Source organism: Danio rerio, chromosome 4, assembly GCF_049306965.1.
Source record: "Danio rerio strain Tuebingen ecotype United States chromosome 4, GRCz12tu, whole genome shotgun sequence".
NCBI classification, from domain to species: Eukaryota; Metazoa; Chordata; class Actinopteri; order Cypriniformes; family Danionidae; genus Danio; species Danio rerio.
In genome coordinates this window covers 25,681,391-25,969,748 of record NC_133179.1, presented here as the reverse complement: position 1 = coordinate 25,969,748, position 288,358 = coordinate 25,681,391, and the positions used below count along the sequence as shown (strand labels likewise).

Sequence of the window (288,358 nt, the reverse complement as noted above, 5' to 3'; positions counted from 1 at the left end):
ACAATGAACTTGAAATGTTTTGTTGTAATAAAATGCAAGCTGCTTTTAGTGTGTGACGCCAATTCAAAGAGCCAACCAAAATCCACCACTGCGTTTCCTTAACAGACTTTTTTTTTGTACATTCAATTGAAACAATTCAGTAGAAAGAAAAAATATCATGCAAATCAAACAACAAACTAAGAATACCTCTGGGCAAAAACGAATGTCTTGAGGTAAGTATTTTGAATTATAACAGCTTCAAGAATAACAGTATGTAAATTTGTCGAATTACTAAAAGTAAAACTAAAAGATGAATTAAAGCTAATACATTTTAATAAATGTTTAATAAATATATATATATATATATATATATATATATATATATATATATATATATAAAACACAAAACAGTGAAAAAATACATTTTTTTATCAGTTTTAATAAAAAAACATTTTAATTAATTAAAATGAAATCTAAATGTAAGTAAATGACAATTTCAATTAAGTTTTTATTACATTAGAAATATAGTTAATCAATTTAGGGTACATAATTCATATTGTGAGGTATATTTACAGTATTAGAGATGCGCGGATCAGTTGAAATGACACCCGAATCCGCGGCTTAATACTGATCATCCACCCGCCACCCACCCGCACGTATAGTATAATAATTAATCATTCTTTGTTTTAGGCATGATGATAGGTCACTGTGGATATATATTAGAGATGTATATTAATATTAATGTATATAGATTAGTGATATTAGTGATGTCTCCCCTTTTTTTCTTTTTTAAATATTTATTACTGTATGTTTTATAGTATGTCTGATAATATTTTTTCTTCTGGAGAAAGTCTTTGTTTTATTTTGGATAGAATAAAAGTAGTTTTTTAAAAAAAAAAAAACATTTTTAGGTCAAAATTATTAGCTCCGTAGGCTATTTTTTTTTTTCGTTGTCTACAGAACAAACCATCATTATACAACAACTTCCCTAATTACCCTATCCTGCCTAGTTAACCTAATTAACCTAGTCAGGCCTTTAAATGTCTTTTTAAGCTGTATAGAAGTGTCTTGAAAAATATCTGTCATCATGGCAAATAGAAAACAAATCAGTTAGATTAATTATTAAATCAGTTATAAATAAATTAGTTATTAGAAACGAGTTATTAAAACTATTATGTTTAGAAATCTGTTGAAAAAATCTTCTCTTTGTTAAACAGAAATTAGGAAAAAAATAAACAAGGGGGCTAATAATTCTGACTTCAACTATATATGGAATTAAAAATGTATAATTTGATGAGCCAGTTGTTTGGTAAGAGGCCATAACTATAAATAGTTAAATGCTAAATAATAAAAAAGAAGTACAGGCAGCGTAGGATGTTGATGAACTGTTTGAGTGAACGTGCCAGCCAACAAATGCATGATTTTTAAAGATAAAACTAATTTATAGAAGGTGATAAATGTGATAACCATGCTAATAACCCTGTAAACATGTGCGTGTGCCTCGTGAAGCATGTTAGACTAAGTAGCTTTACATACGACCTCTGAATCTGCCTTTACTTGCTGTGTCTCCTGCTACACAAATACATGCAAATACACACACACACACACACACACACACACACACACACACACACACACACAATCTAACACACAGAACTGAGCAAACAGGCATGAGGAACAAGGAAGAAGATAATGTAAGAACAGTGGAGGAATGAAAGGAAGACGGTGTAAAAAAGAGTGATTTTGGATGAGGAGAAAGGAGAAAGAAGCAGAATAAGATAGAGAGACATGCATACAGACATGGGCGTAGATTTGGGCACAGAACTACCAAATTTTTAGTGTACACCATTTACTCAACACTGAGGTACAAAACTGCTTTTTTTTCATCAAACACAAAGGGAAAGCTTTTGGAAAATGTCACTTTTTTCCCATGCACATAATGAATGGGGAATTGGCAAATAATAAACTTAAATGATAAAATAAAATAAAATAAAAAAATAATAAAATAAAATAAAATAAAAAATTACAAAATAAATAACAAACAATTAATAATAATATATAATAATTTAAATAAATATGCAAATAAGGAATTGGGGACTGGCTAATAACATAAAAGATAATTAAATTAAAAATTAAATAAAAATAAAAATATTATATAATAACAGACAATTAATAATAATATAAAATAATATATTACTAATTTTAATTTAATTTAATTTAAATATAAAGTAATAATTAACAAATAATTAATAATGATATAATAATCAAAATAAACATTAAAAACATAATAAAAGAAGCTCATAGCACTTGTGTGCAGTCTTCCAATTGTTAAGTAAAATTGTTAATACGTTTATCGAACAAATTGTTTGAAACTAAGTAAAATAATTGTGGTCTGTTAATATTCTTATGAAGCTAAATGTTCAGTCTTTGAACAGTATTTATAACACTGTGGCCTAAAAAGGTAATAAAACAAAAACAAAACAAAACGAACAAACAAGCAAGCGATAAAAATAAAATAACATAAAATGAAATAAAAAATAATAATAATAAATTTATTATTAAATTTATCCCTTGGCATTTTGTTTTCCTATTTATTTATTTATATAAAAAGATACTGATGGCCTAAGAGTGTGTAAATTAACAGCATAATTAAATTTTTTATCTTATTTATTTTATTTTTTATTTTTAAATAAAGGCTTAAATATATTTATTATATATTTAAATATATTTAGTTATTAAAAATAAAGGTCAAACAAATGAGAATAGAAAAAGCGCAATCAAGAATTTTAGTACATTTTGTCCACTTATTAAAGTCGCTTAGACATTCTCCAGATGTTCTCATTTTGTGTTTCATTGAAAGAGGAACGTGAAATACTTCTCTAGCACTAAATTCTGAGCGCAATGTTACTTTGTATAACTAGGGCTTCTTGTGTGTATTGCCTCCTTTTGTTAAATGCTTCAAGTGCAAGTCGCTTTGGACAAAAGCATGCTAAATGACTAAATGTAAATGTTATGTCTAGGTTACATATTTTGTTTTGATGCATTCATAATAGGTTTACACCTATCCTACTTGATTGATATATTTAAATCTCTTCATGATTGTTTTGAAGTGTACAAGTTTTAAAGGAAGGAAAGGAGTGTCCTATTTAAAAAAATGTGTCTTCATAGTCTTTTTCTCCTGATTGTGAGTAAATGATGACTGCTTCTTTGATTTACACAGGATTGAAGCCAAAGCAGTGCCCTTGGTCTGAAAGAGGAGAGGACAGAGAGGAGAATAGATTCAGCTTACCTGCTCTGAGGTAAACGTTATCTGAGAAATAAACACACAGGAACAGAGATGACCAACAGATACACACTGACTGAACACACACACACACACACACACGCACACACACATTACTGATGACATTTATTATTACAAACTGTAGCCATTTTTCAGTTACGCTTTAAGGTAGTGTTATTCATTCATTTTCTGTCAGCTTAGTCACTTTATTCATCAGGGGTCATCATCAACTGCCAACTTCTCCAGCATATGTTTTACACAGCAGATGCCCTTCCAATTTTTCAGATACACTTTAAGGTGGTATTAGTTAATGCATTTACTAATATGAACAAACAATGAACAATATATTAATTACATTATATTAATAGTAATTGTAATAAAGTTCACGGCCCTTTGGCCGCCGGGAAGAAGGAGGCAGAGAACCGACGCAGGTTTAAATTATTTATTAATAACAGTAACGGCAACTCCTCACAGAGACTGTCGTCTAAACCAAAACAAACGGACGGCAGCTCCGTGTCAAACTGAAAGCAAAAGTAAAATATTTCCGGCCCCGGTCCTCTCTCGGCTTCCTCTGCCATCGTTCCTCCTTTTATAGTCCTGAGCTCCTTCCGTGGCATTCGAGGCCGGTGTGCTCCGCAGGTGCATCAACTTACGCGGCGGCCTCATTCCGTTCCCACGGCTCTCGGCCATGCCCCTTCGCCACAGTAATATTTATCTTTGTTAACATTATTTAATGTAAATGAAATTGTTCATTGTTAACTCACAGTGCACTAATGTTAAAAAGCAAGAATTTGTATTTTAATAAAGCATTTGTAAATGCTCAACTCTGATTAATAAATGCTGTATTGTTCATGTTAGTAAATACATTAATGCATCCTTATTGTAAAGTGTGACCCCTTTTACCTAACTTTAATGTACAACCGAAAACTTTTAATCGCATTGAAATTTGAAAGTGAAAAAATAAAGGTGTTTGATTGTTAGTATCAATATAAATACGTTGTCTGCAAGCCAGACGGCTCCAATACAATGACAAAGTTCACATTTAAAAACATAAAAGTATTAAAAATTTGCAGTTTCTCACTTCCACAAAAATAATGAATGATTTTTTCTGATGTCACCTCGTACTTTTTATTTTTTTTATTTTTAAAGTTTGTTTTTTTAATTCATTTTTATATTTTAATCATATTTCTTTATTTATTTGTTAGGTAATATGGAATCGTGATTGTTTTAATATTTTGTTTTGTTGTGCTACATTTACTGTTTTTAATCACTTAAGACTGTTTTTTTTTAATCACATCTGTGAAATCAAAATAAACTCTTACTGCTAGAGCTATGATAAAATCGAAAGGCTATTGCTGTTTATTTAAAAAAAAACGGGAGTAGCTACTATATGTTCCGCCTTTGTCTTAATGTTTTAGTAGACTTTTGGTCAAACGTTGAATATATTAGATTTTTATATGTGAGGGTTTGGGTTAAGAATTGGGGTGGGAGTGGACATGCAATTTAATGAATAATATAAATAATTCTCATTATAATTACCGTGAAGGTTAATGTCGAGATTATTAAAATACGATTAATAGGTAATTACGTAAATATTACAAAAAATTTCTTTAACTTCCTGCCACAGCTGTATTCCTTCTAGCAGCCTTGATTCTAATGGTCTAAAAATCAATCCTATGATAGTTGCACATACACACACATACACAAAAAATCAATCAGACATGGTAAAACAATCTTAATTCTCGGCTATTCTTTTAATGCTTTTGTAGACACTATAAATCTAATTAATGAGGTTCAGTCACATTTGCACGAGTCCTTTCATTTAGTCATATTTCTTGTTGCACTCAGTTAAATGATCTTTGCTAGTGTAAATGGGTTATGATGACAGTAGTTTTCCATAAACCATTTGATTAAATGCTGAAGAACTGGAGTGTTGGCATTTGGTAATTTGCTGTCAGCACACATGACATTACAGCAATACTTTGCAGAATTATGCAAATATATAGTGATGTCATCATTTAATATAAATCAGTTGTTTTCAAATATATAAATAAAGTGTTTAATATGTTTTACAAATTTTATTAATTTATTTATTTTTTGTTTTTGACTCATTTAAAAAATTTAAATGGAGGTTAAAATATTATTCATTTAAGTTTTCAAATAAATAAATGCAGAAATGCAGAAATATATTGAGTAGAACAATTCTATCATGTAAATTCAATAAATTGTTTATTTTAAATAATCAATTTACAATAGAATCATAAAAATATTTATAACTTTATACAATTTTAACTAATCATAATAAGTTAAGGAGATTATTTAGCTATCAGTCAACGATTACATTTGTTTCCTGTATTTCCCAGTAAATCTGTTCAAAAAAATTTATTTATATTATTTGTCAGGCTGTGATGTAAACTAAAGCCTATTGGCTGTGATTAAAAGGGAAAGAAGTGATTTAAGTAAGCTCCACCCCGTCTTCCTGACCACAATGTAAACTACACACAACCCAAATTAAACTACACCCATCAAATAATTTGTGCAAAATAGCATTACCATTTTATTTTGGAGGTTATTTCAACAGAAACGAGAACTTTCCTTGAAATATAATATGGTTTTTGGGTTTCTAGAGATTGTTGATGGTATTTACTTGTCAAACTGCATCTTATCTTGAAAATGCAAACACAGATTGTATCTGTTCTTCTGAAAACTCTTTCTCACACAGACACACAAAAAAGCAAGCAGACTTGACAGTATAATAGGACTTTAACCTACTAGCTTTAAGCTCAAGCGGACTTATATTACATTTTAAAAAATGCTTACTCAGAATTTTTGTCTTGTTTCTACTGTAGTTCAAATATCTGAACATTCTTGAATCAAGAAGCATTTTCTAGACGAGTAAAAAAAATTGTTTCCATTCAAATTTAAGTGATTTTTTTTCCTTAAAACAAGCAAAATAATCTTAAGAACAATTATTACGAAGATAATTTTGTTTGTTTAAGGAAAAACAAACAGAATTTTGATTTTCATTTATTATTTGTTATAATTTTGACTTTGGACTAGAAAGATGAAATCTTCACATCACACCGTAGTCAACATTCCAAGTGAATCAAAATGTTTTTTTGTAAATTATCCCAGGTCAACACTGGCCATTTTTCAAACTTTGTTGTATAAGGTGATGATTCACTTCAAATGTTGTCTTCTGTATGATGTACAAAACTGCACTTACACGTAAACTTACAGTGCTTTACTTTATGTACATTTAAAGTCCCAATGATATCTAAATATTTTTTAGATGCTAGTATCGCTGTTAGTCTATATTTAGAATATGTATAAGCTATTCTGCTCTAAAATGGTGACAAAATTCACATTTAGAAAAAATAATCATTCAAACTCGCATTTTTTTACTTCCGCCTAAATGTATTTTTTTGACATCACTTTATACTTCAGTTTCTCATCAAATCTTTTGACCAATCCTATGCTCTTTACTATCTGACATGCCCCACCCCCTTCTCAATGATTTTCATTAGCTTTTTTTATTTGATGCGCTCCAGCTCAGTCCCTCTCACGGGCAGAGCAATGATAAAAAACAAAACACTATTGGCTGTCCTTTTAAAATGGTAGGAGCATACAATCATGTCCCACCCTGTCAACATGTTAAATTTAAAATTATGTCAAACATGGAACAAAAATGCACATTTCAAAGCACTTCACAGGACCTTTAGAGAAAGAAAATATTCGTGATTATAACAGCAAGCATTACACAAATGAACATGCCCCTATACTGACACTGAGGGGGAAAACATTTTAAGTCATTATTCTTGTTTTATGTGTGCGCAACAATCTCGCAGATTGATTATTTACGATTGAATCACTGAAGGGAAATGGTTTGTTTAGAGGATGTGATTTCATGTTTTTCTGAGCTTTGAATGAGTCGGGAGATTTATACTTTTCGATTGCGTGTGCACCTCACGAAACAGACGAGGCTTTTATACTTGACTCGTTTGTGATTGCGATATTCTTTAAAACGACAGGGGGCAGTTAAATCAAGCAATCAGGAAATTTCCGGAACTACGTCATATCATTAATATTATTGAAGATTTTTAAACTAATTATTTGTATTAATTATTTTAATAAGTATAAAGAATATTATAACCATTCAAGATTTTTTTTTAAATCAAATTTTGATGCATCACTTGCTTTTGTTCATATCTTGAACAGTTTTACTTTTTTTTTATTTTATTTAGCCCGCTCCACAAATGACACATTACTGTCTGGCTAGTTTCTGACATCTACTTATATGCTAAAAAGGCAATAATGGTTCAGCATTCCAGACCATGCACCAATGAAGCCTAGAGAAACAGGGCATCAGTATATTGTTAACCGATAGGTTTAAATATTCTTTTCCAGATATCAAAGAAATAATAGTTCTGTAACTATTAAATTCAAAATTGGGTCACACTTTACAATAAGGTTCATTAGTTAATGTTAATTAATGCATTTACTAACATGAACAAACAATGAACAATACATTTACTACCATATTTGTTCATGTTAGTTACCGTTAGTTAATGAAAATACAGTAGCTCATTGTTAGTTCATGTTAACTCATGGTGTATTAACTAATGTTAAAAACCATGGACTTGGATGTTAATAATGCATTAGTAAATATTCAATTATGATTAATAAATGCTGAACATGTGTTGTGCATGATTAGTTCATGTTAGTAAATGCATTAACTAATGAACCTTATTGTAAAGTGTTACTCAAAATTGTAATATATACATCTGTGTAAAACCTATGAATGGTGGAAAAACACTTTCCTTAATATTAAAACTACCCGTGTCTCCACTTTTGCCATGACCCTTCTTTTTGGTTTGACCAAACATATCCCTCAGGTTTTTCCAATCTTTTGCAAAAACTTTTGTCCTTTCCCACGGCTGTTGCAATTTCTAGCCAAGATTTATTGCTCATCTGGTTATGCCAGCCTGATCTTATGAGAAAATATAAGTATTTTACGTTTTGGCAGTTAAATGGCTAATTTGTATGAATTTGTACGATTTTAAAAAAAGAGGCGTGGCACCAAACCCCACCTCTAACCCCAACCATCATTGGGTGATGAGCAAATCGTAATAAATTGTACGAATTACATTGTACGAATTCATTTGAATTCGCCACTACATAAAAAAGTTACAAATTGGCGTGAGATTGCGTTGTTTATCCCTATGATCATGCATGGACGGATCATAAAGATGTCTGTACAGGCATACCTGTTTCAGACAAAAACTTTTCAAAATGATTCATATTCAAGTCAAATCAAATGTGGCGCATTTGATTTGACTTTTTTTGGGTGAACTAACCCTTAAAATTCCTTTAAAAACCTTTAAAATTCTAATAGATTCTGACCGGCTGTCAGGAAAAAAAATAATGAAATGAATGAAAGTGATCCCAAAGATATAGTTTCTCATTATCTTTCTTGATATAGCTGTGGTCTGAACTCTACTGTTGTTTAACACCCAGAACGTTTTTTTTTTAAGAATTATTATTTTTAAATTGTTATGCTCATAGATATTGCACCTGATGCGAAAGGCCCTTTACACAATATATTCACATGTCGTCGCCAAACCAACTTACATAAGACATGTTGAAACAATTTGCGTTTATGTTAATATTGTGCCAAACCTCAAGGTCAGCATTGCTTGTTATTGTTGTTAAAGTTTAAAATAACACTTTCTCTTAACACATTATCTTTCTGGTTCAAGACTAAATAATCTTTTCTAATATGAGCGAAACTGGTATGGCCAGATTCTTCTCTGAAGGGTTTAACAAATGATCAAGCTACCGGAACCATTACTTGTTTTTTGTGAACTGGCTCTCACAGATGTTAAGACCTATAATCTTTAGTGAATGCTGGGTTTGGAGAAGATCATGACACTGTAACCTGTTATAACCTGTTCTTCTTAAAGTCAGTTATATATGGCATTGTATTTTTGGATTAAACATGAATTTATGAATTTAATAATAATTTTATGAATGTAACCCTAAAAGTTGAAGTTGTACAGTTAAAATGGTGTAGATTTGGCATGGACCAGGGGGAAATGTCCCCACCAATATCCACCAATTACTGAAATGCCCCATACCAATACTTTAATCGACATCAAAATAAAGTAATGCTCCATCAGCTCTTAACCTATGCACCAACTCAAGTTCGCTACAAGTTCACCATAATACTATTAACCAAGGCAGTGCAATTAATTAAAATTCAGTTTTGATTTTGGCCTGCATGATTATGAAAAACAGTAACCGGGATAAAACAGTTAAATTGTGTCACACACCTCTCTAAATCTCTCTACATTCATACCTCCTCAAAGCCCGACTGCAATAAAATCACATAAATTGACTTTTTCAGCATGGAACGAGATTGTTGTTTGTATTATTAACTGTTTATTTTATATTATTAAGTACTTTAATTATGTTTATAAAAGTGCAAAACATAATTTGTGCTGTTTCAATGCATGCACTCTAGTGATGTATGTCCCCACCAATGTCAAGAGGGAATCTACACCCTTTTACAGTCATTTTAGGCACAATTATTAAATTAGAACTTTTTTCAAATTGTTTCAGAGTGCTCTTTAATGAAGAGAAGTTTTTATGAGCACATTTTTGAATATGATAGCTTTAGTAACTAACTTCTAATATCTAAATTATTTTGTCTTGCACATGATGACAGTAAATAATATTTTATTAGTCATTTTCAAGATAATAGCATTCAGTTTAAAGTGTCATTTAAAGGCTTAACTATGTTAATTAGGTTGATTAGGCAAGTCATTTGACAACAGTGGTTTGTTCTGTAGGCAAAAAAAATTTCTAAAGGGGGCTAATAATTTTGACCTCAAAATTTGTTTTAAAAAATAAATTAAATGATTTTGTTCTAGCCAGAATAAAATAATTATAAGACAATTAAGGCCCTTAAAAGGTATTAAAGTCTTAATCGTGTTTTTTACAACGTCTTAAAATTAGTTCAAGCATTGTCCAAAGATTTTGACTCCCCAAAAAAAGTATAAATATATTTATTTTCCTCCTATTGTTACCAATGGCGTGCTTGAAGTCACGTAATTTGCGACAAACACAGGAAGGTGATGTGACGCTCTCTACATACTGTATAGCGAAACCATAGGGAAAAACAGACAGCAAAATGGGAAAATGTAAGTTTGTGTACTCCTGGTTGGAGAAAGATGAGCTTAAACAATGGCTGAAGCCTGTCACAGAAAACAACTGCATTATTTATTCTTTCAAGCTTTGTTTCTTCTGAGCTTATTTTAGTTCTGTTGCGTGGTTGTACTTCATTGATTTATTTAACTACAACTGTTTATTAACAACTGTTTATTAAGTTAAAGGTTTGATACTGATTAAAACCTAAAGTGGCGATGACGTCTTAAAATATTCTGAGAAGGTCTTTGAAAAGTCTTTAAAAGGTATTGAAATGACCTTTTAGGATTCCTGCATAAACCCTGAATAGTTGGATAAATATTATTTAATGATACGCTGTCATAACAAAACAAAAAAAAAAAACAAGTGTGGGAGCATAATTCACATGAATAACGGATCAGTTTAGTCAGCTACCAAGCACAGATCATTAAAAATCAAAACTGCAATCGATAACATAATATCGTACTATATTTTAGTAGCCATATTGTGTTTTTTGTCACGAAAATTATTTCTAAAAAAAAAGAGATTGAAGATGTGGTCCATGTAAATTTATTTATTTGCTCAATACTTACTGTATTTATCAACTTATATATCATTCCTTAACCTAAACTTTACTTGTTTTCACTTTAAACAAACAAACAAAAAAACATGATTATCACAGACCAAATTGAGTGTAACAATAATTAACAAAAGTCTTATAATCGTATTAAGGTCAATAATCATTTGATGACTTGTTTTAAAAGTCTTTCTTTCTTTCTTTCTTTCTTTCTTTCTTTCTTTCTTTAGTATATTATAACTGCTGCTGCTTGTGGTGTCACATTCAGCCTGTGTTTATTTTATTTTTCAATCACTTCTAGCTTGATCCTCCAGTGACCTGTTTCCACGTGTTCCTTTCAGTCATTTGCTCAATAGTTATTCATTTAACAATCTCATCTGTCAGCCTTTGAGTTCATTATCAATGTGTATTTAAGCTCCTTGTTCTCATTTGTATCCGATCCAGTATTGTTTGAACATCAATGTTAAAGTGCTCATGTTACTTATACTCTCATCTCAGTCGATTTATAATTAAAAGACTACACTGTTGTATATGTGTATATATATATATATATATATATATATATATATATATATATATATATATATATATATATATATATATTTTTTTTTTTTTAAGAAGCTCATGTGATTTAATAAAATGATTCTGAAAAAAAATGCTATATTAAAAAATTAAGTTACTTTTAAAGGAAAGATTAAAATGAAAAAAAAAAAGTGTTTGTTTTTACTTTATTCAAGCGCGTAGATATTAAAACATAAACTCCACTATTATACGTAAAATTGTATTTTAATTGGAATTGCTTATGTTTACATTTGATTAAAAACCAAGCAAGTCCTACTAAGCTTACTAACACTGGTGTTTCCATAATGCTTTGGAGCATTTAGCTTCCCCTGACTAATTTACAATTGTACTTTACTCAATATCGCACATTCATTGACTGTTAACATAATTGTGTATTGTGTACCACATATTTATGTTTGTTTAGTATCATAAACTTATCATATATATTGTAACAATACATTTATTGTCTTTTTTGTTTACTAATATTTGTAATAGAGGAAAACCCCTTTGAATGGCAGAACAATACTTTAAATAGCAAAGTAAATTTTAATTGATTAAAAATAACACAACAAACAGTAACTTAAGTAAATATTATTTAAAGAGACAGTTTACCCCAAAATTATATTTATTTACTATTTATTCGCTGTGAAGTGGTTCCAATCCTTTGAGTTTTCTCTCTTCTGTTGAACACAGAAGAATATATTTTGAAATCCTCTCACCATTGACTTCCATAGTATGAAAAGCACGTGTTGTATGTTCAACAGAAGAAAGAATCTCAAACAGGTTTCAAACAAGTAAAGGGAGAGTAAATTGACAGATTTTTCATTTTGGTTGAACTATCCCTTTAATTCAATAAAAACATTGTAAAAACTTGCCAAATTTTAACTTTTTTCAGTGTGTGGTAGAAATAAACATTTTAAAACGAATTCTAAATTCAGTTCTAATTTCCAGCAAATGAATAAATGAACAATAAATAACGAAGTGTGCTCAGAAAACTCCAAACACACGTCCTGTACTTTTGCCCCATATGGTGATGCAGACATCTCCAAAACCCGACAGATAAATCTAAACTTGTTGTTATTAAAACAATTATAAATATGCTTATAATAAACAATACTGCTAATAATAATAGTAACATTATACAAATGCAAATTGTCATGAATAAACTGAAAAAAGGCATGGAGGCATGAAGAAGACATGGAGGTAGTGGTTTATATATTTATATATAGAACATAATAAATTTTGTAACGTTTTATTCTTTGATTTTTTAAATATGTAAAGATATTTGTATATTGCTGTACATCCTGTGTGTATTAAGCAATGTGTAAGCATTTGAACCTGCATGGGCGCATAACAAATGCCCTCTGCGCTGGAGTAGACCTGCTTTTAGATTGTCAGTGACGCAGTCTATTTCAGTTCTTTAAAATAGCAACGCGCCAACAATACGCCTTAACACACCTCTATTTTAGACCAGCACACCCATGAGTCCACAAAGTGGAGCAAATGGATTTGCTATTTAAACAACGTGGTGCAAAATGTAAAGTTTAGGGTTGCACTGGTCTGAAAATAGCAAAAAGTCTTGCCAAATGCTTGTTGTGCCTTATTATATATCAGGGCCCATGATATTGCATAAAAATAGTCACTTCCAACATTTTGGTTATCACATTATTTCTTTAACTTCATGACTTTTTCATGCGCATGACTGAATATACTCAGTAAATATGTTTCCACTGTGGTTTCCATCACACATTTTTCTTACCGAATAAACAGTTTACACTACTCAGTGGTGCATCTAACTTTTTATGCAAATTTATAAAAATGTATGTGCATTTTGGTTTTACCATTAACCTTTTTTATGCAGTCATAGAAGTATAACATTTCCAACAATGTCACTTTTAAGTTTTGTTGCCAGTAAAATGGAAGCCTGTTAACAAAGAATGCAAGCTTAATGGCACTGAAATTAAATACTGCAATTTTAATAGCTTTAAATGGGGGCACTTTTGTTCTGGAGGTCCTGGCAATTTTTTTTATTTATTTATTTTTTCTAAGAGGTCAAATTATTAAAAGTGAATTGAACATGCAAAAAAAATCTGCATTAACACAGACAAAATGATCACAAAAATTAATGAAAAAGATGAATTCACAAGGGTTTAAAGTGTATATAGTTCATCAGAAAAAAACAGTAACCTCATTCCAGTTCCAAAGAACCATTCCAATCGTTGGCAGAAGATAATCCACTTAAGATAAAACCTAAAAACCTTTCAGTTGTTACACATGCTACACTCAATGACATCTCATAGTGCTCACAAACAATTCCTACCAGAGCATTGTGTATTTCCACAAGCGCCTGCTCTCTTTGTTTGATTGACATAAGTATTTAAACCCTTTGCATTGTTGATTAAATATGTGTGTGTGTTTGTGTGTGTGTGTGTTTGAATGTCATTGGTTGAGATGAGGAGGGACTGTTTTAACATGATCTTTATCTGTGTTCGAATAGACGTGTTTCTCGAACTTAGTTTGCACCTTACCTTCCGGTGGTTGAAGTGTTTTGTCGTTTTGCGCACACCAGCCGACTGGATGAAGTTCGGCTGTCATGACGTCACACCAGAAGTCAGCCTTGCGGTCTTCACCATAGCCACAGTAGCGTAACAGTAGCAGCTGACCACATGTGGTTATGATGGTGGCCACCCAGTATGTGTCCACGCTGCCTTTATTGGCCACTTCTAGCTTCATTCCTGGCTGAAAACTGCTCTGAAGACTGAGTTCCACCTGTATGTACAATCAGATGAGATGATGTTAAAGGCTGGGTTGTTTTAATCGAACTTCGAGTAAAATATGGACATAAACAGTGGTTTTTACCATTTTAAGTTGATTGAACATAAAACAATTAATAGACAGTAAGTTAGAAGTTGGATTTAGGTTTTGAATAGAATTAGTGATGCAGAACAAGATCATACTTTATAACTACTAATAAACATTAATATCTGATATGCAGGTAATTAGCTAGTAGTTAATAGCATGAATTGTGATCTAAAGTGTCACCCAAAATTGCCCAAAGACATGAATAGGTGTTGTTTAATAGTTTTATGAAAACCTTGAGGGAATTTATTCACTTCCAAATAAAATAATAATTAAGAGTTTTTTTTAGTTTACAGACACCTCATATGGTTTAATTACTGCATTTTACAACTCCATATGTCATACAGGTGCATTGTCACAGATTGTAAAAGTAGTTGAGAGTTGAAAGTACGCTGAACCAGTTTTTTTACATAGTTAAAAAATTATATTAAAGGTCTAAAGCTGGAAACACAAATGAAAAGTGTAGCTCGATTTTTCTGCCAAGTTTTTTTTTAAATATTTTTTTTATTTATATATATATATTTTTAATGGGTAGATCTTGCCTTTCAGCAAGGCAGAGGTAAGGGATCTTGGACTAAAAAAGGCTGGCGACCATTGATCTAAATTGAACTAAAGTCAGCTTGTTTTTGTTTTTTTGTACATGTCTCAAATGGTTTTACTTATTGACCCAAAATTTTCAATGAGACATTTCAGTAGCAGCCCAACTCAGTATCAAACCTAACCTGTATTTCATGTTGTCCTGGTTGTATTTGTAACGTTGCTCGTAATGTTGAAAATGAAACAAAATAATGTGCCCTTGTTGGAACCAGTCCAATTGTGTGGTTTTTACAGTGAGCTTTATTTATTTATTTATTTTTTTGTCAAAATACCCTGGAGAATATTAACAGCAAATATTCATTCAAGGGTTTGGGGACAGCATGTTTGATTGATTAAAGAATTAATAAATAATCAAAAAATGTATCGATGAATGACTATTAAATTAATTAATTGGTGATTTATTGATGATTAAAAATTATTAATTGATTGATTGATTGATTAATTGATTGATTGATTGTTTTAAAAGTTTTTTATGATCACCAAGGCTGCATTTATAATCCAAACATTTGACTAAAACTTTCAAGTTGGGAAATATTACAGTTTATTAAAATCAGTTTTTATTTTAATACAATCGAAAATATACGTTCTTCCAATGATGTAAAAACAGAATTTTCAGCATTATTACTCCAATGTTACATGATCCTTAAGAAATAATTTTAACATGCTGAGGAAACTTTTTTATTTATAAAGTTTATTCTTTATAACGTTTATTCTTTACAAAGTGTAACTCAATTTGACATCACTGAAATAGAATTGCAGATTGGGACAATGTGCATCCCTTCTCCTTTTTAGTAACCAGGCTCAATAAAATTATGTGCCTCTGCCTGCATTTTTCCAAAACATAAAACATGTTTATCTGGGTACATTTCATTGTAGTTTGAGATGACAAATTCTCTAGAGATGTTACTAATAGAATGTTTATATACACCGTTCCCGCATTATTTGCGTCAGTTACATTCTAAAAATAACCCGCAATAGGTGAAATAGTAAAGTAGTCAGCTTTGTTTTATACAATTATAGATGTTTTTAGGCCGTAAACCCCTCACTACACACTTTATACACTTTTCTCAGACAGACAATAACATTTTCACACTTTTCTCTTTTGTTTAAACACTCTCAAAATTCAAAAGTAGATATGTATACTTTTATATTCATTTATTAAAAGAATTGTGTGTGAGTGTGCAAGCTCTCACATGTCTAAATGAAGTGTGAGGGGCAGCAGTGGCTCCAGTATCCTCAAGATATTCTTCCCAGTTGAAATCTACCTCCTCTTCTCCACAATCCATGCTTGCTAGAAGAGAGAGACAGAGCAAATAAGTTTGTGTCAGCATATTAAAATTTCTTGTTGTTTTTTTCATACATGTATTGTGGCTAGATATTATGATGAAACATAAATGAAACCTATTCCGTGCAAGTACATGAAGCCATTTCTAAATAGCTGGGTTTTGTGTGTCATTGCAAAATGTACAAAATTCTTAATCCACAATATCACTATTGCTATAGTGTGCAAAATATAACATCACTTCTACTATAGAAAGATTTGTGGATCATTTTCAACTAAAAACCAAAGACTTTGTATGCACTTTGGCCGCTTATTTGCATACATGACAACTGTTGTTCTGGGGGCACACTTTTAAAATTGGCTGTCAAAGTGTATGTTTTTTTTTTAAACGATACCATTATAAATTATGTGTAACTGCAAAAACACGGAGTACTGTGACATTATTATTGAATGTGTGTGTGTGTGTGTGAAGCAATATAATATGCACAAAAAATATTGGGCTTTTTCTCTAAAAAACTTGTTACTCTACCCCGTTTAAAGCATCATTATGGACGTTTTCACGTTATAACTAACGTGGCTCAAACGATGGATCTGCAACAAAACAATAATGGTTTTGGGAAAAACTCGTCACTACATAGTTCTTTTCCCAAATGATGCATATTTCGTTTTTTGGGAAAGGCACCTCTAGTTAAGAATATTAAACTGACATCAAACTGACGTCATCAGAGAAGAACCAGCACTACAAACACAGAAGCAAATGTTCAGACTTTGATTGAAGTTTAGCAAAACAAACTTTTTTTTACTGAACTCACTTCTTTATTTTTTCACCTAAAGAACAACAATGTGCACTAGTGAAATAAATACTGTAAATTTGGATTTCACATGGATTTTAAAAAGTAATCTGTCATCCACTTCACTAATTTTGCAGGGTGACGCAAATGCACTGAAGCGTTTTGATGAGCAAACACAAGAAATATTCATAAACTTGCAAGTGCAGCATTCCCTTTTCTCCCACATCTCCCTCTCTCTCTCTCTCTCTCTCTCTCTCTCTCTCTCACTCTCTCTCTCTCTCTCTCGCTCTTCAGCTTACTAACTTGACTAAAAAGCTAATCTCATAGCATTATTACAGTAATAAACACTCCATTGACTTCAGGTTTTACATTAGCTCATTTATGCTATGAGTCATCTGTTTCATCTTCTAAAAAATCAAATGTGTGGGGAAGTCTATTCATTGCTTATGACTTGTTCACTTAAAGAAAAAACTTTAAACGATTCAAGATGAAACCCTCATTCAATCTAACCCAAGGACATGGTGGGTAAACATTCCACATTGCTCTTACTTTCTGAAGACTTTGACATAGTGGAAAAAAACATTCCTATTAACTCAAGTAACATCTACAAATATAATTATCAACAACTACCCCAATCACACCATAGCAAAAATAAAATGTAGAAATACAGTTGAAGTCAGAATTTTTCTTCCCCCTGTTTATTTTCCCCCCAATTTCTGTTTAACGAAGAGAATATTTTTTAACACATTTCTAATAAAATCTGTCTTGATAAAAGTAAACAATATTTGACTAGATATTTTTCCAGACACTTCTATAAAGCTTAAAGTGACATTTAAAGGCTTAACTAGGTTAATGGGTTAACTAGGCAAGTTATTGTATAACGATGGTTTGTTCTGTAGACTATCAAAAATAAATAAATCTTAAAGGGGCTAAAATTTTTAACCTTAAAATGGTTTAAAAAACAAAAAACTGCTTTTATACTAGATGAAATACAACAAATAAGACTTTCTCCAAAAGAAAAAAAATATTATCAGACATACTGTGAAAGTTTCCTTGCTCTGTTAAACATATTTAAAAATAAAAAATATTTAAATATTTAAAAATGAAAAAATAAAAATTCAAAAATTCAAAGGGGGCTAAGTATTCTGACTTCAACTGAGTATAATATTTGGCCCAAAAGTCATATTTTTTTAGAGTATTTTTTTATAATTTCCTTACTGAATTTATCTAGTTATATATACTAGTTGGTTCAACGATATTTAGTTGTAATAGCTGTTCAATCAATCATATAACTATTAAATGTCACCAACAAAATGTTATGAACAAGCAGTTTAAAGTGGTATGAATGTATTTACACAACAAATGCTTAATGTACAGTAAATAGCCTACTACATCAATATAAATGACTCAACTGAGAAAAAACAGCACTTCATATTATGACTAAACAAACAACATATGATGGTCTGTAAATTTAGAGTATTTCCATAAGTGCAGAATTAGTCAGAAACACACTCTTATACACTTGACAAAACTTTTTTTAAACTATATATATATATATATATATATATATATATATATATATATATATATATATATATATATATATATATATATATATATATATAATATGCGCAATATATTGTTTCAACATCAATATTGCATTGTGTGTGTCCACAGTAGTCATAATGCAGAATATGCAACGTTGAGTTGGGATTGTTATTTTTCAGCACCACTAAATTATAACCATAATAGAGTAAACATTTATCATTAACAAACTTTTTAAAGTCATTTCAAGTGAATTTGGGCACAAAAACAGTGTTGTTTTACATCTGACTTTTTATATTTTTTAATTTCTGATTAGTTGTTTATTAATAATTATTGTTCTTTTGTCTTTGCTGTATTGTAATTATTTATGCTTACTATTTGTTTATTTTTATACATTATTCACTCTAAATTCAAGGGCTTCTCTTGATTTTTCCTTTTTTTTTAAATTTGTATTTAATATTTTTCTATAACACATATTTGGGTATACTAGTTTTTGGACCGTAATCATAAGTTATTTTTTTAGATTAGCTCCAGATTTGGCTTCAGTACTGCCTAAACTAAAGTATATTTACAAATATAATATTGTATAGCTTCCTACTGAAAATATAAATTTAATAGATAGTTTTGTGAGGGGTGTTCGTATACAGTATATGCTGAGCACTGTATATTTAGTTTTTTCTCTCTCTATTTTGACAGCCCATTTTATATAAGTTTATGAAGTTAAAGTTTATGACTTCATTCATACAGTAGACAGATCACTCCCAAAACAAACTGATTTTCTGCATTGTTTAGCTGGATTTAACATGCAATAATAATAACACAAAGCAAGCTCAGGCTAAATCTTATTGCAAAGGTTACACGGCAGTACAAATAACTTTATTAAATGTATCCATTTACATATATTATATACAATATAATAACTTCTTCAATGAATCAGAAAACTATTAAACATTACCTTCAGAATATGTCCAATCAACAATCTATTATGAATGTATTTACACATAAATTTTTATAATGCGAATAGTAATAATAATGCAAACAAATTTACTTTTCGTTTCTGCATGCATAATGCTTTATAGTGCTAGCTAAGACTAAATGCAAAAGGTACATGTATAAATTACTTTTTTAAATGCCTACTAATCTCTGAAATCGAATCAAATTTTCTCAAAATGTAAGTTGCAGAGATACGTATCATACCACACAGTTCAATATAAAAATGTAATAAAAAAAAAAGAAAGTTGCTTTAAAATTAGGTTTCAGTTCTTTAAAATCTATTCTTGGATTTCTCATAATCTGAAACAGAAGAGATCTACGTTTAATTTAAGCCATGCCTTGTTGCTTGTTGATGAGTTGCATATAAACTATTACTCATATATACATTCATCTACAACTGACCCTTGAAATACTCTGGATTATTCAGAATGATTACAATCTAGATGAGCTGTCAGATCATCTATGTAGTGTTTTTGTGAAGATCTGTCCTGCTCTCCTATTGGTTGATTTCAAACGTAATCACTGATGATGTCAGTACAGTCACTAAGGTGTGAAAAGTTGCTGACTGGCAACCAAAAAAAAAAAATAACACAGCATGTTTTAGTTCTAATTGTGCTGCAAAAAAACTGAAGAATGCTACACTTTTTCTTGGCTTATGCTGGTTTGAATTTTTTTTTTTTTTTGTGCTGGTATGCAGCGAAACTTGTTAATCATAAATTTGTAATACATTCAATAGCTCATTAAAGCTCAAATTTGTGTTAAAATTGTTTTTATAATGCCAAATAGCTTATTATTGTAGTTCTTTGAGGAAGGTATCTACAGTATACAGGTCTCAAACTGAAAAAAAAATCCTGATGCCTTAATTTTTTTAAGCTGAATCAAATTAACCTTATGAATCCATTGAACTTATATTATTTTAAACTGACTTAAAACAGCTTGCATAGCTTAGATATTTAAGTTAGAACATGATTAACTTAAAAAATATGCTTTCAGGACTTATTGATCATATAATGTTTACAGTGCATGCTTTATAGAACCTATGCACTAATATGCTAATCTGTAAATTACACAATACCCGAGTATATATCATACTCTTAGAAGCTCTTTATAAAATGCAATAACGTCCACATATTTTTCACGAAACTATTTTCCACTTTATTTCCCCTAAAATTCTTAATTTAGGCAAAAATCAGTTATCACCATATTTCCCAAGTTGATGGATCACATAAGGAATTGCAAATATTATTCTTATTATTAGTTTTTTTAAATAAAATGTTCAATTTAAAGTTAAACTTTGGCTACAAAAAAAAAAAAAAACATTTAAACTCCATGGAACCTTTTCACAATACAAAAAAAAAATTGTCTTAGTGGTATTAAAATGTCAAAAAGTCACTCACTAAAAGCTTCTCAAAAAATAGTTTTTACAGCACTGAAACAAAAGTACATTCTGGACTTTTCCAAAATGTACACCTGAAAAATAGTTGCTAATACCTAAACTCCTCCATACACACTACAACCTGTATTTCTTTTTTTTTTTTTTTTTTGGAGTTAAGAGCAATGAATAATACATACATTGAGATGTTAATGCATATTTCTTCTATTGAAGTCCTGGTTTTAGATGGAACTAAGAATGAGAAGTTCACTTTAACACTTGAAAACCACTTCCTTGCAAATGACTCATTCAGTATGTGTGTGTGTCGGTGTGTCTTTGTGCCTGTGTACCTGTGTGTTTGTGTGTGTGTGTGTGTGTGTGTGTGTGTGTGTGTGTGTGTGTGTGTGTGTGTGTTTGTGTGTGTTTGTGTTTGTGTTTGTGTGTGTGTGTGTGTGTGTGTGTGTGTGTGTGTGTGTGTGTGTGTGTGTGTGTGTGTGTGTGTGTGTGTGTGTGTGTGTGAGTGTGTGTGTGTGTGTGTGTGTGTGTGTGTGTGTGTGTGTGTGTGTGTGTGTTTTATAAACACAGCAGAACAATTCCACAGAAAAATATTAGTCTTCTGTCACTCCTTTGGCAGATATTTTTGGCAGCATTACTCACTGCTCCAGCCGAGAAAGACTGGAATCAAAGCGGAAATTAACATGACAAGGATTCGCTCTGACTTATGTGGGCTTTAAATGAGAAAAAAAACAAAACTTGAGAACCTCCATCCAAATCGCTGTCAGAAGAAACACTTCTCATAAACTGGGCTGAGAAAGATTCTACTAATAAATAAATAAATTGCAAATATGAAAACTACCCACCCTCACTAAACACTAAACAAAAATATCTTAAAATGACAACATTTATGCTTTGTAAAGATGTATGTTGCTAGGAAAAATCAATGAGTCACACTTTACATTAGTTAATGTTAGTTAATTTACTAACATGAGCTAAGTATGAACGATGCTTGTACAGCATTTATTAGCCATAGTTCATCATTTACTGATGCATTATTAAAATCCAAATTCATGCTTGTTAACAATAATTAATGCACCATGAGTTAACATGAACAATGAACTGCTTTATTTTCATTAACTAACATGTATAAATACAGTAATTATTGTATTGTTCATGTTAGTAAATGCATTCACTTGCATTAACTAATACAACCTTATTATAAAGTATTACCGATATATGATGTAAAAAATCTTTGGACATTAGTTGACGGGATCTGTTTTTATTACTTCGTTCTTTATAAAAAAATACTACAAACAGCCAGAAAAAAAAACTTCTGCAACAAAAGCATATACCAGAGGTGTCCAAAGTTGGTCCTGGAGGGCTGGTGTCCTGCAGGTTTTAGCTCCAACTTGCCTCAACACACCAGCAAGGATGTTTCTGGAAAGAACATGATTAGCTAGCCCAGGTGTGTCTGATTGGGGTTGTAACTAAACTTTTTTGGTCACCCCTGGCATATACAGTATAAAAATGCAAGGTTGCACTCAATTCATTCATGTTGTCACAACACAAATCGATTAAGATAATTTTAAAAAAGTAAGTGGATTGAACATAAAACAATTAAGTTGTCGCAATAAATCTTAAGATTTATGTTGTTTCAGTTTATTTAAATAAGTACTTTGAACAAGCAGCAAAACTCATTTTTTAATATATACAAGCAAAATCGTCATGTATTGTTAAAGAAATCAGTGTATTTTTTGCTTTACAAAGAACTTCTAACAACCAAGCTTTTCATTAAAGTTTCTGTGATTAAACATGTTCTTGAGATTATTAAAATCTCAAACTGTTATGAATGAAAAGCTTTCATAAATTTCAAAAGTAAAAAACTACCCATCCTTACATTATGAAACACAAGTCTCTCTGAATGATTTCATTTACATTTATGCAGTAGGCAGATGCACATTTCTAATATAAAAATATGAAGCCACACAACTTTTTTACACAACTTGAAGTTAAGGGAGTTGACTTAATCTTGATGGACCCTTTTCACAAGCCTGTTATGACGTGTTTAATGGTCATCAGCATCTTAAATCCTTGAAATTTTTAATATTTAGATTTTTTTATTGTATGAACATTTATATGTATTTATGTATCTTCAATATCATCTTTGCATCAAATTGCAAAAAGGTTTTCAGTCTCCCACAATTTTTTCCTTTTTCTGAAAGTCTTGATAACACCATCGTGTTTATTTTATTATTTTAGCATATAAGATTGTATTAGTTATTTGTTGTATCATCCCATTTACTGCACTCTTAAGTTTTCCCAACTATGATGACTTGCGCTACTGAGAAACCTGAAATGTGAAAAGGGTCTATTACTCCATCCACCATAAAATACTGCTAGCAGGCAGAAAAACAGATGGGTTTAACAAAAGCATAATTAAATGTATCAGTTAAAAAAAAAAAAAGATTTTATAAGAATATTAATTTTAGAGTATAGATATTCACTCTACAAAAAACATGTAACATCTTAGGTTTTTATAATATAAAGAGTTATTTATTGTGATTAAGCAGGTTCTTGGAATTACTAAAATGTCAAATGTATAATGATAAAAAAGTAAACGCATTCCATAAATAAAAAAATAAAACTACCCACTCTTCAAACTAAACAAAAATTAAAAAAAAAATTACTTCATTTACATTTATGTAGTTTCTAGAACAAAACAAATGTCAAGTTTGTTTTTATTTTTATTTTTTTACATAATTAGAGTCAAAGAAGTCAACAGAATATTGAATATCTATTTTTATCACTCCATCTATCATAAAATACTAGAAACAGCCAGAAAAACAGAGAGGCTAATAAAAAATAAGACAGTTAAACTGATCAGTTTTAGTCAAAAAAAAAAACTTTCCAAATGTTATCAATGTTTTTCAAAATGAAATATTTTGTGTTCAAGAGGGAAATTTTTTTTTTTACCCAGATATTTAAAAATAATTTATTTTAGAGCATTAATCACAATACCGTGAAACTGTGATAATTTTATCCAAGGTTATCATACAGTCAGAATCTTATGACGGCCCATGCCTACTTCAGATACTGCGAATTATTCAGGAAGTTTAATACCATGCTATTTCCTCTTCCACCTTCTTATCAGCTGATGATTTGGCCTTTTTTTTGTCCATCCCAACTCTCCATCAAACAATACCCTCTGATGAAATTTGACTCTTCTCCTTCTCACTCCTTAAGGAGGAAGAAGTATCCAAACTTCTCCACTCTGCTCATCCCACAACCTGCCCTCTAGACCCAATTGCCTCAAACATCCTACAGGACATTTCCGCGGCCATAGTGCCGGTCCTAACACATATCATTAACACTTCACTCCACACTGGCACATTCCCAACCACTTTTAAACAGGCCCGGGAAACCCTGCTGCTCAAAGAAACATCACTCAACACCTCATTGGTTGAAAATTACAGACCAGTCTCTCTCCTTCCTTTTATTGCCAAAACACTGGAAAAGGTTGTTTTTAACCAAATTTTCACATTTTTACCTCACAATTACATGCAGGATGCAAGCTAATTAGGCTTCAAATGTAGACATTCCACTAAGACTAGGCCTTGCAGATTGCCAAAGCAGGTTTTAAATCATCCCTTCTGCTTTTACTGAACCTGTCTGCTGCATTTGATATGGTGAATCAGTAGATTCTACTCTCCACCCTCTCCTCAGTGGGCATCACTAGAACCCCACTCTACTGGTTGGAGTCTTACCTCACCGGAAGATCATTCAGATTGGCTGGAGAGGAGAAGTATCTAAATTCATCAGCCGGTCACTGGGTATACCTCAGGGATCTATTTATGGTCCCCTACTATTTCCTATTTGCATCACATACATCACTAGAAACCATCATGGAATGATGGTGGAATGATCTTCCCATTCCCACACAAACTGCGGATTCACTGGTATCCTTCAAATAACAACTAAAAATACCTATATTTGAGATCACCTAAACCCCTGTGAATAGAACCAAGACCCCTCTTCCCTCTCCCACTTCACCACACACCAAAACTCAAATATTATTAATTCTGAGTGTGCCTCACCAGGTGAGTGGGCTTAACAAACCACCTGTAGAAAACACACTCTTACATTTATCTGACACTTTAGCTTCTTTTTTTTTTTTTTTTTGTACATTTGCACCAGATTTTTACAATCACTCCATATAAAAAACCTCCCCCTCCTTAATCTAGCAATAAATTCGCTGAGCATAAACAGTTTCTTTGTATAAACAGCAAATCAAGTATGAAATTAAATTTAAATTAAAAATTAAATTAAATTAAAATTTCCAATAAGTCAACTGTTATGTTTAAACTGTTATAAAATTAAATAAAAAATATATTTAAAAAATAAAAACAAACTACTGACCCTAAACCAAAACTAAAGCTCTTCTTGTTGAAACACTGAATTCCTCCTCAATTAATTGTAAGTTGCTTTGGATAAAATCGTCTGTTATATGACTAAATGTAAATGTAATGATTAAATAGCTTCTATAAGATTATTAAAATTTCCAATGAGTAAACTGTTAAGTTTAGACTGTTATAAAATAAAAAACAATAGTAATTCCAAAAATAAAAACAAATTACTGACCCTAAACTAAAACTAAAGCTCTTCTTGTTGAAACGCTAAATTCCTTCTCCATTGTAAGTTGCTTTGGACAAAATCGTCTGCTAAATGGCTAAATGTAAACATAATAATCAAACAGCTTCTATAAGATTATTAAAATTTCCAATAAGTCAACTGTTAAGTTAAAACTGTTACAAAATAAAATAAAAAATATATATTTAGAAGATTAAAACAAACTGACCCTAAACTAAAACTAAAGCTCTTCTTGTTGAAACACTGAATTCCTCCTCAATTGTAAGTTGCTTTGGATAAAATCATCTGTTATATGACTAAATTTAAATGTAATAATTAAGTAGCTTTAATAAGATTACTAAAATTTCCAAACAGTCAACTGTTAAGTTTAAACTGTTATAAAATAAAAACAATAATAATTCCAAAAATAAAAACAAACTAAGCCTAAACTAAAACTGAAGCTCTTCTCGTTGAAGCGATGAATTCCATCTCAATTTTAAACTGCTTTGAACAAATTTGTCTGCTAAATGTCTAAATGTAAATATGATTAAATAGCTTCAGTAAGATTATTAAAACACCCAATAAAAAGTTAACTGTAAAGTTTAAACTGTTATAAAATAAAATTAATAAAATGAATTCCAAAAATACGACAAACTACTGACCCTTACCAAACTAAAGAAAAATTTTTTAAATGACTACATTTAAGTTTTCAAAATCCAGCTTCAAGCATATAATTTCCAATCCATTTTTTCTGATCATTGATCTGATTTTGACAGTATGATATTTCATGTTTCACTAAACATTGTCATGTACAAAATGACCCTGGAGTTGCAAAAAGAGAATCGAACCAACAACATTATCATTGCTAGTGCTATCCACTACTATTTGAGCTACTGAAATATCAAATGTTCGAATGCCTAACAAATATTTGCTATTCACACACTGTAAAAAATATATGACCAATTAGTCAGCATATGTTTAAAGGTAATTGTAACCTGTTAAACTAAGTTAATCATGTTCTAACTTAATGTTATAGGTCAGTTTTAAATCAGTTTAACTTAATATAAGTTTAATGGATTCATAAGGTTAATTTGAGTCAGCTTAAATCTTTAAGGCAAACTGGATTTTTTTTTACTGTGCAGCTACAGTCATTTGATTGTGGCTTTATTGTGGTTAAGTCAACTCAACACATGGGCTGCAAGATGCCTCCAGATTGAAGATGTGGGATTAAAGTGAATTATCAGGCTAATGATGTGGGCTATTTCAGAATAAAGCCCGATTTTTAGACAGGCCGTGCTATCGATTAGCTCACATTAAGCCCTTACTTTAATCCAGGAATTGTTCAATTGTGGAAGGGGAATTAAAGGATTATTGGAGCACAATGTAGTGCTGCTTTTCTTATTAAAATAAATGGCTGTGACCTTTTTCACTCTGAAGACACATTTGTTAATCCATTTTAATTATGCAACTTTGAGAGTTAATCTATTTAGCGGTTAGTTTAGCTGGTTGTGATACATTTATTTGTCCAGCTTCAAACTTGAGATTAATTGTTAACTACACAGGTTATATTAGGGATTTGACTATTTGTTTAATTTGCCTAATGCTTTCCTGGATGTTCTGGGTTTAGGTTTATTTTTATGCTTATGAAATGCCTCTGAAGTGTCTCTATCCGAATGGACTGGACCAAAACAAACAGTAAATGAAAGCAACCTGAAGCACAAATTTGATTAATAGTAAGTTCAAATTAAGAGGACAACAGCAACATTGATGTAAAGCAGATAATACACACAGTAATTTGTATAATCATGACATTTACAAAAGTGATTTTACATTCAGAAAGCATAAAAAGTCATTAAATTTGCATTAGATTCAATGCTACTGTAAGTGTCTACTTTAATGTTCCTAAAACATTGTCAACAAAATGTCAATATATGAGTGAAATAATGTTGATGTTATTAGGTATATTAATGTTATAATTAAACACCGAAATGGTTCAAAACCTTTCACTGGGGTGGCACCTTTTCAAAGTATAAAATTTTGTACCTTAAATGTGCACATTGGTACATTAAAAGTACATTTTTGTATCTTAGGGTACACTTTTGTTTCTTGATATAGCACTATGAGGTACACATTTGTACTTTTAGGTATTAAGTTTTACCTTTAAAGTATACATATGTTTCCAAAGGTACCATTACTGTTGAAATGGTACCACCTCAGTGGCCGGTTTTGTACCTTTATTTGTATCTTTACTTATTACTTTTTAAAATTAAGATTTAAAACAACAAGTGATTATTTATTTATTTTTTTTTTTTTATTCTGTGTTAAAAATATGATTTAAAATAACAAGTGATCTAAGTGGATTATTTATTTATTTATTATTTTTTTAAGTTATCTTTTAAAATAGAATTAAAAAAACAAGTGATCATATAAATTGGATTATTTGTGAAGTAAATAAAAACTTAAAACTGACTTTTTAAAAAATATTTAAAAGGATATACAGTTGAAGTAAGAATTATTAGCCCCCTTGAATTATTAGATCTATTGTTTATTTTTCCCCAATTTCTGTTTAAGAGAAGATTTTTTCAACACATTTCTAAACAAAACAGTTTAAATAACTCATTTCTAATAACTGATTTATATTATCTTTGCCATGATGACAGTACATAATATTTGACTAGATATTTTTAAGACACTTCTATACAGCTTAAAGTGACATTTAAAGGCTTAACTAGGTTAATTAGGTTATAGGCAGGTTAGGGTAATTAGGCAAGTTATTGTATAACGATGGTTTGTTCTGTAGACTATTGAAAAAATATATATAGCTAGGGGCTATTTTTGTCCTTAAAGTTGTGTTTAAAAAAAAATTTAAAACTGCTTTTATTCTAGCCAAAAGAAAACAAATAAGATTTTTTTTTACTTTTTTTTTACAAAAGAAAAATTATCAGACAAACTGTGAAAGTTTCATTGCCCTGTTAAACATAATTTGGTAAATCTTTAAAAAAGAAATTCAAAGTGGGGCTAATAATTCTGACTTCATTTGTATTTATATTCTGTTACACTTTTATTGTTTTGTATTTATTTTGTACTTATTGTTTTCTATTACACTTTTGTTATTTTAATGCTAAAATTAAATGCAAACCTTCAATATTTCTTGTTTTTAATAATGTGGAAATGCATTTCTCTGAAAATTTCCCCACTAACAGTGTTCATTACATTTCATCTGACCAGTCTCATAACTTCAGTCAAGTAAAAGGCAACTAATACCACACGCTGAACTTGAAACTTAACAAATGTGACAACTCAAAGGAATAGAAGCTTATATGTTTTTTAAAAATCTGATAGAAAACAACTATTCAGATAAGATGACATTTCTCCATAACACAATGATGTCTTGACCACTTAATTCCTTACTATTTACACTTGACAAAGAAAAACACCAATGGCATCATTCTCTGTCAAAACAACTTTTTGACCTTATAAAGGGAAATTTGTCTTGGCCTACTTCTCAATACACTTCATTATGTAAGCTATACAACAAGTTTAGGCTATCAAAATAACACAATTCCTTCATTCATGCACTACAAGGAGTTTATACTTGCCTAAACCTCCTTAAACCTATATTTGTTTATTTGTTTTTTTTAAGCTCACCTCGTGACGTCCTCAAAGACATTAGGCTACGTCACAAAACGGGTTGAATGTAAATCGCATCATTCAATCCGCAGTAGAACACAGGCAGACACCCGATCTTTGCGACCTAAGGGTAAACTATCTGATTACCTTATGACAGATCGCATATCTCTCTCTCTCTCCCTCTCCCTCTCGTTTCACATCCAGAGGTGTTTTGTGTATTTAAATATGGATTACCAGACCTTTACATGTTACGTAATCGCCAGGTAGCCTGATATTAAAGGCTTCAAAATGCTCGACCTCATATTGCGCGTCTGGGCTACTGTATACATAATAATTTTAGTTTTGTTTAGTAAAGGGCCCTTGGTTGAATAGTATCACACATTATGTCATGATTGAAAGACGTATTTTGGACGTCATGTTGATGCTACTGTCAAATATACGTTTTTAAGCTGCGTGCTGTTGCTATGGTTACCTCTTCCGACGTAAGCAACTTCTGTTTGCGCTTATTTGTCATATCGCAAACTTGTGTGCCTCCTGAAGTGTCGGTGTAAACAACGTTGCTGTTATGCTACAATATAATATAACATGTTGGCCATGTTGAAACATCAATATTTAGTTTTGACTGCTTTTGAAGGATTCAGCAAATGAGTTTTACCCTAAAACCTGAACTGAGTGACAGGTGCAGGTGTCGTATCTACATGGCATCTTGCTCACATTTTATCTTAATGAATACGCTTTCCGCTTGAAAGAAAATGTACTCTGACTCAACTGTGAGGGCAATTGATTTAAATGTCAAGCTTTATCTCAGTTAGGCTGATTCAGCGTATTTTAACACTTGATTTGATATCATGACTGTTTTGATTGTCGTGACTGTTATCTTTACCTCTCATTGCTGATTGTATGCTTTTTAAATGGATAAAAAGGCTAACGTTAAACGATAGACATAAAAAGACTTGCTGGTGTTCATCTCTTCCAGGTCAGGCAGAGAATTAACGAGCATGAAAAATATAATTTCATCTCATCTCATCACCAAACGCGTGACTCCATTTCCCCTTCATTAATCCACCCGTGGATAAAACGTCACGGATTTACGACGACATTCACTAACATGTAAAGGATGATTAGATAAACAGATTCTCTAAAATGAATCTATTTGATTTGGAGTTTATCCTAATCGAGTTAATGAATAAGGCACGCGTTATTCATTCGTTGGAGCATGCAAATTCTGATAAAAGAATGTAGGCATGTTCTGATACTGGAAGATCTTGATATGAATAATACGGGAATTAATGTTTGGCTCTGCGTACACTCTTTAAAGTAGGTGCCAGGAAGAACAAAAAGTGATGACATAGAAGAACCTAGGTTTTCCAAAGAAGCTTCTAGTGAAAGGTTCTTTAAAGAACCATTTTAAAGTGTAAGAACACTGTAATTATCAACATAAAGAACCTTTTGTGGAATGAAAATGCTGCATGGTTGTTAAAGGTTCTTCGTGGAATCATGGATGGCAATAAATAACCTTTATTTTTATGAGTGTACAGCGAACAGTGCACAAAACGAAACAGGAAATATTGTATGAGCATGTGAGATACTGTACTACTTTACACACTCTAAAAGTATTGCAGCGGAAAAAAACTCCACCGAGGTCGCCAAACGACAACTTTAAATTTAATTCATTAAAGCACGGCCAGGTGCAGCGAAAGAAACCAAAACTGGACGCGTAAGCAGCGCGATGTTATTTTTTCCTTCTTCAAAGATTTTGCATGGCAGTTTTAACACACCTTAACCCGCCATGTTGAAAGTGGATTTGACACATGAGGGACGAGGATTTTGGATCATCTACTGCGCACCTGAACCACGTATACCGACCGGTTCGTGACGTCCGAAAACATTTCTATAAACACCGCCCGAACGTGCAAACTTAAATGTTGATATCCGCGCCTGTGTCCTCAGAAATCGAAAGGAGGTCAAATGGCAGTTTGAAAATAAAGTCAATAGAAACAGAGCGAGAATTGCTTTGAGGAAGAAGGCGAAACGAAAATGTGGCTTGTTACATAAACGTTATTTTGAGCGACATTTCTCTTCAGATCGTTAATATATTAATCGGCGGAATCGAAAGTGCCATCGCTCGACAGTCGGTGTCACGGATAAACGAGCTTACTTAATTTGTCGGACCGTTTACTCAACTCTTACGCAGACGCTTCTGTATATTTCTGACTGTTACAAACAACCTCCAAATATTTTTAACGAGGAAAAAGCGTATGTACACGAAAAATCGCGCTAAGAAGCGCAAGCCTGTGTCAAGCGCGATCCCTATTACATAATGAAGTTCATGCGTATGATGTAGTTTTTACCTTATGCGAGTTTTTTCCGTCTATCTGAATTGGGTGATCCGGTGTTCTGGTTGAAGCAGGAGCGGTGTGTGTATGCGTGTGTCCAATATGGCATCATCCCGCATCTGCGCATGTCTCAACATCTACAGATTATTTTCAAGCCGACTCCTTCATTGACCTTTACAGTTGCAAAATTTGTTCAGCCCATTATAAATAGAAATGGGCCCAAGCCTCCGCCTCCCTCGTGTGGAGAAACTCATGGCTGTGTCTTAAAACATTGCCAACCGCCTGCATGGACAGCATTCGGACATTCAAGGGCGCGTGCAGTACTTTCGGGCATCATTAATTCGTGTGTCGTTTTTGGACTCTTATTTTCTTTTGATGGTCAAAAATACTGTTCGTGAATATGGTAAATTTGCTGATAAGAAGCTGTCTATGTTGATAGCTCACTGCGTTTTGAGACACAGATAATGTAAACAAGAGGGTGTTGCTGTTGCAATTTTCACTTGTTTTTATTTGTATCTATTTAATTATTACTTTAGACTTGTGCAGAAAATATTAATAGTCTTTTTTACTTCAGCATTCATTATATACATATCACAAATAATTTTAGCCTTCTTATAAAGAGAGAAGCACACTTTCTATTATTTTCCATATTTTATGTAATGAAATACTATTCATTTTTGTGATGTTATCAAGTAGCCTCATGAAATCTAAAAATATAGGATATTTCACAAAAAAAGAACACAGTTTTCTGATTTAGAATTCATGCGAGTCATAACAAGATTTTAGTTATTAAAATAGCTAAAATGTTTTTCAAAAATGTAATCTAACCAAACTTTACTAAAATATGACAAGATTGAACAATTGACAAGATTGAAAATATGACGAGATTGAACAACAATATTGAAATATATAAAACAACAAAACTATTTACTTTGCTTTTCTAATTTATTTATTTTGTAATATTTGAAGTCGGTTCATATAATTTTTTTAACATTTTATTTGATTTTTACATAAATATTTACAGAAATATTTGACTGTGTACATAATCTTCACAAATATGTTTACTAATTATTACATAATTAGTAAACATTATAATTATGTATAATTATATTTTGAAAATTGCAGAATATAAATATAAAACATTTCTTAACCATTTTGAGGAATATAAAAAATAACAATAATGTGTTATCTCTTTTACATCTTTTATTTCCACAGCTTCAGGGATTCCAAAAACATCCACATATTAAGTTATAGCTGTTTTAACATGAAAATATGATTGATTTGCCTCTTGTTACAGTTATGATATAGTATGATAAAAAGCAGGAAATGTTCAAGGTCCAATGACATTACCACATTGAAATGGTCTATTACAAATTGTTAATTTGTTATCAGAAAACCATTGTAAATATATTATTTTTAGAAATTACCCCCTTATTTCAGGCAGACATTTTATGCTCATCTTGTCCTCCATTGCCATCCTGTGGTAACAATATTTATTGCTATACTGAGTTGAATTTGACATAAAGTGTTGCCTCTTAACGTGCCTCTATAAAGGACTATTCATTCAGAGCAAAAAGAAAAGTGCACTGTAATGTTTCTCAATAAGACTCGTTCAGAGCCTCAGTTTATCAGGCAACACCAAACCCTCTAAACCACACACGTAGGACACTGTGTGCACATACAAGGTGAAATTCTTTGTCCAGAAGGAGAAAAAACTGTTCTCATCTAATAAGCACAGGCTTCCACTTAGTGATGTAACAGATGGTTCATGCCTTGAGCTTAATCTACAAGAGGAGACTGTGACAAGCACTTCCAGGGACAGATTACCACTGCTGGAGCAGTGACCTTGCAGGACGAGATAGACAATGTGGGTCAGTACTTTATCCTCCCTTTGCTCTGGTATAATTCAGAAAGTTTTGCCTAGGGAAATTAGCTTTGTGCATTATCTGGTCATATATACATGTGCAAATGATGTGCAGGTCTTTAGAAATGTTACTGTAAAATAGTTCTAGCACATTGTAGACTAGAAATGCAACAATTATTTTTTTTCATATGTAAAACGTTTAAGATGTGTAACTATATTTAAAAATTTGTAGTTGTTACCTTAAAGACCACAGTGAGGAAGAAATATATATTCATATAAAGTATATAACTAACTGTGTATTTCTTTAGTGCATGGCTATAGTACTAAATATTACTGTTTTGACATGAACATGTTCTTCTAACATACAACTGCCTAAAAAAATAATGTTAAAGGGATAGTTCACCCCAAAATCTAAATTGGCATCATTTATTCACCTTCACTTTTTATAAGTCTGTTTCTTTGTTCTGTTGAAAATGAAAGAAAGATATTTAAAAAAAGAAATCTCTAACCTTTGACTTTCATAGTAGTAGCTTTTATGAAAGTCATAATATGGACAATATCTCACAGCAATTCGCAACTTTGTTTATTTAGTTTATTTAGTGGCTAACTCGTATAAATTTGTATGATTGCATTCATACAATTTAGTACAATTTGCTTATCCTCAAATGATGGTTGGGTGCCACGACTGAGAAAAATTATTCAAAGCTGATTCCTTTTTTAAATTAAGTGGTTGTAAACAATTTATTTGGTCTGACTTTAAACAAACAAATCAAGTTGAACATAACTAAATTTAATTTATTTGTTTTTATTAAACATATAATTTGTTTTGCAGACATCTTTTTTTTTACCGTGATCTAATTCGTAAACGAATTAGCCACTAAACTGACAAAACGTAAAATTGTTATGAGATGAGGCTGGATATTCAGCTCAAGATAGCTTCTTTAGTGACTAAGCTGTGCATCAAGAAACACATTTAGGCTTAAATCCAATTTAGGGTGAATAAATTATAAATTTTTATTTTTGGGTGAACTCTTTAAAGTGTCTGTTTGTACCTTGCAATGAATTCCTTATGGATCGCTGTTTTAATAAATGACAATAGGCTAGTTTTTATTTTAAAACTTGAACGGCATCCTTTTTTCTAATGATACACGATGTGATAAATTTGTATTTGAAAAATAAGTATTATTCTCATATTTTTGTCCTTCTAAATCTTTAGGAAATGTTTTTGGTACATCAAAAACTGTGGCTGATGACCATCTGACAAGCTAATCTAGCAAAAATAGTGCTTAAAAAGTATTTAAACCTCACAATTAAATAGAAGATGAGGCTAATAACTGCAAAAAGGTCAATTTTTTAAAGAAGAAATAACCACCCCTTTCACCAGGCTGGCTACAGGCCTGTAGTACATCCCAACAGTCATTCTACTCCTTTTCATACTGTGTAGAACATTGTTTTATAACAGTTGTGAGGTAAATTCAAATCCAAATGTAGTACCTACTTTAGTATGTTATTCCGAACATGTTAGTAATAATGTTACGTCAACAAGTGTGAGATTTTGTCTTGCATTTAAAAGTGTGTATGTGTGAAACAAACAATGAATTGTTGGTTAAAGCAATATGAGTAGACTTCACCACATCTTCTTGTGACATCAGCACATGCAGCATATACCTCTGGGTCATAGTGCACAGAACATGATTACATATAGGAGTGATAGGAAAAAAAACTACAGCAACCTCAGATCTATATTTGGCTTCAAGTTGTGACAGAGACCTGCAAATGGTAGATTCTGAGCTCCCGAACAATTTAAGCTTGAGAGTGCTTGCTCAGAATCCCAGTACCACAAGTATCTGCTCCAGTGATACGAGTGGTGCTACTTATTTTGTCTGTGCTAACTGTGATGCCTATCTGAGCCAGTTTCAGTACATCATTTTGTCTGAGTAGGCGAGAGCAACCTAAGCACTGCCACAGCAACAGAGAGGCATTCCTGTCTGTATTGTCATGCCCACTGAAGTCATTCTTGAGTTTCCAGTCTGTAAGGGTAGCTATTATGTTCTTTCAGACTCTTGTGTGTCCTGTATCTGTACTGCCATATGTTATGAGCGCTATCCTTGACTTTTGCAACTTCCCTATTATAGCTTAGGCTCCTGATTCCATGTCTGCAAACATATCTTATTCCTTCTCCTGCTCCCCTTTCTCCATTATCATCTTTATGATTAACATGTCCATCATGTTTCTGTCTGTTCTGATCTGTCTGTGTTTACAGTGTTTAACTCATGTTTAAGTCCTACAATTTTCTGTTGTTGCACTCTAAAAACGCATGGTTTATAATAGTGCTATGTAGAACCTATAAAGAACCTGCAATTGTTATCCAGTGGTTCTTATTCAGCATTACGGTAGGTGTTATAGACTACTAAAAATGGTTCTTTGGCTTGCAATCATAGGGGAACAACATTGAGTGCTGTTTTGCACCATTTTATAGTTCAGGCCTATAGCCAGTTTGGTGAACGGGAATGTTATTTTTTTTCTCCAAAAGAGGACCTTTTTACAGTTATTTGCTTAATTTTCCATTCGATTATGAGATTTAAATACTGCATTTTACTGACATTTAAAGCACTATTTTTAGCTGAATTAGCTTGTCGGATGGTTATCATCATAACCACACTTTTTGATGTACCAAAAATATTTCCTAAAGATTTAGAATAAAGCAATAGGAAAAAATATTTATTTTTAAAATACAAATATATTACATCATATATCATTAGAAAAAAAATAGGAATCTATAAAAAAAATATTAAAAACTAATCTCATTTAGGCAGATAACAATCGGACCAGCACACTGATTTCCTCAGTCAGAATTTGGCCATTTGAATAAAAAAATAGTGGCCGAAATAGGTTTCCTTCGAAGGGTGGCAGGGCACACTTTTATGGATAGGGTGAGGAGCTCTGACACTCGAGAGTAGAGCCACTGCTCCTCCACATCAGGAGAAGTCAGCTGAGGTGGCTCGGGCATCTGTTTCAGATGCTTCCTGGACGCCTACCTAGGGAGGTGTTCCAGGCATGTCCCACCAGGAGGAGGCCTCGGGGAAGACCCAGCTGGAGGGACGATGTCTCTCAGCTGACCTATAGGAACGCTTTTGAAATCCCCCTGGAGGACCTGGAAGAAGTGTCTGGGGAGAGGGAAGTCTGGGGTTCTCACCTAAGACTGCTGAATGAATGAATGAATGAATGAATGAATGAATGAATGAATGAATGAACGAAAAATAATTAAAATATAATAATAATACTAATGATACTAATGTAGAGCTTTACAATTTTCTAGCCTCTCTTGTAAAAAAAAGCATATTTGAAAATTCATGGATAACAACAATAGCCAAAATATTGTTCAAATCAATTTTAATATGGTCAACTTTTGATGGTTCACACCTTTTTGTTGGTATTTTTGATTTTGTTTCAGGAATAAGTCAAGTCAAAGTCTAAGTCAACTTTATTGTCAATTCAACTACATGTACAGGACATATAGAGAATCGAAATTCCATTACTCTCAGACCCTAGGTGCCTAACATACAATATGAACAAAAAAAAATAGAGTATTAGATAAAATTTACAATAAATACAATTATACAAACAATGTAATCCAAAAATATATGTTTAAAAAAATGGTAAACAATACAAATACATTTATGGGCATATGGCAAATCAGAGTTGTGCAGATGTAAAACAAAATAAGCTCCAAGATTTAGAATAAAAGTTACTTGTACAATGTTTTATCTATAAAAAAAAAAACCATACAGTAGCAAAAGATGACTTCACTCACATCAGGTTGTATGTTTTCTTGCACAGCTGGATGTTGCATGCACTCGTGAAAAATATCTGTTAGCATTAAACAAAACTGATCAGCTGAAGTTACACCAAAGCGACAGACAACAGAGGATTCCACTTGATCTTAAAGCCTTTTTTAATAGGTTATTTTCACTATTTATGATGCAAAAGCAGTCAAAATAGGACAAATGAGCTCATGTCTGAGTCAAATTCTGGACTTTTGTCAGTGACTACAGGCCTGTAGTGTATACAGGGATGGGCAGTATTTATAATACATGTATTTTAAATACAAAATAGAATATTGTCATTTGGATTTTGATAGGGTTTGGGAAACTGAGTTAATATTTTGTATCAAATACTTTAGTGGCTTGTATTTTTAAAATACTGTAAAATACTTTGTAAGTCTACATGATGACATCATAAAAATGTGGCCTTTGATTGGTAGTTTCTCAGTTATTTGACAAGGCTTGATATCAGACTAGAAAATTGATTATAATGAAGTCGATGGAGTATGGATGAAAACTATGCATCACATATAAAGAAAGTAACAGACAAATTGTCACCTTTGAATTATAAGGTTCCATAAATTTTTGTTAAAATTGAGTTATTGACATTTTCTTATTAAATGACAACTTATTTACATTATGGGATGTTTTGTATAAGGTACATTTTAAGATTTTTTTATTTAAAAAAAATTATAAACTGATACTGTTTGCTATATGGTATGCAAAAACATTAAAGCACAATATCTCAAAATCTTTCAGAATGCAGATAGAATAATATAATTCCAAGGTGACAAAATTGCAGAGGTATATTCGGGAGCATGGCAAAGTAAGACAAACAACATAAAGTCCTACAGTGGCGATACCTACAAAACTCCATTGGCTGTTTCAAATGTCAGTAGCTGATCTGCAGGTGCTCTTTATAGTTAATTACAAACTTTGACATAGTTAATCAGTATGAGACAAAATATTTAATAATACTCCCATTTACAAACTGGTCAAATACTCCCAACTCAGGTTGGCAGCAAAAACAGATTTATTTTTTTAGATATCATGTTTTATATTGCGTATTAAACAATTTCCAAAAAAGAAAAAAGATTTTAGTAGTTTTCAGAAATCATGATTTACTTTGAGTGTTGACAATTTTAATTGTAAAAAATTTGAAACATAAGACTTTTAAGAGATGGTGGCACACAATCAAGAGAAATTGTACTATATTTCGACTCATTATCTGCATTAAATGGTTTTTACAATGATAAAAGAGATCTTCCAGAAATAACTTTCTGTACTAAATTTGTACAAAATCTATACTAAAATCAAAGAGAAACACAAGTTACATTTTTATGAACACCTCCTCATGTACAGTAGAAGTGATTGAGGTGCAGACAAGCTGACTTGCTTAGAGAAAAGTTGTGTTATCTATCATTGTTTACTTCACTAAATCATTTAAATGGTGAAAGTATTCTGCGGATATGCCTGTTGATGGAAGGTTTGCGAAGAAATTTCATGCTACAATTTAAAAGTGTTTTATAGTATTTTTAAAATACAAAAATACAGTATTTTATTTGATTCATTTCGTGGCAGCAGTATTTTTTTATTTATTTTGATACACTTAAAATTGAGGTGTTTGGTATTTTTTTTTATCTGGGTATAACGCATTCTAAGTAACAAGTAAAATAACACATTCACTTTTAAAAATGAAATGCTGATTTAAAATGATCGTAGTCACGTTGAATCCCACACTCAATGAGAGAATGCAGACAGGCAAAAATGAAGAGGGCACATTACATTTCCTCCATAGAAATATTCTCTTTATTTTGAACACATGGAAGAAAAGGAAAGGAAGATTATCTTAATGAACAGTGATATTACTTTTTAATAAGGCAAAAAGTACAAATGTTGCTTTGCGCTCAGGAAGTTAACATAACATTATCCTACATTAATTTTTAAGTGTTTTTTTTTTTTTTTAAAGGTAAATGGAGGCTGTGTGCTGTAATTGCAGATCTTCTCTATTTAAAAAAAAAAAGAAGAAAAAAAACCCCTGCAAAGTCTGAAAGAGATCAAGCATCAGCCAGGTCAGAAAAAGTAACGCAAAAGTAACGTAATGCATTACTTATCATACACAGCAACTAAGTAACACAACTAGTTACTTTTTTGGGGAGTAACTCAATATTCTAATGGATTACTTTGAAATAGTAGCTCCCCCAGCACATGTAGTCAACAAATAAATAGGATTAAAAAGTGTTTTGAAAATGTTAGACAAGAATAGGTGCTGTTAAGTTAGTTTTAGGACAACTTTGATGGAAGGTTTATGCCACTATATATGCTATGTAGCACTGTAACCACTTAAAACACTGGATAGCTATTACAGATGCTTTATATGTTCTATATAGCTCCAAATTGGTTTTACTATGGTAATGAGCCAAAAAATGTACGATCAAGTCCAGTTCAGTTCATCTTTGTCTATTCACCAAGGGTAGTTGCAGCATACAAGCATGTTATGTAAGACACATTATACGAAAAAAAACAACAACTTTAATTTAAAAGCTTTACAGCTGAGAGGAATAATTATTGTTTAAATCAATTTGTTTTATTGATAGGCGTTCTGTGGTGTAACTGGACCATAGTTGTCTGCTTCTTTATTTTTTCTTCTTGGTTTACAATTCTCTCCAAACAGCTTTTGTTTTTCACACTTGAAGAATTGAATTGACAAAGCAATGAAAAGATAATAATGAAGCTTCTGCAAGCAGAACAATCTTTGCTCCCCTTTCTTACACAACACATCAGTCTTTCCCATGATGTGTTTTGTTTTTCTGCTTAGTTACAGTAATAATGATTCACAATATAACTGTTTTCAAAGACATGCTGCCTGGGTGAGCACAAGAAACATGATTAGAAAGATTTACAGTGTTCAACATAAATGAGTACACCATTTCGAAAATATTTTTATCTCTTGTATCCGTTTGAATATAGGGAATATAAGTAATTTAGGTAATCATTTTTGGTGCGTTTGAGCAAAACAGATTTATTAAACCTTTAACAAGGTTATCCAAACTTTTCAGACTGCCACTTAGAGATTATCCTCAAGGTTTAGTCGTGGCTTGAATTTATTTTGAATGTATTTGATTGCCATAAAGGTGCCAGAAAGTTGAATCTGGTACTATAAAATCAATCTGATGCTATGGCTTTGTTGTTAATCTAATGTAAACACACCCATCTCTAAAAAAGATAAATAAGAATAATTTAAAGGATGATGGCTTTTCATTTGCATGTTGTTGTTTGTACTATTAAAACTACTTTTTTTCTCTTCTGTGGGTTATGGTTAAAATATGGTAATTCCAATAGTTTAATAACATTTATTTGATTTTGGAAATCAGCAAGCGACCTTCTGTCATCGTCCTGTGACCCCCACTTTGGAAACCATTGACCTAATACATTTAAATTCAAATGAAATATTGCAAAAGAAATTTAATTTAAAGGGTGGGTGCACTCAGTTATGCTGAGCACTGCATAGTGAGATTTGTCACAAATTTGTCATCTGATTGATAAACATCACCAAATTAAAAATAGCATGTCCTCATCACATAGCATACATAAAGCTTCATTTACACATCATTTCAGTTTAAATTTAAGAAAATTCCCTGATTTGGTTAAAAAAAAAATCTATATTCAAATCCTGCATTTAACCAAAGCAAAATCTCCATCTTTTCCATTTTAATAGCCACTCTGCAAGTTTTCCAAATTGATAGTTTTGCTTAACCAACTACAAAATTTGCCAAAGTACACCTCTTTTTATGTTTTTTTAGACTATTTATGCCCATAGATAAAAAAAAAAAAACTGTAATACTGTAAGACTGCAATACGCTGTAAAAAAAAATATGACAAAAAGTCAAGACACTAATCGTTTAAAGTTTAACTGAATATTTTAGTCAGTTTGATTGATTTAAGTTGAGATGACAAGAAAACTTAATTTGATTCAACTAAAAATATAAAGGCAAGATTTTGTTTTACCAATTAATCTTTTCAATAAAGCAAGATAGAGGGACCACTTCTTTGACCACTTTGTAAGTGTAATTATATGAATTTTTCTATTAGCTGAACCCAAGTTGAGTTTATGTCCCATGAGGCCACTTGGGACGATTTGTGAATAGCTGTGAAGCAATGCAACTGATGCTCTTGGGTCACATGACGGCAGCATGATGGATGAAGCACATCCAGATTTCACTTACACATATTCATACTACATAAAATATCCTTTTAATGATTGTAAACATTATACTTGTTCAAAAGAGGTATTACATTAACTAAGCACTCCAGTAAAGAATAGAAATACATTAAAAAGGCATAAACTCTACCAGATGTGACTACAGCTGCAGAAATGAACTTGGTCCTCCACCCAATATAGTAAACAAGTCAACCATAGTGAAAAACATGCCACTCAATGTTTGCTGGATATGTGGTGTATATAGTCCATGGTAATGGTTGTAATTGCGTGATTTTCTTTGATTACAATGGAATAATTAATTAAAAAGCTTTGAACTAAATACAGGTGTAGTTTATTTTGCCTTGTTGTTCTATACAAATGGCTCTCATACCCAACACACAAATTTCACAAAGATCCTCGCATTTAAGCTGTTGATCTGATTAAGAGTTGTGACATTACATGTAAATACATTTATATCTCATATTTTAATAAAGTTTGTCATATCTATTGACCTGGTGTACCATATTCAATTTTACATTACATATGTCACTTTTTGATACTTCAAGTCCATATGAAAATAAATAGAAATGCAATGTTTATTATGCTAGCAAATATTGTTTTGTCTTAAAGTTGCTAGCAAAGATTCTTATTCTTAAAGTTGGCTTAAAATAAAAGTAAAAAAAAATCCCTCTTCTTATATCTTATATTTACTTCTTATATTTCTTTATATGTACAGTTGAAGTCAGAATTATAAGCCCCATTCGAATTTTCTTCTTTTTTTTAAAATATTTTCCAAAAGATGTTTAACAGAGCAAAGAAATTTTCACAGTGTGTCTGATAATATTTTTTCTTCTGGAGTAAGTCTTATTTGTTTTATTTCAGCTAGAATAAAAGCAGTTTTTAATTGTTTAAACACCATTTTAGGGACAAAATTATTAGCCCCTTTAGGCTATATTTTTTCTTGATAATTTACAGAACAAACCATTGTTATACAATAACTTGTCTAACTACCTTAACCTGCCTAGTTAATCTAATTAACCTAGTTAAGCTTTTAAATGTCACTTAAGCTGTATAGAAGTGTCTTGAAAAATATCATGTCATCATGGCAAAGAGTAAATAAATCAGTTATTACAGATGAGTTATTAAAACTATTAAGTTTAGAAATGTGTTGAAAATTGTTCACTCCGTTAAACAGAAATTGGGGAAAAAATATAAACAAGCGGTCTAATAATTCAGGGGGGCTAATCATTCTGACTTCAACTGTATATGGTAGTGCTTGTTATAAACAATGTACTTTTGCACTTAATTGTTTATATAAAATCATATAAAAACCATATACAGTTGAAGTCAAACTGTTTAACCTTCGTGTGATTTTTTTTTTCTTTTTCAAATATTTTCCGAACAGTGTTTAACAGAACAAGGAATTTGTCACAGTATGTCCTATAATATTTTTTTTCTTCTGGAGAAAGTCTTATTTGTTTTATTTACACCGTAAAATTTTTTGTTACCGTACAATAGCAGACGTTAAACTACAGAAACTTCTTTATATTAATCTTTCTGGTAAATTTCTGTAATTTAACTGTTATTTTATGGTAACTGTTTGTAACTTATTGGCCGTTATTTTACGTTTTTTTAATTATATTATAGCACCTTAAGAAGTTATTTTTTTTGATTGTCTACAGAACAAAGCATTGTTATACAATTACTTGCATAATTAGCCTAGATAAGTCTTGAAACTGCACTTTAAGCTGAAAACTAGTATCGTGAATAATATATACTCAAAAAATATATGTAATTTTACAGGGGTGCCAAAAATATAGTAAAATAACGACTGTTAAATTACAAAAATGTGTCGTATAATAATGGATGTTAAATTAAAGAAATTTCTTTTAATTAAAATTTATTGTGTGGTATTTTTTGGTAAATTTCTGTCATTTAATGGCTGTTATTTTACCTTTTTTAAGTTAAATTATGGATTTTTTTTACAGTGTGGTAAAATATTATGTACTGTCATCTTGACAAAGGTGAAACAAATCAGTAGTTGGACATTAGTTATTAAAACTATTATGTTTAGAAATGTGTTGAAAGAATCTTTTTTTCGTTAAACAGTAATTGAGGATATAATATACAGGGGGCTTACAATTTTGGGGGGAAAATTCTGACTTCAACTGACTTCGACCATTTGGTTTGGTAGTCTTTAATCAAAACCTAATCTTTTGCTTCCATTCTGGAATGGCAGTCCTTTGATCTCAGTTTGACGGCTTGGATGCAGTATGCTCAGCCAAGTCCCTCCAATCATTAATTTGATGAGAGTGATCCATGAGGAAAAGCACACAAAAATGTATTCAATATTCTGTTTCAGTTGGAAATGTGCAATCGTAATGAATTAAAATTCGGCAGCATCTTCTTGTTCACAGTGATTTAAATGTCTTCAAAGTCAATCAACTGAAAAAACTAATTGGTCACAATACATAAATGAGTAAATAAATAGTTCTAATAAAAATAGTACTCAAGAACAATGACTGATTGAGTGGCTTGTTGCTTTGGTAGTTTCTGATGGACAAAAGAATATTTTTTAGCATTTCACAAATGGTTTTTACTCAGAAAGACAGACTTTATAAGGTTCAACAGATCAGTAGATGTGTCACAAATGCACTCCAGCTGGATTACAAATACGCACTGTATGTATTTTAGACAATGCGTGTTATTCAGTGTTGTGTTATTTATCTACTACAATTTTAAACCAATTTGTTTATGAGGTTTGTGAGATTTTAAACCAGTTTATGTGTCCTTATAGACAAATTGTTTTAAATCATATTATATAATTTTTTCTTTTTGTTAAAATTAAGTGAAGTTTTTTGTGAAGATTTCTGTAGCACTGGAAGTTGCTGTGTGTTTGTGTGTATGCGTGAATAGGCCAGATTATGTGTAGCACGTTAAATGACTGTAAACACAGGCCCGTAGCCAGACTGGTAAAAGGAGTGACTCTTTTTTTTTTCTCAAAAAAGTGGACCTTTTTGCAGTTATTCTCCTCATTTTCTATTATTATATGAGATTTAAATACTGAAGTAAGGTGACACCTTAAGCACTATTTTTAGCTGAATTAACTTGTCGGATGGTCATCATAACCACACTTTTGGATGATTTAGAATAAACGTTACTTGTCAAATGTTTTCTCTATTTAGTAAAATATGACACTTATGCCAGATGTTTTCTTGGCCAAAACTGATTAACTAACGATTCCTTAGGATCCCACTAGGATTCCGCTTAGTCTTAAAGCCTTTTTCGATGGGTTATTTTTACTATTTATTATGGCATAACAGCTAAAATAAGACAATAGAGCTCATGAATGCACTGTAAAACCCAACAGTCAACTTTATCAATTGAAATGAGTGTAATTAACTCAAAAGTTACTGAAATTTAACTCTGCTCATTTGAAAAGACTTTTGCACTCTGTGTTGAAGGTAATGAGTTAATGAAATACCTCATTACTCTAACTTAAATGGAGTAAGTTCACAGTACTCATGTAGATTCGTTTTTTTAACTTAAATGGTTTGTAGCAATGGGTTTCCTCAAACGGTTTGAGTTGACTTAACTTTTTGAGTTTTACAGTACTCAGTTGGTTTGAGTTCTCTTCATTTATTGGGGTTTACAATGCTCAAATTACATTGTTTACTCAAATTTATTAAGTTAACAGTTCTCATTAGGATTCATTTTTGAACTTAAATTATTTGTTACAATTGGTTTCCTCAAATGGTTTGAGTTACCCTAACTTATTGAGTTTTACAGTGTGAGACAAATTCTGGATCTTTGTCAGGGGTCTTCCCTGGCTACAGGCCTGGTACATATAGTACTACTTTAAATATACTGTGCCGTTTTACCATGATTTACAGAAAATCACACTAAAATGTGTTCAGAGTAACAAACGCTAATTTACCAGTAGCCTAAGTGTTGTCAAGCATATTCAGAACACAAATCATTGTACTTATGACTAATGTTTATTTTTTTCTAAACCACCTTATGTTTTGTAAAATATCTTGGATGCAGAAACCAAAACATGGTTTATTTGACCCATTGGCTTGTTAAAATGCTTTAATTTTTAATTATAAGAATACATTTATTATATAAAAATACAAGCTATAACAACAAATTAAAGAAAGTCTGACCTACATGGGATTATATGTAATGTAATTGAAAGATAATTACGAGTTTTGAAAATAATAGCTTTTTGTCCTGGTATGTGCCTTAACATCAGCACATGATGTGTGTTAGGGGGACAAAGGGCTGCAATAGATTTCGGCAGCAGGAGGTGACGTCAGCAAGAAGCTTTCCCTCTTGTTGACTCGATAACAAGACATAAAGAAGGAAAGAAAAAAAATGACCTGAGAGAAATGCACTTTCTTTTGCCACATCGCTCTACTTTAACGCGACTACAACACTTCGACCGGTTTATTTGCGACATCGGTTCATCATTCGCCTGCTAAATTGCTTGTCCGCAGAGTTAAGTTATATGGAAAAGCGACTTAACGTTACGCCGAATTCCGAGGATATCTGTTACAGGAAGGATTTTATGACTTGTTTTTTTGGGCTTTAGGCATAAACATGTTTGTTTTTGTGAAAGACAGCATTAATATGACTGATTTGGTGAGCCCGGAGTATCAGGGCTGCGTGGACGGAGCTCTGATGGACGGATTCAGTGTTTTTATACAGGCTCTGTTGGCGGTTCTGGCTTTCAGCACTTTAATGTGTAAGTTTCTTTAACCTTTTAAACAGAAACCTGAAATGAAACTATGTTTCTGTGTGGTAATGTGTTCTTATTGTTTCCTTTTAAGAATGACGCATCACGTGGTTTAAGGTTTGTTTGTTTACTTTACAGGCTATTGTACATCGATGTATAGGCTTCAGACAGACTGCTTAATATGATCTTTCAGCAGAAATTGGAATGTTACCTTATCCAAAACCACTGTATTAACACGATATAATATAATAATAATACAAATAATATATTGCTGCGTAAAACATATGTATGTAATAGTTGGCAGTTCATTCCGCTGTGGCGACCCCTGATCAATAAGGGATTAAGCCAAAGGATGATGAATTAATAAATGTATTTTAATGGAACCTTGTTTAAAATCACCAAAAAGAGATTTATTTTTAATTTTTAGAATTACATTTTTTGTTTATGTTAGCCTACCTGTGAAAAAAAAAATACTTTTCATTTTTGGGCAATTTAACTACAGTTACAGGCCTACTCGTCCAATATATTCTGCATAAAATCAAAAGTTCTTCATAAATCAATTCAGAGAAGCAGAGCTTTTGTACTCATTGATTTTAAATTTTTTGTTATACAAATATGTTTGCTAAATAACTCAAATAAAGACGATTAGAGATGTTCGATGATCACACATTCTTAAAAAACAATGAACTGAGTGGGGAATATAAATATTATGTTTAAGAAATCACGTCGTTATTACTTTGAAAATTTTTTTGTTTTGATATCATTTCTTAAGTCTTATTTTTGTAAGCTAAAAAAGCCCTGTCAGATAAAAAAATTTTTTTTTTAATTTCATTTGTATTCTGCATGTTTTGAAATTAAATTAAGTTGTATTGAGTCAAGTAATTAAGTTACTTATTAAGTATAACTTATTATTTTAAGTTATTTTTTAGAGATAGTCAAATATAATAGGAAATATACTTTACATACAATTTTAATTATGTAATTAGTAATAAATCACTTTTCTGTAGTAACTTACCCAACACTAATGCTTATATATGGCCATGTATCAGATTTCAGCATGGGACCAATTAAAATCTTATTACATTTCACTACTAGTGCAATTTATTTTCATAAGGATACTATGGTTTTGTCAAAGGGTACCATGTTTTTTTTTTTACATTTATTGAAAATGTAGGATGCATTAAAAAAAAGGTTACTGTAAATTGTACTCTAAAAATGCTACATGCAAAAATCCATTTGATTTAATTTATAAAATGAGAATTGCAGATGTAGCCCATTTATTTTGTCAAAATATACAGTTGTAAAACTACAAAATGTTAACTATTTAAAATTAAGTTACACCGTAAATAAATATTCTGTTATTAATTCCATCTGACCTAATCACCAGAAATAAAAACCTTTAAAGCTTAGTGATTAAAGATTAAAGTTTTTCACTTTAGAATGATATTCTAAACAATTAGTTGTTCCTTCTGAAGAAGTTTTGATATTAATTAAATTACAAAAATACTAAAATAAATAAGTTCCAAAATTGCATCATTAAATTTTTGTTGTTCACTTTTGTAAACATATTGCTTTTGTATTATTTATTAAATATTATTATACAGTACATTTGTAAATCTATATTAACTGAATTGAACCAAGAGTTGAATCCCAAATTTAATGAGCAAAATAATAAACATGTTAAGTTAAAAAAAAAATTCAAATCCATGCTGAATCTGAGTCAGTATGACAAAAAAGCAGTTCTCGATTAGCCAACACCAAGTGCAAATTTCTATTTATATTATTTTATTAAATTCACTTGTTAGTTAATAGTAGCTACCAGAATTTTAATGTTTGCTCATTTGTTATTTAACAATGACAAAACTATTCCAAAGTATTAGAGACAACCCGGTTAATAATAATGGGGAATAAAATCTAAATATTTTAAAATATATACATTTACAGCAGACAATATATATATATATATATATTTATTATTATTATTTTTTTAGTTTATTTTAAGGTTTGAAATGTTTAATTCTAAATGCTAATGGTCTAATCTGATTCAATGATTTATGCTAAGATAACCCAGATCTGCTGAATGGATTAAACAATGATAAAACTCAACTGTTTAACTCTAGGGGAGTTGTAAAACGAGTTTGAAGTGTTTAATTCTCCAGCAAGTAACATGCTTGTGATTTTTAACTGCACTACGCGTCATTATTCAATGGCCTAAATGAACAAAGCCAAGTAATGTACAATCTTTAAGTTCATTAATATTTTATCATCAAATGAGAAACATGGCATTTAGACAGCATTCAATACATATACAATTGTCACCTGCTAACAAATCATAATTGTAGATGACAAATATGCACATTGTAAAAATTCAGGAATAGTGATAGTTTCTAAAAATGTATTTATTTATTTTTTTTACACGTCTTTTTACATCCATAATTTTGTATATTTCTGCAATCAATTGGACATTTAGTGAGTATATATGTAGGACATGGCTTGAGTTTATCAACTGGAAATTGATTGGATCACAATCAAAGCAAGAGTTTGCAAACACAGTGCCTATAGCGATCTGTTTGTTTCATGATGGATGAGCTATTTGGCAATAGTTAAAGGAATACTCGATTTTTTTTAGTCCCTTAGAGTTAAACAGTTGTTTAACAATTTTTAAATCTGTTCAGCCAAACTCCTGGTCTGGCAGAAGCAATTTTATCTTAGCTTAGCGTGAATCATTAAGTCAGATTAGACCAACTTTAGACCAAGACAACTTTTCATCTTCCCTTGGTCTTTTTACACAATGTAGCTACATAATGGTTAAACTTTAAATGTGAAAATATTTTTTTGAAAAGTTTTGATTTTCATAATGCTAAGGATCTAATCTGATTCAATGGTTTATGCTAAGCTAAGCTTAAAGTCCTCCCGCCAGATCTGGAGATCAGCTAAATAGATTAAAAATGGTAAAACTCAACTTTTTAACTAAGCAGAGTTGTAAAATCGTCATCTGGAAATTATAAGGTTTTATCAGAGTTCTGAATGATTTTGAAATATTGAGCATCAAAGTTTTTGCATTCCGTATAGCAAACAGTATGTGTGTAACAACTTTAAAAAAAAAACCTAAAATAAATTAGTCAATAACTCAATTTTAAGAAAAATGTCAGATACAACCTTATAATTCTAAGGTGACGAAATGAGCCTATTTCCAAAAAAAGGTGGAGTGTTCTTTTAAAAGAACATTCTCTCATTATACATTGTGAAAATAAGAGAGTAACCAAGAAGTAAAACAAGAGAGTTAAGCTTTGTATATATAAAAACATAACACCCTAACAACCACCCCAGTACCTCAGCATCCACACTGAACTCCCACATAACACCCCAACCACCCCAGTACCTCAGCATCCACACTGACCTCCTAGTAACATCTTACACACAGAAAACTCTAGAAATTACATAGCTGCACTCTAGCAATCTCCAAACCACCAATCCAAATGCTCTATCAACCACACAGAACATTCTTGTAACACCCAGGAGATGACTTTAGTTACACCCAAGGGATGAATTTACATGTTGTAAATCCAGAAGCTCATATCTCTACACTGCAGCGGCTGTGATGTGTCATGCGGTAAACTAGATGTATGAATATTAAAATATATAAGTGATGCATTCTAAATAACAGTCACATTAAAAAACTCACTTGGGGTGTCAGCTGAAGTATTCAATCTTACGTAAGAAAGGGTTAAGAAAGTAGCATTTGACTCTTCCACAAACCAAAAAAATAAAAATAAATAAAATGTAAGATAGGAATCCTCAGATATGTGTTTTATGATAACAGCATTCACTCCTATAGTTCACGTGATGCTCTCAAGACTCTAAACTCAAGCTACATTTTTCATTTCCAGCTGGAGGGTTCAAGTCATGTGACCTGACTTTCCAATTTGACCCCTAAGGTCCAATTCAGACTTGTTTGTTTCCCAGTATTGAACTATGTCATGTGCTTATTCAGTATACAGTTTAGGGTTTGCATGGTTAATATTTGGTAATAATATTTTAATTCTTTGTTCAAGCCATTTTACATTCTTTTATATTGTGAATGTGGAAATTTCGAGGTCACTTGCATATTATTATTTATTATGAAGCACAGAATAAAAAAAACAGAGACATTTGAAGAACACTGAGAACATTTTCAGATCCTCAGTTATAGCTGTTAATCTGCATCTGGTGGTAATTTCCTGAATTATCTGACCACCCTATTTAACTGACAGAGCAACATTTCTGTTTTCACAGACTTTGTGAGATTGTGAACCATTCTATAGTGACTGAAAACCCCTCAGACAGCAGATTGAAAAACTAAGCAATGAGGCTTCTAGATACTAGTCTGTGATTTTTAGAAAATTGCATCTTTACATATTTGTTTAAATCCCTCACATCAGCTGATTATCCATGAAAGACAAATGTGTGAAAGGACAGGATAATCTGCAGAATCTCAGTTGTCAAACAGTTCAACACTGCAGCTGGAATTGATTCTCAGTTCAGCTCCGAACATTGTAATGATCTGTATCTCCACATACAGTGTTTTGACATTGAAGAGAATCTGGACTGAAAGCCCTGCATTGAACAAACCTTCATTGGTAGAAATAATCAAACAACACTTTAGTTTAGGTCACAATTAACTGTAGTAACAAACCATTAACTGACACTATTAGCTTAATAAACTACTAATTAGCTGTTTATTAATAGTTAATAAGGTAGAAGTTGGGTTTAGGTTTTGGGTAGGATTAGAGAGGCAGATTTTGGTCACTATTTTAACTTTTGCTGAGGAGCATATTTTGTCCAAAGTTAAGTTTAGTGATGAAAGCTTTAAGTTTGGTGAGAAACATTGTTTTCATCATAAATTTTAGAAAGTCTGAACCCAAAGTGTGTGCAGAAGTCATAAAAGGTGGAGGTAAAGTTTCATGGTTGGATGGTAAATGTAAACATTGGTCAGAAGCTCCTTTAGCAACATGTTGTTCCTTCTATTCTTCAATTGCCTAATCAGCCAGCTGTTTACATGCAGGACGATAATTGTAAAACAGAGTCCTGAAGCTTAAAACATTGATATAATGAAAGGGCAGCCCAGAGCCCTGACATAAACCCAAATGAAACTGAAATGAAAGAGACTGAAGAGCAGTCTAAGATTACAGGAGACCAATTTGTGAGAGACTAGTAATGTCTGTGAGAGATTAGTGATGTCCAACTGCCATGGACACCCTTACATCTGCATAGCAACATTTAAATGACACTTAAAATATCTTAGAAATAGTGGTGGTAAGATTTGCACCACTCACATTTTTATCATGCAAAGTGAACATGTAGCAATATTTCCCAAAAACAGTTTGTTTTTCTAGGCCATGTACCGAATAACCCAATACCACATGGTGAAAGACCTCTGGCCTTAGAGTTATACATTACCATGGAACTTTGCTGTTCCTGTTGATCATTAAACTTTTTGCTGTGTATGGAGGAAAGCTATCCAAATCTTTAGTTTCTTATCAGAAATCTGTTGTTGTTTTTGAAGCAAAACATACTTTTTTTACTTGGGTTTCAGAAAATGCCAGTTTCAGGTTGACACATTTGTACTTTGTAAACCCTGTTGAGCCTCTGCGTATGCTTGTGTTTTTACTGTATGCACTTCCTTTTTGTTATTCTGGGCATTTCCTGGCTTCTATTTGGCAGCTTATCTTTGCTGAAATCATCACTGTTGGTTTCCTCAGACGTTCAATAATAATCCTGCTTCTGTATAGTTGTTGATTACACAATAACCGTTTGCGTTTTTGAAAAAGATTTGCTTCAATGTGTGGCAGTTACCTAGGTTAGCACTAAGTTTCAGTCTTCTCTGATTACTCTCTTTCTTTATGGAGCATTGATGTACATCAATGGTAACCTTGCATTTAAATTCCAATTTGTATTCATATATTTTTTGATTTGGCAAGCAACAGCATACGCCTTTAGAAAATCATTACACCCTGTGAAATTCTATACATTTACTCCAGGGGTGTGCAAATTCGGTCCTGAAGGGCCGGTCTCCTGCACTGTTTAGCTTCAACTCCAATCAAACTCACCTGCTTATAGATTTCTAGTGATCTTGAAGACACTGATTAGCTTGTTAAGTGTGTTTGATTAGTGTTGGAGCTAAACTGTGCAGGACACCGGCCCTCCAGGACCGAGTTTGCCCTCCCCTGGTTTACTCACATTACTCCCTGCTTTCAAAAGACCTGAGGCATAAAGTTGAAGAAAGGCACATGTTAAGAGAAGAGGCTACAAAAACATTTTAAAGACTGCGAAAGTTCTTTGGAATTTGATTTGATTTCTGGCTGAATGACAAATAAAGTCAATATTTCAAAGGGGTATGATGATTTTCTATAGGCACTGTATTTGTGTTTTAGTTGTTATTGTATTCATTTGTTTGTCATGTAGCATTTATATCAGGATTAAAGAGTAAATTCTGAATATAATATCATCATTTACCTACTTTATACTTGTTCCAACTCTGTGGAGGTTTCTTTATTTTGTTGAAAACTAAAGAATACTTTTTGAAGAATGCTGGTATCCCCTGACTTCTATAGTATTTTTCTTTCTACTATGAAAGCCAAAGGTTACAGATTTCCAGCAGCTTTCTTCAATATATTTCATTTAGTCTTTAACTATAAAGAAACTTGCAACATTTTTGAACCACTAGAGTCTGTGGACATTTTGGATGAGAACGAACCTCTATTTTTTTAACTATTTTATTATATTTAATGTTACTTTTTGATAAGTATGCTTTATGTTTTTGAAATAAATCAAATTTGATTTAAATTTTGATTTAATAATTTGTTAACTAATGTAATGTTTTCCAACTGTGTGTGTGTGTGTGTGTGGGTTGTTGTTGTTTTTTGTTTGTTTGTTTTTTTGTTTGTTAGTTTGTTTGTTTGTTTGTTTGTTTGTTTGTTTGTTTTTACTCTCCATTGGCTCCAAACCGCTACATGTTTCTTAATCACATTTGGATATCATTCAAATTATTACTTGACATTATTAAAAAACAGTCCATCTTTAGACTTGAAGTAGCACTACTTTTTAGGTTTGGAGCCACATTTTCTTAAAGCAAACAACTTCTCATATTACTTGCATATTTATTTAGATTTGTTTATCTTTTTTTTTAATTAATCAGTCGATTTACTTAGTAGTTTACTTATATATTTATTTAATTTTGCTAGCATATTACTAGTTTATTTTATTACATTATGAACATGTTTGTTGTTAGCATGTGTTAACCCTTACAGCCAACATGATTTGTACTTGACATATTGCTAGCATTATTTATTTTCTAGCATGTTTCTAGAATGTTTTAGCAAGTTTAACATGTCTTAACACAGTGCTATATTTCTACCGTGTTTACGTTTTTGTTTAACTAAAATGTTTCAAACATAGCAAACATTGTAGTACCAATTAGGATGTTTTAGCTCATGATTGACTTGTTTTAACATTGCTAGCAACACTAAGCATGCTACTATTAGTGCAATACTTATACTTTGTTAGTCATAGACTTGCTATGACTTCATTGATAATGATTATGATATTGATAATGATTTCTGAAGCATCGTGTGACACTGACAACTGTAGTAATGATTCTAACAATTCAGCTTGGAATCATATGAATAAATAAAATTTTTAAATATTTTCAAATTGAAAACTCCTTTTAAACTGAATTAATATTTTTTACTTACTGTAGTATTTGTATATGTTTTATCAATTAAATATCTCGGTGACCTGAAGAAGACGTATTAGTAAAATTATGTCTTTATCTTTACAGTGAAGAGGTTTCGTGAACCTGTTGGAATAAGAAGACCTTGGAAGATCTGGTGATGATATTTAACATTTCTCAAACTTATGGTAAAATAATAATAAAAAAATAAATAAAACAGAGCTCTTATTCTGTCTTTTTGTCCTCCAGGTTCTTTGACACTTCTAAACAAGCGGTCGGGGCTCTTTTCATGCATTTTGCCAACATATTCCTTTCCACACTCACCAATGAAGATCCCTGCTCTCTGTGAGTGTGCTATCAAAATTAGAGAAGAATTTATAAACACTAATTGTTTTTTAGACTTAATTCATCATCCAAAATGTAAAGGGAAGTTTGTTGTCATAATACCATGCTTGTAGAACAGCGTTGTACAATACAACGAAGCCACTACAACAGTAAAAACATTTTAATTTGAGCAGAACACAGTGGTCAGAAATAGTGAACAAAAATGATTGTAGCACAAAGAAAGATTACAGCTAAAAAAAACTTCCTTCGGCTGAAAGTGTCTCACTTCAGTTATTGTCTGGTTAACCTTCTGTCTCTTTAGAATGGTTTAATATCTTACAAACTTAGTGAAAACTTGAAAGGTAACCCTTAAATGGGCGCTCTATGAAAAAATGACCAATTGCTAGGCCCACGCGGAATCTGCGCATGCAGAATTCCGCAGATTTACCGCAAATCTTCGCAGATTTTTAGCCCATCATTAATTCTGTTTATTTACTTGAGTAAATCTAAGTTTATTCAGTTTTTAAGTTAATTATAGTAATATTATTGACTAATACGAAAATGTTCATCTGATTTATGTACAGTGCACTTTGTAAAGTAATATTTTCTATCTTTTAGTAGATATATTATATGAGAGACTTGCTTTGTTTACAAAAATAAAGTGGATCTAATTGGATTTGCATTTTAAACATTAAATAAAAGTTAAAAAGATATTATTTTTTTATTTCACATATTAATGTTTTATTTATGATACTCCCAAAATAATTCCGCAGAAATCCGCAGATTCAAAGGCACTTGAAAAATGTGGAAAAATATTCAAATAAGTCAATAAATAATTACTATTTATTAGAAAATAATAATTTTCCAAATTTTTTGAGTTCCTTGGACCTACTTTGCTGTTTAACAGATTTAAATGATTTCAAGTGAAATCTGAGTGCTCTCTAATCCTCTATAGATAGCAAGGTTCCCAAATCCCAACTCATTTAAAGTTTAGAAAAATTACACATAAATGTTCATCACATAAACACACCCTATGCTGCCTCTGAGGAGATGTAACAATGTTGTAATTTTTGTTTTACACACAAACAAAAGTATTCCTGTAGCTTGATAATATGGTATTTTTCTGAATGAGTCAGGACTATTGCTGTCTGTGGAGGACGAAAGAGCTCTCAGATGTCATCTATATCTTTTAGAGTGTATAGCTTTAACATGACATTACCTGTCTGTTTTCTGTTTGACAGATATTTGCTGAACTTCTTGTTGGATGCCACATTGGGAATGCTTGTGATCTGGGTGGGAGTGAAAGTTGTTTCCAAAATAGTGGAACATAAACAGATAACACTGCTAATGTTCGGAGAATATGGTGAGTAAAAGTGATAAACTCCATTGTTAATGATTGAATAGATAAAAAAAAAAAGAAAAGAAAGGAGCTTAGGTAAAAGTTGAATGATTCTGTTATGTTGACCAGAAAAAAACAAGAACCAAAACAAAAGAAATCGATTTATCCGTTTATCACATTTCGCCACCAGAGGGCGCTGCTTAATAGATTTTGCAAATGTGCTTAGATGTAGTTTCCCCGTACTTTCTGAGGGATTCCCTTGGTAAAACACCATAGCAAAACAAAATTGCACACACATTTACACAAAGCAGATGGACAACGCCCACCGTTTCAGATTTTTTTGGCCAAGTAATTGTTCTTGACTACTTTTCTGCTTAGGTCAGTTTTTGAATCCTTGTTTTGACTGTATGACATGTTTAATATACCAGAAAAGTTTGGGAGCTGAACATTTAAAAACGTTCAAATAGAAAAATAAACAATTTGATGATATGCTAAAATATCAGCACATTTGCTATTTCCTCTTAGTAATCATTATTTAAATGATTTTAAAAATACGTCTTTGTACAGGGAGGAATAAGATTGCTAGGCTACATAAACTAATACATTTGTTTGTTAAATATCAGTAAATATTTAAATTAATAATTATCATAAAAATGGGTAAATAATGAATTGTTAGTTTGTTTATTTTATTTACTGACGTGTTATTACACCTTGTTTGTTTGTAAAATAATTATATTCACATAATAATAATTTGTAATTACATTTCTTAATTTGTTTATTTATGCAAGGTTTTTTGACATGTTTTGTGTTTTGTTTATTTAATGAAAGTTCTATTATTTTTTTTAAATAAATGTATTAATATATTGACATTTTAGTTATTTATAAAGGCATATTTACTAATTGACAAATTTCGTAGTTTATTTACATATATTAATATATATATATATATATATATATATATATATATATATATATATATATATATATATATATATATATATATATATATATATATATATATATATATATATTGATGCTTTAAAATAAAGATAATGATCATGTAAATAATTGTGATTATGGTCTAGAATCTCAAAGACATAACAGTTGTTATGTTTTACCTTGATGTAGTGCTCTTTTCTATTAATATTTGTTCATTAAATTTTGTTTGTATCTCTTTTTTTGTTAGTTGTTTATTTGTGTTTGTGGTACTGATCCATTTAGAACAGCACTGCAATATCAATAGTCTCGAATTTTTTGACACAAAATGTAAATAAATGGTTATTAATTCTATTCTAGGTGATCCTCCTCGAGTCTTGGCATGGGTGGCTCAGTGTTCAGTGTATTTACTCATCGTTGCTCTGGAGAAAAGTGTGGTCTCTCTGGTGCTGCTCATTCCTGGATGGACCAATGTAAGATAAACATTCACACACTCACACTTTCTGTTATTGTGACAGACTCACCACAACACTGGCCTAATTTTCTTTAACAATATTTAATAAAACTAGCTAAAGAAACACTGAACTACAGTCAGCAAGTATATCTGTACCCACTGTGAATGATATGTAACAGCTTGCTTGTGTTAAAAATATGTCAAGTGGTTGTACTTTTTCTAATTACACTACTACTAATAATACTAATTATAAAAATGATTACAATTTTCCTAAAAAATGTAATTACATTCCATCTTTTTATTATTAAATGAGCAAATTACATGCCTATAAACACAATACTATTTGAAATGCATTCTAGTATGGAAGATGGGATGGAAAGATGATGAAAAAGCATGATTTTCATAATAGAAATTTTTGATTTTAATTAATGTGCTCAATATTTATTTGTCTATTTAATGCAATTTTAGTCTTGTTTTATTTATAGCTTGAAAAAAAGCTATGCATGTACTGGTGTGTAACAGTGTATTTGTACTAAAATTGTAGTACCTGTCTTTTAGTTCGAAACAAATACAGTTATGTTTTTAATCACTGTACACATGAAACATGTTTTTTAGTTGCAGTAACTCTTCCCATACCTGTGGCTTAGGCAGAGATGGGTAACCTGAAAATAAAGTAGCAGAGCAATGTCTAGCCTGTAAGAATCTAAAAAATGGGATTCTGACAACTCCATTTCAGAGGAAAGTTGTGTATAGTTACAAAAAAGACCATTTCTATACAGGCCCAGAAATTTTTTTAAACCTTGCATACCATTGCTTAAAAACAGGATCCGTAAGGAATAGGGAAAACATGATTTCCCAGTAGGGACATTAATGTTGAAGCAGAGGTCAAATTAAATTGTCTTCTGAATTGGCACCAGATCCGAACTGAAGCAACAACTACTGGATTATGTGTTCGGGAAGAGGAGGAGACATTGAAAGATAGGGGAAAAGTACAGGAAGCCAACAGTGAAGTAGATGCACATGAGTCGGCTTTCAATCTGCACCAAGTGCAGTTGGTGAACTAGACCAGAATGTTTATTTATGAATATTTACTGACCAGTAATAAAACATAAAATTTGGTATATGAAACATGTTTTTTATTAAAACATTTACGTTTATATTGATACTAATAAATGTATATTTATTTTTATGGCTTGATGCTCATTTTTACTTTCCAATATTAATGTTTTAGTCTCTGCTTGATTTTTTTTTTGTATCAAGCGTCACTTGATTTTAGCACATCTAATCTTAAAAAATGGCATCATTGAAATAATGGTGTCATTTGTTACTTTGGGCTAGCATTTACTCAAATTTGAGTTATTTTATCCAGTCTAAATGAAAATATGTCCCTCAGTCTACATTTTTGCAAAACATAAAATTTAGATTAGATTAGATTCAACTTTATTTTTATTACACATGTACAAGTACAATGCAACGAAATGCAGTTTAGGTCTAACCAGCAGTGCAATAGCAGCAAGTGTAGGATACAGGTATAAGTTATAAAGTGCAGTTATAAAAAAAACTATGCTGATATTTACAGATGGATGTACTATGAACATTATATACAGGTTGTATTGGCTATGAACAGAGATTAACAATAAATTAATATATGTACAGGTTGCTGGTAATAATCAGTAGTGTGCAGATAAATAAACATGATTAAAAATGTAAATGTGCAATGGGGGTGTACATATATACAGATGTTCATGTGCAGTGGGTATGTACAGTTCAAATAAGTAAATCAATGCAATGAGATGCAGTGCAAAATACGTTGCTTCAGGTCCATTTTGTTGCATGTTTCAAACGACAAATCCACTAGAGGGCGCTGTGTACATTTTAGCAAATTTGAAATACTTACAATACAATTTGTAGTGCAATTCAGATACACAGCCATCTTGTACACATCCAAGAGAGGGTGGGGCTTTTAATACAGATCACCCAGCAAATCACTGACCAAAACCCAACCGATAGTGTTTTAATAAGTAAACTTAAGAGAAAGTACACAGGTTTTCCGTTGATTTTACATTGCCTTTATCTCTTTTGTGAAGCAGTGCTTCACTGGGCTCAAATCCAAACACTCTGCATCACAAGTACAACATTGTATAAACTGACCATGCCAGAAAAGTCGTCCATGTATATAGAAATGTGAAGCAAATAAATAGGATTACACATTATAGACATCATTAAGTAGTTTTGTAAGTTTTATTTGCTGTTGTGCAAAGAAATGCATGAAAATGATATGTTATTCATCAATAACATGTCCCTTTAAATATCATGTATATCATGTGTGAAAAGGAACAAAATGTCATAATGCCTCCTATTGTTCATTTTACCTAGAATCTGCAGTCAAATGTATGCTGTTGTGGTTTTAAAAAACCACATATTTCCAGTGAGCCTTGTGTTAATAAATCCATTCCATCCTTCTTCACTGCACGTTATAGCACAATGTAAACATAAATCAATATCTCACCTTACATGTACTTGCTTAATCCATGTTAAATCTACTATTTAACTGTGGTATTTATGTTTTAATTGATATAGCTTTAAAAAGCAACATTGTTTGGGCTATGTTTTTAATTGTAGCCTTTAATAATATAGTAATGTGCAATTAGTAGTTTGCGGCGTTAGGTGAAATTAAGAAAATTCTTCTCCTTAAGAAAATTGTTACTATAGTTACAAATCAAATCAAATGCAAACTAATTACAATTACGATAATCACATTATAAGACCCAGTTAGACTTACCTCCTGTAGTTTTTTATTTTATTTCAGAACAAAGAGATAGATAAAAAAAAATATCCAATTGTTTATTATTATATTATCATTATTTAAGAGATAGATGTCTGTAAGGCTTGATGGCTGTTTTTTGTGTGTTGTAGTTGGAGGAGGTGGTGCTGGATTACATCCCAAACCCACAGCTGGAGCTGGCCATCGTCATGCTTATCGTGCCTTTCATAGTCAACGTGAGTCATGCTTAAAACATGCATAACGTCTATCTATCTATCTATCTATCTATCTATCTATCTATCTATCTATCTATCTATCTGTCTGTCTGTCTGTCTGTCTGTCTGTCTGTCTGTCTGTCTGTCTGTCTGTCTGTCTGTCTGTCTGTCTGTCTGTCTGTCTGTCTGTCTGTCATCTATCTATCTATCTATCTATCTATCTATCTATCTATCTATCTATCTATCTATCTATCTATCTATCTATCTATCTATCTATCTATCTATCTATCCATCCATCCATCCATCCATCCATCCATCCATCCATCCATCCATCCATCCATCCATCCATCCATCCATCCATCCATCCATCCATCCATCCATCCATCCATCCATCCATCCATCCATCCATCCATCCATCCATCCATCCATCCATCCATCCATCCATCCATCCATCCATCCATCCATCCATCCATCCATCCATCCATCCATCCATCCATCCATCCATCCATCCATCCATCCATCCATCCATCCATCCATCCATCCATCCATCCTGTAAGTATGTGGAAGTAATATAATGCCTTATGTTTGTGTTTCAGTCTATAATGTTCTGGGTGGTGGACAGTTTAACAATGCGCAAATATAAGAAGATGACGTCTCTGGAAGGCTCACGCGACTCTCCGAAACAAGTAGACGCTTTGCCAGATGAGAGCAATGATGAAGCTGAGGTGAGAATATTCATCAGATGCATAAAAGAATACTTGTTTTAGAAAATAATCTATGTAATATTCACAATCTGAATCAAATGGCAAATAATATGGTGCACCACACACAATCCAATAGTAATTTAGGGTGAAATGTAAGCAAAGCAATACTTTAACTATAATAACTGTAATAACTGTAGTGTTTCCAGCAAACTGTTTTTATGTGCATTTTGGAATATTGCACATAAAAAAGGCTTAATGGATATGCTGAGATGTGCATATTTTAAAAAAATGTGCATAATGTCTCCTACGCTGCCTTTAAGTTAACAAATGCAAATGTTTGGTCATATTTTACTAATAAATCACCTCTTGTAGGATTTTCTTTCATCAAATCATCATGTGGGAACCCCATGAGTTTCTATTTTCTGGGTTTAGCAAATCCTTGTTCAGATCCAGGAAAGAATGAGTCAGAAAAAATTCCTAAATCTGATCCTAATGACCCTGTTCCACAATTCTGTCCCTTTGGACGTTTTACCCCTGTTTAGTTTAATTCAATGGTTCTCAAATGGTTAGTTTTAAGTCACACTGAGGAGAAAAAAAATCAATGCTAAAAAGCTAAATGCAAAGAATAATTATAAAATTATTAAAATATATATAATAATATTCAAATATTTATAGTAGTATAGTATAGTGTATTATGTACTGTCCGAATAGCTTAATAAATGAGTTTACTTACTGAAAATTACTCAATAGCATATACCGTGTTAATGACCTCGAGAACCATGTTTTTCATTTAAATATACAGTATTTGCATAATAAGTCAAACATAATATGACCTTATCTAAAAAATGCTATCCTTAAAAAATGCAAAACAAAAGGAAATGTGAAAGAAAGTACTTTAAATGAAGTATTATAGATTAAATATTACGAACCAATATTGATCAGGACCAAAACATGTTTGCTGTCAAAAGCATGAGTTTATTGACTTTTAACCACAAGTTAATGTATCATAAAAGTTTAGAACCACTTCAAATTATGTAAATCAAATGTGTGTGTGTGTGTGTGTGTGTGTGTGTGTGTGTGTGTGTGTGTGTGTGTGTGCGCGTTCGTGCGTTCGTGCGTGGGTGCAAGCAAGCGTTTGAGTGTGTGTGTGTGTGTGTGTGTGTGTGTGTGTGTGTGTGTGTGTGTGTGTGTGTGTGTGTGTGTGTGTGTGTGTGTTTGAGTGTGTGTGTGTGTGTGTGTGTGTGTGTGTGTGTGTGTGCGCACGCGTATATACAGGGCTTAATTTGTGCCAGAACTCTCCGGATCTGGCACCTCATTTTACCGATCCCCCTCCTCAACCGCCCTCATCCCCTGTCTGCTTTTCACGTTTTTCCGCGACACCCCCGCCCGTTCACTATTGTCCGACGACACCCCTTTACAGTCCACCCCCCAAATCAACTCTAACCCAGGATTCAGGATTTTAATTTAGTGTGTTACCAATTGTTATCCAGGTGACTATGGTCCTAGCTGCCTTGACGTTATTGACAAGATCCTCTTGTGTAGTTCTGGGCAGTTTCCTCACTGTTTTCATAATCAGTGAAACTCCTCAAGGTGAGATCTTGCATGGAGCACCTGACTGAGGGAGATTGACAGTTGTTTTGTGTTTCGTTCCTTTGTGAATAATTGCACCAACTGTTGTCAACTTCTCACCAAGCTGTTTGACAATAATCTTGTTGTCCATTCCAGCCTTGTACAGGTCTGCATTTGTGTCTCTGAAATCCTTGGTCACCTCTTTGGTCTTGGCCATGGTGGAGAGCTTGAAATCTGATTGATTTATTGCTTTTGTGAACAGCTGTCTTTTATACAGGTAAGAAAACTGAGATTTTTACCAGTATAAAAGACACCTGGTAGTCAGAAAACCTGCTTATTAATAGGGGATCAAATACGCATGTCACTCATTAAAATAAAAATCAGTCTATAACTTTTTTTTTTAATGTATTTTTTTGGATTGTTTTGTTGCTATTCTGTCTCTCACAGTTAAAATAAACCTATAATTACAATTATAAGATGTCTATAAGATGTATTATCTTTTTTGTTAGTGGGAAAACACACAAAATCAGGCGTGTTTAAATTAGTTTGGCTTGATTCTTGCATGTAATATTAAGCATGAAATCTACCAGCTGAAATCAATGTTTTCATTCTGAGATTCTATATGAATAGTTTAATTGTGTATTTGTGTCTTGTATTCATCTTTTTGAATGGTGGGATTGTGCTGTGTGAATGTGATTACTGGACAGATTTTTTCCCATTTATTTCTTATATTCGTCATTCGACCAAAGACTTTTCCAAAGGCCACTGACTTCTAGTGTCAATTGGTGTCAACATGTTGACCAATAGGAGGTCTTTCCCATCTTTTTTCTTTGATTTTCTCCTCTCCGCTTTTATTTTTTGCTCATCCCTCTTTCCTTCACTCCTCCAGTTTTGGTAGTGTGCCAACTACTCACAAATCATCCGTTTGTTCAGCGGGAGGAGTGACATTTAGAACATGTTTCCATAAGCTCATGCTGTGGAAAAGTGTGTTTTATGAGTGCCAGTATGAAGGAGGACATCAGAATTACAGAAGCATATAGTTTATGAACACTAGATTTTTTTTTCCAGAAATTAGGTAATGTTTATTATTCAAAAAATCATGTTAGTGTTGAAAACTAGGCATTAAAAAACACAATCCTCGTTTTGGACATCATTAGTCTCTCACTCTGCTCTGCTTTGATCTGAGACAGCTTCAGGGTCTTCCAAAGTTCACTGACTTTAGTCAGTTTTCTTAGCCAGAACTTTGTCACCAAGGAGTTTCATTCAGGTTTAGATCAGGGCTTTGGCCCTTCCATTATTTCAATATTTTCAGCTTCAAGAATCTGCTTCACCGGTTTTGCTGTGTTCAGGGTTTAATGTGCTGCATGTACATTTTTGGCTGATTGATTAATGGAAGAATGGAAGAAACCACAAGTTGCCGAAGGAGCTTCTTATAAATGTTTTACATTCACTCTTTTGTGTAGCTGTCAAAGAGATGCTTCACATCCACCTTTACTGTCTTCTGCACACACTTTAGGTTCAGTCTTTCCACAGTTTGATTGTGAACACAATATTTCTCATCAGACTTTGAGATTCCATCACTAAGCTTAAATTTGGACTGGTTGTCTGTCCACAGTTCTCTCCTTAGCGAAAGTTAAAATAGTGTTTTCATTGTTGTTGGGTCAGCTTACTTTCGACATTGAAACACTATGTTAAGAATCAGCACCATATTAGAGCTCTATACATTGACTTTACAAGATTAAAACACAGGGTTTCACACTCAACACTAACTTCTCCGCTGAAGTGATATTCTTGTTGTTGCCTAATCTTGCCTAAGGGCTCAAGGTTGGTGTCTATAGTTTTCATAATCATCTCCATCATGTGTCAAACACTTTCACCATGGCAAGGCTTAACTCATCATCACCACTAATTTTGCCGTCACAATGTTTAGGTCATGGATTGGCAACCTCTTAATCTCTATTGTGGCTCTTTTATTTGGGGGGAGAAGGGCCAAAATTTAGGTTTAGGTGAATCCTCTGACAAGGTTGGGGTAGAGTTTCTCGGCACTATTACCAAAAAAGATTGTTGCCAAATCACAACCAAAACCATGGGGTTGTGTTGAATAATGTCGAGTAATTAGCTGATTAGTATGGGAGCTACTGAAAACCAATGTAACTTCTTTGTCTGCCATCTTAGGCAATTGATTAACCGTTGAAATTCTCTGCATTATTATTTTCTCTCATTTGTTTTTAAGGACCACCATTCTTTTTGGGGAACATGAATGATTTAATGACAATGTAAAGATGCAGTATTTTAGAAGTCACAGTTTTGGAGCGACCACTTTTTCTTGCTATTGCTGAAAGAATGTAACTTTGATCAGAAAAACCTGCTTAGAAAATCTGCTTAGAACTTAAGAAGTAATGATGTTGTTCTCTAATTTTAATTTCCACCGTATAAAAGTAGCCTAATTCAGCTGACCACTTATTGTTTTATGTCACTTTAATTTTTTCCAAACACATGAATGGGAAAAGGATCAAGTGTAAGATCTGTTCAGGCTTTTTCGATTGACCTCATACTATGTTTGTGTGTTTGTGTAGGTGCTGCTAAAGAAAGATGATGAAGCAGCGGTGTGTTCTGAAGAGGAAGATCACGTCACAACAGAAGAAGCCTTAATACGAGTCAGCATGGAGGTTTAACACACTTTTGGAAGTATAGTTTACTTCTAAATCGCTAAAGCCAGTGAGCTGCTTTGTTTTACTCCCTATATAGGCAACTACCTTCGAAGGCGGCTTCCTGATTAGGAAAGAATGGATTTGGACCTTTAATTAGGTGGAATCTCAACGCAACCACACAAATAGACCTATTTATGAAACAGGACTCCAGTTGTTTGTTGTTAGCATGATGCTAAGCTAACAACACAATGGCAAAATACTAATACTATGTTCCAGACAGCTCGAAACTTCCGTCTCCTACGTGAAAAGTCTGGAATGCCAATCTCAGTGGGACATCTGACATGTTAGCTCAGTGTGAAATGTTACTTTAATATATTTTGCTGCGGAAATTGTATGGACGTGCAATATATGTTATGTGGGTTATAAGTGTGGTTTGTATCAATGTTTCACTTCGAATTAGCATTGCTATAAACATTTTGGGAAAAATTTAATGTTTAAAGTTTAATTCTTGAATTTGCCAAATGATTTAGTTAAGTCATGGCGCCATCTTGTGGTGTGAGTGGGACACACTGTAGTCGAATATTCGAATAATTGTAATATTTTTACTTGCGACTTTATATTAAACGCAACATAAGAATAAAAGTATCATAGTACTTTTTAGTAGTCTTTGTGTTGGACGCGTGCCTATGATGAACAAATAATGGTCCAGTTTATTTTTTGTACATCACACCAAACGTACAAAGAACATATTCTTTTAAATATGTTATTTATGGGAGCTTGTTTCTGCCTCTGATTAAAAAGTCAAAAAAGTAATTTGCATCATTTCTCCTGTAATTACACACTCAGATCTCGCAATTCTTATGGGTTTGTATATTATATCAGCTTGCAGTCCTGACCTTTTTCTTAAAGTTGGAATGAAAAAAATGTTTTGGATAGAATTGCTTGAAATTAATTACATTTCTCGTAATTGTGCGTCAAAATCAGAGACGTGAATTAACAATTGTCAGAAATATATTATATTCATTTAGACTTTTATATGTCACAATTTAGACTTTTCTCCCCAGCAATAGACTTGCAATTCTAATTTTTCTTTGAGAACTTTGTAGAATAGAAGTTGTTTGTAAAGAAACCAGAATTGCATTTTATAAATATGCAAAAGAGAATTTAGAAGTCAATTCTGGCTTTATAACTCTGTTTTTCTTACTTTTCTTTAAGAATTAAACTTTGTAAAAGATTAAGTTTAAATTTCAAAATTGTTATGAGTTAAGAAGTCAGAATTGAAGATTCATAAACTATTTTGAGATCACCTTTTTTCAGTTAGAGCAATGTGCTTCTATAGTTCTCTGCCATCATAATGTTCTGAAAATTTACTAAAAGAAATATTTTTGTTGTTGGTTTTATTTTATTTGTTGTTCTTTGTTTGTTTGTTTGTTTGTTTGTTTGTTTGTTTGTTTGTTTGTTTGGTAAATCCGAGTTATATTTTTGTTACATATTCTGAACATTCTAAGAACAATGTTCAGTGAGGAAATCCTGTCTAGTTTGGCAGCTTAGTAGATTTAGGATCTGATTTAACATTTGAAACAAATGCAATTTGAAATTCCATATCTAAACCTCCATTTCTTTATTCTGTTATGACACTGACAGCTCATATTGCATATGAGACCATTTTAAGAAAGACTATATATTAAGAAAATGCATGGAAATTCTGTATGTTTAAAATGTGTTAGTATTACTTGTAGATTCAGTAAATTAAATATGTGGTTAAATGGTCAGCATTTGACAAGCCTAAGCCGAAGTTATACATTTTACTGTAACCTAAAACTCATTCAGAGCCAAATATAAGAGTTGAGAGAGAGAAGTGAGACAGTGACTTACTTTTTAGATAATTTGTATGTTAATGTAAAAGCAGCAGAAGATAATAAATAGCATTGGAGTTCTTAAAGGCAAACATTCTCAGTTCATACTTCTGAGAAGTTAATTTCAAAGTAGAGAAGATTAGAGAGGAGTTTCTCCTGATTATAGACATTCGCACTCTTCAACTGTAGACTAAAGAGCTTGTGTTAGCTGTGAAGAACACCTCAACTCACTGCAGTCGGAAACAGGCCAGATTTCATATTTATTCAGCTATTGAAAGCATACAAAAGTTCATAAAGACAAAGAATTACTTTTTTATGACAGAATGTTTGTTCTATAAACTATTGATCAAAAACTATTTAAATAAAACGTGTTTTAGTTCTTTATTTTCCCGCCAAAAAAACAAGGTGCCATGTTTTAAGACATGCTTATATACTTTACACTTTTTTAGACATAATACCAAAGTTTTTACTTCTAAATAGTTAAGTGATCAACATTTTGTAGAAAAAGTGTAGTTTTCAATCACAGCAAATGAAAACTTTTGTTATTCTGATCAAATTGTTATTTTCCAGGGGGAAAACTATTTTTTATTTGCAATGTGTGTGTGAATATACTTTTATATTCAGTGTTGAATAAACCAGCCTCATCTAAAAAGAAAACATAACTTTTTTTACATACTGCCAAAAAATTTGGCTAATTTATATGATTTCATTCATATAAACAACTATTTTTAAAAGGAGGCATGTCCCCAAACCCTAACTCAACATCATTGGTGGATGAGCAAACTGTAATAAAATGTACAAATGAGGTTGGACAAATTCATATGAATTAGCTAACATTATCTCACAAGAAAACTTAACTATTTTACGTTTTGTCAGTTTAGTGGCTAATATCAGTCATATGAAAATGTAAGATTTTTTAAAAGTAGACATGGCACCAAACTTCACCCCTAAACCCAATCATGATTGTGTGATGAGCAAATTGTACTAAAATGTATGAAGGACATCGCATAAATTGATACAAATTAGCCATTAAACTAAAAATGACGAATTGGCTTGAGATAGTGTTGGAATTAGATGCTAAATCAAAAGTTGTGTGTTCCCATGAGATTGCATTAATTTTAACCTGTAATGTTTGAAAAATGTACCTTATTCCATTTTGGTATAATAGTTTTAATTTTTTACGGCTGCAACATCGTGCACATATTCTGATAACCAATTTTACTTAAGAAGTGTATATGTTGACATATGTTGACAGGAATTGTCAAGTTTTGTCTTTTAAATTGATGAAATTCAGTTCGCACATGTCGTTTCTTCAACATGTTTCAGGAAACATTTTTGATATTGAAAAATATTCTCTTGATGCTTTTTTACGATGTAAAAACAATAAAAAAATGAAACCAGAGTTTGACTGAGCCTTTTTTTTTTTTTTTTACAAACGTAAGTCGTGAAAGGCTAAAAATACTAAAAGAAAAAAAAAAGATAATCTAGAAGGATTTCGTTAAAAGAAAGCAACCTACTACAACACCGATTTCCAAACATGTGGGATACAATATAAAAATATGCTAATTTTCTTTAACATTTATTTAATTAACAAAATTGTTAAAATGTATTCTGTAAATGTGGACCGATTAATATAACAATAGCTACAACAGACTTCAAAATAGTCGGGCGACAGGGATATTTTTGTTCGGCCAAAAATTATTTTATTAATTACTCGCATACTATGGAAGGTATTCCATTTTTCTGGGACTTTTGTTCCCAGAACAATGAATGAAATCTGAGAGCTCCCTCATCCTCCATATGCAACAACTTTCCAGAGACATTCAGTTCAATCACATTCAAATTTCAAAATGTTTCATGTTTAATTATATTGGTTTTGATGGTGATTTAATGTAAAATTGTAATTTTATTTGTTAGACCCCAGGATGAATAGCCACTATGTTGGTAGTTGCTAATGGTTGTAAATAAATAGCATAACATTTCTCGTCACACATATGAGGGTGAGTTTACTATGTGCAATCGTTCTTAATTCTGCATCATATTGTCTATAATAAACACACACACTAATCTGGCGTGGGAGATCAAGATGAACAAAGTCATATTTACATTTTTTTTTGATGCACATTTTTTTCCACCAACGTTTTGCAGTATATCTTACTTTGTGTTCAACAGAAGGAAGAAACTCAAACGGGTTTGGATGGGTGAGTAATTGATTTTAATTTTTTTGTGAACTATCCCTTTAACAAATCACATTTTTTTGATTTCATTGCATTTTATAAACTTTTTTTTTTTTTTTTTGGAATTGGGGTAAGTAGAAACATCATGACCAGTCTTGTTTTTTGGTTGTACGCACTCATTGAGAAGCACAATTAGGTTAGATGTAATGTTTCTTTTTAATATTTATACAGTGTGTATAGAAAGTACTTAGACTGATATTTCAAACAGATATTTCAGTTTTTCTTTTTTAAAAATCTGCAAAAATGTAAACAATTCTGTTTTTGGATTGCAATATGAGGTGCAATTATACAAAGAGAGAAAAATGTAAGGGTGTCTGACTACTTTGCGTACCCACTGTAAAGAAAAAATCAAATCAAATAAAAATAATATATGTCAGTGTCAATCAGTGTGTGTGAAAACCGGCATATTGACTATTGTTATAACCACAGTAAGCACAGCAAGCCCCATTTTTGTGACAAAAAAGTCTGTTTGAGTTAAAGCAAACTAAGAACACCTGGACTGGGAGGATCATGGTGACCATTTGACCCCAGACTGATGACAGGGGCCAAACTTCTCATCCTTATCCAGACATCAGTCAAATCAGGTAGAGATAACACTGTTCTCAGATGATATGGATCTTTAACACGCATTTGTACGTTTGCGGTTCGTGTAATTAACCATGCTTATTTCTTATTGCTGCAATAATTACCCACTATTTCTTTAATGATAGTTTAAGAAGTGTTTCTCTTATTCATTTCTTTCTATAGGCAACACAAAATATATTTTATATTTCAAAAAATTTGCAAACAGTGGGAGGAAGGGAGGTTAATAGAATTTACTGTCAAATTTTAATTTTGTAATTTAAGTTCAGTTTAATTTAAAATATTCTTATTTTTTTATTAAATAATTTTAAATACATATAAAAAAATAAGAACTCAAAATAAACAAAAAGTATTCTAGTGACACAATAAAAATTCATTAATGTGTTCCGATAACTAAAAAGTAATGAATAATAAAATGATACACTTTTTTGCATAAAAAATAATTTTGATCAGTTATTGCCAAACTTTTTTTTGTCAAAATAATGAATCATGAGGATACAAATATAAAAATAATGGTTCATTAGTTAATGTATGAAGTATGAATAATCTGGTAAAGCATTTATTAATCATAGTTCAACATTTACTAATGAATTATTAAGCTCCAAAGTTGTGCTTGTTAACAATAAAGCACTGTGAGTTGATATGAACTAACGTTATTTAGCTTAAATAACATTAACTAATATTAACAAAGATGTAATAAATGTATTAAAAATGGTTGTTCATGCTAGTAAATACATTAACTAATGGACCATTATTTTTAAGTGTTACTGACTGATTTTTAGGATGTGTTCCAAATGATATATTGTGATAATATATCGGTACCATATCGATTGTTGGGTAATATATTCTGATCAACCAGTATGATAAGAAATATTTCATGAATAATTTCAACCCTTTATTGATATATTTCATACAAGATAGTCCATCATAAAATATATTGCATTGGATTAAGAAGTAAAAACTGTATCTGTTATTGGTTGATGTTCATTCACTTCAGAGTTTTATTAATTGTTTATAAATATCCATCTTTTTTTTAATGTAATATACCTGTAGTTCAGAAATTTTTATTTTATATTGGTTTAAGAAATAAAGTAACACAAAGTAGAATTCTATAACTGTGAAAACATAATGTATCAGTACCATTTTGGGGCCAGAAGGAATCTGCAGACATTTTTTGCAATTTCTGTGCAGAATTTTGGAAAAAATCTGCAAATTTATGCGGAATGATTTTGGGAGTGTCATTACTAAAAACCTTAATATATAAAATAAAAAGAAATACCCTTTTTAACTTGTATTTAATGATAAAAGTGCTAATCCAATTAGATCCACTTTATTTGGTAAACAAAGCAAGTCTCTCATACAATATCTCTACTAAAAGACAGAAAATATTACTGTACAAACTATATTGTAAATAAATCATATAAATATTTTCATATTAATAATATTACTGAAATTATTAAAAAAAATAATAAAATATGAATTTATACCCATTTACACAAGTAAATAAACAGAACCAATGATAGGCTAAAAATCTGTGGAATTCTGCCCGCGCAGATTCCGTGTTAGCTTACATATCGGTTAAGTATTTATGTATTTTTAATCATATTGATCAACATTCAATAGTCAACACTCAAATTATTTCAAAATATTATTCATATATTTTTTAAATGTGTGGAAAAACCAGCCTGATTTCACGAGAAAACGTAACTATTTTATGTTTTGCCAGTTTGGTGGCTAATTTGTACGAGTTTAGTCGTACAAAAATGTACGATTTTAAAAAGGAGGCATGGCACCCAACCCTGCCCCTAAACCTAACCATCGCTGGGGGATAAGCAAATCATACTACACTGTAAAAAAATCAAATGAATGTTTCTAGACATCTCAACTTACTTCAAAACTGACTAAAATATTAGATTAAACTTTGTAGAACTTAAAAAATTAGTTGAAACCTGATTAGCTTAATATGCCGTTTTTTTACTACGTATATTTTACAAATAAGATTGTACACATTTATATGAATTAGTCAAAATAGTATATATTATCTTATTATTAATTATATATTGTGAAAATTATATTCTAATACATTTAATAATACCATAAAAGAGTCTCCAAACATAACGGAAACACTTTAAATCACTATGAAAAAATGTATTGATATTCTTCTGACATATTAATATATAGAATTGTAAAAAACCCTGAAAAATCAGTTACTTTGCTGATCTGTATCTGTATCCTCTTTACCTTAAAATAAAAAATATATATATAAATCAGTCTATTGTCAACATTTAATTTATTAGTATCAAAACAGTCGTATTATATTAACTAAAATATACAGTATATATCTGTAGATGACTACAAAACATATTACTGAAAAAATCACCTTCTTAAAATATGATTTATGGGTGTTTGTGATGATTTTAAAGAGTTTGTGTGAATACATTAGGGTCACAACCTGTCAGTATTACTATAATCAGTTTGTGTGTATGTGTGTGTTTCAGTGTGTGTTTGTTTCATTAGCCCAAGCTCCTGTGTCAAACAGATGTGAAACGATGTAATCGTCATGCTGCCCATCGATCAGTTTAGCTGCATTGTTTTTGGCGAACCAACAATCCACCGTCTGCTTTCCAGAGTAGATTCTCCTGCTCTTCTTCATGACGGCGACGCTTCGATCTTTCACCTTTAGGAAGTGGAAACTGGGTAGTGTGAAGTTTTTACCAAGTGTTTCCTGTGTGCCGTTTGCTCCAGTTGTGCTGAAATTTCCAGGAATCTGCGTTAAACCGATGTCTTCATACAGGAACTGGCCTGTAAGTACAGAAATGTTTCTTTTTTTAGTTGGATGTTTTTGCCGTTCTAGCTGTTTTAAAAACCAAACCCCATGTACACCTGACATTAAAGAGATAGTTCCCCTTAAAATGGAAATGTACTAACCATTTACTTGCATTCGAGAGATTCCATACCCTTATGAGTTTCTATTTTCTGTTGTATGCAAAAGACGATATTTTGAAGAATATTGGAAAAAGGTTCACATCCATAATGAGGAAAAACAAAAGTGGTTACAGTTTTCAATATTCTTAAAAATATATTTTATGTTCAACAGAAAAAAAACTAACTCTATGTAATGTAAAAACGTAATGTAATGTGTGTTTATATAGCACATTTATTGTGTTTGACCATACACCCAAAGTGCTTCACAATCATGAGGGAGTCTCTCCACACCACCACCAGTGCACAGCATCCACTCAAATGATGCGAGGGCAGCCACAGGACGATGGCGTCAGTGTGCTCACTACCAGCTATTGGTGGAGTGGAGACACTGAGATACAGCCAATTTGGTGGATAGGAATGATTGAGAGGCCATGATGGGTAAGGGCCAATGGAGGAAGTTTGGTCAGGACACCAAGGTTACACCCCTACTCTTTACAAGAATTGCCATGAGTCAGGACCTCGGTTTAACGTCTCATCCAAAAGATGTAAGACAGATCTTACAGATTCAACAAAATTAAAATAATAATAATAATAGTGGAGCCGATATATCATGCATTGCTAGTTTTTGTTAATATGATCAAATGTGAAGAAAGCTAAATACAGGCGTAAACAGGGTCGAAATCTTAAAACTTAAATTACATTGTGTTTAAAAGATCAGTGAACGAGTTGTGAGGCATCAACAGGGTCTAAAATTAGGAAAAGACTTGATAATTAAATCAACAACTTCAGTTAAACTAAATGTCCTGTCGGCACATTAACTGAGCATAGAACTTTACTTCTACTGAGCATGTGTGGTTCATGCATAGATGAGCATATGTGTACATGAGCGCTGTGTGATCCAGTGCTCTTGAGCTTTGCTCAGCACAACAAGCTGCCCTTGCATGGTGCAAGCCATTGAAATGAATGAGTTTCCTAGCGCAATGCTTTCTGCATCCAGTCTGAAAGCTCTTTCATACCGCACAGTGACTATGTCTATAGGGAGAGAGAAACTAAAGCTAGGAACACTGATGGGCAGTCCGGCGCAGATTAGCCTTTATTTTCAACTCAGAATTTTTAGCCAAATATCAAAAATTCAGTGCGCCATCTAAGAATTGTTTTAGCCTACCCTTTGAATACTTCCAGCGATAAAGTAATGTGCATTTAATCAGATTGCTTTGATAGTATAAACACTCATCTGGTTTAATGCATTCAAACAAACATACACAAAAGACCACCAATAGTTATTGGTTTCAACCAAAAGATGCATCCCTAATTGAAATTTTCATCCCTAATTGAAATGTGCAAAGCACATGAGTCCCTGTCCACTTCTATTTTTCAAAAAAATTTTAAACTATCTTTTAGCTAATTTATCTGATCAAGCAAGCCTAGAACACAGGTTACCCATATAAAATTATGCATTAGAGCAACATTTTCATAGTTCTTAGAACTATTGGCTGACATTTTTGTCATGTTTGCACCACATAGTTTCAGGAATGATTTGTGGGTTACAAAATCATACCAGAATAGGGTGACCTATCACAATAAGGACTTTTAGTCATAATTACTATACTAAAAATATATATATAAGTATATGTAATATATGTATACAAAGTAAACACAAATATATTGTGTAAACACAATCTTTAATCATTTCACAGCACCAGAGGTAAGTGTACGCTGATTGGGCAAATGCATGCCATATCAAACACCAGCACACAAGCATGAATGCAACCAGGAAAATAACGCAAGGAAATATATTTTTCTTGGTGGTTTGATCCTATAACTGAGTTTTTATAACTACCAGTGCAAAGAACCCTCATTTTAGTGCATTAGATTGAGGTAAAACAGTGCATTTGTGCTTACCAAGCAAACCGTGTGTGTCCTTGCTCAGTCCTTTGCTCTTGGCAATGTAAAAACCCAGATGATCTCGCTGAAAGGCTGCTGGATTTTTGTAATGGTGGAATAAGATGACAAACTGGATGCTCCCTTGGATGGTTACTGTCAGGTTTGTGTTAGCAATTAAAACCACAGCCAGGTTTGCGGTTTCAATTGAAATGCTGGAGCTGGTGGGGAGAATCATCCGGTCTCGTCCGTCCAAGATCACTTTTTGTGTTGTCACCTCAATGTATGAGCGTTTTGGTTTATCTGCTACAATAGTGATGGTGCTGAAATACGTCCTCTGTTGTTTATGACTGCCGGCTGGAGCTGGAGCACCAATCAGAGCACCATTCACAGTCACACCTAACATGGAGACCGAAAAAACATGCATAATGCATATGAATATACACATATTCAAGTCCCCAAGAAATCAAAACTAACTGTATGATTTTGTTAGCTCACATTGCCAGTTTTGTGGTGAACAATTCATTTGTGCATGTCATTAAAAAAAAGTTTGGCCCTGTAATCTTTAATTTAAACCTGAAACTTCCTGTTTTGTTTTGTTTTGTTTTTTCAGTTAAGCTGTCAAATTACGTATTTCTTAGAAACTGGATTTGGCTAACATATTTAATCACTTCGCTCCAACTGTCAGTTTTGGCAACAAACAGAAAGGGTCAGCAGGAGGAGTCTGTTAGGTTGTAATAACTCTCCCTCAGTCCTTTTCCTGATCTTTCTGAATGATCCTTTACTACATCTGTTCAGCTTACAGTAGAAAAACAAGCCAAGCCCTTTGATTTGTCATTTTAATATTTAATATTTAATTTCTCTGCATCACAATACAAAGAAAAAAAAAACAGTCACAGCTTCTGGTTCATGGGGACTTAATCTATTAATATTAAGGTTACAAAATTAAGACTTTATATATAAAGTAATATATAACTGGATAACTGGAAATAACTGGATCTCATATTTTTATTTTCCGAAGTCAAACTATGATCTCGTTAGGTTTTAAACATCAATTTTAAACATGCATAAAGCATAAAAAAATAGAAAAAGAAAAAATCTACAGATATTCATTCATTTTCTTTTCGGGTTAGTCCCTTTATTAATCTGGGGTCGCCACAGCGAAATGAACCACAAACTTATCCAGCATATGTTTTACGCTGTGAATGCCCTTCCAGCTGTAACCCATCTCTGGGCAAATCTACAGATATTATTACAGGTTTTGTATGTATATATAAACAATACAATTCAACATTTTTTATTTACATATTTATACAAATGTTATACAATAGTTTTAACAAAGCTAAATGTATGCATAAATAAAAAGTTCACATGGTCCATTTAAAAACTAAATTAAATGTAACTTTACCGTTTACATGTACTATAAAAATATTTATTAATGAAAATGCTGTGCATAAAATCTATACGTATAAAGAAAATCTAAATTTCTCCCAATATTTATAAAATAATTAAATAGTAAATACTAATATATATATATATATATATATATATATATATATATATATATATATATATATATATATATATATATATATATATATAATATAATAATAAATAATAATAATATTAATATAAAATAGAATATTATATTACATAATTTAAAAAATATATACAAACCAACTTAAACAATTAACCTGAAATATTAATACAAATTTAGTATATGAATATTCGAAATTCTGAAATTCACACTATTTTTAAAGTAATATTTATCATCTTTACAAAAAACATCATGTGCATACATTCTAGGCGTCATGATGGCTCAGTGGTTAGCACTGTCACCTCACAGGACGAGTTGGCATTTCTGTGTGGAGTTTGCAAGTTCTCGTCGTGTTCATGTGGGTTTCCTTCAGGTGCTCGGGTTTCCCCCACGGTGAAACTATAGGTGAGTTGTGTGTGTGTGTGTGTGTGTGTGTATGGGTGTTTCCCAATACTGGGTTGTGGCTGAAAGGGCATCTGCTGCATAAAACATATGCCAGAATAGTTGACTATTCATTCCGCTGTGGCGATCACTAAAAATACAGACTAAGCCGAAGGGAGGATATAAAAATTCTAAAATAAAATCTATAATATAATCTTAATGTACACTACAAACAATAGTTGAAAATATTAACAAGTACCAAAATATATTACACCTATAAAATCTAATTAAACCTAAAATATTAAACCTACAGAACAGGAATACAAAACTTCTACAATGATGGTGCTTATTGTTCACCTGAGTGTTTGTGGTCTGTCACCAGTCGCAGGATTTGTCCTGGTTCTCCATTAATGTTGAAGCACACAGTCAGTTTACTCTGAGGAATCTCCACCACAAAATGAGGGTCTCCATCAGCTAAAAAAAAAATTAGACGACAATATAGAAAACAGAAAACATAATCAAATCCATTTTCATTCTGGAGATGTGGTAAAACGCTTGACTTGAAATTTTATTGCATAGAAATAAATCAAGCCTGGTGTGTGCAACTCGACTTCTCAGATTTAACAATTTTTATGCGTGCTTCTTTTTATGCAACATTTTATGAGATCCCAAATCATGCCAGCAGAACAGTGGCTTTTCAAAGCGTTCAGATTCAGCTCAACAGAGGGCGGTTTTACTCATCTGATAAACGCATCTAGGAGATTTCATCATCTGAAACTTGAAAAAGACTCTTTGTGAGCCCTGCTGACTGAGTTTAACCCTTGACGACCAAACATTTTGTATACTGACTGCATTAGCATGTTCAGAAAAACCTTAAAATTCCATACAACCTCTAACTAAACTTGACCCTTAATGACAATGGTTGCTAGGGTGTTACTATGTAAGTGCTTGGGATTCTAAATTGCTGTTTGATTTGGTTACTTATTGTTTATACTTTTTATTTTGCTATAGTTTTGTTATTTTTTTAGTTTAAAGCAGTGGTCACCAAACTTGTTCCTGGAGGGCCGGTGTCCTGCAGATTTTAGCTCCAACCCTAATCAAACACACCTGAACAAGCCAATCGAGGGCTTACTAGGTATACTTGAAACATCCAGGCAGGTGTGTTGAGGCAAGTTGGAGCTAAATCCTGCAGGGACACCGGCCCTCCAGGACCAGGATTGGTAACCCCTGGTTTAAAGGGACATATGTAACTTTTTCCACTAGAGAGTGGATATTCAGAATAAAGGTGTAGTTTGAGGATTGCGTGACTAAGTGAGGAATCATGGGAGATGTGTTCTTCATCCTAACATGCACCTTGATTTCAAATCGACATCAAAAACTTCTAAAATTCAAATCAATTTGATGTTAGAACCTTGATGTCTACTTGACATCCACAGAGATGTTTTTTTGACCAGACCACCAAAATAATAACACAAAAAGTTTTATAATATAAGAAAAGTTGCATTCATCTGAAATCTTTAATTCCAAATTCACACTCGATTTTGTAACCCTACGATGCATGTAAAGTACCTTGATGTAAAAAACAATATCAATAATATGACATCTTATATTGGCAGCAAAACATGTATAAAAAAAACCACGACTAAAGGTCTGTTTTAACGTTTTGGACGCCCAAGTTAGATGTCAATTTGATGTCTGAATTTGATTTTTGACGTGTTTTTGAAGCCAACGTTGGATGTCAATTTGATGTCTGATTTAAATTTTTGGCGTGTTTTTCATTTCAATGTTAAATGTCAATTTGATGTCTTTAAACGATTTTTGGTGTGTTTTTTGATAACAATTTGATGTCTGAATTCGATTTTTGACGTGATTTTGGACTGCAATGTTAGATGTTATCTTGATGTCTGAATTAAATTTTTCGCATGTTTTTGAAGCCAATGTTAGATGTCAATTTGATGTCTGAATTCGATTTTTGATGTGATTTTGGACTGCAATGTTAGATGTTATCTTGATGTCTGAATTTAATTTTTCGCATGTTTTTGAAGCCAATGTTAGATGTCAATTTGATGTCTGAATTCGATTTTTGAAGCCAATGTTAGATGTCAATTTGATGTCTGTATATTTTTTTTGACGTACTTTTGACATCGTTGTTAGATGTCAACTTGATGTCTGTAATTCATTTTTGATGTTTTTAACACCAGTGTTAGATGTCAATTTGATTTCTGTAATTCATTTTTGATGTTTTTTTGACAATATTGTTTGATGTCAATTTGATGTCTGTAATATATATATTTTTTTTTGAAGCCAATGTTAGATGTCAATTTGATGTCTGAATTTGACTTTTGACATGTTTTTGAAGCCAATGATAGATGTCAATTTGATGTCTGTAATCGATTTTTGGATGTGTTTTTTGATGCCAATGTTAGACGTCAATTTGATGTCCAAATTCAATTTTTGGCACCAATGTTAGATGTGATTTTATGCAATTTTGACAACGAGGTAGTGAACTGACACCAAATCGATTTAAATTGTTGACATCCATCCATCCATCCATCCATCCATCCATCCATCCATCCATCCATCCATCCATCCATCCATCCAGTGCTTGTGTTGTTTGAATTGATACTTCTGCATTAAAAGTCATTCCGATAAAAGTTAAAATGTTTTACTTTACATTTTGCCTTTTTAAAGTTTTTTACTTTTAAGTTTAGCTGTTTGTCCAGTTCTCACCGTTTTTCCCATCTAACTCACAGACAATGTAAATTAGAGCCCTTACACGACTCTCAGTAGTAATTAACTGAGCTCTGATGAGCCCTTTTACCTAAGCAGAACAAAATTACAAGCCACCCTGTCGACGTGAACAGACACTCTCACATATTCAGACACATTCACTCTGAGAAATACAAAGCAGATGCAGGAAAAATCTGAAATACCGGATGTTTTGGATAAGGTGACAGACTTTTGTGCCAGTTTTCTGATGCCACCTGGAGAGGGAAAAAAACTGTAAAAAGTCATGGATTGTTTTAGCCACCCTAATATTTTAAAGAATCTAAATCTAAAACAAATGTTACTTTTCCTAGCCAGTTAAAACAAACACACCTGTTGCTTTGGTGGCTGCAGAGATTGGCTTTGGTGGCTGCTTTCTTTGCAGGCTCTGAGGCGGCAGACTGTTGTCATCTTCTGAAAGCTGATTGGCTGTCTCTGCCGAGGGAGGAGCCTCAGTGCTTTTAGGCGGAGCTTTTGCTAAACTCCCGTCAGCCAGAACTTCTGGCTTCTCAACTATCATCTGCGTCAGTGGTGTAAGAAAATTATATGTTAACGACAAATTCGTAGCGTGTTGCGTGTAATTTTCCCTCTCTCCACTTGTCTGGCTGCGCAGTCGTCCTTTAAGCCCATCTTTAACGCTCAGAAATCCCCACAGTCGCTCCACATAACCATCCGATTTCGAACCCGCTTCAGCTTCTGCTAGCCTCCGTTCAGTTTCTTGTTCTCGTTCTTGTATCGACACATCTTTCTCCATTATGATGCTTCGATCGCTGTTGCTAGCCGTCACCTGAACATGTAGCGAGTCTGAGCGATTGGTCAGTTTTCCAGCCACGATGAGCTCGGAGCCGTTGAAGTAGTTTGTGAAGAGATTTTGGGTGATGTATTCCACAGCATCCTCAGAGTACTCCACACGAATGTCGGATAACAGTGGAGTACCAATTTCATCGTAAAAGCTGTAGATTGAAAAACAGGAGAGCAGAAATAATATCACAATGCTGAAGTGTTGCATTAGAGTGTGGGTTAATGATTCATGCATTGCCTACATTTGAACTCGTTGAACTCTAAGAATAGGGGCCCAGTTTTTGAGCTTTGTGTAAAGACTTGCAACAGCCTCTCTTGAAACTTCTGACTTTTAACCTTGACTTTAAGGCGAGACACTGTTTGACTATAAGACAAAAGCACAGTTTTTTTTCTACCTAAATTTTGAGAATTTTGATTTGGTGCTTTTTGGATCTCTAAAAAGTGATTTGTGTTATGTAAAGAGAAAATAAATCATAAATATACACTTTAGAAGTATCTTTCGCATCAATATTCTGAAGGTTGTGAATGTGTAATACATAATTTCCCTGATTATTTTCAACATTTTATCCTACAAGGAATGTTAAATTGCAGTTTTGCCTGTTCCCAGTGTTAACTGAATTATAGAGAAATTTAAAGAGATAATCGAAAAAAAAAGAAAATTTCCAATCTAGTGCGTCAAAAAACCAACATCTGTTAACAGTTTCCTTTATTTTGTGCTTTTATTTATCTCCATTTAATTTGTTCAAAGCCTATTTGAGTTTCCTCTGTTGAACAGAACAAGATATTTTGAAGAATGCCAGTTGCTGGTACCTATTGATCTCTGAGGTAGAAAAAAATACTACGGAAGTCAAGGGGTTGCATCTACAAGCAATTTTCAGAATATCTTTTGTGTTCAACAGAAAGAACTAACTCATATAGGTTTTGAACAGGTGGAGGTTGAGTATTTTTGGGTGAACTATCCCTTTAAATGCCCGAGCTGTTGATTGAAATTAGGGACACAGAAAATAGAGAATTAGAAACATGTTTCTTTATATGAATAAATCAATAGGCTCAATTAGTAACCTGTAAGTAATATAACTGTAATTTGTAATTATTGTGACACATACTGTATGTTTGTATGTATACAGTGTATACGCAGCTTGGATGTGCTTTGAATCATTTTTTCACCGCCGAGTTTATCCACAAGAGCCATTTTTGTTTCATAGTCATAAAAAAAGCAACAACAGCACTACTGAAGAAGGAAATAACTACAAATGCGATGAGTTGCTGAGAATGTATCCAGAATGAGAATGAATATTATCAATCGTAACTTATGTGTGGCACAGACATAGCAAGTTATTTCATAATAGGCTGTAACTAAAGCAGGTTGCACACCTTATGCACCCTGTTGTTACATTTTTTTTTTTACATGTTGTTACATGTTTTCTATATGTTGCAACATTGTGCATATCCTCATAGAAAGCAATGTTAATTCTAAAAGATGTGACATGGTGCTGCATGTGCAATGTGCAATCCGTTTAAGGCCAAGGCTTACAAATATACTGGTAAAATGTAATATTTATATTAAAATATATCATGTACTTGTGACCAGTGATGGGACAAAAGGCACTATTAATAAACAGCATTTTTAACGGCAATACCTTTTTCAGAGTGACCAAATGAATTACAGTTTCTCCGTTACTGCGCCATTGCTGTTACTAACGATAAAATGCCCTTTACTATAATTAAGAACACTGACATGGTTTTAATGAGAAAAGTGCTTATCTCAGCCATAAAAAATGTCTCTCTCAGCAATAAAGCTCTTTCTCTTTCTCTAAGGTGTGTGTGCATGTGTTTGGGTCTGAGATGGGACACATAACCAACCAGTGATGATGATTGGTGTGTCTGTGAACGTGGTGTAACTGAGAATGTGATGATTGGCTTAGATTGAGTACATTTCTATCATTTGGCATTCAGAGGCGGAGTAGAGCGAGTGTTCACACACAAGCACGCACAGTCAGGGCCATACATCAAGACCAAGAGTCAGAACGATGGCAAATCCCAAGTTCTATGGTAGTGTTTGCAAACTGGAAATATAAACACTACTTCTCCATCGTCGAGGTGTTTGCTACAGTATATGGAATGCTAAAACTTTGAAGCTCAATATCTCAAGATCATTCAGAATGCAGATAGAACCTTATAATTCCAAGGTGACAAGCAAATATGGTAATATTTCTACAAAATAATTGCTTAAACTAAAAATTTATTCTACAAATTTTAATTACTTTGTAGTGTTAAGTACTAAAGATGCACCAAAACCAAAATTCTTGACCAAACCAAAAGATTGCATTGTTGATTTGTAATAATAAATAATAAAATTGAAAAATGTATAATATAATTTTGTAAGACTTTGTAAACTGAACTAAATTACCTGGATTATACAGATTTTAAAAGACACAAGCCAATAAAATAATAGCATTTTATTGACAGTAAACAAGTCAACATTTTAACAGCGTTGTCATAACAGGAAAGTTGTGTCAACCCGTTATTTGAGTGGACTTTGTTTATTTGTATAAGTTTATGGGTTCATATTGGAATACTGACAAAGCAAAATATTAGGATATTTTGAAGTCCAGTGCACACGCTCCCTCCACTGCTCTTGGGTTTTGGTGAGTGCAGTAACAAACATTTTCATGAAATTAATGGGTTTTAAAGCACAGTGCTTTCCGTGTCGGGTGTGAAAGCAGGATAACTTTTTTTTCACCTCATATTTTCTTCCATTTTTTTCCTAATGAAAACTTAAATCTTTTTTTTTTTTTTTTTTTTTTTTTTTTAAGTATTTCATCCCTAGTTAGGACTAGAAATATGGTATGTAGTGTTTAATTATTTTTCATGTATTTCTTAATCCAGTCATTAAAAATAAATAAATAAAATGATCTAATGTCAGTTAGTGAATGATGACAAAACATCTTTACTTTTGCCAGAACTAATGATTTGTCATTTTTGTTCTTACCCTTTGAGCATGAGGCTGGCATCTGCATCCTCCGGGATTCTTCTCATGGTCCCGCAGTTGTCCAGGGACATCCTCTCTAGCAGCCTGTAGTCCACATCATCACCCATCCCAATAGTGAAGAGGCAGAACTTCTCCTGAACCGCAGTTTTGGTGTTGCTAATGATGGTAGGACTCTGAAGCACACCGACTGTGGGCCTGCCGTCGGTCAGGAAGATGATGAGCGACACGCTGTGGTGATGAGACTCGTCTTTGCTGGACAGGTAATCGCTGAGCAGAGCCGAGCCTGTCTGTATGCCTCCATTGATGTCAGTGCCTAAATAATAAGTTAAGCAAATGTAAATTCTGACATTGAAATGCTTCTTGTATTGTTAAGTCAGTGGGATAGTTCACTAAAAATGAAAAATTCTGTCATCATTTAATCACCCTTTGCTTGTTAAAATCAGTTTGAGTTTCTTCTGTTAAACGCAAAAGAAGGTATTTTGAAGAATTTTGGAAAGTAGCACCCATCGGCTTTCATAGTATTTATTTTTCCTACTTAGAACGTCAGTGATCGCTGGTTTCCATTATTCTTTAAAATATATTTTGTTGTGTTTAACGGAAAACAGAACTCATAAAGATTAAGAACCACTTAAAAATTAGGTATTTTTTACCCAAACTGTCCCTTTAATGTCGCTTTTAGAGATTAGAGCCAGGTGAAAGCATTTGAGATTTTCTATGTACTATATGTAGATCCATGCAAGTATACTGTATTTGTTTAAGTTTGACACCATATTTTTGCAGGACAGGATTGTCCCCATTCCTCAAATTCGGACCATATGTGACCATAGTAAGTACTTTAATGTTTTTTTTTTTTTTTTTTGCTTATTTCTACGCAACCACACATTACCAGTGCCACCAGCACCAACCTGGTTTCACCAAGTCAGACATGTTCCTATATTGACATCCATGTTGATCCTGGAATAACATTCCAGTCAGAATTAAGGAATAAGTGGTTGTTATCCAACTATTATTCCTCTTTGATTTTAGGAATAACTTCCAGTTATGGTTGGGTTTAGGGGTAGGGAATAGAGATGGATTACATTTTCAAACAAAAGTGGTTCAGGATTGCATCATACTTGGCAAAATCAGACCTAGAGTTGAGGCCTGTTCACACCGGGATGCTTTTTGCTTGCGTTTTCCATCGACGTTTAACGCCTCGTGACCAAATAAAGGGCGCCAATGTGATCGTGCACACCAACGCTCAAAATGCCAGGCGTAAAAGCTTCTTTTTTAAAGTAATGCCTCATGCTTGTTTTTTAGTTTTGAACTTCTCCACCAATCAGATTGGCACATTTGTGCACAGAGCTGCTGAGGTTACAGTTAACAGCACTTGAAGGCGCTCAAGCGCAAAACTGTCAATGCGAGTTGCTGCTTATTGCGGTGGTGAACATTAATCACTTCTTCATCTCTAAAGCTGGAGCTGCAACTTGAACCATCCATGCTGGTTCGAATCGCCAGTAACTTAAGCAACAAGCGTGTCAAGTTTCTCTCTTCTTCTATGTTACAACCGGGTAGCAGAAGCTTAAAGTTGTGTAGCGCTATCCTGTACACAGGGGTCTTTATGTTTTTCATTAAGCAAGAAGTGATTTTGAATACTCTTCTGCTCGACACCAGTGAAAATTGTTTGGGTTTAAATGTGGAAAAACATCTCAATGCTGACGATAAATGCAAATGAAAAGCATCCCAGTGTGTACAAGCCTTCAAGCTTTAAAAAAAACATTATCTTGAATTTGTTTTGCATACAACTAATCCACTATTTCAAACTTTTCGAATAAATCCTCCTACAGAATTATTTCCAGGCTATATTTAATGAGTTAAACCGTCTTAATGGTTTGAATAATTAAAAGTATTATAATATATTGTTGTGATTAATGTCTATAGATGATTTATGCAACATTTTGTGCAAATCCGTCAGTCAGGATAGCAACGTCATTGATAGTTGGGTAAAAATAGTAAGTTAATCCCACACTTAAAGTGGTAATAGTCAAATGATTGGCATTCCGTTTCTAATGAACCAACACCATGTCAAGATTTTGACGTCTGTTTAATTGGCATATTTCATATTTCTTTTCAACACTATTTGCCTTATGGGCTGTGTTTGGATCCACGATGATAGTTAACAATGTTATTTTAACCATTTTAGTCAACAAAAATAACACAGATTTAAGTTTGAAGCGACTTATGATGGTGAGTAGATGACTAAATGTTTAAGCGAACTATCCCTTTAAATGATCTCAATGACATTAGTGTTGTGAATATGTAAGCGGGTGTGTTCAGCAGTGTGTAAGAGTTTCTACCTCCAGTCACTGAGATCATGTAGATGAACTTCTTGGCGTCTCGTATGCTGATGGGTGTGACGGGCACCAGTTTGCCCGGCTGCCACACGCGGATGCGATTGGAAAAAGTGACGAAGTTGAAGTTATCGTTGGGCCGCAGCTCATTTATGATGGTGAAGAGAGCTTGTTTGGTCTGTGTGAGAGATTAATAGGAAAACTATTGAACTCTGTCATTCTGCAAAGAGATGGGTGTGTGTTTTTGTGTGTCCAGCTATGAGATCACAAGAACCAGCTGGAAAAAGCATGTCACAATATCAAACTCTGAAAAGTATATCAAGTGCTTCAGTCTTCAGTGTCGTTCATGTGTGTCTATGAAGAACTGAATGCTTTTTGTCTGTGTTTTGATCACAGGTTTTTACCTGTTTCATCTTGGTTCCAAGCATGGAGGCGCTGGTATCAATCACAAATACTACATTCTTAGGTACGACGGGCAGGTCTCTGGGGGCGAAATAATGTACAAAATGTCCATCTTGCACCTGAAAGAAAGCAGATACTCAGTATGTGTGTGTTGTAGTGTGTAGTAAAGGAAGCATTGAGTTCAGTGTTTAATGTCTTCAGTGACTGCACATTCTAAATAGATTTTTTTTTTTTTCACTGACATTTTCCAAAGATCATAAAATATTTTTTAAACTTAATATATTTACTATTTGTAATAAATATAATATATTTCTATGAAAATGTTTGTACAGGTAAACAATACAAAAATATATATAGTATACAGTGTATGGACAGGGCCGGATAAACATGAGGGCTAGGCTAGGCCCCGTGAGAGGAGGGGGCCCTTGACTGGCTGATGAATTAATTTGCATTATGACGTGGGAAATGCCTCTTTGCTTTATGCTTTCCATGTCGATAATGTGAAGTATTTATTTCAGCTCATTGCTGTTGAAAAATAGTGACGCCGCTAAACTTTGGCTCGGAGTGGCTGTAGCTCGATCAGAGTTTTAGTCTCAGGGTATACAGATGTACTGTTGTACCAGGATAGTTCCTTGTTTCAGCTCCACCGCAAGAACAGTCCAGCCAAAGGTAGGCCAACCAAGCGCATCATACAACAAAAAATAACATTCAAACATTATCTTATTAACGTGCAGTAAGAGAGCTCAGGATAGGCGAAATCATGCTGCATGGACACTTAACGGCTCTCTCTTGGCCACTGCTACGCACCAGCGCAGTCCTGAACTCTTATAATTGAGATAGTGTGCGACCAAATCAAATAGCCAACACAGACAGTTATCAAAATGTCCACCACTGCAGAATATCTACCTCAAGTAAATACATGGTTTAAGTCTAACTGAACCAGTTAGTAAGTAAGCATTCAAATAGGGGTGGTCCATACGATATCATATTTTAAACTTTAGTTGATGTGTAATGTAGCTGTGTAAACATAAACAACATCTAAGATGCTTGAAGTTCAATGCAAAGGGAGACATTGGCTTTTACAAAGTTAGCTTAGCAAAGCCTAGAGCGAACAATGTTTGGGGACTACAAAAAAATGCATCTTGGTTAATGATGTCATAAACCCTTCAGGTTACACGCATACACCCTGCGAAGTGAAGGGGCGTGGCCAGAGGCGCTGTAATGTTATAACAGAGACACTTTCTGGTGATGTAGAGCTAATCTGTGAATCACTGCATATTATGTTAGCTGACCAATCAGAGCCTCTTGAAGGTGGGCCTTTCAGAGGAACTAGGAAATATGACAGTAATTTTCATGTTAGGTGAGTAGCTGTATATAATCAAAGTAAGATGTATGAAAAGATATTGTGATTTTCTACAAAGGAAGCATAAACACACATTGCTTTGCACCTCATAAACACAGCCAAGCCTTAAAAAATTCACTCTCACCGTATTAATCATGAGCAAATAAATATTGACACTGCCTTTAATCAGACAGTATATGTGAGAAAAAAAAATGCTAACCTTCTGTAATTGATTGACTCAGGACCAAATGCGAAATTAAAAGCATGGATTTTAAAAATATTTTAGGGATTTCTGCTCAGATAAAGTTTAAAGTAAACTTTTTAAAGATAAACCTATTTAAAGTATTTATTGTAAAGCACTCATTTAGGAAGTATTGCAAATGTGTGTTATTTGTTTTTTTTTCTGATTTTGGCAGCCTTTTTAACGTTTTTAAAGTTATAATTAATTTTGTATGCTTGTACGCCTACTTTAGTAAAATAGAAAACATTTAAAATAATCAAATATAAATCAAGTGAAAAGTTAATTATATAAAAATATAAATTATCAAATTATTAATAATAATAATAGCGAAAGAAAAAAATAAGCTTTGTGAGGCGATAAATATAAATGGGGCCCAAGGGTTCAATATGTTCTTAATCCGGCACTGTGTATGGATGTATGTGTACCTGTATATCCCCAATGCCAGTTTCTCTCTCAACATCATAGTGCACCACAAATTCTCCGAGCATGCCATTTGTGGCGATCTTGGCTTGCTGAGCGATGTTGGGAGTGAAGCTGATCTTGCAGAAGGTTTCGTTTTGTTTGACTATTGTAGAAACTGGTGGACCTGCTGTAAACAAGAACATTTCACATTTAACAACTTTTATTAACCTACTAAAATATTATATTACCACATGTTTACGTTAGGTTAATACATTTTTATAAAGTATTAATTCATTGATTTGTATGTGGTTAATAATGATTTTGTTTTGGAGCTTTTATGGCAGGACACAGCAAAATGTCAAAATATTGTATATTACCAGACAAAATTACATAAAACATATACAACTGCATAATAGAACATTAAAGAATGCTGATATAATTGAAATCATAACATTTGGTGTATGCAAGAGGTGCTAAAGTTGAGATTTTAGACCTTTAAAGGTATGTGTTGAAATTGACACCTACAATGTGCTACAAAAGAAACGCTTAAAAATGTATTTTGTGAGACAAAAAAAAAAACATTATGAAAACCAAACAGCCCAAAATCTAAAAAATTGACATGTAAAATTGATTTCATCTGCTATGTCTTGCCTTAAAACTAAAAAATGTTGAAAGAATCTAACTGCCACCTTTTTTCAGTTTTTGAGGTGACATTTTGCAATATTGTCATATGTTTAAACCCACACCAGTTACGGCACGTCTAAACACACACTCAAGCGTCAAATTAGACACAGCTGCTGTTACCATCTGCTTTCCCGTTGCCATTGGAAGATGTTTTTTTGCCATTTTGTAGGGGTAAGACTTCAAGGTAAGAGATGCGGGAATGCTCCACAATAGTCACGCCCACGCTTAGTCTGCTGACCAGTTGCATTGGCCGAATGCTGGTCATATGCTCATAACGACCCAATCGCCTCTGCAGCAGCTCTTCGTAGGTCAGGAGGAAAACAGCACGGTTGCGTCCAGGAATAGTGACCTCCATTCGAAACACTTCCAACTCACCCTCACTAACAGAGAGAGAATAAAATACTATTCAAGAAATTTGAATCACTTGCCAAAGGAGTCTGTTATGAGGTCTGCCAAATCGTGTTACAATAAAGTTGATATTTAGGAAAATATATTTTTCTCAGTATGTTTTCTATTTATCAGTCTCTGACTAAGAAGCTAATTAAACACACATTTATGAATTTGAAAAAAACTTCATATTGAACAAATAACTCATTGAAATTGCATTCTCATGACTGCCACAAGGGGCACTATAGCAGGTATTAGCATAACAGCGTTGCCAGACGTATGATAATTATCGTATTTGTAAGATTATTTCAAACTCTGTACGATCAGTAATGAAAAAACACTAATATACGATAATTTCAGAATTTCATGGCATTTAAAATTAATTTCATTGTAATTGTATGGTTTCTATACTTACTGATCTCTCTTTTGTCTACTGTCTGTGAGGTGAACATGGAGTTACGCACGTTTTCTATGTCATCTTACGTTACATTTCCCAATCAACATGGAAAATGGTTCTTTCTCACGAGTTAACATTCCTGTCGCACGCACACTTAAGCCATGCTTAAGTCAGTAGTTTTTAGGTTAAGTTCTGTTGTTTAAGCAATAAAGTTATAAAAATTAGTGTTGAAAAGGAAGGTGAGGAGGACAGGGGAGTTTGCCCTTTATGGTCTTCTTTTACCCATTCAAATGTGTCATGTGAACATGTTTTTCCAAAGTTAATCTCATCAAAACAAAGACACGAAATCGGCTCATTACAGATACTCTAAAAAAAAACTCGAGAGGGTGCACTGCTTCCAAGTCAACCAGCTCTATGTTGTGGTCCATGATGGCATCCAATTTGTGTTGCAAAATTAATCACTCATCATCTGGCACCACGCAGGAATCCGATGACAGCAACTCAGAGAGGGAGTTTGAACCTTACCACTATGTACGCATAGTATTGTGGTAATTTGCTTGTTGTGTCAAAACGCTATTTGTCTAGATCAGGGGTCACCAATCTCAGTCCTGGAGGGCGGGTGTCCCTGCAGGGTTTAGCTCCAACTTGCCTCAACACACCTGCCTGGGTGTTTTAATTGTAAAACCTTGATTAGCTTGTTCAGGTGTGTTTGATTAGGGTTGGAGCTAAAATCTGCAGGACACCGGCCCTCCAGGAACAAGTTTGGTGACCCCTGATCTAGATAGCTGTATACTCTCTGTTTGAGTCGTGTACAATAATTTTCCTCCAAATTCGATAATTTTGACGTTCTTGTATGATACTTTAACATTTCCAATCTGGCAACACTGTAGCATAAGCCGACTTCTTCTGTGGTCAGATTTCTCTTTCAGAGTCATGGCAGAGCAACATTTTGAAGAGAACATTACTGAGCAGGTTAGTTAAATTACTATACGTGAATCAATGCAATGACAAACATTTAATGATAAATCTATATAATCACCTCTGTTCTGGTGTGTCCTTTTTCTTTCCATTGTTTTCTCCACCTTCCTTCTTCACCTTTTTCTCTTTCGCCTTCACCTGGCTTGGAAAGACTCGTCCTCCCACAATCCTTTGCCACCGCAATGCAACAACAGCACAAGGTAAGTTTTTGGTGGTTTGTTGTTGCAACAGATACAACACTTGTTGTGTGAGTGAGGTATAAATACACAGAAAAAAATGACACATGCTAGTTTGTTTAAACTACTTATTTAAATTGAGCTGAAACAAAACAGTTCTTAAATTTTGGGGGGACAACTTAATTTGTTTTATGTAAATCCACTTAAATTTGTAAAAACAAGTAAGTTAACTTGATTCCTCCCAACACAAATCGGTTGAGTGAAACCCAGCATTTTTTACAGTGTATATATTGTTCTAATTTGCTTATTCTATGTGCTCTTTGTCTGCTTTCTACATTATGTTCAGGCGATCTAAAAACATCAGACATCTTCAGCTTTTCTCACATTATCACAGTTTAGTTGCTTAAGATTAGATAATTGTGATAAAGTATGACAATAGCCTGCAGTTGTTGTTGTTTTTTTCTTAATGACCATGTTTCCTGAGAATGATTTCTTTAAGAAGGTATGAAAATGTGCCATTTGTCTTTGGGTTAGTAATAGTAAAACACAATCTCACGGCAATTCTTCCTCAACTTTTTTGATTTACTGGGTAATTCGTGTGAGTTTGTATGATCTCATTTGTACAATGTAGTATGATTTTATCTTACCCCCAAATAACGATTGGGTTTAGAAGTGGGGTTGGGTGCCATGCCTCTTTTTTAAAAAATCTTACATTTTCCTATACCTGAACTCGTACGAATTTGTATGAATTAGCCACAGAACTGACAAAACGTAAAATAGTTAAGTTTCCTTGTGAGATCAGGCTAAATAGCACTAAAAAAGTACTGACAAGCTGTTCCTCACTTGAGTTCATTGAAGTTATAATTAACATTGCAGCAAATCATCATTCTTCCACTTTGTTTGTTACAATATTTACACACAGCCAAAAAAATATGTTTATTTGATTCAGACTAAAAAGCCGTCATGTAAACATGTTGAGCTTGATCAAAAGAAAACTCAATCGAATTTTAAGAAGTGGTTTATACCCATGTGCTGCATTGAAAGTTGTATGCAAGGGCATTTTTACTGAATTTTGAGTTTGTTTAAAAAAAGTTGTTTTTTTTGTCTCCTAAAATATATAAATAATAAATTGTATTTTTAAAACAAAGAAAATAAGCAGCAGAATTTGCTAGTATGTTAATGCTGAAACTTATATTCAATCAATATGGCTATATCAGAAGATTAAATCCAGCTTGAAGCTGGTGATGTAAATATGCACAACAATCTCATTTAGCTTTCATGCAAACAAAACATGTATATTCGTCAATCGAAACGATTTTATTCTATTTGAAACCGAAAGTGCCCATGTAAATGTAACCATTGAAATAATTTGTGATCTTGCAGAACTTAAAGCGTAAAACAAAAACTCAAACATTTTCCATCATAATTTTAAAGTTCTGTTAAAGGTAACCGGAACTGCTTAGAAATATGCATTTTTTTTATTCATAACTAAACATAATTTCAACTGAAACATGAAGCATCAAATGTCTTGAAAGGGTGGTGCATGCCAGACACTAGAGAACATTTGATTGGTCAACTTGAGAAGCAGAAGTGGGTGATGTAAAGAAAAAAAACATTGATCCATTTAGGCGGACTGCAAGCTTTGGATGCATATATCAGGTTTATTTCCTCTAAAAATTTTGCCACTGTTTTGAAACACAGTAACTAATAGTTAGCCTTAAAACTGACATACTGATGATACTAACGTCTGAAAAAAAACGTTTAATTTCACAGAACCTTTAAAGAAATAGTTTACCCTAATAAAAGGATATTATGCCATAATTTACTCAACCACAAGACATCCTATATATGCTTTTTCTTTTAGAAAGATGCTGAAGGGCTGAGTAAATATTTGTGGAATTTTTATGATCCCTCCTGATGCTATAGAGTTTTATTAAGGACCACTTGGACAACCCAGGATGGTTCTTTAAACCTCTAACACACATAGTTTTCATATAGAAAGCTTATAATTTTTCTATTTATCTACTTGTGTTCTCTAATGTGTAACAATGTAAAGTTTTCTTTGATGATTTATAGCCGACTAGAAAGACAGTGAAGTATTCTAATCTATGTATTACTGCCTAGTCATGCCTTGAGGAGATGATGCTAACTTCTCCCCCTCTTGACTTCTTCACCTTTAGTTTCAGGTCAGCTTGGGTTTGGTTTTTTATGTGGTATAAGGAGCGAATTGATGGCAGAGAATATTTACTCTGCCTCATACAGCAAGACATGCAGTTACGCCATCTTTTCTTCATAGAAGTTAGAGCTAATTGTTGCATTCTGCTGTCTATATGTAATCATTGTGTACTAATAAACAACTTTGCCTGCTTTAAGGCTTTGAGATTCTTTCTCTTTATCAATGATAACTACAACATTAATTAAAATTAATAATATCGGATTGAGAAAAATTATTTATGTGCTTTCTGTTCCCTTTATTGTTTCAGAATATCAGCTAGACCTTCCAGTCTTGCCATACAATCAGGGTTATATTAAACAATATGAATGGTGCTCGAGATTTTAAAGCTCCAAAAAATGCATCAATCCATAATGGAAAAAATCCATATGACTCCTTTTAGCTAACAAATGGCTTCTGAAGCAAAGTAATGTAGTTTTGTTAGAAATACATACATTCTTTGCATTGTTGTTTTGGAATTACTGCAAATTTGTTTTATAATTTGATTTATAATAGTGCATTTTTTGTTTATCTGGGATGTTCTAATTGAAAGGGATAGTTACCCCAAAAATGAAAATTTAGTCATTGTTTACTCTCCTTTTACTTGTTACAATAATATAGTAACATATACTGTAATATATAGTAATATATACTGAATAATATAGTTTTATTTATAATAAAACAGTTGCTATGCACAGTGTTGTCTGCCATTTATTGGCAGCTGATGCTATTCTTACATTCTTCGCTTTTGATGAATTCTTTTAAAATGATTTAGCAGTTACTTCAGTCTGTTTTATATAAATCTGAATATAACTTCAAAATGATATCAAAGTTTTTTGAAAAAGGTTGCATAGGTCTGATACTGTAATTTAGAGGTGTCCAAGCTCAGTTCTGGAGGTCCGGTGACCTGGAGAGTTTAGCTCCAACCCAAAATAAACACAACTAAACCAGCTTATAAAGCTATTACTTAGCTTAGCTAACTTTCTGGCAGGTGTGTTGAAGTAAGTTGAATCTAAGCTCAGCAGGACACTGGCCCTCCAAGACCGAGTTTGAACACCCCTGTTGTAGTTGATGTGGTTTAAAAGTATTATCATGGTTTGTGTGCATCACTACAGTAAGATAAACCACCCAGTTTGAAAATAATAAATTTCTTCATCCGAAGCTGAACATTTTGTCATAATTTCCTCACCTTTCATTTTGTTCAAAGCTCATTTGAGTTTCTTTTTATCTGTTAAGCACAAAAGAAAATTTCTTGAATACAGTTGGAAACCAGTCACCATTGACATTCATAGTATTTTCTTTCCTGCTATGGATGCCAATGGCCACCAGTTTACAACATTCTTCAAAACATCTTCTTTTGGGTTCAACAGAAAAAAAGAAAAATTCACCATTGACTTCTACAGCATTATTATGTTATGCATGCCAGTGACCACTGGTCTAAAACATTCTACAAAATATCTTCTTTTGTGTTCAACAGAAAAAAAACAACAACATTGACTTTTATAGTATTTTTTTCAACTATGCATGCTAGAAGCCACTGGTCTCCAACATTCCTTAAAATATCTTCTTTTGTGTTCAACAGAAAAAAGAAGCTCACAAAGCTATAAAAGAGGATGAATGAATGGTAGGTTTTACCTTATGTTTGAACTTTCCCTTTAACAACTTAAAGCATTGATTAGAAATGTTTAAAAAATAATCACATGTAATCAGTTACGTTATATGCTAGAACTCAAATATTTCTGCTATTTCTAATTTGTGTATATATTTCCACACTTACATGGTGAAGTTGGAGATGTATGCTGCAGTGGGGATGTGAAACTGAAAGACCCCCCGAGCAGCTGCCGAGTGTCTGTTCAACATGCTGCAGGACACTGCGGTGAAAGCATAGCTGGAAATGATAGTGGTCTGGATGGACAACTCCTGAATGTGAGGTTTCGTTTCCTGGCAGACGAAAGCAAGTTATGACCAAAATTAAGATGCAGATGATTAGTTGGAATAGCTTTTCTGAAAAATATTTGTGGCTTGCTTTTGATCTAGGAGGATCAACGAATAACTCCTCAGTCAAGACCACACAAAAAATAAGACTTTGAGATTTTTCCAACAAAATATCAGCTAATGTTTATATAGTGATACTGTAGTAAACAGTTCAGGAAACAGCAGGGCATGTTTTGACAAAATCTGAACTTTTATTGAACTGCTTAAAGGAACGGTTCACCCAATAATATCAAATTACTTGCCATTTTAGTTCCAAGCCATTTTTTCTGTTGAAAATGATGGCAATTTTTCAGTTTTAGGTGAGCTGTGCTATGCATTTGTGAATTTAATCAATAAAATTCAAAAACATTCAATCTTATTTATTTTGACCATTAAATATTATGTGCTAATCAAATTGTATGTTTAATATTTCTGCCGACGACTTAACCCCAATAAAATTTTACAAGATCAAAAGTTAAATTTATGCCAATGGTTGTTAAATGACAGAGCTAAATAATCTGAAATATCTCTTTGTTTAACTTGTGCAAACCCTTCATTCAAGGGGAGAAGGGAGGAATATAGTAACACTTTCAACTGGAAAGATGCATACTTCCGAGAGTGATTAAACTAGTACATATTATTTACGTAGTTTGAATAAATAATGCAGAGATATACAGTAAATGTTGAGGATTTGTCTAAGTTGTAACAACACAGTTTAACTTTAAAAACAAAGGTACTCGTCGGTTCCCTAACTTGTATGTGGCATGAAATGTTCTTTAATACATGTAATAACAATTTTGAAATAACATTTTGTAACTTTTACTTTTAAAATTATAATTGACAAGCTTTTTGAAAATTTACCATATTTTTGTCTCCCTAATAAATGTGCAGTAACCATGTTTTTTATTTTATTTTTAGTGAATATTTGTTTAACCTTTTAACTTCCCCACCATGAAAAAACTAAATAACGACTAATGTCGCTAGGTAACACAATGCATTTTTTTCAACATTTCCTATATTTTCTATAATATCAACCTATACAAAATGTCGGTTTATGGTAAAAGTGCAGTGATTAATACACTATTAATAAACTATGAAAAATCTGAAAATATGGAGTGTAAGACCAATTTATTTTTAAAAAATGTATGAATCATATATAGTATGCCATAAAATATTTCAGATTCTCATTTAACACACTTCCTCGATTTTTTTTTACAATAAAACCAAAATCAAGTGTAGCAGTGCAACAGAATTATGTTTGTTTGATTTTTATTTTATTTATTATTATTGTTTTTGTAAACTAACAATGCTACATGAGTAAATCATTATTTAAAACAGCCATTTCTTAAATTACTTTAACAGTCATTATTTAAAACAGTATGGACATATAAAATATAGACAACCATTTGATAAAGCAGGCAGTTAAAGGGATAAGCACAGTTTTACTACAAATATCTACTCTATGTTCTGTATAGAAGGAAAACATGGTTTAATTGTGGTTTTATTTGTTTGTTTTTTAGCTTTATCTGTAGCAAAACTATAGTTATCGTTGGTAATGGTTTACATTTTAGCCAAGACATGTGTTAAGCCTATAGAAGACCATTAAAATGAATTAATGAAAAATGAATTGTTTTACAAAAAAAAAAAAAAAAAAACTGTTAAATTATATTAAAAGTGTTGCCATTTTTTTTTTTAGCAAATGCAATCGTTAAATATGATTTGTAGCAAAGCCATGGCTGGTTGTGGTTTTCGTGGTTTATCTGTATATATATATATATATATATATATATATATATATATATATATATATATATATATATATATATATATATATATATATTTATTTTTTTTTTTTTTTTTTTTTTTTTTAATTTTTTTTTTTTAAACGGTTCTTTTTCGTAAGGGCTTCACAAACTTTTTTAAAGCGTTACAACACTCACCGTCAGAACTTATAAACTTACCTATGTATATTCAATAAATATATCTCGAACAAAATGACAAAAAACACCAGTTTCACAGTCATATAAAGCTTTAAAAGCCGATGTACTGTATAAAAGAGTACAGGTGTCGAGCAACTTTACCTTGGTTAGCATCATTTTCACCTGCCGCGGAATCCTGACAGGAGCCTGAAGACAAACATAAGACCGATGAGATCCCACACATGACTTTTAAAGAAGACATTTTCATATATAAGTCGTAAATAAATCCTACTGCGTTTGAATCCATGTCAGAAATCATATAATCCTCAAAGTCTCCATCCTCTAAAAACTCTGTATCCTCAGACTGACATTGAAAAATCGGGCAAAAATATAAGATGAGGGTTATGAGCAGCATCTTCATATTTGATATCCCGCAGTCACGCACTGACTATTGAAGTGGTCGTGGAGTGTGTTTAGGGCGGTTTTGCGTCCCACCCATCCGAAGACAGTAGTAAAGCGTTGGGGAGGAGAGATCCAGTCTTTTAAGTGTCTAGACACTTGCGACATTCTCTGTCAAACATCACATTTTTGACACAGTTGAGGGCTCTTTTGGGGGATATTTAGCAAATAGAAAAAAAACAGCTTGTAGCACTGCAAAATGAATCCAAATACATAATTTAAGAAATACTCAAATCTCATAATTATTTATTTAATGACTTATTAGTGCCCCCTGTCGCCATTGAGTTACCCCTGCTGGTATGGTTTGAGAAGAATCCAAAATATTATTTGTTTTTCCTTTTATGGATGTTATTGTCTATTGGTTTCCAACATTCTTTTTAAAAATATTTTCTATTGTGTTGAACAGAAAACCAAAAATCAGGGTCGGATGAGGGGTGGGGGGTGATTTCCAATTAAAATTAAATATTATTCATTTTCTTTTCAGCTTAGTCCCTTTATTAATCCAGGGTCGTCACAGCGGAATGAACCGCCGACTTATCCAGCATATATTTCACGCAGCGGATGCCCTTCCAGCTGCAACCCATCTGTGGGAAACATCCATACACAATCATTCAGACTCATATATTACGGACAATTTAGCCTACCCAATTCATCTTTACTGCATGTGTTTGGACTGTGGGGGAAACCAGAGTACCCCGAGAAAACCAACGCGAACGATGGGAGAACATGCAAACTCCTCACAGAAACACCAACTGACCCAGCCGAGGCTCGAACCAGCGACCTTTTTGCTGGTAGGCGACAGCACAACCTACTGCGCCACTGCGTTGCCCCAAAAATAATATTATATAGCCTACTTTTATGTAAAATAACATAGCCGTACTGCTATTATGAATAAAGTTATCTTTGCGTTGCAGTTGAATTATTTGTGAGTGCGTGTAATAGAAAAGCAACAGACTAAACTGTAATGTCCTCTGCTGTGAGTTTAAATGACATTGTTCTTCTGAACAATGTTTGGAATAACCCATTTTATGTCATAATTCAGAAGAAATATATATTTTATAACAATGTGTAAAAACATTTTTAACAATGTGTAAAAAAAATTATGATATCCTTATTAGAGGACCATTAATGTGATCGATTTGATGCAATTCTGGATGAATGAGCACTCTCGTTAAGTAAAAAGTTGATTTGAGAAGAGAGAAAATGTACAAAGAAGTGGAGAAAATTATAGATGTTAATCTAAAACAATCCTTTACCTTGTTTATCTTTTACAATACTTTAAAACAACAACAAAAACAGAGATGAAAATAAATTACAGTAAAGGCAAAAAAGATTGAGGTGTGGCTTGCTCAATCCCCTGACCTCAACCCAAGTAAAAACAAGTGAAGTGACATTAAAAATTCAGTTTTTGCATCAAAATCTATAATTCACAGGAATTGTGGGATGCTGTTTATTCATTATGGTCCGCTAAAAAATACCTGTTTTAGGAATGGCAACGTCATTTTATCTGATTCAAAGCAGATAAGAGGCAATTGTCAAAAAATAATGGTTCTGCAACTAAATATTAGTTTCTAATATCCGTAATTTGAACTAATGTCTTTAGTTTATATGTTTTAAATGGTTAAAGTAATATAGCAGTATTAATATTTTTCTTTTTAAACATAATAATGTAAAGTCACATTATTAAGTTTATAGGGAAAAATGTTAATATGGCTATTTCCTTTTATTTGCCTCTTGTGAAATATACACAGAGCTCCTTAAATCCCCTAATATTTTGATTTAGAATTGAATGTAAAGTTACCACTATATTTGAAAAATGGAAACAACAGCTATTTAAACATTCTTTTCACTTTAGTTTCTTTTAAGACACTGCAATTGTTTTACAAAGCTGTATGAGTCCAAAATATTTTGGAAATTTTATAAAAATGTAATCAAATTTTATGTTAATGTATATTTTAAATTACATTAAAATTAATTTAATTATGGATTCATTACTTACATTAGTTTTTTAGTTTTTGATACTTTTTTTCCAAACATTTCTCTGGACCATTTTGAAAACCACCAGTTTAAGTACTTTTATTTAAACTGTTTTATTATTTTAATACAGCTAATAAGCTTTGGTATATTTTATTTGTTTTAATCTTTGATTATTATATAGTGTTTAAGTAAATAGAGGTGCATATTTGAATGAATAGTTTGACCATATGTTTGACTCATTCCACATATTTAATAATAATTTTAAAAGATTTTATATTAATAGTAAAACCTTTATCACAATTGTCAGCGTTCAGTGTCAATGACTTTTGTGTTCATAAGGAAAAAAATGTCTCTTCAAATTATTAATTATTAATTGTCAATTGTTCATTATAAATGTATAATGTGATGTAATTAATTTTTTTTATTTAAAATTTTAAGTTCAAAAGTCATGATATGGTAGGCTAATAACCGCCAGTAACACTCCAGGAGTTTTCCAATATCTATATATTATTTCAGTGAGAGTCCTTTAAAGGGCTAAGGGTGATAAAATGGTAAGTACGTTTTTACTTTTGGGTAAATTTTAACAACAATAACAAAAAGTTATTAATAATAAGAAAAAGTTCCATAAAATATTCTTTATAGAACTCAAAAATACCTAATTACTGGCTTAAACATACTTGTATTATTTCTAAGGATTCATAATTATGTTGAAGATCATAATAATAACACCATATTTTGATTTGGTTGTTTTCCCACAGCACCTGCGCATGCTCAAACGTTAATATCCCGGTCTTTGCTGCCATCTACAGGATTTATTCAGCTTTGTTGACAACGAAAGGAAATGCTAATTTGCATTTCTTCAGATCTGAGTTTTAGGGAATTTGATTTCGGTGAGCTTCTCATATGTCCTGTCGGAAGCTAGGAAGTGAGTTTTGTTAATTTATCTGAATGACTTAGTTTGTCGGTAGCCTATCGAGACTAAAAACTGCCTCAGCCATCAAAGTTGTTCAAACTTGACCAAATTTACTGAGACCTAAATAAGCAATTTTTTGACTGTAAAACTTGAGATTTTTTGAGGCTAAAATAAAAATGTTTCAAGTGTAGCTACATAGCTATCGAATATCAAATATAAAACAAATGAGCAAAACGTAAACACGAGGGGAACGCCAATAAGACAGCCTACATTATTCCATTTGTGCACGATTAATTGGTGAATTTAAAAACATTTATATTGTTTAATACTTTTATATTTTATGTAACATTCAGATTTGGATGTATTTATTTGAACTAAACAAAATTGACGGAATGAAACTGAGTAACCTTGTGCTGTATGACAAGGCCTTAGTTGGTGATTGGGCAATATTCTAGGTAATATCAAACTATTAACCATTGAAATTACCTATATGTTTGGTAAATGTTTTATCGAACACGTAATGACGTATTAATTCATGTTGATTTTGATTAATTCATTGTTGGATTAATGCAATTGTGTGTGTGTGTGTGTTTATAGGCCTATATATATATATATATATATATATATATATATATATATATATATATATATATATATATATATATATATATATATATATATATATATATTATTTTTTATCTCATATAAAGTATAACTTTGTTTATATGAGTACACCACTCTCAAATCTCTCATTTAAACAATCTCTACTCTAATCTATACAATTTCTATTTAGATGCTGTCTATAAGATTATTCAGTACTGAAGCCAAATCTGGGATGTATCTAACAAAATAATTAAAAACGAAAAATAGTCCAAAAATTAGTGGCCCAAATGTATATGTTTGGGAAATATATATATATATATATATATATATATATAAAAGCAGTTGTTATTGCTTTTGTTATTGCAAAAATTGTTGTTATTTAAGTATTTTTGCAATATTTGCATGAATTTATTAATTGTAATGTTTACTTTATACTTTAATAGTTGTAACTTTTTATTATTAGTTTTTTTTTATTTTTCATAAAGAGCTATAGCAACAATACCATTTAAAATAAAAATAACTGAAACAATTATCATAATTCAGATTCCTTCTTTCATATCTTAAAAGAACAATAGGGCGTTGAGCACTAATAATGATCAGCATTTTCATATAATCATGCATAGAGAATATAATGCTTGCTTATATGTTAGCATATTAATTTAGCTATTGTCTATTTTCAAGTGATACTACAAAATAATGATTCAGCACACGCAGTTTATTTATTTCTATTTTTATTTATATATTCCAAACTAAACTAAAACGTAAAAATTAATAGAAATAAAAATTAACTGAGCATGCTGAATCACTATTTTGTATTATTGTATAAATGTTTACACTTTAATTGGTGGATTTTTATATGAAAAAGTAAAAAGAAAAATTATTAAAGTTATATACATATGTATAATGGTAGTAATTATCTGGGAGAGGAGACATTCCGGGTTGTTAGTCAATATGGATATTTATTTATTCAGGTACGTATACATTTTTTACTTTTCTTTTTTTCAAGCGGATACTTCAGTTATGTGTAAATATGTAATAATTTTATAATGACCAGTTTATTTATTTGTAACAAATATTTTATACATGATGAACAAATGGCCTGGATATAAATGTGCGTGTGTTGAGTTTGCTCATCAGGTTTCAAAGGTTCCTGACTGTGTGTGTGTGTGTGTGTGTGCGTGTGTGTGTGTGTGTGTGTGTGTGTGTTTTGGGATATGTCGAGCACACAACAAATATTGATGAGGCTCAGAGGTCTGCAGGACGGCCCGGCATTCATCATTTTGCCCTTAGTCTCTGTGTGTTTGTGTGTGTGTCTATGTAAAGGATTTTCTGAGTTTTCTCCATGAAGACTGTGTTTCTTCTAGGCTTCCTGCTCTTTTATCAGAGCTGGGCTTTCGAGTTTATTATTGATGGTGAATGGGAAAGTGAAATGGTAAGTTGGAAAGAGAAAACTGAGTTAAATGGAGATTAATGTATATACAAATATGTTTTTTATGTTTGTGTTATTTTGTTAGTCAGATCCTTTGGATCACCATCATGACTCTGGAAGATACAGGGTAAGTTTGTGAATTTATTTTCAATATTAATCTAAATGTGTTGAAATATTTTTTTTTCTTTGTAAATGGATACTAATAGTTGTTGTTATCAAGGTGTTTAAGTAGTTTTTTTTTAAGTGTGAGAATGTGAGGACAGTGTCATTGAGGCCTTCATTGATTTGCATTGATCAAAGAGTGTAAGTCCAGTGTGTTCGTGTCTTACGTCACACAACTTGATTTTTAAAATATTTTTTAGTTAGGTCTGTGTAATTAATTAGACTCTGTCATTTATAAAAACAAAACAAAAACAAAACAAACAAATAAATAAAAAAAAACACGGAATTAAATTTTTCAAATTATAATTATAAACAGTAGGAATTTACATAAATATTTACATTTGCAAATGTTTTAGTCTTGTTCTAATATGGTAAACTTTATGTAAATTGAATGTACACTTATAACTAACACATACTGTAAATTTAAATAAATATTATTTAAATTAGATTTTAATTTCTTTGTTCTTTTACCAATTTGATCCCCTAAGGATGACAATAAACTTTTTTTATTTAATTATTTTATTTTATTTTTTATTTTTTTCTTTATTTTATTTTACATTTTATTATTATTATTATTATTATTATTATTATTATTGTTATTTTTAAAATCTTTTTTGCAGTTTTATTTTCAGATGTTTGTAAAACAAATCAAGTTGTACAAACCTTTGCAAACATATTTGATTTTTGTTTTTTAAAAACAAAACTAAATACTTAAAAGAAAAAAGGTAAAAAAAAAAAAACACGCACACAACTAAGAAATAAAGATTAGATACTCCAGAAAAGTTCTTAATTTATATGAATTATCTATTAGTTACATTTTTATTTGTACAATATTGTGTTTTTTGACCTATCTGACCTCCTTAGGATAAAAAAAAAACATTTTGTTTGTTTTGTTTTAATGTTATTTTTTGTGCGTTCTTTGATAATTTCTTAGAGAAGGAAAATACTTTACGTACATTTTCTAAAATATAAAACGGATAGAAATGTATGCCTAACATTAACCTTTTTTTGCATAAGATGTATATAAATATTGTGGATTCAATCACTCATTTTCTTTGTCTTTTTATTCTTATTTTTTATATATGTAGAGAAACGTTTTGACCAGTGGAGAGGAAGAAGAGGATTTTGTGGTAATCATGCTCTTGTTGTTCCACTTTAATCTTATCTACTAATCGATTGACTTGTTTAAAGACACTACGGTTGTTGACTTCCCCTGTTCTATGTCTGCTAAATGTTTTTTTTTATTATATACATATATTCAACGTCATTAATTTGTTATTTCTGAACAAAGTAGTAAAATAATTCTGTCCAGCTATATATTTAAGGCATAGTTCACACAAAAATGAAAAAAAAGGAAAAGTAAATAGTATGGAAGTCAAAATTTACAGATTTGTTTAAAAAAAAAGAAAGAAATTGAAGTAAGAAACTCACAAAGGTTTGAAACAAGTGGGTAAATGAAAGAATTTTCAGTTTTGTTGAACTATCTCTTTAAGCATGATATAGTATTTTTTTAATTATGTAAAAAATCTAAAGTATTCCAGAATTTTCAAATGCACTGCATATTTTATTGTCATTTTAATTGGTAAATAATTTGAAATCCAAAGTTGAATTTTTTAAACAAAAGTTAGTAGAAAATGTGTTTATGACAATGTGTTTGTGTTTATCACATTAAGCCCAATAAATGTAACAAAAATGTCAATTTAAAATAAAGACTATTTGTCAAGACAACTATTATATATTATTGTACTAAAATTATTGGTAGGAAGTTTATCTCATATAGTTTAATTAAAGTCTGCATTAAATGAAAATTTGCAATGTTTATTATGTTAGTTATTCTTCAGCTGAACAATTCATCTGTGCAAGGTAATCCACTTATATAAATAATATGTTTTGGTAATCTTCAATCAAAGTTTGACCATTTGCTTCTGTGTTTGGAGCGACAGTTCCTCTCTGATGATGTCAGTTTGAGGGTTTCAATCACATTATTCTTAACCATGCCTCTTATAGCGTTAGAGTGAATGATGCTCAAAAAGAAATCCCTGCTCCCTACTCAATAATTTGTTTCATGTGGAAGAACATCAGCATACTGTAATAAAAGTCTCAGCAACATCTGGTTTATGCGTACATTAACACTAATGAATTTATGTATGTTCTGACTTCTGTTTGTTTGTGAATGCAGGCAATACAGGGCAATGACATCACAGTGAAGAGCTATAAGGTGGAGAGCAAAATCACGTCTCGCTTCGCTCACACCAAAGTCAAGAGCTCAGTGGTGAACTCGGGCCTGCAGGCGCAGAGCATCGGCTTTAATGTGCAGATCCCCAAACGAGCCTTCATTAACAACTTCACCATGTGAGACAACACACACAAATGCTCGCAAATACATTAACACATGCATGTTGATATTTGTGGTTTATAGGGACTTGTATTTTATACTATACAAACTTCTTATTATATGGTCTCACCACTAAGCCTAAGTCTCACATGAAACCTGTTGCAAAAATTTTATTTCAAAAGACATGAATTTGAATTACAATGTCATCATAAACCATAATAAAAGAGAACATACCCATTAAAAAAATTGTCCTTGTAAATCACCAGTAAACATGCACAAACATTAACACATACATGCATTTATTATTATTTTTTAAGCATTTAGCAGATGCTTTTATCCAAATCAAGACTCATGGACTGTCAGGAAAGCAGTGGGAGCCCTGCAGGCACAGGAAGTCAAGATGACATCATATTTCTGTTATAATCCAAAGTAGTGGGGACGTTGGATTTTGTTTGGAAATGAAAATCAGGTTGACCTCAGAACCTAAGGTCAGGCCGATGTCACTTTCCAACACAACCTAATATCAACCAAATATCAACGTAATTTGACAGTGTTACTGGATGTTAAAATAACATTGTCATTGAATTTTGATCATCTGACATCATGACCTTAAGCTATCCTAATACTTCTTATGATGTTGTGTGCCTGCTGGGGGGTTTTCTGCTTGCTCTTGGGAATCGCTTTTGCCTTGGTATTGAGGGTGGAAGAGAGTGCTGATTGTTCACTCCTATCACCTACAATCCCTGCCAACAATCAAAAGTCCAACTGTCTAACCATTTGACCGCAGCACGCACGTATGCATAGACGGACCTTATTTTTCCTGGAAGGTCCCATCAAGTTTAACTATTGTGTGCTGTTGCTGTGATTTTGAGTCTTAATTTAGCCCCAACTTCCTCTGTTTTTTTAGCAAATTTATTGATTTTTGGTGACAAATCTTATTTTGACGTATATTTTGGGAAAATGCTTTGAAATTTAAAAAAATGTAACAATATACTCTGGAAAAATGTACTTCCCTACCGTTATGTTCATGGGTGTTTGTTCTATTGACTTCCATTATAATGACATTTATTTATTGCAAAGCCTTGACACCATAATATAACCATGCATTCTTGATTGTTGCTGGTTTTCCCTGTTTAGAAGAGCTACTTTACCATTCTATCCTGTATTTTATCATTCTATCCCGCTGTCATCCAGATATTTTCCTGAATTTCTCCCATATTTTAAATATTTCTATAAAAAGTTAATGTGATATAATTGCAAGAGCTGTTCAAGATAATTATGCTTTCATTTTTTATTTTCTCAAAACACATTAAAAGTAATATAAAAACAGCCACATTCACTTCCTTTCCATTAAAGCTATGCATCGATCATCACTCTTCCTATGCAGCATAACTGAAGGATGCGCTCCATACAAAGACACTGTCCCATTTAATATTTAAATACAGTGAGTAAACGGAACACGATTTTATAACTTGATTTAATTTCTTAAATCTTTGATAATTAATTTTAATATGCTATTAATTTTATTATGCTAAAGTTTTCATTTTATTTTCAGCATGTTCTAATGTTTGTTGTGTGTTTTATTATTAATAATAATTTCCTCCCCATATTTGTAACTGCTTCAACTAGGCTTATATACAATTAACCTGCTCTGAATGAACAAATTTAAGGAGTTTAGGGTCATTTTGGGAGATAGGTTTGTGTTTTTTTTTTGTTTGTTTTTTTGGATTAGGGTGTATTCCGTATTTTACATGTGTGCGCTTGTGTTTGCATGTGTGTGAGTGTGTAAGATAGAACTTTCCACATTTATCTTGATATGTCTGAGAAAATCTAAATAAACCTCTTAGATCTCAGAACATAGTAAACATAGGAAGTGTATTTATATACACACACACACACACACACACACACACACACACTGTAATCTGCTATTTTTCTCCATTTAAGTCCACATAAAAGTCAGAAACTTAAAGGCCTATTTAAAGGGTTAATGCTGCCAACTGATAATCAACAGTAAAATGAGACATTTTACCTCCTCCCAATAGAGAAAACCACCAACAATTAAGAATGCATGATTATATGCTGTCATGGCTTTGCAATCAAAAAATGTCATTATAATGGAGGTCAATGGGGCAAAAACAGCCTTGAACATAATGAAAGAGTAGTCAATTTGATCAGTACACAAGGGTAAACACAAGGGTAAACACTGGCTTGCATGGTTCAGGATTGGTAGAGCTACGCATTGATGAATTTGCTCTTCAGTGTTTGAACTCTCAGTAATGATTAAATCACACTGAACTGAGCTAAACTGAACTGAACTTAAACACTAAAAACTGAACTACACTGTTCCAGTTGACCATTTATGTGAAGCTGCTTTGACACAATCTACATTGTAAAAGCGCTATACAAATAAAGCTGAATTGAATTGAAATGAATTGAATATCCATTCTTCTAGGAAGTACTGGCCAAGATGACCGTACAGATAAAAAATTCATATTTAAGATGATATAAATGTGAGCAGATTCATTACTGTGGTGGCTGAACACAGTAAGTGGGTAGAAAACTTTGGAAACCTACTAGTCACAACAAAAAATTAAAGGCAGGGGTGCCCAAACTTTTTCTTATGAAAAACCAAAAACCAAACTTGATTGAGGATGGAGGGCCGAAGGTAAATATACCAAAATGTTACAGTAAAGTTGGCATGGTAAATTCCCAATTTATTCATATAAAAAAATAAATAGAAAACATAGTTTTTGCCTTGCCTGATTTGCTCATCAAAGTCTTCTGCATTGTCCTCAATCTGTCGAGTGACAGTGCATATCACAAATCTGATTCATTCACACCCTTGAATTGAGTCGTTTAATTTTAGTTTGCTTTTTTGTAGCTTAACAATTAAACTAACAAAAGGTTATGATCAGTTAGAATTGATGATCTCTGTTGAAGGCATTAGCCCCATCCTTCCCCATCAATCTCCCTCTCTTTTTAGATAGGATGGCGGGCCATATCAAAGGTTATTATGGGACAACTATGGCCCTTGTTTGGGCATTTCTGATTTAAAGGGATTGTTCACCCATAACTGAAATTTTATTGTTTTTTTATCTTTTATCGTTTACTCAACCGTCACTTGTTCCAAACCTGTTTGACCTTTTTTCCTTTTTCTATTGAACACTAAAGAAGACTTTTTGAAGAAAGCTGGAAACCGATTACCAATGACTTGCCTAGTATTTGTTTTTCCTAATATAGAAGCCAATGGTTACAGGTTTTGAGGTTCAAGATATTCTTCAAAATATTTTCTTTTGGTTAATGGAAAAAGGAAACTCATGAAGGTTTGGATCCTTTTGTTGGTGAGTAAATAGTCAGTACATTTTTAATTTGGGTAAAATATCCATTTATGTCAAACCTGATACACATGTGCACAAACATTAACACATACAGTTGAAGTCAGAATTATTAGCCACCCTGTTTATTTTTTCCCCAATTTCTGTTTAACAGAGATTTTTTCAGCACATTTCTAAACATAATAGTTTTAATAGCTCATTTTTAATAACAGATTTAATTTATCTTTGCCATGATGACAGTAAATAATATTTGACTGGATATTTTTCAAGACACTTCTATACAGCTTAAAGTGACATTTAAAGGCTTAACTAGGTTAATTAGGTTTACTAGGCAGGTTAGGGGAATTAGGCAAGTTATTGTATAACAGTGTTTTGTTCTGAAGACAGTCGGAAAAAAAAATAGCTTAAAGGAACTAATAATTTTGACCTTAAAATGTTTCAATGTTGAAAGCTGCTTTTATTCCAGCCGAAATAAAACAAATAAGGCTTTCTCCAGAAGAAAAAATATTATCAGACATACTGTAAAAATTTCCTTGCTCTGTTAAACATCCTTTGGGAAACATTAAAAAAGGCAAAAAAGAAATCAAAGGGGGGCTAATAATTCTGACTTCAACTGTACAGAGACACACATACTGTAAACAGATCTTTCTGGATAACTTGTGACTGATTTTCAGGAATGTCAATGGGATCACATTCGTCGGTTCTGTGAAGGAGAAGACTGTCGCTCGAAACCTTTACGCTCAAGCAAGAGCTCGTGGGAAAGCAGCTGGCATTGTCAGGTACAGCTTTCAGTTCGTCATTGCATTACATCACTACTGTCTATTCAGATTCTCTTGTTCTGTCCTGCATTTGTGTTTTGTGTATGAAAAAAATTACAAAATACAAGTGTGTTTAAATATGCAATGGAGGCATTGTTTTCACTAATTTCTTTACAAATGAAAGAAATAAAAATTATTATTTTCTACATAAATATAAAAACCACTGCCTCCTTGCCTTTATCTCTGGTGGTTTTTTTAAGTTTATTCACGACAACTTGCTTTTTTATAATGTTATTATTATTATTTATATTTGTCTTATTAAAAACAGGCTTAGATTTGTCCACCTGTCAAGCTTTGGACCATATAGGGCATTGAACGTGTGTTTGGATATAACTCAGTTTTTTGACCACACTTCGTAATTATTGTTCATTTATTAATTTGCTGGAAATTAGAAATTATTGAATTTAGAAATAATTTTGAAACAAATCTTTGCTCTTAACAAATTAAATTAAATATGTTGGCTAATGGATGTCTTCAGTGGAGTGTACAACACCGCATCCATGAAAGAGAGAAAGAGAAAGTGAATGTTAATTGGAGGAGGCTCATTCTTTATCCTTGCACTGCAGATGGTTTGTTTTAAATTTGGACTTTTTTCATTTTATATTGTTTTCTAAAAATCCCAATAAACAGTTGTTAAAAAATTTTTAAAAAATGCCATGTAAATAGCAAATACGGCGTGGCGCAACGCAACTGACTTTTAAAGGAAATGGTAGATGAGACTCTGATTAGTTTATTCTCAAAAGACGCCATTAATGCTTTTGCGCCCTGCGCTGTAGACTTTGCGCCTGGTTTGTTAAAGTAGAGCCCAATATGTTTTTAGAGGAGAGATTTGGGGAGACTCTTTTTATCTCTAAATAATTCAGCAAAAAGTCATTCAGCTTTCAGTTCATCCATCATTCAGATTCTTTTGTCCTTACCTGCTTTTGCGTTTTGTGGACGACCAGCGATTTTAGGGGACCTGAATAAGGTAAAGTCAATGTAGATCAAACTTTTTCTCAATTTGACTAAGAAGATCGTCATCACTTTAGCCCTTATTTGGACAAGCAGCTACTGGAGTGTTTGCGTCACTTCAGTATTACTGGTTGACAATAAGTATAAATTAGTCTTGAATATTTAATTTTACAGAAAAAGTCCATCGTATCTTCCCTCAGAGCAACATATTCAAATTTGAATTGATGGATGGATAGATGGATGGATAGATTTTAGCTATTTATTTAGTAATTAAATAATTTTTTTCCATTAATTAATTAATTAATTAATTCATTCATTCATTTACTTTAAGGACGAACTCTCAAGCAATGGAGACGTTTCGGACAGAAGTGCACGTTCCTGCAGGCAGTAAAGTGGAGTTTGAGTTGCACTATCAGGAGCTGATGCAGAGGAAGCTTGGCATTTATCAGCACACATTACATATTCAGCCTGGACGCCTTGTTCCCCTGCTGCAGGTCATTCAAATACACACACACACACACACACACACACACACACACACACACACACACACACACACATACACACACACAAACACACACACACAAACACACAAACACACACACACACACACACAAACATATCTGTATACATGGTTTACAGTAACACTCCATAGGGGTACTGTGTCTTCATTAAAAAAAAAGCTTATCGTATGACTCTACACCTAAACCCAACCCTCACTGGAATCCAAGCAAATTTTGAATTCCAATAGGCCTAAAAGCATTTTAAAATACAGAGAGATAAGGTGGACAAACCCATGTCATTATACTTTATACCTTGTGTCTCTGTAAACCACAGAAACCTGCTCACACACTCATACATATATCACAAACATTTGTTTTACTATCTTAGTAGGGACATTACATAGACCTTTGTTGTTTTAATTTCTGATTAATTATGCAATCTATGGCTTATGGTGTGTGTGTGTTTACTGCTTTATGTATGCACTTGGATGGGTTGCATTAAAAGCATTGAAACTTCTGTTTACTGTAGCAAGTAGGCATGACAATTGTTTTATTTGAGGTTGGCAGATAAGATACTTAAAAAAAAAAAATCAAAACGGCTAATGCTAAGTCTGCCTAAATGGCAGTAGGCTACACAGGGAAGTAGACTAAAAGCTGCCATTTGATCGGCTACAACACGCTTCATGTGACCAAGTTAGCATTGCGGGGTTTCCAGTAGTAAGTAATACAGGCATTTTCATCTCCCCCAGTAAGAAAATAACTTGTTGCTGTCTCTTTCGTTTTTTAAATTCAAAGACACATTCTTTGTGAGTGGTCCCTTATAGTTTCATATCACTATGCTTGGTTATTTCACTGCTAAACCAGTTAAAAATCTATTTAAAGCACAAAAAGGCTTTTGATTAGATGAGTAAGAAACTAGTTCTAGATAAAGCAGCAAGATGAGCACAAAAAACTGGCAAATTTCTTGAAATTAACATTTGGGTTAGTGTTAGGCATGGGCCTGTGTAAGATTCTGACAGTATGATAACTGCTCTTGAATATATTGTTTTAAAATGTCTGGATAAAAAAAAAAAAAAAAAAAACTTTCCCCCCCTTTGAACACATGATATTTTCTTTTGAGAAACTTAAAATATTGGCTTCCGCTGTCTTCTTTGGTTTCAAAAACACAGATTTCTTTACAATTTAAGATACCTTCTTTGGATATCTTCTCTGCTTTTTCTACTGTTGTCCTAAATAAATTAAAAACAAAACATTAAAAAAAGCAACTTGCATTTAGTGAAGGAACGGTATAGAAAAAAATTTGGGAGGTTTTAAAACCTTGACTTTTCCAAATCGCGGTATACTGTACTTTGAAAATGCTTATCGTCCCATGTATAGCTAAGGTCAGGGATATCGATATTATTCTACTAATGATTCTTTTATTCTACAACAGTGTTTTTAGGTGTGGTTAATGTAGCATAAGCTTAGTTACAGACATTGGATATAGTTCATTGAATTAGTCAAAAATAATCCACTCTGCATCGTGGCTACATCATCCTATCGAATGTGTCATAAACTGACTAGTGTTCTGGTTTATGATGTTTGTTTCCTCAGGTTGACGTGTATATATTTGAGCCCAAAGGCATCAAGTTTGTCACAGCTCCAAACACACTGGGAAAGCAGTTTGAAGATCTGACCACAATCACCCACACTAAAGAAAAAGCCCACATTGTGTTCAAACCAAATCTGCAGCAGCAGCGCAAGTGTGAAAACTGCACCGAGAGCGCAGTGGATGGGGTTTTCACCGTCACCTATGATGTCGAGAGAGAGACCAATGCTGGAGAACTTCAGGTGAGGATTTACAGATGGCCATTTTTTCTCTAATTCATATTTGATATATTTATTTATATTTTTTATTGGAATTTGTATTAAACATATTATACACCTCCAGTTAAAAGTTTTGGTTAATAATGTTTATTCTTTTTGTTCAAAAACTGTTTGAAAATGCTTTGTTTATATAAATGTTTAGACAATAAAATTTCAATGGTTTATTTGCAGAAGAGGTAAGAAATTAATAATTGATGGAATAATCCAGATTGTTTTTTTTTTCAGCAAAGGAAAACATTTGTTATTCTGACCAATTGATTTATTGAATAAAACAAAGCATATTTTTTTTTACTCAAACTCATACTTAAAAAAATACAACAAATCCTGGGAAACTGACAGCAAAATGTAACTACTTTTATTAGTCCTACTTTTTTCATAAATCTGAAAGTAAACACTTATGAGAACCTAATAATTATGTACATATAATATATTTTGAGCTGTGAATTGAACTTCCTATATATGAAATTATAATATTTTCTATTCATTTATTTTTGCAATTCCGAGCCTAAATCTCACAATTCTGACTATTATTTTTCAGAATTATGTAGTATGCCTTACTCCATTGCTTATGCACTCTATATTGTTTCCCTCAGGTGTCTGATGGCCATTTTGTCCAATTCTTTGCTCCGTCTGATCTCACTCCTCTTTCCAAAAACATAGTTTTTGTGATTGATGTGAGTGGCAGCATGTGGGGACTCAAGATGAAACAGGTTTGGATGCATTTACTCAAAGTAAAGTCATAATATGATTATCTCTCATCAATATAGTTCATTTGAAGTTTCAATGCAGAAGTGCCTTCTTGTGGAAGTAGAGAAAGCTGTATATTAATTGTAGCAAAATCTCCATTGTTGACACCATGTGGTCATCAAGTAAACTGCAGGACGTTTCAAATTAGATTCATTTACAGCAGTTGAAAATAGGGTAAAAGATTCACTAAGAAATTGCCGACATTTTTAAAATGTTTTTTTTTCATCTTTATAAATATGCAAATGAGGCATCGTTTTATTAAGTGCTAATTTATTTACTTTTATAGCACAAAAATCTGAATGTTGAGTGAAGTCAGGTAAAAAATTCTTGTTCATTTTTTTCACATATTAAAACAAAACGTTTCTAGCGAGGATTTTTGGGAATCTCTTTTTACCACTCAATAATTCTGAAAATAATGCAAACAGGCAAAACAAAAAAAAACTGTATATAATTAGGCAAATTATGTATGGACATATCCCTCTGCAAAAAAGAAAAAAATATTTGAATATATATGAATATTATGAATATAAATATGAACAAAACTGTAGTTTAATTGTACGTAAAAGCTGCCGAAGTAGAGATTTTTGGCTCAGCGGAGGAAAGAAAAGTCATTTTAAGAGAACTGCCTTTTAAAATATACATTGTAATTGAAATCAATAGACATAAATTGAAAAATTGTTGTAAGAGAAGTCTTTAAAATTGTATATTTTAGATGTTTTCTTAATATTAGACTGTGAAAAATAATTTACAGATACTGTACATGAATTTTTTTTTTCTTAACGCAAATTTCTGATCATAATATTCATTATTTTTGATTTACTTAAGTGTTTTTCAGGTACTTGATTAGAAATGACCAAAAAATAATTTTACAAAATGTGACCTAAATGAAAATATTACATTGTACATCACACTATGTCGTCAAATCAAACAATTTAGCTTAGCCTATTATCTTAGCAGAATTTTAACTGATTAAGAACAGGCTACATTTGTGTGCAGGTTGTTTGAACACAGATTCTTCTGTTTTACTTTAAACTTTGAAAAATCCTTATCTTGTTTTGTAGACTGTGGAGGCGATGAAGGCTATACTGGACGATCTGTCAATTGACGACTACTTTAGCATAATAGATTTCAATCACAATGTCCGTTGCTGGAGTGAAGATCTGGTCCAGGCTTCCTCAATCCAGGTGGATGAAGCCAAGAAGTACATCCAAAACATCAAACCTAATGGAGGTGAGGGGGACCATGTTATATATTGACTGATTTAAAATCAATAAAATTAGAAAATGTAAACCAAAAACTACTGAAGGTACACTAAACTTAAATGAACACAGAATACTTAAATGATAAAAAGCTTTACATATGACATAATTTGACCTTTTTGTTTTTATTTTTTCACATATTTCAGACTTTTTATCAAACTCTGAATGGTCTGAGTTTTGAGAGCTTATAAACTTTCCATTGCAAGCAGTAGTACCATTTTTTAATCATGAAAAAATTAAGATTTTTGCAGGTTTTAGGCTCTCAAAATCTCAAAATTTTTGTTAGTTTTAAATTGCAAGATAGAAACTAGAATATGTCATTTTATGCTCTAGATGAAAGAAAATAAAAGAAAATCTTATAATAATTATTTTTTAATATTTAGGGAAAACTCACCATTTGTCTTTTTTCAAGGGAAAAATGATACTAATTATGCCATTTTTGTTTTGTTTCAGACCAGGAAGAAATGTTATCAGACCTTTTATAGAATACATCTAAATATTTTAAATGAAACCCACACCTAATAAATACAGTAAACTATTGACCTTTTTGATAGACTTATTTCTGCAACAGAACAAAATACTTTTACACATTTCAGTCTTTTATCTGAATTGTCTGAATTTTGAGAGACTATACATTTCCATTGCATTTCCAACATTTTAATTTTAAATTGGAAAAAAATAAATAAATAAACGTTTTACTTGAATGAATAAATTGTAAGACACAGTTTAATCAATTTATAGATAACATAATATTAATTGTGTAATTTCAGAATTTGGCGAAAACTTGCTATTTTCGTTTCGTTTTTCTTTTCTTTTATATTAGGAAGAAACTACTTATTTAAATTAAATTGAAGCAACACAATTCTTATTTTTTTTGTGGGACAACTTTCAATCCACTTTAATTTGTAAAAGCTATTAAATTATCTTCATATATTACTGGCATTGTGTGGAACACAGCATTTGAACAGTGTGTTATCTAATGCTTATAAAATAAACTATGAATATTTTAATTGAAACCCACACCTAATAAGTCCAGTAAATAATTGATTTTTACAGAACATGTCAACTAAATTTGAACATTTCTTTACCATTTGCACTTTTGACTCCAGGCACCAACATCAACGAGGCTTTACTGCGAGCGATTCAGATGCTGATCAAAGCATCCCATCATGGCCTGATTGACCCTCGCTCTGTCTCTATGATTATCCTGGTGTCAGATGGAGATCCAACAGTCGGTAAGACCAAATACCAAGTTTTCTTTCTGCCCACATGGAGTTTTCTGTAGGCGAATCTACTCTTACTTTGCTCACGTTTTGTTTAGGTGAAATAAAGCTGAGCACTATTCAGAAAAATGTGAAACTTCGCATGAAAGAGGAGTTTTCCCTGTTTTCTCTTGGAATCGGTTTCGATGTCGACTTTGACTTTTTGGAGCGAATCGCTATGGACAACAGAGGCATCGCCCAAAGGATTTATGCCAACCAAAATGCCGCAGAACAGTTAAAGGTGCTGTTTATTTTAGTTTTCCCTAGGCATGCATACTGCTTACTGAAAATTATGCTTTTTATTTTCCATTTTCCATTAATATGCATTTCTTCTGGGACCAAATTGATTACAAGCATTAATTTTTTAAACCTAATATGTTTACTTTTAAAGCACTAACAAACTAATTTAGTAAAATTCCCAAACAAGTTCTACAGACCCCTTAGAAAACCATTGGAGGTGTCCAGACTCCATTTTAAAAACCACTTTACAAAATGACCCTTGTTTGTGTCTCTATGGTTTTAACAGAGATTTAAACATTAAGACAATTCCAGCTTTATGGATGTAACTTTTGCAGTAAAATCTCAAAACATAAATTCACAAAGAAAGTCTGTGTTAACATTCTATTGAAACATCTGATTATATTTTCCAAAACAACTGACCACAAAGTTAAGAACATGTTTTGTACTTTAAATGGGGGAAATAAAGATGCAATATGAATTTGAAAAATGTACGCATGTTCGAAGTATACAATTTGCTTTGTAGAAATTCTGTGAATTAAACTGCGCAATCCAAAAGAAACTATGCTAATCAAAAAGATGAATCGGCTCACTGTAAAACAGCCATGGTTGTTTTTGTTTTATTTAATATTTTTGCATTTATGAGGGAAAATTGTAGTTATGGATGTGACATTTCTTCAATATGGATGTGACCGATGTGAAATTGCCACTTGTGTGGCTTTGGTCAATCAAATATAATAGCTTGAAAACATTGACAGATACAATTTTTGAGTATTTCTAAATTACTTTAAAATACTGTAAACGATTTCCTTATAATTTTTTTTTTCATGACAAGGTTGACATTTACATAGAATTGCTCATTAGCCAACAGTGTGTTCATATATGCTACCAGTTTACAGTAAAAATGTCAGAGGTATTCATAGTAATTCAAATATTTGTCATCATATGAGTTAAGATATTCTGATTTACCCTGTAACTCTATCATAATCTAAACTGTTGTCTCATTTGAGTCTGTTTTTCTAAAGAATATTTTAAGAAACATCTGATGTAAACTTGTGAATGGCATGTCAGTCTTTTTTTTTATTCCTCTTCTTATTCCTCTTTCTCCAGACATTTTACAGTCAGGTTTCCTCTCCTCTCCTGAGGACCATCACCATTCATTTTCCTGAAAACACAGTGAATAATGTAACTCAAAACCGTTTCGACAAATTCTTCAGCGGTTCTGAGCTGATAGTGGCTGGAAAACTCCAACCATCAGACCTCACCACACTCCAGAGCTTCATCACCGCCTCTGCTGTGAGTCTCATACCGCATTTGTGTCCATTATTAAAGATACAGGGACATTTGTACAAAAATAAAAGAATAAGGATGTGAATATTGCTTTATGAATGCATATGATATTGGAAATACAATATAAAATACTAGGAACTTATCAGTACTTAGTTTTAATTGTATTTGAGTGTGTATATTTTTTTATACAACCCTAAGCTAGATAAAATATTAGTTACAGTTTTAGTTGAGTAAAAGGACAAGTACTCTGATAAAATAACAAGTACTCACAAGTACTTGGTTTCTGTTTTAGTTGGGTAAAAGTACAGATACTCTAATAGAATAGTAGGTACTCTCAAGTACTCTTTTTAGTTTTACTAGAGAAAAAGTACTGACCCACTAATAAAAAAATAGATACTCATGAGTACTCAGGTTTCCTATGAGAACAAGTATAGATACCCAAATAAAATATATAAAACTCTTAAGTACAGAGTTTAAGTTATATGTGAGTATATATCTATAAAATATTAGGTACTCATGAGTACTTTTGGTTTTAGTTGAATAAAAGCACCGATACTCCAATTAGATAGGAGGTGATCATAAGTGTTCAAAGTAAGAGTAAAAGTACAGCTATTATAATAAAATAGTAGGAACTCAAGGGAATCATAAGTTCACAAGTGAAAGTATAGATACCCAAATAAAATATAAAAAACTCATAAATACTGAGTTTCAGTTGAACGTGACTATATCTATAAAATATTGGGTACCCATAAGTATCTTTGGTTTTAGTTGAGTAGAATTAAATAGGAGGTACTCATAAGTATAGTATTCAAAGTTAAGGTACAGCTATTATTAAAAAAATATTCACAAGTGAAAGTATAGATATCCAAATAAAATAATAAAACACATAATAAACACATAATAAAATAATAAAACACAGTACATAGTTTTAGATTTACAGGAACATTTTACAGTAAAATGGTAGGTAGTAGGCACTTACAAGTATTCTGTTTCAGTTTTACTTTAATAAAGTACAGGTACCACAATAAAACATTTAAAAACTCAAAAGTACACATATGTACTCCTTTTAAGTAACACATAAAAGTAAAAGATGTGCAGATTCTCTTATAAAATAGTATGTACTCACAATCACTCGAGTTTCACATGAGTAAAAGTACAAATACCCAAATTAAATACTAATAGACAGTACATACTTCTTACAATACAAAGTAAAGTTTCATTTGTATTCTATTGTTCATAAGTACTCAGTTTTACTTAACTCAGTTTTTACTTTAGTAAAAAAATACAGGCACTCTATTAAAATATTAGGTACTTACAAGTACTTACTTTCAGTTGTAAATGTTTTTTTTTTTCTCTCTAGGCCAACATGGACCTGAACATTCAGGCGGAGGCAGATATTCAGGCGTTGGACACTGTACTTAGCAGACATCAACATTCCTACAATGACTTTGCTCGGCAGATGTGGGGCTACATTACTGTGAATCAGCTACTGGCTGAACGGTGAGAGCAATTTCAAATACAGAGGAATGATATGTTTTCATGACAAATAAGAAATGTGCTTTTTTCTTTTAAATTAGAGAAGTAAAATCCCCTACCAAAAAAGCTTAGATATTCAGATATTAGATATTTAAAATATATATATTTAAAATACCTGTCTACCACTGCTCATGAATATTAATTGCATTTGCTCATAGTTTAACTTTTTTGCTAAAAAGGCCTTGATCAAATTAAATTGAACTCTAAAAATAGACTATAATGCCCTAAAAACTGGATGGAACAAAATTTCTAACAGACGACATGCTTTGCTAGGCTCAACTAAAGGCAGCTGTTTTTTTAAAGGGCCAGTATACTCCAAATAGCGCAAACTATTTTTTTTATTGGTAAAACAGTAATGTGGATATTTACGAAATACACACAGAGAAGAAACATTTTTGAAAAGTCATGGACACAGCTATTTTTGTAATGTGTGTGTGTGTGTGTGTGTGTGTGTGTGTGTGTGTGTGTGTGTGTGTGTGTGTGTGTGTGTGTGTGTGTGTGTGTGTGTGTGTGTGTGTGTGTGTGTGTATGTGTGTGTGTGTGTGTGTTTGTGTGTGTTTGTGTGTGTGTGTGTGTGTGTGTTTGTGTGTGTGTGTGTGTGTGTGTGTGTGTGTGTGTGTGTGTGTGTGTGTGTGTGTTGGAATGAGGCCACAGGCCGAGTGCTTTAATGTCCCACCAGTGACAATATACAGCCATATCGCACTGTTATGAGTGTGATATTGTGTTTATACAACAGTTCGATGGCATAATTGTGTATATTACATAGAAAATCAAACACGGAGAGCCCACGGAGAGGAAAAACCCTTTTGTCACCCAGCGTCACTTTAGAGCAAGTATTTGAATAATTCTTTAGCGGTAATGTCTAACGAGATGACAAAGCAGGTAATTTTGCTGACATTTTAAGATTATAAGGCTGAACGGCATGAAATGTCATCAGTCTACAGAGATTTCCCAGTATTTCTCTGTTGCAATCAGGAGATTACAATAATTATTCCTAAAATAGCCAAAGCAGCACAAACACCACCAGATTACTGTTGTGTTTGCGATGAAGAAAAACGTTAAACACATGCAGGCAAGCTCTTTTTACTTAATTGTATAAATACAACACTACAACATAAAAAAAGAGATCGCTGTTTTTGTTGTCTCTGTCGCCATCTTGTGGATAGACAACATGCCCCGCTCAATGAAAATTCTCTTAGAAATTATAAATATATAAAATAGGCACTTTCCTTATAAATAAACTGCGTAGATGTAATCTAAACAACTACATTCTCGTCTAAAAAAGCCTCAAAAGTACATTATGTTGTCTAACAGCAGCAATATTTGTGGAGTAATATATAAGGGTGAAGGGTATATATATTGATAAATCATGCAACACAATTTCTTAATGTTTGCACTGCTCAAATGATGGATATTTGTGCTATTATTTAATGCCAAATATAGCATTTCTTGAATTTGGGCTTGAAATGGCTGCAGGTGTTGTTGCCAGGAGAAGACACTGCATAGAGCAGAGAATACAAAATATAATCAAAAATGTTTTTCCACAAATTTATTTGGTATGGCAAAAGGTCACATCATCCGAATAATCTTGAGAAAGTCATATTATTTTTCATTTAATTCAGGAATTAACGACAAATTGGAAAAAACAATAGGGTGAGTCACATATACCAGCGCAATCTGAGTTTCCTCAAGCAGCATGTGATTTGTTCTTCTTGTGCCTGAACTATCAAAAACATAAGCAGTTGTCAAAATGTACATCTTGTCGACTATCTCACATAAATATAGTATCATGTAACCTGAGCACATGTGTGTCGTCATGTTCTAAAGTCTTTTCTTTTTGCATGTTAAAGTCTTTTGTCGTTGAGATTACTTAAGTTAAGCTTGTTTATTTTGTAAATATGCCTATATCAAGGCCAATAAATAAATAAATAGGCCTACATAAAATAAGACAATATTTTCTCTTACTATTTACTAAAAGATAATATTTTACGTTCAAAATAAGTACCATAGCGCATTCATTCTTTTATTATCATCCGCTTTTCCGGGGCCTGGTCGTGGGGGTAACAGTCTTGGGAGAGAACCCCAGACTTCCCTCTCCCCCGACACTTCCTTCAGCTCCTCCGGGAGCATTCTGAGGCGTTTCTAGGCCAGCCGACAGACATAGTCCCTCCAGTGTGTCATGGGTCTTTCCAGAGTCCTCCTTCTGGTAGGACATGCCTGGAACACCTCCCTAGGTACTGTAGATGTTCAGGAGGCATCCAGAACAGATGCCCGAGCAACCTCAGCTGACTTCTCTCGATGTTTGAGGAGCAGCGGTCCCTCCTGGGTGACAGAGCTCCTCACCCTATCTATAAGGATGAGAGTTATCCAAGATCTTGTCCTTTCAGTCAGGACCCAAAGCTCATGACCATAGGTGAAAGTAGGAATGTAGATTGGCCAGTGAATTGAGAGCTTTGCCTTTCGGCTCAGCTCCTTCTTTACCACAATGGGCCGATACATATACTACATTACTGCTGCCGCTGCACCAAACTGCCTGTCAATCTCACGTTCCATCCTTCCCTCACTCGTGAACAAAACATAAAATTATTTGAACTCCTCCATCTGGGGTAAGGACTTTCCTGCAACCTGTAGAAGGCAAACCACATTTTTCTGGTGGAGCACCATGGCCTCTGACTTGGAGTTGCTGATTTTCAGCCGCCTCACACTCGGCAGCAAACCACCCCAGTGCATGCTGAAGTCCATGTTCGATAAGGTCAACAGAACAACATCGCTAATACCATAGTGTTTTTTTATTCAATAACTATTTTTTAATGAATTGAATTTTTCAACTTTGACATCATGAATATTGATTATTTTTTCTATGCACCCCCATATATTTGTCTATCCATCTTACCCTGTACAGAAAAAAATAATTGCGCCCTTCTTGGTCTTAGTAGATAACTTGCACCTTTTGATCATCGGCTTTTCTTATTTTCCACTATGTAAATTTGTGCTGCACTTTTTTCGTTGGTTGATATGGAAATTAGATGTTACATTTTTGTTTATCAATTTTCCAGTTGTCAAATCATCTGCAGAAATTAGAGAAAAAAAAAGTCCTGTTTGGTAAATCTGACCCTGAAATTGTCAAAAAATAAAATTCATTAAACAAATAGTTGAGGTTAATTTTCTCTTGCATGTACTATGTGTTCATATTAAATCTACTTTCAGATTAGATAATATACAAAGTAAAAAATCACCAAAATACAGTGCAACATACAGTGTTACATGTTTTTGCTATTTATGGATAATGGCTTTCACTGTGGCTCGATGCATCTCAAAAATTAAGAAATGGCTTTATAACCTTTTCCAGGATGTAATCTTAATTTCTTTCTGTCTCATTTGTTTTTGATTAATTTATTTTTTAATCTTAGCATTATGTCTAGCTTTTGAATATCTTTTGGTCTACTTCACATTGTCAGGCAGGTCCTATTTAAGTGATTTTCTGATTGCTAACAGGTGTTAACTCAGGTGTGATTAAAATGTTTAGTAATTAGAAATTAGTAAGGGGCAAACACTTTTTTACACAACTGTATGTGGTTAAACAGAAACATCTCTATTTGTGATTTGTGTTGATCACACTCACTTTTGCCTTTCTTAAAGCTCTCTAGCTCGTACAGCATCCAGGAAGCGTAAGATCACCCAAAGGATTGTGGCCTTGGCTGTGGAGCATCAGTTTGTGACCCCTTTGACCGCGATGCTGGTGGAGAGTAATGAAGAAGGGAGGCCAGAACGACTGATTGCAGACTCGCCCAAAGACTCCAAACATGGCTGCTGCTCAGGTACCAGAAAGATTATCTAATGCCCGAAACACACCAATCTGACAGCCCATTGGGCAGCACGAGGTTTTCAATGAGAATCTGACAGGTTAATTTGTTTTCCTCTCGTCAGGTTCACATTGGATGAAGTTTGCCTGTTAAAATAGTAGAATCAGCATTGGCTGTTGCTGAAAAATAGCACTCTGACTGTTTAGCTACGAATCAGAGAAAATTTTTTATTTTTTATTTTTTACAAATTATATGGATTATCAGACATATTTGCACAGGCAAATCCCTTTGTGGTGAGGCACAAGTACTGTGAAAATGGTACAGAAAAGCTTCTTTGTTTAAGATTTTTATGTGTGCAGCACTAGTTCCAGTTTTCTTTTGTGGAATGACAATACAGATACTGCCACCTGTGCAACAACAGTTGTTTTTTGTCATTGCTAGTTTTTTGACATTGGTTTAGTGTCCCGACCTGTACAATTTAACATAAATATGCCTGATTAAAGGTTTTATCAAACACAGTCTGTTTATCTTAATGTTTTATTTTCTTTTTATAGCCACTGGTTCTCTATCTGGACAAATGCCAGTGCAACGGTTAGTCTATCAGAATCCTCCTTGGATCCTGCCCACACCAGGTCCAACTTTTGTAGCCGAAGCAGTTGGATCTCAAGAAAGCATCATTCCGGTTCACATCACTGGCGGTAATGCAGCACAGTCCAATGATAATACACACTTGCTCTGATAGTGGTTCACATTTGGATTTGAATTCTTAAAAAGAAGTTGTCTGAGTTGCACAAAATCATTTTACAACTGAAGTCACAAAGGGTTTTCAGTTTGCTTTTAAATGTAGAACCAATGTGAACACTAACAAATCTGATTTCTACTTCTTCAAAGGGCCATGAAATCTCCCTATCTTAACAGGGTGTTTTTATACTTCTAGTTTGAAAAAAGACAGGAAAGTGAGTGAGTCCAGCTCTGTTTAGGTGGGAGTTTCGAGTGGTGAAAAAGGGAAGGGTTTGCATGAAAAGGGGAGTTTCATTACTTGCACAACAGCTGATTTTTACAGCGGCATCACAAACACAGATGCAGGGGAAATAGACAATGATTCAGAGAGCAGCATTTAGCGTATCTGAGAGCTGTGTGGAAATGAAGGATTTTCAGTCCATAATATTGTGGTGATATTAATGTAAAATTAGTAGCTAAATCATTTTGACTAAGGTATGTCTTTAAATACTGAAAGATTACTGCTGACGATATCAACTAACTTTGCCATCTGAATAAACATAAACAAAGAACATTGATTGCACACTTACCAAATTTGTAGAGACAGGACAATCAACACCAACTGGAACTGCGTCTTTTTTTTTTTTTTTTTAAGAAGATGAGTGGCAAATCTGGATTTCACCATTTCCAAATTCGAAAAGGTGTCGAGTAAAAAATGTCCCTTATAAACATTTTTTGTCGCATGTTAGCAGACCACTGTAATCCACACATGTGGGTCCACATGTGAACTGTGCTCTCATCGTGGGGAAATGGAAACAAAACCTTAGTTGTGGCATTTATTAACCCAGCACTGACGACATTGACGATGTCTACTTGTTTGAATTATGGTTGGCAACACAACGTAGTGTCTCTCTAAACACTGTAACAAGTAAAAACTTCTTTGAAGCCATGTCATGCATATTAATGAAGCTGCATCTCATTTACTATAGAGCACTCTGATTGGTTCGAACCAGGCCTTTTTATTAATTAATGAACAGATGTGCTGAAAACTCAATGACGTCACTTTGTACCGGCAGGTACAGGCAGCCTATCTCCAATTTACACAATGATCTCACTTCAAAAAAAATTTTAAAACCGGAAGAACAAATTTGCTCTAAACAAAGTTTAAAACCCCCAACACATTTTTACTTTTTTTGTTAAATATATATGCGTCCTAATAGTATTTTTAGCAACGTGGGACATATATGATTGTCAACATCTCAAACACGTTTTGGTGTGACCCTTTAAAGAAATCACTACAGCAAAAATGCTTAGTAATTTTTTTTTTTTTACTTTTATTTGCATCTAGATTTTAATACATTTTTAAAGGCCATTTCAGAAATTGTCATTTCATCTTGCATATAGCACACTTCACTGTTTTATTCCCATCTATATTATGAAGGATTTTAAAGAAGGGTTTTCTCATAAATCATTATCACAACTTTTTTTTTTCTGAAACAAAAATCGTCTCTTCAAAAACATTTGATTTTAAAATTCCAACAAAACGAAACACAGATTTATTTAAATATATGCAGCATATTGCATATTTAATTTAAATATATTTTATTTGCATTTTAGAACAATCAGTTCTGTTAACTTCCTATACAAAAAGAAAAAAGCTTGCAACTAGGTTATCTCTGAATATGTAAATTATTGGCAGATAATATTTCAATGATGTTATAGATATATCCTCAAATTCTTGCATTGTAAAATATCTCGGCCACCCTTTGACATATTGCAACCAAACTTTAAGTGTTTCGATGTCACCTTATACTTAACATCTTAAAATTGCTTTAAAAACTTATGGAAGTTGGTCTGATGCTGCCTGCTTCACTTGCTCATTAAGTTAATGCAGTGCGTTACTCTGTAATTGCTACTGTATGCTATCAGTCAGTAGGGAAGTATGGTGATATCTGGAATGTGTTATCATAAAGGAATTGTTCACCCCAATTTCTTTTATTTATTTCTCATTATACTTATTTGCACTCTAATGGTTGCTTACCATTCTTTTTCAGTTTTTTAAGAAGATATTTTCCATTCACTTGAGATAGAGGTTACAGGTTTCTAGCTTTCTTTAAAATATCTTTGTAATTTTTATCATCCTTTTAATTTTAACACAGTGGATAGTGACCCCCACTTCATCATTAACTTACCCAAAAGCAACATGGACATCTGCTTCAACATTGACTCCAAACCTGGACACATCCTCAACCTGATTTCAGATCCTGGAACAGGTAACCTGATGCCTTCATAGCTTAAAAAACAAAAAGGAGTACCTATATTTAATTTATTTTCCATTTCGGTTCTTCCTTACCAGGAGTCACAGTCAACGGCCAGTTGATCGGATCCAAGATGTTGAAGAACAACAAATTAAACACATATTTCGGCACCATCTCCATATACTCTAAAACTGACGGTGTTCAGGTGATCGTTGGAACTGACAGAATTGACTTGATGGAGAGCAAGAACAATCACTCCTTCTCCTGGGGAGCTACTGCTGAGCTGACGCTTAACAGGTATCTCAATACAAACAAATCAACAATCACCACAGATTTACAGTTGTGTTTATCTAAGCTTTTATTATACCTGTTATGTATATGGGACTCTTGTTTAAAAAAAAAAACTTTGAGGAGGAGTAATGAGTCTGATCTGTTTAGAGTGTGTCAGAAAGCAAAAAAACAGGATATACAATTTTTTTTATTTCTTTTTTTTTATTGTATTTGTTGAACATTTCCAGTCAAATGCATAACAACTCTTACAATATTACACATTTTAGCATAACATGTCTAGACAAAATAACAAAAAGAAAAAAGAAGGAAGGAAAGAAAAATAAAACAAATAAAGAACAGGAGTGGGTATACATAACATTTACCATAGAAAAGAGGAGTTTAGCTATTTAAGTATATTCACAGTTCTGGTCGCTTTACGACTTAAAAGTCCTTTAAGAGTCTCAAAATAAATTTTTAAATCAGCCTTGAAATGGAAGTTGTTAGGCCTCCTCTCCGACCATTTACACTTGTGTATATGAACTTGCCCAATAACAACTACAGATTTAACATAAACAGGAGATTCTTATCTATATCTTTTTTTATTTATAAAAAATATGACATCTCTATTCTTAATAATAATACTATGACCACTCAGTATATTAAATAGACATTCAACATTAAACCAGAAATATTTAACATACATACAATCAAAAAAAAAACCATCACAGTCGTGGAGGAATGTTTTTGTGTTTAATTGGGATTAGGATACAATTTTTAATTTTTAAAGATAAGGATAAACGAATTTTACATTTATTCAATGCCACCTCGATGACGCATGATGTCTGTTTAACAGTATCTTTGGATATTTTATTGTGTATATTGTTAAATTTGCCACTTATGTTTGTAATGATGCAACAAACACATGTAAAACGGCTGTATATAAACTTAATTTTTCACACTCAAATCTTAGGGCATGTGTCCATCGAAGTGTAGTGAGCGTTTTAAGCTCGGTGCTTAGCGATCTGTGTTTTTTAAAAAGCTGTGTATCACAACTTTGCATTTGTACAAGAGTACTGCCATTTTTAGCAATTTGGTGAAACAGAACCTTACTGTGATCTATTAAATCATTGACTCTCCCGCACAGCTCAACTCATCCTTAAACCTACCCACACCACCAAACCTGTCCCTATATCCCACCTTTAAAACACCAGAAGTGGACTGCAATACATTATGAACACATTAAGTACATTGTATTTATATTTTGATGCAAGTACACATCTTACTAAGTATTAATACGCAATAAATTAGTAGTTTATTGAGCTAAAATGTTAATTCATGGTTTGTTAATAGCATGAAAAAAACATTAAAATAAAGTGTATTTCAGAGTACATCATGATGTGTGCGTTAACTTTTCAGATATGGCAAAACCAACTATATCATATTTTAGGGATGGAAAAGACCTGTAAAATCATTTTACACAAGTAAAATTGTGCTTGCCTAACCCATAGTAATTTTTTTTTAATCATTAATGTGAACTCATTTTGACTCTTGCTTCAGAATTAAGGTTACCATTTTGAAGGAGCAGCATGTCACTGTGTTGATTGATGGGAGGATTTCAGTGATGGTGCTTCTGCATCGGGTGTGGAAGAAGCATCCCGTGCAGGTGGACTTTCTGGGCATTTACATGTCCAACAACAACAAATACTCCACTCAAGTTCATGGTCTTGTTGGTGAGTCAATACGTAAATGGGCAGATTACCCAAGTCTTTACAAAACAGTTTTTTTTACTGTTGAACACCAATGAAGATATCTTGAAGAATGTTAAAAAACCCTTAACTATTGACTTTCATAGTCATTAAGAAATACTGTGGATGTCAACATGGTATACATTCTTCAAAATATCTTCTTTTGTGTTTAACAGTGAAACTTGAAACAGGTGATGTAAATGATGACAGAATTTTCTCTTTAAATATGTGAAACAACTTGTAAGTGTGTTTTTCGGACAACTTTTTTTCTTATAACAGGTCAGTTTGCAAAGGAACCAGAGGTTAAGGTGTATGACGTGCATGAAGGGGCAGATCCAAAAAAGAAAGAGGCTACAATGGAGGTGAAAGGCAACAAATTGGCTGTTACCAGGTACTGTCACATAATAGGCCTACCATTATACATTATATTTAAGATTTGTTAAAAAAAATGTCTGTTTCTCTGGAATTATTAGCTATAGGTTTCAGCAATGTGTTAACATTATTTTTGTATGGGCCTAACGATAATTTCTCCTTGCAAATTTCAAATATAATGTGCCATTTACAGCCTGTGGTCTAGAAATTAAAAACATTGTCAGAATAACTGATTGTGATTGAAAATCAAGGGTTATTCCATCAAATATTAATTTCTTGACTCAGGGGATCTTAAAAAGTATTAAAAGTTAATAAATCAATGTAGAGAAATTATTAAATTTAATATCATTTTGATTTTGCAATGTATGGTTGTATGCTAAAGTTTGCCTGAATTAAATCTGCGAATATCAGGATGCAGTGAAGTTTATGAAATCAATGCTAGATTTGACATCATGCTGCTTTGTTTACTGCAGAAACCAAGGCAAACCATTATTTCTGCAGTTCTATAGGTGCCAACCTGCTGAATTAGCTTGATTTAATATTTTTTTATTCAGTATATGAATAGTTTTAGTTTTGGATTCTTTACCTTAATATTTAGTAAATAAACCATAAGTTAAAATATCGCCAGTGTTTCCAGTTGAAATCCAAACTGGTTATAAGGCCTTAAAATGGATGGAAAGTGTCTTAAAAAAGGAATTAAAAGGTATTGAAAAATATTTCCGTATATACTCTGTAACGCTTCTTAAGCTTAAATATCCTGTTGTCCAAAAAAACGCAGATGATACATGTTTGAAAGTATGGCACATTTGTATTTTACGCCAAAAAAACTCTAAAGAAAAACATTTTATTTAAAATTTCGAAATGTTTTTTTATAGTTTATGAAGTAAAACTGAAATTCTGTTTTACTCAAACTCATAACTATAAATCCAGAGAGACTTAGTTTTGTATTTCCTTCAAAACATCATGCACTCTCAGAAATAAAGATATGAGAGCTGTCACTGTGGCAGTATCTTTTCAAACGGTGCATATTTGTCTCTGAAGGGTCTATAATGGTACCCCAAAGGTACAAGCTACTGATAAGTACATTACTGATAAGTGACATCTCTCATACCTTTATTTCTGAGTGTTCAAAATATAATAAATCTATATATAAATGTTTTGTATTGTAATGCTATTTGTTTGTTTGTTTATACTTATGGTAATGATACAGTCAAGTAAAAAAATAATAATTATACATTTACAGCATTTAATTAATGTTTACACTCGACATTAAGGTTTCATTATTATGTTACTTAATTTGTTTATTAAGATGAATTACTGTAAGTATGAATTATATTTGTAGGTCAGTTGTTAATCATAATTCAAAATTTACTAATGTGTAATTAAAATCCAAGCTTTAGTTAATCCACTGAGAGTTAACATGAATTAACAATAATGACTGTATTTTCATTAACTAATGTTAACTAACATAAACAAATTCTGTATTAAATGTGTTGTTCATGGTTTGTTCCTGTTAGTAAATGCATCAACTAATACAATTATACTGTAAAATGTTACCCAATTAATCATAGATTACAAATCAAATAAATTTTTTCACATAATTTAAATTAATATATGGTGAAAACTAAGTGCTATGTTTTGGTTAAAATTATAACATTAACACTTATTCTAATAACCATAAACTAATTGGAAGGCCAATTAAAAGTACAAAGTATAGCAAGTCAAGCTTTTAATCATGAAGATTTATATCATTGCACATTATCTAATAAACAAACTAATCAAATAATTAATGAATCATACTAACATGCAAATAAATTATTTAATTTTGTGGAAATATTTAATGAAAGTATTTAAAATCAGGCTTTAATTGCCGTTACGAATCTACCTAGCTCATATAATATTTTAAAGTCTTGAAATATGTGTATAGGGGCTGGCAGAAGGACTACAGACGTGACCGAAAGCGAGGTTCAGACATCTATTGCTGGTTTGTCCATAACAACGGGAAAGGCTTTGTTGATGGCAATTACACCAACTATATCCTGCCTCAGCTGGACAGCTTCCTGAACGCACTCTAACAGCGAGAAAGCAATCATCTGTTATTTTATAAGCTATAATAACCAACCAAAAACATGATATTAAAAAAGAAGGTTTTTAATACTATACAAAAAATATATAAAAAACATGAATATGTAGAGCTGTACATGAATCGACTAAATTTTATTAATAAAGAAAGCAATCCAGATTGACAACATTAACAACACTTTACTGTTGAATAATTGGAGTAATTCAGATATTTAATAATATGCAACCATTGTCACTGACAATAAAAAATAACAATGCACAACAACACAATAAAAACCCATTGGTCAATTTGTTCCATTATGTAAATTCTGTCATTTCTGAGTCTTATAATATTATTATCAGCTCTCTGACACAGTAGAGGTGCTCTGCAGATGAAAATGAACATCAGGCTAGTTTGGAGAAATCCTCATATGCAATTCCCTCCACTGTCTTTCCTTTCATTCGACCCTAAAAACAAGACAAAGGACAAGCTTTAGTGGCTCTCGTTTACACAATACAATATTTAGCTTAAAGGGATAGTTCACCCAAAAACGTTTAATTGTCATCGTTTACTCGCCCTTGTTCAAAACCTTTATGTGTTTCTCTTGAACCCAAAAGAAGACACTTTGAAAAATGCAGGAATTTGGTAACCACTGACTACAAAAGTCGTTGTTTTTCCTATTGTGGAAATCAATGGTTACAGGTTTTAGGCTTTCTTTAAAATATATTCTTCAGTGTTCAACAGAATAATGAAACTCACAAAGGTTTGGAACCACTTGAGAGTGAGTAAATATTGAGTCTATTTGTAAAAAAAGGCAAAAGGAACAACTTTCTAATTTGAGTACATTGTAGTCGTGCAAATGTACCCAGAATATTAAAGTTAAGTCTGATTAAAGGTTTTTGGAGACGGATTATTGTTCAGATATTTGGGATTTTCTGAACTGTTCTGGATGACTCACATTTGAGGATTGTACTTATTAGTTAAAACGTTTAAACAGGAATATTGTTTGCAATTTAATATACAGTTGAAGTCAGAATTATTAGCCCCCTTTTATTTATTTTTTTATTTTTTAAATGTTTCCCAAATGATGTTTAACAGAGCAAGAAAATTATCACAGTATGTCTGATAATATTTTTTCTTCTGGAGAAAGTCTTATTTGTTTTATTTCAGCTAGAATAAAAGCAGCTTTAATTAAAAAAAAAAAATCAGTTATTAGAGATGAGTTATTAAAAAAATAATGTTTAGAAATGCGTTCATAAAATCTTCTCTTTTAAACAGAAATTGGGGAAAAAATAATTGGGGGCTAATAATTCAGGGGGGCTAATAATTCTGACAACTGTATGTTTTCCATTTTCAAACCATTTGATAACGTAGTTCATAGCTGATGCAGTTTTTGTTCAGGATTCTCGAAGGGGAAATTTAGAAACAGCAGTTATTTGAAATAGTTTTTTGTTTATATTAAATGTATTTAATGTAGGGGTGAGCAACATTGACAGAAAAAACAAGGTAAAACAACAGTTATGCTATTGCGCAAACATAAAAATCATCCCTATTGTACTCTTAATACTGTAACTCTAATACTTTAAATCAATTTAGAGCATACAGTACTTGTGGAATAACTTTATCCTTATCTTTGTAAACAGACATTAAATAAAAGCTACAAATTTATATTATGATTTCATTGAGGTCTTACAGAAATATTTATACAGTTTCTGAGAACCTACCGAGTCTAAAGTCAGTGTGGCGGAGAATTTGTGCTCATTTATGCCTTCCAGTATGGCCTCTGTGCCCCTATATTGACCATTAAGGATCAAAACTCGTTTACCTGAGACAGAAACATAGATTACATTAAGAATTTCTTTAAATATATATATATATATATATATATATACATAGTATACACAGCATAAATGAGTATACATCCACATATATCCATAATTTACACAGCATTATAACATTTTTGTTATTTACAAGTTATATACAAGTTATTTTAATAAATTAGCTCTGGTATATATACATATATACATATACATACATACACACACACACACACAAATATGTTGTTATTATTATTATTATATAGCATCCTATGAAAAATTTGCATTAAAAAGGCTGGCCACTGTATATACTAGTTGTGTCTCCCATAGGGGGGCAAATATAATATAAATGTGAGTAAACAATCATTTAGCCAAACATATCTTAAAAAAGAAAATAAAAAACTAGTTTATTAAGAGTAATGCAATACCAGGAGCTGGAATGACTGTCTCCACATGACTCTGGTCCAGTTTGAGTTTGTCTCCAGAGTCCACCATCTTCACCACAGCTGTGTATTTACCCTGTAGCTCCTATAAAAATCACACAGATACACACGTTAGCACTGTAAACACATCATTCATTATGCAATTATGTAATTACAGTGCTATAATTACCCGAATGATGGCTTTCTTCTTGTAATACTTCTCTCCGAGTTTCTTTGTTACCACTTTCACTACAATATTTTCTTGAATCCAGTTATCTGATCTTACTGATTTCTTCTTTTGTTCCTCCATCTGGAAAACAAGCAACAGGAAATGTAAACCATTACAAACAAAAAACCTTTGCATAGAAATTCTTTGCATGTGCCATTTGTACTGATGGTGCAATGTTGTTACACAATTTTAGTACATAAATTATACAATGCAAATTTCTTTTCCAGATGCATTTTATAAATGAGCTCGTTCATTTGTGTTGTGTCATTTTTGTATATCTATATGGAAAGCTGACCTGCAGATTTATTTTTCCTTTTTACATTTATTTATTTATATATATATATATATATATATATATATATATATATATATATATATATATATATATATATATATATATATATTTATTTATTTATTTTTTTTACGCAGCACTAAAGGGACATCGTGATGGAAAAATTAGGAGAAAAAATAATATTTTACAAAACTTTTACATTTTTGCATTCCTTTAGGAAACTTGATATTTGCTTTGCAAAACTTTTGCTTTTTGTGAATAAATAATTATAATAATAAAGATTTATAATAATAAATGTATAAAAACAACAATAATAATAGAGATTTATAAAAAATAATAATGATAATAATAGCAGCAAGAGAGATGCTTTATTGTTTAGGTGCAAATACAGTTTCATGGCTAGGAAATTTTCTAAAGTGCAACAGCTAGATCACAACCAATTCGAATAATTTGTGTGACCCATTGTAGTGCATAATATATATATAAAATTATGTCAGATATAGGAGAAAAAACAGCTTAAGATGTCCTCAAAGTGAAATTAATAAAACTAGCAAAAAAAAAACATGCCTCGATGATCTCATCCAGAGCAGATTTCTTTTTCTTGTCCTTAAACTCTCCGCTGAGGGAAGACTCTTTCCTTTTGACAGATGCTGTAGTTTTAAGGGCACTAGGACCTAAAGTGGTGCTGTGGAAGTAAAATGGATGGTTGCTCTTATTAGGTTCTGTTAGATTACAGCTCTTCAACCGTGGCTATTGATACTTCAAAATGCAATTTTAGACTGACGATACCTTGGTTTGGACGGTCCAGCTGCAGCAATCTCGAGGTTAAAAGCCACTTTCTCATCTTCGCTCTTTCGCTGAAGTTCTGTGAATACTGGTTCCTCCTGTGGAAACATGGATATTAAAAACAATCGAAAGGAATGAAAAGAAATGTATTTTTGGTGCGTATATCACACACCGTTGGCTCCCTGCCCTCCCGACCACGGCGAACTTGTTCTTCGATGAACTTGGCGCTCCGTTCTTCATCATCCAAGTCCTGTTTCTTCTTCCTCTCCAGCTCCTCCTGCCTGCGAATCGTCTCTGGATCACGATCAATGTACTGAACATACCAGCCTTTGGGCGTCTCATCCACTTTGCAAAATCCTGTTTACACACACACACACACACACACACACATCTGAATGATCAGAATTTGATACCATTTTAGATGGCTATACTATGTTAATGCAACAGATTTTTTTAAATGGCAAAGCAATGATTGTAGAATGCGTTTTAGGCATATGCTGTCCTCTCGTAAATTTGTCTTTTTTGTGACTATTTGTCTATTTTTGGAAGACTTAAATGAGTTGACTTTGTATCGACTAGCTTCACTTGCTATGGCTATGTCTGAGGGTTTTGGTCACTTTAGATCATCTCACAATCTTGCAAAGTCAGTGAAACAGTAAAACCAAGCACTTTTAGCTTAGCTTAGCATAGATCATTGAATCGGATTAGACCATTAGCACCTGTCAAAAATGACAGAATTATAAATATAAAAAAATTGCAACATGTAATTTTCTGTCAGCCGTAGTACACAACGTAACAACAGAAGAGTTGAGCTTGAAAAAGTAAAATTATCAAAACTCTTTGGTCTTTTTTGATGCTAATGGTCTAATCAGATTCAATGATCTATGCTAAGCTAAGCTAAAAGTGTTCTCACCAGACCTGGAGATGAGTTAAATGGATAGAAAATGGTAAAACAAGGTTGTTTAACTCTAGTTGACTTGTAAAAATTATCCAAAAAGAGTGGATTTGTGTTTTAATACTAAAATAAAGTACAATTTAGATCTCCACTGTAATGTTACACATACAGTACATGGGACACTGCTTTTTTTTAAATACAGTATTTAAGATGCTTGCCTTCTCTCCCAAGCCATTTGGTGAAGTCGGTGAGGGTCTCCCACTGTGTAGCATTCATATGAACGTGTTCTCGATGACTGATGTACTCGTTATACACAATGTTATTGTGAACTCGTTTGGTCCCTGAAAGAACAAACACAAGCCATCTTAGCCTAAACTGACAAAACATGCACAAAATAAAGAAGTTTATATAAATAATAACAATGCAATAACTTACCAAAGCGTCTTCGGAGCAGTTCTAAGAAGTCAGTTTTGAACTCGCTGTAAATTCAGAATTTAGAATTAAACTCTATTTCAATGATAGCTGGATAAATTGATGGATATGGATAAATAGTGTGTTTACTTACTCTGAAAAGTAGCTCAAGAACTGGTTGGGGTTCTCAGAAGCTAACAGCAGCTGTCTCTGATGAGACTCAGACATGCAGTGACATTTAAACCCGTTCTGCAGTCAAGAGAGATCATGTTAGATCGCAATATTTATATAATCAAAGAGAAGTCATAGGCTCTGTTCTTTGTACCTCACTCAAAACATCTTATGTTATGATTATTTGAGACATCACAATTTTTCTTTAAATCATGATAACTGATCTCTGGCTAATTTGTTTCTTCATTGTGAATTAAATTAAAATATCTGGATTAATATCTGAGATTGCCACACATGCTCGTGTTTGTGAAGGACAGATATATTGATCCTCAGCAAGTGTAATAATGACATCTAATTAAAATTGGCAATGTGAGCAAAATGACTAAAAGGAAAGATTTAGCAGCCTAAGAAAAAAGTAGCATATCTGCTGACCTAAAGGCAATTTTGACTGAAATGTATAGCAGAAGTCTTTGATCCACGAAGAACATGTTTAAAAAAATTGCTTGAACTTTTTTTCTTAAAATTAAATAAATATATTTAGACCAATCAATATTTTCCATTCCTAATTTGAATATATTTGTATTTTCTTAAAAGTGGTATTACTCACTTTTACTTTCATATTTTAATTTAATAATTATTTACATTTATTTTAAAAATCTCTCATTTTATTGAGAAATGATCTGTCTCTCTCTTTCTCTCTCTCTCTCTCTCTCTCTCTCTCTATGGGTTTTTAAAAATGCTTAGCAGGTTATTACAAATGGCACAATAGAGTAAATAAATGTATTTAAATTTAAATGACAAAAAGATAAGAGCAAATTTGTTTTATATGTTGATGATTTCCAGTAAAACGGTAAGTAGCTCTCTATTTTGAGATGCAATCAGTAATGCCAAAATTCTTTCTAGATAACATAAGGCTGAGACCTCAAATGTTCTCCTCAAAATGTTGCCAAGGTATGGACCACAGAAACTGATCAAACAAAGCTATTTCTACGTTTTAAAGAGATATTACAGCCCAAAATGAAAAATCTTTAATGTTTAATGTCCCTTCACTTGTTCCACGCCTGTTTGAGTATCTTTTTTCTGTTGAAAACAAAAAACATATTTTAAAGCAAGAAAGAAAACATGCAACCATTGAAATTCATAGTGTTTTTCTACTAACGTTAAGGAAATCTATGGCTAAAGATTTTCAGCTTTCTTCAAAATATCTTTTTTCGTGTTTAACAGAAGAATGAACTGTTAAAGGTTTATAATAGCTTGAGGGTGAGTCAGTAGAGTTATATTTAATTTTGGGGGGAACTATCCCTTTAAGACAGTGGCTAAAATACTGTACATAAAGGCTAAAAGCAGTATTATAAAACCTATAATTAAGGTTTTTAGGTTTAAGAATTTAAGAAAACAAGTTAATAAATAAAATTAGTGTGTCTAAAGAACACGACACAATCACATAAACTTACTTCATCTCTGCATTGTTTCTGACACATCTGACAATACCAGCGGAGCTTCTGAAGGCCTTTGGCTTTGATTCTGTTCGCGATCGCTTTAGGGGTTAAGAAATCCGCTTTCCCCATTTCAAAAACTAAAAAAGATCACAATAAGTACTGTAAAAATAACAACTCTTCCAATGTACAAGTCCTTTCCCTCTTCCTTGCGTTCTGACGCGAATTCCTCGTTTTGAAATATGCGTTTTTCGTCACGGATTGGTGTGTACCTCTGATGCCGCGAGATTACACACTAGTACGCGTTTCTGCGCTTTTATTTGCGCCTGCGCAGACCGGCTGCTCTGACCTTCATTGAAGTGAACATGTTCGCCAGGACCAGCGCGGCGGTGTTCCTCCCACAATGGTAAGAATTTACTCATTTATATTAAAACATGTTTTTGCTGGAATAAGCATTTATCTTGCGTGCATACATAAAGAACTCAAGCTGTTTCTAATTGAGCAGTGAAACGCAGCTGAAGCGGAGCAAGGACGCACTGATCTTTAGGCCGCGCTTTGCTTAACGTTAAGCCTAATGACAGCGCCAGACTTGACATTTACACGTTTTCATAGCTGTAATAACTACTACATATGCATTAAAAACCTTTTTATATGTTTGTTTATTAAGTAGTTGAAATGAAATAAATGCTATCGTGTCAGGAAATGTTAACTGTAGTGGTATGTTGTTTTCCCGTGTCTGCAATGCATTCTGTGTCATTCAATAGAAGTCAAATTTACTGATGCATTATTGTCCTGACTGAGGTATTATATTGTTTATTTGTTGATGAGATTAACACTTATTAATTTTCTTTTGCAGTGGGCAGGTCAGGAACATGGCAACCTTGAAGGACAGTAAGTAAAGTTTTCTTTTGCACTATAAAAGGTCATTTTTATTATCTTTATGTCGGCAGTTTTTGGAAATATTTATGGCTTTCTGTAAATTTTAATAAGCAGTGTATTGATCTAACTTAAATATAATTTAGTAAGAAAAGTCATGACATTTAAAATGATGTATGCATTACGAAAACAAAAAACAATAAAAATGTACACTTACTCTGTCTAATATAAATATTTAAACCTTCAAGATACAATTAAACTACTTTTAAGATACAAATTCGAAAGATCAAGTCTGTAGAGTTGGTTTAAAGGTATAGTTCACCCCAAAATGAAAATTACCTTTTTTTATTCTCCCTCATGTGCCTTTAAATGTTTGCACTGAACACAAAATAAGATGAGAGTTTGAAGAATGCTGGTTGATGGGACCTAATAACTTCCATAGTATGACAAAAATACTATGGAAGCCTACAGTTTCCAGCACCTAGCATTTTTCAAAGCATAATTTTTTTTACGTTCAAAAGAGGAAAGTTGTATAAACTCCCTTTAAAACAAGTACAATAATATAAGTGGGGCTTGGAAATTGGTTAAGTTGATTTTTTTCAGTTGTTCATTTTGGTCAATTTGACCCATCTCATAGGTTTTTGTCTTATTAAATTAAGAAACTTTTGAAAATTGTGCTAAAAAGATGCATTTGTTAAAATAGATGACTTTTTGATAAAATTTGCATTTAGGTTGCTGCTATGTTTTTTTTGTAAAATGCATTAAGAATGAACTTTGTATTTAGCCAAAACGTACAAATTAACTGTCCATTGAAACTGGTGTTGCATTAAACACAAACAAACAAATCTTCAAGTTTAAAATGTATTTTCTTTTATGGTTTTGGACTTTCAAAGGCCTTTAATTTGCCTTCATGAATTCTACATAAACTGTTTGACTGAACTAATTATTTTGCATAACTAAGAGTTCATCAGATTCTGAAGAGTGTTTTGTTTCTTGCCAGTCACCATTCGGTTGAAGTCCATCAAGAACATCCAGAAGATCACCAAGTCCATGAAGATGGTGGCAGCAGCAAAATATTCCAGAGCTGAGAGGTCCCTGAAGCCCGCCCGAGTCTATGGCACCGGCGCATTGGGTATGCAATTAATTTTCCACATTTAAGATTTTTTTCTTTCGAAATGTTTTTATTAAAACACAATTTGCTTCAATGAATCTTCGGATCCTTCAGTTAAGTCATTTAATACATCTTAGGTTATTTGACAAATATAATGCTTCAGGGTTTAACACTAAGGGTTATTTCTACTGGCCCAGTGGTTCAGGTTTGTACTTGCTCTGCCAAAATTTTCACCGGCCCCACCAAAATAAAGAATTTAATATTTTCAATAATTTGTCAAAAACCAAACATAAAACACTTTTTTTTCAGCAAGCCTTTTCTTTAAATAGAACTGACAATAAGGAAAATTACAATTGTTAACATTTTGGAAAAAAAAAATCTATAAAAAAAAAAAATGTTGGCTAGAATTATAGGCTTTAATTGTAGAGAGAAATAACAAATAATAGCAACTTGGTAATATTTCAGCATGCTTTCACTTTCATATTCAACATAAAACACACATTTACTGATAGGAATGACATATTACCCTACTCATAATTCTCTCTTCGTATAGTCTTTATATTTGGCTATCACACAATCATAATTTGTGATTATAGCCTGCTTCATCAGTTCTTTGGATTGTTTTGCTTACTCGCATCAATCGATCCGCTCCAGACTTTGTTTTAATCGATCCGAGACCACCTCATTTAGGTGACCTTGGATCGATTGATTTGGTGCAGATCCGAGCAGGATTCAAATATGCCAAACAAACCACGCTAACTGGGCAAATAAAATGAAAGCACCTCAAGACTGTATTTGCCGGTAATTGACAGTCGCAGCCAAATTAAACTTTATCGTGCTGGTAACGAGCCCGTCTACTGTCCCAAGCGTCTCGCACGCTGGCCCAGGGTCATCGGGCAGTGCTTATTGTCGAGCCCTGTGCTTGTGATTTTTCAGCATGTCATATTTAAGATCAAAACATTTGTTTTAAGAAGAAGTGAAGCTTATTGCAATCACAAAGTATTGTTCACATCCACCATTAATGTCAGATATTCAGAATCACAACAATCCAAGGAATATTATTTCCCGATAATAACCGATTAAACTAATAACTCAGGCTGGGTACTACCAGTCATCTTGATCGGTAGTGTATTTATTAATTTAGTCAAAATTGAATATCTTAGAAATATTTTACAGAGCAAGGAGCAATATAAATATTTGTATAAATATACTTTGTCTTGTGTTACAAAAAGGCTTCTCTCCATTATCATAAATATTTGAAAATAATTAATTTAACACTAGAATTTCAACAATCATCATTTTTATGTCCGTGTTGTCTAGCTCTCTATGAGAAGGCAGAGATCAAAGCTCCGGAAGACAAGAATAAGCATTTGATCATCGGTGTCTCATCTGACCGTGGTCTTTGCGGTGCCATTCACAGCAGTGTGGCCAAAGCCATCAAGAGTGAGATCGGCAAGCTCTCTGGTGCCGGCAAAGAGGTCATGGTTGTCAATATTGGTGACAAACTCAGAGGTCTGCTCTACAGGTAATTTTTTCCTTGGTGTAATTTGGATGAGTTCACATGTGTGTATATATATCATGTTTATTTTTTTATTATACTTTAATTTATTCCTCTCCATCTGTAATCATCAGGACCCATGGCAAACACATCTTGCTCAACTGTAAGGAGGTGGGCCGCAAGCCTCCTACTTTCACCGATGCTTCTATCATTGCCACTGAGCTGCTGAACTCTGGCTATGAGTTCGACCAGGGATCCATTGTATACAACAGATTCAGGTTTGAGACTTTGCACATTGTTACATACTGAATATATATATTTTTTCTTTCTTCTTTGTTTTGATGTGGAATTTTGTTCTCTGCAGGTCTGTGATTTCATACAAGACAGACGAGAAACCTTTGTATTCCATGGACACTGTTGCAAGTTCAGGTATTGTTTTATTGTACATAAATCTTACTTGTGGCAGCATTCTGATTTCATAACAACATATAATACAACATATAAATTGAATCCTGTGATTCTGAGAAGTCTGATTACCTCCCAAAAACTGAATATACACCTGAATAAATGTATTTATGAATGACCATGTATGGCCCAAATGAAGATTTAAAGTTGTAGTCAGTATTTAAATTAAATGTTTACTTAAGCTACGCACATTCTTGCGTTGTGTTTTTTCTAGATCACAACTTTTTAGTGGGAAGTGCCATATGCCCATTTTATGCTTATGCCACATTTATAAATTAGACCCCTGGGGTCTGTTCTTTGTACCTCGCTTAAAATGGTCTAAGATGATTTGGCAGATCCTGGATCTTTTAATCTTGATAACTGATCTCTGGCTAATTGGGTTCATAAAACAAGTTCGCAAATCAGATTAAAATGTCTGGATGAACTGATCTGACATCGCTGCGGGTGTTGTGTAGGACGGATCTATCGATCCTCAATCATGGTCAGCAGTGCAACGATTGGTTGACAGTGTAATGACATCACCTGATTAATATTCAATTATCCATGCGAGCAAAATTATATCTAAATTCTCTGTAAATGGTTTGTTAAATATGATACTTTCCACCTTTGTTGAACCCACACATGAACATTTACTCAAAGAAGAACCCCCAAAATGTCTATACTGCAACAAACCAAACTGTAAATCATATTCTTGTGGAAAGCCCTATTTTTTAATATTATCAGACAACAATTTTTATCTGTAGAGACTTTAAGTGAAAGTTTTTTTTTAAATATGATTCATTCTAAAATTGTAGAATTTTTATCAAAAAGGAACCTTAAACTGTTTTAGATATTTATCTTATATATTATCATTATTATTATAATTTATGTATTTTACCTTGTATATTATTTATTGCTGTTGATGACCTTTTAATTATTAGGACATTTTTATAATTATAGAAAAGTGGTATTTATACAATGCTTATAAATTACTTGATCTGTGTTTTTTTTTTTTTTTTGCCATGACAGTCTTTCTCTCTCTCTCTCTCTCTCTCTCTCTCTCTCTCTCTCTCTCTCTCTCTCTCTCTCTCTCTCCACCTTTGTTGTGGGCTGCAGGCTTTGCACTTTCATGTGTCAGAAGTATTTAGCAATTTATTTAGTTTTAAAATTACATCAGATTTTCTTTACTATAGTAGCCTAGGCCTATTCACATTTCCTAATCAAAATAAGGAATTTCAATTAATTTAGCAAAAAAGCATTTTAAGATTGGTAAAGGCATCTGCAACCTTTGCAATTCACCAGCATATTAGCTTTTTTTACCAATTTTTAACTATTTTACCAAGTGTATATAATCTATAGGTTACTACTGTAAGAAAATATCAGCATTCTGTAAATACATTCAGTAATACCTTTGCTTGAAATGACCCGATCTATTCCTTTTTATATAAAATAAACCTGCTCCCAAACAGGTTTGAGCTACCAGACCTGTTACTATGACAACAACTCTCTTACTATGAGTTTTTGAAGAACGAAAAGATCCTGGATTGTCAAATCATCAATAATCAAATACAGCTAATTGAGTAATCCATGTACGAAGAATGAACCCTTGGTCCTCATTTTGACTTTTTAAAAATTATTTAGATCAATGTTATTGCCATCGAATTCTTATGTAATCTTCAAAAATACTTAATTTTTTTAAAATAGTAATTTAAAATAATTTAAATATTAATTCGAGGTATTTAAAATTAATATATATTTTATAATAATATACAGTATAGGATTGTAGAAATGTATTTTCAAAAAATTGTTTTATTTAAACTTATTCAAAATATACCATTGAGACTTCTCTGGACAGTATTTTTTAAGCTAATTCATTAAACTTATTGTTTGTACTTAAAGTATATGCAAGCAAAGAAATTGCTTTAGTGTTTTTAAAATGAGAACATAAAGTAAAATAATTTTTCCATCATTCATTCAGATGAGTTAATATGTATCCTAATATGCAAAAAGTCAAATACAATGAAGCTGTATTACACTTTTTATTTTGCTTGGAAAAAAAATGCAAATTCATCTTTAACTCGTATGTATACTAATACATAAATAGAAATATAAAAATGGTATTGCTAAAAATCAGTGTATTGATGAAAAATGCAGTGATAGTGTATAATCAAACATTTGTTGTATTTTTATTGTTCAGAGAATATGGGCATCTATGATGACATTGATGCCGATGTGCTGAGAAACTATCAGGAGTTTGCTCTGGTCAACATCATCTACTTTGGGCTGAAAGAGTCCACCACCAGTGAGCAGAGTGCTAGGATGACTGCTATGGACAGTGCTAGCAAGAACGCTTGTGAGTTCTCTTATGACTTAACCCTTTGGGTTTAAAGTACTGGAATGGCTTTATGGCATATGTCCATTGCTGATGTAAATGCTGCTTGTTTGAATATTTAAATGTTTTTTTTTAAATTCATTTTAATTTCTAATTTCACTCTTGTAATTTTTTTCTGTTTATCAGCTGAGATGATCGACAAGCTGACCCTGACCTTTAACCGAACCCGCCAGGCCGTCATCACCAAGGAGCTCATTGAGATCATTTCTGGAGCTGCCGCTTTGTAAGTTGTTTCTCTCAAGTTGTTGCCCTTAGCTTTACCATCATTATAATCCATGCATGCCATGTCTTCTTCTAATTCATTCTTTGAAGTCATGTTCTCAACTTTTTTTTTTTCATTTACTTTCAACTCATTCCTTTTCTTCATATAATTCCTTATCCTTTGTTTTTGTTAACCCACATTAATCCATTTCCATTTTTCCTTTACTAACCGTCCACATTATGCATGCATTCACCATTCACAGGGACTAACGCTTGACTGAGGTAACATACAGCAGACTGCATTGTGTGCTTTAATAGAGAAAATCATAAATAATAGATTTTTGTTGCATGTGTTGGGCTCTTTTAGTTGGGTTTAGTAAAAAGGTAGTGGAGCTTTTATTTGATAGTGACATGTTAGACTTATCATTTGATCTGGGAATTTCATTTTTTACCTTTGAAAGCTTTAAGATGATGCACTATCCGCTTGTTAAGTCGTGACGTATCGGTGACATGGAATATTGGTTCCGTGTCCAAGCCGCTATTCATTTGCATTGAGAAAATATTTGTTTATGACCACTTATTAGTCCTATCACACTTTAAAGTGAATTTTATATAAAATCATGGTGTACACTACAATCTCTGGACTTGCTGCATTATAAACACCAACATTTTACCAATTTATAATAAATTTATCACTTTCTGGATATCAGATATTAGGCATGGATATGTATATATTGCGATCGTGATTTTTGAATGTATTATATCTCTTTGTAAACGTTTATTATTACCATTTGATGAGTCTCCCCATTCAGTCTACTAGAGCGCTTAGACGCGGAAGCCACTTGGCATGATGTCACACTTAACAAGCTGATTGTTCACAATTTCAATTCGAATGTTTCTTGCCTTGTTGTCCGACTGATTTAAGGCTTGTTCACACTCAAACTAAATTAGTCTATTCAAGAAAATAAAAGAAATCTACTTTTTTGTTAAGTTAAATAAAAACATTGTAGTTTAAAATAAAATTAACTTAAAAAATGTAGGTATGACTTTCTCATAATTCAGACTGGTTAAGCTCAGGGTAATAACTTTTACATTATTTACATGCATTAAAAAATGAATGAAGTTTGTATCCTGCAGTTGCAAGCTTATAATTTACACAAAAATGGCAAAGAAGCCAGCTGTCATGTTTCTTAATTTATTTTTACGATATGTATGATCAGAGATAATTCCTCAAGTGAATCCCACTGTGGTTTACGAAACTTACTGTGGTCCAAATGGATACATAACATGTCCTTGTTCGGTCCAGACTGAATCAGATTATTTTTATTTTTTTGCCACTAGTCGGTAGTAAAATGGGCACAACTGCACTGCATTACAAAACCAAACTCTCTTCCAAAGGCCTGAAGACAACGCAGATTAACTGGGCAAACAAGACAGGTTCCGAAATAAAAGTCTAGGGCCCCATTTACACTAATGCGTTTTCATTTTAAAACGCATGCGTTTTGCTACGGTTACGCCATCTGTCCACAATACGCCGGAGTTCTCGAGCACCGAAAACGAAGCGTTTTGAAAACGCTGGAGAGGCCGTATTAATTCTAAAACGCTGCTGCTCCGTTTCAGTGTGGATGAGGAAAAACAAAGACATCTGAAAACGGAAGCTGGACTGCTGAGATTCGCTACCTGATTGGGGCTTTTGTGTCATTACGTATCCTTCCCTTATCCGTCAAGTCCCTATCACATGACTAAAACACATGACTTTAACGCTACAGGAAGACAATACTGTAAACAACATGGGCACAGAAATGGGAGCGTTGTTTGCACTATTGTCTGTTTTAGGCACCATTGTGCAGTTATTCATTTGTTACGTTTAGTAACAATTCAACCTCGTCGTCTGTCCACAAAAATACCTCTCTTGCTTTATTTGCCATCGCGTTTAATGTTCAATCGCCGTTTGTTGACTAACAATAATCAAATGCCGAGCGAGACGCATGCTTTCTGTTTATACTAGAACGCGCATGCCTAGAGTGCGTGAATGGTCACTTGATAAACATTTTTGGTGGCGTAGTGTGGACGGAGATATGTTCAGAGACGCTAGGTGAAACGCTAGTGTGGACGCGGATCGTTTTTGATCTAAAACGCCGTTTTAAAACTAAAACGCACTAGTGTAAATGGGGCCTAGGTGTGAAAGCACCCTAACTCTCTGACAGTAGGTTCCACTTGTGTAGCAATGGAACATCTTATTTACATATATCCATGCGAAATGCGCCAGACAAGAAACACAAGCCCACTTAAAAGTATCTTAGCAAAGTTTGGTCATTGGAATTCATATCATGTAAATGCAAGACCAATAGATCAAAACATGATTTCACCTTATAGAAATATAAAATATGGAGAAATCATCTATTTGAGCAGCGTCACATCTTCCGTTTTTTTCCACCCCTTTTGCAACACTCTGAGTAGATTCGTTTGCAATTGTCATTGTCATTTGGAACAACATTAGGAATTGTCAACAGTTTGGAAAAAACATTCAGTTTCTGTTTGTTTCTGTTACGGTTGTCGTTTATGTAACGACATCAGACCCATGCTAAACAAATGTGTGAAGTTTTTGTTTTATTAGATGTAAACTTTTGTAAGTTTACTCATTCATCAAGCGGTTGAACACAAAATAGGATATTTTGAAGAAAGCTGAAAACCAGCAGCCATTGACTTCCATCGTAGCATAAATAAAATTCTACAGAAGTCAATGGATGGTGGTTATCAACTAAACTCAAACTGGTCTTAAACAAGTGGAGGGAGAGTAAATGATAACATAATTTTTTTTACTTCTAGGTGAACTCTTTAAAAGACACTTATTGAAATGTTTCCACTCTGAACATTTAATTTTAGTGTGAACAAGCCTTTAGAGTGGCCTATTCTCTACATTTTAAGTAGATTAAAATCACTATTGATGACGTTTTACTAACCATCCATTTCTTGTCTCGTTCCAGATAAAGCGGAGCCCTGCAAACGTTCGCTGTGCTTCTGGCGCACTTCAGTCACCCGATGTAGAATTCATAAATATCTATGTGCTCCTGTTTGTACAATATCAGAGAAAGTAAATAAAGCTCTTACAGAGAAACACCATCCCACTTCTGCAGTCCATTTCTAATGTATATCTTCTTTGACGTGCTCTTTTTAAAATAAATAAATGTTTCTTCGACCCCGGCCTTGTTTTCCATTGGAATTGAAGCTCTGCGAACTCTCCTTTGAAGCCACGGCCTCGGCTGCGCTCTGAGGTTATCAATACACGCCGCATTTGAAGAGAAAAGACGTCTGCCAAAACAAAACACCAGGTCAATCCTGCCAATAAAGCCTCGGTGGCGTTTGCGCACTTTGCTTAAAGCAGTATTAAGTTACTCCGAACTGATTCCCGATAAACCCAATTGACTTAACGGCATCCTTATTGTTCTCTCTCATAATTGCCAATCAAAACAAGTTTAGCCTGCTTGTTATCCATTTGAAACTCAAGCCCGGCCAGGCACCGCGGTATCAGATGAAGCCATCGAGCTGCGGTGTTGGGTGTCCGCATCCATGAAAGGGTGAATTTGGGGGTCACTGATTGTAGAAGAGGGTCCGATCTATTAAAGTAATGGACAAGTAGAAAGTTTGACCATATGGGTCACTCATGTATTATTTAATCAGCTGCTGCTGGAGATCAGATTCTGATGGTTATCATCTGAGAACTGATGCACATCACTATACCCAGATACTTTTTATTTTTTATTTTATTTTAATATGTGTAAATTTGAGTTATCGGAGGGAAGATTTAAAATAAAAATAATGGAATAGAAGTAATAATGTTGATTTAAAATAAAAAACTGTTCAGAATAATTATTTTCTGTTTATACTGTGTTGGAAACCTAATCTAAACATGTGATTTAGATTAGTAATCAAGTGTGATTTAGTTTTAAAAATGGTATTTAAATGTTATTTATATATAGTTTTTACCACTACAGTATTTTTGACTAATGTATATTAAGTTATCATATACAAATTATAAATGCACAACTTTTTTCATGAAATAATAGTGAATTGAACTTAATTATTATGAATATTATCATCTATGGTGTGTAAATGAAAAATGTCTGTAAGCAACAATATTTTTTCCCTATTATATTTTATATTAATAATAAATGTGTGTGATAATATTTGTGTGCACATAGGCACACACACAGAAATAGCAATGCAGTTTTACTTTATTAAATATTGTTACTATTAGTATTAATGCCATACTTTAACCTAAAGCAAATCTTCACCAACATTGTTTAATAACAAAAAATACTTATGTAATGTGTAAATCATAAATTAACGTATAAAATGAAAAGCTGTTATATAATAAATCTCATAAATCTTATGCTATTATATAATACTTGCTCATAAGTAGGACCAGCCAGAATCAACTGACTATTTTTGCAGAGAATTTTGTGAAGAAATCTGCAGATTTATTTAGAATGGTTTAAGAAGTAGAACTAAACTAAATATCTAAAATAAAAAAACAACAATTTTTTTTTCCTTTCATTTAATGTTAACTGTGCAAATCCAACTAGATCCACTTACTTGGTAAACAAAGCAATTCTCATAAAACATATCTACTAAAAGACAGAAAATATTACTTTACAAATTTTATTGTACATAAATCATATGAACATTTTAATATTACTGTTATATATAATAATTGAATAAATATAAATTTACACACGCAAATGCATAATGATGGACTAAAAATCTGCAGATTTCTGCGTGTGCAGATCCTCTGTAGCCCGACTCAAGTTGCCACATGGCACTTTTTATTTTATAAATTTCTGAGGTGCACTGATCAAGATTTACAGTAAATTTACAAAGTTAATAACAGTTTATTCAAAGACAACAATGTCAAAAAAGAGAAATAAAATTGAAAACCTTAATCAGGATCATTTCAAATAACACCCCTCTTTTTTGTTTGTGATAAGTTCCTGTTGACTTCTAGAAATAAAAAAGCTATTTTTTTAGATATATATTTATACATCAACTGTATTTTAGAAAGGTGCTATCGTATATCACATTTTTTTTTTGTGTGTGTGTAACTGTTTTTAAACATTAGTAACAATTATTAACATGTTGTAAATATGACTCAGTCCAAAATTGGGGTACATTTTACAGAGGGTACATTTCACAGTAAACTGATTAATTGTTTTAAGTGAAACACTGGAAAATGATTAAATGTATTAGAGAACAATAGATTCTGCTACTAATTGTTGTTTAATTCCCTGTAAATGTTTTAAACCACAAACAGAGTTGACATTTGAAGTGAAGTGAGCCATTTATAAGTATAGAAGTATAGTTTTTATTCATATTTGAAATTGGCTTTTAGCATGCAAATGCACACACATTTTGAGTGAGGAGCGAGCACACACACACAAGCGCAGTGAGCAGCTATTGCTTCCAGCACCAGGTGAGCAATTAGGGGTTAGGTGCCTTGCTCAGGGGCACCTCAGTTGGGTATCGAAGAACTGGGAGTTGAACCTGCAACCTTTCAATTACAAGTTCAACTGCCAACCAATAGGCCACAACTTTCCTTGCTTTAACTCAAGATGCTAACTACAAATCAGATACATACATGTCATTTTCATCGTATTATTGATATATGAAATTCAATGAAATATCACAATAACAGAGCTGACATAGTTGATTTACAATTGGTGTATCCTAAAACTTTTTACAAATTAATGAAAATAAATGACACGACTCGGAGATCTTCCAGAGTTTGGCACATCAGTTGCAAGTCACACTCTTTTCTCATCAGTGCTTTACAGATTGTTGTAGCTTTTTATAACCAATGTAACAGTTGACCAAAATGTACGAGTGACACATAATATAATATTTTTATTAACTTAAATTACAAAAAATAAATAAATAAATACAGAAAACAAATTTTTCATGCAAATGTTTTACTTATCAATAAACGCTCAAGAAAGATGTAATTAGATTCAATTATTTCATTCATTCGTTCATTTTCCTTCTGCTTAGTGCCTTTATTAATTTATTCATTAGTGGTCGCCACAGCGGAATGAACCTACAACTATTCCAGCATATTCTGTGTTTTACAACGAGGATGCCCTTTCAACTGCAACCCAGTACTGGCAAACATCCATACACATTCATTCACACACTCGGCCAATTTGGTTTGTTCAGTTCACATATGTCTTTGGAGTCTGGGGGGAAACCGGAGCACCCGGATGAAACCCACGAGAACACGAGGAGAACGTACAAACCACGAAATGCTGACCCAGACGGGATTCGAATTAGCGATCTTCTTGCTCTGAGGCGAAAGTGCTAACCACCGAGTCACCTAACCACCGAGTCACCTAACCCCCCCCAACACACACACACACACAAACACACACACACACACACACACACACACACACACACACACACACACACTTGTTTCAGGATATATTATTATTTCAGGTGGACACACAATCAAGAATAGATAAAATGGAGTAAGTTCATAATTTCAAGATGTTCATAAATACACAAACATTAGAGATGACGTTTTTTGAAACAGGTTTATTGGAGACACAACATAGCAACGTTATTCTAGAATAGTTTCGTTTTATATTGCTGCTTTTGTTGTGTTTTGTTTGCACTAACATGTGTAACTTTTGCAGAATGTTCGAGTTTTGTCGTTTTTGTTCTGTTTTGTATGCTTTTTGATGTTGACAATGTTCGAGTCTTGTTTTTGTATACTGTCCTAAGGGACCATGCATTAAAACATCTATTCTCTCATGTTTTGTCGTGATCTCGCTTAATTTTCTCGTGATCACGACATAACGCCCTATTCACACGGGGCTTCAGCGTCAACGCTTGACAGAGGGCGTGTCTGAAGTTGGAGCTGAAACGATCGTCATAGAAGCGTCAGCCAATGAAATTCAGTCAGCAATAGGCCACTGTCTGAGCTGGTGTATTTGCATACAGCGATCTGATTGGCTGACGCTTCCGTCGGCGCTTGAAAAGTTGAGCTGGTCCCAACTTCTGCAGCGAGGAACGCTTCTGAAGCGGCGCCGACGGATCCACAATGCAGTTCGGCAACGCCTGACGTCACCCATTCAAAGTGAATGGGAAGCGTTGACGCTGAAGCCCCGTGTGAATAGGGCGTAACGCCCTATTCACACGGGGCTTCAGCGTCAACGCTTGACAGAGGGCGTGTCTGAAGTTGGAGCTGAAACGATCGTCATAGAAGCGTCAGCCAATGAAATTCAGTCAGCAATAGGCCACTGTCTGAGCTGGTGTATTTGCATACAGCGATCTGATTGGCTGACGCTTCCGTCGGCGCTTGAAAAGTTGAGCTGGTCCCAACTTCTGCAGCGAGGAACGCTTCTGAAGCGGCGCCGACGGATCCACAATGCAGTTCGGCAACGCGTAACACGGGGCGTCAGCGTCAACGCTTCCCATTCACTTTGAATGGGTGACGTCAGGCGTTGCCGAACTGCATTGTGGATCCGTCGGCGCCGCTTCAGAAGCGTTCCTCGCTGCAGAAGTTGGGACCAGCTCAACTTTTCAAGCGCCGACGGAAGCGTCAGCAAATCAGATCGCTGTATGCAAATACACCAGCTCAGACAGTGGCCTATTGCTGACTGAATTTCATTGGCTGACGCTTCTATGACGATCGTTTCAGCTCCAACTTCAGACACGCCCTCTGTCAAGCGTTGACGCTGAAGCCCCGTGTGAATAGGGCGTAACAGATTGAATTTCTGAATTTCATTGGCTGACGCTTCTATGACGATCGTTTCAGCTCCAACTTCAGACACGCCCTCTGTCAAGCGTTGACGCTGAAGCCCCGTGTGAATAGGGCGTAAGTATGTCGAAATCAAGAGAAAATTAAGTCTTCGACCAACAAATTTTGTTAAGTCGTGATCACGACATAACAATTTTGTATAAAAAGTTGTTATGTCGAGATCACGAGAAAATTAAGTCGTGATCACGACATAACAACTTTGATAAAATTGTTATGTCGTGATCACGACTTAATTTTCTCGTGATCTCGACATAACTTTGTATATAAAATTGTTATGTCGTGATCACTACATAACAAAAGTTGTTATGTCATGATCACGACTTAATTTTCTCGTGATCTTGACAAAACAAAAAGTTATGTGTGATAACGAATTATTATTATCTGGCCAATAATGTGGTCATAATTGTCTATGAACATTTCCTGCTTGTCCTAAAACTTTTATAGCAGGCAACTAACTTCATGTTAAACAGCTATAACATAATTCATCATATGGGGCATATGAATTCTCGAAAGTTGTAGGAATAAAAAATGTAAAACAGAAAACATTGGGACCGTTTACATCCCTCAAATAGGTCTAATTATATATATCATTATTTACAGTAACATTCCCTCAACTGTTACCATTTCAAAGCAATTTTTTTAAACCAACTTAAGCGCAAAATAAGTTGCTGGATGAATTAAATTATAAAAATTATGCTTTTGCTGTGATCTATTCTGCAAATTATTTACAAGTACTTTAAAATTGCGCCATATGATTTGCTTTAAAATGGAAACAGATTAGGGAATATTATTGTAAATAATGGTGTATAATCAAACAAATGAAAATATTCATGAATGTACATTAATCATGAGCCCGATTTGCGCTCATATTAATATGGCTATTCTAAACGCCTTTAAGTTGTGAAAGTTGTTATGTCGAGATCACGAGAAAATTAAGTCGTGATAACGACATAACAACTTTTTGTTAAGTCGTGATCACGACATAACAATTTTGTATACAAAGTTGTTATGTCGTGATCACGAGAAAATTAAGTCGTGATCACGACATAACAACTTTGATACAAAATTGTTATGTCGTGATCACGACTTAATTTTATCGTGATCTCGACATAACAATTTTGTATACAATGTCGTGATCACGACTTAATTTTCTCGTGATCTTGACAAAACAAAAAGTTATGCCGTGATAACGAATTATTATTATGGCCAATAATGTGGTCATAATTGGCTATGAACATTTCCTGCTTGTCCTAAAACTTTTATTGCAGGCAACTAACTTCATGTTAAACAGCTATAACATAATTCATCAATATGGGGCATGGATTCTCGAAAGTTGTAGGAATAAAAAATGTAAAACAGAAAACATTGAGACCGTTTACATCCCTCAAAATGGTCTAATTATATATAATTATTTACAGTAACATTCCCTCAACTGTTACCATTTCAAAGCAATTTTTTAAACCAACTTAAGCGCAAAATAATTAAGTTGCTGGATGAATTAAATTATGAAAAATTATGGTTTTGCTGTGATCCATTCTGCAAATTATTTACAAGTACTTTAAAATTGCGCCATATTGAATTGCTTTAAAATGGAAACAGATTAGGGAATATTATTGTAAATAATGGTGTATAATCAAACACATGAAAATAATCATGAATGTACATTAATCATGAGCCCGATTTGCGCTCATGTTAAAATGGCTATTCTAAACGCCTTTAAGTTGTTATGTCGAGATCACGAGAAAATTAAGTCGTGATCACGAGAAAACAACTTTTTGTTATGTCGAGAACACTAGAAAATAAGTCTTGATCACGAGAAAACAACTTTTTGTTATGTCGAGAACACTAGAAAATAAGTCTTGATCACGAGAAAACAACTTTTTGTTATGTCGAGAACACGAGAAAATTAAGTCGTGATCACGAGAAAACAACTTTTTGTTATGTCGAGATCACGAGAAAGTTAAGTCGTGCATCACGACAAAACAAAAGAGAAAATTATTTTAATGCATGGCCACTTAAGACCTCCGTATTGACATGGGTAACGTTGCAAAACGTTTTAGTCCTCTTGTTTTTGTTCCGTTTTGTATGCATATAGATGTAAAGTTACACAGCGTTTGCCTATCCATAACTAACTGGTGAAAAACCCTCATCACACGTGCTCACCCATCCCGCAGGCAAAGCAATCAACAGCGCTACCATCGATCAGACCTCTCTGCTCTTCTGCGCATGCGCGTTCGATGTCTCCGCAATGTTGTTTCGCTAGCGGAAGCAAAGATGGCGGCTCCTATGGAAGCGCCAACGTCCCCGTTGATGTGAGTGGCCAAAACAAAGCCCTGACCGGCACCGTGAGAGCGGAGAGATGTGTGAGAGCTTCGCGCGCTCTCTGCTGCGGGTCTCCGTGGCCCAGATGTGTCAGGCTGTGGGCTGGGACGCGGTGCAGCTGAGCGCCTGCGATCTGCTCTCCGACGTGCTGGAGAGATACGTGCAGCAGCTGGCCAAGAGCTGCCACCGTTACTCTGAGCTCTGTGAGTGTTTCTAAACATGCTTTATCGGTTTCATTTATATTGTGTGGAATTGTAGTGCGCACTAGAGAGTACTTGTGTACACTGTATGGACTCAGTGTGTTTGCTTTGAAGCCCCGCCCACTCTCTGTGTTGTTAGCACGCTAAGCTAAGTAGCATATCATTTTTGGAGTTGTTATTGCATGGGGATACGTTCATTTGTTCACGGATTGTTTGAGTTCACAGTTTTTTTGAATTTTGCATCATTTTGTTTAACACAAGACGTGAGTTTTAAAAGGTAGCTCCGAAACTTCTCGATGTGTGTGTGTGTGTTGTTTTGACAGCTGACCAGCGGCTAGTTAGCGGTTTATTAAGGATAACGGATCTCAGTTTTTTAAAGGCTACTACGAGTTTTGGCGTGAAGTATTAATCATATTATTATGATTTAAACGTTTGCTGCACCTTAAAACAGCCACAGTGTGGAAGTTGATTGTGGGATGCTGAGTCTGGACTTCCACTTGTTGCCATAGTGATGCAACGTGAGCTGCAGCATCATGTGTTTATATGTGGAGATCACGCGTTCAAAACGTGTTATTTTAGCGTTAAATATATTTATGCATTCTCTTTTAGTTAGTTTTAGTGCTTTTGTAAAAATTATTGTATATCAACGTTTTATTTTTTAACATTTTTATTTCATATAATGGAATGTTTTTACTTTTGTTTTCTGTAATAACTCAAGTTATGCAAGTTATGTTTGCATATAATAGCGAAGCTATAATATCTTAACCTGTTTTTTTGTCTAAGTAAGAGTCTGCAAAGTATTTATTAAGCTCCTTGGGCTTTTTCTATTTAATTTGTAAATTTGTTTTCAAAATTTATATGTAATAGCTTAAAAATATTTATTAAACTGTTATGCAATCTATACAGCAAAATAAAAGTACAAAAACGGTCACAAGGTGGTTCTCCCCAAGGGGATCAAAGAGAACATTTATTAATATAGACTTTTTAGATAAAAATGGGTACTGTTTTATTGTAGGCAACAACCCAGCTTTAGTACAATTATTTGATGATGGACATGGCCAATATTGAAATTTTTTGAAAGGAAAGGAGTAATACACATACCAACATCAACATGCTTTTTTGTTGTGACATTAATTTAAACATCCATTTATTAAGAAGCTTGAATAGGCTACTATTGTAAAAAAAATCTGTTCTAAATGTAAAACTAAATAAATCGCTAAATACTCTTGACACATGAAAGTGTAAAGTTATTGCATATCATATTTAACAAACAGTTTGCTATATGAATTTAAGATAATTTGGTTCACATGAATAATTTAATATTAATCAGGTGATGTCATTACGCTGTTGTGCCATCAGCCAATCGTTGCATTGCTGATCACGATTTCGACAACACACGCAGCAATCTCAGATCAGTTCATTCTGACATTTTAATCAGATTTGTGAACTTGTTTGAAGAACAAAATTAGCCAGAGATCAGTTATCAAGAATAAAAGATCCAGGATCTGTCAAATCGTCTTAGATCATTTTTTTAAGCGAGGTACGAAGAACCGACCCCGTGGAATATATTATATATATATATATATATATATATATATATATATATATATATATAGTATGCCATTTTAATATGAAATGCATTGTTTATTTTATTTTTTAGGTGTTTACTTCATCATTTTTATTTCATTTTGCTATTTTTATACATCTACACTAGGGTTGTAACAATATACCGGTATGACGGTTTACCACGATTTGAACGTGCACGATTATCATACCATGAACAATTGCATATCAACGGTTTTAACCCTTAAAGACCGAGACAGCCGCCCGCGGCTAAAAATAAGTATTGCTCTTAAATGTTTAATAACTTTTGATCCGCTGATCCGATTCATACAATTCAAAGATTGGCATAAAGAAGAGAATCTCAGCTTTCCAGTGCTGTATCATAACATTCGCGGACTTTCAGAGGCTCCGGAATCAGCGCGGTTACGTCATCAACATTTGACAACGCTGATTTGACAAAGAAACGCTCGTCACTGTGTCTCCGGACAAATCAGACATGATACATTGATGCATTGTCCCTCCTCCATGCCCAGATTGGTTCAAACTCGCTATATCACAACCAATAAGCATAGGTTTCGCTTTTGTTTGTGGACCAAGCTTTTTGAACAACACGGAATGAGAGAAAGGCATACATTTGTGCGCGGCTAAATAAAACGCAAAAAAAAAAGTTTTGCATGAAATAATTCTCATACTAAGTACTTTTGCATGCACAGCAGCACAGAAACATGACAAAACAGTGACACAACAAAGACGAACTGCTGCTCTTGCTGTTTTCAAAAGACGCAAATGAAGATGCAGCTGTTTGTCTGCATTGCATACAACCACATCCATATCCATGCTGGCACATAAAACCTAAGGATGTTCCATATTGAATCTAGTTTCGTTATGTAACTATTTATAGTATAGTAAATATTTATATCTATTTTTTACTGAGGATTTGCACCATGTTTATTTGGACTTTATTTGGACTTTGACACATTATTTATTATTTTCTTATTTTTATTTGTTCATTGTAAGTGGTGTTGTTTATAGTAACTAAAAATATATTATTTGGAAAAAGTCAAATTTGCTTCACTGTTCTATTATTTTGTAACATTTGTAACATACCGTATACCGCGAAACCGTCAAACCGTGGTATTGTTTTAGACGATTATCATACCGTGAAAAATTCATACCGTTGCAACCCTAATCTACACATTGTTGCATATTATAGTTTAAATATTTTTGTTCTTGTAAATGTAAACAGCCTTGTTTTGAAATATTGGTTTGTTTACATTGTGTTAATGCAATGTTATGTTTTAACAAATACTTGTTTGTGATTGGTTATTAGATGCATTTCATGATAAATCAATGTTTATATTTTACTGTTGTAAGCATCTCTTGTTTTGTCTTTTAAATTTTTTTTACATCAACATTTATTTAATTATTTTTGGTTTGTCAATTAAAGACAGTACTAGCCATGGGCCAGTATAAGATTCTGACTGTATGATATAACCTTGAATAAAAGTATCATGGTTTCACAGTATTGTGATTACTGCTCTAAAATGTATTCTTTTTAAATGTCTGAGTAAAAATTCCCCTTTGAGAACAATATATTTCATTTTGAGAAACATTTAAAGTATTATGGAGCAGTAAACATGTCAGGCTGAATAATTAAAATGAATCTTTGACTTCTGCTGTCTTCATTGGTTTCAAAAACACAGGTTTCTTAACAATTTAAAACGGCATCTTTGGATATCTTTTTTTTGCTGGAGATACTATTGTCTTAAAAAATCTTACACATACCTAAGGAATGATATAGCAGAAAACTTGCCATTTTAAAACCTTGACTTTTGTAAATCGCGGTGTACCTTGAAAATGATTTTCGTCCCATACCTAGTCAGTACTCATCTTGAACAAACAATAATTCCATATAAATGTTCAAATTATAATCTCTCTCTGTGTGTGTTGTCCCCCCAGATGGACGTACAGACCCTGGATTGAGTGATGTAGACCAGGCTTTTGGGTTTCTGGGAGTCAGTATAGCTGAACTTGAGGACTATGTAAATAATGTTGAGCCTATCGGTTACCCACAAACAATCCCTCAGTTCCCCATCAGCAAGAGCAGCGTTCTGCAGTTTCCCGCCGCAGGCTTCGACACTGATGCCCGCGACGCTCTCAGGGGTGAGAGGAGAGACTACATCCCAGAATACTTCCCTCCACTTGTCTCCCTGCAGGAAGGTATGTACCTTCACCAATATTAACCAATATATTCATGCATCAGTTCAGATCAGAGTTGAATTATTAAGTATTTGTTTAGTTATTTACTGATAATTTGGCAAGTTTGTGACAGTTAGATTTTACTAGCTAAACAAAAAGATCTGTTTTTGATTATGTACAAGACATTTTTTTTATTTGCATTATAAAACCCCTAATGACACACACACACACACACACGCGCACACACACACACACACACAAAGGTGCACTTAAGCGAACAGTAGTCTAAAACAAAATAGAAAATATTTTTTATTAGGAATTTCACTTCAAGCCTCACAGTTAATAGACTTATTATATGTAGTTTTCGTTTTTTGTAGTACTTTTGTAATGTACTCTTATTTTATTAAAAATATATACTTTTTTGTTAAATTATGACAAGGATGCATTATTATCACTTTTGAAAATTTTTAGGGCATTTATGTTGTTGCAGAAGAGTTCTATTTCAAATTAATGTCCTTCTGCACTTTCTGTTAATGAAAAAATCCTGGAATACAAGTAGTTTCAACAAAATAAGATGGTTATGAAAATAAAAAATAAAATAAAAAAATAATAATATTTTGGAACATCAAATAACAGAAATCAGAATGATTTGCAAAGGATCAAATATCTGCTCCTATTTAATAATCATTAAATTGAAGTTAATAATTAATTCATTCATTTATAATCTGAAATTTGCTGCCATTTAAATATAAAAAATATAAAATATGTTTTAAAAAATTAAACAGCAGTATATTTTAACTTTAAATAATTTGTTAATTTGGTTCTTTATTTGCTTATTTTAGAGACATCAGAAAGATCTGCGAAGGATCAAATTGCTTCTTAAATTTAATTATTAATCAAATTTATTAGTTATATATTGAATATTTATATTTATAAGTTAATAATTAATTATTGAATTTATAATCAGACATTTGCAGCCATTTAGATATAAATAATATAAAATATGTTTCAATAAATAAAACAGCAGTGTATGCTAGCTTTAATTAATTAATTAATTTGGTTCTTTATTTGGTTATTTTTTTAAAAATTTTTTACCTTTTCTTTCCCAAAACAATAAATAATCTGGCATAAGAAAAACAGCTCTATATTATATTATATTATATTATATTATATTATATTATATTATATTATATTATATTATATTATATTATATTATATTATATTATATTATATTATATTATATTATATCAATAAGGTAATTATTAATTTACTTAACTTTTTTCAGCAGTCACTAATGTAATATCTACACAAATATGTTTACTGTACTATAAAGAAAATACCAAAAGCTCTACCAGGCAGAACATTTACTTACAAATTTGACCTTGCCAAAAAGCATAATTTGTTTTAGGACTGGGTATCGATTCAGACTGATATCTGAATGACAAGCTTTTTATACAATTTTTGATTTGTTATGTTTTGTCTTGATGCAGTTTGATTTCCTAAGTGAGTACATATTTAATATAGTACAGTATTAATAATAACACAAAAACAGATAACAGTTTATTTTAGTTATACATGGGTGCATTAAAACACACAGAGTAGGCATGGACAAGTATAAGATTCTGATGGTATAATAGCCTTTGATAAAAATGTCTCGGTATAACAGTATTGTGATTACTGCTCTAAAATATATTCTGTTTAAATGTCTGGGTAAAAAAACAAAAACTTTTTTCCCCTTTGAACACAATATATTTTAGTTTGAGAAACATTTAATATCTAATTTTGGAACAGTAAACATGTCAGGCTAAATCATTCAAATGAATCATTGACTTGTGCTCTCTTTATTAGTTTCAAAAACACAGATTTCTTTACAGCTTGAAAAGGCATCTTTGGATATCTTTTCTGCTGGAGATACTGTTGCTCGGAAAAAAAACATGTAAAAAATCTTACTAATATTGTAGGAATGGTATCACAGTATTTTTTAAAACTTTTCCAAACTGCAGTAAATCTTGAAATCGGTTATCGCCTCATGCCTTACACACAGATTGTACATTGATACAGATTTCATGTATAAAAAAATAATGCTATAAAACTTTTTTTATTTGTTCTTTGATAAATTATAACAACATAAACAGTGTATTATTATGCTGCTGTCACTTTAAGACATTATTCACGGCTAATGTCTCAGAAATACTTATATATTGGTGGAGTGTTTTGTCCCATAGAATCACACACACCGGAACTTCCATATTCCATGATTCCCTAGTGTTGCGGTCCTTCACTCTTACTCCATCCGGCTCATAACACACACACACATACACACACACACACTGCGTGCCAGTGGGTGGTGGAGGGGCCGACATGATCCGGGTTGTTTCGGGTCAAACAGGAAGCTCTCTGGCTGTGAGGTGTGTTTGCGGGTGTCCGTGTGTGAGGAACAGGAAGTCGGCGGGCTGTAGGCTTTCAGCCATGTGTGTGTGAGAAGCTGGCGGAGGTCCGGCCCGGATGGCACACATCCCAGGTGTGTGTGTGTGTGTGTAAGAGAAAGTGTGCATGTGTGTGTGATCATCCAGTCAGGGCAGGGGGTCTAACTGGGCTTGGAGCCAGAGCTCAGCTGGATGCCCCTCTGCCAGAAGAAAGACTCAGGGTCTCTGTTTCTCCCGCTCCTCTATTTCCATGTGCTGCTTCATTTTTTTTTTTTGGTTCCTGTCTCTCATTTCTTCCTCATAGATCAGTCAGAGGATGTGTTTCACCCGAATAAACTCCTGCCGCAAATCTGCATGCGCTCGTATAGGCAAAACAGACAAGAGTTTAAACATACAGTATATTCTTCCGAAATATTGAATTGGTACAATATGCATTTCTCTCCAAACCGCAACGGTTACGGAGCCCCGCTGCGAGTTGGAGTGTTATAAATGTGAATGGATTTTTATTTTTTTTTGCGTGTGTGGTTTGTGTTTCTAGTGCTCTTTTTATTTTACTACGGTTGCAGTTTGCGATTGGAACAAACGGCTTAAAATAAGTATTAAACGCTGACATGTAATAGATCCTGGATTATTGGCCTAAAACAATAACAATTACATAGAGAGACACTAGAGAAATGTTCTGGGACATCAAAAATATTTTTACTAGTATTATGGGTGAATTTATTATTATTATTTTCAATAAATATGATATATTTGCTGAGTGTGTTTTGTCGCTGATATATTGGCTGGTTCATGCGTAGTCTCATGCCTCATGGGGGATTCACGCCAGACACAGTTTGTGTGAAGAATAGGGCTGAGCAATTTGGCCTAAAATCAAAATCTCCATTAATGGAACATTTTAACTTGATTAAGATTAATAAACAATTACTTTATTTATGGATAAAATTTTTTGACCTCATAGTTCACTAACAAGTTTTAAATGTCGTCTAAAGGCATTTTCACACAGCTTCAATGTAATGCAAAGTAAATCTCAGGAGTGAGTACATCGTCCTACTTGACCAGAGATCAGATGTGGTTGCAAAGTGGCCACAGAAGTAGAAATCAGCCAAAGCCTTTAATAGAGCAGGGTCATGTGACTCATAGGGAAGGTAATCTATATCGTCCTGGAAAAATTACATTGATTATAGGTCTGAATGCCGTTTTCGATTACTTTTTCAATTAATCGCCCAGCCCTAGCGAATAGATAGCGCTATTCGGTACACTTTTCTAAAAACACTTTTGCAGATCTTCAGTCGTACGCTTGATTGGTTTAGTCGAGTATACAGTTATCAGCCCACCTGGCAATGAGTCTAAGCGGATAAAAAAAGCTGAAATGTTTATATTGTGCCCACTAATAAACGAATAACTTTTAATTCCTTTATTTATTTTTCTTTAGCTTAGTTTCTATTATATCTATTATATCGCCACAGTGGAATGAAACTCCAAAAATTCCGGCAACTATTATGTTTTACAAAGCGGATGCCCTTCCAGCCACGACCCAGTACTTGGAAACACCCACACTCTAATTCACACACACACACACGCACACACACACTCATACACTACAGCCAATTTAATTTATTCGATTCACCTATAGCGCGTGTCTTTGGACTGTGAGGGAAACCAGAGCATGGAGGAAACCCATGCCAACACAGGGAGAACATGCACACTTCACACTGAAATGCTTAGCCAGACTTGAAAAAGTGACCTTCTTGCTCTGAGGTGACCGTGCTAAACACTGAGCCACCGCGCTGCCCTGTATAACTTGTATCATAACTTTTTTTTTTTTTTTCAGAAACATTCATGACTCTGATTTATTGCCTTAATTTTGGGTTTGACTTAAACGCTGGGTTATTAAAAGTATGCAATGACCACTTCTTAAAAGCTTCAACTCATATTGTCAACAAACTTGCAAGTTTGCTTATATTGCTTATATTTGCTTACATTTGAAGATTAGTCGTTTTAGTTATAAAAATAAGAGAAAGACATCTCAGTATTTTTTATATTTTGGTGGATATTCACAAATACAACAAAACCTTGTTTTTACAGAACAAAGAAAACTTTCATTGCAGCTTTTGTGATCTTGTCATGCATGTAGTTGCAGAAAGATTATTAAGGATATTGATGTTGATGTTAATTTTAAAGACGTTTGTGAATGAATGATGCACGGTTATGTGACAAGTTGTTATTCTGAGGACTTTCCACATCCACAAACATGGTTTTTGCGCCACAAAACAAAACATGTTTGGTTGGTTAAACTTTAACACCAAAACAGGTGGTGCCCGACCATTCAAAGCGTCCAAAGTTTCAAAACCTTCAGCCGTCAATATGAGGTCTGGCTTTGCAAGACTACTTTAGACTCAAGTTAGAGTCATTAAATTTTAATCACTCTTAATGAGTGATTCACTGAATTGCTTATTTAAACAATTGTTGATTTACTTAGGAAGAAGTGACAGCCTTCATGAGTGGATAATTGTTATTTTTTTGTTGAACTGTGCCATAAAGTATCACATTTGTAATCATAATATGCTGATGTTAGAAAAAATAGCACTTTTTTGGGTAATATTATCTTAAAAAATTTTATTTGATAAACATCTGATGGATATATTACAGACGTTATCATGCAGTTAAAAAATCTTATAGTATTTATTCACAAATTGATATCATTAATGCGTTTGTTTGTGTTTAAAAACATTACTTACCATTATTTGTCAATTATATTATAGTTTTGAACATGAGTAATTTTTTCAATCATACATTGTAAATTTTATCGTATTCACAATTTGACTATCATATTTTTTTTCTTACTTGCTTAAATTTAATTTGTATTTTAATTTAATATTATTTGTCATTTATATTAGAATTTTTAGATTTCTATTTAGGTTTAATGTCATTTTCTTTAAATAATTTTTTTTCATGAAATATCTCATTTTTTTATAATTTAATTTCTTAATTTCAGTTAACAAATATATATTTCAAAGGAGGCTTCCTCAATCACCTTATCACGACATTTTCTTCAATTATTTGTAATTCACTTCTGCAGTTACTTAATTATCCACCGGTTGGCGCTATTTGACCACTATTTTGCTTTTCCCATCATCTGATTTTTTTTTTTTCTTGACATTCTTCTTTTCTCTTATGCGTGACTCAATTTTTATTTTGTCTTTGAATTTGATATGAAGTATTATTATTTGCCTGTTGGTCAATCTGTATACGCAACTTTTATTTCAAAAGAAAAACAGAAAGTGTTGCTTTCACATTTCACATTACCGCTCACAGCTTCATAACAACATCATTGAACCTAATTAGCTGTTTAATGACCCAAAGTTCTCACTTTTTTGTCAGATTGTTTATGTGGGAAAAAAAGCATATAAGAAAAGTAATAGCACAGCTCTGTATAACAATTCACAACTATAACACAAACAATGACATTAAATCAAATGTTTGTGGTAATAATTTATCAATCTCAGTTTCATCGCATTTACATAGATATCCTGAGTCATCGTCGTTGCCGCAGTGCTGTTTTTTTTTTCTTCTCCCAGTCAACAGGCTCTTGTTTGTCTATTGTGAGGAAGCGTATTGTTGTTCAGTCCTGAGGGAAGAAGGTAATGGGAGGTAGAGAGAGAGCGATTGCATCTGTACACTGAAATTACCAGTGATCACACAGCCTGATAAAGTCTCTCCGTCTATGCCGAGAGAGAACAAGATTAAGATGACGGCTCTGGAAATATACAGCCACAAAACGAAGCCATGCAAACGGTTTTATCCATATTTGTGCACAAGAACATGCTTCTGTTGGTCTTTATGGCTTTACCACAATTCAACATCCCTTTACCAAGCACGACTTGACAAGTTTTTCTTTTTGAAGTCATTTGTCTGTCCCTCCTGACAGCATTCAAACTGTGCACTGCGACACAATCCCTGTTATACTTTTCTCTTTTTTTTTTGATGTTTAATATAAGAATAGGAGTTTGAACCAATGAAATGTGAATACCAGCATAAAATAAGGAATCAGGCAACATGATGTCCTGTTGCTCAAGAGATAGTTCTTGCAAATACTGTTGTTATTTTCTGTCATCGTTTACTCTCCCTTGACTACTTGTTTCAAATCTGTTTGAGTTTTGTGTTTGTTGTGAACATTGCAAAAAAAGATATTTTAAAGAATGTTAGAAACCGGTAACCATTGATGTTCCTTGTAAAAAAAAGAAATACTTTAGAAGTTATTAGATATGGATTTCCATCATTCTGCAAAATTTCTTATTTTTGTTCATCAGAACAACACAACAATCCAAGGGTAAATAAAGGAAGACAGAATTTTTGCTTTTTTTGTCATTTTAAGACAAAGATTTTTAACAAGTGTAACCAACTACGCTTAAATATGAATGTTTTTTTTTTTTTTAATATTGGTTTTCTAATCTGTATGAAATGAATGCAAAGTAAAGCAAGTCCCATCCAACACACATCATGTGTAGTGGCAATTTTCTTTAAGGAGGCTCTCTCAGTGGTCAAGAAAACAAATTCTTACCCAAAGTGTCTTTTAAAAGACAGTTTCTTCAGAGTGAGACACAGAAACAGAGTGTGTTCTCTTTTTAGTTTGTAATGCCCACAAGGTCATCAATAAACATACAGGATGAGTCACAGTTACATCAGCGTTCAAACTTCATTTTCGACTATCTACATTTCAGTCTTACCTCCCAATCAAACATGATGCTTGTTAAATCACCACGTACTTATCCAGATCTTTTCCGGTGATAAACAGATGTTAAAGTGGTCACACTTGGTCTAACTAAAACAGTACATTTATGGAATAATAAAATAACAGACCTTTATAATTAGAACAAATTAGTTGAATTAAGATTATTAATTAATTAGATTAGGATTATTAATTATTAAGATGAATAAAATGAATTTTCACCTCACATGTCAGCAACTACTCAAACTCCCACAAACTTGTAAATCAAGAGGTTGCTGTTTTTTTAGGAAGAGTTTTGTCATCAAGAACAAGTTGGAAATTGCTTTAAAAAACCAATGCCATTGGAAGAGGCATTATAATGTGTAACAAGGCCATTAATGAGGTTAGTGTCATGATATTGTTCACTTCAAGTTGATCCTGACGCCTAAAATGGGTCCTAATGCCCCAGTATATACATGGGGACTCTATACTGCTCAGTGAGCTCTGTCTTTCGGATGAGACTATAAACTGAGGTCCTGACTCTCTGTGATCATTAAAAATCACAGGATGTCCTTCGAAAAAAGAGTTGGGGCGTAACCCCATCATTCTAGCCAAATTTGCTTACTGGCCACTGTCCATCATGGCCTTTTAACCATCCCCATGTCATAAATGACTTCATCACTCTTCGTCTCCTCTTCAACGATAAGCTGGTGTGTGGTGTGCAGCCTGGCACAATATGGCTGCTGTTGCGTCATTCAGGTGGATTCTGTACACTGGTGGTGGATGAGGAGATTCCACCATTGTGTAAAGCGATTTGAGTGTCCAAAACAGCGCCATATCAATTTGAGGAATTAGTATCATTATTATTATTATTATCAAGTGCACATGCACATTAGCCTGGGCAACCTGAAAAAAAGCTTATTTTCTGTGATTTAAATGTTTAGAAACGAAACTTAAGAGACAGTTGATGTTTAATTTTATTAATTTCAACAGAGGAGTTTAAAATATGGACGCTGAGTAAAATGACTTTCCTTAAAGCAACCTTCATTCTACCCCAATGAGAATTGCTCAATTAAAACAAACTATATATTGTATCAATTAAAAAAGTGTCACATTTTATAGTCAGAAATGTTAACGGAGTTGTAACAAAAAACAGTAATTTGTTTGATTTGATACTAAAACAAGAAACACAAGAAATGTTGTTTTTTTATAATTCCATTATTCCAGTCTAATCTCATGAGCAGACGTAACTATCTTACCTTTTTGTCAATTTAGTGGAAAATTTGTACAAACTCACATGTACCAATATGTAAGATTTTTTTTTTTTTTTTTTTTAAACCCTAAACCCAAACATCACTAGGGGATGAGCAAATCATACTAAATTGTACAAACAGGATCGTACAAATTAGCCATTAAATAAAAAAGAAAATGTTAAGTATTGCCACAAAATAGCATTGGTTATTGCAGTCTGATCTCATGAGGAAATTAAAGTATTTTATACATTGTCAGTTTAGTGGTGAACTTGTACTTATTCGAGTTCAGTCAGGCGAAAATGTACCATTTTTAAAAGGAGGGGGATGAGCAAATCTTACTAATTTGTATGAATTCATACAAGTTGTAAGAAAATGTACAGTTTTAAAAAGGAGGTGTGGCACCCAACCTCATCTCTAAACCTAACCGTTTGGGAATGAGAAAATTGTACTAAATTGCACGAATGAGATTGTACAAATTCATATAAATGAGCTACTAAATTAAAAAGTTACGAATTGCCACAAGATAGCATTGGTTATTCTAGTCTGATCTCGCGAGGAGATGTAAGTATTTTACGCCTTGTTGTTTTATCGTGAATTTGTAGTTCAGTTGTATTTAGATTTTTGAGTTTAGTTGTACAAAAATGTATGATTTTAAAAAGGAGGCATGGCACCCAACCCCACCCCTAAACCCAACCGCATTTGGGGGATGAGCAAATCATGCTAATTTGTACGAATTCATACAAGTTCACTTGTACAAAAATGTACGATTTTAAAAAGGAGGCATGGCACCCAGCCGTGTTTGGGGATGAGCAAATCATGCTAAATTGTACGAATGAGATCGTAGGAATTCATACGAATTAGCCACTAAATCAAAAAGTTACGAATTGCTGTGAGATAATATTGGTTATTCCCATCACTGTGCATCATAGACAAAGCTCTTCACTGGCAACTTTGTTCATTATAACTTTAGTTTTGTAGTTCTGCAAGACTTGTATTCAGTCTCTGTCTATTATTAACACAATCAACTCTTCCACACCATATGAGTGACAGAGCTAGTTTTGTTGCATCACATCGCACTTCTCTCTGGAAGTGTAGAAAGCGGATCTGCTGGTCCAGGACTGCTGATTATTTCCTCAGTCTCTGCTCTCGCGCGTTCCCTGCCTCTGTTAACTTCTGAATTGAGCGAGCTCTGTATTTGACTCGCTTCGTTATCGGCTCTTTTCAAAGCTTCACAAGGGCGTAAAATGATTAGAGGAGAGCCTGACAATGCATGAAGAGATTTGCACAGTTTCCGTAGATGTCAGGTGCAGCCGTTACACTCTAGAAAGAGAAAAGAATGAATATTAAAGGCCTCCGTCTTTTCTCCTTTTCTTCCGCCACGACATTCACATCTTCTTTAGAGAGAATAGGGCCCAGGGCCCGCTCTGATTGGTGAGGGCACGCTCCCGTAGCCAGGAGAAGCCCACCTGATGAAAGGAAATTTTGTCTTTTAAGTATAATAGTCATTACTGTCTCTCTAACTCTACGTTTCTTTCAGGTCAGTTGAAAGTATCATGTGTATATCGTATGAGCTGGAATGAATGTTTGGCTGGATGGTAATGGTTTGGAGGCATACTTAAGACTAATTGACAAATGTTTAGGATTTGAGACAAATAAGTCATCTGGCTGGGGGTCTTTATTGTGTTTATTTTATTTTGTTTTAATTTTATTGAGCTAACTTTCTAATTTAATACAAAATAATTGATTTTAAAATTTGTTTAAAAAAAGATGAAGAAAATTTACAAATAGTAATAACAATTGTATTTAGAGTTTTAAAATTGTAGTTAAACATAATTTAAAATATTTTAAAAACAATTTAGTTTTGTTCTAATGTTATACATTTATACTTTTAAAACCGTAATATTAGCCATAAATAAACACTTTCTTGGTTATAATTCACTAATAATTCACAATAAATATAATTCACAATTAATTCACTAATATTTTTAAATACCAATGCAGTATCATAAAATTAAGCAGTTAAAAAGAAAACACAAATTTATATTAGTTTACTTATATTTTTGTAAACTAATACAGTGTGCTAAAAGTATGCATTTATAATGTAAAACTAAAACAATAGCCATGTGAACCAAGTGAACACCCTACTGGTAAAAACATCTTTAATTAATAAAAAACTAAATGCATAATAAATATATTTATAAGCAATAATAATATGTTTTATTATTCATCACTATTAATATTATAAACTAAAATCCACATTCATTTGTCATATTAGTATTAAGTCATTCTTATCATTCTAATCATGATTAGTTTACCCAAAATGAATGAATTAGGACGTTTTAAAGAATGTTAATGCTGCTCCTTTCCATACAGTTCAATTAAGCACCAAAAAGGATGCGATAAAAGAAGTACTAATATAACCCAACACAATCTTATCCTTACACTAGCAGTCCCTGATTCAGCAGGTTTAAGTGGCCAATTTTGATGTCCAGAACGGCCTTTTCTGCCACAGAAACATGCGTAACTGTTCCCTATTGGGCCGCTGTACCCTATCGCTAGTGAAGGGTCTTCGGTGTGCTGTTTATGTCTGTCTGTGACACTCTCGCTGATGTAGTAACTCCTGTATTATCTCTCTCCCCTCCTCTTATCTCAATGTATTTCCCTTCCTCGTCCCCCTTTGCTCACGGAGAGAGAGAGGGCTATCTGCTCTTTGTAGTTTTCTGACTATTTATGTCGGACAAGGTCAGAATCGTTTAAACTTGCCTGGCTCCCTCAGACCCGAAGATAAGATGAGAGCAGAAAGGATTGGGATCGATGGAAGAGTGCAGATTTATTCTTCCTCCCTCTATTCCTCTCTCTCTTTGTCTCTCGTCCATCCCTAGAACTCTTTTTACAAAGCTTCGGCGCCATCAGATCCATTCGTCTTTTTTACTTTCTGCTCGTCTGGCCCTTTAAAATACTGTACCTAAACGGGCCACTTTGCTCATCCAGATCAAATCAAAGAGCAAATTAAAACGCTATCAAATAAATCGGACGGATGGGTCGCTTTTGCTTCCGCTCAAAATGTTTTTTTAAGTGCAGTTTTTGCTCACTTTACTCACAAATGAATATTTTGTGACTTCTTACTCACCCTCATGTCTTTATAGTCTTACTTCTGACAAACGAAAAAAGGAGAGCTTTAGAAGGATGTTCATGCTGCTCATTTTCATGAGTAGATGGTGACCAAAGCTGGTAATTACCAATAAGAACCAATATCTGTACAACTTGTGCAATACATGTATTTTTTTTTTTCTAAAGCCTATATTATCTTTAAATGAAGAGCAATTCAAAATGGAACCTGTTTTTAACTTCATTTATAAAAGCTCATTTACTGTTCCATGTCCAAACTTGTCAGGACTTGTTTGTTTATATAATATGTGTTGTAGTAGTAATAAAAACATCAATAATAATAATTATTAGTAGTATAAACCCCCATCTCACCCTACTGTTTCGAATATTTTTACTGTTTTCGAATATTTTAATGTTTTTCTTTTGAAGATAAATTTTGAATATTTATTTTTATTATTATTTCATTAATATTGTATTGAAAAACATTCCATGAAATTTAAGATATTAATAATAGAAATTCTGAAATAATATATGTGTCAAAGGTAGTATTGGGTAAGTTACTTTAAAAAGTAATAGATTACAAATTACTGACTACTATTGAAAAAATGGTAATATGATTACATTACTATTTACTTAATGGAAAAAGTAATCAGATTACTAATTACTGTGAGGTTTATTTTAAAATACATAAAATATACCCATAAAATACATAATAAACTGCAGCTCTTTCAGGAATTTACTATTCATTGATGAACATTACAATGATCAAAGGTTGATCACAGCAGCTTGACGTATTCAAAAGACTTAAAGAGTTCGCCTAAAACTTAAAATTCTCTCATCGTTCACTTGTTTCAAACCTATTTGTCTTTTATCCATAGTATGCAAAAGCACTGCATGGTATGGGTGTTTTGAGTTTGTCTGAGATAATTAAGGCATACTCACACTACAGATTCCTTTAAATGGGCCAAAGCACGCTTGTCCCCTCCCCCCCGGCGGCCCGCACTCACATTACATTCGAGCCTGGGCACGCTTGCGTCATCGATGATGTGCTGTTCAGTACAGAACCGCTTTTGCTCAGCACAGTGGAGATTTCTTTAGTTATATCATTTTAGTCGTTTAGGGTGCAGTAACAAAAAATCAAATATTTCGCTGAACAGATCAGCCACTTTTGACGCTCAAAAACAATCATAAAGTCCTCGTGCTGCAGGAATTAGGTGGTTTGCTGAAGGTGCAGCTGTCGTGCAGTGAGTGGTTTTTGTCTTTAATAATCTACGACAGTTTGCGTTCATTGAACAGTAAGAATGATTAATAAATCCATATAAAACAGTCCCGTAAAAGTCACGTCTCGTCTTCAGTTTCTGGCTCATGCTCGCTTTGCACTAATATTATAAGCAAACCGCGCTAAAGCCCAAGTAAACCACACTCTAGCACACCTCTTCCAACCGGGCCAGGGCCGACCAAGTGAACCGTGCCTGAGCCCGATTCAGAGCACTCACACTTCTCAAACGATCCTCGAAACGGGCCTGTGCACGATTCGGATAGCATAGTGTGAGTAGGCCCTTAGTCTAATGAAATGTGTATAATTCATACAAAGCATGAAGCTTATCGTCGTGTAACTCTTTTCAACTTGTGCACCTTGAAAATGCGAGCATGCTCAATATGCGCACTGAATATGTGTGCGCAAGCCATGTGTGCTTCTTCATTGGAAAAATGAACTTGCAAGTGCAAAAGACACGATATGTGAACAATCCCATAAGCAGCTCTTTACATTCAGAAGATACCCTCACTCCCGATCCTGCACGAAAATCCAGCTGAGTTTGACCGCTGTATGTGTTTTTGTCCTCCTTGGTGACTAGTATTGTCATGTAATACTTTCTATTCAAGTGCATTAACAAGTTGCTGGTCGAGTTAAAAGCAGTCAAAAGTTCTTTGGAGACTGGACATAGACAGCATTTCACAGCAGTATTTTAGTTTTTATGCTCAATGAAATCCAAGTAATGTCTGTATTTCCATTTAAAGAAGCAACCACTGTTGTCAACAGCCATTTCAGCTTGTGTTCTCCAGCAATTTAAAAGCACATGCTTATTAACTGACATTGCAATGGAAAACATTATTTAAAAGAATTTTTTTTTCTTCTAAAAACTATATGGATGTAACACAATTATATTTCCTTTAGTAACTGTAATCAAATTACACATTTAAAGTGTAAGTTGTTAAATTACTGCGTTCCCCAAAAAATTTAATTAGAATAGAGTAACGCGTTACTGTGGAATGCCTTACACCCAACTCAGATCATTTTGTTTTCAGCCAAGTTGTGCAAAACAAAACAAAATAATCTATCTAAAAAACTGCACCTAATGTTTTTTTTATAATTATATTAATTGCATTGTGGACAGGAACAAAACATTAATAATACATAGAAAATAGTATAACTTACAAAATATTTAAAATTAAAAAATAAAGACTAATATATAACTGCAACTTTTTGTTATTACATTCATGATTATAAGAACATTATAAATGCATGGGTGTATGTTTTAAATGATTGAGGTTTAAGGCGTTCTATAAGTTGCTAATACGTCACTGAATGTTTTAAACAAAATATCGAAGTTTTAATTGACAAGTCTAAAACAAATGCATGCTTTGTGCAGGTTTTGTGTTCTTCACACTAATCTTAAACTTAACTTTAAATTCCTTTTAAGTTGTAGCATGTTTCAGGTGACAAGACTTTGCTTGTGTGTAAATTACGCTCATTAAAACACCCATCAAATTAGGTAAACTTTATCATTTTTTGTAGCTACAAATTTTGTTATACACAAATATATTTGTGACTCAAAATAAGTGTAAATAAATGCTTTATTCACGACTTAAATGGCAACCTATAATTTGCTCCATGGTTGAAATGATCTTAAACGCATAAAATGCGGTCATCGAAAAAAGAAAAAGCCCAAATTTTTAATCATTTATGGAGCTCACAGTTCTTAGTCTCATTTTGTTGTTATTGTATAAAAAGAGCAGTTGTTACATTCTGCTAAATATCTAATTCCCTTCTTGACAACAGATATTATTCATATGGGTTTTATCAACAGCAGCGCAACCGGCTGACGACAGAAATGTTCTCTTTCCTCCTTCAGATGTGTTTGTTAGCTGCTGTCTGTGGAGGGAAGCCTCTGGTCTTATGTTACTCTGTCGTGGCTTTATGATAGATGGCTCAAGCCAACCCTCCTGCCCCCTGTCACAACCGTTTACCTCCCTCCGTCAGACAGAAAGCCCCGCTGCCACTCTCTGACTGACAGGTCTGGGTGGCTCCCTGCTGCACTGGGCCTGGTACCGTAAACCCGTTCTGAGTGTGTGTGCGGACGGCAGACAGACAGGAGCCGATGGAGAGGTCACCTGACCCAGGATCAGTCCTGGAGAGAGCGCTGCCCTCCTCTGCCCAGGTGTGCTAACACAAAACGCCTGTGTGCTTGCACTCCGGTCTTTTCTATCCAGTCCAAAGGCTCACATTCTCTCAGGTTTCCCTTATATTAAATGGCTAACCCCAAAAAAAATCCCAAACCAAAATCAACATGTATACAAACCTGTTCGACTTTCATAGAAAAAAGATATTTTGTAGTATGTTTGAAATGTGTAGGTTTTTTTGCGATTATAGATGCCAATAGCTATGTTTCAATCTACCCATTTTGTTATATTGCTTTTTTTTTTTTAAATATGCTTGTAGGAAATGCAAAGATGTGCAGGAATTTTGAAAATGTGCCTAAACTTATCCACATAACTGAGTAGGATCAACTTTTTTTTCTGGTATGACAAAAAATGTACATAAACAACAATCGAAAAACCTTTATAGATTAAATTAATCAAAAAAGTCCTCATGCGACTTTTGATTTACCAGATCATGTAATAACAAAAGCATGGCCTCCAAAAGCCACTGCCCATTCATTGCTTGTCTTCCGAGATGCAAGTAATATATAATTTTTCCAATTTCATTTTTCTTTTTGATTTTTGCCACCAATATATTAAAAAGTGACAATTTTGTTTTCATTGGATGTAAATGATGCTTAATTTATAAACCTTTTATGCGATGTCCCAGTTTTTCGCTTAAGTCTAATTCGCATCTTTGCAAACATAGCTTCTGGCTACTGGTTTCCAACATTCTTCAAAATATCTTCTTTTGTTAAAAAAGTAAAAAGAAAGTCACAAATGAGTTAGTCCAATTTTAACCACTTTTTAGCGAGATGTTTGAAATATATTCACTGCTTTTTAGTATTTTCTAATTAATTGTTTAGGCCTAAAAGTTATGTTTTCAACCAAAGTTGCTTATTTGCCATTTCAACTCTGTATTAACACTTTGCTATGGAATTAAACTATATTGATAAATAGCAGATAGAATCTTCGTTAGTCATTAAATTGGTAACTTTTCTCATCTAATATTTAGTCATTGTTACATTTTTCATATGCAATTTTTATGAGTCTTTTCATCATAAAAAAAGATTATACATTTTGATTTGATAATTGAAATCATAAAAAATTACTTTTTCAAGACATCAGTTGGTTAACCATTTAAACCATTCTTAACAAATTAAGAACTCATTGCTACTAGTGAATCTGTCTGGTTTCTTAATCACATTGTCTGTGTTTGTTCTAACTGATTCAAAGAAATTAAACTGTAAATGTAATGTTAATGTCTTAGTTTCTTGAACATTTAGTCAGTCTGCTCAAGAGCAAACGAGTGAAAATGGATCTTCACCAAACTTATTCTAAAACACCAAACTCATTTAGACATCATTTGTCATTGACCTCAGTGCAAAATTTGGTTGTTAATGCTAGTGATTTACACACATTGTAGAGGGTTTATTTAGCAAATTGAATTGTTTCCACCATATGTTAAAGAGGGGGAAAAGTAGCTTCCTCAGACACTACCATGACATAATAAAAATGTTAGTTTCTGCAAACTGAGAAACCGTTTTATCTCATTTTCCCTTTATATACTACTATGTAAAGTGATTGTCGTATCCCATGGTGGATCCCCTGCACTTAGCCAACTTTTGGGAATTGCTAGTTGGCACACTGAAAAAAATTATTCAACGACGATTCCTTGGATTTACTCAATTTCTTTATGTTAAGAGGTGGTAAACAATTTATTTGGGCTGAATTTAAGCAAACAAATTAAGTTGAACATTACTAAACTTAATTTGTTTGTTTAAATTCAACACAAACAAATTGTTTGCAACAGTACTGCATGCAACACTTTTTTCAGTGCATTGGGGTTTCTATGTTATATTGTAAGTTTTTTGCTGGTATTTTACGTTTATGCCAGAATGCATGGTATGCTACTGTAACAGTAGGAGTTAATTCATTCAGAATCCTTTGCAACTAAAAACATGAGATGCAACATTTGACAATATATAAAAAAAAAAGTGCTATGTAGAGCATAAGGGTGTCCAGACACTATCGCTGAGGACCTGTAAACAGAAACTTTTAACACTTGCTCCGCCTCTAAGTTGTTCTTGTTCTGTGCTGCTTTGGAACTGACATTGAGCAGCTCTGCTTGTAAAAGTGTGTTCTTTTAACTTGACATGACATCTTAAAAGCACAGTTCACATGTACGGTGCGTTAAAAGATGTGAGTATTATGCTGTGTTCACACCAGACGCGGAACGCGCGGATAAATCACTCTATTCGCGTGTAAATAACCGCGTGAACATTTGAGTTTACTCGCTTCATTCGCACAGTGTTAATTTGCGTCGATACGTTTAGGGTCCTGTCTGAGTCCACTACATCCTTTCAGAGGTGCATCCAGCTCTGTGAGCTCATAAACTCCTCCAGAAACTGAACCTGGATGACGGAGACTTTCAGCATTGCTTCTGACTGAGCCAAGCCCAGTTTGATGACTTGTTGTCGGTGTCACCTGGAGGATTTCCACCGGGACACCATCAACAGGTTCTACGTCACAATCACGCCCCGACTAGAGCAAGCTTCTGATTGGTTAACGTGGAGCGAATGTCCGCTGAAGTTCAGATTTTCGAACTCGTGCTATTCGCACCGCGCCATTCGCGCGTATCGCGCCGCACTATGTCTATTCGCGCGCTTGCATTGACTTAACATGTAAATCACTCGTGCTTGACGCGCGTTCCGCGTCTGGTGTGAACGCAGCATAAGGACTCATTCACATTGAATGTGTCTTTGGTTCTAAAAACACGAGACACAATGCATTGGAATGGTTTGACAAAAGCATGAGGGTATCTAGACAGCCTCGGAGTGCCTGCAAACAGAAACTTGCCACGTTTGTACTGCCTCCAAGGTCTTCAGATTGGTTCACTTCTTTGGTACTGACAGTGATGAGCAGCACTACATGTAAAAGTTGAAGTTCTTTTGATTTAACGCGACATCCAAAAAGCATGCGAGTGTAATGGTCACATAGGTCCGGCAAGCGTGTGTTTACATTGAAAAACACTGGAAAAGTCGCACAAAATGGATTCTTACTCTTAACACTACTGTAGTTAAAGAAATTTGCGCACAAGGTTCTACATCAGGTTATGGTGTAGGGGATATGAGACTACAATGGCTATGCACCTTACACAGTATAAATTGGCCTTGACGCACAAAAAAAGTAATTACACGTCATGATGATGCAGAGTGGAATATCTGGGATTTGGCTGGCTAAGAAGTATTGTTGTTATGAGTGTGGGTGGGGCTAAGAGCCATGGGAGTAGATTGAGGCCACTGGCCCAAGTTTTTGACAAGCCTTGAGCTCGGGATGGATATTTTTGTTTTGTTTATATGATAGTTAAGTTTGTTGAAGAGTCGCCAGTTCTTACCACTTTCTTTTTTGAATGAGTGCTAGTTTGAACTGTTACAGTAACACATTTCCGGGGTTAACTCAAAACACTAGCAAGAAAGTGCCTGTGTTTAGAAACTCTACTGCCTACTAGAGTTTCTGAAGTTTATTGTAGAGAAACAACTACAAAATGCAGAAGTATAAATGCTCAGAAAGGCTATGTGGAGAGGATGTGCAGTGAGTCACGGCAATCACTTGACACTGTCAAAGTATCTTGGGTTCGATAAACTCACCTACCTAAAATATAATATAAATTAATGGCATTGTATATTTTTAATTCTTGTACGTTATTCATTGACAATTTTTTAATCTAAATAATTATTATTGAACTTTTTTGTTAGTTTGATGCTCAGGAAAGTGTGTAAAAGTAAAGATAATAAATAAAAGTTAATAAAAAAATGATTAACTTTAAATTAAAGTTAATAGTTCATTTTTAATTGAATGTATTACTTTATTTATTGTTAGTTTATTTATTTTGTTTTTAAATTTCCAGTCCAAATGTTCACATTCTCTCAGGTTTCACTCAGAAATTAGGCCACTTTTCATTGAGATCTTCGTAAAACGCTTGATCCTCTGTGCTTTTTTTTTTTTTTTTGTCTTTTGTCACACTCCTATTCTTTGGGTTCTGCCGCCGCTCTTTCATTCTCTGTCTGAGGCAGTTTTGGGTTCAAACTTGATCCTCTTCGTAGCCGAACCGCTTGTGCAAAGTGTAAAGTCGTCAGATTCAGGTATGATCAAAGGCAAGCTTATATTATCTCTGCTTTATTATCATCATAGAAAAAAACTTAACCAAACACAGACCCAATATCTGATATTATATATCTGTATTGCTGTTTGTAATAACCTGAACATGCGTTAACCGTAAGAACTGACCCGGGTACAGTGTGAGAGTATCTTTATCTGCATTACATTTGTTAGCTATACATTTTCTGTGTGATTGGAGTTACTGGTTTTGAGTTGTAGTTATATTCATTGGTTATCTAGTTGAGATAAAATATATGAAAGTGTTGATATTATGAAAAAAACAACAACAAATTGAGTTGCTTGTTTATTTGTTTATTCAGTAATTGGCAAAGTGTGTAATTTTATTGCTATAAAATCTTTATACTTTTAATCACTCATATGTTTCCTCCATGCTGCTTATTAGTAGAATAGGTCCCTTAAAAGATGCAAATAAATCAGTTATGAAAGGGCACCTGAGGGGTAGAAAGGCTAAATATTTAAGTTTTATTAGTTTTTACTTTCTAAACAATGTTTTTAGCAATATTTATCTTGTTTTTTCTCATATAAATTCATGCATCAACATCTGTTTGACTTTTAGGCCTTTGGAATGTTTCTATTCTGTTAATTATTTGGACATAGCATAAATCATGCATTGATTATTTCAATTAGAGTATTAGGGTTCTTAGGCAAATGCTTTATTAAGGATTCCTTATTGAAAATCGATTGATATGATAAATATTAACACCTAGCAAAGATTATTTCATTTTGCAAATTCCATTTTTATTACTTAACAAATCTTTATTTATTCATTATATATTTCTTTTTGACTTTATTGTTTAGTACAGATTTCTTATTTGAATTTTGACATAAATTACTTATACTTCTAGCACACATGATATTGAATTTATTTATCAAAATAGTTTAGTGCATACAAATTTCCACTAGAAAGTATGTATTTACATATAATATAATATAACTTTATTTGAAATTTCAATATTTGTATTAAGACTTAATGCATTGTATTTAGTAAATATTACTTGTACAATATAACAAAACAATTGTTGTTACATAAATAAAGATGCTAAACAGAATTTAGTTTAACCATATTTATTGTTTTATTTTCAATCCACTTAAATTTGTAAAACTTTTAAGTCAACTTAATTTGTGTTGGGGAAAACGGGAGGAATTGTTTGGAACCCAGCATTTTTGCAGTGTTATTTATTTATATGCATTTTTTTATTATTTCTTTATTACTTTATCTGCAGATGTTTTTTCTTATTTTTCTTCATTATCAGTATGGAGTGTTATTTTAATTAATATTTTTCCCCCTTTATGAATCTATCATTCAATAGCATTCATCATGAAATGAATGCCTTTAAAAAGTGAGCCACCTTATCCTCCTAAACCTCCAGCAGTACATCACCTGCCTTTAGATGGCACTCTTGCATCAAATAACCTCTTTTCCTCCTCTCCATCTATCTTTTTCCCTCTCAGTCTCTCTATCATTCTCTCTGCCGTCCGTCTGTCTCTCCAGCGCTCAAACACGTGTTGTTTTCTCCAGAATCTGTCTTTATGGTGTGTTTGTTTATCCAGAAGCATTCATTGTGTATGTGTTTGGTCATTGACCTGGTCTGTTGTCCTCCTTTGGCGTAGGCGTCATGTGATCATCGCTTCTGCCTTTTCTGCCATTCTGATATGAAAGAACCGTGACTCTGGCGGGAAAAATGCTGTTCGTACACTTGAACACCGCCTACGAAACGCTCACCCACATGAAGAGCAATAATGTGGGGTGATTCCTTAAAGTAACTGCCATGCAGTTACGCATGAGTGGGTTTTATTTCGACCTGTCACTCTTTATCGTTTAATGTTCAAGGCCTTTTCAGAGAATTTAATTGTTTATGCTGTGCCGTTTTTGTTGCAAACATGGTCTTGTTTTGCTAAATGTGTTACATTCTTGTTGGATGCTTGATACATTTGATGTTTGGACTGTGGACTGATATATCTGCGTATTGTCGGAAATTATAGGCCATGCGAGCCACAGAAAAGGGATTTTTCCATGCAGCCAAAACTCCATGAAAGTTATTTATTTATCATATACCACATTCTAACTATATTCAAGTTACCAACATTTCTAACATGCTTTAATTGATGACTTCAGTTTTAAAAAATTAAATTCACTTCAAATCTTGAGTTATTTTTTGTCATGTCTGTTTTTCCTCAAATCTTTTGGTTTTACCCAATCTTCAATATTTAAGTTTTATTTTTTCATTTAAAATGTAGTTTTACACCAAAAATGCAGTTTTCCACACAATTGTTTCATATTGACCTAACAAAAATGTATTTAACTTAAATTTTTTTTTTACAAATTTAAGTGAATTGAACTTAAAACAATTAAATTGTTCCAAAAAAAAAATCAAGAATTGTGTTTTTTCAACTCATTTTAAATATGTAGTTTCAACAAGCAGCAAAAATCATTGTTTTAAATGTTATATCTACTCTCCCTCTGAATCTTAAATCTGATACCTTAATCTTTTGGTTTTACTCAACAATGTTTTTTTTTATATAATTTAAATTAAAATAATAAAATTAAAATGTATTCTTTATATATATATATATATATATATATATATATATATATATATATATATATATATATATATATATAATTTTTAAAAAATATTTAATAAGATACTATAATTTTTAATAAACATCAGCCAGACTGCCACTAAATGACAATGAAACATTATTAAACTTTTTACAGTTTGTTTTTACATTTTTTATTTGAAACATGATAAAAGATACTTTATATAAATTTTACATGCTCTCTATCTATATAAAAAAAAATTCACCTGTCAATGACTCTTAATTGCATGACTCTTAATTTTCATGAGTGTAATTTTGTAATAATAAAAGTTTTTACATTTATTTAATTTTAATTACATTTAATTACATAAATGTTTTGTAACTTTAAGTGTTTTATTTACTTGTTAAAAATCATAGTAGCAAATGTAATAAAATTATATAGACGTGTATTGTTAAATCATATTTTGTGTATTTAAAAATAAAAAATGTGTTTATTTTTTATTAAGATTAATAATGAATACATTTTATGAGTTTACAAAATTTTTTACAAATGTATTATTTATTAAAATGTTCATTTCTAATCCAAAAAATTATTATTCTTAATATATATTTTATTTGTAAAAATCCACAAGTTCTGCTTTCCTATAACATTTGGATTTAAAATTAATTGTATCCAGTTGATATTATAATAATTCAGATAAATTCATACCATAATTATTCAAATATAATTGGTAACATAACGACACATAAACCACTGATAATTTAAACCTCAACTTAACTTTTCAAAGTTGTGTGTCTAAGTTCATCCCCAAATAATAAAAACTAGAATAAAGTAAATGAATCTCGAAAGATTATAATAGTCAGTTTTGGATCATCCTGATTTACAGTTGACTTTTGATTCCTGTGATGTTCATGTTTGTGTGTAAATGTAATGATATTAGCTTGTGTTTTGGTGGAGTCGGGGGCCCGCTGTGAGTGTTTGTGTGCCCAGACGCTGAAACTGCTGCTGTGTGTGTTGGGTTTGGTTCGTCCGGTGGAAGGGAGGGATAGGAATTTAAATCCTTCCCCAGAGAGAGTGACAGACCTGCGGGCTCAACAAAAACCTCTGCCCTCTGTCCCACAGCGCCAGGGTGGGTCACCGTTAACCTCAATGTGCGTGTATGTGTGTGTGCAGTTGGAAGAAATCTGCCCTCATATTTCTGGCTGGCAGCCTGTTGCTTCAATCAAAAAAGAACTTTTGCTGCTACTTATTTAAAAAGAGTCGAAACAACTCACATCTTTTTTTTTTTTTGGGGACAACTTAATTGTTTTATGTTTAGTCCACTTAAATGTGTTAAAGATTAAAATAACCCAAACGATTAGTGTTGACAAACATGAAATTGTTTGGTACTCAGCAAGTTTTGTTTATTAATTAATTGATTTTTTACTTCATTGTTGACTACAAATATTGTGATTTAACATTATTTGGAATTGTAATTATTGACTTTACAATAATATAGTAGTTTGTTGTTTACAGTATATATTGTTGATATAACCTTTAATAGGTTTATATGAGCTTTTAACATTCAGAATAGTTTTCTTATTCTTCTATTCTCCTATAGCTTTGTAAAAAAAACTAAATTCAGAATTAGTGAACGTTTGACGTTTAGAACTTTAAAGTTTATTTAATTAACCATTTCCAGCTGTTTTGTTTATTATTTCAGTTTTGATTAATTTATTTAATTTATTTGTTATTATTGTATTTATTGTATATGAATTAATTAATTATTAATTAATTATGTATTTATTTATTACTTATTAAATTTAGATTTGATTTAATATAAGATTAAAATTATTTAGTTATAAATATTATGTTATAATATACTTTTAATAATTTTTATAGAAAATAATTATTCATATTTTTAATGTAAAAATTCCCACTTAACAAACTACTTCGATTTTTATTTTGTATATGTTGATTTTTATTTAATATAGATTTGTTTGTGACATTCATTAATAAAAATGCTTAACAATTGAAAATTGAAATTATATGGATTTGTCATATAATATTTTATATATATATATATATATATATATATATATATATATATATATATATATATATATATATATATATATTAATATATATATATATATATATATATATATATATATATATATATATATATATATATATATATATATATATATATATATATATATAAAAAGTTTCTTATAATCAGTTAAATGTCTGTTGAAGGAACAGTATAAACATATTAAGCAGACAGTCTACTATTACTCAAATGGACCATCAAAATAAAGTGTTACCATTTGTTCATATTTATATATAAATTTTTAATAAGTCATAATGCATACTTAATTATTAATACTAAAATTATAGCAAAAACTTTCAGTTAAAAAATACATAAAAAATAGAATTTTTTGATTAAAGTAATATTCACCATAGTGCTGAAGTCAACAAACTACTTCATCTTCAGATATAAAGCATCACACTCTAAAAGTGTGTTGTAGGACTTTTCTTATGGTTAAGTTCTGTAATTGGACACACACACACACACACACACACGCACAGATACGGTGCTGCTGAAGCGTTTAGCAGTGCCAGGGAATTAGTGTGTGTTTATTGTGTTAGCAAAGAGGGAGTCTGGCTGAGCACTTAATGCCACCATAGGAAACAAGAGGTGGACGAGAGCAGCTTTCAAATCAACAGCTCACCACCAACACTTTTACTTATACACACTTCAGCTTGGTGGCTTGTTTGCTTGCAATATGGATGTTCACTTAATATATGTGTTTGTATATGTTTTAATATGTTATTTTTATTTCTTTGATTTTAAAAACATCCTCTCTGTTTGAGGTTTTTGCTTTCTGAAGTAGATTTAGCTGTTTTGGATTTTGTTAGGCTAGAAATGAGGAGATAAAATGTTGTTATAAATTATAGACTGTAAAAAAAATCATATTTTTTTTGTCAAATTTAAAAAATTTCTTCAAATGTCTTCATATATTTGTATATGGCTTAGGTAAGTAAAAACAAAATGAAATGTTTTTTATGCATATTTATTACACCATAAAGTACACCTACTATTAGAAGTTCCATAATTGACCATATTTGGATTGGTCGTGAATATTAATGAGCTCTGCACTGACATGCAACTCTCACAGACGCACACATATACACAGAGCTTGATGTATGCTGAAAACGGACACTATAGTAATGCTTAATTTGTCAAAAAAGTTTTACCAAACAAAGTAGATGCCTAATTAAATCTTTTTAACTTCTAACTCTATGGGTGCAGGTTTAATTTAGTTCTCTGTTATAAACCAATCAAAGTAACTTTAGCCTTGGTGATTTGACACGATTTAGCAGTCTACTTTTGTTTGTTGAAACACAAGCATCAAATTTAGCAATAAACACAAAAAAAAATAACAAAACATTCAATTAAACATACCCTATGCCTCTTTGGAGTGAAGCTGAATACATGTATAATCTGTCATTTATTTTTTTTTTTTGTGTCGTACTCGCACTATGTACAGTTGCCTTGAACCAGGCCAAAGCACTCTTGCCCATCCGCCCCGTCTCCCTCGACGGCCTGCACTCACATTACATTCAGGCCTGGACACGCATGCGTCATCGATGATGCACTGTTCAGTAAGTGCTCTCGCTCAGTATAGTGGAGATTTCTTTAGTTATATCGTTTAAGTCGTTTGATCTGCAGTGACGCAGTCAAATATTTCGGCAAACAGATCAGCCACTTTTGATGCTCATAGACAATCATAAAGTCCTCGTGCTGCAGGAATTAGGAGGTTTGCTGAAGGTGCGCAGCTTTCGCGCATAGTGAGGTTTGCGTCTTTAGTAACCTATGACATTTTGCGTTCACTGAACAGTAAGAATGATAAATAAATCCATATGAAACTTTAAACTTCCTTAAAAGTCACGTCTCGCTTTCAGTTGCGGGCTCTGGCGCGTTTTGCACTCACACACAAGTGTACCGCGCCAAAGTCCAAGTGAACTGTGCTCAGGCACACCTCTTCCAACCAGGCCAGGGCTGGCCAAGTGAACCGTGCCTGAACCCGATTCAGAGTACTCGGACTTCTCAAACGATCCGGGAAATGGGCCTGGGCATGGTTCGGATAGCATAGTGCGAGTAGGCCCTTAGGCTGTGTTCTCCTGATGATGTGACTGCTCATCAAGTATGGATGAACAACTTGAAGTACAAGCAAATGATGAGGGTGTGGCCCGTGAGTCATGTTACAGTCTGCTTTGTGTTCTGATTGGCCTTTGGTCCACCAGTGTTCTGTTACATGAGAACGAGAAGAACAAGGATGTTTCTAAGGTGCCTGTCCACACAAAGAAAACTACACTTTTTTTTCTAAATGGTTTGACTGTTTGTTTGCACAAAAATACAGTGCCAGGTGACTAAAAACGGAAACTTTACGAAAACTCTGACCAGGATGAAGATTTTCGAAAACTTTGGGTGGTCGTGTCGATAATCATGTGGCCTCATGATGTCAGCATGTGTGCTGTTTTCTCCTTTTTGATTGGCCAACATGGCTGGGTTCACACCAAAAGCAGAAGATGGAAATAAGGCAAATTTCGCATATTCGCGGCAAATGCAATTGCATATTTTGTGCTGTTAGCTTGTGGGACAGCAATCCACCTCTGTTCTCCCATTTCCCGTTTGATTTGTATACAATTTACTTAATGTAAAAATACTTAATACTCCGTTTGGAGTCAACCCAGCAAAAAATCTCATTATCGCAGATTGTTGGTTCACCGTGTTTTTAATATGCATCACAATGCGTTTTTGTATTTTCATACGGACTGAGATATTTAGTTTTTTTTTAAATGAAAGCGGGGAAAATCCTGTTAATAAAAATGCCTGTTTACATGTGGACATGATGTGAGGCTCACGGTATGGCCATTTCCATATACTGATTTCTTGTTATTTGACTATGCCTAGATGCACCCAGATTTTCTTTTTAGGGCACCTTTAATATCTACATCGTTTTGTCTTCATAGCTTCAATGCGGCAGTCTTATGTTAATGGCCTCGGGTATAAACATCTAGAGCGGGATGTTTTGGTGGGAGCTCGACCCTGACTTCGAATTAGGTCCATTTTGAATTCGCACTCAACAAAGTATTGACTTTCACTGGGCCAATATAGGACTGTCATTCAGAATATTGGCAGACTGTAGCAAAAGATAATTACCGGCTGAGGTGAATGTGATATAAATGATCTGTCAGAGGACAGAATAAGGTGGTTTTGGGGAGGTTTGTCGACTCTCTGGAGTGAAGCTGGACACACACTTGTCCACCGCTAGAAATGACACTAGCTAGATAATGGTGAAAGGTTCTTTCTGATGTATTTAGGTGCATGTTCTACATGTTATATCTGCATATGGTGGACATTGGGGTTATGTATTATATTGGGTAGAGATTGGTTTACTATATATGGCAATAATTTTGTTATGTAGGGATTTTGATCTGTGAGAATCTTTGAAAGGTATAGTTCAGTCAAAAATGAAAATTGACCATTCATTGATTCTTCCTACATGCTATTGAAGATCTAGGTGACATTTTTCGGTAGGACATTAAAGATTTGAAGCTGAATCTGTGGTCCTTGGTGATTAGTTTAATTCAAGTCATCTGATATTTAAAAATAAATGAAGAGTTCAGATGCAAAAACGTAAATGCTGTCTGAAATTTTCATCTAAAATGACCATTTTAATCAGGCACCTGTGTGTAGGTTTAGTAATATGTCTTTTATGGCAAAGAATAAGTCCTTTAAAGTGAAATACCTTAACATAAATAAAGGAGGGTGAGAAAAATGTTCGTTTTCTATGGAAATTTCTAATGTCTCTTACAGGTTTTTGCATCTGAACTCTTCAAAGACCATAAAAGAATTTCAGAATTTTACTAGCTTAGTTCCAGCTGCTGGGTTAAAAAATGTAAAATAATGGCCGTTAAATTACAGAAATTTACTGTAAAATAACAGAGGTTGAATGACATATTTCAAATGAAATAACATTTAAATTAAAATTAAAGAATTTTTTTCTAATTTAATGTCCATCACTTAACAGTAAATTTCTGTAATTTAACAGCCGTTATTTTATGTAAAATTACAGATTTTTTTTTACAACGTACAAATAAGTCTAAATCAATCTCAATGACTATTAATGATAAAGGTCTTATGAAGTGAATCAATTAATCTCTGCAAGAAGTTGAACATTATTTGTGATAATATGATTATTAGCGTTAGACCATAACCTAAAATTAAACAGTGAGTGTGAGGTTCTGGTCAATTTCTCACGTATACACAGTCGCATATTAAAATATGAGGTGATGAGAGTAAGAAAGCACATTTTTGCACAAACATTTTTTCTTGTGATTGTCCCATATGTATGATTGGAAAAAATTACTCCTGCACATATATGTGCATCAACCAATCAAAACACTACCGAATAAAAAAGTGATAATTTGTGGTACGAGACATCCTTTTTATTGTAAGGTTTGTAACATTATTTTTCGTTTTAAATGGCAACCCACTTCACTTTCATAATCGCATTCAAATCATTCACTTTTAAAAAATTATTTCTGAAAATGTTATGTATATTAGAAAGATCGCATTACATATAGAATAAGGATTACTGAGGACATTTTCTTCAGAAAATGTAGTTTTCAAGTTGTTATTATATATTATTGTAAGAATATTTAAATCTGGTGCTTTAGTTTAAACAAATGTTTTTGTTTCTAAAGCTTATAGACATGACAATATGACATTTTTTGTGCGTTTATACACTTTTTTCGTAATTACTACATAAAGAGCTAAATATTTTACTACTACTTTGATAAAATTATTACATTATGAACATTTCATTATAACAATAGTTCAAGTTCAAGTAAGGATGTAATACAATAATTTAATACTTAATACATTATGCACGTTTTTTTACAATTGATGTGGTCATTACATATTGATTTGCTACAAACTGAACTTTAGATATTTTTCTAGAAATTGTACCTTTTTGATCAAACCCAGTCTGAACTGCATTTGTACAGAAGGCAGCGATTTAAAATGGCAGACAGACGGATGGAGAGCATACAGTGTAGACAGCCCGAGAATGGAGAGCGAAAGATTGGATGAGAAGATGGAGAGGAAAGGGAAAGACGGAGAGGCCTGCAGAATACAAACAGGGTTTTTCCATCTGGAGCGTTTGCCCTCATGGCACCAGCAGAGGCAAGGAAACACAGCTTAGATTAATGCGCTGATAGAGAGAAAGGGAGAGTCGGCAAAGGGAGAGAGATTGAGAGACGGCCAGAAAAACGAGTGTTCACGATTAATTGAATGACTTTTGGATTGAACTCGTGATGGACGAGTCTTCAAAACGAACAAACGGAGGAAAAACCAAGCGAAAGAACGATTGATGCGGTTTTATTTTTACAGCTTAAATGCAGTCTAAGTGGACCTGATATCTCACACTTGCATCGACCGCTATGAGATATAAATAGTCAAACTTCGTTCGTCACCGAATTTGGCGAAACCCAATCCATGTTCTCGGTATCTGGCTTTGTTATATAGCTCTGTTACTTACTTGGCTTGTAACAAATGTTGGGAGATGTGGCTAAAAGACAGCAATATGCCCACGTGGCATTATCAGTTATCGCTGACTGGGTTTCTCTGTGGCCTGTAGCTCATCGCATTCCAGGCACAAGTTGATCGACTGCTGCTGAAACGCGAGAGAAGCCGATAAACGTGTTCACATCTACTTGCGCTGAAACGTACCCTAAGACGTAGCCACTTGTGAATCCTAGTCAAGCGGTGCGGATAAATTCTGCATTGAGGATTTGTGGTGTGGATATTTTTTTTCATAGGGTTAGTTTTAGAGTTAGCGTTAGCATCAAGATCAGTGTTAAGAAGATTTTGGGTATGCACATTGTGAATGGCATGAAAAACTGAGGTACTCATGTACTGTTTGTGTAGTATGCAATAATGGCAAGTTATTGGCAAAATATACCTGCATAATCTGCTGCATTAGCTTAAATGTGCTAGCTACAGATACTGCTTACTATGCGTTTGACCTTTAGTTGTTTTAATGTGAAGTGACTTCGACCTTTACACCCATTTAAAATGAACATTTAAAAATTGGCCAAACTGTTATGAATTCCAAGTACTACTTGTAAGCACCAAAAGTCATTATGTGTCAAAATACTACTTTGGTGTAAAAAAAATTAGACAATACAAAAACAAGTAAGTACAACCTAGACCAGGGCTGCCCAAACTCGGTCCTAGAGGGCCAGTGTCCTGCAGACTTTAGCTCAAACTTGCCTCAACACACCTGCTGGAAGCTTCTAGTTTGACTAATAACAGAATGATTAGATGGTACAGGTGTATCTAATTTGGGTTGGAGCTAAGCTCTGCGATTGGGCTCCTCTGACCGACAGTGGATGAAATGTGGGGGAAAAAAAAAAAACTTCAGAATTTGGTTTCAAAGTAACTTTTTTTGTTTATTTTGTTATTTTCTGACTTTTTCCTTACCTGATTGCTTAGATTTTTTTTTGTTTGCTCACTGTTGGATCATTATTTATTATTATTTTGCCCTCATGTTTTTATTTCTTGCCATTTTAAAATTTTTATTTTGTTCTTGTTTGCACTTGCTTTAATTGATCAAATGCTCACGCAATATTTTTTTTAAACAGACAAATGTTAAGATGTTTGTCTATACACATTTATTATTAGTTTAGACAGACTTATGTTAAGATGCTTAGAATCTTTGTAAAATTTTTATAAAATTACACTTAGTGATTTAACGATTATAACTGGATCTGGATGCCAATATCAGATAAATTTAGTATTGTTTTATGCCTCTGCTTACATTTGTTTATTTATTTGCTTCCATGTTTGCTTAATTTAAATTGCATATAGTAGCAAATATAATATTTTTTTCATTATTCCGAAATGAAAAATGCTAAATCAGCCTACTTGTCATTGATCTCAAGATAATTACTGAATGATGTTGTTGATATCGCCAGTGAGGTCATTACAACAGTATAGTGTACATTTTCATACATATTTGTAACAAATAGTTCTAATTAGGGTTGCTCCGATTGATTGGCCGAAGATCGGTATCGGCCAATGATCAAATTTAATGACTCGATTGGTACACGCCAATCTGGACGATCGCAAGGGTTTATTAATGAGTTTACAAGCAGAGGAAGATGCACGTGTGCTCCCATATATTATAACTAGCAGCAGCCACAACTCGTGAGGAGGTAAATGATGACTGGAAAAAAGCTGGCTGGAATTATTAGATAAATAAAACTTTAAAAAAAAATAAAAATTATGTTAACTTTTTCGTACTCTAAACTTTTTCTTAATTGACATTCTTTAATCATTTACAATGTTTCCAAATTGCATTGTTTGTATTTTTTTTTTTTACCAATCTTTATGTTATATTATTTTCTGTAACGCTACTTCTTGGCCATAACATGTTCACACCTAAATGGTTATTAGAGACATGTTTTAGGGATTATATGCAGCATTCTTATCTCATTCTTTTAGGTAAGGCAAAATCTTCACTTGGGTATCAGAAGAAAATCTGTTTTATGCATTATAATGCTTGAAGCATTAGAATCAGTTTCGGTATCGGCCGATCACCATAAGGAATGGGTACTCTGTGTCAGCTGCAAAAATCCTGATCAGAGCAACCATATTTCTAATGGATTTATTTTCATTTTACCTGCATGCTTTTGTTTAATGGATTATTTAGTCAGTTGTTTGTTTAATTATTGTTTACAATTATTGTTTATTCTAGGTTCAGATACATTATCTTTATTTTCTTTCTTTCGTTCTTTCTTTCTTTCTTTCTTTCTTTCTTTCTTTCTTTCTTTCTTTCTTTCTTTCTTTCTTTCTTTCTTTCTTTCTTTCTTTCTTTCTTTCTTTCTTTCTTTCTTTCTTTCTTTCTTTCTTTCTCTCTCTCTGCAGTATCAGGAGTATAGTTATCAGATGTTATATCACGCTGTAATTCTGTTGTTGATAAAGTGTTTGGCCCTGTGCGTGTTGTGCTGCTGTTATCATGAATCACATGAGCACTTGAGAGTGTGTGTGTGTGTGTATGAGTGTGTGTGTGTTATCACTGATCAGAGCGAGGTCGTCTAGGCCATGTGTTGCTTTATATTTCATCATCTTAGGCTTCTTATCTACTGTTGCCTCCACATAAGCAAGCCCCTAATTCTGTTTTACCACTGACATACACACAAACACCCCACCTGCAGAAACGCACATGGATCCCTGTTATTATTATGAGTGGCAAGGCGAAAAGAAATCAAGTGATCGCAACGGTTTTTGAGTATATTTCATCACAAGATCCTTTTTAGCAAAATGTCCACTGCTTTTAGATTGACCAGCACTCCGTTAGATGACATAACGGTGATGTTTCTCTCTGAGGAAAACACTTGCATGGACACACAAACACGGACACAAAGTTCCCAGACAGAGTGTGGCCCCATGTTGACCTGTGTTGCGCCGTTTATCTAATAACATAATTTAAGGGATTTCCTGAGCGGGCTGAGGAGTGCAAATCCCTACACACACACGCACACACATGCAGGGTTGTTCATGAACTTCCCAGTCTGTATATTGTATTATGTCCTGAATGACATGTATAAAGTGTAAGACTGTAATGAAATTATCTTTGTATGTTTGCGAAAATCTGTGTGTATGTTTGAGTTCACTTGAGAAACGGTTTGCAGCTGGTTCTGACCCAAACTCTTTTTAGGTGGTATATTAGAAAATTTCATTCTGTTTCCCCCTTAAGAACGTTTTAAACAAGCATATTCCCAGATTTGGAATTCTCAACAAGGTAGTTCCATGTACTTCTACTGGGTTAAAGTAAAATTCGTTGTCATTGTAATAGATTTACAATGCAGTTTTCAGATTGCGGTTTGGGATTCTCTGGAAATGTTTGTTGAATTATCTTTTAAAAAGTTACAAATTAATTAAAAATGTTTATTTAAAAAAAATAAAAAAATATATATATTTATTTATTTATTTATTATTTTATTTTTATTTTTTTTAATAATCACAAGTAAATAATAATAACTATAATTACATAAAAATCAGATTATAAATAATCATACATAATCTAGTATATGTATGTATGTATGTATGTATGTGTGTGTGTGTGTGTGTATATATATATATATATATATATATATATATATATATATATATATATATATATATATATATATATATATATATATAAATTAAGATTAAAATAGAGTAGAATTTAAAAAATTAACTAACTGAAATAGAATTTAAACAAACAAATAAATACAAATAAGATTGATATGAGTAATACATGTCTTATGTTTACAAATGTAGCCACCTGCATTAGTATTGTCATATTTGTTAAATTATTAAATAATTTATTAATTTCTTGCTTAAATAATTAATTGAAATCAAATCAATCAAACTTATATTTATTTATTTTGTTTATTTATGTGTTTGTATTCTATTTCAAAAAAGAAAAAAGCTGTGTGAGTCTTTTCTTTATTTAATAAATGACTTGTGCCTCAGAAGACAAAACTGACACAAAGTGAACGCTTTGTGGTGTGCTTTGTGAGACACGAAGCACACGTTCTTGATTTTCAAGATCATTAATAATATAACAACACTAATACTGAAATGGTTAAGGCATTTTAAAATTATCAAAACAACATTTTTAACATGTTTTACAATGTGCTCCACCAACCGTTTTTTATGTGCATATCCAAAATTTGCAAAAAAATAAGTGGATGGAAACGTAGCTACAGTTAAATGTTACTGTCATAGACAGTAACTATGTTACTGTTTGTCTTAACAACTGAATGTTAAGACACAAACAGAAATTTGACAGGTTCTTTGCTCTAGTAAAGTGATTTGAAACTATGTAAGCACATGCTCCGATCTGCTTATCTAATGAATGAAAAACACATTGTTGACGAAAAGGACGCAATTAAAATATTGTCAAAAGAATAAAAAAACAACACATTTTGCTGTAATTCATTGCATTGTACTGCTCATCGTTTATTAGATTAGTGGACCTGTCAGGTTTCTATTTGTTTCAAGATATTTTCATGACGAAATGAACACTCCATCCAAATATGTGACAATACAGTTGGGTTGAGATTCCAAACAATGATACAAATGGTGTTGGAGTTAATATGAATAATTCTCTGGAGCGTAGGTCTCAAACTAAATTTTTAGAGGGCTGTAGCTCTGCACACTTTTGCTCCAACCCTGATCAAACACAGCTGATCCAACTATACAGTAGAAGGTGTTCAGCACTCTTTTAAACACCTCGATTATTTGGATCAGCTGTGTTTGATAGGGTTGGAACAAAACTGTGCAGAGCTGCGGCTTTCCAGGAATTGAGTTTAATACTTTAGAGAAATATATGTGGGATTTCTGTTTCTCTTTTCTCTGAAGGATACATATTAAAGTAGTATTTATAAGTATAGCGCTGCTTTGTGTACACCTGTAGCTCTGGAACCACGATATTGTCGCTATTTGTAAACACCACCTACTGGTAGAATGGGATTTTGCATCTCATTCAGTTTTTCTGCTGTTTCCCTCAGATGTTTTATATAGTTCGCCGGTAGTTTCGCAAAACTAAATTCTATCCATTTTGTTTTTACTCCAGATTTAAAAATGATTCATTATTCATTATTATTAGGCTAAAAACCATACTTCGTCTCTGTATGGATAGTAATTAAAAATGGATTGTTTGCCAATAATTTTAAATGGAGAGAGCAAAAAGCTTTACTTTGTTTATACGAAGATATTTTTCTTTAATTTGTGTAACTTTGGTTAAATTTTATTTAGCTTTCTTATATTTATTTATAAACATGAAATGAAATCGAATTGAATCATGTGTTCATTGGACCCCTGCATCTAGGCCTGTCGCAATACTTAACATATTTTTCTAGTTCTTCTTTCCTTGCACTTTTTTGTTAACATTTATTATTATTATTTTACTTGGTTAGGATAACATTAGGGCTGAACAATATATTGTTTAAGCATCGATATCACAATGTGTATATACGCAATAGTCACATCGCAGGATTAGGTAATTTATTAAAGAATAAAAGATGAATATATTTTCAAATATTATTAAAAAAAATTATATATATATATATATATATATATATATATATATATATATATATATGTGTGTGTGTGTGTGTGTGTGTGTGTGTGTGTGTGTGTGTGTGTGTGTTAGCGTGTGCGTGTGTGTGTGTTTGTGATATAAGATGTATTTTTATGATAGCAGTAACTGCATAATTACTTTTGCAATGTCAAAACAGACATTATAACAAGCTTATTTGTATAATAGCTATCAATAAAAACAATTAGTTTTAGTAAAAAAAAAAAAAAAGGACAGGGAAAAGTCACAATTCTGACTTAAAGCTTTTTGAACTACACACCAGAACGCACATGAAAACATTTTCACTTTTAATTTAACCTATTTCTCCCAAAGTTAGTACGTTCCAAATTCCAAAATAAGCACAACGAACTCTAACATGCGTTGGACGCCCAACACTAGCTGACTGTAAAACTCATTTTCATATTTCTGTGCGACAGCAGACATGTGGAAGGGAGCCACTCCAAGTCAAACAGGAGAGCAGGCTGTTTAGACTGCATTAATTCCCTTGACGAGCTTCCAAACCAGCCCACTTAAGGTTATTAAGGTCTATAAATACCGTGTTACCCTCGTTAAGATACATAATTGCTTAATTTACATTTTACTTCCTCCCTGAGAAAATCGGAAGCCATTACACGATTCCCAAAAAAACACCCATCCCCTTGATTAAACCGTTGACCGGATCTGTCCAATCAGCTGCTGAGCTCAGCATCACCATAGGAAACTCCTGAGAAAAAACATAGGAACACAAGGAGGGACGAAGGGCGTCTTTTGTAATGGTTCAAGCAGACAAGTCTGTAAATGTGGTTTTGTTTTGATTCAGTGTTGCATATGAGTAAAGAAGGATACATAAGTTGCACATTTACAGGGAACAGAGGGCATACATAATATGACTATCATGATAAAAATGATGATTAAGTCGAATACATACCTAAAAATATGGATTAAATTATTTAAAAAATCTAAATCATATCAAATTCTAATTTTGTAAAAGCATTTTATGTTTAAAGACGTTGTTTTATAGTTGACAAAATCATTGTCATTAGCAAGAATTAATACTATGTCTACAGTAAACATGATATTTGTGACTTAACTAAAAACAATATAATCCTCTAGGGTTGCAAGTAGGCCTGTCATAATATCTCATTTTTGTTGTACGATATATTGCACCAACATTTACACCAATCCAATCCCTAACAATCCATTACAATAAAACTTTTAACAAAAGGTTTTATTTATTAACACTGATTACCAAATGGTTTAATTATCTTCCTCACAATAACTTTTGATAAAAGTTATGTTTATAGCTACCTGGGGAGGACACTGACCTGAATACAAGTAGTTTTTTATTTTATTTGAAATTTGTCATTCAACCTCTGTTATTTTACAGTAAATTTCTGTAATTTAACGGCCATTATTTTACATTTTTTTTTACATTATTATAATTCTAACATTTTCAAGTATTTTAAAATAAAAGAAGAAAAAAGGTGTATGTATAGTAATAGCTTGTTTATTTTGAAACATTTAAAATATACAGCTAAGAAATGGCTCAATTAGAATTTTTTTTAAGGGCATGTGAGTAAAATTTCCACTAGCCCAACTGGGCCATTAGAAAAATAGTTAGTGTTTAGCCCTGTATAAGTCTAGAATTTAATTCATAATGTTTTTAAAAAGTTCTTAAAAGTTTTCCATTTTACATGGTGAATCCTTCAAAAATTTTGCAAATATCTACACCTCTAGTATACGGCTGCATCAACGAATCGATTAAATCGATAAAAATCCATTACTAAAAGTGTTAGCAACGAATTTCATTATCGATTCGTTGTGTCGCGCGACACGGAGACGTTTGATTTTAAAAAAAGAACACTTTAGCTCAGTGCGAAGCGAAGTAAACATGGCCCCTTTCTCTCTCTCGCGCACTGATACAAAGCTCAGTGCCTCAGAGACAGGGATGATGTGAATCACTACAGAATCCTACTTTTGTTCCATTTGAAGTGAGAACCGTAAAGTTGCTGGTGTCTTGTGTCTGGCGCTGAGCCAGAAAAAGGCGGCGGGCTTAAGTTGGTTTTGTTTTCGGTATTCCTGACACATTCAGTGATAGACGGCATTAACTAAAAAAACTCTTGCCCTAAAAAGATCTAAACTATGTTTCCTACAAAAAGACAAAGTAGGTTATGTTTTACAGCTGTTTTTTTTTTTTTTTTTTTTCCGCTTGATAATAGGAGCACTGCTCCGTTTAAGTAGTCGCAATTTGCGCTGAGCCAGAGAGAGGTTGCACAGAGCAAAGCTCTCAGTAAGGGACCGTCGGAAAAGTGCTTCTTTTTTTTCCTTTAAAAAAAAAACCAACTTAACTCTGCTGAAAGATGTGTCCTATTATCACAATTATGCTGCGTTTTAACTGCCTAATACCTCATTTATGTTTTAAATATGTAAATACACACAAGTACTAGTAAAACAATACATTTAGAGTTGGTAAAACACACAAGGAAGTCTAACAATCCATTCAAATATAATTTGCCGAGGTGTTTATTCATATCAGATACACAATACTCATAGAGAAGCGTAGATTCAACCTTATAGTTACTTTTACTAAGTTCACCAGCCACTCACTTGCATGTATTTTGGGAGTAACTTATAAATGTACTTGCTGAATCCTGCATGTTCTGCTTTTTATAAATAAGGCAGCGGCCGCAAGTAAACATAGAGACGTCCATCTCACGTTATAGATCACAATTACTTACACGCTTATGTGAATTGGAATATCAGGTAGTTCATGACATGATGAGCAAGCTTGTGAATATGTTGAATTAAAACAGAAAAAACTAAATAAAAGTCATACATCACTGTTGTGGCTGCGGTGTGTCATGAGAGACAAACATGATGCGTCGCCACAAAACATTAAGGGTGAATGTTGGACTTTATTTTTCATGTGTAGTCATGTATAGCTGCACTGCAGAAAACTTTTCTTTCTTAGTCATTTTGTCTCGTTTCCAGTTGAAGTGATGAAGTGATGCTGAAAACTTCTGTTTAACATTGTATCGTATTAAGATAATTTTTCTTACCCCATTGGCAAATAATTTAGCTTGTTTTAAGCAAACAATCACTTAATTTAATGGTTAAGTGATTTCTTATGCTATTTCATTTGTCAAGTATTATCTTCATTTAAAAACATTTAGATATTTGGATTGAAAACGGGGGAAAACTAGCTAGTTTATTATTATTACTATTATTATAACAGCTCAGGGATGAGCTTTTTTGAATGAAGGGTTGGAAATGAATGCTTTTCTTGGTTTATTTGTTTTTATCCGATTAATCCAAAAATAATCGACCGATTAATCGATTATTAAAATATTCGTTAGTTGCAGCCCTACTCTTAATATCCAACCAAGGAAATATGTGCCATGGGCTACATTTTTGAGAACTGAGAAATATAACCCTGGAGTGCGTCGTCTTGCAGGTTTTGTTTTCACAAATCCACTTGAGGCTGGAGTGTACATTTTTGACAATCTCAAATACATTACCGAACACATTAGGTGCATCCCAAATTGCATACTAATACACTTTTCTAAGCCAGTAGTTTCAATTTAGTAAGTAGTGTGTTCACACTGAATACTGTAAAAAGTGCACTTTAATTACCCTCACTTATTCAACCGTTAAAAATAAGTGTGGAACGATGAACAATACACGCACTTAACAGCCGCTGATTTGCTCACAGAGCAGGAGGGTCGGAGCCATTGAGCGCTCATGTTGGATTACATTATATATTTTGGATTGTGAAAGCAGAATTCTCTTATTCTCCTATTCTGATTATGTCGCCTCCCTATGGTGAATGCAGTTATACTTATGACAGGTATTATTTGGTACTTTTAGTATACCCTTTCCAGCTGCAACCCATCTCTGGGAAACATCCATACACACTCGTTCACACTCATACACTACGGACAATTTAGCCTATCCGATTCACCTGTACTGCATTTCTTTGGACTGAGGGGGAAACCGGAGCACCCGGAGGAAACCCACGCAAACGCGGGGAGAACATGCAAACTCCACATAGAAATGCCTAATGACCAGGCTGAGGCTCGAACCAGTGATCTTCTTGCAGTGAGGTGACAGCACTACCTACTGCACCACCACATCGCCCTTTTTGAATTTATGCCTCATTTATGAGTAAAAAAAAAAACTATCACACATACTATGCTGTTGAGTGTGTAAGTGTATATTGTGCCATTTGGAACGCAGCTATTTTCTCATATGTGCCATTGTTCTTAAATCAACTAGAGGCCACTGTGTGAATTTCTGCCAACATCAGCGTCAATTAATCAAGCCGGTCAACTTGTTTGTATAATATATCAAATTGATATTGACTGACCCGCTCGCTGCCTTACCTAAACCCAACAGATACTGTTTTCAAAAGCAAACTAAGAGAGAAAACCATTGTGGCAGCATAATTCTACCAAGACCTCACATTGGTTTTTTGGATTTGTTTTACCTGGTTTCTGGAACCATCCTTTATCTGACTCAAACCCCAGTCCGCTCTGCTGGCACCGTTCATGGTGAACTACTGACCAAAATATTGCGATAAATGATGGCATAGTCGTTGGTGGTGAATTCATTATTTCTGAATAACAAATTAATATTTGTAGCCTACCATTTCTACTACCTGACCTGCATGGTCTTTGTTTTACCTGTACCCATATCATAAATAAATAAAGTTGCACACAAATTACCACCTGTCAATCACTTTTTTCGCGGGTCTCTGGCATAAATTGGCAGAGTTATCTGTGTCATTATAAGGGCATCGACAAACTGGGTTGGTAAAAAAACGTGGACAACTAACTGGAACCAACCAACCAACAGTATATGAGGCGTTGACTTTCGACCTAACCCTACCCTGTAGCATTCGTTGTCCACACAAAACACCTTCATATGTACCTACAGGCACACATTTCTCGATTCACAAAAATGTAGCCCTGTGCACATATTCCCAATGAGCCTTACTATTATAGCATGCTTTCTTAACTCCTGTTTTTATATATTGTTAAATATTAGTTCCATGTTTATTTTGTTATATGGAGACCTTGAGATGCTAGCTACCAGTATGCCAATGCTTGAGTGTTTCATATCAAACCATTAAACAGAATAGAAAACAACTTTGCAGAATATTAGAGCCTTTATGCTTGTGGACAACCACATTGACCCATCCTTGTTCTCACTCAGAAACCACTACTGCAAAAATCGGAGAAAAAAGTAATATCTTCAGTATATTTTTCTATGCTTTTTGGCACGTTTGAGCAAATTCGGACTCTCAGTGTCACTGTTTTGCACCAAAAAGTAAAGTTCAGAAGGCTGATTTGACATCTGAAGTGAACTGGAACAGAGCAAGTGCCTTCTGTGGTGAAATATTTGGACCGCACAATTGTGCCGACGGCAGCACAACTGTATTTTTGTAAGAGTAAGCACCCAGTCTTTTTAAGTTCAGCCCCTCATCTTAAACGCACTTTTAATATATTGGGGTTTTCAGATTGAGTTGCGTCTGTCTCAAGAGCGAGGCTAGTTTGGGATTAGATTCCTCCCTTACTGAGATTGAGAAGCTTTATTTTACCGCCTGCCTCTTAATATGTCCACCTAGCAGTTTTTCTGATTTTAGAAAATAAAAACAAATTGAAAAAAAATTAATCTTAAAAAGGCAAGAATAGGAACGACATATTTGCATGCCTCACTCTATGATGGGAAAAATAAGTGGCATTCCAGCTTTGTTTTTTTATTATTAGTTTTATCGATTTTTGTGTGTGTATGTGTGTGTGGTGAAAGTTAGAGTTTAAAAGACACCAAATTAAAGAAAAGAAAAACTAATTCTGACAACCTCAAGAGAAGCAATCTTCTTAAAATATCAGATAATCGGTCTTTTATTATAATGACAAGATTAGTTTGGATTTTAAATGTCATGTGGTGGAACTTTCGAAAAATAGTTGGTATTCAAATAAAATATTTCAAATGGTAGAATACATGTGCAGTACTTAAAGTTAAATTCACAATTATTAGCCCTCCTGTGAAATTTAACACATTTTTAAACATTATAATTCTATTAAGTAATTTCTATTAGCTCTTTCCTTTTGTCTTTGCCATGATGGCAGTGCATAATAGTTTTCTGGTTATTTAGCAAGATACTGGTATTCAGCTTAAAGTGAAATTTAAAGACTTAACCACACTGTAAAAAATATCTGTTAATTAACATGTTTTATATTTTGTGGTTCACATAGTGTTTTCTGTTTATTTATGGTTGTGATTGAGTTTTATCTCTGCTCTGTTGACTTTTGATGTTGAAAATTCAACTCTACAGTTTAACAAAGTGACTTTATTTGTCATTTTTAGTAAACACATGTATGATTATTTATTTTTTTTATTTCTGTATTTATTATTTCTGTATAGTTTTTCACCAGAGGCATCAGTAGTAATCTACGTTTTTTTTCCAAAGCATATAATATGAATCCAAAATGTGCGTTTATTATAATTTACCCCATCATTGGCCTTTTTAAGGACACTATTGGCCATTTTGATTTATTTCCCCGAATCCTTGACCGATTGTGAAATTAGACCTGTAGCAAATGAAGTGGTGTATTAGCATCTCTCACTCAGTTAAATGAGGCTTCAAGTTGCATACAAGGAAATTCACCTGAACGAGGGCCCGTGAAGGTGTGCGTTCAGTTGTCGCCGTGTGTGTGTGATTTGGTGTGTCCGTAAGTCACCTGTGTGTGTCGACACTGATACACACCGGCACCAACTGGAATTTGTCCTGGTGCCATTCTGTCGAATTTCTCTCCTTTTTTTTATTTGTATTTTTTTTTTCGTACGGGCGCAAGGAATCCTGGCTCTCTCTATCACAAAGAGATGCAAATCTCTCTCTCTCTCTCTCTCTTGCTCGTTCAGTCTTCTGCCGTCGTTCAGCCGTTACGGGAAGGGCAGACTGCTGGCGCCGAGCTGTTTGGGCACACACACACAGTCACACAACATACCAGTGCACAACAACGTATGCACATGCATGAACTTTGTATGGTATTTCACCCCTGTTATTAATGAACGCAAATATATAAATATGCCACACACACACACACATGAATTCGACTGCACACAGGTATTACGTCTAAATGAGGCGTATTGTTGTGTTGCGCTGGCCATTTAGGAAATGTTCAAGGTCCCACAGCCTTCATGCGGGTCTCCTCCACCAGGCGGTCGACCCCCTCTGTTTCTATTCTTTTCATTTTTATCTGTCGTTCCTACTTTTTTTTTGTGGTTCAGCTAAGGGTGAAGAGTTCATAGGCACAAATGGTTGACTCAGGTAGAGCTGTCAGTGCAAACTCATCCTGAACCGGAAACATTGGATGTTCGTGTGTAGTTTTTTGTTGTTTTTTTGTAGCTAAAGTTTTAAACCGGTTGGTCTTCTGTATGTTACTGGAAAAAAAACGGAAGCTAAATTAATGGTTCTTTTTATCCCCTTATGTTATTGTGTATTGTAAGTTTCTATAAAGGTATGCTATATACTTTATTTCTCGAAAAGGAAATTGTATGTCTAAATTGCACATTAGTCACTTGTCAGACGTTTGTGATTTGTGTAAGAAAGAGTCAATCACCTTTTAAGAGAGGTTAAATCACCTGATAACTTTGTGTGAATTCTGCTTGCTTTGTTTACACCAAAAAATTGCTGTCAAATTTTGTAGTTAAATCTAGGGTTGTAACGGTATGAATTTTTCACGGTATGATAATCGTCTAAAACAATACCACGGTTTGACGGTTTCGCGGTATACGGTATGTTACAAATGTTACAAAATAATAGAACAGTGAAGCAAATTTGACTTTTTCCAAATAATATATTTTTAGTTACTATAAACAACACCACTTACAATGAACAAATAAAAATAAGAAAATAATAAATAATGTGTCAAAAGTCCAAATAAAGTCCAAATAAACATGGTGCAAATCCTCAGTAAAAAATAGATATAAATATTTACTATACTATAAATAGTTACATAACAAAACTAGATTCAATATGGAACATCCTTAGGTTTTATGTGCCAGCATGGATATGGTTGTCTATCGATATGGATTTGGATATGGTTGTCTGCAATGCAGACAAACAGCTGCACCTTCATTTGCGTCTTTTGAAAACAGCAAGAGCAGCAGTTCGTCTTTGCTGTGTCACTGTTTTGTCATGTTTCTGTGCTGCTGTGCATGCAAAAGTACTTAGTATGAGAATTATTTCATGAAAACCTTTTTTTTTTGCGTTTTATTTAGCCGCGCATAAATGTATGCCTATCTCTCATTCCGTGTTGTTCTAAAAGCTTGGTCCACAAACAAAAGCGAAACCTATGCTTATTGGTTGTGATATGGCGAGTTTGAACCAATCTGGGCATGGAGGAGGGACAATGCATCAATGTATCATGTCTGATTTGTCCGGAGACACAGTGACGAGCGTTTCTTTGTCAAATCAGCGTTGTCAAATGTTGATGACGTAACCGCACTGATTCCGGAGCCTCTGAAAGTCCGCGAATGTTATGTGATACAGCACTGGAAAGCTGAGTCTCTCTTCTTTATGCCAATCTTTGAATTGTATGAATCGGATCAGCGGATCAAAAGTTATTAAACATTTAAGAGCAATACTTATTTTTAGCCGCGGGCGGCTGTCTCGGTCTTTAAGGGTTAAAACCGTTGATATGCAATTGTTCATGGTATGATAATCGTGCACGTTCAAATCGTGGTAAACCGTCATACCGGTATATTGTTACAACCCTAGTTAAATCAAACAAACTTTTTTAATTGTCCCAACTTACATCAATCAAACTGACTAAATGTATTAAGTTACACTTTGTAGAACTTTAAGAAATGAGTCAAATATTGATTCACTTGTTTAAACAAGATAAAAAAGCAAAAAATTCTTGTCATGACTTTTTTTGTCATACAAGTATTTGCAGTGCAGATAATCTTAAATTTAACATTTGATATTTTTTCCCTTTCTTTTTTGACATAAAATTTGTAAAGAGGTTTAAAAAACATTTTATAACGTCACAATAGTTAAAAAAAAACTATTTTTGGTTGAATAATCAACATTTCTATTTTTCAATCAGATTAAAAGAAAGCTTTTTATTCTGAATTGTCTCTATCTAATCTATCTATCTATCTATCTATCTATCTATCTATCTATCTATCTATCTATCTATCTATCTATCTATCTATCTATCTATCCATCTATCCATCTATCCATCCATCCATCCATCCATCCATCCACCCGCCCGCCCACCCACTCACCCACCCATCCATCCATCCTTCACAAGGTAAAGTTCTTCTAAAAGTCTCTCTTAGGATAGATTTATTTTAGAAACAAAGTGTATTTGGGTGTGTGCATTATAAATAATTAAACCGCCTATGAAAAAGTAATGAAATTTAATCTCAATTTTATATTTTTTATGTTTCCCCTAGTTTTTTTCTGTTCATTTTATTTATTATGTTTTGTTCACATATAAACAATTTTTCCTAGTAAGAAATATGTTCTTAGGTATATATTGAATCTCGCTCTAGATAGATAGATAGATAGATGGATGGATGGATGGATGGATGGATGGATGGATGGATGGATGGATGGATGGATGGATAATATATTTTTACCTGGTATCTTAGAGTTTATTTGCTGTTTTTGATTAAACAATTATCTTCTAATTTTATTTTTTTAAATGCTGTGAAGATGTTTCACTTGCAACTTTATTTGTAAGAAATTTTATAATTATGTGCCAATTTGATTAAAATTGTACTCACCTTGGACTGTAAACATTGGACTTTCTTTTTCCAAAATATAAATTTACTTTATAAAAAAAAAAAAAAAAAAAAAAAAATATATATATATATATATATATATATATATATATATATATATATATATATATATATATATATATATATATATATATATATATATATATATTATACACATTCACCATTCTTGCTTCCAATATGTGGCAGGAAAATTGTTGGTTAAACAATGTGTTGTTTTTTCTCATGTTCAATTGTATGACCAGTTTCTGCGAAGTTGCTATTCTTTATTTCTCAAAGCTTAAGAAACCGCATTGTGTGTCAATCACGTTCTGTCCAAAAGAAAAAGAGATGAGCGTAAACCGGCCCGCTCACTTGGTGCGGGTTTAGCTTTCTTTATTTACCTACCAGAAACTTCTCAAAAAGTTTATTTGACTGCTTCCATAAAAAAGTAAGGTACAGTGTTTATTGACTTGAAGTGGCAATTATTTATTCTGGCTAATTTGAAGCAGCGCCGTTCCTCCATCTCTGCCTTCGTGTTTTCGGGATAATCCCGGGCTGCGGCGGAGGACTGGAGTCAGATGAAAGATTAAATAAATAAATAAAGCGCTTTGGATAACATTCCCCTCTGATTGACCCGACCTCGTGACCTGAGAGACACTCACAAAAAGGTCACGACCCGGCCACAGGAATGTGCATGTTCAGTTGCACTTGTAAATATCCTGGTCCCTATACCTTTCCTATAAACTGCTTCCTGAAATAAAAAATAAAAAAAATCTTATACTTCACCATTTTTTAAAATTTATAATTAACTTTAATAATAAAAAAGTTCTGTTTTGATATATTTATGAAAATAAATTCAAGTTTTAATTGATTTTGTAAACACTTATTCAAGGCAATTATTTACTTTAATATATAAAAAAACTAAACAATAATAATGTCAAAAATATGGGCTAAATAATGCTCCATCGTTGTTTAGCTTAGATTATGTAAAACTTAAACAAGACATTTAGGATTGGAGAATTAATGAATAATTTACTATTGAAATAAAATTGATTTATTAATATATTGAGTTTGAGTCATATGCAACGCTGATTTTTTACAAAACAACTTCTTTAGCGTAGTATTAAGTAACTTAAACCTAAATGTAATTTTATACCAATACATATTTTAATATTGTATTTATTATAATATTTAAATAAATATAATTTATATAATACCTTTATTTATAAGCATCTTAGAATATTTAGTCAGATTTATTTTGATTTATTAATAATTTAACTTTTTTTGTGACTATGAAAAGTACATTTTGCACGGCTTATTTCCTGTCAAACCAAACACAAGTTGTCATAAATTGTATGAAATACTCAAAATAGATAAACAAATAAATTGCTGCTTGTTCAAACTACTTGTTTAAGATGAGCCAAAATAACACAATTCTTGAGATTTCTTTGGGACAACTTATTTATTTCACGCACTGTAAAAAGTGATTAGTTATTTAAAGTGAGTAAATCAATTGCCTTAAAAGAAACAAGTTGACTTTACGAAAATAATTTAAGTAAACCCATTGTAACTTGGAACTCTTTATTTTTATTTTTTTTTGTTATACAAATTTAATTCACTTTTAAAAAAATAAAAGTAAACTAATCACTTTTTCCGATACACATTTATAATATTTTTTTTTCAGCTTTTCTGTGCCTATAGCAAAATGACAGTAACTAAAATAAATCTGCTCTTCCAGACTCCAGGGTGTCTTTTAAATTCAATGCAGGCTATAATTGTAGATTTTATAGACTTAATAAAGCACCAAACATGTAATATTGTAATAATTACAGTAATTATTTAAAAACAGACGTGCTAAAGTAGTCTGACACTGTAAAATAATTAGTTGACTTTAAAAAGTGTGTACAATAAACATAATTATTAAAACTAAGTCAGCCTAACATTTACAACTTACAATGGGTTTACTTACATTTTTGTCGACAAGTCAACTTGTTGCTTTTAAGGCAATTAGTTTACTCGCTTTATGTAACTAATCGCTATTGGCAGTGTGTTCAATCCACAAGAAAAAAAGTGTGTTGGGGCAACATGAAGGAATTAAATTAACTTAATAGTTTTTTTTTTTTTTTTAAGTTATGTGGATTGAACATAAAACAATAAAGTTCTCCAAAAACAAACTCAAGAATTGTGTTTTTTAGCTTGTTTTAATAAGTAGTTTGAACAAACTTCTAATGTAGTAAAATATTCAAAACTGATTTAGTTCTTCATGGAGGTTTTGGATCTTTGTACTCTCTCAGTCTGAACGTGCTTTGCGTGATGCCTCCGTCTCTCTATGCTGGAAATGTAGAGGATCTGGATTCCTCCCACATCATATACAGACGCTCAGACTAGTTCGATAACTGTCGTAGGACGTTTCTGATGTCGGATAGATTAGCCCTTTGACATTTCCTTTGCAAGGAATTTAAGGTATTTATGTGGACACTTGTGCAGAATCCGCACATTGAAATGAAAATGAATTGAAATGAAAGCATGTTAATGATATATTTTTTTAATTAAATATAATTATTTTTAAAGTATTTATTCTGGGAAATTTACATTTTATGTACATTACATGTATCTTAGATTAATTTCCATTATTTTGGTTTTAGAATCAATACAAATACAAACTTGTAAAATGTCAATATTTAGATCAAATTTCAACATTTGAATAGGTTTACTTTTGAATCAAAGTAAATCGTATGTAAGAAATTACAGTTTTTTGATTATTACATTCAAATAAAGCTGATTTTTATATTCATAGATGCCATACGGTTAGTATTTATAATATTATTACTTTAATAAAGTTTTTGATATGATTATAGTGAGGGCATTTATTTACTATATATGTTTTTATTGTTTTTTTTGTATAAGAAATTGTTCATTTTAATAAAATAATGTGATTTTATATACATATTATATATATATTCTTTATTTGAGATTTTAATATGAATATTCTGAGCTTATCTAATTAAAAATGAGCAGAGCAATCACTGTGTTTCTCTATAATTTATTTAATCACTTTTTTTATTATTATTCATTAAACAGATGAAGCCCTGGCAAAAAAAAGCTTTTTATTTAAATTTATTATAAAAATCAAACTGTTCATTTTAATTTCATTTTTGTTTTAAATATATTTATCTGATTGCACGTCTTGCATGATAAATACCAATTTGCAACATGATGCATCTACAGCAACCATTTTGCAGTTCTAAACATTTATTGCACTGAATCCAATATTAATATACATTGTTAATATCTCTCCTCTGCAGTGGCAATCTCACCACATATGATCATATGTAGATGAAATATATACAAAAAATGTATATCAGTTGAGCGGTAGCAGGAGTTCATCAGAAACAGCAGCAGGTCGCCGTTACTGATCTGCACAGGAACAAAGTCAACCGAGCTCGACGCTGCGGCGCACCGCTCCTTATCTGTTTATGTGATGGACTTTTTCAAACGCAAACATTTTCTTTAGATGAGCTGGGAACACACAGAGGCGATAGGGATCGGACGCAGTCTAATTGCTTCAGATAGCGGCGTGTTATTAGCATTAAAACTGAACGCAGGAGCAAAAGCCTCCTGACTGATGAACGCAAAACCTGACTCCCGTTTCTAACCTGGAAACAATTCAATTGCTCTTTTTTTTCTTTTTTTGCTAACATTCATACCCCCGACTTGACCGCTTAATAGTTTTCTCGTGTATAAAAAAACAACAACGATTGAGCTTTTATTCAGTTCAAAAGTGGGAAAGTGCTTTTTAACCCTGCTTTTGACCCTTCGCTGACATGCTTTTCTTGGGTGTGTGTGATTGTGAGTAGTGCTGGTTTCAGATGTGTGTTTTTTGCCAAGGCGTCTCAGACTCCCAGGACAATACCCCGTCCAGCTTGAGGCCATTCCTCCATCGGTTCACTGGCAAGACTCAAGAGGCCTTCGTTTTTTTTTTTTTTTTCAACCTAATTGCTGAAAGACATAATTGTAGAGCACTTTGAAGTAAAAGTTAATTTGCCATAAGTCCGCCGTTAAGTGTTCAACTGGACTGTTTTTTTCTTCTTCTTTTGCTTACCAGCGAACTTGTTCTGATGTATCGATAACGACGACTCAGAGACCTGTTTATTTAACAGTGTTAGCCGAACAACGTTATGCATTTAATAATCAAGGCAGTTGACCTGGTGTCTTGTGGACTGTTAGGAGTTAACCGTGTTATTAAAGAGATAGTTTACTCCAAAACTCTATCATTGGTTACTCATCCTCCACTTGTTTCAAACCTGTTAGAGTTGCTGTTATCTGTTTACCCAATAAGAGGATGTTTTGTTAACCGAGAGTAGTTTGATAACTGATACACATTGACGCCTGTCATTTATTTTTCTAGCATGGAAGTCAATTGATATGAATATTCAGCATTTACCATGTCTTCTTTTGTGGGGAAAAAAGTTGGAACCACTTTGACTGAAATATTCCTTTGTATTACTGTTATTGACATTAAGATGATGTCAAAAGCGTACATGTTAAATTATGGGAAACAAATTGTACATCTAATAATTCCTTAACCTAATCCTACTATTACTCAATTTATTTACGGTCAATTTATTGCATTCAGTGATTGATTTATTGTTGTATAAATAGTTTTTTGAAATTTGTGCTAATTGACATCTCTTGTGCTTATACTCAGCAATGGCACATAAGCTGTAGTCTAAAATGCGATTAGTTGACTTTACTTAGAAAAAGAGAACAAACTCTATAATTATTAAGTAAACAAACTCTGCGTAATTATACAAGTGAAGGCAATGGGTCTTCTGACTTTTTTTAATGTAAAATTAGCTTGTTGCTTTTAAGGCAACAGGTTTATTCAATATTTTAAAGTAAAGTAACTAATACTTTATAGTTAAAAAATTAAAAGTAAAATTATTTCCTTGCAGCTACAGCTCTCTGCAACTCTTCTCTCACATGGTCGCCCACTGAAGCTAAGGTCAGTACCTGGATGAGAGACCACATGGGAAAGCTAGGTTGCTGTCAGAAGTGGTGTTAGTGAGATCAGCAGGGGGCGATCAACCTGTGGTTTGTGTGGGTAACCGAGATCTAGACTCGCTGTGGTCGTTAAAAATCCCTACCCCGGCATCCTGGCCAAATTTGCCCACTGGCCTCTGTCCATCATGGCCTCCTGATCATCCCCATGTCATAATTGGCTTAATCATTCTGTCTCCTCTCCACCAATTAGCTGTTGTGTGGTGTGCGGTCTGGCGCAATATGGCTGCCGTCGCATCATCCAGGTGGATGCTGCACATTGGTGGTGGATGAGGTGATTCCCCCTAATGTTTAAAGCGCTTTGATTGTCTAGAAAAGCGCTATATAAATGTAAGGAATTATTATTGTTATTATTTTATAATCACCATTTACAGTGTAGGTTTTCCTCCTGGCGTAAAGTGAATCTTTACAAAGTTTGCAAAATAAATGTAAAAAAATCCATATGTGCATTAGGCATGGACGATAACCGTTTTCAAAGTATACTGCAGTTTGGAAAAGTAAAGATTTTAAAATCACCAAAAGATTTGCCATAACATTTCTACGGTATATTTAAGATTTTTGTACTACTTTTTTTTTTTTTTTTTAGGACAACAGTATCTCCATCAAAAATTACATCCAATTTTTACCCAGACATTTAAAAAGAACATATTTTAGAGCAGTAATCACAACACCTTGATATTTTTATTCAGGGTTATCATACCGTCAGTATCTTATACCGGCCTAATGCTGATTAAGTGCATTGTTAGAGTGGTTGACTGTAGTATTGGTAACCTAGCAACCAACAGTAAACAAAGCAAGCATTATAGAGCAAAGTACATTTAATCTTCGCTACATAAAAGTTTATTTGGCAAATGTGCTTCCATCTCCCTATATTTTTATATGTTGTTTTCAATGATTGGAGAATCCAACATTTTATTAAAGCTTCATATATCTGTAGGATATGATGTAGAACGATTCTCTCAGAATGTTATTTCAGAAATAATTACGAAGAAAAGGCAAGCAATACATTTATTTAACCTTAAGTGCATTAACAAATTTGCTAATTTTGACAAATTCTTTTAATTGGGGCTATTATTATTATTATTATTTATTTTTTAATATTAATAATAATCATTATAATAATCGTAATTAATAATAAAAATAAAATAAAAGATTACTTTGTTTGTTTGTGAATGTAAGGCAGGTGAGCGGGTGTCTATATAGGTGATGACAAGGTTATGGGAAGTGTAACAGGTACTGACACAATACCTCCATGCTCTGCCTCTCAATACAATTTAAATTTGTCGCCAGTCACACGTTCAACCCGAACAACTACATGTATGATGTGTGTGAGTGTGTACGTGCAGCTTTCTTTGTGTGTGTGTCATGAATGTGTGACATCCGTCAGTGTTTACTGTTTACTGTATTCCTGGTGGCGCCAGCGCTAGAGAAAACAGAAGCCTTAAAAACACTTTGTTTTGGGGAATGGTGAAATTCTGCGGTTTGCTAATCGCACTGGCGATCAGGGCCCCTGATCTGAGCGTTACTCAACTGAACTGAACATGTGGGCGCTCCAGTCTGTCTGTCTCCAGCCGCTCCTGAAAGAAAGACCTGCAGTGAAAGACAGCGACGGACAAAAGACTGAACGCCATAATAAACGCCAGAGGTGGCTGTTTTGTTTGATTTCCCAGTAGTTGCATCGCCCCATATTCCAAAATAACACACATGTATGTAGTGATCGGGGGAACTGGTAGTAGTCAAGCACTTGCATACGTTGTTTTCGATGATTGGTGTAACTATTATTTGGAAAATTCTCTAGATTTATACTCGAAATAAATGTCCTTCGAATAATGGGGACATTTGTTTAAATAAGTGTTAAATAAGAAATAAATGTATTTGAAATGATTTTAAGTTAGAAACTATGTTAATTTTACACACAATTTTAAAGAAATCAATGAGTGTGCTTTTTTTTTTATTTTAAATGACCAATAATCATTACTATATTTACAAAAACAAGATTTTACAGTGTGGTAAACAAGTTATTTAGCTTTTTTTCATATTTCTTCAAGGATATGTAATCATATTTACTGATTTACCCTGGTGTAATTGTGCAAAACGATAAATGTGCTTAAAAATATGTTAAAAAAAACTATTCTGATATTCTGATGAATATTTTCATGACCAATTAACTACTTTTTTTAGAAGTCTACACACTTTTGTCTTAATCTAAAAATATTATTTTAAACCATATTAAATAAAATGCATTTTATTAATTTAATTAGAAATACATATTTTATTTTATTATGAATACATATTTTTATTTTTGAATACTTATGGTTGTTTTATTAAGTATAAAATAAAATATATATATTTACAGATTTTTTCCATAATATTAAGAATTGGCATATTTGTATAGTTTTAATTTAGTTTGAATAAGCTAAATTATTCAAAAATGCATAATATATAAATATAATTATTTATATGTATATTAATTATTTTATTGTAAATACATATTTTTTATTACATTTTATATAAATATACATTTCTCATGCTCAAAATGTATAAATTTGACTTATTCTGACCAGATTTTTTCATATTGTTAGGAATTTACATATTTGTGTATGAAATTTACATATTGTATATTTGTATTTGAATTAAGCTGTCTGTTTGTATATAAACTAAATAAAACCAATTGTCAATGGGTGAAAACTTACCCTAGTGCTGTAGTCTTTAGAAAAAAAAGAGAATTTGATACCCTCGAGCTCTACCCATTGTCCATGCAGGTAAAAAATATAATTACCATGTGTTTACCATTGATTGTAAGAGTTATTTGGTCAAATAAATTCAATATATAAATGTAGACTGCAGTGGTCAGAGAAAAGAAATACACAAATCAACCACTCCGCTTTAATCAAGCTTTCTTATTAATGGACTCCTGTCCAAATGTGTAAATTAATTCTAAATGTACCTCTCGTTTAATTTTTTTTTTCTCCCCAAAGTCAAATCACGCAATGTACACTATTGGCATGAAAGCCCAATAAAGCACTCTTTTCTTATAGGAAAGCAATAATTGATTTGACATTTCCTACCACTTCAAAGACTTACAGCCCTGTAGGCATAACAGTAAATTACTGGAGAAAGCAGATTTGCTATTAGCCGAGTGTTAAGTGTTCGCCACTGTCTTACTCCTTTCTACCTCGGCACGCATGTGTGGCTTTGAAAACAAGGAGAATGTGGGCTTCACATTGAAGATAGTTACATTCTGCTGCCTCAAAGACCCTGTGTGACTATCAGTTAACGTATTTTTAGTTTATTTCCGCTTACCTGTTTTGTTTTGTTTTTCCCCCTGAAATAAAACTTCTCTGTTTTTAGGCAAACTAGCATCAAGGAAGATTTTTTGATGTGTAAATACTGTTCCACTGCTTTCATCAGTTTTTGTGTGTTTGTGTGCAGTTCCTGATTTAGGACCTTTTGAAGTTGGTTGTCCCTATGAATTTTTTGCATTTTATTTGTCATTGCAATACTGTAAATTAAAGCCTATGGTAGATATTTTACAATATAACATGCATGTGTGTATTGTGGGTTGAGCAGGAAGATACAGTATGTGTAGAGTATTTTTGTTCTGAATAATTTATTCAGGGTAAGTTTATTAGTTTCATTTGTCTCCGCTTGTGTAGTTTTGAATTAGATTCGTTCAATCACAATTTTTATTGTTAGTAATATTAGTTGTACTTTGAGTCTTTTTATTAGCTCAAGTGTTTATCCCTGAATTCATTCATATTTGTTTATCATAAATAGTCATATACAGAATAGTGATAATATTATTACAAATTAGAACTGCAACTAATTCTATTATGTCGGAAATCGATGAGATGTTCTCAGATTAATCCAGCCTAATCTTACAAGGACAAGTAGTTGACATTGTTCGACAAGTGGCTAATTCGAATAAATTCAAATGATTTAATTCATATGAAAACATTTGCAATTTTTTTAAATGGAGGCATGCACCCAAACCCCACCCCTAAATCTATCTCTCATTGGGGGATGAGCAAATCTTACTGAAATTATAATTATGATACTAAAGCTAAAACAAATAAAAGCAAATTAGCCAGTCAATTGCTGTGAGATTGAATAGATAAAAAAAAATACAATTTCACAATAATGCAGTTTGATTTTAGTTTGTATGTAATCTTTATTATATACTATATTATATACTATATACTGTAAGTACACCCCTTATATCTTTTAAATTCATATTTTTAATAGGAAGCTATAAGATATTATATTTGTGCATATACATTAAATTAGTCAGTACTGAACCAAAAACTAGTACACCCAAATTTATTTTATTGAAAAATATAAAACACACATTTAAAAGTGAAAAAATCAAGAGATATATGAAATATAACAAAAAAATGAAATATATATATATATATATATATATATATATATATATATATATATATATATATATATATATATATATCTTAATTTTAAAATATTTTGGTGACTAAAAAATATTTTAATAAATATATCTGTTTAATAATTTTTTGTTGAAATGCACCAAAATATATTGCCTATATTCGCTGAGAAATTGATAAAAATATTCCTTTTCAAAATGCGGTGTACTCAATTATATATTATATATATTATATTTTATATATATATATATATATATATATATATATATATATATATATAGCACATTACAAACTACAAGAGATTTATAAATACATATTTTGCAGTTTGTAATGTGCAATACAAATATGCGATATGTAGATTGCATGCCGTGATTGCTCTTATATAAAATAAAGCAGATTCATGCACACTTTGATACATGTTATTAATCTGCTCCCTTTAATATTTAGCACTCATGCTTGTGCATGTTAACCCGAGCTGCGCTGGATCTCCAGTGTCTCTCAGATAAATGGTGTGTGTTGTGAATATTAGGGCCTGCAGTGAGAACGACAGAGCAGCTCCTCTTATCTCAGGCAATTAATCAGAGACACTCATATTGCGGCACAATTATTCAAAGCTTATTCTTGAATAAGTTAGAGCCGCGAGCGTGCAGAAGTTTCTCCTGGTGGACGTGAAGGTCGTGAGAGCGAGGAGACGCTGCAGGACTGAGGGCTGGCGGTACAGTAGTGTGTGTGTGCGCGCGTGTGTGTTGGAGATAGAGACTGCAGACAAGGTCAAAGTCATCGCAAACTACACTTCTGCTCCATTCATTTCACACCGGCAGGGCTTGGCTTTATGAAACTGCTCTTCTTGCAAAAGCATGTTTGAGGTTGAGTTGAGATGCGTCGATATAGAAAGTCTATCCAGTTTGCGGTTTATTTTATTTTACAGAACAGCATTTTAATTATACTGCAAATTTTAATTTTGATGTTGTGAGTAAAGTCAGGGATATTAATAATGTATCGTACTCTAGAAAAAATTTATGTACTTATCAGTTAAATTGGATTAGTTAACTGGTTAATATTTGTTGAAACTTTACAACTTTATATTTTTAGTTTAAGTAACAATTCACTATTAACTACTTGCTCATTACCTGCCTGTTATTAAGATATTTACTGTTTATTAGTACTTATAAACATGGTCTTATTTTTCATCCCTTGTCCCATACAACTCTAAGTACTTACTATTCAACAGCAGCAAATTAGTAGTTTAATCTAATAGTCTTAGTTAATAGTGTGTAAATAGTGTGAATTGTACATTAAAAGAAAGTGTGGCCATTAAAAACTGACAATAATTGTATCGGGAATATGCATTAATTATTATTATTTTTTATATTTACAAGTTTGATTTTAATATTTTAATTAAAAGATCACATGAAAACCTTAAAACATTGTATAATTTTGGTGCTACACACAGGTGAGTGGGTTTGAAAAACCACCTGTAGGAAACACACTCTTTCCTCTCCATATACACCAGACACTTTCTTATAATAATAAGAAATACGATTGTAAAAAAATGATTTGTTGTACTCTCCGATTTACTGCGCAATATAAGTTTACTCAACCATGATGCCTTTCGCTACTGAAATGTGAAAAGGGACTATTGTAAAACTGCAGATTAACTATCTATACTCTCAACAGATGTACTCTCCAGCTTAACTTAAATTTCTAATAACTGATTTATTTTATCTTTGCCATGATGACAATACATAATATTTGACTAGATATTTTTCAAGACACTTCTAGCTTAAAGTGACATTTAAAGGCTTAACTAGGTTAATTAGGTTAACTAGGCTGGATAGGGTAATTAGGCAAGTTATTGTATAACGATGGTTTGTTCTGTAGACTATCGAAAAAAATATAGCTTAAACGGTGTAATAAATTTGACCTTAAGTGTTTTTTAAAAAGTAAAAATAACTTTTGCTCTTGCCGAAATGAAACAAATAAGACTTTTTCTGGAAGGAAAAATATCAGACATACTGTGAAAATTTCCCTGCTCTGTTAAACATAATCTAGGAAATATTTAAAAATGAAGAAAATCCAAAGGGGGGCTAAATATTCTGACTTAAACTGTATATAAAAAAAAATTAAAACTTAGAACAATAAATATTGTGAAAACCTCTATACAAATAAACTCAATATAAAATAATTTTATTATTTTAAGTTAATACATTAAAAAAGGGCCTTAGTACTACTTTATGTATTTTTAGTTTTTATTTTAAACAATAAATAAATTAATTAAATTATTTAATTATGTATTTTTGAACGTATTTCTGTATAAAATAAATCGTATCAGAAGGTTAAAGTTTATGCACTTGATTATGAGTTTGCCATTGTTGACTTGCTGGTCTGCGTGACGTAAAAAAAAAAAAAAAATTTCAGGCAGGGCTGCACAAAATTGGAAAAGTCTAACATGCTATTTTTTTTTATTCTGCGGTATAAATTACGAAATAAATACAATTTCAATAGATGAACTGAATAGCTATTTGGAAAGAATTAAACATTTTAGATTGATTGGGCTATAAACAATCTCCGAGCATACATAAATTCAATAAACATAAGTCGTTTTATTGTTTTCCAGAGGAGTCAAACTGTATTAGGTATACAGTAATTGAATAATCAAATATAAAGTACCTTTGTGTAGTCTTCGTTTTATGAACAATTCAATAAAATGAATCCTTATCCTCAAGTTACAAATGGTACAATTTCTCAGGCCTGAATGCTTTTTAAACCCCTTACATAGTCACAGGCTTTAAAAAACACTTGCGAAATGATCAATTATAATCCAGACTCAACATTGCATACTTTCGATGTGACTATTGCGGATGATCACATTGCAATGTCAATGCTAAAACGATATATTGTGCAATCCTATTTCCAAGAACAAAGACTATCTTAGTTCCCGTGTTTGGTTGTCAATCATATTTCGCTAACTTACAATTACTATTAACCTGGTATAAAATTAGCAGCTTTGGGAGTCTACATGTGATGCAGATGTGTCCTCTATTAAACACTCCTACAGGTTGAGTTATTTTTTATTTATTTATTTATTTCCCCTCACGCACACAGGACGCTCTCAGATGTTAGTAATTGTCCCGCACAGAGGCTGTGTGGAATTGGAACATTAAACGCATCTTATCTCGTTTCGTTTAGCCTGCTTCTTGCGCTCTCCATTGATTGGAGCCCCCAATAAACGAGCTGCCTTTAATTGCAGCAGGCCTTAATCCAACTTTTCCTTTTTAATGTAGCGTAGAGGGAGGGGTAAGGGGAGATTTTAATGAAAGTGATACGAATCCCCCCTCCCCCATCCCCTTTACCATACCTAACTATTTGTGTGCTCGTGTATCAGTACAAAAAAGCTGGTTAGTTGCATCAGGCATTGGACTCCAGCAAATTGACAGCTCTCTCTCTCTTCTCATTCACTCTCTTTCCTTATCTATCCATTTTAATTACTTCACAATGTGTGTGTAAGCTTGTTTTCGTTCCCATGTACCATTTTTGGTGCAGTGGCTTTCTCCCGTTATCACTCCCTGTCTTTAGTCTTATTCGCATTTGTAAGTGACACAATCAATTAAGCGGCGTGTGTTTATGTGTGCAAGTGTACAAATCTGCGCTTTTCTTCTGCAGTGCCAAATGAAACGCAGAAGGAGGGGTGATTTTTATTGATATCAGATGAAAGAGAAACCGGTTGCAAGTGAAAACGGAGCCGTTGCTCTGCTGGACGAACGAGTAGGCCTGATGTCTGAAAATTATCACACGTTTTCAGATATCTCTCATTTCAATCCCTCCAAGGAGCACTTTGTTTCGAGCAAACAGGTTTTCATATATGTGGTTTTTAGGTATGCAAATAACTTGCAAACTATTAGAGAGCTGTTTTAGTTTTAAAAAAAAAAATCATAAATTGAAATACTAATAATTGAAATAATGCTTGTATCACCCTTTACTACTACAACTTACTAAAACAAATGACTGAAAATGTAATGCATAGCTACGTTTACACATTTTCATGTCATGTTGCTTCATGATAAACCAAAATAGTAGTAAAATGATCAGAAAGAACATGATAATGTAAAGCCTATGTACATCAATAAAAAAATAAAATTAATTGATTGGACTCTTTCTATGGTATACAGTACAATATACAGTTAAAGTCAGAATTATTAGCCCCCCCTTGAATTTTTTTTCTTTTTAAAATATTTCCCAAATGATGTTTAACAAAGCACGAATATTTTCAAAAGTATGTCTGATAATCTTTTTACTTCTGTAGAAAGTCTTATTTGTTTTATTTCGGTTTGAAATATACTTGCGGTCGCATTGTAACACACTTTTTACCCATGGCATGTTCCCTACATGCAACATAAAAACAAGCGATATTTAACTATTTTTATTTATTATGACACTGTCATATACTGTTTTAATTAAGTTTTAAAAAAGACTGTTGAAATGTAAAAAAAAAATACACTATTTGTTTTACTTTTATTCTGTTTGGGAGCCATGTGCACCCACTGACAGGTAAAATCTGCTCATGACATTTTGTACCGTATTGCCAAAGCATGTTCGATATGTAAAAAGAAATTTATATTTTAACATCATCAAAGAAAAATATATATACAGCAAATCAGAAATAAATAGCATTAATGAATAAAATTAGATATCTCTAAAAAGTACATTAATTACAAGTATAAAATACTGCATATTTTAATAAGGCAAATCAGTGTGTAGGGCGAGAAAAGATTTTCCACTGGTTAACCGTTTACGGATGTTTGCCTATTGGGCGGATACAAAAAAAAAAGTGTAAAAGGATGGCCATAGTTAAAAAAAATAATGTCACCAAATATATTTGGCCCTGCGTTAATACACCTGGGTGGCTCACCCAAGTAAAGTCTATTTGTGGGAAGCACTATATATATATATATTTAGATATTCATTAATTCATTTTCCTTTCGGCTTAGTCCCTTTATTCATCAGGGGTTGCCACAGCAGAATGAACCACCAACTTATCCAGCATATGTTTTACACAGCGGATGCCCTTCCAGCAGCAACTCAATACTGGGAAACACCCATAAACTCTTGCATTTATACACAAACACTTTGGCTAATTTAGCTTTTTCAATTCACCTATAGCACATGTTTTTGGAGTGTGGGGGAAACCGGAGCACCCAGAGGAAACCTATGCGAACACGGAGAGAACATGCAAACTCCACACAGAAATACCAACTGGTCCAGCAGGGGTTCACACCCGTGACTTTCTTGCTGTAAAGCGATTTTGCTACCCACTGTGCCACCGTGACGGCATAATTAGATATATTGTTCATATTACTATAACCCTGATTTGTTCATTTGACTTTACTTTGACTTCATTTTACGTGAATTCAGTAGATCCCTAGCAACTGAGAATGTTAAAATAAGCATTGATTGATCTCCATCTACAAACCAATGAGTTTGAAGCTAAATTCATGCAGAATTTTAAACACTATTCTGGTGTTTTAACTTTTAATTTTTTTGCAACTCTTCAAATATGAAATGTAAAATAAAGTGGTTTTATAATATTTAGTTAGACCTCCTGAGTTGTATGAAACACATTTTCTGAAGGTTAAGAACCTCTTTTCACTGACCATTTCGTGAAAGAAAAAAAATGACTTAATTTTTAAGAGTTTCAGACCCTTGTTCGTAGAAACGTCCAATTGTATGAGAAAAAAGAGAGAGTACTTCTATTCCAAGAAGAAAGGAAGCGGAGGATAGAGTCATAAAATGCAAATATCACCCATGCTGCTTTTCCTTTTTTTCCTATACAAATTAAATGTCAGCGTTGTGAAATACTGTCACTTTACTTCATGCTGAGGAGGCGATGACAAATCCATATTCTTCCTTTAAATAAAAATTCTTATTACGGTGCTGGCGCAGTAATCACGCCAGCACAAAGCTTTCCCGTGATTAACGATAGCAATTTATTGTGTGAGAGGGCCAAGGAGAGGGAGAGCGACCGACGCAGAAGAGACATCATCTTTATCATAATTCGTATCATAAATAACCGTCCCCAGCCAATCAGAGAGCAGCCGGCGTGTCATTCCCAAATAACCTTTGATAACTATTACCATTCCACCGGCCAGAAGAAAGCCTAAAGTCACAATGTTATCTTATCCCCATTCTGCGCTTATAGAATACAACAATATTACCATATAGATTACACTATTTATAATAGAGAGTGTCAGAGGGCTCTGCCTGCACTTCCTGTCATCCATTGTGGTGCAGAGAGTTGCAGTGGCCAGATTACCACTGGTTAACTGGTATCACGCCACCCTGGTGTGTAGTGTGTGTATCCGTATCTGTGTGTGTGTATCTGTGTGGAGTGCTTGGAGACATTAAAAAACTTTGATTTAACCAGAGATTGCTTCCTCACTTGGATGTGGGTCTGATTTTGTGTGTGTGTATCTTGTTCGCTCTGTTGTTCTGCTGTGTAATCAGGTGTGGATGATTTTGATCTGTTGCTCTGATATCTACCCTCCATTCCACCCTAGGATGCTCCCTAGCAGTTATTATTTCTCATTTTCATCATTCTGTCTTGGTTTGTCTTGATTTTTCTTAGCCAATGTTTTTGTTATTTGCAAAAGAGGGCTAAATCGAGTAAGCAATTTAGGTAAATTTTTTTGTCTTACATAATTTAGGTCTTGCTTCTGGGTTTTTGGAAGTTCTTATTAATTTAACCAAAATAGTACATGTTATATTAATGTTTTGTATATTTCTGTCCTGTAGATGAGGAAGAGGAGGAACCAGTTCCTGCAGACATGGGCACTTCAGCTGAGGCCATGCAGGTCTCCATGGGTGAGGAAGAGGATGGTGAGGAAGAGGAAAATGATGAAAACTGGCTTAGTCGTCATGATGGACAGAGTCCCAGACCGGAGGGGTTATTACCCGCCGCTAAGAGACCTCGCCTTAGCACCAAACCCGGCGTTAGTCCAGAATGGAGTTATGAACCTCGGGAGCCCCTCAGTTCACTCAACTCCCAACACATGCCCCATTCACCCTCCCCTCCGCTCTCCCCCGAATTACCCCGACCTCCTGTGGCACCGCCTACACCTGGACACAAGCCCAAACTGCCATCACCTTCTCCTGCCCGGCAGAAGAACAAGTCACCCAAAAGAGGGGGTGCTGCACCCACTGGTGTATTGGGGCGACCACTTACATTGACCCCACCCAAGACTAATCAGAAAGCAGGAAAGAGATCACCTGGTATGCCCAAAAGTCCTCGCAGCCCAAGGCCAAGTTCTGCCCCTTTGGGCATAGCTGGGCGTGGTTGGCCTGGACCTCTCGCAGATGATAGTTCTCGTGATGGACAGTTTAAATGTAATGACACAGATGACAAGGATATTGAGAACTCTATTGCTGCTGTAATCGCTCGCGCTTGTGCAGGTGAAGATGGCACATCAGACCCATTTGCATACGACTCTGACTCAGACAGTGAGGGTCCAAACCCTCCAAAACCTGTGCCCAAACATACACTAAGCCACATCAAACCTCCACAAGCTCTCACTAGTAAACACCTGCTTCCACCAGTTCCCCCACTTCTTAACCCGCCTATCCGTTGGACAATGGATGACTCGATAGATGAGGTCATTCGAAAGGCCAGTCAGGGACAAAAGCCAATTCAACCCCCAAGTCTTTCCCCGCTAGAGCCCCCTTACCTGTCATCACCATCTGACTCACCTCCCACACCGCCACCACCCCTCAAGCTGACCCAAGAAAGGAAAGATTCACCTACTGGTAATCTTCTGAAAAAGAAACTCAAGAAGGACATCAAGACCAAGTTAAAGAAGAAAGACAAGGAGCGACTCAAGGAGAAGGGCAAAGAAAAAGGAAAGAACAAGGAGAAAAATAAAGAGAAGAAGCGGGAAAAGGAGAGAGGGCAGGTGGAGGAGAACAAGATGCCCTGGCCGGAGCTATCGCTTGTAGTCGGCGGAGAAGAGCGGAGAGATGGCATTGGCGGGAAGAAAGAGAAGGACAAGCACAAGGACAAGAAGAAAGATAAAGAGAAAGGCAAGAAAGAGAAAGAGAAACGAGACAAGGGCAAGGAGCGGGGCAAGGAAGAGAAAAGGATATCTCAAGGAACCAAAGACATTGCCATTGCCGTCGCCGGTGCCACCAGCCCACTCTTCAGCCCCCAGACCTGCTTAAGAATCCCATCAATGTTGCCCCCTTTGCCACCAATACTCCCTGATAAGTTGTTCCCACACCCCAAGGATATAAAGAGCAAAGACAAGGACAAGAAGAAGGATAAGAAAGAGAAGAAGAAGAAAAAAGAGAAGGAGAAAGATCGAGAGAAGGAGCGGGAGAAGGAACGGGAGAAGGAACGCACAAAGGAGAAGGAGCGAGATAAAGAGGAGAAGAAGAAAGACAAAGAGAAGAAGGAAAAGACAAAGGAAAAGGAGAAAGACAAGCCAAAATTAGAGAAAACTAGTCTAATGGTAAGGTGCCCTGGCTCTCATAATGTCCCTGTTCTCAAGGTTGTTGGGTTACCCACATTTAAACACTTTTGCAATGCTATAGTTTCATTGCTTACACTAAAAAAGCACTTCAATCTACTACAGTCAATCGAAAAGTGACAAAACAGGTTGTCAGATTAGAGTGAAACACAATATAGCACACAACTCAGTGCCTTGTATGGATCTGCAAATGTAATCATCAGTGAATGCAAACTACATAAGGCTGCATGGGCCATTCATAAAACTTCCACATGAATTCAATATGACTATCAGGTGCAGCATCAATAATGCAAGACACAAGAAAGTCACACAGATAGATTTACTAGCTGGCCTCGTTGTGTGTGTATCTTTCTGTCTTTGTGTCCTTTTGTGTGTGTGTACCTTTGAGATCAGAGGTAGATCGCTGAGCTACATTTACATTTCCGTCTTTTCCGGTCGATTTGTCCCTGGAATCCTGCTCCTTGCATGGAGCCCCTCTGAACACACACGCACATACATATGCACAATAGACTATCAATCTGTGTGCAAATCAAACAAGGGATAATACACCTCAAAGCCTCTGTTTACCCAATTCATACCCCTTTTTAGAGCGTGTATATGTATTTGTGTCTGCAAAAGAGCTTGAGCGAAAGAGTCTGTTGGTTCTTTTTTTATCAAACTCATCCTCCAATCGCTTTTCACCATCCCACGACAGTGATAATGTATGTACACCACATCAGAGGAGCTTGAATTGATTTGGACTGCTGTGGAATTCCATTTTTCTTGCTTTCTGTCTCTTTTTCATTCGTTACCTGAATCCCTGACCCCCATGCTCTCTTTTTCTCTCCATCTTTTTCTCCCGTCTCCTGCTGCCACTGGGAGATGGGATTGAGAAAGTGATTTCTCTCGTTCTCCACCTGCTTAAATCTTTCCATCACTTTAATTTTTTGCAAGGCTGCTTTGCTGCCATCCAGGAGGAAAAGAAAAAAGAGACAAGAGAGTGAGAGGAAAGAGGAAAAAGAGAGAGGGAGAGAGCTGAGGGGGTGGGGAGCCGGGGGGGTTATCAGTCGTTGGCCTGAGGTATGTGTGCAAGGGACTTAAATCCGAAGAGATTAGCAGAAAAATGCCGTCGGTAGCAGTAAGGGGCTTTACGCCACTGGTTGTATTAGTTCAGGTGAAAAGAGTATTGCGTTTACATAAAACCGGACAAATCCAGCCACAATGCCAGTGCTGTGGGACCACAATGCAATCTGCTATCTCTGGACCTTAACCACAACATCCAGTGCTGTTTCCTGAGAACTGCCTCGGAACTGCTGCCACCAAACATGGAATTACCGAAATTGAGAGAGAACGATGGGGTGAGAGAGGGAAGAGATAGGGCAAAAGAGGAAACAAAATGATACACTGTGGAGAGAGATGGAAAGAAGAAAGTGATTATGCCATGTTTTTCTGCCAGTTGGTCTTTATATGATGTCATTGATAAAAAATTTGATTGGCAATATCAGTCAAAAATTAGTTTTAGTGGTATCCTCTATAGACATGATGCGTTGTAGCAGGTGCCCTGACAAATCTGCTGTTTTTTTTAAAGCCAATCATTAAGTCTAAGGCCCCTTTTACATTAATACATTTCAGTTTTAAAACACATACGTTTTGCTATGGTTGCGTCCTCCATCGACACTACCCTGGTGTTTGCGAGCCCTGAAAATTGACATTTTGAAAATGCTGAAAACTATCTGATAGGGTTTTCCGTCAAAATTAGGTGCACAAAGTTTAGTCTTGCGTTCTTTCCTTTAAAAGTTCAGACTTCGCAAGTTTGGGGTAAATCTTCAAAGGGAACAGCATACTTTATAACGTCATATAAAATGTATTAGTGTAAACAGGGCCTAATACTAGACTATAGAGTCTATAGACATTATTTGAGAGACCTTGTTTACCAAATATGTGGTTCTAATTGATTTTGCTTTGTAAACCTTAAATACAAGTTTAAAAGTTATTATTTATTAATTCCATGTGTTAAGATTTTAATTACTATGCCCTCAAAATCGTTCAACACAAATCATTTGCACAGAAATAACAAAGAGAATGTCTGCAGTTTCTGTCTGGCCCTGATTATAACCAAAAAGAAGCTATTATAATCAATGATTCTGTCTGCACTGAATTGAGTTTGATGATACTGATGCCCAGTAGTTCTATTTCTGAGGAAATTCTCAAGCTTTCATTAACTACTTCTACAGCAGTATACCTACATTTGGTTAATTCACTTTGACATAATAATAATATTAATATTAATAATAATAGATATAATAGTATAGTCCATGGCCCAGCCCACAGATCATTTACTTCGCCTTAAGGTTTGCGTCATACAAGAACTGATTCAGAAGAAATATGACTTTTTTCCCAGCACAGATATATCAGAACTATTAAAGGAACCAAACTGAACATGTTTGAACCATCATTCAGTCAGCTTTTTTTTTTTTTTTTTGACTACCTATTCTGATCTCAGTTTTCAGTTTCCCAATTAGTAGTCATGGGTATTTTCCGATGACCAAAGTTTGACACGTGTGTTGCCCTCATCTGTGACTTTTAAAGACATTCCAAGGATTACACGAATGCCATAACCAACAGGAAATATGTTCTAAAAGTAGAGATGTAGTCATTGGTAAGAAAACTAAAGGTAAAATGTCAACATGGTTATTGAGTTCACTTCTTGGCATAAGATATTTCTTTTTTTAATATTGTTTATCTGCTTGTTAAGTGTGACGTCACGCGGAGCGGCTTCCGGGTCCAAGCACTCTATTCAACTGAATGGGGAGATTCATGAAATGGTAATAATAAACGTTTACAAAGCGATTTAATACTTTCGAAAGTCACGATCGCAATATTTATGTCCATGCCTAATATCCGATGGCCAGAAAGTGATTCATTGTTTTATAAATTGTTAAAATTTTGGTATTTGTTATGCAGCAAGCCCAGAGATTGTTGTGTACACTATGACTTTATGTAAAATTAACTTTAATGTGTGATAGGAATAAAACGCGATCATAAACGAATGATTTCTCCACTCAAATGAATGGCGGCTTGGACCCGGAAACAGTATACATAAGTCACAAACACGTCACCACTTAACAAGCGGATAAACTGTAATTCCAACCTTATAAGTCCTACCTAAGAACTCTCCTTCATGCTCTTTTATCTTTGCCCTTTTTGAACATAGACTTGGCACAAAACGGACCTTTGTATCATATTTAATTGTATTGTGCTTCATGGTATTACACTCTTGTAAAATTTCAAGAGTTCCTTTTTCACTTCGCGTTATCGGTTCTTTAGCTCATATCGCTTTTAAAGAGTGACGCTGCTCTCAGGGTCACACTAACTACAGCACTTTACATCCATTTAGAAGCTGATTAATCAATTTGCGCAATCCCACAGCCATTTATGCTGGGTACGCGTGCGGTTCACGTTTGAATGAGCGGGCCTAATCGTGATAGGAGTAGGTTAAGTAGGACGGGGCACTTTTAGGGAGAAAGACATTGCTGCCACCTCCTCAACCACTTAAAGACTAATTAACATAAGTAGATAGTACTATCTTGTCCTGCTATTGTGGGTCACCCTGAGTGTGTGCACACACGTTCGCTCTTACAGACACAGACACACACACACACACACTCACTCACACACACACACGTGTGTGTGTACATAGGCCTTATCATCAAGACACATGGCCTTGGCTTTTTCCTTAGGGAGGTTGAGAGGTCTGCACTTGCTTGAGCGTTGGATAGCCATTTTTTCAGTGCACCACTGTGGTTTAAAAACACATGTGACTTCCTATTTGTCATATGCCACTGTTTAAAGTTCTTTGAATTTTATTTTGCACTTTAATATACCATTTTGAAAGATGTAAACAAAAACAATGGTCCCAGTGCATTTCCTGTTTTACATTTTTAATTTCTATAGCTTCAGAGAATCTGAAAAAAGCCACATATTGATAAATAATCTTATAATAGCAGTTTTAACATGAAGTTATGCTTGAATTGCCTCTTGTTACAGTTATAAAATAGTTTATTAACAAGCACCAAATGTTCATTGGCCAATGACATGACCACATTGAAATGGTCTATACTTGAAATTAGCATTTTAGTACAATTTAGTGTTTTTTTTTTTTAACTGCTAAACTAATTACATAAAAAAATACTATAAAAAGTGTTTTTTGAACTGAACAATAGTCTATTCTTAACAACAATTTTGGGTGGTTTAGTACGAGTTTGTGTTTATAGAGTAACTGTTCTAAAGAGTTAAACTTATTCATTTTAGGAATTCATAGTTAGTACTTGAAGCCGGCTTCCTCTTTTTTTGGCTGAGGTCATTTGGGATGCATCAACATGGAATTTTGGCTCATACAATTACCAATAACTTGGTTAAAAGCTGGTTTTATATATTTCAATAAATATAAATCTTGATAGAATTTTTTTCAAACCACTTTCTTAGCCAGATTGCAAAATCCATTCCAATGGACGGATTTATTTTAAAACCTTAATTGTAGAAGATTACAAGTGAACATCTAGCTAGATCTCTCTTTTTTGTAGAGTTAATTACAAAAATGCAATTTTGAAGTCCTCTTTTTTTTCTCATTTTGGAAATCTCAGATGCAGACATCTTGTCTTCACACATGCATAAACTCTTCCAAAGCATGTATCACCTTAATAGCTTTAGAATATTGTTTTGACAGTTTTATTTTTGGGCCGAAAGTGATAACTTGGGAAAATAAGCATTAACCAGCTGATACTGATGATGTAGCTTTAAATATAGCATGCATGACTAAATTAAGTCAGTCCTTCTATTTCTGTTTAAAAAATAATATAGTTACTATGTTTGATCACCATTTGAGTCCAAAGTCAAATCTGAGTCCTGTTGCAAAATCAGTATTTTGAAGTCCTATTATTGTCTTTGTTTTATTTAGCGCTGCACAGTGTACCTATTTCATCACATTCAATTCAGACTGCACAGTGAAATATAATTTATTTTGCCATGCCACTGTAGATTAAGTAGCGCCGCTGTTGAATACCAAAGCAGGAAACACCACTACCAGGTGAAACAAGTTTGTTTAGCTCGTTTCTCTCCAAGGAGTTTTCCATAGATTAGCACAGCAGTCTAAAGTTCATTGTGCCGAGTCCAGCGTTAACTCAAGAGCTCCTCTAATCAAGTGAAGTACAAACTGCTGATCAATCTTTTATAGCAGTTTAGAGTTGCAGCCCTTGTTATAGCCCCAGTATAATGTAACCCGTATATAGGAGCAATTGGGGTTGGCAGTTTGTTCCCATCGCCAGAGGAGACGGGTGATAGTCATGGTTATAATGCTTCATAAAAGCCCTTCATTTGGGACGATTGCATCTGAAAGTGAATCAGAGAAAAAGAATTGCAATCGCAGGCATACCTCCAGACGTTTTTTTTTTGTTTTATAGCCGTCACTCGCCAGGTTTGTTCATGCATATATGCTAATGCATCGGCTAACGCGGCTTCTCACGCTCCTATTCTCTCCAAATGATGCAACCTGCCAGCCATCCTCTCAATTCTGCTGATACTTACGTTCCCCTCTTTCCATAGAAGAAAGGATGTGAAAAACAGAGAGGATGGGGTGGTAGACAGACAGAGTGAGCGAGACACAGGGAGGAGTCTCCAAATCCACAAAGGTTTTGTAATGAATGCGCGGCACAACAATAAAAACAAAAACATTAAAGAGAGAAAAGACATGTTTCTGTGTTAAACAATTAGTGCAGCGGCATTATGGGGGATCTGGGCGGACAAAAGCGCCACAGCGGCAGGGGTTCTCCCCAACACAAATGCACAAAGAGCACCTCACTCCCGTTAAGCCCCAGGAAAAACCCTCGAGACACACTCAAGACCGGTCTCCTCCGCCAGCACCGCGTTATCCGTCCCTGCGCTATCATCTCCTCCATCTCGCATTCGCTTTGTTCTGTTCATCATCCCATTCGGCTGTTTTTATCTCTGTTCTGGGGTCTGCCCGTACCCCTCTCTCGATTCCTCCCACCTCAATGGCCTCGGACAGGAGTCAGTCCTGCCAGCATCAGAGGTGTATGTACATAAAGGGCTTTTCAGAAGGACTGACCCTGGTGCTAGCTAAACTGGATTAGCAGGACACTATGTTGTCCATCTGCCGTTTAGAGTGTGGGCATCTGAGGTGAAACTGTGTTCTTGTCTCCATTTGTGGTTTAATAGCTGACAAAGGATGCCCACAATCATGTCGACACCAAACATTTGATTCTGTGTGAGGAATATAGGGTTGACCCCCTAGGGTTACTCCAAACCAACAATGATTGACTCTGTGATAGCCTTAGTCCTATTTTGCTATCGTAAACAAAACATGGATGACAGCAGTTTAATGTGCTTGGTGGTAGATTCTTTATAAATGGGCGTTATTAGCTTCAGCTTGTCCAATTTTTATATACTAGTTTGCTTCAGATCAAAGGGATAAACCTATGTGCTGTGTTCACACCAGAAGTGGAACGTGTGCATAAATCGTGATATTCATGCGAAAATAGATGTGTGTACATTTTGAGTTTACTTGCCTCATTCGTAAGTCATATTTGCTTCATTCGCGCATCAAATTCACTTCACAATAGATGCGGATTCACGTCATGGGCAGGGCTTCTGTCTGCCTGGTGACTATAGCTCCATTGCTAAATGGGTAACATGGATTTTATTGAGATAGTAGCTGTGCTTGATGTGCTTTAGGATTGCTGAAAACAGAGTAGGTTCGTTCGGCACTGTGTCTGAGTCCACTAGATCCTTTCTGAGGTGCACCCATATTTGTGAGTTCATCAACTCCTCCAGAAACTGTACCTGCATGATAGAGGCTTTCAGTGGTGCTTCTGACTGAGCCAAGCCCAGTTTGATGGACTGTTGTCCGGTGTCGGCAAGAGGATTTCTTCACGGGACACCAACAACAGGCACTACGTCATAATCACTCCCCTACAAGAGCAAGCTCACAATTAGTTAACACAGTGCAAATGTCCACTGAAGTTCAGATTTTCTAATTCGAGATGCGCACGTTATGTGTGTGGAAGGCGCAAAACGCTCAACTTTTGCTACTTCATTCTTGCAAATCGCGTCATTCTCATTCGCTTGAATCGTGCCACATGATGTTTGTTCGTGTCTTTGCATTGACTTAACATGTAAATAACTTGCACTTGATGCTTCATCTGCGTCTGGTGTTAACGCAGCAATAGCGATAGGTGATAAATTGATATAGATATTTATTAGAAAAACTAATTAAATTGTTAATGTTTTAAAAAAAATATATTATTAGACTTATAAATTTATTAAAAATGTTAAATTTAGTATGGGGGTGCAATATAAATAAAACATTTCTTACAGATTGCAGTTGCTTGTAAAGTTATTTTTACATTATTTTAGTTACATTTGAAGGTACAATTCTCACTTTTAACAAATCAAGACTTTTAGTTCAATAAACTACAAATTTGCTACTTATTCTTAGTAGTAATTTGGTTATTGTATTGGGGAATTATGGATGTAGAGTAAGATCATACTTTATAAGTACAAATAAACAGCTAGTATCTTAATAATAGACAAGTAAAAAGTCAGTAGTTAATAGGGTTTGTTGGTACTTATTTAGAAGCAAATATTTAGTGTTACTAAATATTCATATTGATATGACAAAAATAAATAGAATAATAATAATTGCTGTATTTTTTATGGTATCACTTTGCATATTGATTCTGAATTGATATCAATGCGTTTTATCTACGTTCAGGCTGAAATTCCTCCTGCTGTCCCACCGTCTCCTGTCATACCCCGACTGACCCTCAGAGTGGGCGCCGGACAAGACAAGATGTAAGTACCCCACACACATACATACACACACACACATGAATGAAGGCTCAAGACTATCAGGCAACTCTCTGTGTGGCCAGAGTCTCTAAGTCTGTGTACAGGTGTGAGTTTCAGGCTTTGGGTCTTGTGACCAGTCCCAGACGGCCCGTGAGGTCTTTGAGGGGGGCAAACACACACACACCACATCATGGCCCCCTCCTGCACACTCCTATCAATAGCGCTAGTGTTCACACCACTTAACCCCCTCACACACACACACACAGCGCCATACTACAGGTAAGGCGATTACTGAATCCTGAACGTCTACACGTGACCGATGTCGCTTTAATGGCCAGAGTGATTTAGCCTGAGAAAGTATAGCATGTTTTGACTGCGCTGTTCAATGTCTTCCTCACCTCTTCAGTTCCACCTGCATGCAGGACGGGAAACATTAGTGTTTACGTCTGTTTGCACAGGAAGGCCTTTATTCTCAGACCGGGAGTGTGTTGTGCCTCTGATGTTGCTTTTTTCCTCACACCTGTAGTCTGGTGTGTAGGAAAACACAATCAGCGGTCCTTTCAAGAGGGAAATGTGTTTTATGTGCGTCCTTGTGTTTTATTTCGTTTGCATAAACATGAAGCTTTAGATGTTGTTTGTGTTTAACTTTCATGTTGGGTTGAAAGACTTCAGTCTTAACGCTGCAGTTTGGTTACAATATGATGCAAAATCAAGTACATAACCAGTCGGTGTTCAAATTGTCTTCTTTCTTTAAGCTGATTCACATTGGTAAGTTTGTAATAATGTTTTCGTATTTTTTAAGTCGTACTTGTAGGTTTTCAAATGAGATGCGAGCTTGTTGTTGTTCATCTTTTATTGTTACTATACATCTCATTTGTACACAGTTAGAGGGACTTCCAGCTTTAGATACATCAAATACCAGGGTCATTTGTAGCCTCATCTCAGGAATGTGAAACTCAAATGGTACGACAGTTAAGGCTGGTTTATACTTCTACGTCGAGTGATGCCTTGTGCTTAGTCGTGCATTTATACTTCTGCATGCTGTTTGTGTTGCTATAACACTTCCGAAACGCTAGCTGACAGTACATTTTATTGCTCCTCTGTGTCGAGTTTTTTCGTTGGTGTTTTTTTTTTTTTCTTTGTATGTAGCTAAAACTTGCTCATTCAGAGGCGAGAACTGGCAGACATGCAACAAGATTAATCATAAGGTAAACACAAAACAACAGTGTCCATATAAAGTTACTTCACTGGACTTGATATTTGTCAACACTCGCGCCAACTGGTTTACACGGCTCTCGGTCCCACCCACACTGGTCACAGCTACCAAATTGACCAATCACAGAGCTTGTGCTACGCGTCGTTGCGACATGTAGTTACATTTTTTAAGAGGTGCGTGTCACGGTAAGAGTTATGCGACTGCGCAGTGACTGAAAGGCATTTTGAATTCTTAAATGTTGCAAAAAAGAGCAACACGGATAATTAATAAAACTGGTTATAAATCTCACACTAATGTGTTATTTTTCAAATCAAATATATTCAAATTTATTTATTTAGTTCCTTTTCTAACAGCAAAAAAATATGTATCTCATGTAGTTATGTAAATGTAATTTACTCTCTGTTAATACTTTTTTAAAGATTTAATAATGGAGGAAAGATATAATTTTAGGATAGCATGAAACTTTAGGGATTCTTATGTTCATACAACATTAACAATTTTTTGTATTTCTACACTACCTGACAAAGTCTTTTTATCGCTTTTAATTGTAAGAAGAACAAATAATAGCTTGACTTCTAGATGTTCATTTGGAAAAGTGGGAGATGGTGAATTTTCCCCGATGAATCAATTATCACAAATACTGCAGAAGACCTATTGGAACCCACATGGACCCACGATTCTCAAATAAGTCAGTCAAGTTTGGTAAAGGAGAAAACATAGTTTTGGTTACATTCAGTATGGGGGCCTGGGAGAGATCTGCAGAGTGGATGGCAACATCAACAGCCTGAGGTATCAAGACAGTTGTGCTGCCCATTAGATTTAAACCACAGAAGAGGGCAGATTCTTCATCAGAATAACGCTCCTTCTCATACTTCAGCCTCTACATCAAAGTTCTACTGGATTGGCCAGCCCAGTCAGCAGATCTGAACATTATAAAGCATGTTTGGGGTAAGATGGAGGAGGCATTAAAGTTGAAACCAAAGAATCTTAATGAATCTTGATGAGTTCTGCAAGGACGCTTTCTTTGCCATGCCAGATGACTTTATTAAGAAGTCATAGCAGAGATGAATGGATGCAGTCCTCCAAGCTCATGGGAGTCATACACAATATTAATTCTTTTTCCACTGCACCATGACTTTATATTCTATACTGTACATTTTTTCTGTTAAGCGACAAGACATTTTTGTCTGAGCAAATTCAGACCTTACTGTCCTAATTAACTAATTAAAAATCAAGGCATGATCATATTTTATTTTGGTAAAATAAGCATAATGTAGAGGCCTTTGCCTTTCATATAAGCAACTTTGGATACCAAATGATCAACTAGAAGTCAAGTTATTATTTGTTGTTCCTAATACTTGAATAGACCACAAGACTTTTATCAGGTAGTGTATGTGTGATGTGAAATTTTGGAACAAACTAGGTCTGGAGCTCAAAAAATGTTCAAGAGTGGCCCAGTTCAGAAAGCAGAATAAATGTGGTTTTCAGTACGTACATAAATGAAGAACAGATTTGATTTGTGTTGATACAGTTTATTTAGGTAAACTGTACATGACGTGTAGAAAGTGAAAAGTGTGTATTAGGGTAAGAGTGAATGACAGAATCATGGAGTTAAATTGATGATTATTGTTATAGATTATTACTTATTCTTATGGATAGTTACTTGTTATTAATGTAGAGCAGTGAATGGGTAGGATTAAACATATATTTGCTTCTTTCTACTCTTTTTCGTATATGTATAAGTTAAAATCGTGCTGTATTATTTTTGCTTTCTTTTTTTAGTAACATTGTAATTGTTTTTTTTTTTAAACATATTTTTATCATTCTGCAAAGTACTGCAATTGCAAGTTTCAAACAAAGATGGCGAAAAGATGCTAAATGAAATGTAGATTTTAAGGGATAGTTCACCAAAAAATGAAAACTCTGCCATCAATAATTTATACTGCACTTGTTTCAAACCTGTTTGAGTTTCTTCTGTTAAATGTAAAACAAGATATTCTGAAGAATGGTAAACGGTAGACAATTTGTAAGCATTTTGAACTATCGTGTAAAAAAAAAAAGCTTAATATAAACACCAAGATGTGCTTACATTTTGAAAATGTGCAATAAAAAAACTTGAGTAGGATAAATATTTTTTTGGTTAAGAAAAAATGTGATTAAACTTAGATGGACAAACATTTACTGAATAAAATGTTTTATTTAATTATATAATTTAAATATATATTTTTATGTAGTGAAATTCGACGATGAGATGGCATTAATGGACAAACTTGCAAACCGACCACATTGCCAACATGTGAAAGGTTGTTATTGATTCGGTATTTCAAGAAAATTCTGCAGCATCTCGCGCATCTAAAAGCCACCGTGCGTTCATTGCATTTCCTCTTCATCTACTAAGGCGCAAGTAATTTTTTAAATATGAAAAAATACCCACAGTGGCTTCTCAGATCACATCAAATTCCATGTTTCTTTTTGGATATTTTGCGACAGTTTATCAAGAGGAGATGATTTTTTTTCTCCTTGACCCATTGGATTAAATTGATACTTTATTCACAAATGATTTATGTGATATTATAGTTTTTGCACATAAGCTGAAGTCACATCTTTGGATAGAAAAATTATTATTGACTTATTAATTTATTTTTCTCTTTCCCTATAGTGGATATCAGTAGCTTTGATTTTCCAAACTTTTTCAAAATAGTTCTAGCGAACTAAAAGTTTGGAACCATTTCAGGATAAGTAAATGGTTTATTAAATTTTCATTTTGGGGTGAACTATTGCCTTTAAGTACACTGAAAAAAAATATTCACAGATGATTCCTTGGATTTACTCATTTTTTTTACGTTAAGAAGTTGTAAACAATTTATTTGTGTTGAATTTAAACAAACAAATTAAGTTGAACATTATTAAACTTAATTTGTTTGTTTAAATTCAACATAAAAAAAATGTTTGCAACAATTCTGCATGCAACACTTTTTTCAGTGTATAAGATAAAGAAGGATTGACTTGCATAAGCAATAACTAAAAATAGTGTACATTTCTCAACAGAAGCTCTTTTGATGCGCATGAAAACATGGGCATGGGTGAACTTTGACCTTTGGAGGGTCTCGGGTCACATCCTGGACAGGGCAAACCCCACACCATCTTTGCCCCGCAAGGGAGTCCTGTGTGTGTGTCAGTCAGATGAAGCATAAATAATGAGTGTGTGTGTGTGTAATCAGAGCTGAGCGTTTGACACGCCCTTCTCAGGGTCAAAACCGCAGTGAGCGCCGCTGTCCACTCTCTCCCAGCCTGTCAATCAACCTGTTACTCGGCAACAGCAGGCTTTAATCAGCAGCTCTGGCAGCAATTAAAAGACGTGAGACAGTTCCAGTGTGAGTGTGATTATTAGGGAGCCTCAGTATATTCATATACTCATCATATTAGACAATATTAGCTGATACTGTAAATGGATGAATTATGTATTATGTAAATTATATTCTCTTTTTTTAGGATATAATAGTGAAATCACAAAAATAGGCAAAATGATAATTTTTTTAATTATTAATTTGATAAATAAATATGTAAATAACAAAGTGCTTATACTGATACTTGTATTCTTTAAAAAAATATGTGAATCTTTTATTTACAGTACATAGTTTTATACATATTTATATGTTTTAATATATGATTAAGGGTGTCACGGTGGTGCAGTGGGTAGCATGATCGCCTCGCAGCAAGAAGGTTGCTGGTTTAAACCTCGGCTGGGTCAGTTGGCATTTCTTTTTTGAGTTTGCATGTTCTCCCCGTGTTGGCGTGCATTTCCTCCGGGTGCTCCGGTTTCCCCCACAGTCTAAAGACATGTGGTATAGGTGAATTGTCCGTAGTGTATGTGTGTCTAATGAGTAAATGAGTGTCTATGGATGTTTCCCAGTGATGGTTTGCCTGGAAGGGCATCCGCTGCGTAAAACATATGCTGGATAAGTTGGCGGTTCATTCTACTGTGGCGACCCCAGAATAATAAAGGGACTAAACAGAAAAGAAAAGGAATGAATGATAGATGATTAATTGAGTCACAACGCAAATTTTAATATTGACCATTACTTTAAGCTGTTACTCATTGAAATACAGCTGTTGCTTTTCTTAAACATTATTAAATTAATTTAAATTATTTATATTAATGTTAGCTGAAAAAATATATATAAATATATATAAATACACACATTTTATCTACATCCACATTTGATCAAATAGATTTTTTAAACGTTATCTTTTTTGCTAACATGTTTCTTGTTAACTAGCTTAATTTTCTTTCATTCTTTTAAAATTTTAATTCGAAGTGACAGAAATTGTTATAGTTTTGCGGTTTCAGTTTATTAAACCCTGTACACAAGAAGAATGATAATGCATGGTTTAGTGCGTATTAATGAGCATTTTAATATCTTGCTTTTGAAAAAATTATTTATTTAGATTTTTGCAAAGTACAGTATACGTTTGAATATAGATTTGTACAAATACAGTACATAGGGAGGCAATGCATTTCATCAGTGTATTCCATATAAAACAGCTGCACAACAAATAGGGCTGCACAATATTGGGAAAAAGTGACATTAAAATATTTTCTTTTACTGCAATATATACAGTGGTCCTCCGTTATTCACTTGAGTTATGTTCTAAAACTAGCCTGCAATAGGTGAAATTCGCAAAGTAGTCCACTTTAATTTTTACAATTATTATAAATGTTTAAGGCTGTAAACCCTTCACCTCGCTCTTTATAAACTTTTTCTCTCCTGTTTCCTGTTTAAACACATGCATAACTTCTACCTTCCTTTAGCATGTCAAGAAGTCCAACTTTTTTTGCAATGGTTAGCATCTTCCTTTGCCTTTTGGGTGTTACTGCAGGTGCCTTTGAGGGTGCAGAACATTTGGTCGACATTACGGAATTTGTTGGGTAGAAAACTTGGCAAGCTGAATGCATTCTGTACTTTACAGGAGGCATGGCATGGAGGAGATTGATTGACAATGGTCTACAGCCAATTAGGATGCAGAACACAATGCACTGTTTAAAAAAGCATGTCAAATTGCACAAAAAAGAGACTGCGAAAGGTGAACCGCATTATGGCGAGAGACATGATATGAATATAGTATCACCAGATTTCTCAGATAGCTCTATTTGGAGAGAATGTATAAGTTTAGATCGATTGGGATGGTTTTGTAAGGAAGCGAAGCTCAATAAAATATAATAAATCAATGAAAAACACTGTTAAATACAACAGAGCAAATACACAAATGAAATAAACAGTGCTTTATAGTTTTCTGGGGAGTCTACCAATATTCAGGTACACAAATTGAATAATCAGATGTAATTCTTGACACTGTATAGTTTTTATCATGTAAAGAAGACTGTATATACAGTTATTTATTACAGCTACAAGCATTTTTTTTTATTGTGCCCAAATGGCTTAAATTTGCTTATTAGTCGCAGATCTTAAATACTAATGCAGAAATATAAACTTTATCTCTAAGGGTAAAATGATCGGCATTACAGGTGTAAAGTGACTATTGTGGATTTACATATGGTGATGATGTATATTTATTATTATATTGTATTGTGTATGGATGGATGGATTGATAGATTGATTTATCGATTGATTGTGCACCCTAACTACAAGCAATTGATTTAATTAAAATCTACTACACAATTTGTATTATAACTGTTTTCCATCTCTCTCTCTCTGTCTCTTTAAGTGTGATCAGTAAAGTGGTGCCAGATACAGAGCCCACTCCTCCTCCACCGCGGACCCCAGTGGCCCGAATGGGTCCCGGAGCCCGAATACGTCCTCCTCCAGTTCTTCCTCCACCTGCCCCGCCTCCTGCAACCCCTCCACCTCGTCCTCCACCCGTGCTGCCTCCACCTCCACCTCCAGCGGCCCCCATCCAGACTCCACCCAACCAGGCTAAGGCTCGTGGCTGCAGCGTCGTCACCGAGACTGTCAGTGCTTATGTGGTCAGTCACACATATACATTAAATATTGTAATCTATTATTATTATTATTAGTTATAATATTACATGATATTGAAAATATATTATTATTGCATATTCATTAATATAGATTATATATGCCAATTATTATACATTTTCTAATTTTTTATGTAAAAATAAAATGTATGAAATGCATTGTAATTTATTTAATACTTAGAAATTAAAGTAATAATACTTAGGGTTAGGGTTAGAAAATTAAAATAGTTTGTAAAACAGTTTGTAAAAATAAATATTATTATTTTGTTTTTGTTTTGTTTTTTAAGGGATTAATTAATAATTACTCATTTAAGGTTATTTGTTCAGATTTATTTATTTATTTATTTTTCTTTTAGAGATTTTTTCATAAAAATATAATAAAAGTGCCTTATTTTTACAAGTGTTTACATTAGTCTTAGTTTTTACACAACTTGATATATGTTTTAACTAGATTTAAAACCTTTTTTTAAGTCTAAATTTTGTGGAATATTCCTGATTATCAGTCATAAGAAATGAAACATTTCTTATGCAGACCAGATCAGTTATTTATAAAGAAAATCATGCTCTATTTAAAAATATTTAAACAATATTTATAGTAAAAAATAAAAGTCCACATTAAATCAATATTAGCATTGTTCATTTTTACCTGTGCACATTGTAGGTCTTTAGGTAAACAAATAATTAGTGCAAATTTAGCCTCATTCAGACTACATGACTGCTTCCCTGATTTTGGTGTAAGGAGTCATGGGGATTCAAAAATGACAAATGGGTGTCAGGACTAGGCATGGGCTGTTATAAAATTCTGACAGTATGATAACTTTTGATATTAATATACCGGTTACATTTACCCTAATTATTGCTCTTCAATATGTTCTTTTTAAATGTCTGGGTAAAAAAAAAACTACTTTTTCCCCCATTGAACAATATATTTTACTTTAAGAAACATTTTAAATATTTTGGAACAGTAAACATATCAGCCTAAATAATTCAAATAAATCATTGACTCCTGTTGTCTTCGAAAACACACGTATCTTCTTTATAACTTAAAAGGGCATCTTTGGATATCTTTCTTTGGATATAAAGTACATTAAAAAAAAAAGTTGGGGGGATTTACTAAATGGCCTGACCTGTAGCTTTTAATGTGGATGGTCCTTTTCTGCTGGAGATGCTGTTGGTCTAAAAAACTAAACAAAATTGTCATAAAAAACACACAAAACCATTTACTAAAATCGCCATTTCCTGATTAACTGGCACCATATATCAAAAGTGAAAACAAATTTGCTGCGGTAGAAGAAGCTGAGTCAATCCATTCTTTTTTTTAAATAAATTTTTTGCGCCTCAGAAGACAAATGCCGACCCGCAATGAGCGTATGGTGGCATTTAAAGGCGTGAGACATGGAGCACAGATGCTCTTGGCTATTCTGGAGGTAATTATTAATATGACAACACTAATACTGAAATGGTTAGGGCATTTTAGAATGACCAAAACAACATTTCAGATGTATTATAATGTGCTCAGCCTGCATATTTTTATCATCACATGATCTCTTATAACAAAATCACATGGCTTTTTTTAATGCGCATACTGGAATTCATCGTAGTTTATGTGCATATTTTCTTATCGAATAAAAGTTTATCCTACTCAGTTATGCGCATATGTTTTTTTATGCACATTTTCAAAATGATCTGCATCTTTGTGTTTCCATCAACCGTTTTTACGCACATATCCAAAATGTATTACAAAATGCATCACAGAAACACAAAATCACTTCCGTACACAGTTTTTAAAATGGCAAAACAAAAGCTGCTAGGTGGACATGAAATGGAAGAAAGCTTTTTGGAATTATGACAACATTTTGTATGTATGAGGTGTCATCGAGGGACTAGTACCATGAGAAAATAAAAAGATAAATGTTGGCGATCGATAGCTGAGGCGCTACAGCTGCCCGGTGAGTACAGTACTGAAATTAACATGTAAACAAACAAATCACTGTTTATGTTCTCATTCACAATGCGGTGTGGGGAAAATTTATATGAATTTATCTTTAAAGGTAACCGACTGTCTACTGCTTCTGGAATTCAGGGAAATCTCTTGTTACCACAAAATGAAACTACTTTCTTTTATTCAGAAATCACATACACACATTACATAAATCTATATATATACAGCTAAAGTCAGACATATTAGTCTGACCCCTGTTTATTATTTTCCCCAATTTCTGTTTAACAGAAAGCACATTTTTTCAACACATTTTTAAACATATTAGTTTTAATAACTCATCTCTAATAACTGTTCTATTTATTTTTGCCATGATGACAGTAAATAATATTTTACTAGATCATTTTCAAGACACTTCTATACAGCTTAAAGTGGTTTTAGGTTAACTGGGCAGGATAGGGTAACAAGTCAGGTTTTTTTATAACGATGGTTTGTTCTATAGACTATCGAAAAAGGAAAAGCCTAAAGGGGCTAATAGTTTTTTTCTTTAAAATGGTGTTAAAAAAAATTAAAACTGCTTTTATTCTAGCCGGAAAAAAAACAAATACAATTTTCTTCAGAAGAAAAAATATTTTCAGGCATACTGTGAAAATCTTGATGTCAATCTTGTCTTCTTGATGACAGAATGTGTAGTAGACATCACGTGATGATAGATAGTGATGCAAATTGTATTTTGGCATATTTGGTACCCACAAAGTGTCAAAATTTTATATAGGCAAAATGACGTAATCTGACATTGTAACCATCAATAAAAGTCATTTAGACTGAATGGGACTTTAATTGCACTGATGAAGAAAAAACTGTTTGTTTTATTAAATTATAACTAGGCTTTTATTACATCGTCATGAGCTCAGATTTGGTTGACCAATCAGAGCAAAGTTGGCATTTCAGCTCTGCCTACATGTGTACAATTTATTTTTGGAAGTTGTTTGTCCATTTTCCTACCCTAAATCTAAAAAAACGAAAATAGTGCCAAAATTTAATTTTTTCGTTTCTTGTGAGCAAATGAAAAACTGCCGTTTTCTTCATTTTCCTTTTTTTTGTTTGAAAACTGATATGGATTGGACAGAAGATAACCTGATTCTTTTTGCACATCATTTCCTTGTAGCAAACTAATGGTATGAGGCGTGTGGTTAAGAATATTGTGTATGAAGTCATCAAACTGACCTTATCAGAGAAGGACCGCCACTCCAAAAGTGCAAGCAAATGGTCAGACTTTGATTGAAGCAAGCATTTTTTTTCCAGTGGATTAACTTGGATGGATTAATTGTTCAACAAAAGTATGATAATTTTTGCTAAGTAAACACTGTAAATTTTGATTTTGCACAAACTTTAATCAAAATCTGTGCTTCTCTGATGATGTCAGTTTGTTGGCTTGGGTGAAATATTCTTAGCCGCGCCCAACTGTTAATTTGCTATGGGTGAAAGGGGTGAGGACATGAACAAAAATAAAACCACACCCTCTACTCAATATTCCACTTCAGTTGGAAAGACGTCATTATGCTGTTCACGCTGACTTTAATATTTTATAATACTTTAATATTTTACTCAAACAAAAAACACATACTTAATACATCTAGCAAATATTAAAAAGTGGCCAAGAGGTCTCTTAATGTTTTCAGTAGCTACATATTTTGCAAGAACTGTCACTTTTAAAGTTTTATGCAATGTTTTTTATGATTATTAAATCGATTCTGTGTTTGTTCATGACAGATTCGGGATGAATGGGGTAATCAGATCTGGATTTGTCCAGGATGTAATAAAGCTGATGACGGTAGTCCAATGATCGGATGTGATGAGTGCGATGACTGGTATCACTGGTAAACAAACCCTTATTCTTTATTTTTCTCTCTTTAGCTCTTTAGGTACGTTTCTATCCAATAATGTAAATTAAACTTATGCGCAAAACTGGAATTTTGCATAAAATCTTGCAAATTAAGCAACATTTCCATCCAATGAGTCAAAGGGAACAAAATTTTCACTACTTGATAAACTGGCGCTAAATATTAAAACAAAAAAAACTTATTTTCTGTAGTAGAAAAAGCCACTAAGCCAACTATTATAGCCAATTACTATATAACCAATTAACTGCGCCTTAAAAGACACTTCATAGTTTATGGACATTTTTCTTATTGAATAAAAAGTTTATCCTACTTAGCAAATACGTTTTTATGTACATTTTTTTGCACCTTGGCATTTATATTAGGCATTTTGTATGCTATATTTTAAAATGCACAAATACATGAATGTAAACATAACTACTGTTGTTGTTTATTTCTAAAATTTGACGTACTTTATGTCAAACTTGAATGTGTGATAGAATTTTTTTTATTTTTTTTATTTTTTTTAATTATATTGAGATAATTACGCCTATGTGTGTTGCACAAGGTATTATGGAGTTATGTCAATTCACACATCCTGTTTTTTTTTTATTTTTTTGGTCAAATTTTTTTTCTTATTGTTTCAAAAACACCTCAACACAAAGTCAATCAAAAAAAATGTGCCAGGAAAAAATTGCCTGGTATTCCTGTAAAGAATTTTAGGAATCTTCTTTTAGATGATTTTTCACGTAAACATTAAAACTGTACACGCACATAAAGAACAAGCCATCTCTTTTATCATAAAAGCAGATATTTTGATGTTGTGAATGATCTAGTATTTCATATACATATATAAAAGTCGTGCTGTTTTTTTTTAAGTCTCTGTTTAGAATTTAGTTTTGAAAAATGCAAAGTTGGCACAAGATTTGCGTTGTTAATCATTCCACTTTAGTTTATCTTGTTAGCGAGACTCATCTATCTGTTTTTCTGTCTCTTTCAGGCCTTGTGTGGGTCTTCTTGCCGCTCCTCCCGAGGACCAGTCCTGGTTTTGCATAAAATGCGCTGGCAAGAAGAAAGACAAGAAGACAAAAAAAAGGAAACGCAAAGCGCACTGACCCACATTTATTCTTCTCCGTGTTCATCTGTTTTCACCTTAATTGGTTTCCAGACTCTTGTTTGCTGCATTTGTTTGTTTCGTTGCTGTTTTTTGTTCTGACCCAACCCTTCTTTTAACTCGGTTAACTTAACTCAGAATCATAATGTATTTTTTAAAAATGTCAAATGTCTATATGTTACTTTTTTATGTGGAGAATCGTACATTATGTCTATATGATCTTTGTACTGAGCTCATGATTGTTCGGTAAACGTGTGTTGAAATGAACCTCTCAGTTCGCTCTCATTAAAGGTTGTTCGTTGTGTGTGCTGATTCATCAATGCTGAGATGTCAGCCGAGAAAGGAAAAAAAAACATTCTGTACTATAATCTGCCTTTTAATATGGTTTTTCCGATTGATTTTGACTGGAGGTGCAGTTTCATTTTACTATGGATTTAATTAAAAGTTGCTTTTTCACATCTTAGTGTTTTGTTGTCTTGTCGTTTGTTTGGGTGCGAAAGTTCTGACTGGTAAATGACTCTGAAATAAGTGCTGCAAAAATCAGTTATAAATAATTATGATCCAAAATTTTGAAAAGTCCTGCGTCAAATTTTAACTGGCAGAATAATGTTAAGTAAAAGTTTGATTTATCTCTATTAAACTTAACATTTCTCTCAATTAATCTTTGGAATCCAAACAATGTTTTCATGACAGTGAGTTCTGAAATTAAGTGTCATGAATTGTTCTTTGAAATAAAATAAATATTAGTAATAATAAGCAAATATGTAGTCACTCTTGTTGTGTATATCAAACCTTGCACTATTTTATCTAAATTGTTATATAACTGTCCTAAAATATTAGAGATGATTCAGCTTAAAGTGGCCACACAGTGTATTTGGGAAATTTTGTTACAAGTAAAAATGTATATTTTTGCATAACAAGTGTTGTTTATTTTAAAGATTTTTAAATGTTTTTTAAATCTCAAAACAAAGACATGGGCTGTATCCTGCACAGTTCTCTACTATTTAGTACTGTACAATACCTGACTAAGTACAACCAAATGTACTCAAATACATTTTTTATCCCATGAAGCCACAGATGGTTTGTTAATGCTGGTGGACTGAAGCTGGTTTAGTCACATAATAATGACAACATGGTAATACCTTGAATAACTTCATATTTATTTTATTTGCACACATTTGTACTACATTGAGCTATATGTTTTGTTGGGTTACTCACAAAGTAATTCCTTGTCCAAAACAAGTAGGTTATCTGCTAGTTTTGCAGCTCTAATCAAACTTAAGTGGAACGTTAATGGTTGTTAGAAGTTAAGACTAAGAAAAAAGAAAAAAAAAACAATCTGGTTTTACATATATGCCAAATTAATATTGTTATACTATGGTATGATATATTGTGGTGACCGTGTTTGAAATTAAAACCAGATTTATTTGTAGTAATAACGTGGTTAAGATTGGTGAACAACAGATGTCAGTGTTCAAAATATGACTCTATTATTAAATACTTTGTTTCTTGATTGATTTGAGGTAGCGCTGATATTTGCTACAACAGTTAATGTTACTTTTAAGCGGATTTCTTCATTTCCATGTTTTTAGCTGAATCAGTGAATCAGTTGCTTAAATGATTCGTTCAAATCACCGATTCGTTCAGAGTTTAACATAGTTACAAGTGTTGTTTGAACCGCTACCTGAATTATGCTTTGGCTGTTTGGAAAATAACAGACAAAATGTAAGTACGACGTATTTTTACTGTTATTCAGCTGTATTTGTGCTCAGGAAATGACTATTATTAAATACTTCATTTATTTTTTTATCTGAGGTAGCGCTGAGATTTACTACAACAGTTACAGTTTTTTTAGCCGGGTTTCTTCTATATAAACTGACAGAAACGTTCGTCTTCATTTCCATGTTTATGGCTGAATCAGCGAATCATTTATTCAAACGATTTTTTCAAATCTCTGATTCATTCGGAATTTCAAGCAGATACGAACGTTATTGTTTGAAACGCTACCATGGATTCTGCTTTTTCTGTTTGGACCAAACAGACAAAATGTAAGTAACCACGTATTTTTACTGTTATTCCATTGTGTTAGTGTTAAAAAAACTGATTTCCTACTAGAAATAACGATGCTTTTATTTTTCATGTCAACACACAAGACTGACGTGATTTCCTGTTTCCTTACGTTTGAAATACGAAATTTAATCATAGTTTTACTACAAGTTAATAAAAACTTGTTTTTGTAGATAAACGACGACAGCTAGCCACAAATGAACTCATCATATAAGTGATAGGCTAATACAAATGGATATTAGGCCTATTTTGTAATTTGAAAATCTCGTTTATTTATTTATCATTGAAGTGTTTGCTTGTTTCGTGGTATCTTAAAAATGCCATTTGCTTTATTTTTTTTCTTAGTTATAGCTCAAGGTGTTTCGGGTCACATTGATTAATTGAGTAACTCATGTCTAATAATAAGTAAAGCTAACAATGTCTGGTCCTGCACAAAGTGTCAAAGTGGTTTTGTTCGAATCTTTTATTAATTATTTTTCTTGTAATTTGGAGTATAACAACACAACCCTTAAACATATTTGAAAAAAAATGTAAGCATGTTGACATTTAGCAAAGCAAAAATTTAAGGCAGTTTGATGTTTCAAATGATTAACGTTACAACAAGTAAAAATAGGTAGGCCTTCTCATAGTAAGTATCGAAATAGTTTTTGAATGGGCTTGTAGCAAAGAAGACGAAATGTTTACCTTTTTAATTAACAAGAAAAAAAATAATGAAGAAAAAATGCTGGAATGTTATTACTCACGAAACTGCCTAGTAACGCTTTTACGTCTACATATAAAAGGTCCATCAGAGTAGAGTAAAATACAAGTCTTATCACTCTTTCCCTTTGTAGTTCTGCCAATGTGACTATTTAGCTCCCACACAGCAGCTTTAAAGTCTTCCACCTGATGCACTGAACTCATTTAAAATCTCCTCAAATATCCCCTCGCTACCTGTCATTTCTCCTAATCACATAGATACGGCCGGCTAAATGAGCCTTTACCGTAGCTAGATCATTTCTTTATGTTAGCGCTTATCACAGAAAACTGAGGCCTTTATTGTTGTATTGTTATTCCTTTCAAAGCAGAAACGACTGTTCTGCTGCAGCAGGGAGCAGTTAGCAGTGCACTGGCTGGTGATAAGAAATGCGTTCCACATGTAGACTGGTATCCAGAGCTGATGGTCTCCAAATCTACAGACAATAGCTGTGAGCTATGATCACATTTTGTAAAATAATAATAATAATAATAATAATAAAAATAAATAAATAAAAATGTCCATTTGAAATGTACGCTCGTCAAAAGATGAACGCTTAAGTTCGTGACCATAAAAGCTACATATACGGATAACAGTGTAGATATGTGTTTGAAAGAACTGATAGTGAATCTGACATTAATAATGAGTAGGCCTGTTTTTTTTTTTTTTTTTTTTTTTTTTAAGTGACAAGAAGGTTATTTTAGTATGGTTAATAGAACACAGAACGTTTTTTTATGTTGCTACTTGTTTTAGAATGTTCAGAAGACATTCAAAAGTAGCAAAATGGAACGTTCCATTAAAAGGAAATAGAACCGTTTTGGCAGTGTATATTACAAATGAATACAATGTTTTGAAGTATTGTTACATTTGCTAACATTATAAAAACATTTTAGAACATATTTTGTTAGCTCTATGAAAGGCCCAGACCACTAAATTTAAATAGTTAAAATACATTTCTTCAGCTGTATCATCCTTATTGCAAATTAACCCATGGTTTAATGTAGGGCTGGACTGTTAAATTATATTATATCAAATTGCAATAAACTTTTTTTACTCTATATTGATCTAAGAGCCAATCACACAGCAGAAATATGCAACAATGGGAATCTAAAAATGTGTTGAGAGATGTACCCAATTTTCAGCCTCCAAAAAAATTTTCCCAAAAAGATGTTCAGCCATTTAATGGACTATCTAATTTTTGTGGTTTCAGTCAAAGCCTGGGCCGGTATAGGATTTTTACGATATGATAACCATAGTTTAAAAAAAAATCACGGTTTCACAGTATTGTGATTACTGCAACATTTAAAATATTTTGTAACAGTAAACTTAAATAATTAAAATTAATCTTTGATTTCTGCTATCTTTATCTTTCTTTGCAATTTAAGATGGCATCTTTGGAAAACTTTTCTGCTGGAGATGCTGTTGTCTTAAAAAACAAAAGGAACAGTATAACACAAAATTTGTGCAGTTTTAAAACCTTGACATTTCCAAACCGCGGTATAGCTTGAAAACATTTATCGTCCCATGCCTACTTCAGTAATTGTTGGTGTACTTCTTCAAATCTGGAAGCATTAACAACTTATATAGAAAATATAGCTCAGTAAGGAAAATAATTATCTAGATTGCATTTTTGCCAAAACGCCCATTAGTTTGATGATAGCAAATGTGTTGCAAACTTTTTTGGACTTATTGACTTCCATTTATATAACCAGTTTTCTAAATCCCATAGTTAAATCATTAGTATAGGAAGAGAAACATGCTTAGTTTGCTGTGTGTTGATTTTGGTTCATTTGCATTGATTGTCATTTGTTAAATATGGACAACTATATATTTTTTGCCCATTGTTTAGGTTTGTCCCCATTTAAGAGTGTATAAATTGGCCAACTATTACACCTGTAATAAATATTAAATTTATAACAAAACAGTAATCTATAGGTTGAATGTACCAACATCTATCGCTTTTAATTAATCTAATTACCAATTAATTTTAAGCAGCTGGTCAGTTTGCCTCCGGTTGATTTAAAATCCATGAACTCTAAAGCATTTTATTTTCATATAAATCACAAAGTTTTTTTTCACATATATTTTTATAGGTTTGAATCAGTTAGCTTATGATAGTGTAAAAAACAACTCATTGAGCCATTCATCAAGCACTTTATTTACATTAATATTGTATACATGCATGTGCAAATGCTCTTCTAAGTGATGTCAGTTTTTTTTTCAGATTAGAAGATAAATGTCACTCACAACTTCCACAGAGGTCAGAGGTCACATGGAGAGGTCAGGGAAGTTTCCTCTAAAGGTGAGAAGAGATAAAACAACACATTTCATGGCAGATTGATTAACACACACATATAAACTGATCAGTGATCATTTTCAAATAAGAGCAAACAGCAGTTAACATTAAGCAAATAACATTAAGAAATGCTTTATGACATTCAGAATAACCATGTTTAGTTTTATCTTGTTTTAAAGTATAAATCAATATATGTATAGTCTGTATTTTGTTTATTTGATTAGGGTTTCACAAAATTATTTTTATATAACTTTTGGTTTTCAGTTTATTGTGTTCTAAAAAACTCATAATCATATAGCATCTAAATGCATGAACATTCAAATCTATAAAATAACTCAACAAGCAAACTTAACAGATTTATGATGTTAAATTATATACTATAGATTCCATGACAAACATTTGACAAATTAGCGTTAGTCTTAAAAACCTGCAAAATGTTCATTTGCAAGTGAAATGTGTCTACGTAAATTGGCACTGTTCAAAATCACCCTGGAACAGGACGGAAATGTTTTGAGACTTTAAAATAACATATGCAAACACAAGAACAACAAATAAACTATATGCAAAAATGGCTTCTACTAATGTACACTCAAAGCTAACATAAATGAAAATGCCGATATTGATTGTAATGATATGTCACGTCGCCCCCTGTTGGTAACCTTTACATATACATAAAAATAAAAAATAAATAAATAATATATATATATATATATATATATATATATATATATATATATATATATATATATATATATATATATATATATATATATACATATTAGTCTGAAACTTACTTTATTTTGCCAATATGTAATGCTTAGCGTTTATGCTTCACATAAAAATGCCCATTATATACACTGACACTGTTTAAAGTTATTTGGTTAGATCGAAAATGATTAAGATTTTAAATGTTATGATTTGGCTACTGGGTGTCATTTTCTCAATCATAATTTATACAAAAATGCCTTGATATCATTGGATTTTTTAAGAAAAAAGCATGAAAAAACATATTTTATATTTGTAAAATGAATGTTTAAGCAAAATTGTATTATTTAATTGATTAAAACAAGATGCTTTGGGTCTTTTAAAGGTATATGCCACATCAATTGACCCGATACTACGAGTGTAATCTCATTTGCTTTCATTAAAGCATGCAGTATGCCATCTATGCTATCAAGGCACAATGTCAAAAGGATTTTATCTGGCTGTTTGAAGAAACAAAGCGTGTGTTACAATGAAAAAGTATGTGGTATCGTCATCATCACAGCATTAAGTGGCAGTTGGGCATTATTTTTAACATATTTGTCTTAGAGTCAAGGACACTTATTTTAGTTTAAACCAATTTCTAAAATAAAGGCATTGATATAATGTATTAATTTGAAACACAGTAAATGACAATCGTGAGCTGATCTTTGTAGGCCTTGAAGTTTCTTTTTCGCTAAATAAAAGATTGGGAGCTTTTAAGGTAACCCCATTTTCCCTTTTTGAATTTAGAAAGTGCCACAGATGAGTTTTTCTTTTGTGTGTGTTTGCCTCATACTTTTTGTGGGAGTGAAATTGTGATTTATCGGAGGCACTGTAAGCTACACTCGGAGCTTATCTTTCTTTTACGCAAAGGTAGCGCATTTCTTTATCAATTGTTTTGAAACGACAAGCTTCAAAAGCAATTAAGGACGTGATATGACACCAACGCGGAAGAATTTCGAATACATTTTAATTAGATTATTTATTTATTTCAAGTTTCTTCTCAGCCTGCAGCTTCTTGTGCAATTAAAGAGGGTGCGCGCGTGATGTTTGAATAGCCTGATCAATAGCCCGAACACTGGCGCGCGCGCGCGCGAATTTAACATAATCAGCCTCGTGGGCGTCACGCGAACTTCCAGCGTGAAGGTGCAGCGCGGAGATAGGTAATTATTTCACCAAAGGCACTAATGAACGCTCTATCTGCCTTCCACAACTCGCATCGCGTTCTGCCCTTACGCCATTTATTATAAACTTTCTACTTCTGATGAGTAAAGAAGAGAAAGAATAAACAAAACCAATCTGGGTGGGAGATTCTTAGTGCAGGATTCATCATTTGTCGCCATAAACTGTTTAACTTGCAATTATTTTTATGAATATTCCAAGAAAAAATGTGAACAGGTGGATGTTTAAAGTGTGAATGGAGACTTTGCCAGACCTGTCCTTCCAATGACTATTTCTCGCGGTTTATTCTGTCAGTTTCTTGACACATTTTAAAATCCTTTTTATTAAAAGGTTAAAACATTTTCACAATTCAAGCCAAGGAAATAAACCGTTCAGAAGCGTTGACATTTTGTGTTGGCACGTTGTCACAACGTGAACCTGCCATTTATTGCATTTTCAGCATTATTTAAACTATGAGGGGAACAAACAAAAACAATGCAATGAATAACTGAAATGAAACATCAATACAAAAGGTAGCATGATAAGGTAATTATTTTGACAGACATATTTTGTAGCAGGCCTCTGCCTAAAAAAATACATTTGGCCTGATATACAAATCAACCTATCGATAAAATCTTTCTTAATGTATAGCCAGAAATTTTTTATCGTGTTTATCTGCTTACCCAGCATCAAAAACTGTTTCGAGTATAAACGCTCAGCAGTTTAATTAATTAACTTATTTTTTAATATTGAACAAAATAGTCGAGATATAACCAGCTTTACTTGTGTGACAGCTATCCTTCATATAACAAACACATACAGACATAGGCTACATACAAACAACAAACAAACAAATAAATAAATAAATAAATAAACGCAATTATCATTTGGGCAAACCATTGGTAACCCCTGCTCCCTTGCTGGTGCACCATAGAGGTTTGTCGCATGACACCGAAGCGCAGCTTTTGAGCCTATTCAGTTTTCCCGGCATGCTTCCCAGTCATGCAATATGCATTCTTCTTCCTGAAAGGGTGGAATAGATTGTCGATATAAAATGTCAAAATAAAACGGTAGCGCACCTCGCGCTCTCTGTAGTATTTAGATTGAAAGTAAAAGCATTTTTCTCCTTGCGCATTAGAGAGGGAGGGAGTGATAGAGAGGGAGGGGGTATAGCATAAAGACACCTACACGAGGCCATGCATCTCCTTTTGATCAGAAAGGGCAGTTGCGTCATCAGATGCTGATGTTGGGGAGCGCGCGCGCACGCGCTCGGCGAGGAGAAAAGAACGGGAAAGTGTCATCATAAACGCGCGCAGTGTCGGGGAATGACTTTGTGACGACCTTTGTTGCAAATGGGCTGCAGACATGGAAATGGCTTAGCGCTATCGCCGTCTCCCAGGCAACCATCAGGGTCCCCATCTCTCGCGGAGAAATGAGTTATGAAAAGGCTGGAGTGAAGCAGGGATTAAACATGATCCTGGGGACAGGGTGTCAATCAAAAAAGCCAACTCACAAACCGCGCTCCTTTTTTCCCCACTACAAAATTGTATTTTGAAACGCAGCATATATTTACTGCCAAAGGTGCCACTGTCTATTTTATATTTATTTAAGGCCGATAATGAATTGGTGCTTTAGTGCGCCTATAAAGATGGGGAGGTTGTGCTTTTAAAATCCGTTATCGGAGAGGATTTAGCTTGGCGCAGTGCTCACAGGCAATGGGTATTTTTTCAATTACCCAGATTAATTGCGTTGCATAAATTAGAATACAAGGAAAGTAAATGGAGATCAAAGTTGCTGATGAATCTGAGACATGTTGGAAGCTCGAAGAGACGCACATTGTTGGTTTATAGCTGGCGTTATGTCGGGTTGTCAGATTTTTTGTGAATAAAAATTAATTCAATGAGAAGATTAAATTCAATGCAGAAATTAAATGAGATGCTGGACTGGTCCAAGTGCAAGGTGGATTCCATTTTTAATTTGACTCTGCGAAGTCGAGGATGCGAGGGTTAAAGTTCTAGGCCTGGTTCCTAGGCCTGCTGTGCATTTCTAAAATAAATTACGATTCTTTACTGATATCAGTTGTTCCACGAAGAACCTTTAATAAAACCAATTAATTACAAAAATATATTTTAAAATAGCAAAATATTTTTTTGAGTTATGAATTAATTTTCGCTCTAAGAAATGAATGTATTTTCATCGCTGCAAACCACCTATAGTTCTGTAGATAAAAAAACGAGAGGAGAATAATACAATAAATAAAATAATTAATTAATTAATTAATTAATTAATTATTTAAATAAGGATTTGCCTTACAGTCTGTCAGTATACCTCAATTGCAGCCTCGTTGCGGTCTAATTATTTCGACTAAAGGTTCGAAGATATCACATCAACAGGAACTTAATTCTATTTATTACGTTATTGTGTCGCGAATATAAGAAAAGAGCCGTTGTTTGTATAACCTAATTTCACTGGCTGGAGCTAAGCTGGACCGTTTAGAGTGGAGATGAGGGAGGGGGCGTTCTTCAAATTGGCTTGACCCGATGCTATTTGATATTTGGCTCTTTGACACTCATTTAAAGGCGCGCGGCAGCAAAGCAGAACGCGGACAAGCCCGGCCTGAAACCGGATCCGCGCGCGCGCGGGGGGATCTGGAGAACACGATAGCCGGGGGCTCGCGCTCTCCAAAGGCTCTCTGGTCATCTTAGACCGGCTCGCTCGAGCCTGCAGCGCCAGCGCGTCGCCAGGCGGCGTGTAAACGGTAAATGTTCGCTATTTGTTCCAAAGATTGCAATGAAAATCAAGTCTGCCTCCTCTTCTCTCAGGCTCTCTATTCTCCGCTTTCTCTCACACTCGAGATAACAACAAATAGCCATTGAGTAAGAGGCTTAAAGACCCCTTCTCCCCCCACACACAATACTTAAATGAATTCATCAAGCGAGTAAAGGCGACATTAAAAGGAGAGAGACGGAGGAAAAAAGAAAAATATTGGTATTTATTGAATCGTTAAGGGCAAGTTACCGGACACCTTTCGACAAAAGCCTTCTCTGAGCGGCCTCTAAACTGCTCACATTAACCTCCCTAAAACACGAAATTCTTGGTGAAACTGGTACGATTGTAGGCCATGTTTGATGGCATGTGCATAGAAGCCATATCAGAAATCCATTTCACTTGGGAGTAAGTCAGGACACTTTTAATAAACGTCTCGTTAGAGCAGGTTTAGTGCAGATAAAGCGATGCCATTGTGCGCGCGCCCCTGGAGAGCAGGCAATGATGTAACGCGCGCATTTGTGTCCAATTCCCCTGTCATCCATTTCATTAGTTAATCTACTCATCTCACTCGCTCCATCTCTGTTACCCTCTCTTCTCTCCTGCCAATCTCCGCATCTCTACCAACAAACAGTTCTACAAATAAAAGAGTTCTCTCTCAGATTGCTTATTATGATCGTTGGCTGTATGATGTGCTTTGATAAATGCTGGTTCGTCACCAAAAGTCTCTTAAAAGTCAGACCCTTTGAGAAATCCAAATATTTCGATTACATAAAAAAGCCTTTGGTATACCCTCTAAAAAAGAAATAATTTGCATATTTACGTAGGCCTGTAGCTACAGTATATATAAAAAGGAGCATGAGAAATCTCCATTTCCCCATTTCTACAAACCCATCTTTCTTTCGATGTCTTTCCTCGTCTCTGTCTAATATCCTCTCGCTCTCTTTTTGGTTCTGCCCCCTCTTTTTTCCTCTGTCGTTCTCTGACGTGCCCTGAGATGCTGGATATAGGGGAAATAAATAAAGCGATAAAATCTCTGCAGCGCAGTGGAAAATGACGGATCAAGCTACAAAACCGCAGAGCTAAATAAATAATATATACAGACCTATATACAAATGTGCTGCAATATAGTGAGCAAAAAACATAAATAAAATAAACATTTAAATCTCAACAAATGGAAACAAAATAAAATAATAATTAAAAAAAAAAACAGAATAAAATATAGCTATAGCGACAACTGGTTATATGTATATTCTTATTTAAATAATAGTATTTATAATAATAATAATATTTTTTTTTCAGTTTTGCGTATTATTATTGCGTTTTGCAGTTTGATTAGCTTCCCTATATCATCAAACGCCTGATAAGATGTAGATAGGAAAAGCCACAACCACAAGATGTATCTAGTGTTGTATCTTTTATCTTATTTTGATATCAAGCTTTTGGTATCATAATGATATCCGTTATCACAGCTTTTCGTTAAAGCTCAGGTAACCTGCAATATCTACAAGACGGTTTGCTGCCAAACCCACAAGCACGCATGGAGCTCAGAGAGGTGAACTGAACTCATGCCCACTTCTCACACCACCAATCCCCGCTCGGTGATTAATGATATTTCACTAAGATTAATCATAGAAAATGAAAGATATTGGAGTTTTTTTCTTTCTTTCTGTGCATAGGCGGGGGAGGTGGGGATGATGTAGAGGAGAATTAGCCCCATCGAATCTTTTTAGATGCAAATATTGCGTTATCTCCGCGTTACTGCACTGTTTTTGGTGTTTATGATTAATTATCTCCTCTTGGTGAAAAATAAATCATGCGAAATTAGGATCTCGCTGCCTCCACCAGCCTTGCAGTTGATGGCAGGTCGTTGTCGTTAATTTCTGGTCGAAATTGACACACTAATTATAGCGCGCCATATAAACACTAGAAGGCAAGCTTACCTCTGCATTTTTATTTATTATTTTTCTTTTTTTATCTGATACCCCTTATATTTTACCAATTAAAAATCGCAAAGGCATTTCATTGCCCCTGGATAAGAAAAATAAAAAATAAAAAAAACATCCTCTTTCACAACATTGGCCATCACTTTTCCCCATCAGATTCATTGTGATGTATTAGATGCAATAAATTATCCCATGTAACAAAACATGGCGCGCTGAAAGGCAGATAATCTGGAGGCGCGAGATAAGGATTCATTATTCCTCATCATTATGGCTCTGCCTTCTTTCTTAATCAGACTCTCTGATCCTGCAGGATCTGGGCACAGAGCAGATAAGCGCCAGTCGTTTATAATTCTCCCCACCTTGGCCTAATATTTTCAAATCAAATCGGGAGGAAGAGGCAGCTGGAACAAAAAACAGGCTTATGGTTATAGGGAGAGCACACGGTTGGAGAATGGTAAAACAGAGAGAGAGAGGGGGGGGGGGATAACATTGCTTCATGCAGTGATTTTTTCATTACATTCTAAAAAAGAAGACAAAAGCTTGTGATTTTTTTTAAACAGAAGTGTGAATGGTAATATTTTATATATTAAGATATATCATATGCTACTCAGATTTCTCCTTTACAACTAAAACAATATGCTCGATTAGCCATATGTCATTGACTTTAATTATAACATAAGTGTCATGATAAATCCTCTATATGACTAACGCGAATAAGATCAATGGCAACTGATAAACAAAGCGATAAACGAATGCGGCTAGGTGCAGATGAACGCTGAATTGAGAGGCTGTCCAAACAACTCAACTGAGCGACACATTGGCTCAAAGTGTTTAAACAGACCACCCCGCTTTCTGCTGCTGAAATTAATCGCTTTATAAACGTGATATCATAATCCCCTGCTCTATCTGCCGATAAGACTGAGAGAGTTATAAATACCAAAAGCATAAATAAATAAATTAGTGGAATAAACAGCGCTGTGTGTTAGTATCAAACTCAAGGTTTACACTTGGCTGTTGTCAGCTGTACTGTCACGCTGAGGTTCACGTCAACTCTACGACATTAATCACTGATTTTCACGGCGCGAGAGGTTTGTGTGACCGGCGTGTGTGTATTTCCCTCAAAAATCTTTTGCCACAAAATTTCCCTTTGCATCATACATTAAAACAGATATTATACTGTTCACGTCCCCAAAAACTAAACTCATAACCAGACCTTCGTTGACGTTTTTTCAAGTTATTATCTGTTTTTTAACACCACATATTTCACACAAGCTAATGTTTGTGATATTTCCGGAATGATGTAGACAATTGAGTATTTTCCTTTCCAGATCAATCTTATTTATGCTGTGCAGTCAGAGATAAAAGATAATAAGAAAGGAGAGAAAATTGATTCGAAAATTAATTTGCTTTCGAAAGAAAGAGAATTAACTAATTAATTCAAAAATGTTGTAAACCACCGTTGACGTTAATCTGTATTTATCGTATTTATGATGTGTTCTAATTATCTGTGCAATATTTCTTCATTTGACTTTTTTGTTTTATTACATCTAGTATGCGCATTCATCATGGACGCTTATTAAAACATTTTTACATAGATATTAGGGTGCTGTTTATTAAGCATTTTATTTAAGACAGATTATTAAATCATCTTCTGGATGTGCCTCTGCCTAATTCCATTATTACATCAAATACAAAACATTTGAGGTCTTGGAAAAACTGAATAATTTATTTTTTAAAGCCTCGTTTTGGCTCAATGTTGTCGTAAGTTTATATTGCCGTTTCAGCCAATTATCTTTAATTTACGACCTTAATTGAATTTCTTCTTCAAAGACAGATATTGGTGTGATCAGTTTACTGGCCCTGTGGGAGATGCAGTGAAATTCTCTCAAATCTTCTTTCTTTCTTTCTTTCTTTCTTTCTTTCTTTCTTTCTTTCTTTCTTTCTTTCTTTCTTTCTTTCTTTCTTTCTTTCTTTCTTTCTTTTCAATGCCGTTTCACCGTTCTATCTCCTTTTCTCTAACTCCCTCTGTCTCTCTTTGTTGCACATCATCCAACCTCTCTCCCCATCCCACCCTCCAGACCCCCCCCCCCATGAAGAGAACAGAAAGCCGTACCGTCAATAAATGGGCGTGTTAGCCGAAACAGCTGCTTGTCATCTGCAATCAGCACATCACAAGAAGAAAAACACTATGGTTGTATTTCGAATAGGAAGTGTCGCTGAACCGCGATTACATTGCATGTGTACTGATTTCTGACGTTCTCAAAGGCCTCGCAACGTCTCTGGCTTCAGAATCAAAGACTTACCTTCAATGAATGCGATTCCCACTGCAAACCTGCAACAAAACATCTGCAATGATTTATGCATATTTTTATTTAATATCCATTGTGAAATAGCAGTACAAAATGTATTATTTATTTCAATTTTATGTATAAATGTGTGTGTGTGCGTGTGTGTGTGTGTGTGTGTGTGTGTGTGTGTGTGTGTGTGTGTGTGTGTGTGTGCAATATTAAAATATGCAGAAATTGTCTGCAAATATCGACAAAGTAAATAATAATTCTGCACACAACAACAACTGCTAGCAATTAATTTCTTTCTATCTTTAAGTGGAAATTATCAATTTTTAGTGTGCTAAATATTATCTAGGCAGACTACATAGACAAAAATACACTTTAAAAGTGCATTATTTTGTTCCATGTGTTTACAAATTTAAAGAAAGAAAGAAAGAAAGAAAGAAAGAAAGAAAGAAAGAAAGAAACGAATCGCAAATAGGCTAAGCTTTGATAATGACATCGGATATTACATTTTATTATTTAAAATATATTGTCAGAAATAAGTATAATAAAACAATTCAATTGGTCAAACCGTGGAAGTTATCGGTCATCTCATGCATTTTAGAGGATCAGTCTGGCATCTAACGGGCTGCGTTATTACGACTCACGGAGAAAAGCGGCGTGCCACCGAACGCAAGCGGGCGGTACCTGTTTCCTCTCCGCGGGCCCGTGCGTCCAAGTCCACCTCTTTCTCTCCGTTAAAAAGGTTCGTTACCGACGCGTGTGATTGCTCCCATTCAGTTAAGTGTGTGTTTTTACTCCACAGCCTCATCGACCCGGAAGAGCTGGCGCTTGGTGTACAGTAAGTACGGTAAGTGCGTGCGTGTGTGTGTGTGTGTGTGTGTGTGTGTGTGTGTGTGTGTGTGTGTGCGTGCGTGCGTGCGTGCGCGCGCGCGCACACAGACGAGTGTGTGTAGGCTAGAAGAAAAAAAGGAGCCTAGTTTTTTTTCTCTCCTGCTGTAAATGCCATCGGCACTTCCATCTGTGTGTCACTTCACATCTGAAGCCCATCAGAAAAAAACGCCTGACCACGCGTCAACCACAATTCTGCAGGTCAGTAAATAATCGGATTTTTATTTTTAATCTGTTATATCCTAAACTCATATCTAGCAATTAGCCTAGCTCCCAAAACTGTCGAATACATTGATTTATCTTGCATGTTTTGAAGCGTTATGCTTGCTTTCTCTTCGGATGCTTTGTCCCTCCATTACATGATTCCTATAGGTATGGTGCAAATGCACATGGTCATTTGATAAACAATCACTGTTTTATAAATATAAATATTTTTTCTCACATCGACACACATCCATGTTTTGATCTGTCTGAAGGTGGTACAGTCATTTAACAATTCCAGATACGTATGTCAACTCATTTCACTCGACTCATATATAGGCTATGCGTTTCACCAGCACCCACGTCCAGTTTCCGACAATCGGGGTGGGATTTTATGGACGTCTCTGTATTTCAAGAGTCATTTTCCCGCCTACCGTCCTCTAGATGAAGGATTTTAATGATCTATTACCACCTGAGTGTGAGCGAGTATGCTTCCCTTAACCCGTGAAATTGATCTGATTAGCCCCGCAATGGGTCATAAAGAGAAGTGGATTTGCTGAAACTGCGCTTCCAGTGTGTGTGTGTGTGTGTGTGTGTGTGTGTGTGTGTGTGTGTGTGTGTGTGTGTGTGTGTGTGTGTATAAAGTGTGATAGAGAGAAAGAGAGAGAGAGAGATTATGTATTTGTGTTGCTGGTTTGAAGAGCATTGGAAACACAGAGAAGAGGACGCGACATTAAGGCACATCATAGGCCGTCTTTATGGGCGCAAGCTCGTTTGGTTTGTATTTGCATGTAGAGAGCAGCGGCGTCCATTGATTGGAGCTGAATGCGCGTAAAACAGCTGTTTCTGCCTGATAGCACGAGACCGGCCACTCAATTCAGCTGCACAGTGAAATGATCTGAAACCATGTCCTCAAATCAGCACTCGACCGAAAGGAAGAGATGCACTTTTGTCTAAACGCGAATATTCCTGCTATGCGCCTCTTTGTTTACCCCGTTTGAGTTATGAAGTTGTTACATGCGACATCCCAAAAAGCAGTGGAGATCAAATAAATACATTAGGCCTAGCTAGAGCAGCCGAACACAGGATGATGATGCACGAACAGACGGATTAATAGTTTGGATACTAATATATAGTACATGGATTAATAGGGGAACGAATAACCAATGGAAACAAAAATAATTTTAGAAATTTACCGCCTGACCTGTTTGCTGTCATCAGCACCAAATGAAAACCAGCGTTTAGATGAGTTATCAAAAACAAAACCTGCACTCGAGGCTCTCGCGTTTTTCCCCTCTCACCTTTTTTGCCAGTTGTTCTTAGAAATATGTCAAACTCTCATTATGACGCAACTATCAGAATTCTGGGTTCTAAGAATTTGCAGAATAACCTACATAGGCGCCGCCATGAGTATACGAATTCAAAAAGAAAGTTCGTTCTTGAAAAGACAAGGTACTCGAATCACAATCCGCCCAACTCTACTTTCCTAGTTAAAATTTGTCACTCGTTGTTATTATTATTTATTACTTATCATGTTATGATTTATTTATTTAATTTACTATAATTAGGCTATAGTAAGCTATGTTATAGGCTATTCCTGGAATATATGGCAGCAGTTATTATAAATGAAATCATAATTAACAGTTTATTATTATTAATATTGATTTTGTTGTTTTGATAGATTAATAGCATCACAACTAATAATATTTTCCCTAAATTTCTTGAGCATGATTTGCTATGCGATCATGCGCTTTACAGCTCCTTTGTGATTTTCCACAACTGGTAACCGAGAAGTAAAACGATTTGTTGCTTAAAAATAAATGTGACGAACAAGCCCCAAATGCGTGAATATTTCAAGTGTAGCGCTCATGTTTCGCTATGGACTTGAACCCCCTCCCCTGTCTTCATCTTTCGGTAGCTGGGGTGAAGTGTGTGTCCTCTGGTTCACCCCGCTGTGTTTGGACAGCTTTACCTGGGCACACTAGGCCGACCCTTTCATCACACTGTTAGACCTTACCAGGCTTTTTTACAGTAGAACACTGGCAACACTGTTGCCAGCTACTCACTGTAAAAGTTTGGTTACAGTAAGTAACTGGCAACAGTGTTGCCAGTTAATTACTGAAACTGAACCATTACAGTGAGTGGCTGGCAACAGTGTTGCCAGTTGTTTACTGTAACCGTACCATTGCAGTGAGTAGCTGGCAACAGTGTTGCCAGTTAATTACTGTAATGGAGCAGTAGTGGTAACTAACTGGAAACTGTGTACAGTTAATTACTGTACTGTAGTGTTACAACTCACAGCATTATACTGCATACACAATAGTATGTCAAGGTGTTACTAAAATTAATTAGTATTCTTACATGTTATTAATTCTTTAAATTAATTAAGTTGTAAATTCTGACTAATTTATTTTATTGTTTTGGCAGCAAACAAATATAAAACAGAAAATGTATAACAAAATTAAGAAATCAGCAGACATAAATATCATCTTACATATTACTGAGAGCCACAGGTCTGCACAGCAAGGCTGCAGTCAAACTAACGTTTAAGCATGCAAAATTCTGTCACATGGCTCTGCGAAAAGAAGTGGGATTAAACAAAATATTTAGAGATTGAAAAAGCAAGCAACTGGTCCATAATTTTTGTTCAGAGAGGTCATGGTTTGATCTTTGATTTGTCTCAAGCAATCACATGATGTAATTTCGCAGTTCAGAGTTCTCCAAGCTTGAACTTTCCAATGCTGCAAACTGTAAAATTTGTCGCATGAGCATGCATTCCAGGTCTGCAGCATTCACATGCATATGAATGGAAATCTATAGGGAGAAAAGTTCAGTGTGACTGGGACTTTAAGCTGTAACTCTAATTAAACACACCTGATAAAACTAATTAAGGCTCGTTAGAAATCTACAGGTAATGTTGAAGCAGGGTGGGAACTAAACTCTGCTGCCCTGCAGTTCTCCAGTAACTTGGAGTTTGACCCCCATGGTATATAGCAGGGGTGCTTAATCCTGTTCCTGGAGATCTACGTTCCCGCAGATTTCAGTTGCTACCCATATCAAACACACCTGCCTGTAATTATCACGTGGTGTTCAGGTCCTAATTCATTGGTTTAGGTGTGTTTGATATGGATAGCAACTGAAATCTGCAGGAAGGTATTTCTCCAGGAACAGGATTAAGCACCCCTGATATATAGCATACTTTTAAAACAACTGCTAACATTTATCACAATCACATATCCAATAAACACACACACACAAAGTGCTGCAGTAAAATGTGTTACTCTCTCCTCAATGCGGACCATGCAAAAAAAAAATTTAAAAATAAAAACTGAACAGCAAAAAACACAAAATAATTATTTTAAATTTTAAAGTTTGTAATAATTAAAAGCTCTGTCAAATCTCAAAAAGTTTAAAATAATTATAGAAAACAAAAATAAAGTTGGCAACACCGAAAAACCAAAGGATCCAATCTTTTATTGTTATAATTATCTCATGACAACAAACTTTTTTATTGTTTCAAATATAAATTCATAGATGGAAACACAGCTCTGAAAAATACTTAGCAATAAACTCACAACCTGGGACCGGACAGGGAAGCTTTTGTGTGTGGATGGCTATTTGTATCATGTTTTTGTGATTCCCTGTGATGTTGTGCACATGTTACCTTACTGAGATGATGGAATTTAATTTTGGCTTAGTTGCCAGAAAGATACATACAACTGTTAGCATCTGTACATTATGGCAGTATGCAATATCCAATACATATACTTAAACAAAAGTAATGTAAGAAGTTATATGAGGAGAGGCTAACTAGCTCAAAAAGTAGCTTTTAAGTACACAGTTCAAGATAACAACAATATAACTTAAAACACAGCCTTATTTTATAAACCCTCAAAAACATTTGAACACATTTTACTTACTCATTTTAGATTCTTATTTAAAGCCTAAAACATATCAGACTCTACATCTGAATTGATGGACAGAGAATAGAGCACACTCAGCAGTAAACAAATCAAACACCTGGCTCTAATTAAACACACCTGATCAAACTAAATGTAAAGGTAGTGTGTTGAAGCAGGGCTGGAACTAAATTCTACTAGGCTGTGGCCTTCCAGGAGTTTGACACCTCTGGTACATAGCATATTTTCAAAGCAACTGCCTACATTTATCACAGTTATGCACATATCGTTTAATAAAAACAATAAAAATATACTTTAATATAAACTTCATCCATAGAAAAAAATAAATAAATAAATATTCTAATTCTCATGTTGTTCCAAACCTGTAGTAATAATAAAAAACACAACAAATATCATGATTTATACATTTATTTTGGAAAGCCTTTAAACTGTTAATGGCACTTTTACTTGCCAGTTTTACAGGCAAATTCATTGAGTCTAAAATGAATTTTTATGCAAATTAATTTTTGATGCAAAAATGTATGTGCGTGTTGTTTAAGATATATATTTTTTTTAAATAACACATTTTTACTAGTTATTTAGCAAAATACTAATATTCAGTTGAAAGTGCGATTTAAAATCTTAACTATAGGCCAAACTAGGCAATTAAATTAGATTAATTATAGAAAAAGTAAACAAAGTTATAAAAATTATTGTGACAATTTCTTTGCTCTGTGTGAATATTTTTGCCTTTAAATGCATTTCGTCCATATCTTACACTTACCTTTTAATAAGCTCTGTGGCATTGGTTGACTCCTGATACTCAATGTTAAAAACATAAAAGGAACCAAAGAAAACACAGAGATAAAATAAATATAAAATAGCAACATAAAGCATTAGAGTAGATGGGGCAGTAATGGTTGAACAGTAATTTACCATTTATTATCACAGTAAATATCTGTAATGGTACATAGAGTAAATTACTGTAATTTATTCTTTGCACTACAGAATTTCATACAAATCCTGCTCCTTTTACAGTAAAATACTGTTTCTTTTCATTACAGCTAAACACTGGCTATTTTACAGTTATTTACTGCATAATCTACAGTAAGGGTTAACAGTGCAAATCTCCTCATATCTTCAACTGGTCGCCACAGACGTCATGGAGGCTTGCGTTAAAATTTGATTCATCCCCCTACAGCCTACGTGTGTATAGCGTGCTCATATATGGAGGGTCCACATGAATAAATGACAAAATCAGTCAAGCTGAAATCAAGATAACAATCGCAGTCGCCTTGACGATCAACCAAAAATGAAAGCGGAGGAAAATGAAAACAGTAGTTTTGGTTGAGTATTTTATGAGCTGTAATTAAACTGATTGTCAAAAAGACAACAGTAGTTTAATAATTATATATATATATATATATATATATATATATATATATATATATATATATATATATATATATATATATATATATATATATATATATGTATATATGTGTGTGTGTGTATACACACACACACACACACACACACACACACACATTTATATTTTAGTGCACCATAGTGTTTATTATTGATGTATTTTACCGTAAAGACAAATTTCGTATTTTATCACCTACACACCCGTTCAAAAACACTCCACCAAAATTATTACAGAGGTTTTATGTGTCGATAAATGGTGCTCGATAAAAACAAAGCTTGTTATCAGCGCACATCTTCTAACCCTTGTTATAGGATAGACTAAAATAAAACGGCCGGGTCTTAAGTTCTCACCCACAGTGAAAAGTGTGATGCCTCCTGATTTTAATCTGCCTAGCCTGACATAATCATTCACAAATTATCTACCCAATCTTCAACCTGACCCAGTAGCGCTGTCTACCACCGATTTACAGTACCGTCTATGAATCAGCCTGCGCGCTTCATGGCCCGAGCTGAAGTCTGATTTTATGGCCCGCCCCTCAAATATATATATATATACATGTGTGTGTGTGTGTGTGTGTGTGTATGTGTGTGTGTGTGTGTGTTTTTAAATTAATTTCTATAAGGTGCACAAAGCCATGTGAGTGGGATTCTACTTTATTTTGTTTTGACAGCTTGGAGGATGATAAATAACAGCATTTTCTCGAGTGGAAAACGGCTCGAATGCTTGCAAAACTCTGACATATCGTGTCTGTATAGTTTTCGGGGCGGCTTCCATCCTTGTCCCGCGCACAAAGCTTTAAGACGTTCAGTCAAGAAACAAAACACATAATCGGGATTTCACTTTTACCGTCGCGTGTTGCCTTCGAGTACCTCTAATGTACGCTAGCGCGCGGGATAATAGCTCGCGCGGATCATTACACGCGTCCGCTGACAGCTCGACAATGACAGTGAGCCAGTGCAACACTTTCCATCCAACTTCGGTCTTTACGAACGAAAGAAGAGGCTTTCCTCTCTGTACGGGGGGAGGAATATGCACTACTACTGAATCAGCATTTTCAAACCAATTCCTGTTAAACAATAAAATAAAAATAAAATAAGTCACCACAAATGAATAGAAATTATTATTATTATTATTATTATTATTATTAATTTGCATTTATAAATTGTCATTTATTTTTCCTTAGATTTCACGTTATGTGTGTGTAGCGGGTGCTTTTCTGGACACCTATGGAGAGGAACCAAGCTTACAGGGCATATATTTCATCTCCAATGTAGAGTATATTTCCTGCCTGTTTACTGACGTCACGTCCAGCGGCGTCGGCAGGGCTGGCCATCATCTTTGCGCATTTCAGAGCATCAAACGAGCAGCCCAATTACATTTTGTCAATCTGTGGGGACGGGCTGGCCAAACCGGAGCATTACAGAGAAATCACCCCAAGGGCCAAGCCCCCTTATTACAAGTAGAATAATAGCGAATAATACCTGACACAGTCCCTTAATGTGGCGCACACTGTCAGAAAATATGTTCCTATTACATTTTAAGGTTAAAGTTTTAACCACGCATGCTGCAACGCTAATGCATTTGCGTCACGTTACTTGTAATAGTCCCTTAAACGAATAACGATGCAGTTGTTCGCATAGAGTCCTTAAATTAACAAAAAACGGCGAATTTCAAAGCATATTATGGAAATGAAAAGCATGGTGATACTGTATGTACAACTATAGGCTATATGTCGCATCCAGGGTTGAAGAGCCTTTTTTGAACACGCACAGAGATTCATTAGAAAAACGAGCTTGTCACCGCGAGAGGACGCACTGTCACAGTTTAAAAGAGAACACACACCACACGAGCTGATAACACACACACACACACACACACACACAAACAGGCCACACAACGATGGGGAGTTTCACGACAATTTGATATATATATATATATATATATATATATATATATATATATATATATATATATATATATATATATATATATATAATTCTAATAAGACACGTAAATAAATATTTGACTTAATGTTTTACATTACACAATACATTAAAACAGTTTAGTTATTTTTAGGATGTACGCAAAGCTTATTTTCCTATTTTAAAACCTGTAAATTTTACTAATTTAAAGTTTTACTTTTTTAATCACAATTTTGGCCATCTGTTCCAAAATTATTTTGTCTTGGCTGCATGGGTTTTGCATTTTTTCAAATAAATAACTCGTGCTACAAAATATATTGTTAATATGAATGGGATTCAAAATTGGGCGCAGCTCCTGGTCATCTTTCCCTGGCCCACTTTATTCAATTAGTCCAGGCTGTTGGGCCCCGCCCCTGCTGATGACACCACAGACCCTCCTTAAGTTGCGTCGCGCCACAGCTGTCTGCGAGCATTGAGCTGACTGGCGCCATCCTGAAAGAATGCCTTCACTGTAAAAAAACACAGAGAGAGCAGTGCATTCAGAGACACAGGGAGTGAGCACTAGAGAGAGAGTGAGAGAGAGAGATAGAGAGGGAGGGATGGAAACAGAGTAAGAGGGAAGAGGGTTACTACTACTGCGCATAAACACAGATTTGATCAAACTTGTGTTTAGTCAGAAGGCAGAAAACTTATCCAGATCGACCCGGCTCGGCCTGAACCTTCACACTCACTTGTTGAGTCGACGCAACGCAACCGAGAGAGAAAACTTGCGGAACTTGACGCGCGTTTTGGATGCGTGCGCGGACTTATGACCAACTTTTTTATAAATGCATTGACTTTCTGAAGTTAATGCGCTTTAATTGAACAAGCGGATCCAATTTTGTATTCGAGCTTTTGACAATTTGCCAATGACAGAAAGAACACAAACAAACGGACGGACTTTGTAAAAACAAATTGTCTTGTTTAATTTCAGGTGATCGGAAGTAAAAAAAAATCGAACCAGTGGATTAAACAAAGAAGGAGTTTGGACTTTTTTGAACTTTCGTGTTGTGTGTATCGGTGAGTGTATGAACGTTTGTTAAAAAAAATAAACGATGGAAGTAAGTCCGGAGCAGCACCGTTGGGTGACCCATCACACGGTCGGCCAGCATCCTGAGACACATCACCCAGGACTGGGACACTCCTACATGGACCCGTCGCAGTATCAACTTGCGGAAGATGTGGATGTATTGTTTAATATCGACGGACAGAGCAACCATCCGTACTACGGGAACCCGGTTCGGGCCGTGCAGAGATACCCACCGCCACCTCACAGTAAGTAAACCAGTTCTAAATTAGCCTTCGTTTTTTTACATTATCTCTATTTTATGAACTAACTGAATTAATAATATGTAACGACAAGAACTGTTGCAATCATTGTATTGAACATATCTTTTGAAAACTGTACTTTACGTGTGGCTTACCTGAAGTGGTGTGTCACTGGTTTCACATCTTTCTAGTACCCTGGTTATTTTTATTTTTAGGTTACACAGTAATGACATAATAATAAACAACACAATGCGATCATTTAATCTAAAAAGAAGTCTAAATAAAAAGAGGGACACGTTAAATTAATTAAATAAAAAAGTGTATTAACACGTTATTTGTTGATTTGTTTAATGTATTAATATATTGCGGTCAAAATATCATTACTAGCACAAGCAAGCTGGGATTTGATTTAAGGCTTTTTAATATAAATTTTAATTTAACTCGTCACTTTAAACAACGAAGTGCTTTTTCCTCTACTAGGTACTTGAATTTTAGTGCGGAAGAACAATTGCTTTAATTTATTGACATGACTTCCTGAGCGGAATGGGGCAAAGCGTGACCTCGTTTTTTTCTGAATTACCCCATCTTTAAACACATCAAAACTTTCAAAATCCCTTCAGCATCAATAGATACTGGTGGGCAAGGTATCGAAAGTAGTTTGAAAGTGAGAAACTGACGAGGGCTGTTAATTTTGGGACCCTTCCCAGCGCCATCGAAAGCCTCTCACAGTAATGTAGGCCTTTGACGTGCAGTTTCACAGTTTACTCATTTAGTCAAGTTGCACTAGTTCTTTTATGCAATAACAGGTTCTTGCTAAAAAGGGTTTCAGTTAAATACCAGATATGCGTACAAAACAAATAAATCAAAATTGTAAACACTCATACTGACCTGACTGCATTTTTTTGTATTTACAATTCATTATATCTTTATTTGTAACTGATTTTAATTTATTTAGACCAATTGGTATGACGAATCCCACAACAGACTTGTCTTTTGTTTTCGCAGGTAGTCAGATGTGTCGCCCATCGTTGCTGCACGGCTCTCTTCCTTGGCTCGATGGAGGCAAATCTATCGGCCCTCACCACAGTACCTCCCCCTGGAACCTTGGGCCTTTCCCCAAGACTTCCCTCCATCACAGTTCCCCTGGGCCTCTGTCCGTCTATCCTCCAGCTTCTTCCTCCTCGCTGTCCGCTGGCCACTCCAGCCCACATCTCTTCACCTTCCCCCCAACTCCACCCAAAGATGTGTCCCCTGACCCTGCAATTTCTACGTCAGGTTCGGGCTCATCTGTTCGACAGGAAGACAAAGAGTGCATTAAGTACCAGGTGTCTCTGGCAGAAAGCATGAAGCTGGATTCGGCTCATAGTCGGAGCATGGCCTCAATCGGAGCGGGCGCGTCCTCCGCGCACCACCCCATCGCCACTTACCCTTCCTATGTACCCGATTATGGGCCGGGGCTCTTCCCACCAAGTAGCCTGATAGGTGGGTCCTCTTCTAGTTATGGTTCCAAAACGAGACCAAAAACAAGGTCCTCTTCAGGTAGGCGTGCGCTTTATTACCCTTTGATTTTTACTAACATAATCATAGCCAAATCATTCAGCATTAGCTCTATTTTTCCCTCCAAGAGCTCCCTCTGTTATTGTGCTTGCCATTCTTTTTTCCTCAAAAACAGCCTCCCAGGTTAGCCAATTCCTAGACTATTGATTTAGACTTTTTTTTTTTGCTTCGTGCCAACACTTGGCTATCAAATTTGGGCACAGTCCACATCTTGTGTTCAAGGAGCTTCAATTGCTTAGCTTCTTAAATATGAAGAAATCTTATTTATGATATAATTCCAAAATAAGATGTTATAATTTCAGGCAATAATAATAATAATATAAAACACTAACAACCAGCCGTGATTATTTTCTGTAATTGATATTAATGTAAGCTATTTTATAATCCTGATAAATTAATGATTCAGTAATCTTAGCCTTTTTTTGTGGTAGCCTATCGACTTTTCCTTTAACAGAAATTAAAGATCGCTTTACACTCTTGCCCTGCACTATTTTCCTACCATATTCTGTTTATAGAATATTACATCTAATGTCGTCTAGTTACAAAGCGGAATTAGCTTCCCTGATTTATTAAACGTCGCTCAGTATATGCAGATGAGTCTACACGTTTAATGCGGAGCGCTTGGGTTTTCCGGATGTAGATGTGTGTGTGTGTGTGTGTGTGTGTTTTCTCTCTCATCTCTTGCTTCTCTTGTGCCTCGCAGTGCACGGCCCCGTCTCTCTCGCGTTTATATGTTTAAGCTAATCCAATTATTTTCAGACTGCTGCACGCGACAGTTGCATTGTTTACTTTGCGCAGAAACTTTGATAGAGTCCGGATGCGCCGCGGATCGCTCGGAATAACGAATGAGCTGGCGCAATGCACGACCAACATGCACAGACAGTGTTATCCAAACACACACTGAAAATTATTTCAAAAGGTCAACCTTTTTTTATGCAATTAGCGAACGCACCATTAAATCATGGTCTATTTATGAAAATGATTTAAGGATAATGAGATAAAATTGGTTTTAACGTGTTAATAATAATAATAATAATAATTATTATTATTACTATAACTTATACATTTTAGATGTATATAATTGTGTATACATCTTAAAGTTACAACAACAAAAGATAATATTGTATATATTGTTATTCAATACAGTTGCATTTTAATTTGTATGAGTTTAGAAGAGGCTAAAGATTGCATAATAAGCAGATATACGTAACCCAACCTGTTCCTTTTAGGTTTTATTATGAAATAAAATTACATAAAATATAAAGCAACAGAACACCCCGTTACACATTTGCGTGTATGTATCTGGGGCGACGTGCTCGTGAGGTCTGTGGGTTTGGGGCAGTTACAAGCACAAAGAGTCTCTGCCTCCACACATGATGGCAGAAATGCTGTCAGGAACAGAGGGGCTGCACGGCGAGGTTGTTTTTCGTTTCAGCGGAGCGACCGGAGGCGTGGGTCACTGAACATGTGAAGCGCGCGCCCTTCACCTGTCAGTCAAACGGAAAGAATGCCAATCAAGCGCTACGCTGTTTTAATTACGTAAAAAGAGCAGGTTACACTATGAGTTAATTAGACCGACGCTTTCACTCATTGTTACAAAATCCATTCAACATTATTTCAGCCTAAACATTTACTCGAGCACATCTTAATTGTTCCCAATCACGTGCTTTAGCTAATAAACCAGGAGGTTGTTTCTGTGGAAAATCGGGCCATATATCCAGCAGCTATTTTATTTATATTTGCGATTCCCCATTCTAATAATTGATGAGGGCATCGTTGTTTAGATCCAGCTCATTGATTCGTTTATCTCTGTGTACAATATTCACAACATTGCCTACTTAGAACCGCTAAGTTATTTGTTGATCTTATCAGATGATGTCACATTTGACGATTGAGGAGTTAAGCTTAGTGATGTCATGCTAGATAATGTTTTTCATTTGGTAATGCATTAATAATAGTCCTAATAATAATAATAATAATAATAATAATAATAATAATAATAATAATAATAATGTTATTAATGCAATTCCAAATTCATACTTTTTTTATTAGTGCGACTCTTCAGCCTGTTTGTATTTTTGATATTGCATTTTCTTCACATTCCTATGAATAATTCATTATTATTCTTAATCTGTGTATTATTTGTGTATATTATTTGCATCATATTTAATCTGCAATAATTCTGTTCAATATAGCAAACGAGCGAATGGCCACTATGTTTATGCGCACCAGTGGCATGGGTTGTGTAGTTGTGCTTGCGTGTGCATGTAAGTTGTGTTTTAGTGGCTCTAAAAATGAGATGTGCATGCGTGTGTATCTGTGTTCGCAGAGGGTAGAGAATGTGTAAACTGCGGGGCCACCTCGACTCCTCTGTGGCGGAGGGATGGCACCGGTCACTATTTGTGTAACGCCTGCGGACTTTACCACAAGATGAACGGACAGAACCGACCCCTCATCAAGCCCAAACGGAGGCTGGTATGTTGCTCTATGGCACTGTATTAATGACACTTCTGTCTTTTTCTCTTTCTCTACCCAGGAAGAAGTGTTAGCTGCAAGAAATTGACTCGCCAAGCGCAGGTGTCAATTCTTTTAGATTAAGCAGTTATTATTATTATTATTATTATTATTATTATTATTATTATTATTAGCAATAATAATAATAATAATGCCATTTTTTGTATCAGAATTTTTTATTTTATTTTATTTTGTTCCCACTCGACACAAATGCCCAGACAATTTAATTGTATCTCAAATATTGCTGACACTGTGTGTCTACGTGTTAGCGTAACGAAATTTGTCACGGAGCGACTTCAAAGTGTTGTGAAACGAGCGCTTATCTCAAATGAGTCCGCGTGGGAGGCGATCAGCTCCAACAGGTCAAATATGTCTGCAGAAATTAGGTTCAGTTCTGACAATATGCCATTCATCAGGGACACTGTTTCACAGGGATTTAATAAACGAGAGAGGAACAACTCTCTGCTTTCAATGGCCTGGCAGCACCGACACCGTTTCTCTTTAGGCTTTGGATAGAGTCGAGGCTCTTGAGGCGCAGAGAAATAGTCCGAGCTCTGCTATTTTGGCATTGGCCTTCTCTCCCTCTCTAATGTGAAAAGCCGACTTCCCAGGAAAAGACTGGCGGATATCTGAGCGCTGCTGATAAAACTCCTCGAACAACAGCGCTCGCTCCCGCAGTCTAAACACACGGGCGAGAACGCGCATACAGGAGTCACGACTTCAGATTGATCTTCTCAGCTCAAATGCTGGAAAAGAAAAGAATAGAATGTATGAGGGATATAGAATTACCCTTATAGAACAACACATTTACCACAGAATTTGAATTTAATTCGTTTGCTAGTACAAATCTCTCCAAATAAAAAACACTCACACTTCGCATTTTTGACGATTCGATCACACGCATGAATTAATCGACACTTTAATGACTCATCCCATTTCAGGACATTAAATGCAGCATTTGCCTATGCCTGCATTTTCCCTCCTGCATAGCCCATTTCAAAATCATACTGATTTATGTAAATCCATTGTATTTCAATCTAGTTTTATACTCATTGTTTTTTTTAATCTTTTTAATAATTGATTGCTAGTAACTGCATATAATTAATAATTCTAACTGCTTTTCTTTTCTTTATTTTTTTTGCAAGCTATTTTAGTGCAGCATATAGATGTGAATAAAGATGGCTAATATCTAACTGAAGGTTGATGTTTAAACGTTGGATCCATTTCATGTAGTACGGCTGTTTCTCCATCATTTAACGGGAAAATGTCATCAGTTTTAATGGGCACTATTTAAACCAGTGCTTTCATGTCCTTTGTAAATATTTAGGTTTGAAAGGGCATGTGCGCAAGACACTATTTTTACCCATGAGCTTAAAGCACCAGTGTTTTGGAGATCTCTTTTCCTCTGACATATTTGTGCATCACTTAGAACCATTTGCAGCTTAAGGAAACAGAAGGGGATGGGGGGCCATTAGCACCATAGGAATGCAATCATCATTTTAAGTTCTGATATTATAAGTGTAATAACTGTGTTTTTGTTTATGTGTGTCCATCAGTCTGCTGCCAGACGAGCTGGGACCTCATGCGCAAACTGTCAAACGACCACGACGACACTGTGGCGGAGAAATGCCAACGGCGACCCTGTCTGCAATGCCTGCGGCCTGTATTACAAATTACACAATGTAAGCTCCCTAGCTGTCTTACACTTCTCTAGTAAGATATTTTCTATCTTCTCTTTGCATGCTTTCATGTCATGCCATTTCTTACTCTCTCTCTTTCTTCATTCCTTTATTTCTTTCTTTCAGTCTGTTTGGTCTTTTGCGCCTTGACTACTCTAAAATGATTCAATACTCAATCATATGCTATTATGTTTCCGTTCTATGCATTTCGCAAGACCTATTCAATTGACCCTATTACAGTATTGGGATTTTCGCACCCTAGGAACATCTTAACCCATTATGAGAGCCAAAAATATTTTTCAGCATTGCCCTAGTGGTCCCACTGACGTTAGAGTCAATTTCACGAAGATATTTGTTTAGCTCTTCCTCAAATTATTATTTATTTTTATTCCTATTATGCCAGACCTTAACTGCTAGTACTGTTGAACTATTGAATTTCACTTCAGTTGGTGGTATTTCTATGTTAAACATATGCCGGGGAACATTTTCATTCTACCTAATCAGCTCCGGTATCCTGTATCATCACACTTTGAGGCCCCACGCTCCTGTTTCACTCCTTTACTAGTCACGCAAACGCACCATGTTAAATCATTTTGCTATGTTGGTTTTGGCTGTTTCGTAAGATCTCAAAAAGAAAAACTTGACCTAGGTTATCAGGAAAACAAATAACACGTATTATCGTTTGAAACAACCAACAGTCTGGGCTAATTGGAAAATTAGTTTGTTTTGGTACATCTTATTTTTCTGTTACGCTCAGCCTGCTTTGAATCAAATTCCAGATTTTGCATGCCAAATTGAGTGTTCTTCACTAACTTGCATGTTCGCATTATCATAATCACTCCCATCTCTCATTGAATGGGCAGGGATTTGTCATGAGTACTGATTTGTGGTTGTATTTGTATGTCTGTATGACATTTCATTCTCAATTTCTTTATGTGGTCACTAAAATCACAACTGAAAGAGTTACTTATAGTCAACAGCTTTAAACAGTTGAAGCCAGAATTATTAGCCTCCTTGTTTATTTTTTCCCCAGTTTCTGTTTAACAGAGATATTTTTTTAAACAAATTTCTAAACATAACAGTTTTAATAAAAGACTATAAAAAATGTAGCTTAAAGGGGCTAATACTTTTTATATTAAACTGGTTTTAAAAAATTAAAAACTGCTTTTATTCTAGCCAAAACAAGATAAATAAGACTTTCTCCAGAAGAAAAGATATTATCAGATATACTGTGAAAATTTCCTTGCTCTGTTAAAAGTCATTTGGGAAATAAAAAGAATAAAAAAAAATCAAAGGGGGGCTGATAATTCTAACTTCAACTGCATGCATGTTCACTGTGATGTCCAGTGGAGATGTTTTAATAAGTGAGCAAAAAAGTACAGATGCTCACATTGCATGTATCTATATTTTAGAAATCAAAATGGTTGAATAACTAAAAAAAGTATAAGTCTGAAAGTTTCGTAAACAAGCTCCCAACACTCTTTCATTAAGTGTTTTAAGACCAGGAGAAAAAAAGTCCAATTACTGGCTGAAATTGGCAGACTTTGGCAAGCGGACACTGTGCTTGAGCCCGGCTGGCCCTAGTATGGGGTTTCTTTCTTTGGCAAGACTGGCATCGTCCATGCTTGGCATCAGAGGCTAAATCCAGCCTAGTCCTGATATGACCCAACACACGCACACTTGTACATACACACTAAGAACATACATGTCTTATAATGAAGTTGTATTACATAAAGCATTAAAGTGACCGCCTTTGTTTAACCAAATCCTAATCCCAGTAACCGGGGTGTCAGCTTCCAACATGAAGCTGCAAGGAGAAATCGGAAATTAGATCTGTTTAATATCTCAAGTGTTTCTTCAAGACGGCAATTAAAGAGATTGAACTGATAGAATAAGAGTTTTTTTAAAAGGCAAAAGTTAAAAATAATACTAAAAATAAAACTTCTCATTCCCATACTTGTGTAACTTTCTTCTAAGCATCAAAATGAAATCTTGTGCTGCTTTGCCTGTCTACTGACTTTGTTTGTACAGACATAAAAAACACAGACTTTTTTTTTTTCTAAAAAAATCTTCTTTTGAAAGGAAGGAAGTCATACATGTTTGGATCAACAAAATGTTACATTAATGACTCCTTTTAGCTCTTCTGCTTCTCACAAGTTGTTCAAAGTATCTATCAAACTCTACTCCAAAGTCTGCAAGAGTCTTAAAATTCCGAAATTTAATTACAAACCAAGTTATCCGAGCTATTCTATCCACATTAATTTGACCATGCATCAACAACTATCTCCTTTGTGTCTATTTTTATTCCCCGTATGGAATTTTAGGAGAAACATCTGAGATTATGTTAATACTTGAAAGGAACACAACCGTCTCCTGAAATATCAAGAGCAATAAAGTGTTCCTCTGGATGTCTTACGAAATTAAAAACCGTGTTAAATTTTTCCATTATGCTCTGGTCTTATGTAACCGGGACGGTCCCGTGGCCATTATTAACACCTCCGCCTCTCTCACTCTTTCTCCTCGTAGATCAACCGACCGCTCACCATGAAGAAGGAGGGCATCCAGACCCGGAACAGGAAAATGTCCAGCAAGTCCAAGAAGAGCAAAAAGTCCCATGACAGCATGGAGGATTTCTCCAAAAGCTTGATGGAAAAGAACAGTTCCTTCAGCCCGGCCGCCCTGTCGCGTCACATGACCTCGTTCCCTCCCTTTTCGCACTCGGGCCACATGCTCACCACACCCACCCCAATGCACCCCTCCTCTAGCCTGCCCTTCGCCTCACACCACCCATCTAGTATGGTGACGGCGATGGGCTAAAGCGACGGCCCTGCTACCTCCAATCTCCCACCGGTGGACATCTCAAAGCACCGTTAACCTTGAAGCCTGTCACCCGCCGCAACCCTCCAGCTCCCTCACGCGCTACATGGCCCCCCCTTTGATACCTGTCCCGCTTAAAACCCTTATTTCCCCCGTATTACAAGGAAAGAGAACAGACAATGACTTTCTTCATTGCCCCTTCAACCTTGAAGCCTCGCACTGATGTCAACCTTCATTTGTGTACAAATGCCATCTTTCCTGTGGGCATCGAGGCACAAACATTTACCATACTTTAAAGTAACCTTCTCTAACTCCAAAACCCCTTCTTCCTCTTGATCGCATCTCCTCTACTTCATCCCCCAACCTGTGAGACATGAGGAATCGAGCTGTGAATGATAACAGGAGATGAACTCTGCATATATTTGTAAAAAAAAATGTCTGAAATACATTTAATGAAGACTTTTTAAAAGAGCGAAAAGGCGAGGACGGGAAATGCCCGCGGGCAGCTATTGATAAGAAGGGTACGACTTAAACCTGCAAGGTGGAATGACTCTGTCACGATTTCTATCCGAAAAGTAGGAGGTGAGATGTAGGGAGAGGAAACCTAGAATGGAAATGGTGTGTAATGCATTAAAACTCGTAGTCAGGTCTGTCTTGCAGACTTCCAGCTACTCTTCTGGATGTGTTATAGGTCTTGGGCAATTGGTTTGTGTTCACGTACACATACACATACGCACATGCACACACACACACACACATACATGCACACACACACACGCACACACACTCTCTCACATATACACCAGAAAGACTTCTTTGGGCCCAGGTTATATGCATTGTGAAAAAAAGTTCCTGTATTTGTTATTTGTATGTATAATTCAGAGTACCAAAAATACGAAAGAAACAAAGATGTAGAATTATTTCTTTATGTAATGCAGACTGAATGGTTGTACAAATTTAATAATCACTAGTGTAAAAAGAAGACTTGCTTTTTTGTTGCGTAATTTTTTTTTCCCTCTTTGAAAATAATAAACTAGTTTAATCTCTGTTGACATCATACAAGAATGCCACGCCAAGAAGCTTGTGTGCATTTTCATGTGAGTTTGTACGTTGCTTGAATGCAAGAGTGACTTTTTTGTGGGTATATGGCACTGCGAATGTGTTATATCTGACACATGGCTTTCGCTTAGCCACAAGGACACCTCTAGATTTACCCAGAATGCTGCTGGCCGCACACCAACAGGAAGCCTAGAAATAAACAGACATGTTGTGCACACTGTACACAACCTGAAACGCCACACACCACCGACTTGAAATTGAAAATCTGTCAGCATTTCTTGTCACATCAGAAATGTTCTGAAAGTGTCGGCACAGCAAGAAAATGGAATATTCCCCCCCGCCTAAATTGTATTCTGTTTAGTTTATTTCATTTTAATTTTAGTTTAAATGAAGAGGTTAACATTAGGAAGACAGAAATACTTCAAGATTAAGTTTCGGTGAGTTAATAAGTTGTATTACATAAAGCAGAGTTAAATTATTTTACCTCGCATTAAACTGACTTTAAAAATGACAATTTACTTACAGTTACCTTGTTTCAAACTTGCTTGATATTCTGTTTTCCACTGCTGAACAAATGAAGAATATGTTAATAACCAAAAAGTTGATGGTTCCCATTCATTTCCACACTGTAAAACTTAACAGCAAAAAACAATCACTAAATGAAATGAGTTTGTTTATCTTAAATAATTTGTTTTTGTTTACTAATGCTAGAAGGAATACCAAACCATTTGAGTAGCTATATAGTTGTTTGGACTTAATTCGTTAAAGTTAATTAATAGTGATTTGATGACTGAAGTTAAAATATTTAGGTTGCTAATACTGTTTCAATTCCAGTTCTTGGAGGGCCGCAGCCCTGCACAGTTCAGTTCCAACCCTGCTTCAACACACTTACCAGGAGGTTTCAAACAAACCTGAAGAACTCAATTAGCTTGATCAGGTGTTTTAATTAAGGTTAAAGCTAAACTGTGCTGAGCTTTGGCCCTTCAGGAACTGGGTTTGACACCAGTTTGATGATATCAACACTAAGTATATATGTATATGTGACACAATATATGTTTACAGTTCTCAAAACATTTTTTTTTCAATACTTAAATAGTTTGCCGCTATCTGTTTCCCTTAAACAGTTGGAGTTAAGTTAACTTAACGAGTTTTATACAGACATATGTATTTCCAAAAGGAGGTTAATGGGGATCAAGAATGGTTTAGTTACAGTTGTCATTCAAAATAGTTGTTCAGAAGAAAAAATGGTACCACGTTAGAATAATAGTCCATTAGTTAATGTGTTTAATAACAATGATTAACTATGAATAATCTTGTAAAGCATTATTTAATCATAGCTCAACATTTACTGTAACAATTAAATCCAACTAATGTTATTTAACTTAAATAACATTAACGTTAGAGACATGAATAAACACTGTAATAAATATACTACTAATAGTGTGTTCATGTTGGTAAATACATTAACTAATAAACCATTATTTGAGTATTACCAAAAAAATCTTAAGTTTGGAACAAGTAAAGGGTGAGTACATTTCTTTTATTTAATAAATAATCACTTAAAAACATCAAGTTGAATGTCAGCTTTAACTATAAAAATTTTATTTAATCATTGATAACTTATTAAATGAAACAGCACAAAAAATATGTTGTTGTATTTGCTGATAATATCTTTTATACAGTATAAAAACATCTCGAAGTTACAAATTGGATCTGTGATTTTTTTTATTCGATCTAAGAGAACATGAATGTAATATTTTGTCTGAATGAATTTTTGGAATATAATATACTTAACACAATACTGCAGACAAATCAGTGAGAAAATCCAATGAAATCTTTTTTGGGGGGCTTGTACCTTTTAAAAGAGCCAAGTGCGTAAAAGATGGTTAACAGAAGCATTGCCTTATGGGTTAAAACAGTGTAAAAGGTATCAAAGCAGAAAATTCTCAGCAAATGTAGAGAAAAGTGACAAATAAGGCTGAGGTTGAACGTTTTTGTGGTCGTTTTCAGGCCTGGTGACTAATGGGTAAGTTTTCAATACAATTTATATCTGATGGCATGTTTAGTGGTTACATGTATGTGATCTAAATTAAATACATTTAATATGGCCAATCAGAACAACTTTGATGGCACACAGCATGCTTAAAAATTGAGCAGTCAGCCAAATCCGTTGGCTAAAATCATTAAGAGACAATGCAAGAACACTAAAACCCTTCAGAAGCATGAAAAGGAAATCTCATTTTTTTTTTTTCAAGCTGACTTTGATCAGTGGTTCACTGTGGCTTTGCTGGATCATTGCTTACTGTTCCACTGTAGCAAGCCGTGGTCCTCACTCCATTAGCTTTTATGGGTCGTACGAAAGGACCTGCCTGAAGGGCTTGTGTTTGATTATAAAGCGTTCGCTTTGTAGAAGAACTGTTAACTTGAAGATAACATCTAATTCGAACGATACATATATTTAATAGCGTTCTATCTTTAATAGATTTACGATGTTATGCTAAGCTTGCTAACTTCAAAGAAACATTCATCGTTAACCGAGGCTAATTCTTATTACTCGCAAACATTTCATCATGTTGAGAATTCCAATCCTGTAGGTTATTGCTAAATACCTAAATAAATGTTAAAGATGTGTTCAGTTAGCATTGTGCTGAACTGAACACGTCAGATAGGAACTATCATTCAAAGCTGTGTCGTTTATATGCATGTTAATAACAGAGGGACTAGAGGAGGCACTGAGTATATTTTGTTTTTCAGTTGCTGTTGTGGTTTCGTACATTTGCATGCAGCCTGCGCTAATGACACATTAGCATGCTAAGAAACTTTCTCTGTCAAGTCCTAAAAAAGAGGAACTGACCCCAGACCACATGGAACCCGTGTCCCAAACATGCATGCACACATAGCAGAAATAATTTCCATTTACACTTACATACACTAAAAACAACAAAAGTTACTTATAAATGGCTCGGCCTGCTCTGTGAGTTTAACAACTGAGTTCACAAACTGCTGCTACTACAAATGTGTTGGAGTGTCCTTTGCCCTTTCCTGCCCTTTACTGCTCATTACTGTTGTAATGGCCATAAAAATACACACATGAAAATGCAGATCGAGAGAGAGAAAGAGAGAGGAAGAAGTTAACAGCAACAACTTTTTGTAAAAAATATACTTATAATTACATAATCAATATATCTGCACTCTGACTATACTTATATATATGCAGTCTAGTCTTATACAAACATCAGAATAAATATATGGTTGCACACATATATAGTCATGCAAACCCATGTTTATATATATTATGACTATATATGTGCGCAACCATATATTTTTGCTGATGTTTGTTCCTGCAAAACTGAGAGTGCAACATTAAATCATCACGTCTTATCAAAAAATCATTTCATAACCTCACTTTTGCTGGCTTACACTATGACATTTACCGCATGGTTAGTGCAAAAGATCAAACCCAGCTTGTTCCACAAATTCACATTTGTGGCTAAATTTAAATTGATCTATTTGTGCATTGTCACTCAAAACCAGTCGGTTTAGTTAGCAGGCTAACATTAGAAGCAATAGCTACTGTTTAGGCCTATATGCTAACTTCTAAGGTGATATTTAAGCTGCACTTAATGTAAGTTAAAAAGGCTTGATGGGAATCTTTCTTAAATACGTACTTGCGGGTTTTATTTCGTTTGTCGTAAGTGTCGTCAATTAAACAACATGCGGTTCAGAAAACATTTCCCTTAAGTTTGCATGGTAACTACAGCATCCCTTTAGATAATCATGACTCTGCAGAGCAAGCAAATACACTTTTAGGTTTCTTCAGAGATGGAGTTTTTTGTGGCGACGCTGGTTTGACACTTTTGAGTCACACGATTCTGTGAGCAGCAAATGATGATAGCATGACTTTTGATTAGCCTATGCACACTAAGTTATTGCCTATAGATTTTTTTATGTTTTGTATTATTTTTATCAGTTACTAACATAAATTACACATTATTTAATTAGTTAATCATAGTTTTATTTGTAAATTTACAATTTTATTAGTTTTAAAAATTAAAAAAAAAATGTAGTACCCTTTTTTTTGACTGGACTGATTAGCATTTGTTTAACCACAGCTGAACTACAACGATAATGAATAGTTTTTAGATAAAACATAAACTAACACATCAAATATGAACAAATACCAAAAAATTCATTTGAATATGTAACCCATGGCTTGAGTTTGTTCATATTTTACCTAATTTTTGATTCAAAATGACCCAGCATTTTTAAAAAGTGTAGGCAGGGTGTCAAAAATGCATCAGATAAAAGCCAAACGTTCCTTTGCAACCCAATGTGGGACTTTTTGGTCATCTTCCAGTGTTTGGTTACCAACTAAATTTGACTGAAGCTCTTTTTCCTGGTTGCAGGTAAAAAAAAAAAAGTTGTATATTTGTAAACATAGTAGTAGCTATGGAAACAAGCACCTGAGAGGTGTCACCTGCAGCTGAAATAACTTTTACTCTGACACGTGTGTTTGAACATCGAAACTGAGAGCTTTTTTAAATGTCAACTAAAACAAGTTTTAACACTATAATCACAATTTCATCACCCAAATAATGCCTGTGCTGGAAAAAACTCATCTCCTCTCATTAGTGTACTATAAAAGGGCATCAATTATGTCGAAACAACAACCTAAAGGGGAACTCCAAAAACTAGCAGGAAAACAGAAATGCTCTGGACCGACACATTGCTTTCATGAGGCTTTACTTCCATTTTTTTACTTGCCAAACTTGTTATTCGGCATGACTGCTCTGACATAAAGACCCCATGAGTCAAAAAATGTCTCTGTTTTAATGTATGATACATTTTGAAGTATTTGTTAATGTACATGTTGATAAAATAGGATATTTACATTGTATTTTCAAGACTTAAAATATTAAGTTATACATTTAAAAGGATAGTTTGCTTAAAATCTATTCTCTCATCATTTACTTATCCTTCACTTGTTCAAAAGCCAGTTTTAGTGTTTGGTATTTTGAGGAATGCTGGTTTCTGGTACTTTCGTAGTATAAACAAACAAACAAACCAATACTTTGGAAATCTCTGGGTGCTGGGCTACCAGCATTTTCAAAATGACTCCTTTTGTGTTCAACAGAAGAAAGAAACTCATTAAAGCTACGCGAGGAAAAATAAACGATGAGGTAATTTCCATTTTCTTCACATATAGCTACTATTCTTAATTTTCTTTAAGAATAGTAAGCTTTTTAAGATTTAGCTTTTTCAAACAGGTAAATATATTAGTCTATTCGTTTAAATATACATATAAAAAAAGTATTTTGTTTCGATTTTACATAAATATGTTTGTTACACCGATTACTCAATAGTTTTCCAATATTTTGAATTTTGATATTCATAAATGATATTTAAAATGACAATTTTATACTTACATACTTTTCGATACTTTTGCACATTCATATTGACGTATAGGCTACGTTGACTTCTAATTTACAAGGTTACCTACACGTTTTATATTGTTTACACTTTTGCGAAAATGAACCAATAATGGACCATATAAAGGAGCGTTTATGCATTTTGTCCAATCAAATTGTTGGGTAGAGTGAGAGCCCCTCCCCTTCATTTCACCTGTCACTCATTAGCATCAGCAACCAAGCAGCGCGTCGTGTTTTGTTGTCTGTTATGTCTCTCTCAGGCCTCTTCTTCGACAAATTCATCAATGTATGAAACAAAACTGCTCTTCAAATCATTCCTCCATCATCAGGCAATACGAGGTGTGTGAGTAAGTAATGTCTACATTTCAGTAATCATACTGAAGAAGTTTTAAACGGGCTTTAAATAAGTGCTTTAAAGTGGAGTCATATTGACGCTTTGTAGACATGAGTGTCCTGGTTAAGTAAAACAATCAAGTTTGATACATTATTAAACAATGCTATGTATTAATAACCGGAAATTTGATAAATGACATAATGAAAACAAATACAGATTGCCTCATTTTAGAAACCTAAACACAATTAACTTGCACAACACGCACCACACACACACACACACACACACACACACACACACACACACACACACACACACACACACACACACACACATTTTTATTTTTACTTTCTCTATAGTTTTTTAGACATTTAAACACAACGACTTACAAATTTGGTCCAACAAACATTCACACCACAATTGATAATAAAACATACAATATACAAACAGTCCAGAAAAGTGATAATACATTATTACAATAATAAAAAATAAAACAAATTACAAAAAGGAAACAAATAATAATAAAAAAATACAATAATAATAAATAAAAACACCAATCTTCTGTTTTTATCTAAATTAGTTTAATCCTCTTCAATTTAACTATTTCTTGTAGAATTTATGTACGAAACGATAAAAAAATTTCTAAAACACTAAATAACTGAACTTAATAGACAATATAAAAAGATCAAATTTAAAATATGATCAATTAAAACTTTTAATATATCAGTGATTTAAAAGTAACACAATGGGGATACATTAAACCTCAAAATCACAATACAAAACAGCTAAAATAAATTGTACATATATTTATTTATTTAATATAATAAATTAATGCTTTATATATATATATATATATATATATATATATATATATATATATATATATATATATATATATATATATATAAATATAAATATAAATTTAGGCAATTCAGTCAATACGATTATTATCTTGAAAAGGCATTTTTCGAAAACTCCCAAAAATGACCTGTCGGGTTATATAATTACTCATTTGTCTAAACTTTAGAACTTCTTAAGAAGTAGTCATTTGAGCAGCTGAATGTCAGCGCTGCAGATTTCCTTCCTGTTCATTGTATTAAAGGGTGGAATTTGCTCTTATAAGACTTGATATGGCTGCAGTGGCTCAGTTTAATGTGACGTGTTGATTAGATCATCTAACTAGGGCCTAACAAGACGTTTCAGCGCTGAAAGCTGTTTTGATAGTCACGTTTATGGGAACGGTTCTTGGCGTAATTCAGCATCACATGACTGAATGAAAATGTTTCAGCGGTTACATGACCACAACATGGGATTCATGTGGGTCTTCAATAACCGCTCTATATTTACCTAAATTAACCACAATCAAACATGAGGTCGAACTCTGACACACGCCTCTGGTCTGTGACCTGTCACCTATTTAATTCTTGCTGTCATACCTGAACAGTTATTTGCTTGAAACCACATATGCGTTTAGACACACCTTAAATGGAGCTAGTCTAACCACACTTATAAAGAGACGTCTGTGCTGACAAAAAATAAACAACTACTGGTCTGTCTGGCCTACTTTCCTTAATAATATTGTATGCATTGTTTTTATAGAAGGCATGTAGGGAATTAGCACCTGGATCTTTTTGTTGGGATGAAAAAATGTGTTAAAAGGTCTCTAAGGTGTTCGTTCACTCACTTATATTTACTCACTTTTTGCAAATTTACTCTGTTCTCCGCTTATTTACTCTTTTACTTACTAAGAGCTCATTGTTTCACTTATTCATACTCACTCATTTATTCATTCATCCATTCACTCACTCACTTTAATCACTCAACTCCCTCACTCACTATCATCATTCATTAACACATTTACTTAATAAGCACTCATTTTCTCACTCATTTGCTCACTCACTTCTTCATTGAGGCATTCATCATTTACTCAGCATTCATTTACGCTTGCTAATTTAATCACTTGCATCAGTCATTCATTTATTTGCATTCAATTTCTATCTTAATAACTTATTTATTTACTTATTAGTAATTAATGCACTAAATATTAAACACTAGGGCTGAACAATATATCATTCAAGATCGACATCGCAATGTGATCATTCACAAAAGTCACATCACAATACATATGCAATGTTGAGTTTGTATAATAATTCATCATTTGATTGTTTTTTTTATGCCTGTGATTGTGTAATGACCTTAAAAGCATTTAGGTATAAGAAATTGTACCATTTGTGACTTAAACAACATTTAATTTTATTGAATTTTTTTTTATATTTAGTGACTGTACATTGAAAAAATTATGTCTGTAAAATTGTTGCAAACAAATGATATTTGTTGAATTTAAACAAACAAATTAAATTTAGTCATGTTCAACTTAATTTCTTTGTTTAAATTCAGCCAAAATAATTTTTTTTCAGTGTACTTGAAATACTGTTAGACTTGGAAAACAGCAAAACACTTTTTTTTTTCAATTGTATCTTTTTCTTGATAGCATTTATAGATTGTTAGCCATGAAAATACAACACATGCAAATACAGAAATGCACTGCAAATAGCACCATATCGAAAATATGGCACCCTAAAAAGTTTATAGATTGTTTATTAGGTTTTATGGAGATGCACGCCCGATGCAGAATTATCCCAATTGATCTAACATTATAAATTCTTTCCAAACAGATCGTTGGAGCCATTTGTGATATTTATATAACTCTATACTTTATTTGTTGTATGATTGAGTAATTAAGATGAATAATATTATGCTGTATTATTCTGTGTCACGGACCGAGTGGTTTGGTGACATGAATTAGCTTCACCTACATTTCATGACAGTTTACTTGCTTACATAGGGGCACACAGGTGATTGGTGATCAGCTGGAAGGAGTAGCAGGGAAACATTTTTTTTTATCGTGTTTTTTTTGTGGCATTTGTGAGACAAATAAATAAATTTTCAGATATAAATGCTTGGACGCGTCATAAAACATCACTGCTCCTGTTAAAATGGCTCCATATTCACCAAATGATGTCAGAGATGGTTTTATAGATATATTAAGTTATGTGCTGAAATTGTATTCATATCGCAATATGTACCGCAAAATAAAAAAAAAAATCTTTTGTACACACATTAAAATGTTTAACACATTTGTAATGTTTGTTTCATAGAAGTCCATAAAAACTTTGCAATTTTCATTTACCATGATGAAATATTAATATTTGTTTTCTAAACATACACATTAACACATTATTTTAATCTCAAACTAAAATCTTTGCACTTTGTTTTACCATTCTACAAAACAAAAAAAGAGACTTAATTCTCATTCAGAAATTAATTGCATTTTTCTTTTGGCATTTATGCATCATAGTTGATTTATTTTATGTCATGATTTTTTAATTAATTATTGTAAAAAAAATCTTGGGATGCAACAATTTTAGATTTCGGTTGTACAATTATAGTATGAGGAATAGTCACAGTATTACAGTTATCATGATTGTTAAGCATTCTTTCTATTTTAAAATACTACTGGATTAGAAAATCACATCACAGACTTAGTGTATTTATCAATGCTCACTAACCAATTAATACAGCACAAAAAATAATAGAAAACAAACAATATAATCCATTTGTCTTTGGATTTAGAAATAAGTGAAAAATGTTTTTGGCATTTAAACGAGTAATAATTTTACAATGAAAATAAATGACAGATCAATCAATGAGCCAATCAATCAATTAAAAAGTCAATCAATCAATAAATAAAAAAGAATAAATAAAAAATAGTTTTTGTCCAATGTAAATCTAAACATCATATATATTTTTTTCTTTTGTAGAACAAATGTATAATCAAAGATTGCTGAACCTTTATTCGAAAGGCAGTATTATGCACACAAGCCTCGTGCGTCCATTGAAAAAACGAACTTGTGCTTTCAAAAGATGTGACATGTGAATGGCCCATAGTTAAAATCAGTCTTTAATCCAGTGTGCGTGCATATTGTGTACAAGCTCGGAACTTTAAACTAGCGCACAGTTGGTATAACTTTTAGTTGCAGCAGTTTTGTTCCATGCAGAAATGTGTTGAGAAGCCTTTGCGATTAATTAACTGTGACGAATTAAAGTGCAGTTATTAGTGAAACTGGTTAATCATTGCATCCCTAATAAAGTCACCGACTAGTTTCTGTGCAACTCTCTCAGGATCTGGGTGGCCTGCTGATTAGATGATATAAAAATCAAATTAAAGCCTATATCTTTCTAGCATTGCACAGTAATCACAATAATCACCGTCACAGCCAGGAAAAAAAAATCATCACAGAAAATTAAAGCTTAACAGTCACTCTGAAAACATTATAAAACATATTACAAATAACCACAATTGACTTCAATTACAAAGCCTGTCAGCTTAATTTCAGATTCTTAGTTTGGCACTTTTGTGTAAGCGTCTTGGCCCGACCCGATGAACTGTTGCCAAGAATTTTAATAAGGCTGAAGCCAAGTCGTACGTGAAAGTACATGCTTCACGTTGATAAAAAGGAGAGTCGTTTAGCTGTTTGTGGTGATGTTGTAATGAGCAGCGTCTGTGAACTTTTTCTTTAAACGTCGGGAACTCTGTCCCTCTGATGCTAAAGTGAGTAGTTATCTGTAGTCTGTGTTTGTTTTCAACACTCTTTTGCCACTTGAGAATGCGCTGTTCGGCATTGTCTTTTCAGCAATCGTAAATCTTTAGCATAATCTCCCGTCAAAACATGGCAGATAACAGATAATCATCTCTCCTTTCGACTGGGGAAGCCTGGGGGGCTGCAGGGTGGCCGGTCGACGATACTACATGCACACTATACAACAAGAGCACAGATACACACGCACAGGCAACAAAAACGTCTATTATATATGTTGAATTATCTTTTTGATAGAGCTATGAGAGGTCATATATAGTTTTTTTTTTTTTGCTGTGCATGTGTTATTATTATTAAGGAACATACAGTATGCACCATTACAGATATATGCCTCAAATTGTGCTTCATGTTTCAATTTGGTGTGTTACTTTTTAATTTAATTATTTTTTAAATAAAATTTAAATGATGGGTTTAACATATTTGACATTTTGTAGAATAAACATAGTTTAATATGTTCTGCTTTTGATTAAGAATTTTGACATATATTATCTTAGGGGCCAGAATATCCTAAACAATTTACTCTTTGACCACGAAGGTAGCTGCATAATGACATCCTAACAATTATATATAACAATGCCCAAAGTTATTAAAGGAGAAAGGTAATCATATTTAACCCTTATGTACTGTTTAGGATGTATTCATCCCCTCTGGGGTCATTTTGAGTCGTAATTTGGCCATTACTTCCTCTGTGTTTCAGCTAGTGTAATGATTTTTGGTGACAAATCTTATTTTGACACATATTTTGAAAAAATGCTTTGAATTTTTATGCTTAAAAAAAAACTCTCAATAATACACTCTGTGCATATTTACTTCCCTTGTGTTATGTTCGGGGTGAAAGCATCCACGTAAAAATGCTTAAGATAAATATTTATATTAATTTAAATTTTTATTTTGCATAATTCAGTCAATCAACCTTAGTCCTGATTAAAAATACTAAACTGTTTAGAAAATTACAGGATTTTAATGATTTAATAGCCAAATTCATAAATGATGTCGCTGATTTGGTGACCCCCCCCCCCTGCCCAAATAACGTGTGTGTACATAAATTTTAAATGTAAAAATTAAATGTGAAACAACATTGCATTGTTTTTAATTGAGTTGCATTTTTTTCTCCCTAATTTACTGTTGATGGCTGTTTTTTCTCCATTGACTTCAATTATAACCACATTTTTTTTTTTTATCACAAAACCATGACACCATATAATCATGCATTTTTGATTGTTGGTGGTTTTCCCTGTTGCGAAGAGGTAAAATTTGTAATGTTTACTGTTGATCATCAGTTGGCAACATTAATTCTTTACATAGAACTAAAAAATTGATGTGTGAGAGTGATCTTTGCGCACTTGATGTATTACCTTGATGTGTCTGAGAAAATCAAAATATTTATCTCAGCTCTCGGAATTACATGGGTAAATAAAAACAAAGATTGTGTATTTATGCACCATCAAATGTGGTTATAAGTCAATAAGGCAAAAACAGCCACTAACAGTTAATTAGGGAGAAAAAAATCAAATCTAACAATGCATCAAAGCCACTGTTGTTACAAATCGTTCACATGTCTATGACTGTGATTAAAAAAAAAAAAAAAAGTAAAATAGGTACTTTTCTTTATGTGATCTGGCAAGTAATATCCACATAGCAAGGTCATAGCAACAATCTAGCAATAGTCACTGAAAGGAATGGAGTTAACCGAAAGGGACCAGCATATAATAAAGAGAAGTGTATATGAATACTTGTTTTAGCAGCTTACAATGTCCTAGAAACTATCAACAGCACATGAACGCCATAGTAATTTAACTACAATGTCCTTAGTCATTGAAAAAAGTTAGCCATATTTAGAAACCCTAATTTTGGATAAAGTTGGATTTTTTTTGACCACTTAGCAACCACTTTCAGCACCTTGCAAAACTGCACAACGCCTTAGTAGCTATCTAACAATGCCCATAGTCACAGTAAATGGGAAGCTAATCATATCTAAAGTCTGAAATCTGATTGAGAGATTGGGATTTACTCTTTTAGACACATAGCAACCACACTGCATAGCAACACCTTAGCAACTATTTAACAATGCCCATAGTCACAGTAAAAGGGAAGCTAAGCTTATCTAAAGTTAAATCTATAGTTCAAAATAAGATTTGAGTCAGGGAACACGTAACTACCATGAACACTCTTGTTACAGCACTAAAACATCATAGAATGATCTAAAAATATTGTGATCAAAAGAAGACGCCTAATCATATGTTTGCACCAGGATATCAAACAAAGTTTGGGATGTACATACTTCACAACCTAGCAAACATTCAGAACAGCCTAGCAACTACATATATATGACCATGTAACCATCAAATTAAATGATTTGACTTGATGCGGCTTTGCATTGTGTACATAATTTGTTTGGTTGGACATTAAAACTTGTCTCGGTGAAACACAGTGCTAAAAGTTCATCAGTTCATGAGTAGACGACAGAATAGGGCATTACGGTAATCAGACACACACTTACACAGAGTTCAGCAGTTCACACTTGGTAAAGCAGAAAGAAGGGGCGTTCAGGTAAATGACAACAGCGACAGATGGAGTGAATGATGAGCGAGAGGGAGACAGAAGAGGAGGAGTTGAAGGGGCTTCTGGGGATTTTAGGGAGGGAGAGAACAAGTTTTTAGTGGAGATGAGGGGTGATTTGAAGGCCAGAGAGGGAAAGGTGTGTGTCCATAAACACAGATCCCATTTCAAACAAACCCCAGCTTCTGAACGGATGAGGAGCCAGAAACAAACACACAAAACAATGATTTTCTTGGTGGTGAATCTGGAATTGATGTGCTTAAATGCATTGTTGTGGTGTGCACTTTACAACAGTACACATGCACACAAACACATACACATATGAAACCACTGTAGAGAATGTGCTGTGCTACAACCTATACTAACAAAAGTTGCAAAAAAAACTACTTTTTAGAGAAATCAAAATTAATTGATTTAGTAAAGTAAAGTCTTGATATATATATATGCATTCATTCATTTTCTTGTCGGCTTAGTCCCTTTATAAATCCGGGGTTGCCACAGCGGAATGAACCGGCAACTTATCCAGCAGCGGATGCCCTTCCAGCCACAACCCACCTCTGGGATGTATATATGTATATATATATATATATATATATATATATATATATATATATATATATATATATATATATATATATATATATATATATATATATATATATATATATATATATATATATATATATATATACATACATACATATATATATACTTATCCTTATTTTTAACAAATCTATAGTTAAGTGGTGGCACAGAGTTAGATCTTCTTCTTGACTTCTTAAAAAAATCAGCGGGTGCAGCATGACATTACTTTGTTGCAGAGACGCTATTGATTAAATGTTGGCAAAGTAGAATATGGAAGTAGCTTGAAGCGAAAAGGGTGAGTATGTCTGCGGTCTGTAGCCATTATAAAATTGATGACGACAACATTGCCATAGCAAACTGTGAGATAAGTAAACTTGGGATTGCCTGCCGGTTATTTTAAGTTGAGGTGCTATTTGTTTTTATGTTAGATTATTTTTATATATATATTTCCTGTTGCACTAAAGTCCAAAAGTGAAGATTTTATGTTATTTATTACTTGGTTGTTCAAGCTACCTCATAGAAGTGCTCTGTTTGTTAAGAGTTGTTGAATGTTAGAAATAAGGAACATCCTGGATCTGTTTCTTCACTCTTCTTTAGTCTTTTTTTATGCATGTTTGTATTATCGGATTGGGTTTCGGTATTGGTAAATACTCAAAATCAAATTACACTGACTCAGGGGAAAAAAAATCTGATCGGGACATCCCTATAAATAATTCTAATTACTAAAATCAACTGGATTTCCAGTGATCTATTTTTAATTAATGATAAGTCAGTTCATTTACAAGATCTGTCCAACAAACAAAGCATCCAAACAAAACCCGCCATTTTATTTGTATTTATTTTTAACTAGTTCTTTTACATTTAATCATTTAACAAACAAAGCCTCTGATTCATATAAAATGAACAAGAAACTGCACTTATGGATTTCTCTGACCAATTATTCATTCTTCTGGACTAAAACATGATTTTGATATTGAGTTAAAATGTCTGTTTATGTAAAATAATATGCAGATTTAAAACAGAACCCGTACCATCTCCAAAATTTGTACCTTTTGTGATAATATCATGAAATGGTATTATAAACTGCCCATATTTTTATTTTATTTTGTTCAGTAGTTTTTGGCTTTAACAGTTAATGTCACAGGATAACAGATACCAAAAAACTCTCCCACATAATTTATTCTCAATAAATGTTACCATTTAAACAGTGAAATGTGACGAATGGTTCTTTATGTAGTTGTTTGTGTTTTCAGAGCAGTCATCCTAACGGACACAAGACTCTTAAATGCCAAAGGCACAACTGTCTTGTCAGTGAAAATCACCTTATTTGCATGAACCTGTCAGCGTAGAATAATAAAGGGCTCTCTTCTCTTCTCTTCTCTTCTCTTCTCTTCTCTTCTCTTCTCTTCTCTTCTCTTCTCTTCTCTTCTCTTCTCTTCTCTTCTCTTCTCTTCTCTTCTTCTAGAAAGCCCCATTCTTAACAAATTTAAGAAAATAATAACTTGGAATATTTTCCATTTAAGATGTTTGAAGAACAAATAGTGTCACATTGTTTACACTTTTCTGAGGAATAAATCTACTAATGGCTTTCGTAAAGTAGGTTTTGCATATTAGCTTGTGAAAGAGAAAGTTTGAAAAAAAAAATATATATATATGTTTTTAAATTGAGTTATAGCACTGAGCTACAACTGAGAGCTCCTAAGCTATAGGGAAGAGATATACTATTTTTCCTCTTGATGAGCAGTGAGACAGATGTTGATGTCAAGATTTTTAATTTTGTTGATTTAGCTTTTGGTGGGCAATGCTCACAAAAACGCCTACACACAACACCTGAGAAAAGATTCTTGGCATAGACTGGTCTTGAGTAACCTGTCCTGAATTGTCATCACTATGGCATGCCTTTAATAGGTTCTTACACCATTATTAACAACACACCACTATGCATTTTGTCTTAGCTATTTGTTCAGCACAATTTCCTCATTGCATTTTGTCTAATGTAACTAAATGTCTGAGATTCTTATGACACAAATGTTTAAAATTTTTTTTTGGGTTTTATTTTTGGGTTTTAATTAATAGAAAATCTAAACCTGGACTATTTGCTACACATTTGTTTAAAAGGGGTTATGACTAATTGTTAAAAGTGTTTATTGATGTACCTAATAAAAAGTATAAAAATAATAATTTAACAATGAATCTAGGACAGGGGTGTCCAAACTAGGTTCTGGAGGGCTGGTGTTCTGGAGAGTTTAGCTCCAACCCTAATCAAACACACCTGAACCAGCAAATCAAACTCTAGTTAAGATTATCATGCTAGCTTGTTAATGTTTTAGAACAGAATATGAAATATTCCCAGGAATATTTGTAAAGGAAACATAGGCCCTTTATGTGCCGTCTACGTATATTTCAATTAGTATGGAATTTGCAGAAAAATTATGGGGATTTTTTTTCTAAAGAAGTTGTTTCTCCACCATGTACTGCGTCATTATGGACATTTTAAGTTATAACTCGTTTAAGCGATTGACCTGAGACATAGCAACTACGGGATGTTAGGAAACATCATTCTTTTCCCAAACCATGCATCGTACTATGATAGTTCAGCCTTGAGTTAT

At 33.6% G+C, this 288,358-nt stretch overlaps 8 protein-coding genes and 1 long non-coding RNA gene across 68 annotated transcripts in view; 6 read left to right on the top strand and 3 right to left on the bottom strand.

Moving 5' to 3' along the window:
- The window catches only part of sfmbt2 (Scm like with four mbt domains 2), a 77,326-nt gene extending 45,590 nt beyond the window's left edge, over positions 1–31,736 (bottom strand). The window contains exons 1-5 of one of the 4 annotated variants that reach the window (XM_073947208.1): positions 31,629–31,736; positions 22,374–22,458; positions 16,235–16,332; positions 14,114–14,354; positions 3,269–3,289 (exon numbers count right to left, since the gene is read on the bottom strand). In XM_073947208.1, the coding sequence (XP_073803309.1) occupies positions 3,269–3,289; positions 14,114–14,354; positions 16,235–16,327 (355 nt within the window). In that variant the 5' untranslated portion in view covers positions 16,328–16,332; positions 22,374–22,458; positions 31,629–31,736. The remainder of the gene's footprint in view (positions 1–3,268; positions 3,290–14,113; positions 14,355–16,234; positions 16,333–22,373; positions 22,459–31,628) is intronic. The other 3 variants (XM_073947209.1, XM_005164834.5, XM_677950.9) reach the window with 3 other exon arrangements.
- Positions 1–65,720, top strand: part of tmem110l (transmembrane protein 110, like) — a 220,690-nt gene extending 154,970 nt beyond the window's left edge. For 6 of the 10 annotated variants that reach the window (XM_073945732.1, XM_073945735.1, XM_073945734.1 and 3 more), the window contains 9 exons: positions 3,200–3,278; positions 54,060–54,108; positions 54,201–54,296; positions 55,517–55,638; positions 56,911–57,023; positions 59,921–60,004; positions 60,580–60,708; positions 64,833–64,913; positions 65,005–65,720. In XM_073945732.1, the coding sequence (XP_073801833.1) occupies positions 54,241–54,296; positions 55,517–55,638; positions 56,911–57,023; positions 59,921–60,004; positions 60,580–60,708; positions 64,833–64,913; positions 65,005–65,064 (645 nt within the window). In that variant the 5' untranslated portion in view covers positions 3,200–3,278; positions 54,060–54,108; positions 54,201–54,240 and the 3' untranslated portion in view covers positions 65,065–65,720. 10 annotated transcript variants of the gene reach the window in all.
- A 6,137-nt stretch (positions 65,721–71,857) lies between these two features.
- Positions 71,858–96,755, bottom strand: itih5 (inter-alpha-trypsin inhibitor heavy chain 5). 3 transcript variants are annotated; one of them, XM_001331165.9, is made up of 14 exons: positions 96,602–96,755; positions 96,472–96,516; positions 94,194–94,357; positions 90,090–90,197; positions 88,387–88,646; positions 87,606–87,769; positions 85,600–85,716; positions 85,202–85,373; positions 82,866–83,178; positions 79,406–80,025; positions 79,240–79,290; positions 76,664–76,780; positions 74,410–74,787; positions 71,858–72,384 (listed from the first exon to the last, which is right to left on the bottom strand). In XM_001331165.9, the coding sequence occupies exons 1-14, from the start codon at positions 96,728–96,730 to the stop codon at positions 72,077–72,079; spliced, it is 2,946 nt and encodes a 981-aa protein (XP_001331201.3). In that variant the 5' UTR covers positions 96,731–96,755; the 3' UTR covers positions 71,858–72,076. The 3 variants fall into 3 exon arrangements, with proteins under 3 accessions (XP_001331201.3, XP_068076879.1, XP_009298718.1); XM_068220778.2 differs by having other exon boundaries at positions 87,606–87,766; XM_009300443.4 differs by lacking the exons at positions 88,387–88,646; positions 90,090–90,197; positions 94,194–94,357; positions 96,472–96,516; positions 96,602–96,755 and having other exon boundaries at positions 87,606–87,785.
- LOC137491552 (uncharacterized) lies at positions 89,967–94,040 on the top strand. The gene is made up of 3 exons (XR_011011529.2): positions 89,967–90,022; positions 90,180–90,228; positions 93,999–94,040. It is a non-coding gene; the product is annotated as an uncharacterized lncRNA (long non-coding RNA).
- A 4,736-nt stretch (positions 96,756–101,491) lies between the features above and the next one.
- itih2 (inter-alpha-trypsin inhibitor heavy chain 2) lies at positions 101,492–129,544 on the top strand. The gene is given in 20 exon segments (NM_001327825.1): positions 101,492–101,693; positions 101,776–101,817; positions 102,941–102,982; positions 104,032–104,204; positions 108,200–108,304; positions 109,626–109,788; positions 111,391–111,627; positions 112,257–112,373; positions 113,472–113,640; positions 114,779–114,904; positions 114,991–115,172; positions 116,279–116,464; positions 117,819–117,958; positions 121,634–121,812; positions 122,352–122,495; positions 124,677–124,790; positions 124,874–125,072; positions 126,603–126,775; positions 127,070–127,181; positions 129,090–129,544. Coding segments are annotated over 20 exon segments (2,841 nt in total). The 5' UTR covers positions 101,492–101,603; the 3' UTR covers positions 129,238–129,544.
- Positions 129,353–136,001, bottom strand: kin (Kin17 DNA and RNA binding protein). The gene is given in 11 exon segments (NM_001030086.3): positions 129,353–129,691; positions 130,949–131,049; positions 131,470–131,569; positions 131,654–131,773; positions 132,552–132,669; positions 132,774–132,868; positions 132,943–133,127; positions 133,884–134,006; positions 134,101–134,144; positions 134,231–134,325; positions 135,702–136,001. Coding segments are annotated over 11 exon segments (1,158 nt in total). The 5' UTR covers positions 135,816–136,001; the 3' UTR covers positions 129,353–129,628.
- atp5f1c (ATP synthase F1 subunit gamma) lies at positions 135,991–145,409 on the top strand. Of its 4 annotated transcripts, none has more exon segments than NM_001328551.1 (10): positions 135,991–136,089; positions 136,540–136,574; positions 137,560–137,691; positions 138,991–139,195; positions 139,303–139,446; positions 139,533–139,597; positions 141,810–141,965; positions 142,131–142,227; positions 142,469–142,487; positions 145,193–145,409. In NM_001328551.1, coding segments are annotated over 9 exon segments (882 nt in total). In that variant the 5' UTR covers positions 135,991–136,048; the 3' UTR covers positions 142,476–142,487; positions 145,193–145,409.
- Positions 145,410–152,380: 6,971 nt separating this feature from the next.
- On the top strand, positions 152,381–238,902 carry taf3 (TAF3 RNA polymerase II, TATA box binding protein (TBP)-associated facto). The gene is given in 7 exon segments (NM_001042744.2): positions 152,381–152,546; positions 156,066–156,326; positions 217,183–218,891; positions 226,678–226,757; positions 233,698–233,956; positions 237,681–237,787; positions 238,788–238,902. Coding segments are annotated over 7 exon segments (2,697 nt in total).
- Positions 238,903–240,426: 1,524 nt separating this feature from the next.
- Positions 240,427–272,204, top strand: gata3 (GATA binding protein 3). Of its 43 annotated transcripts, XM_073945559.1 has the most exons (10): positions 240,538–240,626; positions 240,823–240,949; positions 242,033–242,155; positions 243,929–244,006; positions 253,714–253,758; positions 262,224–262,564; positions 263,564–264,097; positions 266,445–266,590; positions 268,186–268,311; positions 270,835–272,182. In XM_073945559.1, exons 6-10 carry the CDS (start codon positions 262,345–262,347, stop codon positions 271,123–271,125), a joined length of 1,317 nt encoding a protein of 438 aa, XP_073801660.1. In that variant the 5' UTR covers positions 240,538–240,626; positions 240,823–240,949; positions 242,033–242,155; positions 243,929–244,006; positions 253,714–253,758; positions 262,224–262,344; the 3' UTR covers positions 271,126–272,182.
- The last annotated feature ends 16,154 nt before the right edge of the window (positions 272,205–288,358 follow it).

Bases quoted from the DNA above. Each gene is read 5' to 3' on its own strand.
- itih5 (XM_001331165.9), bottom strand. From the start codon at position 96,730: ATGAAGATGCTGCTCATAACCCTCATCTTATATTTTTGCCCGATTTTT. The intron at 94,358-96,471 runs GTAAAGTTGCTC...TTCGTCTGCCAG, and splicing joins TGAAAATGATGCTAACCAAG to GAAACGAAACCTCACATTCA. The intron at 72,385-74,409 runs GTAAGCACAAAT...CTGTACTTACAG, and splicing joins GGACACACACGGTTTGCTTG to GCCAGTTCCTGTATGAAGAC.
- gata3 (XM_073945557.1), top strand. From the start codon at position 262,345: ATGGAAGTAAGTCCGGAGCAGCACCGTTGGGTGACCCATCACACGGTC. The intron at 266,591-268,185 runs GTATGTTGCTCT...TGTGTCCATCAG, and splicing joins TCAAGCCCAAACGGAGGCTG to TCTGCTGCCAGACGAGCTGG. The intron at 268,312-270,834 runs GTAAGCTCCCTA...TTCTCCTCGTAG, and splicing joins TGTATTACAAATTACACAAT to ATCAACCGACCGCTCACCAT.